At 38.8% G+C, this 242,163-nt stretch overlaps 2 protein-coding genes across 10 annotated transcripts; one reads left to right on the top strand and one right to left on the bottom strand.

Annotated features, from left to right (window-relative positions):
* Positions 1–32,011: 32,011 nt before the first annotated feature.
* CIP2A (cellular inhibitor of PP2A) lies at positions 32,012–59,622 on the bottom strand. The gene is made up of 21 exons (XM_065913839.1): positions 59,313–59,622; positions 57,407–57,554; positions 56,238–56,350; positions 55,294–55,388; positions 53,934–54,030; positions 52,950–53,072; positions 52,661–52,806; positions 52,211–52,286; positions 49,202–49,420; positions 47,605–47,764; positions 46,183–46,324; positions 44,757–44,856; positions 43,181–43,299; positions 42,063–42,258; positions 41,306–41,380; positions 41,107–41,217; positions 39,540–39,736; positions 37,336–37,449; positions 36,993–37,075; positions 35,912–36,051; positions 32,012–34,705 (listed from the first exon to the last, which is right to left on the bottom strand). The coding sequence occupies exons 1-21, from the start codon at positions 59,412–59,414 to the stop codon at positions 34,535–34,537; spliced, it is 2,727 nt and encodes a 908-aa protein (XP_065769911.1). The 5' UTR covers positions 59,415–59,622; the 3' UTR covers positions 32,012–34,534.
* Positions 59,565–174,163, top strand: DZIP3 (DAZ interacting zinc finger protein 3). Of its 9 annotated transcripts, none has more exons than XR_010660221.1 (33): positions 59,565–59,627; positions 74,135–74,236; positions 79,290–79,359; positions 81,753–81,908; positions 87,439–87,555; positions 92,114–92,194; positions 93,418–93,542; positions 96,358–96,472; positions 101,734–101,853; positions 103,193–103,294; positions 104,722–104,814; positions 105,504–105,556; positions 127,374–127,450; positions 129,078–129,695; positions 131,502–131,534; positions 132,572–132,741; positions 133,564–133,608; positions 142,122–142,147; positions 146,575–146,734; positions 148,476–148,568; positions 148,695–148,822; positions 150,646–150,714; positions 153,153–153,249; positions 154,688–154,791; positions 156,543–156,630; positions 158,870–158,971; positions 162,839–162,964; positions 164,957–165,096; positions 166,492–166,612; positions 167,402–167,545; positions 167,631–167,726; positions 171,427–173,849; positions 173,999–174,163. XR_010660221.1 is itself a non-coding variant. In XM_065913838.1 (32 exons), exons 2-32 carry the CDS (start codon positions 74,205–74,207, stop codon positions 171,535–171,537), a joined length of 3,612 nt encoding a protein of 1,203 aa, XP_065769910.1. In that variant the 5' UTR covers positions 59,738–59,901; positions 74,135–74,204; the 3' UTR covers positions 171,538–174,163. The 9 variants fall into 9 exon arrangements, 1 of the variants encoding a protein (XP_065769910.1); XR_010660225.1 differs by lacking the exon at positions 59,565–59,627 and adding an exon at positions 59,738–59,901 and having other exon boundaries at positions 129,645–129,695; XR_010660224.1 differs by lacking the exon at positions 59,565–59,627 and adding an exon at positions 59,738–59,901 and having other exon boundaries at positions 129,534–129,695.
* Positions 174,164–242,163: the final 68,000 nt, after the last annotated feature.

Below are 242,163 nucleotides of genomic sequence, written 5' to 3'. Positions count from 1 at the left end.
TATTTTATAAGAACAAATAATAGACCATTTCTGAGGATTTATTGGACACCATTTTTTTTTTTTTCATACTGTTCATGGTGTTCTCAAAGGCAAGAATACTGAAGTGGTTTGCCATTCCCTTCTCCAGTGGACCACATTCTGTCATGTAGGGATGTGCGAGTTGGACTATAAAGAAAGCTGAGCGCCAAAGAATTGATGCTTTTGAACTGTGGTGTTGGACAAGACTCTTGAGAGTCCTTTGGACTGCAAGGAGATCCAACCAGTCCATTCTAAATATCAGTCCTGGGTGTTCATTGGAGGGCCTGATGTTGAAGCTGAAATTCCAATACTTTGGCCACCTGATGTGAAGAGCTGACTCATTTGAAAAGACCCTGATGCTGGGAAAGATTGAGGGCAGGAGGAGAAGGGGACGACAGAGGATGAGATGATTGGATGGCATCACCAACACAATGGACATGGGTTTGGGTGGACTCCAGGAGTTGGTGATGGACAGGGAGGCCTGGCGTACTGCAGTCCATGGGGTCGCAAGGAGTCGGACACGACTGAGCGACTGAACTGAACTGATTGGACACCAGGCACTGGCTTATGTGCTTTACATATATTAACTCTTTTAATCTCATAGCGGTTCTATGAAGACATTTATAATAACCCACATTTTATAAAGACACAGACTTGGAGAGGTAGCAAGTGATGTCTCTTGTTGGGAAGCTGGATACATGAAAGTCATCCTTGAAATCCAATCATTTGCCAAACTCTGATGACTCTTTATCTGAATATCAGTCAGAACCATCTATATTTTCCCATTCTCCACCAGCACTCGATCAAGGTCATTGTCATTCCTCTCTTGTCTTTTTGCTTTAGTCTCTGGTTTGGTCTCTTGACAGCAGCCAGCCCAGAGTGAGGCCACATGTACCGGGACACAATCATGCTACTATCTTATTTAAATCCTTTCCACTTTTTTTTTTAAAAGATAAAGTCCAAACTATTAACAGGGCTTGCAGAGCTCTCCAGCATTTGTCCTGCCTGACGCCCCCCACTGTGTCTCCCATACTCTCATGACAGACAAGCCCTGGTTGGTGTATTCCTAGGAGGCCCCAAGGAGAACTCTCTGATCTCTGGGCATTCACACAGGAGGTGGCCTCTGGCTGGAACACTCAGTCCTTCCCCTCTGCCTCTGGCTAGCTCCTCGTTACCCTTTGGGTCTCCACTAAGCAGCGTTTCTCCAGGAAGTGTTCTCTAGGCTGTGTCTCTTAGATATGTTCTTCGATCCCCTTACTACATGTATCATGGTAATCTTCATTCTGTATTATCTGTTGAAATTCTAGCTTCCTGACCAAACATAAGCGACCTACTGGCAGGGAGTAGGTCTGCTCCATCCTGAGCGGATGCCAGACATCTGCACAGAGTAGGGCCTTGATAAACGCTTAGGAAATGAACCACGAGGCAAATGAGACCCATCAGTCTGACTCCTGAGCTCATGCCCCTAAGCATGATGCCACACAGCATTCTCGCTGAGCTTCAGCTTAGGGGGCATCGTGTCCTTAGTTAGAAAAGTATCACCACCCCATTCTCTACGTTGGATGAGAAATGAAAATCTAGGTCTATGGTGTAAAAGGAGTATAACTGGAATAAAAATCAACTGGTTGATTGTATTAAAAAAAAAAAACTGAACTTGCAGCTGCTGCTGCTAAGTCGCTTCAGTCGTGTCTGACTCTGTGCGACCCCATAGAGGTGTAAACAAATAGCTTATTTTTTAAAGAAAAATATTAAAAATTGTCAAGAAGTCAAAACTATATCCCAAGATTTTTGAATCCATGGAATTTTAGAACGAAAAGTTATTATCGGTTCTCTCAGTGCTCCATAACTGAGAGGCGAGCAGGAAAGGGACCAATCCAATAGACAACTGCCTAAACTCATCAGCCAGTGACAGCAGGCTGGGCTGACAGTGCGGGCAATTCTGAGCAGAGTTTAGAAAAAATACTCACGATAGATCTATGAAGAGGAACTGAAGAAAACTAAGACTAGGGGTTGTATCTTTGTGCTTCATAGTTGAAGGCAAATATATTCTCCCATAAAACACTAGTTAAAACCACACTCAGTAAAATATTAGATAGAATAGAACATTGTCATAGTCTAGTAAAACATTCCTTTGGGTCAGTGACCAATAATTGGCATAATAGCTTAACACCTAGTTTAGAATTGCTAGTGATATTATTACCCAAATGATATGCATTGAATATTTTAGCAACTCTAAAAGTTGATATATAATATAAATCAAAGGTGTTATTTGTATTATTCTCATTGATTTTGTATTTTTCTAAATGATATGACCTTAACCCAGGATAATTATATGAATTTCAACTATGTATAATTATAATCCAATTATAATCAACATCTTCCCATGACAGATATTCAAAGATACACTTCTCTAAAATAAAACTGGAGTATTATGTATTCTAGTTCAATAAATTCAACAAATACTTTTTGAACACACAGTACATGACAAAAATTGGCAAAATACTTGGGATACCTGAACAATTAATATATGGCTTTTGTTCTCAAGATTTAAATCTACTAGGAGACAAGACTTGTCAACAAATTGTTTCCAGCATAAATGCAATAAGGTACATACATTTGCTAAGAGATTATAATGAAAATAAAATTGTTAAAATTCAAATCCCAGAAGGATTCTATTCAATAAACACATTGGGTTTTTTTCCTTAAAATATTTCATTTCATATTATGAATAACCCCCAAGGTAAAAAGAGTAGTAAAGATAGCAAATCGTCTTTCATACTCATCATTCAGCGTACCAGTGGAAAAGGAAGAAGAGAAAAACCTACCTCGAAAAGAGCAAAGGAAATGAGCAGACCAGTGCTGAATTAAGACTTTATACACTTTTGTAAAGGTCAACAGTGACAACTTCAGACAATTCTGCCATTGTTTCTAAATTTGTCTGCTGGTTTTTGAGAAGTTGAACCCATGGATCTGGATTTGGCACCCAAAATGTCTCTGAGATGAGGGTGTAGGATGTCAAAAAACTATTCCATTTCTATAACCAAAATCCGCAGGCTAATTTAACTCATTCTTTAAATGCTTGCTGCATAATAGGATTAGACAATATTAATAAGAGAAGCAGCAATACCCCTGTCTCATGACATCAATTTTGGAGCCTTGGGGTCTAATGCTATTTCTCCCAGTGACTTTGAACAATCAAGCTAAGGGTCTCAACATTTTTCTCATTTCCAAGTTAACAGTTAAAACAATAGTTTTCTACTATTTATTTAGGCCACTCTAAAAATACTAAGAACACATATTAGTGAGTTTCTATATTCTAAGCACTGTTCTAAGCACTCTGCATATATGAATTCATGTAAGCCTCAGATCAACACTAAAAGGCAGGACTTTCATTATTCCCATGTCACAAATGAGAAAATAGAAGCAGAGGCGATAAGCTAGTAATTTTTGGAGACAAGATTTGAATCTAGAATGTTCGGGTTCAAAAATCAATTCTTGTAATCATTAAGGTATACATTATTCATTCTTAATTCTGATAATGTCCTTTAATATCTTCCCCCCCAAAATATAATTCTACAGAGTGTCCTTTCTATCCAAGGAGATATATTATCTTCTTCCAACTGCCGGGACATTTTCTCTCAGTCTTTAGGTGAAGCAGACAGCTAGCTGATTGCTATAAAGGGGGAAACAGCTAGACAAAACTCTTTGCTTGGAATCACTTTTCCAGGACTTGAAAGCTATTTGTAAAACCTGAAAATGTCTCCCTGGAGCAAAGGACTTTCTGAACTTTGTTTAAAATAATTTGGGAAGTGAGGTAAAGAAGTGGAACTCTGAGGTTATAGGAAACAGCTCACGCAATCAGTTCTCAGTACTGATGGCCTGTTCTGCATAACTCTTACCCCAAACCAGTTAATTCACCATTTCCCACTGAGGGAAAAAAAGAGAAGAGAGTAGACAGACACCTTTGCTGAGGCCTGTTACAGTGTTGCAGGCAGAGACGGGCTACTAATAAATGCTGAAGCAAGGGCTACATAATTATAGCTAGTCAGTCATGCTAAAGTGAGCCGATGTGCCGGCCTAATTGAGGTGATCCTTGTTGCTTCTTACAGGAATGCAATTTAATTAGAATGGGTAAATGGGCAGCAGTAACCTCGCAGAACCCCAGGCAATATGAGATGAGCAAGAGAAATATCACCCTGGCTGGCTTTCGGTCTGTAGTACATGGACACTGAAGGCATCTACTTGGCCCTGGCAGGCTGGGAGCCGTTTTTCCTGTGTGTTTGGGCCTTGAGAAAAAGGGTGTGTTCTTGTGTTTAGAAATTTAAAGAAGAATCAATCCAGATAAAATGGGCAAAACAATTTAGTGTGCATTTTAAGGAGCTCTGAGTTTTCAAAATGTCCACATGCAGAAGAAGCTAACCAGACTGGATTTGCAGAAGGGTCTAATTTGGAATAAATAAGAGACAGCTGTTGAAAGTAATAAACAGCGAGTAGTCAGGAGGAGAGGCAAGTTCCTCCAGACTCTGAGGGCAGGTGGTGGGGAGCAAAGGGGATGTGCTGAGAGGAGGGGAGCATTCTGATCCAGTCTACTGGAGGAAAAATCCCAAGAAAAGGCAGGATCATGATGCTGCTGATGTGGCTCAGTTGGCATTTGGTAACTGATCTACAGGGTTAGATAGGCGGACCAGCCCTGGAGATTCAAACGTGGTTATGATATCATTATGATAATTCCAGGAGAGTGAGGCAGGGTTGCTGATTCTCTGGCTCAAATAGAGAGTGGGGATCAAAACAAGAGCTTTCTTGTAAAGTAAGTTGTATCTTAAAAAAATAAAGCAGATGAGAGCTAAATTCTGTCAACAGCTGCTGTATTCAAATGGTCAAACTCCACACATAATTGATTGGACAATCACATTAAAGCAACCATGTATTCCCAACAGAGAAGCCTCTTTGAGGATTTGTTGTATATTGATGATCAGAAGTCATTCTACTTAAAATGCAGCTAATCAAATACTCTAAATGTAGCTTGATCAAGCAAACTCCAGGAGATAGTGAAGGACAGGGAAGCCTGGTGTGTAGCATTTCATGGGGTCACAAAGTGTTGGACATGACTTAGTGACTGAAAAACAACATAGCGTGCTAATACACAGACCCAAAAGCCACACATCAAATCTTACTATAGTAATCGCTGAAGACAAAATGTTTTGCAACACTGACTACACAGATGTTACTAAACCATTTGAGATCACTATTTCTAACAAGTTACTCTGTTTTTAACTTAGGCAGAAGGGTCAATATCATAAAAGATGTTAGACTACGTCAGGGAGAGAGGATGGAGAGGAGCTGGCTGCAGTTCTAAAGAAGGAAGAACACAGAACTGTCAAGTCCTCCCCTTTTCAGGGCTCCCATCTTTCCCCTTCCCCACTCTATCGATGTGATTTGACAATGAGCACGTTTATCAGAGGACTTGATGTAGAAATAGAATGATATGTTCATGTTTGTTAGAAAATAAGATTGTCAGTGTACGAGGATAGTTATTAAAGAAGTGGCATCTAGGCGAGAATGAGTTATAAAAGTACCAGAGTATATTAAAAAATTACTCAATGCATCTAAAAAACAGTGGCTATCTCTGGGTGGTCAGCCAGTGGATTCTTCAAAAAATGTATTCTACATCTCTATATTTTCTAATCTTCTATAATAAACATATACTTTTATATAATAAAAAATTAGAGTAAGATGCTGGTCAGTATTTCTGGGTATAAATTAGGACTATTACTAGGTTATGTGCTTATATTCATACATATAATATATAATATATGCTTGTACACATATAATTAATATATAAATGAGTCAAACATATTATACACTTTTTTTTTTCCTGGCTTGCCTTTGGCCTCCTGCCATAATCTGTATCATGTATTTTCTTATACTTCACTCACATCTTTTTTCTTGCTTTTCCCCATCGCACCATACAATGACCCAGGTTCACAATTTAGGATTCAAAACTGGAATTTTCTCCATGCTGATATGCTCATGTAGCTGTGGAAACATATCACAAATTGCTCCTGGTTGTTTTAACAAAATGGGATCACTTATATACAGGTGTCTAGGTCGTGCTTTCTTCACCTAATAATGTCATTGCGAACCTGTCAAACCAATGGAAGGAACTCTAACTCCTCGTTTTAACGGCTGTTTGTTATTCCACGGTGTGCAAGTAGTGAACGTGTTAGTTGCTCAGTTGTGTCCAACTCTTTGCGGCCCCGTGGACTGTAGCCCGCCAGGTTCCTCTGTCCAGGGAATTCTCCACGCAAGAATACTGGAGTGGGTAGCCATTCCTTCTTCAGGGGATCTTCCCAACCAGGGATTAAACCCAGGTCTCCTGCATTGCTGGTGGATTTTTTTTTACCATTTGAACCACCAGGGTGTAGATTCAGCAGTTAGCCTACTGAAGTTTCTAGATTTCTTTGCAACCATGAAAAATACTGTAATTGGAATCTTTGTACGTGTGTCCTTATGCATAGTTTTATTACTTTGGGAAAGTGTCCCAGGTGTGGGAAGAGTCAGAGAAAATACATCTGAAGTTGCAATAGATATTGCCAGATTGCTTTGTGAAAAGGCAGTAATGATTCACAATTTCACCAGCCATACATGAAAGTACTCGACAGTACTCAGATTCTTTTTAATTTCTGATAATCCAATAATATCTCATTTTTAGCTTTAATTTCATTCCCCTGCCTGTTAAAGAACTTGAACATGTTTTCAAAAGCTTATCAGCCATTTGAATTGATCCCTGTTTGAGCTGTTTGTTCTGCCAGTTTATTCTGCCTATTTTCCTATGGGGGTGTTTGGGTTTTCTTGTCAGTTTGCAGTTGTTCTTTGTGCATTTTTTATCCTAATCCTTTGTCTGCCATCTGTATTATCAGTTTAATTTACCATATCACTTGTCTCCTGAATGTGTTCATGGTAAAAGTTGTAATATATTTTGATACAGTTAGACATACCTATCTTTTCTTTTTATAACTAACAATATTTTTGTCTAGCTTTGGGGGATTATAAATGGTTATATTTAGCCAGTACTTCTTGGTAGTCCCAGTATTAGTCGCCAAGGGGAATGATAACAACAACAAGATTGCCCTTTGCAAATGAACAAGCTGGGAACAGAAAACTCCACAATAATGACTAGTAAGATGGAAGTTCATTTCTTCTTCATAAAGTGAAGTTAAGGAGGAGCTCATCCAGAGCTTGCATGGATATCCCAGTGCAAGGGGTCAAGTTTCTTTTCCCTGATGATATTTTGTGGATGGCGTCCACTCCCCACGTCAGCTCATGACTCAGGATTCTGTTGGAGAGCCAGTCATTTTGTCCATTTCCAGTTCAAGAGAAAGAAAGAAAAAAGAAGGGCCAGGCCCTTTAAAGATTTTTCTCAGAAAAAAGAGAGAGAGGAGAATGAAGAGAGACAACGAAACAGTCTTTACTTCAGGTGGCCTCGGGCTCAGCCAAGAAGCGGGTGTTTCACCACTTTGGAAGATGGGGGAACACTCACCACAACAGCTTCAAAACAGTTAGTTAAGAGATAATGAGACTAATGATTTTGGGGAAAATATATCTTTTATGAAGACTTTATACTACTCTAGATAGATACACAAATGATGAGTAGATACATTAATGAATTCACTTCTAATATTTTGCCAGAGCTCGTTTACTTTCCAGAACTTCTCTCTTCCAACACAGCCCCTCTCCAATAATCTTCTTCTCTAGACAAGTGGGAATAGACATTTTATTGCAGATGATGCCTACTTATTTGGAAAATCGCTATCAACCAAACCAACGAGCAGGCACCACCACATGAAAAAGACTTCTCACCCACTGCTCAGGTCCATTGGTCGCCTGACGCTGTCAAGAGTCTGGAAACTTCTTTCATGGGTCTGGTTGCTGCTGTTCAGTCATGCAGTCAGGTCCGACTCTGCAACCCCATGAACCGCAGCATGCCAGGCCTCCCTGTCCATCACCATCTCTCGGAGCTTCCCCAAACTCACATCCATGGAGTCGGTGATGCCATCCAGCCATCTCATCCTCTGTTGGCCCATTCTCCTCTGCCTTCAATCCTTCCAGCATCTGGGTCTTTTCTAATGTCAGCTCTTCACATCAGGTGGCCAAAGTATTAGAAATTCAGCTTCAGCATCAGTCCTTCCAATGAATATTCAGGATGGACTGGTTTGATCTCTTTGCAGTCCAAGGGACTCTCAAGAGTCTTCTCCAACACCACAGTTCAAAACATCAATTCTTCGGTGCTCAGCCTTCTCTATGGTCCAACTCTCCCATCCATACATGACTACTGGAAAAACCATAGCTTTGACTAAACAGACCTTTGTTGGCAAAGCAATGTCTCTGCTTTTTAATATGCTGTCTAGGTTGGTCATAGCTTTTCTTCCAAGGAGCAATTTCATGACTGCAGTCACCACCTGCAGTGATTTTGGAGCACAAGAAAATAAAGTCTGTCACTGTTTCCATTGTTTCCCCATCTATTTTCTATGAAGTGATGGGACCAGATAGGATGGGACCAGTGATGGATCAGATGCCCTGATTTTCGTTTTTTGAATGTTGAGTTTTAAGTCAGCTTTTTCACTCTCCTCTTTCACTTTCATCAAGAGGTTCTTTAGTTCCTCTTCGCTGTCTGCCATAAGGGTTGTGTCATCTGCATATCAGAGGTTATTGATATTTCTCCCAGCAATCTTGATTCCAGCTTCTGCTTCATCCAGCCTGGCATTTTGCATGATGTACTCTGCATGTAAGCTAAATAAGCAGGATGACAATACACAGCCTTGATGTACTCCTTTCCCAACATGAAACCAGTCCATTGTTCAATGTCCAGTTCTATTGCTTCTTGACTTATATACAGGTTTCTCAGGAGGCAGGTAAGGTGGTCTGATATTCCCATCTCTTTAAGAATTTTCCACAGCTTGTTATGATCCACACAGTCAAAGGCTTTAGTGTAGTCAATGAAGCAGATGTTTCTCTGGAATTCTCCTGCTTTTTCTATGGTCCAACAGATGTTAACAATTTGATCTCTGGTAAAAAGGATTAAAGAAAGAATTCACTGGGAGGAAAAACATTTTCCAGTTAGAAGGGGTTAATGCTACTGGTTTTTTTAAATGAGTGGCTAGTGGCTAGACTCAAAAGAGTAACTTCTGTTTAGATGCTTTCATGTCTAGTTTATTTTTTAATAAGACTGCACATTGCAAAAGAATGTAATAAATTTTATCTTTAAGAAGTAGAGATAGAGGCAAGACAGATGCCATGGTTTATGATGCAGGTCTGTTATCTGGCTGCCTTTTGAATCTAAGAGATAAATTTCAAAATATATCTCACCACTGTTTGCTACGTATTGAAAATAATGCGGACTTTTTGAACAAACCAAGTCCCTTATTTTAAAAGATATCTGTTATTAAATATATGGTCAGGAATTAGAATTAGGGCCACATGACAGGCAGACATATGTCTATTTTATCCTTTGATCCTGTCCAATAGCAATACAAGAAAAAAGGAGAAATAAATATCCGGTGCTGAGCTGTTCATTTACAATTCCACTGTCCCTGAAAGCTCCTGGATCTGTTATTCAACAGTATGACTTTTTCCCTCATGATTGAAACTGAACTCAAATGCATGAAATGGGCCAATATTAGACTCTCAGACACTGATGCTTCGATAAACTCTCCATGTGGCACTTTATTATTAATCAATTCATGCCACCAACAAACATGTTAGTTACAAATCATGCAGATCAGAGCTACCTGATTTTGCAGCTGTGAGGCATATACTTGTATTGGTCCTCATAGTGAAGTGAAGATGGCGAAGTTGTCAAGTCTGAAAGTTTTCCTGCTCTGCTTCCTCTCCCTATCTCTGTCCTCTCACTTGTGAGGGTAACGTCCTCTGATCTTTTCACTCATTTCCAGTCAGTCCAGCTCATGCTCTGATATTGGGCCACTGGGCATGGGGCTGTGTGCCAGGCACGAGGCGAACACTGGTAACCAGGCTGACCCCTGCCTCCAGGGGCCCAGGCCCCCGAGCCGGACTGCACAGCCCCACCGTGAGGCTCGTTACCAGTTATCTTAAACAGAACGATACTACTTGTAGTGCTCATGTTTTCCAGAGATTTTTATTTTAAAAATAAGAATTAGAATATGCAGAGAATCGGTGATATATAAATGCTTGATATTACACACACACATATATAAATTAGAACAGGTTTTAAAATACATATTACTTGCTATCACTCACATATGTTTTCTCCAATAGAAGCATCTAGTTGACACTGGTCATAAATCCCAGCCTATCTGATCTATGCTACAAACCCTAAGCCTTGATGTTAGGAACATTAGTCATGTGTGTGACTTGAGGAGAGAGGTGAGGATTAGACTTATCTGATGCATTTGTCTCAGTCAAACAGATCGCAGGCAGTGAGTTAAACTTCATTTACATTATCTGTAACTAATTCATCCTGAAGAGCTCTCAACTATGGTTTTACACCTTACTACTTGTTTTTAATCGGGGCGTTCAAAAGGAATCCTGCTGGAAGTATCTATCAAAATGACCTAGAGGGTTTGTTAGAAATCAAGTTGCTGTGTGCCACCACTCATTTCTCCTTCAGTAGGTCTGAGACGGAGCCTGAGGGTCTGCATTTCTAAGAAGCTTCTAGTTGAAACTGATGCTGCTGGTTTGGGGACCTCACTCTGAGAACGGTGCTAGACTAAAGGAACTTCCTACAATAGTAAGCAAGCGGGGAGATTTTACTAGCCCACCAGGGCCAATCAACCAGCTGTAAAGACCAGGCCCACTTAACCTCTCTGTGGTGACTTAAGACACTGGTAGACACTAGTACTTCCACATACTCCAAGAGAGGAAAGTCTTCCTCCCAGGGTGCCCTGCCCCCGCACAGGTCCACCTGGAAGCATCCTTCTCGACCTCCCACTGCAAATGCCTCTCAGCTGCAGCGGTTATGTTCTACGAGACAATTTATGCTATTCTAGGTAGCTTTTAATTTTCTTTTTTAAATCATCACCCATCCAATCTCCAAGCAACATCTGGAATGCATTTTTCACCATTCTTATATTGTGTTGACCGTGTCTTAGAACTCCTCAATATCTACACTAGTCAGGCCAATTTGAGGTTTGACAAATACATCACCTTACATAAAATCTTGTCTCAATTTATCAGAAGAGCCTATAGGTTAACTGAGGGGCTCTGAAGTCAGACTGCCTGAGTGTGAATGCCAACTCCACCCTTACCTCACCAGGGACACTGAGCAGGTTCTTTATTCTCCTCCGTCTGAGTATTCTCACCCATATTACGCTTACGTCTTAAGGTTTCTATTTTAAATAAAATTTTATCCATAAAGTCCTCAGAATGGTACATGGAAAAGAGAAGGCATTCAATAAGTGGCAATGATCATTATATTAACAAAAGAACTGTAACTACATTGAGGCATATAGGAGTAAAATTCATTGTTTCTCACTAATTAAGAATGGCCCTATCCTGGCAAGACTAAAGGCAGGCATAAAATGAGTTTCTTTGGATCTTCAACTTCTTGTAATAGTTTTTGTGGTGAAAGAGGTTGAGTTCACAGACACACTAAAATTGGGGATAATGGCTGTGACTTTCTGCACTCAAGTACCCTGGGTTTTGGACATGGTAAGGAATTTTGTCCTTAAAGAGCAATGATCCAGTTTAGGATGTTGAGCTTATGTCTCAATTCATTTCAAAAGCACTAAACTCCCACTGAGTGTGGTAGGAAGATCTATGTTCCTACAAGACTGTCTACTCTGGGTATGATCTCCTGTTTACATAGGGGCGGAACTGAGCCCGGGGGAGGGCGTGACTGCATAGGGTCATGGTGCAAACATCCAGCAGAACCAGTACCCGAGCGTCAGGCCGATGACACCAGACACCATGCTCTTCACCCTCTGGTCCTCTGTCTCTGCGTTGGTCCCAGCGACAACTACTCACAGTAATAATTAGGATTTATGCAGATTTGGGGCCAGTGACAATAGAGAAGGTGACATCACATACTCTGTCCTACCAGGTACAGAGAACAGACTTAGGAAAGTGGAAAATTTCAGCACCATGACCCTTGGTGTCTAAGAAAAGGGAAGTGAGAAGTTGTCTGTTGCTAGATTGGACACAGAGCACACGGAATAAAGTCAGACGGAATGTTTCACCATCTGTCTGGATTTTTAAAAAGTAGGCTGATTACATTTATAATGTCATCTCGTGATTACTCAGAAATTGCATCATAGCCTATTTTTATTCTGTCATATAGTAATTTGTGTGCTGCAAATTAAGACTAGCAAGAACAAAACTAGGTTCCTGCTGTCAGGCTATTCAACGTTTAGTCAGACAAATTACAAACATATGCTGAATGCCCACTCACTGCCCAGTCTTGGTGCTAAGCTTTTGGAAAAATCTAAAAATATCAGACATAGTTCCCATCTTAAAAGAGCATATGATCTTAGTGGTAAGATGAGGTAAATGCAACTAAAATTATTAGACCAAAATAGAGGATCAGACGTGAGGAAGGTAGCCAGGAAGACAGAGTTGTGTTGACAGCATGGGGGCCCTGTGAACAAAGAGGTGGAGATACAGCTGTATTTAGTCGTTCTGCCTGCAACAGGACAACGCACTTGAAATTCAGACTGAGGGCAGGCTGTGGAAGGTTTTGGCACTCTGGCTAAGGAGTTTAGATTTTACTCTAGATTTTAAAAATATTATTTGTACGGACAAATACAGTTTTCAAGCAAATTACAATGTAAGCATCTTGACTCAAACTTGTGACTTCAGCAATATGGAGAGATGGGAGTAGATCTGCCCTCTCACCTAAAACAACTGAAAATATTCACAGAAAATGTGATTCAATGGTTTTCCAGTCATCATTCAACAAGCAAGGAAGGGCAATGATCCTTGAAACACAAAACAGAGAAGGTGAGCCTCAGGGTGGCCCCAGGCGACTGCCTGGGGTGTTGCCAGGCCAGAACATGGGGAGTTTTCAGACTAAGTCTAGCAATACCCTTGAGTGAAGAAGCTGGATCTGGGAGTCTGAGGTGACCAGGATGGCTAGCGTTCATAGAACAAAGCACTGGAAAGGAAAGAGCTGCTCGGAGAGAGTGAGTTCTAGGCACCTAAAGAAAACCTTCCTCAAGTCCTCAGCTGAGTAGTGATCAGTACACGTCTGTGAAGAAAGAACCACCCAAAAGGACTAGAGGGGAATCCTCAGTGCCCACAGGAAAATAGTTCCTGTTTTCCCAAGTCAGAGTGGAAAATCTTACTTCATGGAAGATAAGGAACAGCACTCAAAAAATTTGCCTCAATAGTAGATAAAATTAGGCCTAGCTCTTCTTACAAGGCTTCAACTCAGAATTGAATAAATCTGTTTCCAAATAACTGTATACCAGAACAAAGTTCAAAAATATTTATAGGGATATAAATATGTCCCGCAACCAATAAACTAAAATTTCTGGCATCCAGTTAAAAATTACCAGGCATTCAAAGAAGCAGGAAAATACAGCTTAAAATGAGAAGGAAAATCAATCAAAACTGACCTAGACATGATATGGATGATGAAATGAGTAGATAAGAACATTGCAACATTTAACTGTTGCAATGTATTCCATATGTTCAAGAAACCAATAGAAAGATTGAATCTGATACTTAGAGGAAGAAATTGCTGCTCCGGTAAGAAATATTACTGCTAATGAGTAAAATCATACAGTTCAGTGAGGCACAGTTTGAGAATTATTGCTCTCGGTTGTCAGAGTCATTGAAGACCTTTCAACAAAATTTGACATGAAAATGGTGGTTTTTTGGGAAGACTGAATGGCTAGAGATTCAGGATGGAGCTGATGGGGAGACCAGGGGCAAAGATTTTAGGCCTGAGATAACTGTAGTAACGCCACAGGGAAATGAGATTTTGGCCTAAAAGAAGAGCCGTGGAAATAGAGGTGGGGGATGGTTTCGTTTGCCCGGTTTACATTTTGTTACTAAGGGTACCTGGTGTGCCCGGCAGTTTATTTCCAGGGAGGGATCAGTGGTGCTGTCCCTCAGGCTGAAGGCTGGGTAAGTCTACAGGACAGCACTCAAGCCCATTGTATAAACTCTTAGAGCGATACTAGGTATCCTGGAACAAGGTAAATAAATGGCACTATCTTTGAAATTTCATGAAAACTGGGTCTTTTTAGATATAAGGAACAGAGGAATTCACATGGTGTGTGAACGTTAGCATTGTGGTGGTGCTTGGTTTTAAGCATAAGCTGGTTAACAGATTGAGGCCAAACTCTGTGATAAGCACAGTTATGAAGGAGGAGACATGGATTTAAGCAGCAGAAATGCTATGTGCAAAGACATGGAGAAGGAAAGAAGCAACTCAGGAAATGGAAGGTGGTGAATGAATGCCTACGAGGAGTGCTGTCTAACGGCAATGGAACTCAAGCCACGTGAATAACAATTTTCTAGAGTCCACATTAGAAGAGGTAAAGAAAAATAGGTGAAGTTAATTTCACTAATTAAACAGGTGATATTTTTATTTAAATCCATATATCCAAAATGTGTCGGCAATCTAAAAATAGTAAGAAATTTCACATTGTTTTAATACGATGACACACACACTAACTTGGTGTGTGTTTTACCCTCATAACACATCTCAATTCAGATGAGTCACATCTCAAGTGCTCACAGCTGCACATGCCAAGTAGCTCTTGTGCTCAGCAGCGGGCCATGAACATCAGCCAGGCTTTCTCTCTTCTCCAATTCTTCTCTCCCTTCTCTAATCCTTTCAAGCATCTATCAAGTGCAAAAGACTCCCCTTACCCAGGTAGCTTTTGGCATCTCAGCGCAGCATGCAGCCAGATACACTGCACAGGAGACTAGAGACCCATAGCAAGTATTTGTGTGGAGGTGGTCTCTCGTTATTGCTTGTACAAATGAAGGATGGAATAAGAGGAGTAAAGCTCGTGATTTTAATAGGGTCAAGGTAATAATAAATGTGTGTGTGGAAGAAGGTGGGAATGAGAATATATGCAATTTGGCTCCGCTTTCTACTTTAATTTTGTACCCTTGCCTGAAATAATTGCTTAATGTCTCTAAGTGCAAAGAAACATGCAAAAATACCTGGAAAATAACAAAAGATATAAAAACAAAGTAGTAATATTAATTTTCTCAATTACAGGACGTTTTATTTATAAAAACAGTTAAGTGAGTCTCAGTTGGAATGAATGTTAAGGGAAGCAACCATTATGCCCAATTTACTGGGAAGAACATGTGGTAGAACACTCCTCAGGCCCTGATCTGCCTCAGGCTGATATGTCTCTCTCCAGATGTTAGCCTCCTTGGCCCTTCCAACCCTGCCCAGAGAAGTTAGGCAATTTACCTAAATCAAGATGGCATCAGGAGTTGTCTTTAGATATCCTCCTTCCCAGTCCTCATCCCACTTCCCTACTCTTCTCCATCAGTTCAGCTCAGGCAGTTCAGTCGCTCAGTCGTGTCTGACTCTGCGACTCCATGGACTGCACTATGCCAGGCCTCCCTGCCCATCACCAACTCCTGGCATTTACTCAAACTCATGTCCATTGAGTCAGTGATGCCATCCAACCATCTCATCCTCTGTCGTCCCCTTCTCCTCCTGCCTTCAATTTTTCCCAGCATCAGGGTCTTTTCAAATGAGTCAGTTATTCAAATCAGGTAGCCAAAGTTTTGGAGTTTCAGCTTCAGCATCAGTCCTTCCAATGAATATTCAGGACTGATTTACTTTAGGATGGACTGGTTAGGATGGACTCTTCTCTATATTCCTTCCCAAAGGATGTAGACTTGAGATGTGGCCAAAGAAAGAAAAAAGACTATCACAGAGAAAGAATAACAGATGCCATAGAGGTGAAGACATGAAAAATAACTCAGATTTGACAGAGGAGCTCCTCCCTCACCTTAGAATAAGCAATTTGAGGGGAGGAGTCAAAAGGAAGGAAAACTTATTTACAACATAAATTTTTGTTTTGAGTGATGTTCTTTCTAGTCTCAAATTATGTATCTTTTGTGACTGTACTTTAACTCAGATGTAGCAAAACATTAAAACATTTTAAAGAGCTTTTATCCCCCCTTCTCATGAATTTTGAGCAGGACTGGCAAAATGGGCAGGACTTAAGTTTGATCTGGAGAACAGAATAACCTAGAGAAGGTCCCAACAGCAGGCAGGAGAAGGAAGTTCAGACAGAAGTAAAGGACAGAATTTCAAGGAAGTCTGGTATATGGGAAGGTTTAAGAAAAACTAGTACGGATAGAAAAAGGGCCAAAGTAGGTGATTAAATAGTTAATCCCACTAAGGGATGGTTAAGTATAAAAAAGCTTGGGGAACCCCTGTAAGTCAATGATTACTCAAGACAGCAGGCTTGCTTAGAAACAAAACCACGCAACAGAAGCAGGAGACATGCCCCCCAAGCAACAACACAATAGTGAAATGAGACCCATATCCAGTTTCATGAGGTCAGGAAACTGATTTCTAGGACGACGCTTCTCTGGGCACAATAAAAACAAAGATCTAAGGCAAAGGTGACATTGTACTGACACCTGAGGTAAGTCACCACATTTGTGTACAGTACTCTCTTTTTTCCCCATTTCCGTTGCACCATGAAAGTCCTCGTTTAACCATGCAGAAGTAAGAAAACTCCCCCAACTCAGCATAGAGGAGGAGCGAATGATGGAAGCTTGATGTTTGCTCAGGAACGAGGGAGAAAGTGGTCTTCTTCTCCTACCCACTCTCCTTTTGATTACAAACCGCAGTCCACTGAGCCCCCAGGGGGCACTCTCTTGCCCGCCCACTGGTCTCTCTCACAACATTCTCTATTAATAAACTCTATGTGCCAATCAGCTTCTGGCTGAATTCTTTCTGCACCCAGACAGAAAAACCTGCACTGTACTAAGTCCCAAGATGCACTCTGCTGGTCTCCAAACAGCGCTGAGTTCATCTTCAGAGAACCTGATCACATATCCTTGTTGATTATTTACTAGCTCAGGGACTATGGGCAGATTATTTAATCCTTCTGAGCCTTAGAGTCTCTGTGATTAAATTAAATTGAAGTACGACCATCATGCTCATCATTTTTGATGATCAAAGAAGAGAATGCATAAAAAATAAGAGTGGTTTGTCAAAGGTAAGGCCTCACACAGGTTATGATGATCTGATGGCCCAGGTGGCAGACGCGTTTCTGTCCTTACAGCACAGGGCAGGGAGTCACACTACGGGAGAGTCAGGCTGTACTCCTTGGAAGACCTGGGGAGCAGATAAAGCCCCAGTCGTGAAGGCGTTAGGGTTCTGTACTGGAAATCAGAATACACATGGCAGGTCAGAAATCCATATATTAAAACTTGGTTTTAAGGTAGGATTTATAAGAGACTAAAACCTATGTAGTGGAATCTGGACATCTGATTAGAGCTAGATCATTAGCAAGTTCCACCGCCCTATCTCATCCTGTATGTTTTTCAAGACCAGTTCTCAATCAAAGTCAGGACTGACCTCAAATTGTTGGGTGGAGCTGAAACTACAGATGGATAGACAGCATGCATTCCTAGATTTGGTGGTAAACTTCCCTATTTTCTTTTTAAGACATTTCCTAGATAGTGCGCTTCTGGCATTTGAGTCACTTCAGAATTTCGACTTTACCAACAAAATTTTTTTTTCCCAAAATTTAACATAATATGTCCCCTCACAGCATCTGACATCAACTGGGGTCTATTATCTCAAGAAGAGTGTGGAAGAAGACAACACAGCATTCGTATTGTAGAACAACCAATGTCAAAGTGAGGTCCCCAGATCAGTACCATTAGCACTACCCAGGAACATTTTAGCAATAGGAATTCCTAGACCCATTTCAGCCCTACTGAATGAGAAACTGGGGATGTGTTTCATGGGTCCCAGAAATCTATATCTTAACAAGCCTTCCAGAAGATTTTGATATACACTCACATTTGAGAACCACTAAATTCACTGCAGATGGTGACTGCAGCCATGAAATTAAAAGACGCTTACTCCTTGGAAGGAAAGTTATGACCAACCTAGACAGCATATTAAAAAGCAGAAACATTACTTTGCCAACAAAGGTCCGTCTAGTCAAGGCTACAGTTTTTCCAGTGGTCATGTATGGATGTGAGAGTTTGACTATAAAGAAAGCTGTGTGCCGAAGAATTGGTGCTTTTGAACTGTGATGTTGGAGAAGACTCTTGAGAGTCCCTTGGACTGCAAGGAAATCCAACCAGTCCATCCTAAAGGAGATCAGTCCTGGGTGTTCATTGGAAGGACTGATGCTGAAGCTGAAACTCCAATACTTTGGCCACCTCATGCAAAGAGTTGACTCATTGGAAAAGACCCTGATGCTGGGTGGGATTGGGGGCAGGAGAAGGGGACGACAGAGGATGAGATGGCTGGATGGCATCACCGACTCAATGGACACGAGTTTGGTTAAACTCCAGGAGTTTGTGATGGACAGGGAGGCCTCGTGTGCTGCGATTCACGGGGTGCAAAGAGTTGGACATGACTGAGCAACTGAACTGAACTGAAAATCCTAACAATGTGAGAGTTCAGTAAAAAAGTACTGAATTTTTGTGTATTTTGTAACTAAGTTAAGCTTGTTGGGAAAAATACAATTAGACTTATTATTAGATAGCCTTACAATATTTAAGACAGGTAGAAAGCATCTAAATCTTACATAAGTACCTTCTAGTTAAGAACCTCCCCTTCTCAATCCAAAATAATTAGTAAGGGCTATTTATATGCATAAAGACATTTCCTTGTTTTTCTGTTGCCTCAACAAATAGCATGTACAAGGCAAGAAGGAGAGAAAAGTTTGTTTCTGTCTCTCCCCTTTTATTAGAATAAAAGCTTTTCAAGAATAGCCCTCTACTTCAGATTTCTTCCCTAGTGGTCAGACGGGAAAGAAACTGCCTGAAATACAGAAGACCCCGGTTCAATCCCTGGGTCGGGAAGATCCCCTGGAGAAGGAAATGGCAACTGACTCCAGTATTCTTCCCGGGGAAATCCCATGGAAAGAGGAGTCTGGGAGGCTACAGTCCATGGGGTCGCAGAGTCACACAGGACTGAAGCGGCTAACACTTAACTCACTTCACAGGTTTCTATGGCTCACTGGCCAGAACCATGGCTCAGAACAAGCCCTGGCTTCACGGGATGAGAGTCTGTAGACCTATGAGGAAGAACTGATACAGGCACGAAGGGGTCATCATGAGTAATGAGTCAGTCTACAGAACTGTAAATAGATGTCACTCCAAGTAACCGTAAATAAAGTACTTACAAGCAGGGTCTTTAAGCTGCAGTGCCACAAAGGCAAGTGAAATGTGTTAAGGTGGAACCCCAGGTCTCAGGTACTTCTGTTATACCCCCAGACCGGACCACGCTAGAAGGTACACTCGTGGGGCTCCTCAGAGATCATCACAAGCTCCTCCTGGGTGGAAGGACTTATCTGCCTTGTGAAAGTTGGGGGAGCCTGACATCCACAACCACATCACCCTGGACGGAGGGTGTGTGCATGTGCATGCTGTCTCGTCAGTCGTGGCTGACTCTGGGCGACCCTATGAACTGTGGCCTGCCAGGACCCTCTGTCCGTGGGATGCTCCAGGCAATACCGGAGTGGTACTGATTAGAAACACAGAGCACGCAGGCGCCCTCCCCTTTCTCTTGGACTCTCTGCCCAGAAGTGAAAGCATTCTCCTTCCCAGTGACTTCTCTGCGGCACACACTGCTCAGTACTCCCCAGACTGGAGAGAGGCTTACTGCTTTCTCCTGGATGATTCAGTGGGAAAATTTAAATCGGGACAGGAGAGAGGCTGGCTCAAGATTATACTTCCAGAAGCTAGAAGGGAATATGAGTGTGAGCGCCACGGTTGCATCAGGAGAGCGGTACTACTACGGATACTGTGGGATAAATACTTATCACAGGACTAAGGAACAACTGTGGAAAAAGATGGCCTTCCTCAAAGCGTAAGCTGGAGGATCAGAGACAAGCTCCCAGTCTGTCTTCTGAAGCCCTGCAGCAAGCTGTAAGCTTGACAGGGAATCTAGGCAGCTGCCAGGAGAGACTGAAGAAAAGCTGACGTCTACAGAAGGCTGCTGCTCGCACGTCTGCCGTGCGCCTGGGGCGCTGAGGCTCAGCAGGACTGGCAAGCGGGAAGAGCTGCAGCCAGAGCTGAGGGAGTGAAGATGACCGGGGCCCCCTGCTTTCTGTCACCACACCCAACCATGGAAACCTTCAGACAGTGAGACAGCTGTTTGCTCTCTGCCTTCCAAGTCTCATGTCATTTCTCTACTGAATCCTGGACCTTAAAGTGGGGTTCTGGGAAAGATACTTCCAGTCATACTTAACTTACAGATAGTAGAAATGCTGTGCTCCTCCTTAAAATGATTCATCTGTCCTTTGCAAAACTTACCGTCTCCCCAGAGGACATGGAGTTCTACGTCACCTCAGTCACTGGTGATGCCCATTCCTCTTTGGGCTGAACCCTACTACCCTTCTGATATCCTGTAACCTAAATACCAGGCTACGAGGCTGTGCTCAATCACGTCCAACTCTTTGCCAACTCAGGCACCACAGCCCGCCAGGCTCCTCTGTTCATGGGATTCTCTAGGCAAGAAGATGGGAGTGGGTTGCCATTTCCTCCTCCAGATGATCTTCCGGCTCAGGGGCTGAACCTGCATCTCTTGTGTCTCCTGCATCAGCAGGCACATTCTTTACCAGCACCATCTGGGAAGTTAACCACTAATAACTCAGGTTAGATAACAGGGGATTAGGAGGCAAGAGGAGTGCAAAGAAATAGGACTGAAAAGGAAAGAAGATACACATTCATTTCAGAGTTGGGATGAAATACTGCTAACTAGTACAGTCTCTATTTTTGTACACTGCACGTGGCCATTGCCGGTATTTCTGTCTTCCTTCTGCACTATTCATTCCGTATCTTTGCTTTTAGTAAACACTTCAGTTGGCCTTAGGTTGTTACCTAGTGGGCAATGCAAACCGTCATAGCTCAGTCTGGAATCATGAGCAGCTGATGCAGTTTTCTATTCCTTTTGCCACAGACATAGGAGTACTAAGAGGTCCCTCAGAGACTCACCTGTTCCAGACATGGGCCTGCCCGCCTCCACTGTGTATCGTGTAGGATCATTCACCTCAGCCAGCTGAGTAACCCTTTCTTTTCCTGGTGGTTCACTGGCGTTAGAAGCTCAAAGGCCCAGCTGCCGGTCTCAAACTCCTGTTTAATAGAACATGCGTTGTACCACTTGATGAAAGAATTTTACTCTGGGAACTAGAAACTCAAACACATCAGAGCCTAAGCCTGCAAGACAGCAGGCTCCAAATCTGCAGCCTCAATGGGCACAGGGGGGACCATGCAACTTATAATATCCCTGCAGAGAAAGCATTCAAAAATTTTAAAAATTCTTTTAAACTCAAAATACAAACTTTTATAAAGCATTTCTAAAACAACAACCACCATATCAATCATACTTAATGGTGACATGTTAACATCATATTCTATAGGTGGTTCTCTTGGATTCTTTCAATAATTTGGATACAAAATATGAAACTGCTTATAGAAATAAGTAACTTTCATATATATATATATACATTTTAAATCAGAAAATACAGTAAAGAGATGATTAAAATTAAAATTTAAAACAAATTAAAACAAAAATTAAAATTTAACTGCATACAAAAAATATATACAAATAAAATATTATTAAAAGGTTATCATAAAACACTTGAATCCATGGAAAGGCATACCATGTTTAAGAAAAGCTGATTTAACAGTGTAAGGTTATTCTCTCTGAATAATCTATAAATCTAACATTATTCAAATAAAAATGACCAACTTTTTTTAAAAGAGACGAGATGATTCTAAAATAATATGGAAAAAATAAATGAACAAGTATACTCAGGAAAATTCTTAAATAAAAAGTGAAGAGATGAGTCCTATAAAATATTAAAACACTATCAAGCTGCAATAGCAAAAATTAGAAAAGATTTACAAGTTTTAAAATTTTCCATAGGAAAATACACCATAAACAAAGTTAAAAGTTAGCTAACCAACCAGGAAAAATATTTGGAATTTTATCATAGGCAACTGGAAAATTTACTTACTAAAAACTATCTGCAATCCAATAAGAAAATAACGGATGTGGCTGATTCATATCAATGTATGACAAAACCCACTGAAAAATAAAAAATAAAAAATAAATTAAAAAAAAAAAAAGAGTAGAGATTAAAAAAAAAAAAAAAAAGAAAAGAAAATAACGGATGACCCAAGAGAAAAACCGGAAAGGGATTAACCAGCTCACAAAAAAGGAAACAGAAGAAAAGTAATTTTTACATGTACACAGCTGTGAAAAGTTTAACACCATAATAACTGATACTGTTTGCTTGAAATAAGGACTCTACAGGTGGTGATACTGGTAAAGAACCTGCCTGCCAAAGCAGGAGACACAAGAGATGTGAATTAGATACATGAGTTGGGAAGATCCCCTGGAGGAGGGCATGGCAGTCCACTCCAGTATTCTTGCCTAGAGAATCCCATGGACAGAGGAGCCTGGCGGACAATGGTTATGAGTCAGCATGACCAAAGTGACTTAGCACACATGCATGTCTGTAACAAAATAATGAGGATGTAGGAAACAAAAATTTCTGGTGGGATAATTTAAAATGCAGATACATTTTGACCAAGTAATCCACTTCAAATGACATTCCTATAAAATATTAATACCAGAGTCTTCATTATAGCAAAAGATGCAAAAATTTCTATTTGCTAATGTGAGTTGGATAATGATCACCTGTCTTTCAGTGGAATATTATGCAACTGTCAAAAATTAGCAGGAAGCTCTATGCATGCTGACACCCTGCAACATTTTCCCAGGTACTGTGTGGTAGGGAAGGTACAGAATAATATGCAGAGAAAGTTTTCATTTCTGTAACCCACCCCAAACAAGTATATCCTTATATGTATTTGTATATATTCTACCTCTCTTTGAGACTAAGAAAACTAGTAATGAGTGAATGAATCTGTGGAGAACTAGATGGCTAAGAGGTTTAATTATCGTGTATCTTTTTTCTTGAAAAGTAATACACTTTCACTATAGTTTTAGATTTATAGTTATCCGCCTCCTGAGACCCCTATTACTTACACCTTGCGTTAGTCTGGGGCATTTATTACAATCAGTGCACCAGTGCTGATACTTAACCACAGTTTACAGTCTGTTGTGCAGTCGCTCAGTCACGTCCGAGTCTTTGCAGTTCATGGACTGCAGCACGCCAGGCTTCCCCGTCCGTCACCATCTCCTGGAGCTTGCTCTAACCCATGCCCATTGAGTCGGTGATGCCATCCAGCCATCTCACCCTCTGTTGCCCCTTCTCCTGCTCCCAATCTTTCCCAGCATCAGGGTCTTTCCAATGAGTTGGCGCTTCTCATCAGATGGCCAAGTATTGGAGCTTCAGCTTTAGCATCAGTCCTGCCAATGAACATTCAGGACTGATTTCTTTCAGGACTGACTGGTTTAATCTCCTTGCAGGTCAAGGGACTCTCAAGGGTCTTCTCCAGCACAATTCAAAAGCATCAATTCTTTGGCACTCAGCCTTCTTTATGGTTCAACTCTCACATTCATACGTGACTACTGGAAAAAAAAACATAGCTTTGACTATATGGCCCTGTGTCTGCAAGGTGATGCTTCTGCTTTTTAATATGCTGTCTAGGTTGGTCATAGCTTTTCTTCCAAGGAGCAAGTGTCTTTTAGTTTCATGTCTGCAGTCATTGCCCACGGTGATTTTGGAGCCCAAGAAAATAAAATCTATCACTGTTTCCACTTTTTCTCCATCTATTTGCCATGAAGTGATGGGACCAGATTCTATGATCTTAGTTTTTCAAATGTTGAGTTTTAAGTCAGGTTTTTTACTCTTATTTCATCCTCATCAAGAGGTTCTTTAGTTCCTCTTCACTTTTCTGCATATCTGAGATTGTTGCTATTTCTCTAGTCAATCTTGATTCCAGTTTGCGATTTATCCAACCAAGCATTTTGCATGATGTACACTGCACAGAAGTTAAATAAGCAGGGTGACAATATACAGCCTTGACATAGTCCTTTCCCAATTTGGAACCAGTCTGTTGTTTCATGTCCCGTTCTGTCGCTTCTTGACCTGCATACAGGTTTCTCAGGAGGCAGGTCAGGTGGTCTGGTATTCCCATTTAAGGGTTTTCCATAGGTAGGTTAATCTATAATCCTCTGCATTCATCTGTCTCTCCAGTTTTTTGAGGTGGTGGTTAGTCCTGTGACCTCAATTCTCAGATGCATCTAAGGAAAGCCATTGAGGACTTTCCTGGTGGTTCAGAGGGTAAGAATCCTCCTGCCAGTGCAGGGGAAACAGGTTCAATCCCTCGTCTGGGAAGATTCCACAAGCAGTGGGGCCGTAAGCTCACATGCCACAACTACTGAAGTCTGACTGGTCTAGAGCTTGTGCTCTGCAACAAGAGCAGCCACCACAACGAGAAGCCTCAGCACTGCGACTGCAGAGTGGTCCCCGCTCGCCAACTAGAGAAAGCCCGTGCCCAGCAACGAAGACCGAGCATGGCCAAAAAGAAATTTAAAACACCCATACATCTGGAATGTTGCACCATGTATGTGCTTATATAATCTATTTCCTTTCCCCCAAATAGAGAAGCTCACAATTGTTAAATTAGTGTGATACTATGGTCCAGAGAATCAGACAGATCCAAAAGGAACATAAACACATTTGATTAATATGTAATCACCACTGAACTAACATTACAATAAAACAAAGCCCACGGAAATACTAGCAGAATGATCAGAAGTTAAATGCCCAGCTAGGTATCATAGCAAATGAGACATTTAACTACTCAGAAGAATCTACATAAATACTTGAGTTTTTCAGATCAGTAGCTCAAAGACAGCAGCAATTCAAATCATGGCTTCAGTCAGTTTAACCTCAAGGGTATTTGCAGGAAATGCTATTCAGACTAAACATTTCAGGGTGACCTTGCTAATCCTTTTAGTAATTTTACACAGTCAATTTCAAACATCTATTACCACATCATCTCTCCTCTTGATTCTATATGAATTCCCCATATTCTATAACCCTTCCTTGATATCACAACTAAAGTTGTGTATTTTCATCATTTCTGTAAACACAAATGCATAAATCTTTACTTTGGAATATATGACCTAAATATTTTTAGACTTTTTAAAAGAGGCTAACATGAAAATGACACTTTTAAATAGAAATATTAACATAGAATAAGCAAACTCTAAATTAAGTGGAAAGTCAAGCTGAATGAAGTCAAGTCAAATGAAGCTATTACAAACATACTGCTTAAGTTGCTTTTGGTGTCCATAAATCTACCAAAACAAATAGGAATATAACACGATCCAAATCCTAGACAGTTTTGTTAAAATTTGGCAAACTTTTCTCAACTCTATCTTTCCACACATTCTCTTCCAGGAAATTAAAGAAATAACAGCATGCAACTTCATAATGATTTTTGTATTATGTTCACCAGTTGGGAAAGGCTATGACACCCAAGAGAAGGTTGATTTAAAGTATGAGATGCTTCTTTTTAAGAGAAAAATGTTTACTTTACACTGCTCAGGTACTTAATAGAAGTAAATTAGGTAGGACAGCAACCTAGACTAGCTTTAGTCAATGAAATTGTTACCCCAAGGTATAGACAATAGTATTTCGAATTTAAAATTTAACTGTGAGTACTAACCTTCTCACTACCCTGCACTACTTTTGAAAATGCAGAATCTTTACCATCAATTTTCTTTCTACAACTGGCTATAGATTTGTGGAGAAATAAGAAAATGAACAAAGGCAAAAAAGGTTTCTATTCCACTCTTCCAAAAAGGTTCAGATAAACACTTATTGGAAAACTACTTAAAGCTACACCTTGTATTTCTTACAAAATATAATACTATGAAGTATGTATTATCTTCATTTTACAGATGAAACTTGCCTTAGATACAATCAAGTTAAATTTAGATGTGGTTATAAAACTCATGTCTTGAAATGCTAGTTTTAAAAAAATTAACATTTACTTAAAAACTTTAGAATGTAAAAAACAAATTCAAACAATTTCATTACTCAGAGGCAACCTCTGTTCAACATTTATAGTTATGCATAAATAAATACACATTTATACACATCTCTGGGCTTCCCAGGCACACAGTGGTAAATGCAGGAGATGCAGGTTCCATCCCTGGGTTGGGACGATCCCCTGGAGAAGGAAATGGTAACCCACTCCAGTATTCTTGCCTGGAAAATTCCACGGAGAGCAGAGCCTCGCGGGCTACAGTCCATGGAGTCGCAAAGAGCCGAACACAACTGAGCAACCGAGCACGCGCATCTTAAAGATAAGTTGAAAAATGAATCCTTGTTAAGAGTTTGGCTTCCTGGTTTTTCCACTTAACTCAACAGGAATCTCTTTCCATGTACTTATATATTTCTACATCTTTTTAAAAAGGCTACACATTATTCTATTGAATGACAGTACTTTACTCCTCTAACTGTATACATTAGTTATTTCCAATTTTGTATTACAATTTTGTAACGTAATATTCATACTGTATCTAAATCTTAGTGCACATCCTTAAGATAGATTCCCAGAAGTGAAATTGCCCATAATACTTGTGTTTTTAAATTACGTATCAGTTTGTGTTTGAACCATAGGGTCTCTTATCTGAAAATGCAATATAAAACTTAAACATTTTTGTAAAACACATAGGGTCTGGGCACACTGTTCTTTAAGAATCCAGAGATCTAATATGTTGATTAACTGTGAGCTAATTAGTTTGTAGTAGTTAATACTAGTCTTTATTTGTGGGTAAAAGAAAACCCTGCTTAAATGAACAAGACCAGTGTTTTGTTTTCCAAAGGCTAATGGCAATTCTTTTTATTTGAAGTTTGAGAAAAGAGTAAGGCTACTCTAATACATTGTTATCTTTGGGCTTTTTGAGATAAGTGAGATGAAACATAACTCTTAGAATAAGAATGTAGACAATGTAACAGAGGCAGAATCAAGATCACTACTAAATCCCTGCCAAATGCTCAGCTGCTTAGTGAAAAATTAGTTTTTAATAACATAATGAAACTACTTCAACCTACTCCACTGACTGTGAAGTCATTCTCTTATGCAGCACTGTCCAGATTTAATACATAAAAAGCCCTCTGTGGTATCCAAATTGGAAGGGAAGAGGTAAAACTGCCATTAAATGCAGATGAGGGCACTATACATAGAAAACTCTTAAAGAAAGACCCCACAGAAAAATTGAAACTGATAAATTCACAAGGTAATAGTAAAAAAATAAATTCATTTAAAATCACCGCCTGCCCACTCCCTCTCCCCCCAAAAAACCCCTTAGGAATAAATCAGGCCAAGGATCTGAGAGATTTATATGCTAAGAACTATAAATCATTTATTAAAGGAAACTGAAGATGAAAACTGAAAGAAAATTAAAGGCAAACTTTCCATTTAAACAAATGGAAAGATATCTCCTGTTCTTGGATTGGAAGAACTAATATTGTTAAAATGGCCATATTACCCAAAGCAAACTACAGATTTAATGCAATCCTTATCAAAATATCCACTACATTTTTCACAGAACTAGAACAAATAACCTAAAATTTACATGGAGTCACAAAAGACCCAGAACTGCTGAAGCAAACCTGAGGAAAAATAAGCTGGAGGCACAGCCCTCCTAGGCTTCAGACAACAGTATGAAGTTACACTCATCAAAGCAGTGTGGTACTGGCAGAAGCAGACATAGGAATCAACGCAACCGAATCCAGAGCTTAGAGATAAACCCACACACCCACAGTCACTTAATCTTCGACAAAGGAAGCAAGAACATACAATAGGGAAAAGAATCTGTATACTGACTGGTGTTGGGCAGTTGGACAGCTGCATGTACATCAATGAAGTGAGAACACGCCCTTCACAGCATAAACGGAAATGAAGCCAAAATAGCTTGAATGTAAGATAGGGCACTAAAGCTCCTAGAGGAGAACACAGGCAAACATTCTCCTGACATAACCTGGAGCAGCGTTTTTTTAGGTCAGTCTCCTAAGGCAAAAGTAATAAAAGCAAAAAAAATAAATGGGACCTAATCAAACTCATAAGCTTTTGCACAGCAAAGTGAAAAGTGAAGTTGCTCAGTCGTGTCCGACTCTTTGTGACTCCATGGAATGTAGCCCACCAGGCTCCTCCATCCATGGAATTTTCTAGGCAAGAGTACTGGAGTGGGTTGCCATTTCCTTCTCCAGGGGATCTTCCCGACCCAGGGATTAAACCCAGGTTTCCCGCATTGCGGACAGACTCTTTACTATCTGAACCAGGAAATTCCAATGAAAGTGAAAGTCGTTCAGTTGTGTCTGAGTCTGTGAGACCCCACGGACTATAAAGTCCATGGAATTCTCCTGGCCAGAATACTGGAGTAGGTAGCCTTTCCCTTCTCCAGGGGATCATCCCAACCAGGGATTGAATCCAGGTCTCCCACATTGCTGGTGAATTCTTTACTAGCTGAGCCACAAGGGAAGCCCAAAGGGAACCATGAACAAAATGAACAGACAACTCAAAGAATGGGAAAAAATATTTGTAAATTATGTGACCAACAAGGGCTTAATTTCCAAACTACATAAACAGCTCATACAACTCAGTAACAAGAAACCAAACAATCCAATCAAAAAAGGGCAGAAGACCTAAACAGAAATTTCTCCAAAGACATAAAGATGGCCAACAGGCACATGAAAAGATGCTCAACATCGATTATTAGAGAAATGAAAATCAAAATATAATGAGATATCATTTCACACCAGTCAGAACTGCCATCATCAAAAAAATCTACAAACAAGTGTCGGAGAGTGTGTGTAGAAAAGAAAAATCTCTACACTGTTGGTGGGAATGTAAATTGGTGCAGCCACTATGAAAACCAGCATGGAAGTTTCTTAAAAAACTAAAAACAGTTACCTTATGATCTAACAATCCCACCCCTGGGCATATATCCAGAGAAAACTCTTAATTTCAAAAGATACATGCAACACTATTTACATATTACTCCACAGTACACACAACGAAGGCTATCACTACATGCAGCGTTACAGAACAAATTGCAACTGTTCATAGCAGCACCACTGATAACGGCCAAGACATGAAACAGCCTAAGTCCCCTTTGACAGATGAATGGAAAAGGATGTGGTATACAGCCACACACACACGTATACCACCCCCACACATAACGGAAGTCTACTCAGCCACTCAGTTCAGTTCAGCTCAGCTGCTCAGTCGTGTCCAACTCTTTGTGACCCTATGAACTGCAGCACTCCAGGCCTCCCTGTCCATCACCAACTCCTGGAGTTCACCCAAACCCATGTCCATCAAGTTGGTGATGCCATCCAACCATCTCATCCTCTGTCGTCCTCTTCTCCTCCTGCCCCCAATCCCTCCCAGCATCAGGGTCTTTTCCAATGACTCAGCCATTAAAAGAATGCAATAATGTTGTCTGCAGGAACATGGATAGACCTAGAGACTGTCATAAGGAGTGGAGTCAGAGAAATATATGCTATCAGTTATGTTCAGCATATACAGTAATAAGGCATAAATATATTTAAAAAACAGATACAGACTCATAGACTTAAGAGAATGAACCATGGTTACCAGGGAGGAAGGTGTGGGGGAGGGATAGAAGTTAAGGGAAAAGAAGTGTATTTAGTTGGGAAGAAAGATACTCACTTTCTCTCTTCACATTTAGTATCTTTATGAAGGGTTATTTGAAGCTCAATGTACAAAAGAGCAATGTTCTACGAATTAAGGTACTCCTTCAATCATGATGATAATTATGTTTTTTCTACAATCTTTTTGAAGTTCTTAGATAAATACAAGCACAAACAAAACAGGCCTTTTTGTATGATGGGAAGAAAGCCAATTAGCTACAAAATGCTAAGCAGAAGTAAGACTGTGTAAGATTTCAAAGTAAACTGCAGATCCAAAGGAATCCATGCTTTTTAAAAAATTATTATAATGTTTCTTCTCAATTTACAGAATACAAAGGCACACAACTTCAAGTACTTATCAGGCTCATTATCAATAATGTATTATAATAAAATTAACTAGCTCTTCTTTGGTTCTATGACTTGCCTTTCTAAAAACCAACTAGCTTTTAAAGGCAGTCATATTTTCTGTTCATCTTAATTGTTTTTGAAAAATCTATTGTCTTGAGATTTCCCAGGTGGTCTAGTGGTTAAAAATCCTCCGTAACAGAGGTGATGCAGGCTTGATCCTTCTGTGAACTAAGATCTCACAGGCTGCCTGTGTACAACCACTGAGCCTGCGTGCTCTAGACCCCGTGCCCTCCAAGAAGAGAAGCCTGTGCTCAACTAGAGAAAAGCCCACGTACTACAACAGACACAGTGCAGTAAAAAAAAAAAAAGTTATCTTGAGTATAAACCCAGTGAATGCTGAAAATAAACAATCAGCTTCTTAATTCAAAACACTTTTACAAAAAATCATTATGGGTAATACACAGTTAGTATTTACTGGAGATCACTGAGAGTGCCAAGGCAAATGGCTGAGACAAAATGTTCAATATTATCCTATTTAAAAAGCAGAATAGTAAAGAAAATAACCACTTAGCAACCACCAGAGTAACAACTGATTGAAGTGAGAATCATCAGTGTGTTTTCTGGGGGGCAGTGCGGGGTCTTCATCGCTGTGTGGGCTTTTCTTCTAGTTGCAGCATGCAGGGACAAGCTCATTGCGGTGCCCGAGCTTCTCACTGCAGTGACTTGTCTTGTCACAGAGCACGGGCTCTAGGGCGTTTGGGCTTTAGTAGCTGCAGCTCCCAGGCTGTAGGGCCCAGGCTCAACAGCTGTGGCACACAGGCTTTAATTGCTCTGTGGCATGTGGGATTTTCCTGGATCAAGGATTGAACCCATGTCTCTGGTAGGTGCATTCTTATATCTGAGCCACCAGGGAATTGCAATGGACATTAAAACTAGGAGATGGAAGTTAGAAGAAACAGGATATTTGCAGTGTCTTCCCATAAGTTACTTAATAAATTATATCCAGAGGGAAAAACAGTAATGCTACATTGAAGACACTACCATGTTTATATTACCGTGTGCAGAGACGTAAATATATTGTGATGTTGAAAGCCAGGGTATTTATACGTACTTGATTAAAGCAAAAAAATACAACACTGTTTGGGAGTCAATAATGTACATGTATGTGTCAACTAAAATGAGGCTAAAGAATCCATACAGTTGTAAGGTTTCTACATTTTATATTAAGTAGTACAACATTGACTTCAAGTGGACTTTGAGAGTTAAGGACTTATTTGTCAAAACAGGTAGGAAAAAAAAAAGTGACACCCAACTATATACTGTCTACAAGTCATGCATTTTATATATAAAAAGGCTATATGAACATCAAGTATAAAAGATTTCAAGACAGAGATCACCAAAGATAAAGTGGTACATTTCTTAATGCTAAAGGGTCAAATTATTCAGGAAGATAAAACATCCAACAGCAAGTTTTAACTGTTTTTGTAAATAAAATTATATCAGAACAGAGCCACACATGTTCATTTACATACTGTGGATGGCTGCTTTCATGCTGCCATTGCAGATGTGAGTGGGTGCAAGAGACCAGGCTGCATGTCTCAGAAAGTCTAAGATATACTACCTGCCCCATGTTTGCGGATTTCTGCAAAGGAATTAAGTCACAAACAGGACATGTGTTTTATCTAATAGGAGGCTAGTCAAGAGTAAAGTGGTAAATACAATTCATAACTAATAATATTTGGAAAGAGGAAAAGAAAAAAATCAAAGTAAAATATAGTTATGTGTTCTAGGGAATAAACCTTAGAGGTAACAAAAATATAAGAATAAGCCTCAAGCAAAAGTTGAAATTCAGTTACATTTTTATTTAATGAACAGTCCTAGCTCAAGACAGAACCTTATTATATTTTTAACACAGATAACTAGTTTTTGCCACACACAATAAATGAAACTAAAAGGACACCAATTTGACAACGTTTCTCTAAAACAGAGCAGTAGATTTTAATGACTTATTTTTTGCCCTGACATTAAATGGGTGACAGTTTATATAAACTCCAATCAGCCAAATTTTAAGAAAACTCTGTTTGTCCAAGTAACAAATGTAAATGGTTACAAGGAATTGTGTTAATGTATACTTGAATTCAAACTTCATAGCAAAATTCTTAAAGAATATGAACAACTCCAATATATTTCTTTACTTGTATTCATCATTAGAAAATGGACATATGCACATAGGAATCATTTGTAAAATTCTGACTACAGTAGAGACTCAAATTTGCTTAAAATAAGCTAATATTATTAAATTTTTTTTTTACAAAAGAACATATACACATATATACACACACACTTTGTTTTTGATCTACCCAGAACCAAAAAGTAAAAAAAAAAAAAATTTTGAGGTACACAGAACCAAAAAGTGGAAAAAAAAAAAAAATTATCCAATATACTAAGGTTAAGACAAATAGGAATATGAAAGATGCTACAAGAGATAGAAAGACTACGAAAAAACAGAAATGAAGATGGACGACAATTAGTACTCACCATTAAATCTGAAATATGGTTTTTCTTCTTTAGAGAAAAGAGATTAACAGATTAAAACTACTGTATTAATCTGAAAGGCTGAAAAACACATGTAGTCTCTGCCTACACAGGTTTTTAAGAATAGGCAAATTGAGCGGTTTAAATAAATGCATACTTGCAAGAATGGACTAGATCTGAACTGTGCAGTTGGATGAAAATTCACAATCAATTAAAATTAAATAAAAATAAGCATTCAATTCTTCCACTGCACTAGACGCATTTTAAGTGCTCATTAACCACACGTGGCTAAAGGCTATGGTACTGTATAATGCAGACAAAGAACATTTCCATCATCACAAAAAATTCTACTGGGTAGCACTGAGCTAGGCTCAGTATCTTGAATAGAATATGCCCCTTATGAAATGAGTAGCAATTTAAAATGTAATATACGATACGATGCTTTTTGAAAAATTTTCAGAACTATACAAAATGCATACAAATGTATGAAACTTATTAGTTTGACACTATTTAGTGTAATTAGTGAATTACAAAAATACATTTTCTAAATATAAATTCAGATATACTATGGTTAAAAAACAGAAGTAAATCTAAGTTTACCTAAGTCAAACAGAGATATAATGAGGAATACACCAAGTAAAATCAATGGTTGTAATAGCATAGCAATAAAATCAACCAAAATACAAATATACAAATTCTTCTTTAAGACTACTTAAAACATTCAATTCAAAATAAAGTACTAAAAAATTCCCTTGTATAAAAGAAATACATGAATGAGGATAAAATTATGCTTTAAAATTAAATGGCCTAATGTAAAACTATTTCAATAAGAGATGATATATTAAACAAAATTCACATCAGAATTAACAAATTTCTGAATATGTGGCAAAGGTAGAATCCAAGTTATTTGTATGTTAATAATAAGAAATTTATAACTGACTGAAAATGATACCAATGGGCGAATATGTAACATTTTGAAGAATAAAACTAAAGGTATCTATAAATAATTCTGTAAGTTACTACACGCTTTTATGTGACAATATAGTCACTTAATACAACAGCTATTTTTTAATTTTTATACATTATTTCTATAAATATTCACTGTATTTTTTAAAAAATTTAGACCTTACACCACGTATCTCACTACATTTTAAATGCAGTAATAAAGTTATTTTAAACTCACTGAACCGGGGTGAAGGGAGACTCAGATGAAGGTGATCAAAGGGTACACATTTCCAGCTGTAGGTAAGTAAATCCTGAAGATGCAGCACACAGCATGATAAAGAGAATTTACACCGCTTTCTTTAACTTACATATTGAAGTTGTTAAGAGAGGAAATCCTAAGAGTTCTCTTCACAAGGAAAAACAGCTTTTCTATTCTTTAATGTTGTTTTTATATAAGATTATGGATGTTCACTAAACCTATTATGGTCATCAGTTCATAAGGCAAATTATTATGCTGTATATCTTAAATTTATACAGTGCTATGTGTCAATTAAATTTCAATAAAAGGAGAAGGAAAAGTTCACTGATGCCTGATTTTAAAAACCTAATCACAAATGAGAATAAACAAGCAGAAGACAGTGGAAAGCAACTAAGGAAAAGGGAAAAAAAAAACACCTCAGAAAAAATAACGGAGGTTAAGAATATGCTGAAGAACCAAAGAAAGCTTTAAGCAGCAAAATACAGAAACAGGAAGCAAAAATTTAAGACCAAATAACAACACGTGTCAGATCAGGTTCTTTACTAATAGATAATAATTTGCTCTCATTTTGGAGTCACAGATTAGCTTTCCTCCCCCACCCTGCCAGTAGATAAACACACAGTGTCTATATACTGAGATTCACAGTTTCTGGATTTATTTTCCCACCACTTAGACTGTGGATCATTGCTATCATATGAGAATGTTTGTTTAACTCCTCTTGCTGAAGTTTTACCAGGGACTCTTTCTCTTCCAAACGACCTTCTAATTGAGCCTTTTGAACTTCCAGGGAGGAAGCCTGAAAAAAGGGGGCGGTAGAGAGAAATTGAAGAAAACAACTTAGCATGTTTTTTCTTCACAGAAACCTGCTTTAAGATGTCCTTGTTTTATTTGTGAGACAACCATATCAAGGCACATTAATGTAATATGCTTTACTTAACAATTATATGGTAAGTTTAAGATCTGCAACTGTTAATAATAAACAAATTAGGAAGACATGATTCAATTTGTCTTTTTAAGCCTGGACTTCTACAGAAAATACTATTCATTACTATTTAGAATTACTATTAAGATAAACATATTAAAGCTAAACTGTATGCCTCTCCTGTCACTTATATTCTGCAGTTGCTCAGTCTTTTTAACCTTGGTCTGTTCTCATCTTCCTTATAGTAGTCGCTCCAGAAAGCATTATCCATAGCTATCACACTCGGTGAGACTGTTAAGTCGCTGAGTTGTGTGTGACTCTGTAACTCCATGGACTGTAGCCTGCCAGGCTCCTTTGTCCATGGGATTTTCCAGGCAAGAATACTGGTGTGGGTAGTCACTCCCTTCTCCAGGGAATCTTCCCGATCCAGGGATTGAACCTGTGTCTCCTGCACTGCAGGCAGATTCTTTCCTGTTTGAGCCACCAGCCCACACTCAAGCAATCATGATAATGTAGAAAGAGCAATGAACTTAGAATATATGCCTACTATTTCATATAGCTATGTGACAACCTTGAGCAAGTAACTTAAGACTCAGTTTCATTTGTAGGATGAAAATATTTATAAATACTTATATATTAGTATATTTATTAAAGTGAGGAAGATTAAGAAAAATATTTCAGAGTCCTTTGTAAATTATGAAATTTTACATATATACAAACTTCTATTATCATCACCATCCTAGTAAGCAAAGAGATGCAGTTATATACATACACATGTACAGGTAGCTATCTGTATGTGGCACTATGAACTGAGAACCTCTTTCTGCCTTCTTTGCCCTCTTGAAATCAGCAAGGGCTGCAACACAGTATACAATTAATCAGTGTGTAACAATTTTAGAAAACACAAATTTTCACACTGTGAGAGCCCTCACAGCAAACAACTGTCAGATCAATTTGAGCTTCTGCTAACTTCTAAGCAAAATTACTGAAGAAACAAAACACTAATTTATACAGATTTACCTTTTTCACAAAATAAGACTTAATCACTTCAATGCAAATGAGAATGTAATAGATTCTTACCTTAATGCTCAATTCTTTTCTTATCTGATCTGTTCTATTTAATTCTTTTCTAAGGACACCAATGGTTTCTTCCTTGCCTTCTTTTTCTCTTTGTAAGACTTTAATCTTTTCTTCCTGTACTTTTATTCTTTGTTCTAGGTCTTAAAGCAAACAGTCAGCTTTATACTCAAAGGTCTTAAAACAAAAGTCAGCTTTATACTCAAAAGTCCTATATTGACATTACCCTGAAGCTATTAGGTTATAAAAGACAGACAATTACAAAGAAGAAACATCTTGCTACAAATAAGTTATACAGCATTTGATGAATTAAAAAAAATCATGAAACTTTTCTCCTATGCCAGGATTCTATGGTGGTGGTTTAGTTGCTAACTCGTGTCCAACTCTTGCGACCTCACGGTAGCCTGCCAGGCTCCTCTGGTCCATGAGATTCTCCAGGCAATACCGGAGTGGGTTTTCATTTCCTTCTCCATGGGATCTTCCCAACCCAGGAAGTGAACCCAGGTCTCCTGCATTGCTGGCAGATTCTTTACCAACTGAGCTACAAGGGAAGCCCAGGATTCTATAGGAAATGCTAAACTGTCCATGTCTTTCCCTCTTCCTTTGTTCTAAATACAATATACAGTAATGTGGGGAAGGATAATCCTCATAGAGTTTAAGGGTTAGAAAAGAAAGGGCAAGAGAAAATTATGAACAATTACATAGGTAGATATCTGTGCTTTAAGGCAAGAGAGTCAGAACAAAACCCTTTTTGTAGATCACTTCAGAGTTACTACCATTAAGAAGCTAGCAACTATAAGCTACCTAGTACTGCCACCTGCTGTTATATTCTTTAAAAAATTTTTTATTTTAAAAAGGGCAATCATTTTCTATAACTCCTGATTTCAGAAAAAATGTATTGCTTTTTTAGTCTAACTAAACTGCTTTGTGGCAAGGAAAGAAGAACTTTTAAGATATGATTTAAGGATTAAAAAAATGAGAGAAGTAGAAAATGAAACAGCAAACTAAAAATCACTCATACTTTGATTTTCTTCCAACATAAGATTTATTAAAATATAGACAATTTATTAAACAAGCTACTTACTTGCTAGCTTACATTCTCTGTCTACTAGTTGGTTCTGTACTTCTTTTCTCTGTTCTTCTTTCTCTATCAGTTGGGCAATAGTTCTGAAGTTATAAGAAAATACAGAAGAAAACATTAGTGAACCATATAATTTCTTTTTCTCTCCAACAAGTATTTTAAGAGGAAATTTCTAAGACTAGTAATCACTCTTAAATTCTGCCAAATATGTACTTTATATCTATAAGTAATAACTCAGTTAATTTTATATATAAAAAACAATGTTCTATACATATAGAATGATTTTTGAAAATGATTTCACATTTGAAAAATCCAAATAATTAAAATAAAAAACTGTAAACTTTACTTTTCATTTTGTTGCTTGAGTGACTCATTCAGCTTTTTCACAGTCTCAATTTGTTTATTTAGAGAATCACAAGTGACCTGTAAATCTTTGTTCTTCTTTTCAGCAGTTTCACTCCTGAAAAGACAAGGAGATATTTTTAGTAGAGGAAAACACAGAGAAAGAGAAACTGAGTATCTTCTTTACCACCTCTTCTGACTAAACTGCAGATACTGCAGGAAGAGGAAGAATGCCATGTGAACAAGCAAGACATAAACAGGGTTAGGTTAACTCTAAAAGACAATAAAGATATGTTTTGGCTGACTGAGGAGGTAAAAAATTACTATGAAATGGAAACATGTGGGACATTAACTTCATATTTATTGATAAAAAGCTTTATTTACAGAATGCTGACTACAAAATTTGCTATTAATATAAAATAATGTCTTTTTCTTTATAGTCAAGTCCAGAAACTGAAACAATTTCTGTTAAAGGTATTAAAAACAAAAAAAATTAAACTTACACCTATTATCACTAGCCTGTTAGGCATAATATATGTTCAAGGAAAAACATCAAATTAATGAATTAAGTGGTTGAAGATTTTAAGTTTCTCTTGCCTCTTTATAGCTCTGCATCATATAGTCCTGTGCTTATTTTACCTGTAAGGTAAACATATAAAAAATCCTTTCCAAAGTGATACTTAGACACCCAACTATCTTAAGCATAAAATGTCCTTCCAGAGGATATACAAAATGGTGGTATTGGCCAAATGTGGCCAGCACAAGTTTTATTTATCCCACAAGAGTTTGTAAAATTCTGAATTTGAATGCCTTGAGATATCCCAACCATTACAAATAAACTTTCTCAGCCAGCTTCATTAGTTATCCACATGGCCCCTCGAGGCTGGAGTTTGACTTCCTGGCCCACCTCTCACTCACTATCTGGAACATAAGCAAATCCTAGAAAGCCTATTTTCTCTTGGACCACTGTCTACTTTCTCTCACACCCTAACTGAACACTAACAGTCCACTTTATCAGGGCTGCCTCAAACAACCAGACTTCAAGTTGCTGGGGGAGAATATCCTATTTAAAAACCACCATGTCCTCACAAATTTTGTAGATGCTATGCATTTTCCACCCTTCATTTTTATTGATGGGCAAATAAAATAAGGGCTTCTCAGGTGGCACGGTGGTAAAGAACCTGTGCTTTCACAGAGGGGGCACTGGCTCAATTCCTGGTCAGGGAACGAGATTCTGCATGCTGCACAGTGAGGCCAAAATAAAAAATAAAAAGAAACATTATCTTGCTTAGAAAAAAAAAAGAATTAAAAAAAATAAAATAAGCACACGGACCTTGTAAAGTTAAATTTCTCTGTATCTCTATATTAATACCAGAGAAAGAAGGACATTGTTTCAAGTCTTAACCTATCTTAAACTATATATAAAGAAAAATAAACAAGTTAACGAGAGTGTAATTTTTGTTTGGCAGAAATAAATAACTATTACTGGTCTTCCTTATAATTCGTTAAGTTAAAACTGGCTTAAAACATAAAAAGTGACAAGGGGAGGAATACTCAATCTCATACTTTGGTAGTGAGTGTATAAATTAGCATTGGCATAGCCTTTCTGAAGGTAAACTGGACAATCAATCAAAAATTTAAAAGCACATACCCTTTAAACCAGCAATTCAGCTATATGAATTTATCTTGCAGATACAGTCATAAATTTAAATAAACTACACTCAAGGACTTTAAAGAGAAATACTGACTACAAATTCCAAGGTGAGTCAAACACTAACATCCAAATTTCTATGCTATTAGGTTGATGATATGACAACTGTTAATATTCAACCACTTCTGATCTGCAGAAACGGCCGATCCATATGGTTCAACCTAGTATGAACTGTGACAACTAAGGTCATTCAACAATCACTTATGCAGTGCCTAACCATGTATCAAGCACTATTCTAGGCTCTAGAGATCTGTCCGGGAATAAAACAGGTCCAACTTGTCCTTGTGGTGCTAACATCCCAGACGACTGATGACTGACTAAATGAAACTGGAAAGAGACACTTACATTCTGTTCCCAACTGTGGTCTGAACTTGAGCAAGTAACACTTCATTTCACTATGAATGTTCAGAAAAGAACTTTAGGGACAGAGAAGAGAAATGCTGTGTGTTCATTCCAAATTCTAACTTTACATGGAAATTTTTACTTTATTAATTTACCTCTGAAGAAGTTCCATGTAGGATTTTGTCAGAACTTCGTGTTCTTCAGCCACAGACTCTAACTTCCTATTATGTTGAAAGAGATGCTCAATATCACTCTGGGCTCTTTCTGATTCAACCTGCTGTGACTTCAGCAACACAGCAAGCTCTTCATTTTTTCTTTCAACTTCTCTCAACATATTAGCAAGGGTCCGAGCCTAAAAGAAAATGGAATACTTTTCTACTATCATTTATACAATATGCTCAGTTTCTATAATTTAAAAAATTAATGAAACAAATGTGTTTATTGTCAATATTAGGCCAGTCTAGATTGACAGGAAAAATGTTCCTCTCGAACATCGTCAAGGGTGACAGTGGGGTCACACAGTTTTCAGACGCTGTGAGAAGTATTGTACAGAAGGCAGCACGGGGAGGAAGAGTCACCAAGAGTGTGGGAAACAGAAGACCAGAGAAAAGTTTCCTGGGAAATGGAGGAAGCTTTTAATAGATCTAATTTATTTAATAGGTTTAATAATCTAGAGGAGTATTAAAAGACAGAGAAGAGAAGAAAAGGTATTTGAGATACAGAAGAGCAAGTGCAAGGGCAGGAAAACGTAAAAGTATGTCAAGTTTCAGAAACTGCAAAGCAATCTAATATATTTGACTGGAAGGAATGCAAAGAAGTGCAAGGAGATGAGGAGTGAGAAGTAGCTAAAATCCCTGTGCAGTAAGTTCTTAGGAATTTAAATTCTCTTCTGAGCTAAAAGGTGAGACACTGAAGGATATTCGGCAGAGAAGCAACAGGATCAGAGTACTGCCTCAGGTATGACTGTGCAGGAAGAGGAAAGAGGATGGGAAGATCCAAACACAGCCAGTGACTCTATGTGAGGGTGGATGAGAGGAGGCCACTAGACTGAGGTAGGAAGACTAATTAGAGGCTCTGCTGTCATTCACGTGAAAAAACAAAAAGGACCTGGCCTGTAACAAATAGCCATGAGAACAGAGGCAGGCAAAAAGTATTATGTAGAAAGCATAATCAACAGAACGTGATGAATGACTAACTGCAAAAGGTAAACTGTGATTTCTTGTTTGGAAAACTCTTAAGAACAGAACAGGGAATACATAAGAAAGAATACGTTTTTAAAAAGGGAGGATGATGAGTTCATCACTGGTTTCACTGAGCCTGAAGTATTTGCTGTGTATTTAAATGGAGCTACACAGAATATACTCAGTGCTTAAGGAGAAGGACCTGGGTTCAGCATACAAAATCTGGTAAGTTAGCATTCTGGTAATGAGCAGAAAACCATGAATCACCTAAATAAAGGAAAAGGGCTTAGAACATAATCCCACTCAACATTTAAAGGGTGAGTAGATAAAATAAGATTTAGGAAAAGAATATACATTAAGGTAGAAAAAAGGTAACTGTAACCAAAATTAAAGGGAAGATAGTTTTAAGACAGAGGAAGTAGCTGTGCCAAATGCTAAGGACAACGTACTTCAATCAGAGTAATGAAGGTAAAACTAATACTTTGTACATGGTCTATTTATCTATTTTTCTACTAATCAAATGTCTGTATATTGTACACACCTCAGTCTCAGCTTGAGTTCTCTGACAGCGATACTGAGCGATCAGTCTATCAGCCTGTGCGAGGGCCAGGGCTTTTGCTTCCAAGAGATCCTGCAGCCTGCTTTCTTTGGACTGTAAGAAAACATTCCATAAATCTTCTTCATTTGCTGGAAAATATCTCTTAGGGTTTAACTGATACACAAAATAAGGTTGTACTCACAGCTAATGTGGACAGTTTCATCTCATACACATCCATTATGTCAGATATTCTCACATCATTAATCTGATCCTTTACCTGGTTTTAATAAAGTAAAAAAAATCAGAAATCATTAGCACTCAATTAAAAAAAAAAAACCACAGATAAACACCTACTGAAACCAAATAATTAAAACTCAATAACAAAGGGAAAAAAAGGATGTCTTATGAGGCAGATCAAAACATTTCATTAACCTGACTCTGAAAGAAGAATATCTTGGTGATCTGCTTGTGGGAATTTAAAGTATATTTAAACTGGGGGTGATGGGGGTGGGGGTAGGAAGGTAGGCTGGTTTGGGAAGACTAAGGGAAAACTGATAGCTGTATTAAAATGTTGGAATTTTATGACTGAGTTTTTCCTCTTTCCACACTTTCCAGAATATTGCTACTCTTTATATTAAATAAGGTTTCAATGATCAAATATGCATCTAAAGTTGTTTAAGTAAATGTTATAATAAGAGTTGATATTTAGGTGGTATGTTTTGGCTCAGCTGGTAAAGAATCTGCCTGCAATACAGGAGACCTGGGTTTGATCCCTAGGTTGGGAAGATCCCCTGGAGAAGGGAAAAGCTATCCACTCTAGTATCCTGGCTTAGAGAATTCCATGAACTGTATAGTCTGTGGGGTCGCAAAGAGTTGAACATGACTGAGTGACTTTCACTTTCTCTTTAGTTGGCATGTACCAGGCAGAATCCCACTTTTCATGGCTATTTATCACTCACCACAACTCCAGATTGAAGTTTCTCTATTAATTCCTCAATGTTCAATCCAGGAACTCTATCTTTCAAAAGTGGAGGAGTTAAACATTTTACTGATGTTGGAAAACTGTGATTTAATGATTGCACAGGCACTCTTCTAGGCATGTGTTCTGTTTCCTGTTGTCTATAGGCATTGTTTGCTGCTATACTTTCTCCAAGTCTGAGTGGGAATCAAAATAAAAAAGAGAAATAATTATATGAAAATAGAGCAAAAGGGAGAGTTAGTATAGAATTAGGGACTCATTTAGAATCGATCTTTTGAGAATTAAGTCTTCAAATATTTCTGAAATAATCTTGGACTCTATGATAAGGCAGAATTTGGGGAAATACCCAAAATTTGCCAGAGGACCATTTTTCTACTTGTAACCCTTTACAATGACAACTCCACCTCTGGTTTGGAGCCTCTAGAACTAGTTTGTGAGTACGGATTATCTGTAAAAATTAAAGTTACTGGTACTGGTAAGAACATCCTTCTACCCATGGGCAATAACACCTGGCCTTTAGTTCTCCTTCACCCTTCCCTTTTCTCACTCAATATTATTCTTACCAACCTGACCACCATTCTGCCCCTGCTTCTGAAAATATCATCTCAATGGTTGAAACTGATGTGTACAGTAGATAATTCTGTCTGACCATTATCCTACCTTCTTTAATGACAGAATTTTTCTTTAGGAATCCTTTCCATGGTAAATGACCCAGATCTAGTCAATGAAAGCAATTCTCAGATTTAGCACTCAAACAGCTGGGAAGAAAAAGCGCTTTCTATGGAGAAACTAAACTGGTAGAATGTAAGCTTAGTATAGAAGCTACTGCATTAAATAGAGGTGTTGAGACAGGCATAGCATCTGAATAATAAATTTAATCACCTGAATGGATCTAGCTATTTTCTAAATGCGTATACATCTGGTCTTCTGATTTGTTGAAATAAAAAATTTTTTAATCAAAAGTTTTTTTTATTTGAATTATTACAATGAAGTCTTCAATTCACTAATTTTCCAATTTGTCCATACTGAAGACTATTAAAGAAACCGGCAGGATATTCTAGCACCACGAGAGATACACTGCAAATGATTATAACTCACACTAATGCAGGAAAATCTGGCAGTGGAGACGCTTCCAATAATATTCCCAATCCAGACTGCACTTGTTCTCTATTATCTGATGTTAAAGCGAAAGCCAAGGGAGTGATCAGGCGAGGATCCTGTGCAAACCAGAAAGCAGAAAACAAAGGCAGGCCTTCCAGGGTAAGGTGAATAAACAGGCCTAAATCACAAACGATTCTAGGCAAATTTCAAAGCATCTCTATCTGATGTCTGAATCTATTTATTAGTCTTTACCTAATGTTAGTTTACAAAAATCTGGCAAAGGTTTTGAATGCTTTTACTGTGCCTAAGAAAATCATGTCTTAAATATTTTGATTTATTTTATCATCTACAACTGATTGATAATTTGAGTTACTGTTTTCTTTTTCTAGCTACCATTTAAAAGGAAAACTGGCTAGAGGAAAAATGGTAAATCATTTCCAAATTAAAGTAAAAAAATTAAACTCAAATTAATTTCATAAAATATTTTAATTTAGTGAATGAAATAACTATACTTTAAAGTATAAGTACTTCATATCAGCAGATATTTTCATTAGTACTTTAAGGCTCAAATCATCTATTGTGAAAAAATTTTTATTGACATAAAATCAGTGTGACTCAATTTAAAATTTGAGTAAGTTGCTAATAGAGAAAAATATTACAATATAAATTCTTTATAATTATCAACATTTTAAAATGTTGAGTGTTTTATAGGTACTGGAATATAATTGAATGCCACAGCACCATAGGAGATGGCTTTTACCTCCAAAACCCTCATGGTAACCCCCCATATCTCCTCCATGAAGGGGGATCGTTATTTCTACTTTGTAGTCAAGAAAACGAGCTCACAGAGGTGAAGTAACTCGCTCAAGTCTGTGCTAAGAAGTGGTGGAGTCAACATCTGAAGCCCATCTTGTAAGCCCTGTGCTCTCCCAGTGTACAAGTAGGTTCCAGTTTTGGCTTCTACCCTGTCTACACAGGCACCGGAGACACTTGTGTTACTACAATAACTTAATTCACACATGTTTGTTAAATATCTGCCATAAGCCAAATTTTGTGGCTATCAAGGAAAACATCTAGAACTCGTGTTTAGCTACTATGGTCAATAAAGTCGGTGAGTTAGCTATTTTCTGCACACCTATCAAATTATCACTCACAATCAAGTCCTTTTCTTCCAGATGTCTTCTTCCTGCCTTAATACTCTACCTTATCAACCTTAACCAAAAACAAACACTCCAAAATAAATACTACTCCCCCCTACCATAAAGCCAATAGAAACAAATGAAGAAACCAGATATATGGCACAAGAAAGGAAAAGGCTGTGGAAGCAGGGCTATCATGAATATTCCATACTTCAGAATCAGAAGCACTTATGTTTAACCCTTGTAAAACTCCATAAAATAACTATAGTGAGAATATTATGCTACATCAGACAATTAACAATTTGCAAATTTTTTCCAATGGCCAGTTCTAAGAAAAACATTAATCTTTTAAAGATTAAGAATATTAAAACAGAAACATATATTAGGAAACATTTATATATATCAACTTCAATATTTTAAGAGTTTAAACTCACCTGAAGGATTTTGTAGAAGCTTACTTCCATACCAGGAACCAGCTGTTTAAGTTTGTTCATCAAATCAAGAGTTTTCAAAATCACATCAGCAGCAAGTTTGCTTTAAAAATAAGTCATATTTAAGTTAGACAACTCAAAAATTGCTTACAGCTTATTTCTGTCCATAAATCTAAAGAAAATAAAAACCCAAAACCTTTGTTCTTAAACCTCAAGATTAACCACTGTTTGTCATGAGAAGTAAAAATATCAGAGACCAACATCCTTATAACCCAAGATCCAAAGAGAACTAGTATTAACAGTTTAAGTTTAGACAGTGTTTCTTTTCTAATCTCAAATACCAACATGTTTCAACTTTTGCTTAAAATTACTAGCAGTATTAGCAACAGGACTCATTTAACTTTTAGCTTTGTCACTAGAATATTAACAGTAGAGGGCAGCTCTGCCTGTGTGGGTAATGTTTCAGTTGTGTCCAGCTCTTTGTGACCCTGGGACTGTGGCCCATGAGGCTCTTCTGTCCATGGGATTCTCCAGCCAAGAACACGAGTGGGTTGCCATGCCCTCCTCCAGGGGATCTTTCAGACCCAGGGATTGAACCGGCATCTCTTATGTCTCCTGCACTGGCAGGAGGGTTCTTTATCACTAGAGCCACCTGGGAAGCCTAAGAGGGCAACCTTCAGCAATGTAGAGTATCTAACATGTACTGAACAAATTATACTAAGCTGTTTTTCACAGCTTTTTAATTCAAAAGGAGTACAAAAAAGTAAAAAGAGATCATTGTTATTCTTGAGGAGTACAATTACTGACAATTATGACATTTATGAAAACTCGAACAAATTATAGTGATTAGCATTCAGTGAGTCCTCAACAAACACTTGTTAGATGAACTTAATTCATAGGGGAGGACAGGGGTAAAATAATTTCATTACTATCAGTGAAAATCCACATTTAACTGTAAGCCTTAACATGCTAGAGAAGAGCTGTCTTTATTACTAGAAACTTTCAGCAGTGATTGGTTTCTTTGAAATAAAAATAATCTTTCTGTTTTTTTCATGCTTTGTCATTTCAAAATATAAAATTAAATAAATACAAAGTAATTACTGAGTCAAAGTTAGGAAGGAACTCTAGAAAAAAAATGCACTGAAGCATAAAAGATTCGTAGATAATCACAATAAATTAAAACAAGACAAACAAACCTAAACAATGAAAAACAAATCACAGATATTAATATCTCTGTTCAGAAGCACATGATCTATGACTTAAATGAATTTTTTTAAAATTAAAAATTTTATTTTTAATTCTCTTCTATATCTTGAGTTAATAGGACATACCCAAGGATGATCCTCGAAAATGAATGAGAATCACTACATCTTTTGATTTTCATTAAATTTGGACTTACCATTTTGCCATTGGTATTTCATATACTCACCATAATTCAGAATCTGCTACCTTTGTTCCAAAGCCCATATCAATCTTGCCATATGTAAACTGTTGTTCTATCAGAGTGGTACACTTGATAGTAGTGAGAATTTTTGCAACATGCATTTTTAGCGTGTCATCTCCACACAGAGGTTAAGTTTTGTTAAGAAAAACAAAAAATTCTCAAAAAAAAAAATCCTTATATTTGTACAGCACTTTATAGCATTTAGGATGATTTCAAACAAATTATTCTTGTCACTGCAATTTGGTATAATTATTGCTACATTAGCTCAATGACAGATTAGGAATTTAGGAGCCCAGAGCCATTTAAATGACTGACAAATGGCAAGAGATGGGACTGCCATCAAAGTTTCTGACTCAAAAGTAAAACAGAAAGGATCTGCTTTTCACTGGATGTTAGTTTTTTATTAACAGGTTTCACAATGGGTCAATAAATACTTATTGAAATAAGGGAAGTTACTTTCTCATTTGTTTTTTCTCAATTTCTCTGTAAGTTAATTTGAATATCTATTATTAAAAAGGGGTTAAGTTGGGTATTATTCAGTGAGAGGAGGCCTAAATATTTTAGAGAGTATCTCAAGGTCAAGCAAAATAATCCTGCCTTTACAGCAGTGGTTTTCAACTTTGGCTGCATGTTTCAACTTTGGCTGGATAGTTTCAACAGTCACAAACATCCCTTCACATCCCAAGGTTCCACATTATTTTAACTGAATCAGTCTCTCGAAGTAGGAGTCAAGCATCAGTATTTTTAAATGTTCTCCAGATGATTTTAATACATAGCCAGAATTAAGAATCACTGCCATCAAGAAAGAAGAAAATTAAGAAGGAGCAGCACAGAGAAGAAATTAAAAAGATGTTGAGTGTGCTATAGGGCAGGACAAAATCTACTACATTCTTGCTGCTCTGAAACACAAGGTTATCTTTTTTATAAGTACATGTGATGTCATCTTTATCGAAACATTTATGGAGGTGTTAATTTTTAAAACACAAGCTAATAAACTAAGCTAAAATAATAACTACCAATATATTTTTCTTCTCTGATATACTCCATCACAACATACATCATCCAAGGGCAGCAATCAGCATCAAAAGAGAACATCAGGGTATTTATTTATGTATCTACTAACCTCAAATTATGATAAAAAATGTACAAACCAAACTTAAAAAGTGTATCTGAAAATGTCTGGAAGTTTTACACAGAAAAACACGGGAAAAAAGTCTTGATAACTTTTTCTAAGAGACTCTTCTGTGAGCATCGGTTCTTTAATTTAAACTTGAGTTCAGTAATTCTGTACAGATTCAAGCATGAGAGGTATAAAATTATAAGTAAAGACATAAAGACAGTAAAAATGCAGAAAATAAATTCTAAAAAATATAAGCAGTTAGTTTCCATAGTTAAACTGAAGGATATTTAACAAAACTTCAATGGCTTTGACCATTCTTGCACATTTTTTCCTTATTAAGGCTTCATCTAGATTTTGTTCTGTGAACTGAAGCTGATCAAGGATTGTAGGCAGCAGAAGAGTCACAAAACGGTCAGCTGAGGAACAGTTAGCAGTATCTATGACATCCTGGAGAATTCACCACCCCAAAGATTAAAAAAAAAGAGAGAGATAGAATACAGAATGCATAGTCATCACTGAACTGCAACACTCTTTAAATTTCTTATACAGATGATCCTTGAACAATGTGAGGGTTAGGGGTGCCAACCTCACCATGCAGCTGAAAATCTGAGTATAACCTAGTTGGCCCTGGCCTCCTGTATCTGTGATTCTGCATCTATGGATTCAACTAACCTTGCAGACTGTGTAGTACTGTAGTATTTACTATTGGAAAAAAAAATCCACATATAAGTGGACCCAAGTAGTTCAAACCTATGCTGTTCAAGGGTCAATTGTAATTACTTCAGATATTCTTGACCTGTGGGCCAATTGTAATTACTTCAAATATTCTTGACCTGTGTTTCCTTTCATCCAGTTTTGAGGGCTATGATGACTTTTTTATCAAATGTACCAGTCTCAAACAAGACTTTTTAAAGTGGACTCTGTGCCTTAAAAATTATTCTAAGTAGGTACTGAAAACAAATATCATGAAGGTGCTAAATGCAATTACAATAACTAAGACACTGGTATTAACACTTTACAACCACAAATAATTCCCATCAAGGATCTCACAGGGCTTTTTCAAAGCTAAAACGGATTGTTAAGTCAAGGTCAACATGAATCAGAAAGAATAATTTGTGGATAATCCTTAACAAATATATTTAATCACTCATACACATTTTGGTTTGTGCACAGGATCTAGTCATGACAGTCACAAGAGGGTAAACATTTAGGAAAATGCTGGTATAGACAGAATGGGTATAAAAACAGGGAAACAGCAGAGAAAACACAATGACCTAGATGATAGAATCTATCAGAAATTAATGGCCTCTATGAAAAGGACTTTTTTCCAGCCTGCACTGCATGGCATGTGGGATCAGTTTCTGGACCCCTGATTCAACCCATGCCCCCTGCAGAAGAAGAGCAGAGCCCTAACCCACTGTACTATAAGGGAATTCCCAGTGAAGAATTTTTGTTTATATCCTTAAATACCTGACATGTTCCACTCTATCTGACTGACTTAATTCAATGTTCCTATATACCCACTCAATAAAAACAGCACAGTATCTACTGAGATGGAGAGGCAGAATGTAACTATTGCCAAGGACAATCATACACCAACAAACCATACAAATCTTAGTCATACCTTTACTTATTATGCTGAAAGTATATGTAAGTTATTTAGTGAAAACACAGAAGTCTCACTAACAGTTGGGACTTGGCCAGAAAAACGAAATTCAGTAACTAGGGTGTTACTACTAGAAGTAGGGAGTCCAGTAATTGCTAAGTTTTCCTAAAGGGTATGAACGATTGTAAATTTATTATAAACTTATAATAAACATTTTAGAAAACTGTCTACTGAGAATGGTAAGAGCAGAAAAGTCAATTTGTTAGTCACTCTAGTACCTCAAATATTTCCTTGAACAACTCCAGTGCTACAACAGAGCAGTTTTCTGATCCATCCAAAGGCTGGCTTGACCAACGAAGGAGAGCCACAGTAGGTTCTAAGGACTTAGAACGGCTTCCCAGAACGGTGCTGCCAGACGGGGGCTGTTCAAATATCATCTGTGTGAGCACGTGGCGTAGCTGAGTCACTGAACAGAAGGCAAGAAGTAATTCTAAAACCTGTGCAATATAAAGGCTTCATTAAGGTCTATTTCATTAGACTTCAATGTACAAAGCAACCAAAAGATGAAGTTGGAAATGATATTTATTTTTAAAGAAAATAAAACAAAAATTAAAAGTTGCTTCCCATTTTTCTCAGAGTATTATTTCTCAAAACATGTCATTAGGTTCCAGAAGGTTACAAATAAACTTGTTAAAGGTAGTTACTTCGCTTAAGAGGACTATGGGAACTGAAGATGGGCAACTTCAACTAATGTCATATACCTTCCATAGTACTTAATTTTTCTTCAGCACAAACATTGTGTCTCATGCTAAGATTTATGAACTGCTATAAAGTGTACTTTAGGATTCTCAAAATGTATCCCAAAGCTTTAAAACTTTAAGGATGGCTATTTCCGCAGCTTACACAATGGTGGCAATACTCCCCTCAGCCTGCTTCCCTGGTCCACATTTCTTCAGTGCTTCATAACTGAGCCTCATGCCATTACATAGCATCCCACACCAACTTATTTATTAGCTATTAAGTTAAATTCTACCTTATTTAACATACTACCAACTTATTAAAAAAAAAGTTTTGGTATCTCTTTGTCTACTTATTTCTACCTTTATCTGTTCCTTGTAAATGACATACAATTGGGATTTGTGTTTTAATCAACCTGACAGTGTCTGATTTTAATAGAATTCAACTCATGAGCATTTACTGTTACAAATGATAAACTCTTTGACTTATTTTCTTTTAAATACAAATTGTAGTACTTGTTTTTGAATAGATAATACAATCACTTGGTTCCAAAGTCAAAGGTACTGACCTGACCTCTATCTAACATTCCCTGGAAGCAACAGACACTATTGCCAGTTTCTTATTTACCTTACCAGAGATTATGTACTGCACACAGAACCAAATACTCTCATTTACAATTTCTCTATAAGCATAACATACAGGGAAATAAAAACATCAATAGCTAATGCAAAGCCAGCTGTTTTCCCCAAAGTGAATTACCTGAGTAACTAGCAATTAGATCATGAGAATCCCATCAAAGCTCCTGCATTCCCTTGAGTCCCCTTCCAGACAAGGCCTCAATCACTACTCTGACATCAGATTTTTGACACCAGACATTAATTTTACCTTAGCTATTCTTGTATCTTTGCATTTCCACATAAAATGTTCAAATCAGCTTGCCATATTATATAAAAAAACTCACATGGAACTTTATATATAAACACAATCTTACAGGGTACACTTTTACATCTGATTTTTATGTTAGTCTCACTCATTATGTTAGTGAGATTCACTCATATTTTTACATGCAGCTGCACCTCACACATCCTCACTGCTGCACAGTATTCCAGTGTATAAACATACCACAGTTTATTTGCCCATTCCACTGTTGCAGGCATTTATAGTTTACAATTCCTGGCTATAGTTAACAACGCTGCTGCATTTTATACATGGTGAACACACGTATTCAACTCTGAGGTAAATAAAAGAGTGAAACTGCTGGGTCATAGTTTACACATGTATCCTATGTTAGTAGATAATACCAATTTTCAGCCCATGAGTATCTCAACATTCCTTCCAATGTCATCTATGCTTGATAGTATCCATATTTTAACTATCTGGTGGGTGTGTAATGGTATTGTATTACCATTTAAATCGGCATTTCCCTGAAGATTAATAAAGCTGAGCAACTTTTTCACTCTTTAAATTAGTGGCCTTCTCATGAAGAGAAAAACTCTTAATTTTAATGTAACCTAACTTACCAACATTTTTTCCTACATAGTTCCATGTTTTTGTTTTCTGTTTAAGAAAATCTTCATCCCAAGGCTACGCAGATATTCTGCTAGGTGTTTCTTCTTAAAGTTCACTATTTTCCTTCCACACTGAGAGCTACAATCTTTATAAGACCGGTGTGAGGTAAGACTTTGCATCTGGTGTGAGGTAATGGTTAAAATTCAGCTTTCCCCCATATGGATATTGAATTGATCAGTATCATTTACTGCAATGACCATATTTTTAAGAGTGCACCGTTACCAATCAGGAGGTTATATCCTGTGGGTTTGTTCGCACTGCACTCTGTCCCACTGAGCTAGCTGTTTATTCTTATGACAATACTGCACATTTTAATTACTGGAGCTTTGCATTATGCTTCAATATCTGGTACTATAAGTCCTCTAGCTTTGTTCACTTTTTTCAAAATAGTCATGGCTATTTTTAAACCCTTGCATACCCATATAGAGTTTATAATCAGCTTCCCAATTTCCATATACAACAAAAACAAAAAAAACCCCTAAAGCTTGCTGTAATTCTGACTGACCTAATATGGTAAACTCATCCAATCTATGAACTTGCTCTATCTGTGTTTATTTAGGTTTTTTCTATTAATGTTTTGTAATCTCAGAGTAGAGGCCTTGTACATGTTTTATTGGGTTTATCCCCTAGGCATCTGCATTTAAAAAAATCAGTAAACAGTACCAGTTTTAAACTTTCATTTTCCATTTAACACTCTCTATGTCTTTTGTGAGCTTACTGACATATCTCTCAACTATGTAGAGAAGAGTGGAATCTGTGCCATAGGGTTTACATGTGTTCAACAGGCACTGTGAAAAATTTCTCAAAAGGATTATGCCAATTTATGAGGATTCAAGGAGGGTTCTAAATATTGGTACTATCTGGTTTCTTGCTTGAGATCTTGGTTACATGGCTGTGTTCATTTTGCAAAGACTCAGAGATCTGTGTACTTTTCTGCATATTGTAGTTTTTAAAAACTAAAAACAAAAAGCTATATATACCTTTGAAGAAGAGTCAGGATCCTTTCCATTAAGAAGACCTAATACTTGATTAAGACATGAAGAAAAGTGCTCATACCTAGGTTTAAAATAAAAACATACATCAAATGATAAGTACGAAATTGATACATTAAAAGTATTTTTATATAAGATAATCATACTGTTCAGATGTAAAACTGGTTTTGCACAGATTAATCAAGATATGTATATTCTGGAGAATGGCACAACCTTCTTTACCTAAAACAAAGTAAAAAGTACACACATACCCTTGTTATACTTTCACATTTCAAGTCAGAAAAAAAAGAATGGGAACTTGAAGCACACGAAAACATTCTGATTTTAGTCTATTATGAATCAGTAGAGTCCAAGTTTACTTTGTACAAAAAAGCAATTTTATTTACTACAAATACATCTTGGTTTTAAAAAAGTCCTACACTTGTCAGATAGACGTACCTGGTAAGATAATCAGCAATTTTAGGATTCTTAAGAAGATCCACCAGTAGATCAACTGAATACTTTCTGGTCAGGGTGCCATCCCCATTTATGAGAATATTAAATATTAGCTGAAATGTCTGATGAATGTTTCGAGCATGGAACAGCTTAAAAACAAATCAGGAAAAGGATATTATATAACAAAAGTTTAAGTCGACACCACCCTAAAATTCAGAGTCTCAATAACTTTTAAAGTATCAGAGGATATAAACTTTAGAATTAGTTTCATAAATTGCAAAAAAGTTTTTACCTTTTCCCCAACCTCTTCGTTTAATGTCAAACTGGATAATATTGAAAGTGCAAACACAACCACAGTTAAACTACTATGGGCCAAGAAGCTTATAAGAGTTCGATAAAAAGATTTCACATTATTCTGAGGAAGAAAAAAGTTTAAAAATAGATTAGAATGAAAAAATTGTGAGCCTTACATTTTGTTTTAAAAAGTGTATCTTGCACAGAATAGGTAAACTTTTATTAAATATTATTACCAACTTAGAGATCATTCAAGGCGTAAGATGGGACTTTCACAAATCGCTCATAGTAGTATAAACAGGTACAATCTGAGTAAACAGCAGTGTGTAGTCTGAGTTTATGAGCAAATGTTTACCTTTCTCAAACAGTTTCATGGCTCCAAATAACCTCCACCAACAAAACAGGATGAGGTCAGAAAAATCCAGCACATGAACAAATGAGATACTGTTAAATTTAAAACTAAACAAGTAATACTGAATATTGCACAGCAAGGGAACTGTTCATAAAGCAACTTAAAGAATCAAAGAACTTTCCTGATTTAACATACTTCTAACAGTGGTTCAAATAACCTCATTTGAGTTCCTTCACTTCTCACAAGTACTGGTAGTGATGCTAGGCACTTATGAATCTTTTTGGGAAAGTTGCAATTGATTATACAGAAATACAAGACTGAGGTAAATGCAACTGCCAATGGCATGTTTTCCCTCTATTAGCACAAAATTCAGCATTTCTTATATTATTCAACAGGACAAATAATGAGATGCTACAGAAGAAAAACTTCTAGTATTTAAATTAACATTTGTATTAACTTGTCTTAATTTAACATATATGAAGGCTAGAGTAATTCAAGTTATTTATGTCAATCTGATGCTCTGTTAACTTTGATGAGTCAGCTAGACAACACAAATTCTTGTTAAATCTCTTTTTAAAGAAAAAGGTGAACCTACCACAAAACAAAAGAAACATTTTATAAACTTCTTACCAAAGTCTTTATGTGCGTTTGAACAGAAAGATTGTGCCTGCAAAGATTTGCCAATAATCCTAGACAAGGCATTGTCAACTCATCTTCAGAAGATTGACTGTTTCAAGAAAAATAATAAAAGATAAAAATATTAAGTTCCTTCTAAATTACTCAAAAATGGTCATTTACACATTTAAACTCCTTTCGTTTTATAAGCAAAAAGAAAAATGTGATTAACATGTGAAGACTGCCAAGTTTTGAATAGTACTGATCATTTATTTCATGTTTTGAAACTAAATGATCCTACTCAATATAGCATAAAAATATAGAAATAACTCTCAGAGTAATCATATGCTATCTTATCAGTATATTCTTTCAAGAAGATTAAATATAAACATAATTTTCAGTTTCAGTAAGTTTTTCTGTTTCAATTAATTCATTTCATAAATTTCTGTTATAAAAATTGAAGTTGTTCTACACCATTTGATCCTTGAAATCATCCAATGAGTAAACAGGAATCATTACCTCAGTTTAAAAATTAGGAAAAAAAATTAAGAAAAATTGAATTATTACATATTTTAGTTAAAAATAAACCAGTAAGTCAACACAATGTGTTCCTGAAAGCTGCTCAGTCTTGTCCAACTCTTTGTGACCTCATGGACTATACAGTTTATGGTATTCTCCAGGCCAGAATACTGGAGTGGGTGGCCTTTCCCTTCTTCAGGGGATCTTCCCAACTCAGGGACTGAACCCAGGTCTCCCACATTGCAGGTGGATTCTTTACCAGCTGAGCCACAAGATAAGTCCAAGAATACTGGAGTGGGTAGCCTAAGCCTTCTCCAGCGGATCTTCCCAACCCAGGAAACGAACCAGGGTCTCCTGCATTGAGGTGGATTCTTTACCAGCTGAGCCAGCAGGGAAGCCCGATGTGTTCCGCGTGTCCCTCCTTCCCCATGCATTTCTGCTTGTCAGTGAATTTCCTGAATGGTTTCATATTATTTCTTTCCTGCCTGTGAAGTGGTGTGAAAAAGAAAACGGGACTGCAAGCTATACAGACGCATGTTCTTACCTGACTGGTGTGCCACAGGGAGACTAGTTAGTTAGTTAGTTAGTTAGTTAAGAAAAGAGTCAACTGATGGCCTATATTTGTTGTTAAAGTTAAATTAATCCTGGATAAGAGTTGTTTTTTTTTAAAGGAGTTAGTCCTTGACCACTAGCTTGACACCACCTCTATTTTAGGTGCCTTGTTTCACCAGCAGGCCTGTTACTCTCTATGACTAATTGTGTAAGTGCTTATAATGGAATCAACTGCTTTTCTACATTAAAAAATAAATAAATAAACCAGTAGATTATTTGGTTACATGTGTGGTTGCATACTCACATATGATCTATCAGGAATGTAATTAATTCATCTATGTTGGCACCAGAATGCAAAATTTTGATGTTGTATGTTAACCTCTGCAGAAGCTGAATGCACTGAGAATAAGAAAACAGCAATGAATATAAACACATAAAAATATATTTGCATGATCACAAAAATGAACTCCTACACATATTCTGAGCATGTAACCATTTTAGGAGGCATTTAGAGTAAAAATCTTTCCATATCTTAGAAAGGTTCTATTTTCACATGTAAGTAATGAGATTTTACTTAAACATACACAGTTAATGAGACCTTAAAAGTTCATCTCCTGACTCACACATTTCTATACATTCTATCTCAAACACAGCATTGTATCATCAACCTGGCTCACTTAATCATCTTAAACTTATACGCAAGTTGAGAATATATTCTGTCAATTCTGAGATATACATTATTCATATTTCACCACCTTTAAAATCGCATGTCACTTTAATTTGCCATGTTTTTCTTTCTTACAACTGATGGCATTTTAGGCTCAAAGAAATACAGGTATAAGAGCTTTGAGCCTATGCTAAAGAAGACTAAATCTATCGCTTCAATTTTTATAGGATGTTTCCTCAACAGTATGAGATTACATGCTAACTTTAAATTCTATTTTTAATATGAACAGCTTATAGCTCAAAATGCTGATATCTATGTTTATAAATCTATCAAAATAGTTATAATGTGAATTTTTCTTCAATAACAGTGCTAGATGTAAATCTTCTTCTTTAGAATCTCTTAAGTGGTCATACATGTGACTAACCAGTTTTTAAGTTTATTGATGGTGAGAACTGTGCCTAACCACGCAGTATTAATGCCAGCATGCAGTAGCACACCATATGTCAGCACTTCATAATACATACTATCAAGTCTGATTTGAAAATAAGAATAAGCATGAAGTGGAAAGTAGGTGTGTATACCTGCAGAAACACTGAATCATTGTGGCAAGTACTGCTCCGACAAACCACGCCTGCCAGCACACTATTTAGGTTGTATGTATTCTGAAGACAGTCTCTGGTTTCATTGTCTACAGCTGTAAGTTAAAATAAAAGGACACAAAATAGATCATCTTTATCTATGGCCTTCATGGATGAAAGACAAACAATTTAAAACTTATTTCATATTAAATTTACCATTATATAAAAATATAAAATATGATGTGGCTATTTTATTTACAAATACCCCCCAGTTCAGAATTTCAACCACGGTGACTATTATACGGGACAACACAGATATAGAACATTTTTATCATCTATTTGAAATGATCTGTTACCACTTCTGTATCAGTTCTTTTTTTTTTTTTAAATAAGCATGTACTAATTTTATAACCACACACAGAAATAACTCCCTTGTACCCCCAAACACAAATCAGGAAAAAAAGTAACCAGTGAATTAAAACCTAAAAACTAAGACAAGGTAGGGAAAAATAAAAAAGCAACACTTGCGTTTTTAGCTTTTAGCTCTAGGTTTAGTATAGTCTGGGCTTCCCTGGTGGTTCAGAGGTTAAAGCGTCTGCCTGCAATGCGGGAGACCTGGGTTCGATCCCTGGGTCAGGAAGATCCCCTGGAGAAGGAAATGGCAACCCACTCCAGTATTCTTGCCTGGAGAATCCCATGGACAGAGGAGCCTGGTGGGCTACAGTCCACGGGGTTGCAAAGTGTCAGACACAACTGAGTGACTTCACTTTCACTTTAGTACAGTCTATCAAAAAAAGGATGCTATTTTGATCACTAGTTATGATTTTATAATACTGTTCATACTGACACTTGTGCATGTATTATTTTAATTTGAAAGCAGGCCCACATTTCTCAAGGTACATTCTTTTCTGTAGACCACTGAACCCTTGATAGGCTTCAGATTCTCTGTTCCAATAACCTTAAAAAAGGATGCGTATAATATTCCCTTTACAAGAGATCCACAACAAGATAGTTCCAAGAGGTCCTGCAGTGAAGAAATCTTTTTTTTTTTTTTTAAGAAATCGTTCAAATGTGAATCATCCTCCGAAAGATTCTATAATGGAACCTGCCCTTTGAGAAAATACTAAATTCATGCATCTTCTAAAAAATAAAAGAGAAACTAAATACATTACCTAGTTGAGATAGCAAACTGATGATACTTAAGATCAGTGGGGCACTTATGTTTGGGTCTTCAAGTAGTTCTACAAGGCAACTTAAGCATTCACTTGGTAGTATCTGATTTGATGTAAACAATCGAGTGAGCTTCTGTCCAGAAATTACCTGGAAAACAGTCACTAAAATGTGTTAGTTGAGAAATGGCAGTTTTCACTTCTTCTCTATTTTAAATAAAAACCCAGTTCTTGCAAAGTGGCACTGCCACACTCTTTCCCAGTTTAGAAAATTCATACACGCTGCTCCCTCTGCACAGAAGATCACCTACCCTTCACTCACTCACTAATGTAATTATTCCAGTCTCGGCTTTGTTTCCTCTACTAAGCTTTCTCTAATTCTCTTCCACTAACTAGGTTAGGTTTGCCTGTTACACTATCCTATGGGACATTACAAAAAGTACACATGAATCCACTTATCTGGACAGGGGACGTCTGAACAATCTGTGTAAGGGACAACTTACGTGGTGCTGGGAATGTTCAATCTCATGATAACAGGTCATAGCTACTCGAGAGTACACTTAGGTTTAAAAAATAAATAAAACTACCAAGCTCTTCGTTTAACATTAATGCACTTCATGCAATGCATGTGTGTTATCTTTCAATTAAATGGTAGAACAGTTTTTGGTAAACCTCTTGAAAAGTCTGGGAACAGAGTACATAGAAGTCAATCTCTAAGTTTCAAATTTCTTTGAAGTCCCTTTCAATTCTTGATAACACTCTGCTCAGGTTCACAACATACCTCTTTATTCTCGAAAATAAGAAATGTTTCAGATTACAATCTAAAATTCTTAACTTAATTCTTAAAGAAAACAAGTATTCTTAGGAGACAGGCAGCTCTAGAAGAGCACCAGAGAACCTTGAGAGAACAGACACAGTGCACACCAGTCAGAACAAAGGCTGATGCTGCTGGGCCATTCACAATAGCCTTCTTTGCAGCAGTTTCTAATCTTTGCAAATTTAGCCTTTTATCACAGGGTTAATATAATAAACAGGACACATTTTAAAATTATGTTCAATTCCATGTTGAGAAGCTGCAGCATAGAATTAAGGGTAACTTTGAGCTTAATTACTTTTTATTAAACTGATGTCAATATTAGTTGGAATTCCATGAAAGTGTAACAAATGACAGCCGGAGTTTAAGACTCTAGAAACAAAGAGGATCACAGAAAGCTATGATTATATCTTTTAACACAAAATAAGCACACTCTAGAAGCAGATCACTGGGAAATAACAGAAAAAGCGACAATTCAACATTTTAGGACTGAAAAACTGTGAGCAATAAATACATTTTGGTAAAGAAAAAAGGATTATGATTGCTAGTAAAGAAGATTGGTTCTCAATCCAGAGTAAATTGAAACAATAATTTTCAAGCTGGAGATCAACATGAGTTCAAATAAAAGTAATAAGCAACAGGTTAAGACTGCAAACTGCCTAAGGGACAAGAGATAAATCATTTTAATTCCTGTTCTCTAGCACCTCCACCTTCGAGAACTGCTGTACCTCTGAAAATGCCTGTTACAATGGAAAAACGAAAATAAGAAGCGAAGGAAATGATATAGCTCCGAGCTCTTTCCTCTGCCAACTCCAAACACGCTGAAATCCCCCACCTTTTGTCTCACCACCACCTCCCCTCTTCCTAGGGCTTTCAGTACTCTTTCCTCACTGCAGTCAGCGGAACGCGGAGAGGCTTGGGGTTGGGTGGGAATTCAAAGGAGGCAATCACTTCTTTAGCGATACAAAAAGAGCGGAGGGAGCGCGGAGTTGCCCTCTGTTTTCGAGGCTGAGACCGCTTCAGCCGCGGCCACCAAGTGAACGAAGGCTACAGGGAAGTCCGTCTCGTCCGCCACCCCCGGAGCCCCTTACTCACCTCCAAGTGCCGCAGAAGCTGAGCGGTGTTCGCCTCGGACTTAACGGCTTTATACTGACTGATGGTCAGAAGCAGAGACTTCAAGCAGGCGGTGGAGTCCATCCGGACCCGCCACAGGGCCGCTTGGAGCGGGTACCACCGCCGTCCTCCAGCTTTTACCGCGCTTTTTTTGATTTTTCTTCTCCACCCCCTCGCTCCCAGAAGCTTCCGATTCCGGTTGAGCTCCGGAAGTCTCTTGGCAACTTGAGGATGGCACCCTACGAAGGAAAGGGAGGCTGGGATGGAGTGGTGGAGGTGGGGGTGTCGAGGCCCAGTGTGAGTCCGTGAGGCGGGCTGGGAGTTGTTCTTTCAGACCCCCGATCCGAAAAGCCGCGAGGTTTTAGTTCGAGATCCCGTGAAGCTGAGAAATCTCGCGAGAAGTCAATTGCGGCTCCACTGGCATAGGGGGCGGTTGGGGAGCAGGGGGTCTCTCTTCGTCAGTGGGCGCCGTTTGCGTTTGCCTCCTTGGCCTTCACCGGGGGTGGCCAGTTTTTTCTTTGTGCGTCATCCTCTACCTGAGAAATGGTCGCTTTACCCTAGTCTAGACACGGTGAGGAGCTCTGAGGAGGAGAATCTTGGGTTCTAGATTTTGAGGCGGCCCGGGAGAGGCCTCTTTTTAAAAATCGCTTATTTGTCCACCGCTTCTGCTGAGGAATGTTTGTTTCTCAGAGTAAGCCTATGGCCGTTGGGATCGGTGGCAAGTCAGTCATGCGCTTACGATAGCCGCTGTCAATTTATTTGAGAAAGCTGGCCCAGGTGACTCCTGTGCCAGCTGTTGCTCCGAAGGCTGTTCTTATTAGCGTCAGTTTTGTGAGTGAAGGTGTCTGGTTTTATCTGACGTGATTGATTGCTTTATAAATCTTGGTGTCTGAGGAGATGGCACTGTTTGCGGTTTTTGTTCAGAAATAGTATTATGTATGTGAATATCATGAAATGAGTCAGACTGGTTCTGGAGCTTTTTTGCTTAATGAATGCTGTTGTTGAATGAAGCTTTGAAAGCCAGTTTGGAGAAAATTTTAAGAACTGGGTACACATCCTTTTAATTAAACCGTTTGTCAGAAATGTTTTGTCAATTCAAAGAAAGCCTGTTTTGCGTCACTACATTTTTAAAGACGGGAATTATTTTTATATTAAAAAGCAATTTAATTCTGAAAGGTAAAAAAATAATTGAGGCATAAATCGTTGGGTAATTAATGTGTTTATGCATTTACTCATTCTGTAAGCAATTATCGAGTGTATAAAGTGGGCTAATCCTGCTAGTTAGGGACCCTGCTGGGATGGAATTAAATGAAATGTACTGGATAATGTACATACAGAACTCACCAATTAGAGGCATCATACGATTATGGTAAAGAGTGGAGCCAGGCTGTTTGCTTACAAATCCTAGGTCTGCCTTTTACTGTGTGACCGTAGGCACATTCTCACTGTTTGGATCTCATCTTGAAGTAAAATCTGACTAACAGTAGCGTCTGTTTCATAAGATTGCTCATTCAATAAATAGCTGGAGCCTGCAGTGTGCTAGGCATTGGTCTAAGCACTAGATTCGGTAAACAAAGTAAAAATCCTATTGTCATGAAACAAAAATCCTACCATTACATTCTGATAGGGGAAAGAAAAACAGTAAATAATAAGCACAGTAAGGAAAGTGAGATGGAGAAAAAGAGAATTACTCCTCTAGAGTAATGGTTTAAAAAAAGGGGAAATGGGAGGTCAGGATAGAGAAAGCAACATTTGAAAAATACTTGAAGAGTTGAAAAAGACCTGTGCTAAGGGGAAACATTTCTAGATAGAATAGCAAGGGGAAGAGCTTTGAAATGGAGCCTGATAATATAAGGAACAGCAAGGACTTTGCTATGACTGGAGTAGAGGTGAAGTTGTGTCGGGTTATAGAATTAGCTAACCAATGAAGAACAGTTGTCTGGCATAGTTATGTTCTCAGCAAGTGTCAGTTACATCTTAGGTCTTTGGCAATACAGTGATAACAGTTTGACAGCATTAGACTTTTCATTCATAATGATAAATGCCTCACGATTGTCCCCATTTAGATCGGAGGGAAGGGGTCAAAGCTGTTTGCTCAAAGTGCTATCCTTTGAAATATTGCGTTTTAACTTGAGCAGTCGCACACAGTTTGCATCTCCATATTTATTTTAGCGTGAAATAGCATCTTTCTAAGAAAATCTTCACCAAAAATTGAGCTGTGAAAAGATCTGACATCTTTTGTCAGAGATACTTGTGTATCCCAATATGAGAAACAGAGCTATATTTTTAAGACCCAAAAAGGGGAAAAGGAGGAGGAAATGGAGCTGGGTCCAGATGACTGAAGGCTGTACTAGCCTTTGAGGTGGGACTCTGTCTTGAATTCACTGGTGATCTCTGGTTTCAAACTGGGTCCTGATAGTTAGGTTTGTGTCTTAGATTGATTACTCCAACACTCTGAAGAAGAAAAGCCCAGAAGTAGGGAGAATATTTATTTCACTGGAGTCTTTCCAAAAGATGGCTGAGATAATTGGAGTTAGCAAAAAGCTGACAAATTTAAGAAATATATATGAGGTGAAATAGGTAGTACTCTGAATGATTTCAAATGGAAGAATGAGAGGGATGAAACTAGAAGGGATTCCAAGTTTCTAGTCTGGCTGATAGAGAAGATTTAGAAACTGCTGAGGTAGTCAATGTTAAGTATTCACGTTGTGTTTTATGTTCAGTGAAATATTGTGTAGCTCATATAGTCTTGTACCATTCTCATTAAATTTATTCCTGGATATTATATAATTTTTGTTACTGTGAGTGGGTTCTCTTTTTCCCCTAAAAATTTTTAGTTTGTTTTTGCTACTGTTAAAAGAGAAACTGATTTGTGCTAGATCTTTTATTTAGTTTACTGACTGAAATTTCCTTATTGATTCAATTTTGCTTCCTCTCTTAAATTTTCTAGCTACATATCACCTGAAAATAATAATTTAATCCCTTCCAATATTTTTTGTCTTACTTTATTTCATTAGTATAATTTCTAAAATATGGAATAGTCATAGTGATACTGAACATTGTTACTTCTTTGAATGAGAATGACCAGTATTTTAATGCTTTGTATAATTTGTGCAACAGTTGCTAAGATATAAGTATTCTTTAAAATGTTTACGCAATGCCAGTTTTATTTAAAGATTTGTCAGAATGTCTGCTAAAAAGTTATCAAATATTTATATATCTTATTTTTCCCTTTAAAATGGTAGCACGGTTGATTGTAACAGCTAACACATATTGAGCATTTATCATGTGCCAAGCACTGTCCTAAGAACTTAGCTATTTGGTCTTTATAATATCATGCTTTACGTACTGTTATGATCTCTGTTATGAACAGATGGAAGAATTTGAGAGAGGCGAAATAATTTGCCCAAGGTCACACGAGTAGTAGTAGCAAGCATTGTATTTGCTGCGCTGCAGATATTTTATTCAGGGTTTTATATTTATGTTTGGGAGAATTTCAAATAGTTTTTTCTTTATTCTTTTGGAATTTGGGTTTTTTGTTACTTTTGAAAAATGAATTGGAAAATTTCCATCTTTTTTTCTTTGCTATAGATTAATGAGACTCACATAGGAATCATCTGATTCTTGTAGATTGTGTACAACTAACCTATAAAATCAAGTGTGATAGCTCGTTTAGTGGTAGATTTTTAGAAGACATTTGAATTTATAATATGATTATTGATCTGATCATTTTTTCTACCTTTTCTTGAGTGAACTTTGGAAATAAAAATTTTTAGTATACCGACTATTTCTCTAAATTTGAAAATTTATTGATGCATCAGTATTCAATAATTCTCTTAATCTCTTCTTTGTAGATTTAAATTTCCATTTTCATTATAAGTTATCTGTTTTCTTAGTTAGGCTTTCTGGGGGTTGTCTATTTTATTCAGTTTTTCAATAACCAACTTTGATTTTATTAATCTTGCTTTTTTTCCTTCAGAATCAGTAATTTTACTTTTCTGTTTAAAAATTCCATCCACATACATGTGTTTTTCTTTTATTTGTTCTTTTTATAATTTTGTAAAGTTGAAAGTTTAGTATATTTCTAATACTGTATTTATTAAAGATTATTCACTCCAGAAAAATTTAAAAAGTTATTAGCTAAAGTGAGTATCTGCATTCTGTACTTAAAAAATGTTTATTTTAATGAGATAAATATTTTTAAAATGCTAATACTCATTTATCAGATACTTACTGAATGCTAGTTGTTTTGCAAAGGTCTTAGAGTCTTTTGGGGAATAGACACTTCAGAGCACTTTTCAAGAGACGGAGAGCTGTAGGAACACAGGGTGTTTTTAAGGCAGAATAGCAAGTATCCAATTCCTTTATCAGGGATTGGCATGAAATCTCTCCATAAATTTGTATTGCCATCTGTTCTTTGTATTTGATGTAGATACTTTTCCTAATTTATAGATCAGGAAACACATTTAAGGGAGTTAAAACTTGCCTAGGAGCTTGCAACTCAAGGGCTGTGAAACTCCTTTATATCTTCTGGAAAAACTTAAAGAGCATCTCTTCAAAGCTAAATAGTAAAATGGAAATTTTTAATGTCATGACCAGGGTTTAAGTCATATTAGATGAATCATATTGAACAGAGACATGAACTATATTTTTTGACAAAAGTGCAGAGTACTCAATGTTGTAATAGAGGAATTATATCGGAGGTGTGAATACAGAGCTAATTGTTAATTCATTTAATCTCCGTATATTTAATGAGTGCTTGAGTAGCAGATACATTTCTAGGTTCTGGGGATAGAGCAGTGAATCAAATAAACAAAAATGTCCGTCCAAGTAGAGCTTTTATTTTAATGGGAGATATAGCAAAGAAAAAACATATAAGTAAAATGTATGAGTGTTAGTAATAAGTGCTACATAGGAAAAGAAAGAGAACGGATATAGGAAATGTAAGAGTCAGGATGGAGAATTGCAGTTTTAATTAGGGTGAAATATTGATCAATATTTGCTACATACCAAATCACCTCAAAGCTCAGTGTTTGAAACCATGAAAATTTCTTTCTTGGTCTGTGGGTTGACTGCTATTAGTCTGATCAAGGCCTGACTTGGCTGAGTGGGTACTTCAGCTATTTTCTGGGGTAGGGGAGATATCCAGAACTCAAGCTCAGTTATGGTGAGGTATTACTAGACATCTGGAAGCTGCTGCGTGGGTTGTTCAGTATAGTATTTGTAGTCAAGGGGGAGGTCAAGGCCAGAGCTAAAAATGTAAAGCCTCAAGACTAAGGGACATAGGGCGAGTAGGATAGAAAAGACTGGACCCAGAAGTACTGAAGTACTTAGAGGTTGGAGAGATGGAGAGAAGCCAGCAGAAACACGAGAAGTAGTTGCCGCAGGACCGGGGCCTGTGTGACCTCGTGGTTGTCTGCAGGGATTGCTGTGACCTGCAGTATCTGGACTGCTTTCAGCTTGTGAGGGTGGACTCTGGGTCGACAGAGAAGGAAGTCTGTATCTATATACAGGTTTCACTCTTCATTTCTGCCTTCAGAGGACCTGAAGTATGAGGAAGGATCGGTGACTTTATTCTTTATATCAGTATCGAATGCTTGAAGTATGCCAGGTACTAGGCACTGGGGATGTAACCAGGGATTTAGATAAAGAAAAAAAAAAATGTTGTGACTCTGTGGGACTTCCATGATAGTGAGAGCATGAGGCCAAGTCTAAAACTGAGAGATTATTCAGTAGGCGTAAACAGGAGGTAGAACAAAAATTCTATTGGCCCAGGTTCCAAAGATACAAGACGAAGAAATCAATGGTAGAAAATTCGCAGAGGTCTAGACATGAGGTCATTTGGATACTATGTACCCAGTACGATTAAAACAATTCAAATATGTACTGATATTAAATTAATTTTAGCCTTTATACAGAGCCAGAAAACAGTATGTATAGTTAATGTCAACTCTCATTTTTCAGAACAGTTTACCTTCCATCACAAAGCCAGGAAACCTAAATAAACCAAAATTATTCTCCACTTAGAATTATCTTTCTTCCTGGTTTCTTTCCCAACCATATATGATTAAGCTAATCTGTAAATGACTTACCAAACCATAAAATTAACTTTCTCACTTTTCAAACAGTTCCTGGTTTTATTTAATGTACATTTCACAGACTTCAACTTCAAGAATACAAGGAATGGATAATTTGGGTAAATGTTTTGTCCCGCGTTTTCACATCTAATTTCATATCCCTAAAACTTTTGATTTTTTTTTTAAGTGCTATCCTTTTTTTCTGAATCTAATTTTATAGATAAGTAAACATGAAATGGCACACTTTTAAGTTACAGTAATCATTTTAAATTATAACTAGTATTTGTTGACAGCCTCTGTGCAGACCACAGAGCAGTGTCTTCTGCATATCTTATTTAAAATTTTCTAGTCTTTTAGGAAATAGAAATTATCAAGGTCATGAAAGGGGTATTTATTTGTTTCCCGAGTTAAAATGTGTAATCATTTTCTGAAATTGGGGAATCCAAAGTAGGTATGCACACCTTAGATACGTGAAACTGACTATTACAGTGTGGGAACAAATATTAGAACTTCTGTTTTTACTTATTTTAGTCTTACTCTTTTTATTTTATAGTAGTGCTTACAATAGCATTAATAGCATAAATGAATTGCTAGCCATATATTTTCATTGTATTTTCAGATTTGCTTCTTTAGAAGTATGTGATCCAAAAAATTGGAGACTTCTCCAAAATCTTTAACCTTGACGGAGGATAAAGTTGGATTTGGGTAGGGTCATTGGTGGGAGAGTCAAATATGTATTGTATCCTCCATTCCCTGCTTGATCGTCATCTGGATATGGGTCATGTTTTAACATTCTGTCATATCCTTTTTTTCATTATTGTTTAACAACTGTAATGACAACGTAATATTTTTAAATGACTGAAAATATCCCACTATTGGAGAGTTTGCGTAACAAATGGTCCTTCCAACAGTCCTAACTGCATTTTTGAATAGCATGGTTTTCACAGTGCTACCTGTAAGTAACCTGAAACTGATGGATTGTTTAATATTTGGACTTTTTTCAGGTGAATTCTAACCTGTGCATATTTATAATAGATACATTCCAAATATTTATAACATATATATATATATTTTCTGCAAATTTGCTTGTGTAAGTTCAGGAATAAATGACTGAATAGATCTGAAGAGAATTAAATACCTGCTTCAGACAAGATGCCAATTTTGGCAAGGATGTTCCCTATATTGGCAGATTTGTAAGGATGGGCATTGGGTATGCATTGCTATTTTCTTGTGTCCTGGTATGATCTGCCAGATAGTGGCAAAAATGATCTTTGCTAAATAGCTAGAGCTGAGTAGTACCCTGATCTTTTGGGACAGATAATATCTTTGGTTTCTGATAACTTTTGTAGAGGTTTTCCAACCATCGTCAATCAGTCTTGGAGTTTACTTAAGCAAACTATGTATTTTTTCCATGGGGGAAAATGATATTTTGAATTCCCTTGTGTAGATATGTTCATTTTGAGGCCTTGCTAAAGTGAAAGTCACTGTTGTGTCTTTGTGATCCCATGGACTGTAGCCCCCCAGGCTCCTCTGTCCATGGAATTCTCCAGGCCAGAATACTGGAGTGGGTAGGCTTTCCCTCTCTCGGAGACCTGCCAAACCCAGGGATTGAACCCAGGTCTCCAGCATTGCAAATGGATTCTTTATGTCTTGCAGATGTTCATTTTGAGTCTTTGCCAAGAACCTAAATAAATACAAAATGGAAAAAATAAATGGAAAATTAGAAAATCAAATAATCAGTGTATTTCCCCATTCTTCAGACAGTTAGTAACAAATTAATTGTATAATCAGTTATTCTTTGAGTTTAAACTGATGGCCTAGCCCTTCTTGTTTACTGTCTCACATGTGAGAGTGCTGAAGCCACAAAACTCCTGCTTTACTCCTTTCAAAGCCACCAAAAATGACTGTTTCTATTTGACTAGCAGACATAGATTAATAATAGTTAAAATTTTGGTTGGAAGAAACTACCATAAAAATGTCTTGAGTTATTCCTAGAAAGTGTCCTCTTCATAGTTTTTTTCAGCCTTGGGGTGGTTACTGTACTATATGTGGCCAGAACATCTCACATCTCCACTTAGAGGAGAGTTTTAGAATTCTTTTGGCAAAGTCTAGCAGAAGTGATAACTAGCATTGTCAGAATTTGCTTTAGTAACAGACCTGAAGTACATTTAATTCAGTGCTGAAATAGAAATCCAGCTTTGTAAAGTAGCTTTCAAAATTTGACCAAGTTACATGTTCAGGATTGTTTATTGCAGCATTGTTTATAAAATATATATATAAAAAAAACCTACATACAAATACAAACTGGATACAGTTGAAGTATTTATCAGTAGTGGTCTGGTAAATAGTTTAATTTATACAATGGCATATCATGCAGTTTAAAGAATATGGCAGATTCATATGTGTTGATATGAAACTGCAAGGTGCCAAAGATATGCAGATTAAACTGCCAATTGTTATCATGTAGGATATAGTTGAAAGATGTTTTTGACCCACTTTTTTAAGTCTCATTATTACTATTCCTTTTCATATAATAGCTTTTCTCCAAGGTAGAGAATTGGAAGGAAAGTGAACTGATTTTGCCATAAATTTAAATGAAATTAAACAAAGATGTTGATAGTAACAAATATAGTCCCATGGACTTAGTTCATGGAATTCTCCAGACCAGAATATTGGAGTGGGTAGCCTTTTCCTTCTCTAGGGGATCTTCCCAACCCAGGGATCGAACCCAGGTCTCCCACATTGCAGGCAGATTCTTTACCAGCTGAGCCCTTACTATGTTCAGTTACATGTTTTAAAACATTTACTCTTTGCAAACACCCGGTGAATCATGGATCAACTTTTTCCCTATTTTTCAGATAAGGAAACTAAAGTCCAGAGATGTTCATTCCCCTCAAGGTTTCATGGTTAATACGTGTTGAAGCTGACTTGTACACTCTTGTAAACTGGCTGTAATGGCTCTTGTGCTCTTAGCTACGAATCCTGTGCAACCTCTCAACTTACTTTTCACACTGATGGAAACTAAATGAGATACTTTATCATTTCTCCTTTTTGTGGAGAAATGATTTGTTGTGTTTATACAGGATACCTGAGTCCAGAAGATCCCCTGGAGTAGGAAATAGCAACCCTCTCCAGTATTCTTGCCTGGAAAATTCCATGGACAGAAGAGCCTGGCAGGCTACATTCCATGGGGTGATAAAGAGTCAGACGTGGCTGAGCGCACACACACACATACATGATACCTAATCACAGGAATATTTTTTTAATTGCTGAGAACAATCTATGTTCATTTAGTTAGCCTTTTCATTTTAATTCATTTAATTAGCTAGTTCTGAGCTGTGGGCAGTTTTGTTCCCTGAAGGACATCTGGCAGTGTTTGGTGACGTTTTTGATTGCCGCAATGGGGCTGAGAGGTGAGAGAGAGTTGCTTCTGTTGTATACTGGCTAGTTAGGCATGTTTCTGAACATCCTAAAAATGCATAGGACAACTTCTCATTACCAAGATTTACCCAGCGCAATATTTTTTTTTTTCAAGCTAGTAGCATTAAGAAAAATGAACTTTATTTTTACTGCTTTTTTTACACCGTTATTATGCACTTTCCCAACCTGGCCATGTGCTATCTCTAAGTGCCAAAACTGACAAGGCTAGCAAATTCATGGGACCATAGGACATCCACCCATACATTGAAATGTAAACTTGTTGGCCAGGTGGAACCTCTGACTTGGTCAGGTGACAGAATTAAGATGAGCATTTAAGTGGATATAAAGACAATGTAAATATATACATTTTAAGGAGGTGACAATGTGACAAGGTAAATGTTTAAATGAATGATTAAAAAATTATAAACAATAGTTGTGCTTACTTTGATGTGAATAGCACAGCTTTAAAAATAGGGAAAGGAAACTCTTAAATTTAAAAAAGCTTGTTATAATTTCATGAGAGGAAAAGTGGGAACTGGAAGCTCAGAAAGGCGGAGCAGTCAAAAAGATATTTTGCTGCCTCAAGATATGGATGGCAATACCTTATTTTCAACCAGTAAAGCAGCATGCAGATAAAATCATTTTCGTTAGTGGATAAAGGTGTGCTTTAAATTGACACTGAACTTTAGCTTGCCCTATGGTCAGCCAGCCAGACCTGAACAGTTTCTGTTGAGGGGCAGTTCCTCAATTCCAGAAAGGCAGAGTAAATGTTTCGTTTCTAGCTGACAAGGAAAGTCTACTGAAATGAACACACGGAAGGAAACTGGATTCACCCTTTCTCCCATGTTAACCCTGATTTAAAAGTATGCTTCAGCCTCTTCTAGAATAGTGAGAACTTTTGATTGTTTCAGAAGTACAGTGGAAAATTTGCAGGCTGGCTGCTTCCTTTCTGTTGCTAGGCATCTATACCTTCCTTCCCAAGAAAGGCTGTGAAGTGCTGCTGCTGCCAGTGGTGCCTTTGGGGCTTGCCACCTGGCAGCTCAGCTCCTGGAAGGTGATGGGATTAATGATCAGCTCTCCTGGAAAACCTTTCACCATAGATGTTAAGAAGAGGTGACAAGAATACACAGAAGAGCTATACAAAAAAGGTCTTCATGACCCAGATAACCACAATGGTGTGGTCACTCATCTAGAGCCAGACATCCTGGAATGTGGAGTCAAGTGGGCCTTAGGAATCATCACTACGAATAAAGCTAGTGAAGATGATGGAATTCCAGTTGAGCTATTTTAAATCCTAAAAGATGATGCTGTGAAAGTGCTGCACTCAGTAGGCTACCAAATCTGGAAAACTCGGCAGTGGCCACAGGACTGGAAAAGGTCAGTTTTCATTCCAATCCCAAAGGAAAATAATGCCAAAGAATGTTCAAACTACTGCACAATTGCACTCATCTCACATGCTAGTAAAGTAATGGCTTTACTAGCCAGGCTTCAAACAGTACATGAACTGTGAACTTCCAGCTGTTCAAGCTGGGTTTAGAAAAGGCAGAGGAATCAGAGATCAAATTGCCAACATACAGTGGATCATCGAAAAAGCAAGAGTTCCAGAAAAGCATCTACTGCTGCTTTGTTGACTATGCCAAAGCCTTTGACTGTGTGGATCACAGCAAATTGTGGAAAATTCTTCAAGAGATGAGAATACCAGACTATCTGACCTGACTCCTGAGAAATCTGATGCAGGTCAAGAAGCCACAGTTAGAACTGGACATGGAACAACAGACTGGTTCTTAATCAGAAAAGGAGTACATCAAACATCAAGGCTGTATGTTGTCATCCTGCTTATTATATGCAGAGTGCATCATTTGAAATGCCAGGCTGGATGAAGCACAAGCTGGAATCAAGATTGCCAGGAGAAATATCAATAACCTTAGATATGCAGATGACACCACCCTTATGGCAGAAAGTGAAGAAGAGCTAAAGAGCCTCTTGATGAAAGTGAAAGAGGAGCATGAAAAAGTTGGCTTAAAACTCAACATTCAGAAAATTAAGATCCTGGCATCTGGTCCCATCACTTCATGGCAAATAGATGGGGAAACAATGGAAACAGACTTTATTTTCTTGGGCTCTAAAATCATTGCAGATGGTGACTACAGCCATGAAGTTAAAAGACGCTTGCTCCTTGGAAGAAAAGCTATGACCAACCTAGAAAGCATATTAAAGAGCAGAGACGTTATTTTGCCAACAAAGGTTCATCCAGTCAAAGCTATGGTTTTTCCAGTAGTCATGTATGGATGTGAGAGTTGGACCATAAAGAAAGCTGGGCGCTGGAGAATTGATGCTTTTGAACTGTGGTGGAGATGACTCTTGAGAGTCCCTTGGACTGCAAGGAGATCCAACCAGTCCATCCTAAAGGAAATCAGTCCTGGATATTCATTGGAAGGATTGATGCTGAAGCTGAGACTCTAGTACTTTGGCCACTGATCTGAAGAACTGACTCACTGGAAAAGACTCTGATGCTGAGAAAGATTGAAGGTGGGAGGATAAGGGCATGACAGATGAGGATGAGATGGTTGGATGGCATCACTGATGTGGTGGACATGAGTTTGAGTAGGCTCCGGGAGTTGGTGAAGGGACAGGGAAGCCTGGTGTGCTGCAGTCCATGTGGTCGCAAAGAGGTGGACATGACTGAGCAATTGAACTGAACTGAATGATCCTCTCTCCTGGACAACCTTTCACCACAGAGATTGATATCAGGTTGTATTTTAAAGCAGTCTGAGAAAGCAAGCCATTAGCCTTTTTAAACTCTTAATTTAGGGTCCAAATACATTCTAATTTATTGATTAATTTTATGCCCTTTTCTTTTTCAAGCTGAACAGTGAATAGCTTAGCAGAGGCCTTCCATTCTCTCTGTCTTGTTGCCAGAGGATTTTCCTCCTTTTCAGCCTCACTGTGATCTATGCAAACAGCTACTGACTGAAGGAGAACTTATCAGAAAGGGGAATATCCAGGCCTGAGCTTTTAAGTTCTGAAAATGAGAGGATTATTTTGTCTGGGAAAGGCATACTTTGTATGCTCTGGCTATGAAATAATGTCAGTTTTTTTTTATTAAAATAACAAGGAGGTTAAAGAAACCGTAAAAACAGCTTGATCAAAGTCCTACAGTTTTTAAAGCCATGTCCTTTTCTGTACAGCTTTATTAAGAGATAAAGCAGATCTGAGTTTGTGTGAAAGAATAGTGAGTTTTATCCAACCGTTCTCTGCTTCATTATTGGCTTTAGTTTATATCTTTGTATTTGAATAGAGAATGCAAATTCTAATAGGCATGTGACTTTGTATACAGAGTTTTTGAAATAAGACTAAAAGTAAAAAATAAAATGATATACCTAGGAGAAGTAGATTGTATAGGCGAGGTATGTAAATACTGACAGCAAGAAGTGTTTTATTAGGTATGGACAGGAAACGGATGTTAGAAAGTTCTGTTTTAAATGAGGGAGTTTAGTGGAAGTCTGTGTAAATCTTTACATTTGTAGTTTGATTAAGAAATATCAGCTAGCATTGAATTGTTAGAGGATTATCCTTGTTTCTCAAGCCTTTTTGTGAGAACTGGTATGTGTTATTCGTTCAGTTGTGTCCGACTCTTTGCAGCCCCTTGTACTGTAGCCTACCAGGCTCCTCTGTCCATGGGATTCTTCAGGGAAGAATACTGGAGTGGGTTGCTATTCCCTTCTCCAGGGGATCTTCCCCATGCAGGGATCGAACCTGAGTCTCTTGCATTACAGGCAGACTCTTTACCATGTAGGCCAACAGGGAAGCTAAGTCAAATACAGAATATAGATAGAATCATTTCTTTCTTTGTGCCAGAACACCATGCTCTGATGCGAAGAGCTGACTCATTTGAAAAGACCCTGATGCTGGGAAAGATTGAAGGCGAGAGGAGAAGGGAACGACAGAGGATGAGATGGTTGGATGGCATCACCAGCTCAATGGACATGAGTTTGAGTAAACTCTGGGAGTTGGTGATGGACAGGGAGGCCTGGCGTGCTGCAGTCCATGGGGTCACAAAGAGTTGGACACGACTGAGCGACTGAACTGAACTGAACCATGCAATAATTTTATATACTTTCACTGTAATACTTTCTCAGCTGTGTACAGTGGGACCAGAAAGGGAAGTCAGCATAACAGAGGGCAATAGAATTTGGAGACCTGAACCCTCAGTAAAAGAAATCAAATGGGACTGATTTTGGAAGAATTGGCTTTGGAATAGTTAAATTAGAGAGCAATATAAATAGATGTAGATATGCTAATGACACTTTGTTCCCCTTTTGTTTTCATTTATTTTGCTGCAGTATTTTTTTTTCCTTCAGGAAACATCCACAACATTCATTGATATTTAAATCAGAGAATATACAAGAGTTCTTCACATCTCTTGTCTCCTATTAATGGAGATTCATGCAATTTTGAAGAAAAGTAGCTAAATGTTATTTTTTCTGTCTTTCTGTGAGGTCGCTCAGGCTTGTCTGACTGTGCAACCCCGTGGACTGTAGCTTTCCAGGCTCCTCCATCCATGGGATTTTTCAGGCAAGAATTCTGGAGTGGGTTGCCATTTCCTTCTCCAAAATGTTGTTTTTGGACTAAGAGAAATGTTGAGGCTTGGCAGAAGCCAACACGATTCTGTAAAGCAGTTATCCTTCAATTAAAGAAAAAAAAAGATTGTGTTAAAGAGGAACTTCTTATAACTGGGAAATAAATTATTAGAAACCATTTGGGAAACCATTTAGCAATAAGCACCTAGAAGCTTAAAATATTTGTGTCTTTGACCTGGGAAATCTGTTTCTGAGGATTTGTCATAAGGAATTAATCCTAAACATAGAAAAGGCATTACAGGCAATGGAGTTTATCACAGTACTAATTATTTATGTTGAAAAAATGGGAAACACTAAATGTTCCACTATCAGGAAATGGCTAAGGAAACCACAATCAGTTGTTATGTAGCCATTGAGAATGTTTACTAGGAGTATAAAATAACATGAAAGGTGCTTTTGATATAATTCAGTGGTGAAGAAGCTACTGTGGTGTATTCCATATGCAATATGATTACAAATTGGTAAAATATACCCATGCTTGGAACAAAGTATATTAAAACGTAGGCAATGATTTATATTATTTATGTTTAGATGATGAAACTATGTGATTTCACTTTCTTTTATAGCAGTTTCAAAATTTTCTTTAATGATTATATACTATTTAAATAGTGGGGAAAAAAGAATGAAATCCTCCTACCCTCCTACTAAAACATTACTTTCCTTACAGCTTTAAACAGCAGCCATAAAAGTCAGTCTTCAAGCCTTGGAATAAGACTTGCATAAGAATATTATGCAGCATGGATTCTCTACCAGAAGAATTTTTTGTGAGGTAAGGGATGGGCTGACAAAAACCGACTGTAGGTGTTACATTCTGAAGACACAACATTTGCCTTTCTCACAAAATTTTGAGAAGCTAGTGTGAATGAGATACCCTTATATTTCAAGACAACACTTTTTTGGTAGAGGATGTAAACTGGGTAAAATCTAATTTTAGAAAATTTCTCTAAGGACTTAGACCCTGACTCAGTAGCTAAGAGTTGATGTGTCATAGCTTGCCACACTGGGGACATTCTAAACAAAGTAATGTTTTATTTATCATTTAACGTTCACTTAAATAGACTTGGGGCTTCCTTGGTGGCTCAGATGGTAAAGAATCTGCCTGCAATGTTGGAGACCTGGGTTTCATCCCTGGGTCAGGAAGATCCCCTGAAGAAGGGAATGGATACCCACTCCAGTATTCTCGCCTGGAGAATTCCATGAACAGAGGAGTCTTGCTGGATATAGTCCACGGGGTCGCAAAGAGTCTGACATGACTGAGTAAGAAACACCAAATAGACTTACTTTCTGCCACGCATTGTTTTGAATGCTTTTACAAGCCTTAACCCATATAAACCTCATAACAACTCTATGAGGGGATGCTATTATTATTTCCATTTTACATAAAGTAGCCTAAGTATAACACAGAAGACTACTGAGAGGTTCAACTGGGCCTAAGCTAAATGTCAGTCTCTCCCCTCCAATTAGGGAAAGTTCATTCTGCTTAGACCTTTCCCATGTAATAGTAAAGAGCTGGTTAGTATTGGAGATCTCCTTCCCTCATTGCCCTATCTCATGTAATAAACAATGTGTTGTTTTTGCAAATATTTAATTACCTCCTTGACACGTAGGGAATAAGAGTAAAATAAAATATGTGTACTTAGACAGCATCACTGACTCAATGGACATGAATTTGAGCAATCTCCGGGAGATAGTGGAGGACAGAGGAGCCTGGTGTGCTACAGTCCACGGGGTTGCAAAGAGTGAGACGTGACTTAGTGATTGAACAACAGCTTAGAATTATAATATAGTCAGAAGATATCTAAAAAGTTGTCTTATCTTTAGGCAAAATGCATGCGTAAGTATTACAGTAGAAATGCTGTGGCTGTATATAGGGTGAAACTGATTATTGACTGGGGGGTTCAGTGGGTTTTTAGAAGGTGACATGTGAACTGAGTTTTAAAGGATAGAGACTTTTGATGAATGTAGAAGCAGGGCACATGGGAGGTTGTTTAGCTGAGGAAACAGCAAGAAAAATGTATTTAAGGTAAATTCTTGGGGAGGGGTTTGACTCCTGATAAGGAGTTAGCTTTGTTTTGTGCAGAGTTACAAGAAAAGGGGCAGAGGAGAAGTAGAGCTAGTTTGAAGGTTTCTAATGATCACAAGGAAATATGTACTGTTAAGTAACATGGAGATCACAAAAGGAGAACAGTTTTAATGTGTGTTGAGAAAGTAAGAGAGGACAGATAATGAGTTCAACTTTAGATATGAGCAGATTGAGGTGTCACTAAGATAGTCTTACGGAGATTGTCAAATAGCTGGATGGAAATATGTAGCTGTAACATCAAAGAAAAATTAAGATTGCAGATACAGATTTGTGAATCATTGGAATGCGTTACTATTTGAATTCATGGATGTTTGCTTATTTATTTGTTTGTATATTCATACATTCAATAAACATTTGAGTGCCTACTTTGTATCAGATGTTGAGCTGGAGACTTGAAGGTAAAAATAGTGAATGAGAAGAACCTGATTCCAATTTGAGAGTGTTTCCTCATGGGCATAAATGAGATTGATTTAAATAGAAAATGTATTAAGAAGAAAGAGGGCTAAATATGGAACATTTAGTTCAGTCAGTTCAGTTGCTCAGTCCTGTCCGACTCTGCCACCCCGTGAACTGCAGCATGCCAGGCCTCCCTGTCCATCATCAACTCCCGGAGTCCACCCAAACCCATGTCCATTGTGTCGGTGATGCCATCCAGCCGTCTCATCCTCTGTTGTCCCCTTCTCTTCCTGCTCTCAATCTTTCCCAGCATCAGGGCCTTTTCAAATGAGTCAGCTGTTTGCATCAGTTGGCCAGAGTACTGGAGTTTCAGCTTCAGCATCAGTCCTTCCAATGAACACCCAGAACTGATCTCCTTTAGGATGGATTTGTTGGATCTCCTTGCAGTCCAAGCAACTCACAAGAGTCTTCTCCAATACCACAGTTCAAAAGCATCAACTCTTCGGTGCTCAGTTTTCTTTATAGTCCAACTCTCACATCCATACATGACCACTGGAAATACCATAGCCTTGACTAGATGGACCTTTGTTGGCAGAGTAATGTCTCTGCTCTTTAATATGCTGTCTAGGTTGGTCATAACTTTCCTTCCAAGGAGCAAGCGTCTTTTAATATTATGGCTGCAGTCACCATCTGCAGTGATTTTGGAGCCCAGAAAAATAAAAAGTCAGCCACTGTTTCCCCATCTATTTGCCATGAAGTGATGGGATCGGATGCCAAGATCTTAATTTTCTGAATGTTGAGCTTTAAGCCAACTTTTTCACTCTCACTTTCATCATGAGGCTCTTTAGCTCTTCTTCACTTTCTGCCATAAGGGTGGTGTCATCTGCATATCTGAGGTTATTGATATTTCTCCTAGCAATCTTGATTCTAGCTTGTACTTCCTCCAGCCCAGCGTTTCTCATGATATACTCTACATATAAATTAAATAAGCAGGGTGACAATATACAGACTTGACGTACTTCTTTTCCTTTTTGGAACCAGTCTGTTGTTCCATGTCCAGTTCTAACTGTTGCTTCCTGACCTGTATACAGGTTTCTCAAGAGGCAGGTCAGGTGGTCTGGTATTCACATCTCTTTGAGAATTTTCCCCAGTTTATTGTGATCCACACAGTCAAAGGCTTTGGCATAATCAATAAATCAGAAATAGATGTTTTTCTGGAACTCTCATGGTTTTTTGATGATCCAGCGGATATTGGCAATTTGATCTCTGGTTCCTCTGCCTTTTCTAAAACCAGCTTGAACATCTGGAAGTTTACAACACATATTGCTGAAGCCTGGCTCGGAGGATTTTGAGCATTACTTCACTAGCGTGTGAGATGAGTGCAGCATCACTATATGCTATATATGTATATTTCAGGTTTATTCTAGCAAAATCTCAGCTTTTCCAAGCAGCAGAATAAAGTACATAAATGGTAGAAGTAGCAGAATAGCAAAAAAAAAAAAAAAAAAAAAAAACAAAACTCGTCTTGCACTTTGTTTTAGCTTTGCTGCTTTCTAGTGTATGACTTCTCTTGGCATTGATTTACCCATCAGTAGAGTAAAGTAGGTGCCACATATGACCTCTGGGGCACCGTCCTGGTCTAATACATGGGGAGCATGGTTTGATGGTGTTAGCGTATGCAGTTCTATGTAAATGTTATGAAAAAATAAATGAATAAGATAAATGAAAGGAAGAGGGATAGCCAGTGGTACATATTGAGAAGTGGACAGCTGAGGGGCTAGGAGGAGAAACAATAGCAGCAAAGGATGTAGAGGTGTTCAAGGAGGGTTGGCATTTATGATGTATGATGTTAAATAATGCAGAAAGGGTCAGTAAAATGAGGACCCAAGACAAAGCTCCTGGAGTAGCAAATAGAATTTCATTAGCAACTTTTATTAGAGCACTTTTAATGTTGTGGAGAAAGTGCAGATTAGTCAAGTTTTCACATGAAAATTTGTTATGGAACCTATGGAGCATATTGAAGCTCATGTTCCACACTTTTGTTTAAGAATTCTGAAGTAGGGTTTGGATATCTGGATGTTTCCAAAACTTCACAGATAATTTTAATATGCATTAAAGTCTGGGACTGAGAGCTACTGGGTTAAGGAGTAAATGACCCTAAAATGGAGTCAACAGGTAGAATATACCTTTCAAGAACATTTTGTACTCTCTCAGACCTTAACGGGCTTCAGAAGACTGCTGTAGTATTTTTCATTCCTTGGTAACACAGATTCCTTGTGTTCCTTTTTGGAATGGGACTTACAAGTACAGGAAAACACTTTCTTTTTACCATGACATTTTAAAGAACACTGACTCCTATTGTGAAATATTGTTTGTGTATATAAATCAGCTTTTGTTGTAATGTTCACTGTGTATACAATTCTGTACTGTTTATCTGTCCCAGTTCCCCCTGACAAAATCAGTTAGCACATAGTAGATGATAAATGATTGTTAGTCAAATGAGTACATAAATGTGAAGTGAAATAGGATATTTACAAAGTACAATTCTGAATAAATCAATTGATAGGTTATTCACCTCAGTTTTCTCTCTGCTAGTATATAGAATTAAGCAGATTATATATATATAAATTGTATATGACCCTATGTTATGGTTCTCAAATCTTGTGTCATGGTTCTGTATGTCGGCAGAAACAATTTTATAAATAAATTTTCAGTTCAATAAACAATACTGCATATGTTCACATTTCAAGTACATGTCAAAAGCAAAACTTGTCATTATTCCTTTCTACAGAAATAGTTAAATAATTTCTAAATATGATACTCTCCTACCTCAGTTAAAAAAGCCACTTTGGAAAACCAGATCATTTTGATGCTAAAAAGCTGAAAAAAAAAAAAAAAAAAAAACTATGTAAGATAGACACTTCCCAAACCTTAATTATTTTCATAAACACACACACGCACGCACACACAAAATGTCAATCTTTTCAGCCTTTTTTTCCTTTACACTGAAACAGTGCTATAAAGTCAGTTTTTCCCATTATTTTGATTTATTATGTGTTTGTTAAAGATGAAAATTTTTTTACATCAGCTTTCTGTTCTCTCTGCCACCATCCAGTAAGGACTTGGAATAATTTCTTTTCTTTATCTGAGTCCCTAAAGAGAGAGAGCACCTAAACACTATTGCCAGGCTTTGGTACGTATTGTTTTACACTTTTGAAACTTTCAGGCCAAAATTCATATGTTAGTTTCTTTACTAATACAGGCAAAAATTAATCAAAAATTTTTAACTGTGTTCTTTGTAAGAGGATGCTCTGAATATACCTTTCTTTTTCATTTGAAATAGGGATCGTCCTCTGGAAGAGCAGGCTACAGAGGAAACCAAGAAAAAGGTAGAAAAATCAACTGATCAACTGGTAAGAGAAAATTTAGTTAACTAGTGTTGTATGAGAATAGAATACTAAATCTAATCAGCTTAATTACCTGCTAAAAATTTTCCTGCCTTAGTGGTCATCACTAAATCTTTTTTTCATAATTGATATTTATGTCTCATAGTTACCTTTATAAACATCCATCCTCACTGTAAGTTAAAATTAGTAGATAAGTTAATTGACTTGCTCAGAAACATCACAATAATCAGTTTTAAGATATCTCTTATTTATCTTTTTAAGCAAAATTCATAGAAGATGAACACTATACACATAGCAAGAAAACATACACAAAGAATTTTATTTAGTAAGAAATTTCTTTGATTTGTTTCTGAAGTTAATTCTTTTTCCCGTTTTTATTTTTACTGTCAGAACCTCCAGTTCTAAATGAATAACTGAAGTATACACTAATATAAAGTGCTTGTTACCAGCGACAAAAGAGTTTGTAATAGATTAAAAGATACAGACACGTTTGTGAATGTCATATGTATTTATATTTAGTGAAGCCTTGATGAGAGATATTTGTTTGATAGGTTCTTTTTAATGCAATTTTTACTTTCTACATAGTTTTATATAAAGAATGATGTCCACTTGTTAATAAAGTTTATAAAAGTTGTCTAGTAACTTAGGAGAAAAATATATAAACATAACATAACTATAGTATTCACTGCATAAGGTTATTAAAAGAATGTTGCAGAGAAAATACAACATGTGCAAATGTACTTAGGGATGTACACTTGGACTAGGGGGACTGGATCCAGAAAAGCCATTTCTAGATACAGATTTCAGAATACACTGGCAAAGGAGGTGGGAGGTTTAAGCTGAATTTGGCTTAGATGCTAAATCTATTTTGCAAAAATGGATTGAGTACCAACTATTTTGACAACTTAAAAATTAAAATTGTGTTTATAATAAGATTATTTAACAAACGTGAGGCTTATAGTGTTTCCTGTTGAAAAAATTTTATTCTCACCATGATCTTACTTGCGTACCAATTTGGTAATTAGTCTTAGATGATTCTGCAATGACTTTTGACTGCAGAATTGATCTTTACTTTGAAATACACGCACTGTTGACAATGATCATTCTTTGCAAATGTTTGTTTGGTTATTTTTTATAAACTTTTTTTTAATTAACTTTTTGAAAAATTTCAGACCTACCAAAAAATTTGTAAGAATATTACAGTGAACACATATACTCTTTACTGAGATTTAGCAAACCGTTAACATTTCCTACATTTTTGGATGTAAATATAATGAAGTGTACCAGAAAATGCAAGATGTATTTGTTTGTTGTTGGAGGTGGGGAAGGAATCTCAATTTAAGACTCAAACCCAGAAGGGGAGAGGAGGAGGAGGAGGAGTCCTGCATTGGACCTTCTTTGTTTCTGGGTAGTTCCAGGCCTGTTAGAAACCTGGCAATCAGAGTCACCCCATGCCAGTGATTCTTTTGTCTTCTCAGTGACTCTGCATGGCCTCTGCAGTGAAAATGTTTTTATATACGTAGGTCAGTGGCTGCATATTCATAATCCCAGAGTTTCAGCAGTTATAAGAACTGTGGTATTTTGTTAAGGTTTGAAGGAAGGCCATCATCTATCAATTCCAGGACATTTATTCATTTCTGTTGCCCACTCGTTCTCACAATTAATGTTAATAGAAAGTTCAGCAAGACTTGACTATATAGCTATCAGTTAATGATTAATTACAGCTTTGTTAAGTCTATAAGGATCAGTTCCTGAAGTCCCAAGATTATTACTATTTATTCAGCTCTGACTGAATTCAGATTAGGTGTAGATTATATTATGCTAATTTATTTATAACTTAAAGTATTACAACTGCATTCGTTTTCAAATTGCTGTATGTAGTAGCTGAAGCATTAGTCACATAATGTAAAAAGCACTATGGAGATAGTTTTCATATTTTGTAGAATAACCTATTTAGGATTTTAAACTTAGCATTTTTTATGCCTTTAAATGAACCAATTCACTACATGCTGTGTATTTCTCAAGGACAATCATTTTTTGAGGCTTCACTCACATGTAAGCCTAAAATCATTCATGTTTCGCATCCTGCTGTAATAAAAAAAGATATAATTATTCCCATCTTTGAGTCTATGCTTTGTTTATAATTTATAAATGCGTTTATAGTGGCCTTCCCTAGATTAAAGTTTCTTGAGTTTTGATCTTAAACTTCTGGCTGTGTTGTACATTCCTTGAGAACAGAGAGAATGTTCTCTGAATCCGCATAAGGGATTTTCTGTTGTCTGTCAAAGTGATTGTATATAGCATGTAAAGGTACTTTTTAAAAAGTACATCAACTGGTTTTAGTATTGTAGTAAATAAGATCATGAATAATTGTGTAAATTTTTAAAAATGTTGTCTAGGACAAACAGGAAAAGGACACACCTACTGATCTTGTCCCTGTTAACCTACTATTAGAAGTGAAGAAATTATTGAATGCAATTAACACTCTGCCAAAAGGTGTGGTTCCTCACATCAAGAAGTTCTTAGAAGAAGATTTTTCCTTCCAAACCATGCAGGTAAGATGATAATTTGGTATTTGGGGCCGAAGTGTAGCTCTCTACATGACACGCTGTGTTCCTTTGCTTGCACACCACTGTCACACTCACACCTCTTCTGACACCAAATATGTGGGTTTAGCCCCACACCAGTCAGTTCTCCAGCATCCCCTGGGTGTCCTACCGCTCACTTCAGCTCTCACACTGTCTACCTAGGGTTAGCATCCCGTCCCACAAGCTAAGAGTCCAGTCTAAGACTGCTCCCCTTCAGATGCCAATCACCGTCTCCGTTTTTCCCAGTTCTTCTGACTGGCTGGCTATCCATTGGCCACTTATATACTCAGCCATGAACCCTCTTGAGCGCAGTAATTTGCTAGAACAGCTCATGACGCTCAGGGAAACACATTTACCAGTTAATTACATGACAAAGGATGTGATTTATGGAGGATACAGCTGAACAACCACATGAAGAGATGCATAGGGCAAGAAAGGGTCTAAGTTCAGGAACTTCTCTCCTTTTGGAGTTGGGGTTCACCGTTCTCCTGACATCTACAAACTGCAAGTTCTTCAAACCCCATAGTCTTAGAATTTTTACAGGGACTTCATCATGTAGGTATGTTGATTTATTAATTATTAATTTACCTTTCAGCTTCCCTCCCTTCTTTGGGGGTATGGTGCTAAAAGTTCCAAACTTCTTAATCATAGCTTGGTCTTTCTGGTGCCCAAGTGTCCATCCAGGAGCCCACCAAGAGTTACCACTTTAGAACAAAAGACACTGTCTTTCTGTCATCCAGGAAATTCCAAGGGTTTTAGGAGCTCTGTGCCTAGAGCCAGAGTCAAAGACCAAATATTGGCAGGAACTGGGGACAGAGATCAGTATGTGTATTTCTTATTACTTTACCCTTCCTCCCTCCCTCCCGTCTTTTCTCATTCTCTCTCTCCCTTTCCTCCTTCCGTCTCCCTTTCTTTACCACAACAGTGACACTAAGTTCTTGAAACTATCTTACACCTTATGAAGGGCTTTGGTTTCGGCTTAGACTTTTATTAATTAAATAAATAAAGTTGATGCTAGCCTTTCAAGAATAATAGTAAGGATGTGGGTTAGTAGCTTATAAGCTGTTAGTAGCTTATAAGGTCTAGGGTTGAATTCTAATAATGGGCAACATACTGTTCTGGAAGAGGGAACTACTTTCAGTTTTCCCAATTTGTAAAATGCTGATGGCTTTTTCAAAAATATAAAATATAAAGAAAATAATAAGACTTCTGGATTTTTAATGAGATAAATATTCTAGAGAATAGATTATTGATTTGCATTTTAGAAATAGTTTTTTCAGATAGTTTGTGAAGCTTTTGACACAGAATGGGTATCAGTTTGTAAATTAATGAAATTTCCCAAAGTTAAAGAAAATGATTATCTATTCTTTGTGACAGTTAATTGGGGGAAGGAGACAGAACACCATAGGTATCCTTAAAAGGCCACACTTACCTTTTCTGTGAAAGAATGTATTATTAATTATTTCCATGAAACAAATTAATACTATTATGATTAAAAATTCGAAAAAGCTCTAAAAATATCCGAAGACTTTATGTACAATTATAACCTTAAATGAGGTAATATACCAAAAATATGAATTCTGGTTTGAAATGGGTGGAATAATGCCACTTTTTTCCCTCTCATTTTTTGAAAATCACCTAGAAACCACAATATGAAATAGAAATCAGTAGGCTTTATTATATAAACAATAGCCAATTAGAAGATAAGAATGAAAGAAAAGTACTTCTGATAACAACAAAAAAAGATAAAATACCCAGGAAAACACTTAAGAAATACACAAGAAATAAATTGGTGTTTCTCAGAGTTTTTTTCTAAGCCACTTACATGAACCTGTTCTGACCCCCATACTAGTCCCAAAGAATCAAAATCTCTGGGGGTAGGTCTGGGAATCTACATTGTAGCAAGTACCCCGACACACCTATTTTTTCATATTTAAGTTTAGAAATCAATACTATATTAAAACAGTAAGTAAAAATTTCTAAGACTCTGTTAAAAAGTAAGATATGAAGACCTGAATGGGAAGCAATAGATGTAGGAAGACACAGTGTGATAGAGATGCCAATTTTCCTGAAATAAAAATTTACAAATATCACAAAATTCCAATAAAAATAGCAAGAGGGTTTTCTATTTACTAAAAGCTAATTCTAAAGTTCAAATCAGAAATTAGAGGAAGACTAGCCAAGAAAATTATGAAAGCATTGTAGAAACAAAGTGCTGGGAGTTTGCCCACTTTGATGTTAAAACTTACTGTGAAGCTCTAATAACTATAAGATTGTGTTACTTGCTCTTGACTCTATAGACAAGTCTGGAAAATAGAAGAGAAATTCCAGAAGTAGACCCAAATATATTCAGAAATTTTATGTGTAAGATAACAAGAATTGATAACACTAAAGGGGGAATGCACCAGTCAGCAGTCCCGGAGGGAGACTTTAGTACAGCTCTCTTAGTAAGTGATAGAGCATGACACAAAGTTAGCAGAACTATAGCAGACTTCGTCTAATTTATCTGGTCTAATTCATTTATGTATATGAAACACTGAACCCAACAGTGACAAAAAATGTATTCCTTTTAAATACACATAGAATATTTACAAAAATTGACCGTGTGCTAGTTCATAAAGTAAGTCTTATCAAATTTCAAAGAATCAAAACATGCAGAGCATGTTCTCTGACATTTGTACAATTGATTTAAAAATTAGTTATAGATATACAAACTAGAAAATCATTGTTCCTAAATTAAGATATATACCTCTAAATCAAGGAACACAGCACTTTGGACATTAGATACATTTTGGAACTAAAATATATGAAAAACATGTATCATAATTTGTGTTATTAGATAAAAGCTGTGCTGCAAGGATTATTTGTAGCTTGAAATGCATGTAGTAGAAAAAGAAGCAAGGTTGAATACCAGTCATCTAAACAAAATTCAAGAGTTTAAAGAAAGAACAGAAAATTTAAAGCAAAGTTTAAAAAAAGAATAAAGATAGTCAAATCTAATGAAATGGAATAAAACAAATGCCTGGTAAGAATGTTAAGAAAAAAGGCAAAAATAACCAAACTCATAAATAAATGAACTTGAACGCTTCAATACAAATTCCATAGTCATCTATTTTGTCTGAAGGGGATTAAGAGATACAGACTTACAGCCGTAAGATAAATAAGTCAAGGGTATATAATATACACCTAAGGAATATAGTCAATAATATTAAAACAAGTTTGTATAGTGATGAATGGTAACAGGTGTTATTGCAGTCATCATTTTATGAGGATGTCATAAGAAAAAATGTCAAATCACTATATTGTACACTTGAAATATGTTTATTATAACTCAATAAAGCTATTTTTAAATTCCATAGTCATCTAAAGGATAATATAGAATTCTGCTACTTACAATGGTTGCCTGGGTTAGTTTCAGGCAACCTTCTTTTGAGAACTAGAAAAACAAGACAGAATCTTTCTTAGTAATGTTTATTTGTGCTTTTCTTACAGATCACTTAATTCAGCTAGGGACTGAGATGATTGCAGGTTTCACTCTGTTTTATGATTGTCTGTGGCTTACCCCTTGTAGCAGATACTGCGAGTGCCTTGCCCATACTCCTTGACCCCTTGAATCATTTCGGTGTACTCTGGCCAGTCTCTAGTTTTCAGTGTCTGTATCTCTACGTTTCAGGCTTTTTTTCTGAAACTGCAGGCATGCGTGCTCAGTCACTCAGTCGTGTCCAGCTCTTTGCAACCCCATGGACTGTAGCCCAGCAGTCTTCTCTGTCAGTGGGATTTTCCAGGCAAGAATACTGTGAGCAGGTTGCCATTTCCTAGGATCTACCCAACCCAGGGATTGCACCCATGCCTCCTGAGTCTCCTGCACTGGCAAAAATATTCTTTACCATTGTGCCTGGAACTGCAGAAAGCTATAATTCTCACAGAATTTTAGAGATCTCAAGGAAATAGTACTCTCCCTGACCTCAGAAAACACACCATCAATAAACCTTGGGAATTACTATATAAAAAATCCCAGTACTCTCTCTCCTTAAGTTGAATAACACTGAGGCTGAATTTTTCAGTGATTTCCTATTGCATTAACCCTAGTCAGCCACTGTGGTAGCTAGCTTAATAACACACCTGTTAATTTAAAGCCTGCTTTCTCTTCCCTGATTCCCTTCTTCACCCCACTACCATTGTTCTCTGTACCTCTCAAGTAAACTACTTGCATTCATATCTTTGTGTCTGGTTCCAATTGGAACCAAAAGAGACACTTACTCTAAGGATAAATTTCTTCAGGATTCTAACCAAAAGAATGAGGTGTTTGCCAGGGACACTGTTCCTTGGTAGGTCATGCACTCCCAATTTCCCTCCCAGCTGCGCAACTTTGTTGAAAGCTTTGTCTAGCATTTCAACCTCTCAGCCACAACTGAATACAGCAGTTGCATTAAGAAAAAAAGTGGCTGCAAAATCAGTCTCTTGTGTCTGGGCCTTCCTCCTCTCTTGCATGTTGGCCCCATAGATTTTAGTTCCTTGGTAGTCCATTTCTTAAAAAAAAAAAAAAAATTGTACTTTATCCAGCTTTTTAAAGTTCTAATTGAGAATATTGCTCTGAAACTACCTAAACTGTTTGGCAAAGGTAGCGCTTCAGTGTTACATTTTATATACCTTTTCAGATTCAAGAGATATTCTTGAGTATATGGTTGGATAGATGAGTCTGAAATTCAGATGGTAGTTCTGAGCTCAAAATATAAATTTGGAAACTGTCAATGTGTAGACAGTATTTAAAAAGATGATGCTATATTACTTTATCTAGGGAATGTGTTTTGATGGAGAAAATTGAATGTTATGGAGACTGAAGTTAAGTATCTAGTTAGCCTAGGAGAAGAACAGGAAAGTATTGGAAACTGGAAACAGAGTTAAAGTATAGATTAAATTTCCCCCATAGATAGTAGTATATATCATTAAACAAAGAATGTAATTTAAGCCAAGCACTTTGGGGTACAAAGCATTGGGGAATGCACACAAAGATAAGACATAGGTCTTCCTTTATTTCATCCATATAAGTAACAAACTATGGTGCATAATAACATATATTAACTTGGTTTCAATTAGATGACAGCATAAGATGATTTGCCCTGGTGTTGGCATTTTTAAAGCCAACCTTCCTGCTTACTAGAGTTTCAGGGCTGGAAAGAAGTTTTTAGCTGTTAGAGAATAGAAGGTATCAGAAGGCAGTGGGATTATGACTCTCCTCTGAAGTAGGAGTGGACATTACCAATTCTTTTGCAAAGCTGGCATTTAGTGTTTTGAGGAAGTAGTTATAAAGAAGATCTGTCAAATTACTTAAAAGCAAACAAATATAAGAACAGTTTTATCTAGGTTGTGTGGATTTTTTTAAGGCCTCTTTATTCTTTAGATTTTCCATGATGAGTGTATATTATTTGTTTAATAAAAATAAATGTTGATATTTGTTGTAACTTAAGGAAATTTTTGACCAAATTATTTTTCACAGAGAGAAGTTGCAGCCAATAGCCAGAACGGGGAGGAAGTTGTCCCTGCTTTGACCTTACGTTTCTTAATAACACGGCTAGAAGCAGCACTTAGGAACATCCACACTACTAATTATACTGTAAGTGTTTTCTTTTGGAAGTTTGAAATAGTGGACTTGGACAACATTTTTCAATGAGAGAACATCCAGTGTATACTTATTTTAAGGTATAGGCCAATTTGTATTTTCCTTGCTTACCTCTAGAAATACACATAAATTGATTTCTTGCATTTCTCTTGTACTTTCTCATGACCACATCTCTTTAATGAGCCTATTCTAGTTTCCTTTCCTACCATAAAATTGTTCATCTTAAATAGAGAACCTGGAACTAGTATAAATGGGCTTTCCCAGTTAGACATGAAGAGTTATGAACTTCAAAAACTACTTCTTCCTTTCCTCCTGATTAATAGACATCTCCTCTTTTTACTGATATTTATTTCTTTAATTGAAGTATAGTTATTTTACAGTTTACAGTGTTAATTTTTGTTGTACGGCAAAATTATTTGGTTATATATACATTTTTTAAAATATTCTTCTCCATTATGATTTATCTCAGGATGTTGAATACAGTTCCTTGTACTATACAGTAGGACCTTTTGTTTATCCTTTATATATGTAATTCTACTGATATTTCTGTATTTGTCAACATTGGAATTTCTATTTTCTGTGTAATTTTGTGAGATACAATTGACAAGACATACATTCGAGGTCAAATGATACTTTAGAAATAGAGAAAAATCTGAGGAAACATAAACATTGATTCAAAAATAAGAACCAATAGAACAGGACATAAAAGGAAGAGGCAGTTCTTTGAATAATTGGGTCAGTAAAGTAAGGTAAGTTTGCATACATGTAAGAATATGGATTAGAGTTATCTTCAAGAAAGGACTACCCAGACATCAAACAAAGTAGCCCAAGACACCACTCCCATGTTATAATGGTGTACACAGAGATGGAAAAATGATCTTTTTTTAGGACTTTCAGGACAGGTTCTAAGAGGTGATATATACTACCCTAGAGGAATTCTGCTGCTGCTGCTGCTGCTAAGTCGCTTCAGTCGTATCCAACTCTGTGCGACCCCATAGACGGCAGTCCACCAGGCTCCCCCGTCCCTGGGATTCTCCAGGCAAGACCACTGGAGTGGGTTGCCATTTCCTTCTCCAATGCATGAAAGTGAAAAGTGAAAGTGAAGTCGCTCAGTCATGTCCGACTCTTCTTGACCCCATGGACTGCAGCCCACCAGGCTCCTCCGTCCATGGGATTTTCCAGGAAAGAGTACTGGAGTGGGGTGCCATCGCCTTCTTTGAGAGCAATTCTAAATGGAGTCAAAAGAGGGAACAAGGAAAAGGGAGTTTGCATCCACCTGTAATCCCAAGAACTTCTGGGACACTGCAGACCTGCTGTTTCTCCCAGTGACCAGGTTGCTAAGCAGTTAAATAAATCATTGTAAAATCAGCATTGACAGATGCTGATTGCTTAGCCTTCTCTAGGCATTACTTCAAAGATGAGTCTTACTGCTAATGGAAAAATTTCCTCTTTCGGTGGCACTTTTGAGCAGAATCAAAATTGTCATGATCAGAGCAGTGTACAACTGTATCCAGATGGCTCTCTGACCCTCAGGGCCTCCAAGGAGAAGTGAAGCACCCTTTTAGGAAGTGGCAGTCAGGTGCGGGGGTTGGGGGGGACTGCTGAGGTGACATCTCTATATCCACTTAGTCCTGTCACCTGAGATGATCTCCGTTAGTGGGGGGAAGGTAGGAAGCAAAGGGCAGGGCGTTTGATTAGACCATTTGCATCTTTAAGTTTCTTTATGTTCTAGTTATAGCGTTTCCACAATTCTGCATCTCATCTTGTTCTCAGATGCTTTTTTTGTTTAGAATTGTATGAGCCAAAGGATCTATTGTATTATTTATGAAGCTAGCTTTTTTAAAGTTACAAAACAATAGCTCACACCTGTTAATGTTTGCTATTTAACAAACACTGTTCTAAGCACTTTGTAAGGATTAGCTCATTTACTTTTCACAGGCAGCCCATCTTCTTACTTTCATTTTACAGATTAGAAATTGGGGCATGGAGATTAAATAATTTGCTTAATTAATCAAGTAGTAAGTAGTGGAGTTAAGATACAAATTCACATAGTCTTGGCTTCAGAGTCTCTGCAGAGACAGGAAGTTTAAGATGGAAGCCAATTAGATGTTTCAGGGGAGTTTATTTATAACCCTACTTGGTCCATTGACAATAAATATACATGCATATTTCCACTAAAATCGATTTGAAACTGAACTAACCCCAGCCAATTATAAATATATACTGTTGGCCATAAGAAGTGGGCTAGGTTAGATGAGTATAAAAAGAAAGCACCTTGTATTCTATAGGTGCTTATCATCCTTATGTGCCTGAAAAAAAATCTTGTTTTTAGTAAAGGGGAAATCTCAGTGAAAAAAGTCAGTGTGACAAAAGATGTGGTTATACTTCAGTCACTATAAAGCTCATGAAGAGAATGAGCACTGTTTTTCTCCACAGATAATTTATTTTTTAAATTTCAAGATACTTTTAGATGTAGAAAAATTGCAAAAACACAATATTGTAGAACGCAAAAGTGCAGCGAGGTGTTGCTGTGCCCTTCATGCAGTTTCCCCGGGAGTCACATCCACGCAACAGCGGTGTGTTCTCAGAGCCGGGACGCTGACGCTGGTACAGTGGGTGGTGTCAGGAGTCAAAGACCCTCACCTTCAGAAGGGCTCGTGAGATTCAGCACAGGTGTACTCACACTGAGATTTATTACAGTGGCCTAGTAAAGATATGCCCAGATCATTAGTGTTAACACACAGGCAGAGCCTAGAGGAATCCATCTTCGGGCATCCTTACGTATTTTCCCTTCCATGAGGGGTCACACAGTACATTCCCTCTTTCCCTCCTTTGCAACAAAAACACAGCAATGTGTGTGTGGTATTTTTGCCCAGGAAAGTCCATTAGAGAATCACTGATGAAGATTTTTACTGAGGAACTTGCCTGCTGCTTCAGTGGATGAGAACCTGCTGCCAGTGCAGGGGACATGTGTGTGATCCCTGGTCCAGGAAGATCCCACACAGTGTGGAGGAACTGAGGTCTGAGCAGCTCAGCTACTGAGCCTGCCCTGGAGAGGCCTTGAGCTGCACAGGCTGAACCCTTGTGCTGCAGCTGCTGAAGTCTTTGTGCCTGGATCGTGTGCTCCGGAACAGGAGAACCCACCACAGCAAGAAGCCTGCAGAGGCCAGCACGGCACTGTAAATCACCTGTCCTCCCATTAAATAAACAAAGTGTGCCCCTCACGGTGAAGAAGAGCATCCCTACTTGCCGCTACTAGGGAAGGTCTTGCACAACCATGAAGACCCAGCACAGCCAGAAAGAAAGAAAGAAAAAGACTTTTATTGGGGGTTGGTCATGTGGGCATCCTCTGTCTCAAATGTGACAAAGTTCCAGACTCACAGAAGACACTTCCTGATGTTCAGGGTGAGTTGCCTCTTTGGCACAGTCAGCCACCCCTGTTGGAGAAGAATGGGAATACTCTTGAAATCCAGATTTCCAGACACCAGCGAAGGGTCAGACTTGCAAGCAGGCCTTTCAAAGGATAACATTCTCAGGCCAGACATGATAAGGTTTTTACGTACAGGTGTGTATAGGTCTCGGCCATTTGGTCACAAGTGTATATGTTCGTAACCACGCCTGCAATCATGATAAAAGAACTATATCATCCCCCCTTTACAGTCACATACACCCTTTACCATCCTCACTCCTCCTAATCCCCAATCTATTCTCCATCTCTGATTCAGCATAGGCTGCTTTTAAACAAGGGCTCTCCAGGTGGCACTAGTGGTAAAGAGCCTGCCTGCCAATGCAGGAGACAAAGACGTGCGTTTGAGCTCTGGGTCAGGAAGGTCCTCTGAAGGAGGACACGAAGGAAATATTTGTGTTTCAATTTTTCATTAAATAAGTGATAAGCTTTGTTTATACTGTTATAACAAAACCACCCATGAACAGTAAAAGGCTTTGATAAGAGATCCTTGTGCTTTTTAAGCTGGATGGTAGATGCTTAGGTATTTGTTATTATCTAGAGTGTTTCTAGGGGCTTCCCTGTGGCCCTGGTCGTAGAAAACCTGCCTGTGATGCCGGAGGCATGGGTTCAGTCCCTGGGTCGGGAAGATCCCCTGGAGGAGATGGCAGCTCATTCCAGTATTCTTGCCTGGAGAATCCATGGACAGAGGAGCCTGGTGGGCTACAGTCCACGGGTTGCAAAAAGCTAGACAACTGAGTGACTAACATAACAACAACAGAATGTTCCTACACCTAAAATACCATGAGAAAAAGGGAGAATTAGAATTTTTTGGAAAGTTTTAGTATAATAAATACTATTGGCATTTGCTTTTATTTTCTTTGCTCAAACTATAATGTTTTATTTTGAGATTATTAACTGTCTTTCTTCTGGGTCTAATTATTAAATACATCTAAAATGAATTCTGTAGTGATTATTAGATGATTGATGATAAAATGATAATTTAGCTCCTTTTAATGTTATTAAATAGACCTAGGGTATTAAGCTTTCTATACTAAGAAGTGGCATAGTCTAAATAATCAACTAAGGTACATTTTATCTTTTTAGGCACATCAGATTAATATTGGTTATTACCTGACATTACTGTTTTTGTATGGAGTAGCCCTCACTGAAAGAGGAAAGAAAGAGGTATGTAACATATGTTATTTGTCCATTCAAATAAATCTTTTCACATACTTTGACTTCATTTTAGTAAGTTAAAATGTTGATTTTTTAAAAAATTCTCTAAAAACTGAAACCATTCCATGACTTTTCTGTCATGTATTAAGATAGAGTAATTCTGCCAGAGACTATATTGTGAAACTAAAAATATTGATGAGATAAACTTAATGTAAGCATATAGCCTTCAAATACTTACCATGTGTATAAAACAGAAAATTTTGTTTAGCTTGTTTCACTTATACATTTTAGTCCATTTTCTAGTGTAGTAGTGTGGTTTAATCTCTCTGGTTTTTATCTTACCCTCTTACATAAACTATGAATTTGACCTCAGTTCTTCATCAAACAAAGTGAAGTGCAAAAGTAAAAATCTAGGAGTTAACTAGGTTATTTCTAAGGGTCCTTACAAATTTAACATTTTCTTTTGCTTATTTTTAATGATTTCTCAATTTCAGCCTTGATATCTCTTTTACTTTTTGTACTCTTAAATTTATACTTTCTTCTTGGTTTCATAAATAAGTCTAACTTGTTAATTAGGTGAAGTAGAATTTATAAGCACTAAACTGAAAACATTTCCAGTTTAGATAATTTCCCATAGTGCTAATTATTGTTTAGTGTGTTGTGCTAGACGATGTTTTAAAATGAGGCCATGCAACACTTTTCCCTCATGGAGATTGGAGCCATTGTGCCTTTTCTAATAATAGTAACTGAATCATTTATTAGAACTGATTCTGATCTTTACTTCTATTCCTATATTGCTTATAAACAAGATGATCCTTCCCCAAAAGAGACTATATGTGTGGTCAAAAAGTCACTTATTTCCTGTTTTAAAAATTAGGAAGATTGGCGCTCTGATTAAGAAAAAAAATTAGAATTATGTTCCCATAGTCATTAGAAGAGCCCTTGTTTTTGCTAGTAATATTTGTCAGCTTTAGACATAAAGATTATTATTTTAATGTTTCACTTTGAAACACTAAAGATCTTAAGTTCTTTTGTAACTGTTTTATTAAGCACTAAGTACATTTTTATGGGATCATATACAGAGATTCTACAAATAGAGATGTGAATAAATGACCAGATGACTGAATCAGTATTAAAGCTGCTCTATCTTCTGTAGTTTGGTGAATAATTGTTTATTTTAAAAGGAAAAAATAATTTTTACATCAGCCAAACCTAGTTTTATGTTACTACAGGATTATATAGAAGCTGAGAATAAATTTCTAGTGATGAAGATGGTGATCCAAGAAAATGAAATCTGTGAAAACTTTATGTCGTTGGTTTATTTTGGTCGTGGTTCGCTTCGATGTGCTCAGAAGAGGTAAGAATTTTAACTAATGGGTAGTTCTTGCCTGTTAACTTTCAGCATTATGTAACGGACAATATATCAGGGATCGTGACATTGTGCTCTATTGATTCTTTTCTCTGTCACTGATTCTGTAGATCATTTCATTAATGTACTTGAGAATGTTAAATATCAAATTTAACAGGCCATGGCAATAAAAGGTGGTATAGCATAGGCATTAGGAACATAGACTTTGGAGTCTGATAGGCCGGTTCAAATACATTTTATACCACTTACCTGATATACGACCTTAGGAAATTTAATGTTGCTAAGCCTAATCTTTGGAACTAATAACAGTGCCCACCTCATAAGGTAATTAACATAGGGCTCAGGACACAAAACTACTATTCTTATTAAATAATTAGTAATTATAGTTATTAATATTATTACCACTTGGAATGGCTGTTTAAGTTATAAATGAGCTTATAGCACATTGAAAGGGTCCCAGTTCTGAGTCCGTGAGTATTAGGTATTACATGGTTAGGTACAGAGGAATGTATATGGGCTATCTGTTCACTTCCCATATGTATGTTGTTTAGTCACTAAGTCATAACTAACTCTTTTGGAACCGCATGGACTGTAGCCTGCCAGGCTTGTCTGTCCATGGGATTTCCCAGGCAAAAATACTACAGTGGGTTGCCATTTCCTTCTCCAGGGAATCTTCCCGACTGAGGGATCGAACATCAATCTCCTTCTTGACAGGGAGATTCTTTACCACTGAGCCAACAAGAAAGCCCTCTAATATGTATATCCTTAGCCATTTGTAGAATCAATCATTCATTTTATTTCTAAGCATTTATTATATATTAGAGACTGCTCTAGGTGTTAGGGGTAAAATGGTTTACAAAACAGTTTCTTTCCTCATGTAACTGACAGTATAGTGAAGCTTTGTAGACCTTAATCAAATAATTAGTTATTTAAATAATCAATTATGAAATGTGATAAAGAGCTATGAAGGAAAATATAATAAAGAATTAAAGTCCTTATTGGAACCTCAGTGTGTTTCTTGGGAATCAGAAGTCTTCTTGAAGAAATAGTGTTTGGCTGATATCTGAAGGATGAATTAGGAAGAATTTACGTATGCAAATCCTTATGAAGGGTTCCTGCTGGGCCCAACTGTTGAATCCCTAAAAGCACCGCTTAATACGGTGGTTCCTCGATTCTCGGAAAGGCTGGTCTTCCATCCTCTGGCGTGCTTGGTTTTCATTATCCAGAAGACGTCCTGCTCCCTGTTTATTAGCATGATGTCCTCAATGTAGTTTGCCACTGTGATATTTCGCAGAAAGTCAGGATAATCAAAATCCCTTCAATACTGTGGGGAGAATTAGCACAGCTCTGAGTCAAAGAGTCTGGACTGCCGTCCTTCCTTCAGATATGTGAACTACTGTTTCTTTTCTTTATTGATGGGCATCGAGAATCCGTTTTCCAAATCACTGACAGGAGAAAACCCAGTCGTCCGGCAGCAGCGTTTCCTTTCCTCCCTGGCCTGTAGAGAACAGCCCACCACCGGGCTGTGCCCTCCTCACTCTGTGCTTCTTATGGGATTACTGGAATGGAACGTCCTCTGGGCCTTTCTAGGCTGCCCTGTCTCGTGCTGGATTCAATGGCGTCATGTCCATTCTGCCGTCTTTTCCTCCCTGACCTCTCTTGAGTACTCTGCCAAGAAATTTTCAACGTTTTCATCTCTATTACTATCATAGAGGCCGTTGGTTTTGTCCAGGCTTCAAGTAGCCTCAGCAACATGTTAGGGTTGGCTTCGCATGTCCTTGCATTCAGTAAATGCTGAATTATGGGAGAGTTGCCCCATATCAGTATACATTTCCCTACCCAGCTATATATTTGACCGTTGGTTTAGCTCATTTGACCGTTGGTTTAGCTCTCTTAAGGTCCATTCCCAGACACATTCCTCCCTCTGCATAGTAGTGAAAGTAGTGAAGTCTGCAATGCTTATGGTGAACAAGCCTTTTCGTCCTCTTTTTTCACTTGGGCTTTGCTTGTACCCAATCCTAGATTTTTCAGTCTTTAGGCAATGAGTAGAGATAGGGGAGGACTTTGAGAAGGAAGAAGAGCATCGTCTTTTGGGACATGTACCTCAGATGAGGTACTGACATTTGTATGGCCTCCTTGTTCCATATCAGAGTCCTGATAGTATTATAGTCCTGTTGGGGCTGTGCTTTTGATTTTTGCTGTTGTTCTATCCTTGTGATTAAATACTGGGTCTTATTTTCAGCATGGTCTGCCTTTATGTTTAGAGTTGGTCAGATTTCTTTAAATGTTACCATGGAGGCCTTTTAACTTTCACGGAGTACCCTTAGTTGATAGTAGTAGCCACTTTCTTCCACTGTGTTGTTAAATCTGGGCCTGATTTTCAGCACAGATTATCTTTATGGCTGTCAGAGCTGAGGGTCTCTGTAAATGCTGCCTGCGAGGCCTCTGTCTTTCGTTGTGCCCTGAGTCAGTCATTGGCTGACCTGTGCCTGGCATTCTCTCTCTTCATGGCTTCCAGGACAGTAAACAAAAGCCAGCCAACTCTACAACCCCTTTAATTACCATGGCCCCCATCCTGTTCAGGCTTGAGCTGCTACATAACCTGTTACCTGTATTTCATCCCAATCTACTATAGGTGAGAGTCCTAGTATTTGTGTTTTTGTAGCATGCTGAACACTATCATCCTACTTACACACACACACACACACACACACACACACACACACAAATGGGTTGCTTGTTGTCTAATTGGTAAGCTAGTTACAGAGTCTTGTTCAAATTAACCTTTTAAAATGCTTTGCAGATATAATGGAGGACTGCTAGAGTTTCATAAAAGCTTACAAGAAATAGGAGATACAGATGATCATTGGTTTGATATAGATCCTACAGAAGATGAAGATTTACCTACAACTTTTAAAGTAAGAAATTATTTAAGAGTAACATTTAATCTGTGGCCAATCAGAATAATTTTTGATAAAGTGCAGTTTATGCTATGTCATCCTATAGCAAACATATTCTTTTGTTGGGCATTCGCTTTTTGTATGAGAAAACTTTGATTCCATTATCTGGTACAGAATGTGAGTATGATTCAACAAGTAGAGACAAGTGAAGTGGATGTGTTAGCATTTCCAGATAACAAGAAGATTAAAAGTTGTACTAGTTCAGTACTTCACATGGCTAGAGATAAATGTAAGTTAACTTCTTTTTTCTAATTATATTTGCCATTGTTTTGTTGTTGATTTAAATTTTAAAATTATTAAATGGTCACTTCAGAAAACTTTAAAAATGTGAAAATGCCAAAAATAAAAGTAAAGTTCATCCATATATTCCTTCAAATGGCAAAACTATTGTTAGAATTTTCATTTATGTCTTTCCATACACACATGTATAAACACTTTTTATTTTTAGTAAATTGGTGTGATGTTATATACATTGATTTATAGTATAAAAAATATACTATTGTGAATTTGCCAGCAAGTATGTTATTGTATATTGAAAGTATAATTTTTCATAGTCTATCATAAACTGTGCTTTAATTTGGTTAACCAATTCCCTGGTATTGAACATTTAGTTTATCCTAAACATTCTAGTTTTTTAGTATTACGGAAAGTGATCTTTTATTTCTCACATCGTTGCCTTAGTGTAAATTTCTAGAGGTGGAATTGTGAAGTTTTACACACTTGTATAAGTTATTCATGTGTGTTTCCACATTTCCTCACAGAAAGTTTGTCCTGATTTATATTCTCACGACAGAGTATAAGAATTGCTCTTTGTCCTCACGTGCTTAGCCGCTCCGTCATGTCCGACTCTTTGCAACCCCACGGACTGCAGCACCCCCAGGCTCCTCTGTCCGTGGGGATTCTCCAGGCAGAAATACTGGAGTGGTTGCCAATCCCTCCTCCAGGGGATCTTCCCAACCCAGGGATGGAACCCAGGTCTCCCACATTGTGGGCGGATTCTTTACCATCTGAGCCACCAGGGAAGCCCGCACTCTCTGGATATTCTTTACCTTTTGGGTAGTTTTTACCATCTAATGAGCCATATTGGTCACTTTTTATTTGTTTAATATGAAAATAGCTACATTAGGCTTCTCTTGGTTAACATTTGAGTGAGGTCTCTTATTCCAAACCTTTACTTTAAACCTTTTTGGATCCTTATATTTTAGCTGACTTTAAAGCCAAATGCATTCCTCAAATTAAAGAGGGATGTTTCATAAAAATAAGAAATTCAATTTTTCTAGGAATCTTTAACAACTCAAAAGTTTCTATGTACCTAATAATATAACCTCAACATACTTGTGACAAAAACTGGTAGAACTAAAAGACCTAGAAGACTTCCCAGTCACAGTGGAATATTTTAATATACCTCTCTCAGTTATCAATAGTATAAGCAAGATAATCTTTGGTGTTTGGTGAGATAATCATATGTCTTGTAACTTTGACTTAATATATTAGGTAGTAATTTTATGCATTTTAAAAAAAATATTGAATTTCTGTGTTTACCTGAAGCAGCCCTTATTTGGTCTTGGTTGTTTTTCTCCTATTCCTTCTCCTTTTAAAATATTTTTCTTTCTTATCCAAATTTTATTTTTGTTTTATGCCCGCTAGTACATGTATACAGTTTGTCAAGCATATTAAAAGATTTTAACAGTCTGTGGTTCATCATTTCTAATTGTAGTTTCTGACTATAGGTAACTTCTTTCAACCCTCTAGGCATTTTCCTTTGATATTAACCTGTACTTTTAAAAAGCTGTACTGCTGTTTAAAAAAATTCTCCGTCTTAGGTATCATCTTTTGATTTCCTACTGTGGAAGATGAGGGTTTGTTAATTTCCTTATATATCTCCTTCGCACACACACTTCCCATTCCTCATCCTATTAATAGCTACATGTTTTTATTAAATTGGCTTTAGAGTTTCCCTTTATTTCTGGGGATATCCTTACCCCTCTCCTGTGTAAATATCCTATTCTTGGATTAAGTTTTCCTCCTTCTAGCTGTACTCCCTTGTTTTGGGTGAGTAGCTTTAATCCGGCAGCTTCCTAGGAAGGGAGCTTAATGGGAGATAAATTTTTTGGGACCTTTCAAGTCTCAAAATAATATATACTTTGTACACTTTACTTGTATCTTGCCTGGGTGTAAAATTATAGGTTGAAAATAATTTTCCTTTAATTTTAAAAATTATGTTTCTATTATCATTTATCTTCCAATAATACTACTTTTGAGATATTTGATGTCATTCTGATTCTCAGTCTTTTGCTTGTAACCTGTTTTATTTTTTCCTTTCTGGGAATTTTTAGGATATTCTGTATATCCCTAGTGTTCTGAACTTTTTTTTTTTTTCCGGTGCTAGGACATTTTATTTTTTTGATAATTTACTTTTCATTTTCTCTTTTCTTTTTGAGATGTTTGTTATTCAGCTGCTTGACATCCTGGACTAAATTTCTGACTTTGTTATTTCTATGCTCATTTTTATTTTTTGTCTTTTCTACTTTCTAGGAGATTTTCTTAACTTCATCTTTTTGCATAGAGCTAGTATTCAGCCAATATATACTAGTGCTATCATACTAGTTATCATAATATTAAAATATTTCCATACTACTTGGAAAATAGTTTCTGCCTCAAAAATAGTTTGGGTAACCAGCTGCATTCCAGATGCTCTGTACCCTCCTCCAGCCCTCTCTCCCCATACTTCTCTAAAATTCAGTAACTAAAGGTTTAATGTCCAATAGAGCAGAGTGCATCCGTGGTCCTGCTCTGGCTCTAGGTGAGCATGTTCTTATCTGTTTTAATTGGTGCCTATGCCTGTCAGCCCACCAGAAGTTCTACTTCCCAGACATTGTGCTTAGTTTTTAAAGGAAACTTAGAGGGCTGGCCTGTACCCTTTATCTGGCATTGACAAATTCCAGGTGAGAACCACCAGAGGCCTATCCTATCCCAGTTGCTTCTATTCTCATGTGTCTCCTGAGATGAACTTACCCTGTTGGAAGAAGATCATACTTATAGAGATGTTGGCACCCTTGTAGAGTGGCGACCTTCATATCGTTATTATTTTCAACATGATTCTTATTTCTGTCCTTCTGTTGAATTTTTAATTTCCATGATTATTTCAGCTACCATCTACCAAGAGTTTTCTTGTTATGAATGTTCCTTTTTTTAAAAAAATAATATCCTGTCCTTTTTTCATGCATTTGAGAGGTGAATGTTAAAGGGAGATGTTAGCCGGATCATTTAAGGCTTTATAAATAGTGGGGTGTTATAATTAAATTATAGTAAAGTATGGTTTATAGAATTTAGGACTTTGACTAGTTTCTGTATTTATGGTAAAGGAGGAGTTAATAAAATAGTTGCAAATTGTAATCAGTGTTTTAAAGAAAAACAAGGGACTGGGATAGAGAAAATGGAGGAAATGTAGAACACACTTATATGCCTACATGTATCCATATTTATATGTATGCATGCATAAGTGTGTGTGTGTGTCTGTGTGTAGTGCTTAGGAAAGGCCTTTCCAGGAGGTGATACTTAAGTTGGAAGCACAAAACTACTGATGGAACTAGCTCTGTAAAGAGCAGGGGAACGACTTTCTAGGTAAATGGAATTGACTGGGAAAAGGCCCCCAGGCCTTGAAGAGCAAGTTTGAGGAACTGCAAGTATAAAACCATGTGAATTTTATAGGGAGTGAGGCTAGAGATGAATTTGAAGAGATGGGCCAGTGATGGATAGGTATACTGGGTTCAGATGCTGCAAGTTCTGCAGAACCCTGAAGTCAGTCTTAATAAGGTAGTGGGAAGGTAGGTAGGTAGTGGGAAGCCTCTGAAGAGTTTTAAGCAAGAAATTGGCATGATCTTTTGCTTCTTTGTAGAGTGCTTTGGAGCATAATAGGCAGCGATGAGAGAGACCAGTTAGGCAGTTGTTACAGTTAGGAATTTAGGTAAGACATAGAGTGGTACTAATGGAGAGAGAATTAGAAAAAGTTACAATATATTTTGGGAGAAATCTCAACAGTATTGCTTATATATTGCATGTAAAGTGTGATGGAATAAATGTGTGATGGATGACTTCAAGCCTGCTGGTTGAAAGTTAAATAGATTGTGGTAGATGTGCTTGATGTAAGTTCCATGAGGACTGAGTATATATTGACCTTTTAAGTACACTGCTGTATCCTTAACATCTAACATTTGCTAGCATTCCCAACAACCTAGTCCATAACAGGCAATCAGTAAATATTTGTTGAATGAGTGAATATCAATGACTGGGGCAGAAAATAAGAAGTAAGGAACAAGGAACAGTTTTGGTGGGCAACTCAGTAGATCAGTATTGAACTATTAAGCATTAGATATGTGAAACGACAGTAACTATATGCATACTATGAGTCCTGTCCTTTTATTTCACCATCTGCACTTACTATTGGCTATCCTCATAGGATATACTGCTTTCATATGGATAGGTGTTTGGATGTTTCTTCTTTATTTCTTGACATTTAAGAATTTCTAGTTGATTTGGTTAAAATGTTTTTATTCTTCATAAACTTCTGAATGTCATTAAACAAATGTTATGAATGCTGACCTGAGACATGAAATAGCTATAGAGGTTTACTTTATCATGTCATATACCCTCAGTGTGTGGGTATGTCTCTCTAAGGCGTAGTATTAAGGACTTTTAACTTAGACTTGATAATATGTTTCACAGCCTTTAGCCAGCCTTTTAAAATAGGGAAATTGCATTCAAAGTTGTAACTCTGAACACTGGAAACGTATTTCTGGTCCTGCCCATTTTGGCTGAGCAGCCTGCTGCACCATACAGTGGCACCACTGCCAACACGGTGTCTTGGGGGCCAGTTCTAGCAGGGACGCTCCTGGGTTTCCAACAATTTGTTGTTTCTCTGTATCTGTATCAGAGAAGGTAATTCTTGTTAGGAACCCACTGGCTGCTTTGAGTTAGAATGGAAGATAGATGTGAGGCTTCGGACAGAGACCTTTTCGCTTTCTCTCTGTTTGTACTCAGTGAGAGGTCTACTGTTCCACGTTAAGGGCACTTCTGTGTGGTGCTTACTTTGAATGAGGGAGATAGGTTCTATAACTACTTAAAAAATCTTCAAAAAAGGATATGAAATGAGCCTATAACAATATAAGTGTGTGGCCTTTTTACTACTGATGCATAGATTTTTTATTTTTAAAATTTAGGACCTTCTTAAGAATTTCATCAAGACAACTGAGAGTAACATAATGAAGCAGACCATTTGCAGTTATCTAGATTGTGAGCGATCTTGTGAAGCTGACATTTTAAAGAACACCAATTATAAGGTACTATAATTATCAATCAACTGTTTTAAAAATGTAATAGTAAAATTAAACTTAGGTGAAAATTATTATATTATCATTCATCAAAATACTCTTTAAAAAGTACTTCATTTATTGTTTATAGACTTTGATAGCAGCCATTCTGACCGACGTGAGATGGTACCTCACTGTGGTTTTGATTTGCATTTCTCTGATAATGAGTGATGTTGAGCATCTTTTCATGGCTGATTCATGTCAATGTATGGCAAAACCACTACAATATTGTAAAGTAATTAGCCTCCAATTAAATACTTTTTTTTCAAAGTACTTCATTTAATTACAGAAAAATGCAATTGAGAAGTTGTTTGACTCTCGAAAATCTCAAAAGCTTAGATTCCTTGTGATCAGGAATTATTTATATCCTGTGAGTCTATAAAAAAATGAATTGGCGCAGAGCCCCTGTTTGAGTTTCCTGAGCCATACAGCAAATTCCCGTAGGCTGTCTATTTTACGTATGGTAACGTAAGTTTCCATGCTACTCTCCATACGTCTCACCCTCTCCTCCCCTCTCCCCATCTCCATAAGTCTGTTCTCTGTGTCTGTTTCTCCATTGCTGCCCTGTAAATAAATTCTTCAGTACCATTTTTCTAGATTCTGTATATATGCACTAGAATATGACATTTATCTTTCTCTTTCTGAATTACTTTGCTCTGCTGTGTGGCTCAGGAAACCCAAACAGGGGCTCTGTACCAATCTAGAGGGGTGGGATGGGGCATGAGATGGGAAGGAGGTTCAAAAGGAAGGGGAGATATGGATACCTTTGGCTGATTCACGTTGAGGTTTGACAGAAAACATCAAAATTCTGTGAAGCAATTATCCTTCAATAGTAAATTTTTAAAAATGAATTGGCTTTGCTAGGGCTTTTGTAATATTCACAAGTGCAGTAGCTCAGGAGCTGTTTATCATCAATGTAGCAATCTAAGGTCTGGTGATTGATGACAAAGGAGTTTTGGGGAATAATGCTATGGAATTGGGGCTGAAGGAAAAGAGAAATGTAAAAGTTCTGATGAAGTGGGGCAGATAGCATGTTCATCTACAAAGGTCACTCACTGAGTTTCTGATATTCTGTTGTATGCAGCATATGAAAAATATTAATTAATTTATTCAAATTACTGCCTATTTTTTGTCTTTAATGATATAAAAATGATTTATATAGTTCTTTGATTACCAGTGATCTGTTGATAAATTTTCAATGCCACGTAAAACTCGTCTAGTTATAGAATAATAAAAAGTGACTTAAGGTGATATTTTCTTTATCTACATGGATTATTATTTCTTAGCAACAGTTTTTACTCTTTTCCAGGGATTTTTTCAGTTAATGTGCAGTAAGAGCTGCTGTGTTTACTTCCATAAAATTTGTTGGAAAAAGTTCAAGAATTTAAAATATCCAGGTGAAAATGATCAGGTATTATATTTGTGCTTCCTTTAAAACTTTACTGGAGCATATCCTCTTCTGCTCTTTCCTGCTTTTTTCTTCTTTCCCCTTCATTTCTTTCTGTTCACTTCCTTCCTCTTCCTTTCTCGCTCCATTTTTCTTTCCCTATTCTCTCTGATACTTTTCTCCTCACTATTTGGTCATCATTACCATTTGTTAAATAGGTCTTTGTAGGAAATTCACATAAAGGACATAAAATCAAAGAATAGAATTGCTTAATAAAAAGAAGGGCCAACTGTATAGTTTTAAGGGTCGAGAACAGTGATAAATTTTATAGTCTTCAAAAATATATCTGTTATTGGGAATTCCCTGGCAGTCCAGTGGTTGGGGCTTGGTGCTTTCACTGCCAGGCCTCGGCTTCAGTCTCTGGTAAGGGAACTAAGATCCCACAAGCTGCGTGGTGTGGCCAAAAAAAAAAAACACCAACAGAAGACCTTCAAAATATATTTGTGTTATTTATATTTGTCTAAAATCATGTAACTAAATTGAAATTTTTCCACTGAAATTAAAGTAGAAATTGAATGCCTGAGTCTATGTTAATTACTCTTTATTTCTTAATGAGGTAATGGCCATAAGTTGGGTCTGTAATGTTTAATTCTAAAGTGTTTACATTGTGGAAACCACAGAAAACACTTATAAAGCAATTGTATATGGAGTTGAGTGTTCTGAGTTCAGGTCCAGATAGAGCCACTTACTAGGTTTTATTTTACACTAGGCTGAAACTCATTTTTCTAAGCCATAAAGTGAGGGTAGTAATACCTACTTTATAAGGTTGTGAAGATTAACAGATAAACTTGTACATTGTAAAAATCATTATATAAGGCATAGTTATTCATTTTTTTAGCAGTATGTAAATACTTTTCACTTTCTTTGATTGTCAGGGCAATCAGTATTACTCAACTTTAGAAAGATAAGCAAAAGAAAACTAAATAAATTAACCAGAGGAAATAGCAAGATCAGAATCAGTGGACTCAAATTTTTAATCTTTTTTTTCCACTGGAATCCTCACTTATCTAATAGAAATTCATTATTTCTTTTTGCACTTATTTAATTTGTATATTTTGCTTGAAGTTGCTTTCACTGGGAGCTTCAAATTCATTTTAGTTTATAATGTAACTATATAAAGATTTTGAAATATTAATAGAAATGATGAGAGAGAAAAGTGTGATCATACATTTTAAATAGGAAATCCATTGGTACAAGAAATGGACTGTCTTTGAACAACTAACTCTCAATTGTTTGTTCACATCTTTTGTTTTACTGTCTAGCAATATTTGCTTCTAAATTTATATAAATATAATCTGTTTTGCACATCAGTGGGTTTTTTCTGTTTTTATTGTTCATATTATTTTATCTATTGAAAATTTATTGTTGTTTTCTATTGATAAAATTTATAGAGTTTTAGTGGAAAAAAATGTTTAAAGGAAGGATGTACGGGTGACATGGTAAGGATGCTACAATGTGAGGTACCTGGAATTGTCAAAATTTTGGTGAGTAACTTTCTCTTGTTTTTCTTGCTTTTCTTCACTGGAATGATGTTTTTGACTTGGGACAGATTTGGGAATTGTAATAATAGTAGCCTAGTAATATTCTCTTTGATGGTGACTAAGCTCTCTAACATTTTGTTGCGTTGATTTCTCTAAAGTAGTATTTAAGTGGGACTTAAAAGCAAAAAAATTTAAAAAATAAAACACACACACACACACACAGAAACTGACAAAACAGGCCATGACTATACCAGTGAGGAAATTCTATCATGTACAGAGGATGATAATCTAATTCTGCTACGCATATGCTTAAAATAATTTCAGGGTTTCTGAACCCTTTATAGTCTTGGTTTTGCTCTTTCATTTTAATAAAATATCTTCTTGATTTTTCAGTTTATCAGTAAGTAAACCAAAATTTTAAAAATGTATATATATGTTATATTTAGGTATGATCTTCTCTTTTAGATTTGGCATTTAAATCCTATGGTGATATAAAGTAGAACTGGTATTTAAGATCAGCTCTACTATTTGGCTAAGATTGTTTATAGCTTGTTTCTTCTATTTTATTTGTTGTATATACCCTATAGTTTCATTCTCACTGTCTTCTTTCAAAAATTAAGGCTAAGGAGTAACACTAAAGAATTTTGAAAATTGAACTGCTTTAGGGCTTTTTTTTTCCCCATCACTTGCAGTTTGAAGTTGTGAGAAAGGATGAATATATAACCATTGAAAATTTAGGAGCAAGGTAAGTTTCAAATTAAATATTCTACTTTTTTTTTTTAGCATGTGTGTATTTTTCAGTTGCTTCTTTCTGTGTTTTCTGTTACTTTTTGGTGCTTCATTAAATTGAAAGACAGTCTCAGTTGTGTGAAAAACTGTATTTAATTGACATTTGTTTACCCTTCCCCACCTCTTTGTAGACACTTAAATTCTAAAGAGGAAAGGAGAAATTATGTGGATGCTTTTACCTTAAGTATGAAAAGAATCCCTTCATGAAAACCAAGCATATTTTTCTTAAAGTTATTTAAATTAGGTTGTTAAAAAAAACTTTCTCCTAGCTTTCAAAACTCATCCAGGCCTCCAGGCTCATCTGAGAGAATCATTCTAGATTAGAAAGCTGTATTGTAACTGTATATACTGATTATATATCATATACAAGCAGAAATTAATTGAGCTATAAATTGTTTCTGTTGAAATTAGGAATTTCAATATAAAACTTATCCTAATCCATTGATTCTCTTTTCTTCTGTTTAAAATGTCTACCATTTTTTAATCTACCAGGGTTAGACATTAATACCTCAGGCATCAGTTTTCCCTATGAGCTAATGAAACACAAAGCTTTATCTGCTTTAGATCTCACTCTCAAAAGTCTAGCTCTATCTACCTGAATGCCAAATGTTTCCATTTTTATTTTTCAAAAAGATCTATAGTTCAATATGCCCACAGTTAGATTCACAATATTTCTTGCCAACACTGCTGTGTAACATTTTTTAGGTCCAATTAACTCAGCTTCTTAAATATATTGTACATGCCTCCTTACTTCTGCCCTTGTGCTTCTGTTAAGCTAAGTAAAGTTATTTTTCATTTGGAATTCTTAAATAGCTTCTAAACTTGTCTTTCTGGCTCCAGTCTTACCTTTCTTCAGTCTGACTGTTCAACAGTCTATAGAACTGTCTGTTCAGCCATTAAAATAGCTTTTTTAAAAGAAAATTGGAAATACTTCATTTCTCTGCTTGAAAATCTTTAAGAGACTTCTGGTTGTTCCTGGTGAAGTTCAGATTTCTTAGGTTGGTTCCTTAAGACACTTTGGACCCTGCTATACTTACTGGTGTCATCTCTTGTCATTCTTTTCCTACTATAATACATGCAGCAACTATACTCAACTTCTTTTAGTTACTAAGTATGCCATCTGTTTTACCTCTAGGATTTGCCCAGAATATTCCACTCCTTTGGATTTGGCTGGTTAAAACTCTAGAAAGTCCTATTTACTTTGCATTAGGTGTTTCAATCACATATTCCCTTTTTTTCTCCTATTAGAACATTTACTAAGTTCTGCTGTACTTTCTTGGCTCTCTTCTCCATTTGAGTATAGCCTCCACGAGGGCAAGAACTTTAACTTGCTTACTGGTATATTCCTGGCATGTAGCATAATGCCTGGCATACAGCTAGTACCCAACAGTTGCATAACAGGTGTGGAGATTCTGCAATGAGTGTTTACTTTTGTTTTGATAGGCAGTTAACTTATTTGGAACTGAACTGCAAGCTTGTTTTTCTTGGCTAGTGGTTCCAGTTTCAATTCAGATCTTTTGTCTTTAGCTGAGCTGCTATGAATGAGTCTGTTCCACATGTATGGTTCAGCTTTCAGTCAGAGATGTGGCCAAAAAAACTGGGGGATCTCTTCTCTATTTCCTTTCTGGAATTCCCCCACACTCAATAGCCATGGCTCCATGGCTTCAATTTTCTGGTTCCTTTAACCAGGGAGACCTTTGTTTTCCACTATGTTATAGTTGCGCCAAAGAATTGATTCTTTTGAACTGTGGTGTTGAAGACTCTTGAGAGTCCCTTGGACTGCAAGGACATCCAACCAGTTCATCCTAAAGGAAACCAGTCCTGAATATTCATTTGAAAAGACCCTGATGCTGGGAAAGATTGAAGGCGGGAGGAGAAGGGGATGACAGAGGATGAGATGGTTGGATGGCATCACCGACTCAGTGGACATGAGTTTGAGTAAACTCCAGGAGTTGGTGATAGACAGGGAGGCTGGCGTGCTGCAGTCCATGGGGTTGCAAAGAGTCAGACACGACTGAGCAACTGAACTGAACTGAACGTTATTCTTACTCTCAGACTAAAAGCTCTAACTAAAAGTGGTAAACTTAACTTCATGTAATTCTCTTCTCTTCTCCCTGAGCAAGCATATACCCTCTACATTTGGTTTGTTTGGTTGGTTTGTTTCTTCCACTCTTTGGTGCCTCAAGAGTTGCTTTTTGTAATTTGTGTAAGTTTTATAGTTATTTTCTGTGGGAAAACCCTGGAATAATTGAACCTTATTATCAAAAGTGGAAGAGCTGTGATTTATGTCAGAGAGTGTTTTGCCTATGTTCTCCTCTAGGACTTTTGTAGTTTCTGGTCTTACATTTAGATCTTTAATCCATTTTGAGTTTATTTTTGTGTATGGTGTTATAAAGTGTTCTAGTTTCATTCTTTTAGAAGTGGTTGACCAGTTTTCCCAGCACCACTTGTTAAAGAGGTTGTCTTTTTTCCATTGTATATTCTTGCCTTCTTTGTCGAAGATAAGGTGTCCATAGGTGTGTGGATTTATCTCTGGGCTTTCTATTTTGTTCCATTGATCTATATTTCTGGCTTTGTGCCAGTACCATACTGTCTTGATGACTGTGGTTTTGTAGTAGAGTCTGAAGTCAGGCAGGTTGATTCCTCCAGTTCCATATGACCCACCTCCCAGAATATTGGAAATAAAAGCAAAAATAAACAAATGGGACCTAATGAAACTTAAAAAGCTTTTGCACAACAAAGGAAACTATAAGCAAGGTGAAAAGACAGCCCTCAGAATGGGAAAAAATAATAGCAAACGAACCAACAGACAGAGGGTTAATCTCAAAAATATATAAGCAACTCCTGCAGCTCAATTCCAGAAAAACAAATGACCCAATCAAAAAATGGGCCAAATAACTAAACAGACATTTCTCCAAAGAAGACATACAGATGGCTAACAAACACATGAAAAGATGCTCAACATCACTCTTTATCAGAGAAATGCAAATCAAAACCACAATGAGGTACCATTACACGCCAGTCAGGATGGCTGCTATCCAAAAGTCTACAAGCAATAAATGCTGGAGAGGGTGTGGAGAAAAGGGAACTCTCTTACACTGTTGGTGGGAATGCAAACTAGTACTGCCGCTATGGAGAATAGTGTGGAGATTCCTTAAAAAACTGGAAATAGAACTGCCGTATGACCCAGCAATACCACTTCTGGGCATACACACTGAGGAAACCAGATCTGAAAGAGACACGTGCACCCCAATGTTCATCGCAGCACTGTTTATAATAGCCAGGACATGGAAGCAACCTAGATGTCCATCAGCAGATGAATGGATAAGGAAGCTGTGGTACATATACACCATGGAATATTACTCAGCCGTTAAAAAGAATTCATTTGGATCAGTTCTAATGAGATGGATGAAACTGGAGCCTATTATACAGAGTGAAGTAAGCCAGAAAGATAAAGAACATTACAGTGTACTAACACATATATATGGGATTTAGAAAGATGGTAAAGATAACCCTATATGCAAAACAGAAAAAGAGACACAGAAGTACAGAACAGACTTTTGGACTTTGTGGGAGAAGGCGAGGGTGGGATGTTTCAAGAGAACAGCATTGAAACATGTATATTATCAAGGGTGAAACAGATCACCAGCCCAGTCTGGATGCATGAGACAAGTGCTCAGGGCTGGTGCACTGGGAAGACCCAGAGGGATGGGGTGGAGAAGGAGGTGGGAGGGGGGATCGGGATGGGGAACACATGTAAATCCATGGCTGATTCATGTCAATGTATGACAAAACCCACTACAATATTGTAAAGTAATTAGCCTCCAACTTATAAAAATAAATGGAAAAAAAAGTAAAATGCAAGGGAAAAAAAGTGGAAGAGCTACCTCATAAGGTTTTATGAATGAATAACAGAAATATTTGTTTTTTAACTTTAAAATGCTTTAAACTTTAAATTTAAAACTTTATTATTGTTTATTAAAACTTTAAATTGTTATTAAAATATGCTTAAAGAAAAGCCCACAAAATATAAGTGCAGAGTTTAAAGAAGAATTATGAAGCATGCAGTCTTGTGGCTGTACCCAAAGCACCAAATAGTTTTGCTAGCACTCCAGAAGCATTCAGTTCCCCTCTTCCTAGGTAACTGTTAACCTGACTTTCACAGTAATCATCTCTTCATTTTCTTTATTAATATAAATGCATTTCTAAACACTGAATTTTTTATAGAGTTAGGCTTTTTTGAGCTATAGTTCATATACAGTAAAATTCACTTTTAAAAAATATACGTTTAAATGAGTTTCTTTGTATACAACCAGGTAACCACTACCGTGATCAATAGCTCTTCATCTTCCCTAGTCTCTATAAAATCTCTTACATAGTCATTCCTCTTCAACCTCCAAATCCTGGTAACCACGGATATGATTTCCATTCTGATTAATACTGCTTTTTTCTGAGTATCCTCTAGGAGGAAGACCTTGGGCTCTGGATTTATTTTACTTAGTGTGATGATTTTGAGAGTCATCCTTGTTATTGCATGTGTCAGTGGTTCAGTTTTCTTTGTTGCTGAGTACTCTTCCTTTGCATAGATGTGCCATAACTTGTTTATCCATTTAGCAATTGGTGACATTTGAAATGTGTCTGGTTTTTGGCTTTATAAATAAGGCTGCTATAAGTATTCATGTCTTACTCTTTGTAGAAAGAGATGCTTTCATTTCTCTTGGGTAAATTCCTAGAAGCAGGATTGCTGAGTCATATGTTTTGTGATTAATGTTACAAGAAACTGCCAGACTGTTTTCACAGTAGCTATACATTTTGTTATTCTCACCAGCATTGTAAGACAATTACAGTTTCTCTGTATTCTGTTCAGCACTTGGTATTATTAAATTTAAAAATTTCAGCCATGTCAAAAGATCTGTAATGGTATCTTATTGTGGTTTTAATTTTCATTTGCCTAAATTTTCAAAACTAGTTTTCTATTTTAGATCCTTTGTTCTTACATGATAAATCTCAGAAACACCTTATAAATTTCTTTAGACTTCTTGCCGAGGTTTTGATTGCATTGAATTTGTAGGTCAATTTGGGGATGATTTGTATCTTAGCAATATTGAGAATGCCCATCCATGAAAATGGTGTATAATTAATTTCATTTAATTGAGTCTTCTTTGATGTCTCTTAGAAATATTTTGTAGTCTTCTGTCTCTTATAAATATTTTGTTAGATTATCCATGTATATTTGACTGTTTATGCTATTGTAAATGAAAATTATAAAACTTAAATTTCTAGTTATTTCTGTTATATAGAATTGATTTTTGTCTATTGAACTTATGTCCTGTGACTTGCTACTTAATAATTCTAATATTATTTGTAGATTCTTTGAGGTTTTCTATAAATGATCATGCCCTCTGTGCATAATGACAGTTTTATTTCTGGTTTGCAGTCTGTTTGCTCTTTGTTTGTTTTTCTTTACATGTTGCGTGAGCTGAGTTCCCTAGTGCAGTGCTGAATGCAGTGTGAGAGCAGTCATCGTGGCCTTTCCCAGACCTTGGGGGGAAGCCGGCAGTCTCACCGTTGAGTGTGCTGTGAGCTGTAGGATTTTTACAGATGCTCCTGTTCAGGGCGAAGAGATCCATCTCTCGAGCTACTTCTCTGAAAACGTTTATCATGAATGGATGATGGACTAATGCTTCTCAGCTTGCATTGAGATGATCATATGGTTTTCGTCTTTATTGTTAATATGTTGAATTACATCAGTTCATTTTCAAATGTTGAATCATATGTGCTTTCCAGGAGCAAATCGTAATTGGTCTTGATCTTTATTTTATTTCATGTTGCTGCTTGTCTTTTATTTTTTAGCTTTATTGAGCTATAACTGGTATGTAATATTGTGTAGGTTTGTTATACAGTGTGATGCTTTTATATATGTATAATATTCACATATATGTACATATATATTTATATGAAACAGTTACCACCCTAAGATTAGTATATCCATCACCTCATATAGATTTTTTGTATGATGGGAATTTTTAAGATCTACTGTCCTTTTTTGACTGCGCCTTGTAGCATGTAGACTATTAGTTCCTTAACTCAGGATCAAGCCTGCACCTCCTGCATTGGAAACATGAAGTCTTAACCACTGGACTGCCTGGGAAGTCCCTAAGATCTACTGTCTTAACAGCTTTCAAGTATACGTTGTAGCATTGTTAATTATAGTCACATGAGGTATTTGGATCCCTGGTTTGTGCCTTTTGACCCCTTTACCCGTTTCTCCTCCTGTTGTAGAAACCAGTACTCGAGAAAGCAAGCCCCACACTGGGAGAGCTGGAGAACTCAGATTTATTACGCTGGGGGGCCCAGAGGAGTTCACACTCCAAGCTCTGAGCCCCGAACAAAGGGGTTACCGAGTTTTTTTTACCGAGTTTTTTTTACAAAGGCATGATTAAGTGGGTTTGCGGGTTTGCAGGGGCTAGGGCAATTGCAAAGAGCAGGACAAAAGTGAGTGAGATAAGCTCCAGTTCCTAGTATTGTGACTCCCTACTTTCTGAGACCTACGAGATCTAGACTTTGCAAGGAGCAAGCTGGGTTACAGAGGCAGAAGGAGCAGGAAGTTACGTAAAATTTTAGCTTTTCCTCTTCATTCCCCCTCTTGATGCTTCTATCACTCAGTGTAGAAAGCATCATCTCATGTTTTGGTAGGACATTCAGAGCTCCCCGTTGTTCAGGGGCTATTTTGAGCTATTACCGTTTGTAAATTTATGGATTTAATCTAAGAGGTTATGAACTGACAATTACATCAAGAATACAAGGGCCACACAAGAGCACTGCAAAGAACGTAAAGAGAGGACCTGTTAAAGGGAGAAGCCACGGTGCTCAGCTCCAGATACTGTTCTAAATACCCCAGAAATTAGTTTGTTTCTCTCCCCTTTTTATGATTTATCCCCTTAGCTGTTGGGCCTAGTCCTTGAATATTTCTGATTGGTTTACCTAAAAGCATCATTCTTCAATTAAGAAGAGACAGAGTCCTCTCTTTTCAGCTGTCTGTAGGTCTAGCCCTTTCCCATTCTGTAAAATCAGCTCAGCCAGGGAGTCTAGTTGGTCCTGTAATGAAAAGCACAGCAATAATACCAATGAGGGATAGAGGCCAGGGTTGACAGTGAAAATCCACGGATATTTTGATAGCAGGATCCTCAAGCTTCCACCATGCATTGACCAGCCAGCTGTCAGAGTGGGACTGGAGCAAGGCTGAGGAATCCTCAAGCTTCTTCTGTGCATTGACTAGTCAGCTCCTGGAGGGAGTAGAGCGGGGCTCAGCATCCTTCATGGGTGAGGGCCATTGTCTTTGGAACCAGACCTTGAGGAGGTTTCTTTGGGTCCCAAACTGCTTTCCAGGTGTCCTAAGCAAGGAAGCCACAGATTTCTTGACTCTGGTGTGATGACATCTGTAACTTTAACAGCAGTAGGAGTTGCCAGGACAACCTTGTGAGGGCCTGTTCAAACTGAACAGGCTGAAGTGGTTCCTTCTTTTAATCTTTAACCCATATCTCATCTCCTGACTGATAGGGATGAACCCAGTTGCCCAAAGGAATGGGTGTCCTTTTTAAGGTTTCTCAGGCGACATGGCTGAAGACTTTTCCAGGGCCTGGAGGTGTCGGGACATCTCCAGGTCAGCTAGTTGTTGGTGGTCTCCCTTGAGCTTTTCTGTTACTGGGGGTGGTCTCCTGTATAAGATCTCAAAGGGAAAATAGCCTGAGGGCCTCAGGGTGCATTTATGGAGGGAGAGGAGAGTCCACAGAATGATAACGCAGCTTGTTCTAGCATTGCCTGGGTGCTGGCTGGGCGGACATTCTTGTTGTACTACTACTTGGAGAAACAAACTTAACAAGAATGTTAAAGATATCTGACCCGAAGGTTAACAGGCATGAAAGCTGTCGTGGGCTAGCCAGGAGAACCAGGTTCAGGCATCGGTTGGTGACATTAGTGCTTCTCTGGGCATGAGAAGATGCAAGAATTTGGACTCATAAAAATCTTTACCTAAAAACATCTGTCTTATCTGAAGACCTGTTTTCTGGGTTTTTCCCAGAGCATGGAGTGCCTTATTTTTTGTCTCCATCCTGAACTCCTTTCAAGGGTGTGTTGAAGGTCAGCATTTTGTAGTGGTTATGATCTAGTCTTTGTAGAGGCAGCTGGCAAGGGCCACCTTCTAGTCAGCAGAGCCCCTTCGTAGCCACATATTTGGCCATGTTTTGGGGGCATTTCATGGTCATCCTGTCCCATGGTGCTGCGAAGGCTCATTCTCAGCTCTAACAAAGATTCCATTGAGAGGCCACTCAATGTGTTGTCACTAGACCAGGCCTTGTAAGTAGCAAAAGTCTCTGGACCATACCTGTCTTACTAGCCTTTTGGTCCAGGAAAATATTTCCTCTTCTTGTTTCTTTCCATATCTAGAGTTACATTATTACAATTATTGATCTCACGTGGAACAGCATATCATCATTTTATCACAGGCTTAGTCACACATTTGGTAATGTAAGAGATAATCTTCTGAAGCAAGCTACATAGAAAATAATAGAGCTAGCAGTTATTAGTAAGGTCACAAGCAAGAATTTAAGTCAAGAACTTTCATTGGGTATAGCCTGGTGTACCCCAGGTCATTTGACTCAATTAAATGATTATAGCCAAGTTTTCATCTACTGGTTGTATATCATGGAGCATCTGACCTTTACCCAAAGACTGGTTACTGAGATAAGCTTTAGAAACAATCTTAGAGTGTCCTTTTTAATAACTTAATTAAAACTTTTGGCAATATAATATAACAAGGAACTATCTCAGAAGTGAGTCTTAGAAGTACAGACCTTAATTAACAAAACTAGAATTTAATATTCAGTGAAACATAATTTTTCTTTTCTTTTTGTTTTTGGAGAACTCATTGTGTGGGCATTAAGACTGTAGCCAGGTAAGGCTTTAACCCATCAAATAAAATGAAGTCTGTCAGGGAGCTGGGAAAAGCCAGGTGGCCGTTGTGGATTTCCCATAGCCCTGGCTCTTTGATTTTAAGCTGTTGTTTATCTATTTTTAATTTCCTGATTTAGGAGCAAACTATTGCCATGTTTTAAGGACATCAGGATAGAAAAATCTAACTGTGAGGGTTTTTTTTGTTGTTGAAGCAGAATGAACTTTGTCTACATGTACCATAATCTTAAATGATGTTTATTTACTTTATCAAAGTTATAAAAAGATTTTGAAAACAAATATAAATCACTTAAATTTTTAGGCAAAGAAATTCATAATCTGTTATTGAAAGCTGCATTTTAAGAACTTTATTCTCTAAATAGAAGATCAAATTCCAGTCTGGTACCAGCTTACTGTTAATAACAAAATTTGTTTATTTACTTAATCTTAGAAACTCTTTTCTATAAATCTTGAAGAACTAGCAGTATTTTTTTAAAGGCATGAGAATAAAACCATAGAAAGCATGTTTAAAATTCGATTCTATAGCAATTGACAAAGAAACCTGGTTCATAACATTTTAATATGATAACTAGAATTATAATTGACCATATTTTATCAGGACATATCAGATCTATATGAATTTTACACAATTTTAGAATACCTATATTAGTAACATCAACCATACAGTATAATCTGAAAAGGTTTATCACCCCTTCAACAGTCTTTCCCTTGTGGCTCAGCTGGTAAAGAATCTGGCTGCAATGCGGGAGACCTGGGTTTGATCCCTGGACTGGGAAGATCCCCTGGAGAAGGGAAAGGCTACCCGCTCCAGTATTCTGGCCTGGAGAATTCCATGGGCTGGAGAAGTCCCTGGGGTCACAAAGAGGCGGACACGACTGAGCGACTTTCACGTCGCTTCAGTGGCGCTTCCCATGTAATGTAACAGGTCCAGTGAACCCAGGTAGCTTAATAGCCCTTTGGGATGTCTCAGGGGCCCTCTGAAGCATCCCAAAATTAGCTAGAAGTCAAGTTATCTAGGAAGTTTTATCAATAAATATCAAAAGGGTTATAATAGCCTGGCAGGATCATATACGTCACTGTGAAATAATAGTTATTCACTTACCCAAGTTAACAAAAGATTTTAAAAGTAAATTTAGAACAGATCAATTAAGAGGTAAAGAAACTTAAAGCTATTATTGAAAGTAGTTCAACATCTGAAGAAAGTATGTCCTCTTAACAGAGAGAAAGGCCAAATTCAAGTTTTGCACCAGCTTACTTTAAACTCATTTAGGTAAACTTAATTAAATTTATTTTAAGCTTTGTCAGTCCTAACCATGCACAAAACTTTTTAGGGTCCATTTTCCACAAACCTTTTAATCACTTTCTGTAACAGCCACCTGTAAGTCAGACCTACTTTGTTTTCCCTTTATAAAGTAAAATTTTATTTTTTATATCTTCATTATTAAAAATATACATCTTACTTCCTTATTAGATTAGCAAACAAACATTAATACTAGATATTTAATATTGAATATTTCCCAGTTTACATGAATCTGAAATTTATTTAGGTTAATTTTTCTTGTACTTAGAATTGTTTGATTTATAAGCACTTACTTTTCTTTAGGCCAATTAAATTAGAACACATTTACAACTTCAACAATATTATCAGGAAAAAGAAAAAGCCATACACTGAGACATACATAAATACAGACAGACAGACAGACAGAGATCTTATAGTTTTCTGATGGAGATTTAAAATATCTCTTTGACTCCTTTTTTTTCTTTGCATGAAGTTCTAATTTACCCAAGGCTGAGGTCTCAGGCAAAGTAGGCTGTGTATTTCAAGGACATGGAAAGAGTTAACTTCAAGCTTTTTCCTTGGCAGGCCTTTTAAGAAGCTAGTTATTTTTAACTGTATATGCATAAAGAATTGGCTTTGCAGTTTCCAAAAAAAGCTTCTCTCACTCCTTTCAGTCAGCAATCACGCACTCACAATCATTCAGAGGCTATCACAATGCCTCCCTTCTCCTGAGTCCCCAGGTTTCCTTAACTGTTGCCCTTTCTGGGAGCCCCAGGGAGACTGTCAGTTACAACGCCTCCCTTCCTCCCAAGTCCCCCGTTCTCCCTATCTAGTGCTCCCTTCCCGGGAGCCCATGGAGGTGATTAGTCTCCTCTTCCCGTTGGGGCAGGGTCCTGCCTGGGGACCGACCCCAGGGCCTTACCTTATCCTGTGGCCATTCCTGGTGAGTTGGTCAGTCCCTCCAGTGAGTCCAGTTGGGGCTCGGCCACTGGGGAGTCGGAACACCGGTCTGAAAGAACCTGGTAGGCCGCCAGGTAGCACACCTCCTCATTCGTCTCCGGGTTCCTTGGTTCCAGCCCGGCCGAGCCCCAGTCCAGTGGTCCAGGGGCCAATGTGGTCGGAATCTGACTGGGGCCTCCAGAAATGTTGACCTAACAAGTACTCAAGAAACCAAGCCCCAACTCGGAGAGCTGGAGAACTCAGGTTTATTATGTCGGGGGGCCCAGAGGAGTTCACACTCCACGCTCTGAGCCCCGAACAAAGGGGTTACAGAGTTTTTTATACACAGACAGGCATGATTAAGTGTTTGCAGGTTTGCAGGGGCTAGGGTGATTGCAAAGAGCAGGACAAAGGTGAGTGAGATAAGCTCCGGTTCCTAGTATTGTGACTCCCTACTTTCTGAGACCTACGAGATCTAGACTTTGCAAGGAGCAAAGTTACAGAGTTAGAGAGGCAGAAGGAGCAGGAGTTTATGTAAAATTTTAACTTTTCCTCTTCACTCCCACCCCTGGCAATCCCCAGGGGTGGTTTTTGAGTTCAAGAATTTTTAGCTCCCACATATAAGTGAGATTGTACAGTATTTGTCTTTCACTGTTAGACTTATTTCACTTAGCCAGGTTTACCCATTTATCACAAATGGCAGTATTCCCTTCTTTTTATGGCTGAGAAGTATTCTATTGTGTGTGTGTGTGTGTGTGTGTGTGTGTGTGTATGCCAAATTTTCTTTTTCTATTCATCCATTAATACACATTTAAGTTGTTTTCCAAGTTTTGGCTGCTGTGAATAATGCTTCAGTGAACACGGGGATGTAGATGTCTCTGAGACAGAAATTGTATTTCCTTTGGACACATAAAGTGAAGAAGTGTTAGTCACTCAGTCGTGTCTGACTCTTTGCAACCCCATGGACTGTAGCCTGCCAGGCTCCTCTGTCCGTGGGATTCTCTAGGCAAGAATACTGGAGTGGGTTGCCATTTCTTTCTCCAAGGGGTCTTTCCAACCCAGGGAGTGAACCTTGGTCTTCTGCATTGCGGGCAGACTCTTTACAGTCTGTAGGTTGCCTTTTCATTTTGTTGACTATTTCGTTTAGTGTGCAGGAGCTTTTTAGTGTGGTGTAGTCCCACTTAGTTATTTTTGCCTTTTTGTATGTGCTTTTGTGTCATATTAGAAAATCATCGCCAAGACTGATGTCACGGCATTGTTGCTTTTCTCTCTGCTTTCAAAGGTCTCTGTCTTTTATTTTTGTTAAATAAGTTATAATGCATCTCAGTGCAGTCTTTTTAAGGTTCTACCCATTTATGGTTCTTTGAGCCCTGTGTATCTGGATGTCCATTTTGCACCTTAAGTTTAGGAAAGGGACAGTATTTTTTTAAAATACTCTTCCATCCCTTTTTCTTTCTCATCTCCTTCTGGGATTACTATATGAGTATATTGTTTCTCTTATCATTGTCCTATAAATCCCTTAAGCTTTATTTATTCGTTACATTCTTTGTTTTCAGCTTTTTCAGTAGCCACTGCAAGAAGGAATGTAGTCTGCCAAGATACAAACACTGCTTGCTGTAATTTCTGCTGCTCTTCTCTGTTTATCTGATGCCCAATGGTTGAGCTGAGTAGAGTTGCCTCAGTGATGCCCATGAGGCAAGACCCAAGTGTAAGCCTCCTAGTAAGCCTCCTGCAATGCTGGGTTGCCAGAAGCCTATCTTGAGTTTTCCTTTTCTCACTGGAGAACCTGTAGGCCCAGAGGGGCCCTCCTGGTTCATGCTGTGCCAGCCTGGGAGTTGGGTGTGTGGTCAAAGAGGGACTGCTTTTCTAATCCTTTTAAGATAGCTCTTCTTTGTCTCTGTTGTCCAGGGGGATGCATCAGCCTCACAGTTGGGTTCTTGGATTTTCATAAAGGTGTCTTGTCTCTGGAGAGTTACTCGTTAGTCTTTTTGTGAGGGAGACTGAAGTCTGGAATGTCTGTGTTGCTATCTTGATGATGTCATTTCACTGCTGTTGTTAATAATATTATTCATGATGAGTTTTAATATGATAAGGCAGGCTTTATTCAGAACTTTCATGAGAGGCATGGAGACTCCTGCTAAGGGTTGTGTAGTAGGGAGTGAGACTGGACAAGTAGGAATTTACAGTCAGGGAGCAGAATGGGAGGCAGTGGATGAAAAATTACCAAGAATCATCAAGGGTAATTCTTTGTTAAACTTACCTAATAGGACTCTTGCTGAAGTCAGGCCAGGATAATCAATATTACCTGAGGGAATATGGAGGAGAGGAATTTGGTCTGACATATCAAGAGCGACCAAATAACCAGTAGTGGATTCTGGCTAAAATTGACTTAGCAGGATTCTTCCTAATTTGGAGCTGTTGAGCATCTGGACTAGCATGGGGCCTAACTGAAAAAGAGTTCAAAAGGCCCTGACTAGAGTTTGGTCTTAGAGAGAATCTTCGTCATTGATTCAATTTTCCAGTGTAATTAAAGGGTTTCTGCCCTTTGCAACTAAGGGAAATTGATCCAAAGTTTGTTTGTTTTTGTAATGTCTTTGTCTAGATTTGGTATCAATGTAATGCTAGACTCCTAAAATGAGTTTGAAAATTTTCCTACTTTTATTTTGTCAGAATGCTGCCTTGCTACTATTTTATAAATGCTTTGAACTATATTAAAGGCCGAAAAGATATGACATCAAAAGATGAGTCCCCCAGGTCTGAAGGTATCCTATATGCTACTGGGGAAGAGTGGAAGAGAATCACCAATAGCCCCAGAATGAATGAAGCAGCTGGGCCAAAGTGGGCATGACACTCAGTTGTTGATGTGTCTACTGTCGAAAGTAAAATCCAGTGCTGCAAAGAAAAGTATTGTATAGGAACCTGGAATGTTAGGTCCATGAATCAAGGAAAACTGGATGTGGTCAAGCAGGAGATGGTAAGAATAAACAACATCTTAGGAATTGGCGAACTAAAATGGATGGGAAAGGGCAAATTTAACTCGGATGACCATTATACCTACTACTGTGGGCAAGAATCCCATAGAAGAAGTGGAGTAGCCCTCACAATCAACAAAAGAGTCTGAGATACAGTGCTTGGGTACAGCCTCAAAAATGACAGAATGATCTTGGTTTGTTTCCAAGGCAAAACATTCAACATCACAATAATCCAAGTCTATGCCCCTTCTACCGATGCGAAAGAAGCTGAAGTCGATCAACTTTATGAAGGCGGCCTAGAAGACTGCCTAGAACTAAACCCTAAAAAAGATGTTCTATTCATCATCAGGGATTGGAATGTGACAGTAGGAAGTCACGATATACCTGGAGTAACAGGCAAGTTTGGCCTTGGAGAATAAAATGAGTCAGGGCAAAGGCTAACTGAATTCTGCCAAGACAATGCACTAGCCATAGCAAATACTCTTTTTTAACAACAGAAGAGACAACTTTACACATGGACATCACCAAATGGTTAATACCAAAGTCAAATTGATTACATTCTTTGTAATGCAAAAACAAGACCTGGAGCTGACTGTGGCTCAGATCATCAGCTCCTCATAGCAAAATTCAGGCTTAAACTAAAGAAAATTGGGAAAAACACAATGCCAGTCAGATATGATTTAAATCCTGTATGAATTCACAGTAGAGGTAACGAATAGATAAGGGACTGTTTCAAGGGACTAGATCTAGATAACAATGTGCCTGAAGAACTATGGACAGAGGCCCATAATATTATATAGGAGGCAGTGAACAAAACCATCCCAAAGAAAAAGAAAAACAAGAAGGCATAGTGGTTATCTGAGGAGGCTTTACAAATAGTGGAAGAATGAAGAGAAGCAAAAAGCAAGGGAAAGAGGGAAAGGTACATCCAATTAAATGCAGAGTTAAAAAGAATAGCTAGAAGAGAAAAGAAGGCCTTCGTCAATGAACAGTGTTTAATAATAGAAGAAAACAACAAAGGGGGAAAGACTAGAAATATCTTCAGGAAAACTGGAAATATCAAGGTAGCATTCTACCCAAAGATGGGCACAATAAAGGATAAAAATGGGAGAGACATAGCAGATGCTGAAGAGATCAAGAAGAAATGGGAAGAATACATGGAAGAACTGTATAAAAAAGATCTTAATGAACTGGATTACTGCAATGATGTGGTTAGTCACTCAGAGTCAGACATTCTAGAGTGTGAAGTCAAGTGGGCCTTAAGAAGCACTGTTAACAAAGCTAGTGGATACGATGAAGTTCCAGCAGAACTATTGAAATCCCTAAAGGACGATGTTATCAAGGTGTTGCATTCATTAGGTGAGCAAATCTGGAAGACCCAGCAGTGGCCGACAGGACTGGGAAAGGTCAATCCTTATCCCAATTCCCAAGAAGGATAGTACCAAAGGATGTGCTAGCCATTGGGCAATTCCACTCATCTCCCATGATAGTAAGATCATGCTTAAAATCTTGCATGCTAGGCTCTAGCATTATGCAAACCAAGAACTTCCAGATGTCCACGCTGGGTTTAGAAGAAGAAGAGGAACTAGAGATCAGATTGCCAACATTCACTGGATTATAGAGAACGCAAGGGAATTTCAGAAAAACATCTATCTCTGTTTCATCAATTACACTAAAACCTTTGACTGTGTGGATCATGACGAATTGTGGAAAACTCTTAGAGAGATGAGAATACCAGACCATCTTACCTGTCTCCTGAGAAACCTGTATGTGGGTCAAGAAGCAACAGTTAGAACCCTGTATGGAACAACTGATTGGTTCAAGGTCGAGAAAGGAGTACGACAGGGCTGTCTGCTGTCACCCCGTTTGTTTAACCTATGTGCTGAGCACATCATTAGAAACGCCAGGGTTGATGAGTTACAAGCTGAAATCAAGATAGGTGGGAGAGGCGTCAGCAACCTCAGATATGCGGATGATACCACTCTAAGGGCAGAAAGTGAAGAGGAACTAAAGAACCTCTTGGTGAGGGAGAAGGAGGAGAGTGAAAGAGCCAGCTTAAGAATAAATATTAAAAAAAGCTAAGATCGTGGCATCTGGCCCCATTACCACATGGCAAATAGAAGGGGAAAATGGTGGAAGTAGTGACAGATTTCCTTTTCTTGGGCTCCAAAATCACTGTGGACGGTGACTGCAGCCATGAAATCAGGAGACAGTTGCTTCTTGGTAGGAAAGTGATGACAAACCTAGACAGTGTGTTGAAAAGCAGAGACATTACTCTGCTGACAAAAGTCCGTGTGGTCAAGGGTGTGGTCTTCCCAGTGGTCACATATGGTTCTGAGAGCCAGACTGTAAAGAAAGCAGAACACTGATGCCTTTTAACTGTTGTGCTTTAGAAGACTCCCGAAAGTCCCTTGGGTGGCAAGGAAATATAACCAGTCAGTCTTATGGGAGATTAACCCCAAATATTCACTGGAAGGACTGATGCTGAAGCTGAAGCTCCAGTATTTTGGTCTTCTGAGGCGAACAGACAACTCATTGGAAAAGTCTCTGATTCTGGGAAAGACTGAAGGCAGAAGGAGAAGAAAGTGGCAGAGGATGAGATGGCTGGACGGCATCACCGATGCAGTGAACATGAACTTGGGCAAACTCTGGGAGATCGTGAGGGACAGGGAGGCCTGGCGTGCTGCAGTCCACAGGGTCGCAAGAATCCGACACGACTGGGCGACTGAACAAAAGCAACAGTTTTATAAATGTTTTGAATGCTTACTCGAGAAGCCATCTGGACTGGAATTTTCTTTTACATATTAATTAAAATTTTTTAAGAGATCAATTCAGTTCAGTCACTCAGTCGTGTCTGACTCTTTGCGACCCTATGGACTACAGCATGCCAGGCCTCCCTGTCCATCACCAACTCCTGAAGTTTACTCAAACCCATGTCCATTGAGTCAGTGATGCCATCCAGCATCCAGCCATCTCATCCTCTGTTGTCCCCTTCTTCTCCTGCCTTCAATCTTTACCAGCATCAGGGTCTTTACAAATGAGTCAGTTCTTCGGATCAGGTGGTTAAAGTATTGGAGTTTCAGCTTCAGCATCAGTCCTTCCAATGAATATTCAGGACTGATTTCCCTTACGATGGACTGGTTGGATCTTCTTGCAGTCCAAGGGCCTCTCAAGAGTCTTTTCCAACACCACAGTTCAAAAGCATCAATTCTTCAGCGCTCAGCTTTCTTTATAGTCCAACTCGCACATCCATACATGACCACTGGAAAAACCATAGCCTTGACTAGATGGACCCTGGTTGGCAAAGTAATGTCTCTGCTTTTTAGTATGCTGTCTAGGTGGGTCATAACTTTTCTTCCAAGGAGCAAGCGTCTTTTAATTTCATGGCTGCAGTCACCATCTGCAGTGATTTTAGAGCCCAAGAAGAGGGAATCTGTCACTGTTTCTACTGTTTCCCCACCTATTTGCCAGGAAGTGATGGAACCGGATGCCATGATCTTAGTTTTCTGAATGTTGAGTTTTAATCCAACTTTTTCACTCTTCTCTTTCACTTTCATCAACAGGCTCTTTTGTTCTTCTTCACTTTGTGCCATAAGGGTAGTGCCATCTGCATATCTGAGGTTATTGACATTTCTCCCGGCAATCTTGATCCCACCTTGTGCTTCATCCAGCCCAGCATTTCATATGATGTACTCTGTATATTAGTTAATTAAGCAGGGTGACAATATACAGCCTTGACATACTCCTTTCCCTATGTGGAACCAGTCTGTTGTTCCATGTCCAGTTCTAACTGTGACTTTTTGACCTGCATAAAGATTTCTCAGGAGGCAGGTCAGGTGGTCTGGTATTTCCATCTCTTTCAGAGTTTTCCACAGTTTGTTGTGATCCACACAGTCAAAGGCTTTGGCATATTCAAAAAAGCAGAAATAGATGTTTTTTTGGAACTCTCTTGTTTTTTCAGTGATCCAGCGATGTTGGTAATTTGATCTCTGGTTCCTCTGCCTTTTCTAAATCCAGCTTGAACATCTGGAAGTTCACAATTCATGTACTGTTGAAGCCTGGCTTGGAGAATTTTGAGCATTACTTTACTAGTGTGTGAGATGAGTGCAATTGTGTGGTAGTTTGAACATTCTCTGTCATTGCCTTTCTTTGGGATTGGAATGAAAACTGCCCTTTTCCAGTCCTGTGGCCACTGCTGAGTTTTCAAAATCTGCTGGCATATTGCATGCAGCACTTTCACAGCATCATCTTTTAGGATTTGATGTAGCTCAACTGGAATTCCATCACCTCCTCTAGCTTTGTTAGTAGTGATGCTTCCTAAGTCCCACTTGACTTCGCATTCCAGGATGTCTGACTCTAGGTGAGTGATCACACCATTTTGGTTATCTGGGTCATGAAAATCTTTTTTGTATAGTTCTTCTGTGTAAGAGATACACAGCTATTAAGATTATTTTTTGTTGAATGAGCTTTGTCTTTTTCAAGGAATTTGTCAATTTCATTCAAGTTATGAATCTTTGCATAAAGTTATTTATAATATTTCCATATGATCCCTTTTTAATGTCTGTAGATTCTACAGTGATGTCACCCTTTTCATTTCTAATGTTGGAAATTTGTTCCTTTTTTTGGTTGATCATTATGACTAGAAGTTTACCAATTTTGTTGATCCTTTCAAAGAATCAGTTGATTTCATTGATTTCCTCTAATATTTCTCTGTTTTCAATTCATTGTTTTCTTTTCTTACCTTTGTTATACATCCTTGCTTCTGCTTTCTGTGGGTTCAGCTTTCTCACATTTTTCTAATTTTTTAAGATGAAAGAATTCATGATTGATTTGAGACATTTTTTTTTCCTTATAGACCAGCTTTCCTATAGCATCATTGCTTTTGCTATGTTCCATCCATTTTAAAATGTAAGTTGTTTTTAGGTTTTTCAACTCAGATTGTCTTCTAATTGTGTGTGTATATAATTATGGGCGTGTGTTATATAATTGCCAAATATTTGGGGATATTTCAATTATGTTTCTAGATATGAATTCCAATCTCATTCCCTGTGGTCACAGAATGTATTTTCAAGCATTATAGCCTTAAAAATTGTGGAGATTTCTTTTATGACACTTAAATGTTGTGTATTTTGATAAGTGTCTCATGTGCATTTGAAATATATCTGCCTTTGTTTAGTACCATGTGCCATTAATATACCAAGTTGATGTATGAGTTTTGTTTCAGTGTTTTTGTATCACTACTGATTATCTGTTTACTTTTTCTATCAATTATTAAGAGGGAAATGTTGAAGTTGGATGTCTATATATTGTCTTTTTCTACTGCCTATTTGTATATTTTTAAACTCTTTTCATTAGATACTACACACATATATAGGGTTACTTACTTTTTTTCTTGATGCTTTAAGTCCTTTATCCTTATGTAAAAGGACATCCCTGATTGTCCCTGAATATCTTTGCTTTAAGTTTATTATCTGATATTTGCATGACTATTCCAGCTTTTGGTTAGTGTTTGTGTGGCATGTCTTTTTGCAACCATTTACTTCAGTTTATATAATCCCCTGGATAGAGGAGCCTGGCAGGCTACAGTTCATAGGGTAGCAAAGACTCAAACACGACTCAAGTGTCTTAGCACACAGCACATATATATTTTTACCTTTAAAGAGGGTTTCTTACAGATAACATAGGTCTTGGTTTTTTTTTTTTTTTTTATATCCACCTTGACAATGTCTGTCTTTAAATTAGATGATCATTTCTACATACATTTGCTGTAATTCTTGACTGCATTGGATTTAAAGCTACCATCTTCTTGGTTGTTTTCAATATTTCCCATCTGCCCTTGTGTTTTGATTCCTGATAGCAGTTTTTTTGTTACATTTTTTAAGTGACTGCTCTGAAACCTATCATACACATTTTTAAATTATTTTATTGCAATATAGTTGATTTACAATGTTGTGATGGTACACATTTTTAACCTATAAAAATATATTTTTAGATAATGCATCATATATAGTGTATGAGCATTACAATAATATAGTCTGATTTCTTCCCGTTTTTGTGCATCATATATTTTACTTCTACATATTTTCTGAATTCCACATTATACTGTTGCTTATAAGTATTATTTTTTTCTGTTTTGAACTTTATATACATTTAAACACTAATTTTTATGCTTTTAAATAGACATTGAAATTTTTTTCCTATCACAGTTTTTCATTTCAATGGTCTATTTCATTTATAGCTATAGGGCTTCCCTGTAGCTCAGTCGGTAAAGAATCTGCCTGCAATGCTGGAGACCTGGGTTTAATTCCTGAATCGGGAAGATCCCATGGAGAAGGAAATGGCAAGCCATTCCAGTGTTCTTGCCTGGAGAATCCTGTGGACACATTTATAGCTATACTACTTTACTTGTTCTATCATTGATAGATAGATGGGTTAATTCCAGTTTTAGACAGTAACAACAGTTCTATGATGAACATTGTTATATATGTCTCCAGGTATATATGTGCAAAAAATTCTCTAGAGCGTATTCCTCGGAGTATAATTGCTAGGCCATCTATTCATATCTTCAACTTTATTAGATTTTGCTGAACTGTTTCCCACAGTGGTTTTACCAATTTACACTCTTGCTGGCAATGTAGAATTCCTTTTACTCAGTATCTTTGCTGTTACTGTATATTGTTAGAGTTTAAAATGTCTTCAGTGTAGGAGATGATTGGCAGTGTTACGCTGGTGCTGGAGATAAAATCAGTAACAACCACCACCAACACCTCTGTCTTTTAAGCTAAGTGTACATTCTAGTGTTGCTTCTTTTTTTTGTATTGTTTTCTGTTGGAGAGTTCTTTTCGAACTCAAGTGCCAAGTTTTTTCATCTGTTTCACGGCAGCATTTACTTAGTGTTTAGTCTATTTAATAAATCTTGCTACTTTTCTCTCATTTTTCCCTAGTTATTTGTATTGACACTGCCAGTTTCTTTCTTTGTGTCTCTTTTAAGCGCTAGTCAATTAAAGTCAATTTAAAGCGCTACCCAATGGCTCAATGGTAGAGAATCTGCCAGTGATGCAGGAGATGCAGGAGACACAAGTTCGATCCCTAGTTGGGTAAGATCCCATCGAGGATGAAATGGCAACCCATTCCAGTATTCCTGCCTGAAAAATCTCATGGACAGTGGAGCTGGTGGGCTACAGTCCGAAGGGTTGCAAAGAGTCAGACACGACTGAGCGACTGAGCATGCATGCAGTAATTAAATGAGTTTTCTTAGAACAGTTATTGGTAAGAAGATTCTGTGGTAGAAGAGGGTGTGGGAGGAGTTCCCGGTTTGCTGACTTTTTACAATACAAAGACTTCTATTTGTTTTCCTACCATACAGTCTTCTTGCAAACAAGCTAGTCATGTGATTCTTTTTGTATGAAATCTAGCAATTCCGCTTGCCTCTGAATTCCAATGAAAATGGCCTTGTAGGGTTGTTATTGTTGGTGTTTTTATTGGTTCATTCAATTTTCTCCTTTGCTTTTAAATTATTTCCAGGAGTAGAGGAAGAAGGTGCTCACTGGCTTAGCCATGCTGACACCAAAAATCTCCACTGACTTTTTTAACTTATCTTTTTCCAATTGCAGCTATAAAAAGTTGATGTCTCTGAAAATAGCTGATACTGACAAAAGACCGAAGATCAGTTTAAAATTTGGTACAAAAGGTATATTTTATTTTCATATGTCTGCTGTTAAAAACCGTGTAAAAACTTTGCCTCTCTGTGTAAAGTGTCATGCCATTAACAGCCTTATGTCTATCTGTGTCTGTCATTCATGGGCTTGGGTTTATACTAACAAGCATCACTTGGTATAGGCTGGAGTTCACTGACAGAAATATCAGGTGTATGAGTGTCACGTGACCTCGCCTGTACAGCGAGGTAGTGCATAAATGTGGCTGTACAGATTGAGCTTCATCTGATCTTCCTTACCAACCTCTTCTTCTTTGCTGCATTCCCTGTTAGAAGGGTGAAATGGAAAGAATGAACATTTTGGGTGCCCCCTCTTCAGGAGTGTGCTAGCAAATGCCAGCTGCTCAGCAGTTGGAGACCTTAAGGTCTCCTGGCCCCGGGGAGTGTAGTCTGGTGGTATTCCTTCTTGCTTGGGGGTGTCCCTGATTCCAGCCAGCGTCTCATTTGGCATCCCAGAGAAAGCTTCTTGAGTCATCTGCTTTGTAACCTTGCTTGCCTCCACAGTTTATGTCAAGTATATCAAGCAAGAATCTTTAAAAATCTTTAAAGATTTTATAAAAAATCTTTTGAAACACACACTCATTAAGGATAAAATAATAAAGCTACATTTTATGATAAATACTTTATTAGTTTAAAAATATACCATCATATACCAAATTCTTATTACTTTCTAATTCATCTCAGTCTGCTTTCATCCTTTGGAGGTGCCACTAAACCAGATAAAATAGTTCAGTCTCATATGCCTTATTCCATTTCATTGATGAAACACCTACTTAGTCATTAGTTTATTTTTTGAGAAGATAAGAGTAAGAGGTTCATTAGATTGGTGTGTCTCAAAGTTTAATATATGTTTGAATTATCTGTGATTTTGTTAAATTGTAGGTGCTGTAGGTGCCAATTCAGTAACTCTGGGGTAAGACCTAAGATTCTGTATTTCTAGCCGGCTCCCATGTGGAAGTTGCTGTTGCTGGTCAATGGACTATACTTTGAGGAGCAAGCCATTAAATCACTTTACGTTTAATATAGTTCTGCATTTTCTGATAAGGTAGCCACTAGCCATATGTGGCTATTTAAACTCGTTAAAATTAGATAAAGTTTCAAACTCAGTTCCTATGTCAGACAGGCAGCATTTCCATTCTCAGTGGATAGTGGACAGCAGAAATTTAAAATATTTTCATCACAGAAAGTTTTATGAACAATGCTGATTAAGGTAAAATGTAATTGCCTAAATAAAGTATAATTAAACACTGGCAGTTACCATTCTTGACAGTCTTCAAAATATTCAAAGGCCTAATACTTTCATGCCATTTGGTGGACACAGATCATTTATTTGAACAAAATCCTGAATGGTTGAAAGGCTTCTATGGTGATGGGTTTTTGTGATTTCTTTTGCTTAGAGCATACTGTTTTTGTTTTGACTTTTTGACAGCTAGACAGATAGCAGCATGCTTATTGAGCACTGGCTGTGGCAAAGCTCTGTACTGTATACTTCATTCTTTTGGAATAGTGCCTGTCCTACATGAACTTAGGATGTAATACCTGAACCCACATAGAAAAAGAGCATTAATGTGGAATCTTTTGACTTCTCAAAATTCATTTTCAGATGAAATGCCTATCTTCAAACTTGATTATAATTATTTCTATCATCTGCTTCATATAATTATTGTTTCTGGTACTGACATTGTTCGTCAAATATTTGATGAGGCTCTGCCACCCCCTCTTTTGAGAAAAGAGCTTCTTATACACAAGAATGTACTGGAACCCTACTACAACCATCTTTGGACCAATCACCCTCTGGGTGGAGCATGGCATCTGCTTTATCCCCCAAACAAGGAGCTACCACAGTCCAGACAGTTTGACTTATACCTCCTATTAGCTCTCATAAAACATCTGAATGTGTTCCCTGCACCCAAAAAAGGCTGGAATATGGAACCACCACCTTCTGACCTCTCTAAGTCTGCAGACATCCTGAGGTTGTGCAAATACAGGGATATCCTCCTCAGTGAGATTTTGATGAATGGTCTCACTGAGCCACAGTTCACTTCAATTTGGAAAAAAGTTTCAGATATTCTTCTGCGCCTTGGGATGAAAAAAGAAGATATTGACAAAGTGAAGGAGAACCCCATTGAAAATATCTCCCTTGATTACCATCAACTGTCCCTCTACCTAGGCATACCAGTACCAGAGATCATCCAGAGGATGTTATCCTGCTATCAACAAGGTACAAAATAGTTATTTACCTAAACTAGTAAACCTTCACTGAGTGTCTGCTATGTGTCAGACATACTGCTAAGGCCAGGAGATTCAGTGAGCTCACATTCTTGAGAGAATAGACTCATCAAGACATTAATAGTAATTACAGTGCTAGAAATGTTTTCAAAATACCATGGGAAGTTATAGTCTAAGAGAATCCAAAAAGGCTTTCCGGAGAATGTAATATCTTAAATGTAAAAGTTAGCCAAGTGAAGAAGATGGAGAAGGATGTTTCAGAAGGAAACAAGAACAAAGGTATAGAAACATAGAAATATAATTCAAGGAACAAAAAGTTTGGCAATACTGAGTTTAACGTAGGGGAGAGTTCATAGAATAAATTCAAGAGGATTTCTTTTGCCACGCTGAGGAGTTTGTGTTTTCATAAAGGAATTGTTGAAGATTTTTAAGTAGAGGAGTTTTATCACTTCTACAAAATTAAGGATGCCTAAAACCTTGAAATACAGGTACTGCGTGTTTCAAGAATGCTCTTTTAAATACCATAAGTGCATGTTTCACCTTTCTATCAGAACTGTGACTTTTAGTTTAGAAGTTTAGCTCTCCATTGGTCATAAGTAATTTTAAAAATCAGATAACATTGTCCGTTATGGGAAAGACCTCAGAGCACCTTCCCACATTCCAGGATGGCTTCTCAGCTGTCATGGAAGGTGAAAGTGAAGGTGTGTCAGCATCCCTGACACCCTCACTGTGCTATTCTGGCTGAATTTTCCTGGTCCCAAGTTATTAGTCATACTACCTGGTGAGCAACTGATGATTACGCTGGTGCTGTTTAAACATACAACTTTCCAAGTCTAGTAATTGTTGACCTGGTCCAGATTTTCCTCAGAGATAATTGCTAGACCCCCATCCCAGTCCTTTAGCTAAGGCTCTGGATACCATTGTGTTTTCCTGCTTAACCTTTAAGAGCTGTCCTTGAACATGAAAGAAGTGAATGCTGAGTTTGATGATACAAGAAAGTCAGGCAAGAACCCTTGACTTGTAAATTAACTTATAAATTAGAGGCTTTTCTTTTTTGCATTTACTCTGTTAAAATTTTAAATAACAAAAACTCATGAGAATAAAGGTAATATTTGGGAAAGAGCTTTGAGCAATAAATTCAAGGCATTTCATTTCTCACTCTGGAAGTCTGAAGAGCTTACTGGTCATGTCTCTTTAATAGAAGCTTTCCTAGAATCTTACGATTCTCCCCTAGTAGTCACTACAGTTGTAGTTTTCCTTTGTGTATCTGATTAATATCCATTGTCCCCACTAATCTCTATGAAGGTTATCTTTTTTATTCACCTTTCAAACTCGAGAGCCTAATACAGTCTCATATATTATAGGTGCTTAATAAATATTAATGGGTAAGGAGGGGGGATGCTTATCAGGATTTTGCTTTAAAAAAGGCTCAAACTTACAATGGAGATTTGCTTCATAGTTATATATTATTACTTCATGACCTTAGACTGTCAATTATAAGAATTTGCTTCTTGGATTAAAGTACTGGTGTTCTAGACATTATTATGAACTATTTTTTCTTAACTTTTCTTTCTCTAATCATGGATTAGATAAGCTTTATGTTATAACATAAGATTTATGTTTTAATCTAAAAATTATACTTTGTTTAAACTGGATTCATGAGTGAGGTTGGTTATTTTTAATTGTAATATTTATTGGTGCAATATAAAAAACTTTTCTGGTTCTTCTTATTCTCAGTCTGATATTTGTTGGTTGCATTTGCAATTATACATCTAAAATTTTTCTTTATGTATCATAGGAATTGCTCTACAGTCAATAACAGGCAGTCAACGTAAGTATGTTTAAAAACCAAATGCCTAAGTGACCTTTCAACCCTGTGTAGCTAAGGGGCACCTGTAGATTTTTACTTGGTCAAATAAACTGTATGATACACTGTGTTTACTATAAGTTTGGGAAATTATATGATCAAATCCCTACTGATCAGCTGAATCTAGTATGAGCCTTTTTACTCTGCCTTCCTCTTAGTACATGCGCCCTGGGTTTACCCTAACAGGGTGTTTTAGCTTTTGACACAAAGGACACGTCGTCAGGCAGAAGTGCCTGCTTGCTTGCCCTGCCTGACCATTCATGCTACCTGTTAGCTTATGTCGCTTTTATCTGGCTGACTACCCATTGTTCAGCTGTATCCTTTTTTGCCAGGTTATGAGATGCTAATTATTTGATTTTCATTTATGTACTGTTGGTTTTTTAAATGTAATTCAAATTCTGCAACTAAAATTATACTTAAGAAAGGAGCACCATGGCTTTTGTTTGAACCAATTGTGAGCAGTCAAATGAAGTCTGCAGGTGTAGAGATTGAATCTCTGGAGCACAATCAAGGAGCCTGGTGTCAAGGAAGAAGTTACATAGTAGGGGGCTGATACCCTTTAACAACCTTTGGTTATGAAAAAGAAGGAAAAAAGGGAAAAAATAAATCAAACTTTTCCTTCTTTTCTTTATGTTTCATATTTATGCCCTAAAATAATACTAGTTGCAGTGTTAACAGGGTCAATGTCAGGATACTCAAAAGCTTATATTTAGGGTTGACTTGAATTCTAGATTATCTAATATCTATAGTCTGCTTAAGATAAAAGTAAAATATCTTAGCACTGTGTTCACCCTGATTGGTTTCAGGCTAGTATATGTACCTATTATTATTTGGTCATTGATAAATGGACATTTTATTTTCATTTAGTACTTGAACAGAGTAAGATGTCTTCTATTTTTATTCCTGGGATGGTGTTATGGGCAGAGTAAATGTATTTAAAATAGTGATAAAGCTAAAATTATGTGCATCCAGATTTTGAGTGTTTTGGTTTTAATATTTAGGTATTGAAGTAGAAGAGTTACAAAATGAAGAAGAAGAACTCAGTCCACCTCTTATGGAGTACAATATAAATGTGAAATCAATCCCTGAAATACAGTTAGCAGAAATGAATAAAGATGTGGCATCGATACCCAGTGAATCTTCAACAGAATCTATTAAAGATCTCCAGGAAGTATAAGCTCTCATTAATATTTGAATTAGAAGAACTTAATCAAGGCTTTTAGTTTGTTACATGTGCTGTTCTTAAAGCATCCCAGATAGTCTTAGTTTGTATTATCGTACTGTTTATACAGAGCTTGAGTTGGAATGACTCTTTTCCCAGTACTTTCTTCTACAATCTTCCCTGCCTTAATCATGTATTTGTGACAGCATTTATTGAACACTTATTATGTGCCAGGCTCTTTGCTAGATTTCTGAACATGTTTCTTCATCCTAAGTGGTGGAAGGTTAGCAGAAAGTAGAAGAAAGCATAGTAGGGAATAGAAGGAGAGAGAAAGGAAGAGAAAACAGGGATATTTCAATACTGTTTACACAGAGGTAGAATTAAAGTCATCCAGGATGTACTTTTTTTACAGATAAGTGGTAGCAGTTAATACGTGGTCACTGAATTCTTTCTAGGCTTAGTTTTCCATCTTATGGACCTGAATATGTTGATTTTTTTTAAGGTGCCTTCTTCCTTTGTTAGTCATACATGCGCACAGACACACACATACCTTTGTTAGTCATATGTGCACATGTGCAAGTGAAGACCTCTGCGCTCTTTTCAGTAGCCTGCTCACTAATGTTATATGTTGTTCCTTTACACATCAGCGATTTCTCAAGCAGAAAACTGAGGTTGAAATTAAAATGAAACTAATGTTCCATAGAATAAAGAGGAAACTATGATCTATTTTAGATGATAAAATTCTGAGTGGTTAGAGGAAATATATTTTGCAAAATAATCTATTGTACAGTTTGAATTGCATATTAAATAGATGTATTTCTTACCTATCAGGTTAAGAGTAAGTCAAAGAAAAAGAAAAAGACCAAGAATAAAAAGGTAAGAGGCGTTATAATGGAGGAGTGTCTGATTATGAACAGTTTGGTCTGATACATGGTTTTACTGTTGTTTAGTTGCCAAGTTGTGTCCAACTCTTTGCGACCCCATGGACTGTAGCCTGCCAGGCTCCTCTGTCCATGGGATTTCCCAGGCAATAATACTGGAGTGGGTTGCCGTTTCCTTCTCTAGGGGATCTTCCCAACCCAGGGATCAAACTCGCATCTCCTACATTGGCAGGCAGATTCTTTACCACTGAGTCACCAGGGAAGCCTGGTTTTACTGTTAATAGTTAGAACTTAAAATTAGCCCAAGTGACAAGTAGCACAGATGACTTACAAATGTTCATAGCTTATTGAGAAGTGTATATATGTTAGATTCTGAAAGTGATTTAAATTTACAATATGCCCTACTTTACTTTCCTAAATCATAATATATACATTTAAATACATAAGTAAAGAAACTGAATTAATCACTTTGAAATTTAATTAATTTCTGCATACCACTCTCATTTTAAAAATACCTACTCTGTTTTAAAAACAGCTTCTTTTCATATTTCTACAGATAAGTTCACAAGCATTTTTTAAAACCTAAGAAATCTTGATTTTCTCCTTTGTATCTAAGACTCTGCCAACAATGCAATAATGTACTAAAATGGTGCAAAGCTAAAAAGCTTCTTTTATGCCTCTTCCTGTTGTCTGAGAGTTGTAAAATCAGCAAGTTATGGTCTATAACAGTTTTAGCAAGAAGTCTCTTAATAGGTTGAAAAATTACGATAGAAAGTCAAGAGTATTTTTTATTGGCTTAATTTTTTAAAATCAAGACCGTATTAATAATTTTAGAGCAAGTTTTTGGTTCAGAGCAAAGTTGAGAAAAAGTTACAGAGATCTCCCATGTACTTTCTGACCCCAAACATGCATACAGCCTCTTCAACCACAACCCCAGCCTAGTGTTGACATTTGTTACAACTGGTAGGCCGCATCCATATATCATAGTTACCCAGAGTCCACACTTTACATTTTGGTTCACTCTGTACATTTCTGTGGATTTGGACTCAAGGTGATTTTTTTATTAAGCATATAGCTAATCACTATGCTATGCAAGCTTTATTGTGAAAAATGTTATTTCTGGCTTGAAACATATATTTAAAGTCTGGGTTAAATTATAAACTGAGTGGAAGTATTTGCCCAACTGCAAAATTTGATTTTTAAATTTGATTTTCAGCATGTCTACCTAACAATATTCAAAGTGCTAAAAACACCTATCAGGGATTCTCTGGATGAAGATGACAAAAAGTATAATTTATGTAGCAAATAGAGGGGATAATAAGATAACTTCTAACTAGTATGTATAGTAGTAAATTGTAAATAACTCTCGAGAGTTAATTAGTTCTTTCTTTCTTCCTAATTTTATTCCCTACTCAGAGAAACTGATGTTAGAAGTAGAAAAGGAAGGTAAAGCAGATGGCATTGAGGGAAAAAATACGGCAGGAAATAAACTTTTCAAAGTGGGTGTCCTCTCTAAAGGGGAGTCGCTGAGATGCTTGTAAGACAGGATGATACATAAAGTTGGCATGAAGTTATCCTGGAAGGAGCTTAAAAGGAATTTTAGAAATACAGGTATCTCCTGCTTTCTGAAGTTCACTTTATACCACTTTGTTTTTATGAAAGACGCGCATTAATATCTGCTTATGCTAGCCAAAAGAAATCTGAAGGGGAGTTCTGCTTATACAAAAAAAGTTACAGGCTTGCTTCGTTTTATTGCACTCTGCTTCATTGTACTTTGCAGACACTGAATTTTTCACAAACTGAAGGTTTGTGGCAGCTCTGCACCAAACAGATCTAGTGGCACCGTTTTCCCAGTGGCATTTACTCACTTTGTTTCTGTGTTGCATTTTGGTAATTCTCACAATATTTCAAACTTTTAAATTATTATTATTTTGTTATTGTGATCTGTGATCAGTTATCTTTTTTTTAGGTATAGTTGATTTACAGTATTATATTATTTTGGGGTACACAACATAGTGATTCAAAATTTTTATTGGTTATACTCCATTCAAAGTTATTATAAAATATTGGCTACATTCCCTGTGCTATATAATATATCCTTGTAGTTTATTTTACACACAGTAGTTTGTATATCTTAACCCTCTCTTCCTATGATGTCCCTCCTCGCTTCCCTATCCCTATTGGTAACAACTAGTTTATCCAGTATATATCTGCATCTGTTTCTATTTTGTTATTTTTATTCATTTGTTTTACCTTTTAAATTCCATATATAAGTGATAACATACAGTATTTGCCTTTCTCTGACTTTTTTCACTAATCCTACTACTCTCTAGATACATCCATGTTGTCGCAAATGTAAAATTTCTTCTTTCTGGCTGAATAGTATTCCGTTGTGTATATATACCATAGCTTCTTTATCCATTCATCTGTTGATGGACATTTAGGTTGCTTCCGTATCCTGGCTACCATAAATAATGCTTCTGTGAACATTGGGGTGCATGTATAGTTTCAGATGCACATTCTCATTTTCCTTTCCTGTATGCTCAGGAGTGGAGCGGCTGTATCCTGTGGTCACTGTACTGCTGGTTTCCTGAGGAAGCTCTGTCCTGTTTTCCGTAGTGGCCACACCAGCTTCCATCCCCACCAGTGATGTGCAGTGTTCTTTCTCTCCACTTCCTTGCTGACATGTATTTGTGGTCGTCTTGATCATAGCCATTTTGCTACATGTGGGATGATCTCCTTATAGTTTTGATTTGCATTTCTTTGATGATTAGCGGTGTTGAGCATCTTTTCATGTGCCTTTTGGCCACCTGTATATCTTCTTTAGAAAAATGTCTGTTCGGGTCTTCTGCCCATTATTTACTGAGCTACCAGGGAAGCCTAGTCTTCTGCCCATTGTTTAGTCGGGTTGTTTGGGTTTGTTTGTTTGTTTTTTAATATTGAACTGTATGAACCGTTTGTTTTGGATATTAGCCCCTTTTTAGTCATATTGTTTGCACATATTTTCTCCCATTCAGTAGCTTATCTTCTCATTTTGGTCAGTGGTTTCCTTTGCTCTGCGAAAGTTTTTAAATTTAATTAGGTCCCATTTGTTTACTTCTGCTTTTCTTTCCCATGCTTTACGAGACAGTTCCAAAAAATTAGTGTTGCAATTTATGTCAAAAAGTGTTCTGCCTGAATGTTCCTCTAGGGGTTTTATAGTTTCTGGTCCTACATTTAGGTCTTTAACCATTTTTAGTTTATTTTTACGTATAATATGAGACACTATTCTAATTTCAGCCTTTTCCATGTAGCTGTTCAGTTTTTTCCTGCGTCACTTCCTGAAGAGACTGTCTTTTCCCCATTGCATATTCTTGTCTCCTTTGTCATAGATTAATTGACCATAAGTGTGTGAGTTTATTCCTGAGTGGCTCTTGGCTCTGTTCCTTTGATCACATGACTGTTTTTGTGCCAGGACCATATTCTTTTGATTACTGTAGCTTTGTAGTACAGGTTGGAATCAGGGAGCATGATACCTCTAGCTCTCTTTTTCTTTCTCAGGATTGCTTTGACTATTAAGGTCTTTGAATTTCCTTACAAATTTTATAATTATTTGTTTTAGTTCTGTGAAAAATACTTTTGGTATTTTGATACGGATTGCATTGAATCTGTAGATTGCTTTGGGTAGTGTGGCTGTTTTAACAGTATTAATTTTTCCAATTAGCAAACATGGAATATCTGCCCCTCACTTTAATTTATCCAGTTTTTTTCATTAGCATTATAGTTTTTCAACTACAGGGCTTTTACCTCCTTGTATTTATTCCTAGGTATTTTATTCTTTTTGATGCAGTGGTAAATGGGATTGTTTTCTTACTTTCTCTCTGATATTTCCTTGTTAGTGTAAAGAAATGTAACAAATTTCTGTATATTAATTTTGTATCCTGTGACTTCACTGAATTCATTGATGAGCTCTACTAGCTTTTTAGTGGCATTTTAGGGTTTTCTATGTATAGTTTCATATCACCTGCAAACAGTAACAGTTTTTACTTCTTCCCTTCCAATTTGGGTTCTTTTTAATTCTTTTTCTTGTCCATGGCTAGGACTTCCAATATTGTGTTGAATAAAGTGGGTGTCATTGTTTTGTTCTTGATCTTGGAGGAAATGCTTTCAGCTTTTCACCATTGAGTATGATGATAGCTGTAGACTTTTTATATATGGCCTTTATTATGTTGAGGTATGTTCCCTCTGTACCCACTTTGTGGAGAAATTTTATCATAGACAGATATTAAATTTTGTCAAAAGCTTTCTCTGCATCTATTGAGATGACCATATGATTTTTGTTCTTCAGTCATTGTGGTATATTACATTGAGTAACTTGTAAATATTGAACCATCTTTGCATCCCTGGGATAAATCCCACTTGAAGTAATCAGTGAGCTTTGATGTTGCTATTGCAGTTGTTTTGGGATGGTACAAATCTTGCCCATATATGATGGTGACCTTAAAAGATAAATGTGTGTATTCCGACTTCTCTACCAATCAGGGCTCCCCTGGTGGCTCCGCTGGGAAAGAATCCACCTGCATTGTGGGAGACCTGGGTTCAGTCCCTGGTAGGGACGGTCCCCTGGAGAAGGGAAGAGCTACCCACTCCAGTATTCTGGCCTGGAGAATTGCATGGACTGTACAGTCCATGGGGTCACAAAGAGTCGGACATGACTGAGCGACTTTCACTCACCAGCCAGCTGTTCCCTCATCTCTGTCCCTTTCCTTGGGTTTTCCTGTTCCCTGAGATGCAACAGTTGTTGAAATAGAGCAATTAATAACCCTGCAATAGCCTCTAAGTGTTCTGATGAAAAGAAGAGTTGCAGGTCTCTCACTGCAAATCAAAAGCTAGAAATTATTAAGCTTAGTGAGGAGGTTATATTGAAAGCTGTGATAGGCTGAAAGCTAGGCCTCTTGTGCCAAACACTTAGCCAAGTTGTAAATGCAAAGGAAAAGTACTTGAAGGAGATTAGAAGTGCTACTCCAGTGAACACAGGAATGATAAGAAAGTGAAACAGCCTTATTGCTGATATAGAGAAAATTCTGGTGTTCTGGATAGAATATTATATCAGCCACAACATTCCCTTAAACTGAAGCCCAATCTAGAGGAAGGCACTTCAGTTCTGTAAAAGCTGAGAGAGGTGAGGAAACTGCAGAAGGAAAGTTTGGAGCTAGCAGAGGTTGGTTCAAGGAAAGAAGCCATCTCTATAACGTCAGATTATAAGATGAAGCAGCAAGTGCTGATGCAGAAGCTGCAGAAAGTTATCCAGAAGACCTCACTAATATAACTGATGTAGGTGACTATACTAAACAACAGATTTTCAATGTAGTCAAAACAGCCTTCTATTGGAAGAAGATGCCATCTAGGACTTTCACAGCTAGGGAAGAAAAATAATACCTGTCTTCAAAACTCCAGGACACAGGCTGACTCTCTTGTTGGGGGCTAATGTAGCTAGTAATTTTAAGTAAAAGCCAGTGCTCATTTACCATTCTGAAAATCCTAGCAAAAAGAATTATGCTAAATCAACTCTGTCCCCTAGAAATGGAACAACATATCCTGGATGACAGCACATCTCTTTACAACATGGTTTACTAAATATTTTAAGCCTACTCTAGAGACCTACTGCTTAGAAGGAAAGATTTCTTTCAAAATATTACTGCTCATGGGCAGTATATCTGGTCACCCAGGAGCTCTGATGGAAGTCTACAGTGATATTGATGTTGTTTTCATGCCTGCTAACACAGCATCCATTCTGCAGCCTGTGGATGAAGGAGTCGTTTCAACTTTCAAGTCTTATTATTCAAGAAATACATTTTGAGAGGCTTCAGTTGCCATAAATAGTGATTCCTTTGATGAATTTGGGAAAAGTCATTTGAAAACCTCTGGAAGGATTCACCTTTCCAGATGCCATTAAAAATGTTAATAATTCATGGAAAGAGGTAAAAATATCAACATTAACAGGAGTTTGGAAGAAGCTGATTCCAGCCCTCATATGACACTGATGGATTTAAGACTTCAGTTGAGGAAGTAATTGCAGATGTGGTGAAAATAGCAAGAGAACTAGAAATAGAAGTTGAGCTTGAAGATGTGACTGAATTGCTACAATCTCATGATAAAACTTTAATGGGTGAAGAGTTGCTTCTTACAGATGAGCAAAGAAAGTAGTTTCCTGAGATGAAATCTACTCCTGATGATATTTCTGTAAATACTGTTGAAATGACAACAAAGGATTAGAAGATGACATAAACTTAACTGCAGGGTTTGAGAGGACTGACTCCGGTTTTGAAAGAAGATCTAAAACAGCATTGTATGCCACAGAGAAATCAGTTGTGAAAGAAAGAGTCGATCAATGTGACAAAGTTTGTTGTTGTCTTATTTTAAGAAATTAGCACAGTCATTGCACTTTTAGCAACTGTCACCCAATTAGTCAGCAGCCATCAACATCAAGGCAAGACCATCTACCACAGAAAAGATTGCAGTATGCTGAAAACCTAGATGATGGTTAGCATTTTTACAATAAAGTATTTTAAAATTAAATTATACACATTCTTTTTTTAAGATGTAATGTTATTATCACACACTTACTTGCCTGCAATATAGTATAAACATAATTTTTATATGTACCAGGAAATCCAAAAATTTGTGTGACTTGCTTTATTGCAATATTCACCTTATTGAGGTTGTCTGGAACCAAACCTTCATTACACCTAAGGTATGCCTGTAATTATTTCTTCAGTTTGTATAGTTCCTTTTGGAGAAGGAAATGGCAACCCACTCCAGTGTTCTTGCCTGGAGAATCCCATGGACAGAGGGGCCTGGTGGGCTGCTGTCTTTGGGATTGCAAAGAGTCGGACACAACTAAACAACTAACGCATACCATTTCAACTTTGGAAAGGTTTCATAGGAATGATGTACTTTTGGGTAGCTGGGGAACTTATTATACTAGATGTGTTCATTATGAACAACCAGAGCTCTTTTCAATTCAGTTATTGAGGTACACTCAAGGCAGGTGTTGATAATTCTAAATTGTAGAATCAAATTGGCACTGGACATTGATCAGACGGTGAAATGCAAAAATCCTCTTGGTATGCAGACAATAAAGTAAAACAAACTAGTAAGTTTATCATAGAATTTGTGGGGAAAGAGACCAGAATTTTTTTTTAAACAAGAGATGATAGTAGAAATTATTACTGTAATTTACATGACGGTAATTGATACTCTTAGTAGAAGAGTGACATATAGAGTAATTAATATGTTGTGTCATTGATATTACCTTTATTTAATAGGTTGCCTTTATAGTTTTAACTTAATGAAAATAAAATTTAGGGCTATTTAACGTTTCCTCCCAATTGTGATCTCCCTAGCATTTTTTTTTTCCTGTAAGATTCTTAGTATATCAGTCTGCTTTCTCTTTACATGTAGATTTTTCAAGAACGCTTGTAATTAGTGTCAGATTTCATAAATAAGAATTACATATACCCTGTCTTAAGATATAGCAATAGGTACAAACTCAGCCTCAGCACTCATTTCCATTATCTGAATCAGTGATTTTTGTGTGCGTGTGTTTCATGACTCAGTGGTTAGATAACAAAATCGATTTGGTAGGCCACGGCTATAATTTTAGAAAAGGAAAAGAGTTAGCATGAATAAAGAATTCTAGAGTTCCTCATGCGTTGTTTTAGTTTAGGCTGCTATAGCAAACTACCATAGATTGGATAGCTTAAACAAGATTTTTGTTTTCACAGTTCTGGAGGCTGAGAAATTCAAGATCAAGGTGCTAGCCAATTCAGTGTCTGGTGGAGGCCCTCTTCTTACTTGCAGACAGCTACCTTTTTGCTGTATTATCACATGTTAAAGAAAGAAGTGAGCATGCACAAGCAAGCAAGCTAGCTCTCTGGTCTCTTCTTATAATGGCACTGATCCTGTCATGAAGGCTCCACATGATCTAAACCTAATTACCTCCCCATCGCCATATGTCTGTCCAATTACCATCACATTGATGGGCTTCAATGGAAGAATTTCGGAGGCACACAAGCATGTAGTCTGTAACACACATAATGAGTAAAGTTTGTTTCATGGAACTTCTATTTCAGTTTTATGCTTGTGTATAAAAATAGCTGTGTAAGTGCATTTAAGTCATAGTGTAAAGTATATTTATTTTGGTTGTGGTCAGAAAGCTTGGTGGTGATGGTGATGTAGTCACTAAGTTGTGTCCAAGCCTTGTGACCCCATGGACTGTAGCCTGCCGGGCTCCTCTATCCATGACATTTCCCAGGCAAGAATACTAGAGTGGGGTGCCGTGCCCTTCTTCAGCGGGTCGGCCCAACCCAGGGATCAAACCCACGTCTCCTGCATTGCAGGCATGTTCTTTACGTTTGAGCCACCAAGGATCCCCCCAAAACTTGAGAAATGTCTAAATTCCGTTAGATCACTGTACCGTACCAACATACTTAATACATAATACTAATTCTTGATGTTACTTTTCAGAATAAGGAATCAAAAGAAGAGCAAGTGTAAGTATTTATTTCATTTTAAAGTTTTTCTTAGTCCTTTCAAGTGTGCTTTACCAGTATGACACAGCCTTGCTTTGGTGCATAGTCTCAGAATATGGCAATATTCTCAAGAGAAGAAAAGACAGTTTTTTAATCTTAATAAGTTGTCGGGTTTTTTATTGAAAATGGCAGTTAAATTATCACTTGTTTTGGGAGAATAGAATCTCTTACCATTTTTCTGTGTGGCTACTCAAGAGTCATCCCATGCTCACTTCTTCTAAGATGTTTTGTTGCTTTTTTTATAATCCCAGTTGTTAACTGTGAATTTTGAACCTTTACTGGACACCTTTTAATGTCTAAAGATAATTGTGAGCTATAATCTCCAGCAACATGATCAATGACAGTGTAATTGAGGAAGGAAATAGGGGAGACATTCCATGAAGAGATCATTATACCCACCAAAAGTTTTGTTAACTGAAAAGTAGTAGCTCTAGAGAACTCTCTGTAAGGACATACTTATCTTTAAAATGGTAACAAGAACATACTTTGTTAGCTTTAAAGCATCTTGTAGTTGATATTTTCTCATTGATAATGGACATGATCCACTTGGTACATTAATAGTTTATCATCCAAGATGGGTTTTCACTTTCTCTGTCAACAAGTTGAGCCACTAAACTGATAGTTGTGTGTGTGTGTGTCTTTTCAAGGTTATATCTGTTGTTGTTGTTCAATCACTGAGTCTTGTCCGACTCTTTGTGACCCCGTGGACTGCAGCACACCGGGCTTCCCTGTCCTTCACTGTCTCCCAGAGTTTGCTCAAATTCATAACCATTGAGTTGGTGAGGGTATCCAACCATGTCATCCTCTGCTGCCCTTTTCTCCTTTTGCCTTTAATCTTTCCCAGCATCTGGGCCTTTGCCAATGAGTTGGCTCTTCACATCAAGTGGGCCCAAGTATTGGAGCTTCCACTTCAGCATCAGTCCTTCCAAAGAACATTCAGAGTTGATTTTCTTTAGGTTTGATTGATTTGATCTTCTTGAAGTCCAAGGGACCATCAATAGTCTTCCTCAGCAATGCGGTTTGAAAACATCAATTCTTCAGCACTCAGCCTTCTTTATGGTCCTAGTCTCACATACTTATATGACTACTGGAAAAACCACAGCTTTGACTATACAGACCTTTTTCGGCAAATTCATGTCTCTGCTTTCTAATATGCTGTCTAGGGTTGTCATAGCTTTCTTTCCAAGGAGCGAACATCTTTTAATTTAATGCCTGCACTCACTGTACCATCTGCAGTGATTTTTGAGCCCAAGAAAATAATGTTTGTCACTGCTTTCACTTTCCTCCCTTCTATTTGCCATGAAGTGATGTAACCAGATGCAATGATCTTACTTTTTTGAATGTTGAGTTTTAAGCTAGCTTTTTCACTCTTCTCTTTCACCCTCATCAAGAGGCTCTTTAGTTCCTCTCACTTTCTGCCATTAGGGTGGTATCATCTGCATATCTGAGGTCACTGGTATTTCTCCTGGCAATCTTGATTCCAGGTAATCATTCACCCAGCCTGGCATTTCACATGCTATACTCTGCACATAAGTTAAATAAGCAGGGTGACAATATACAGCCTTGACGTACTCCTTTCCCAATTTTGAATCAGTCAGTTGTTCCATGTCCAGTTCTAACTTAATTCTTGGCATACAGGTTTCTCAGGAGACAGGAAAGGTGGTCTGATATTCCCATCTCTTTAAGAATTTTCCATAGCTGTTGTGATCCATACAGTCAAAGACGTTAGCGTCATGAATGAAGCAGAAGTAAATGTTTTTCTTCAACTCCCTTGCTTTCTCCATGATCCAATAATCTGGCCCCTCTGCCCGTTTGGAATCCAGCTTGTGCATCTGGTAGTTCCCGGTTCACACACCGCTGAAGCCTAGCTTGAAGGATTGTGAGCATAACCTTGCTGGTGTGTGGAGTGAGCACACCTGTGCGCTAATTTGAGCACTCTTTGGCGTTGCCCTTCTTTGGGACCGGAATGAAGACTTAACCTTTTCCAGTCCTCTGGCCACTACTAAGCTTTCCAAATTTGCTAACATACCAAGTGTAGCATTTTAACAGCATCATCTTTTAGGATTTTAAATAGCTCAGCTGAAATTATGTCACCTCCACTGGCTTTGTTCCTAGTAATGCTTCCTAAAGCCCACTTGATTTCACACTCCTAGATGTCTGGCTCTAGGTGAGTGACCATACCATCATGGTTATCTGGGTCATTAAGACCTTTTTTGTGTAGTTTTTCTGTGTATTCTTGCCACCATCTCTTAATCTCTTCTGCTTCTGTTAGATCTTTATCATTTCTATCCTTTATCATGTCCATCCTTACATGAAAATTTCCCTTAATATCCAATTTTCTTGACGAGATATCTAGGCTTTCCCATTATATAGTTTTCCTCCATTTCTTTGCATTGTTCATTTAAGAAGGCCTTCTTACCTCTCTTTGCTATTCTCTGGAACTCTGCAGTTGAGTCTATCTTTCCCTATCTCCCTTGCCTTTTACTTCTCTTCTTTCCTCAGCAGTTTGGAAAGCCTCCTCAGACAACACTTTGTCTTCTTGCATATCTTTTTCTTTGGGGTGGTTTGGTCATGGCCTCCGGTAGTGTTACAAACCTCTGTTCATAGTTCTTTAAGCACTCCAGATCTAACCCCTTGAATCTTTCCATTACTTCCACTGTATAATCATAAGGGATGATTTAGGTCATACCTGAATGGCCTCATGGTTTTCCCTACTTTCTTCAATTTAAGACTGAATTTGGCAATAAGGAGCTCATGAACAGAGCCACAGTCAGCTCCAGGTCTTGTTTTTACTGACTGTATAGAGCTTCTTCATCTTTGCTGCAAAAAACATAATTAGTTTGATTTCATTATTGACCATCTGGTGATGTCCATGTGTGAAGTTGTCTCTTGGGTTGTTGGAAAAGAGTGTTTGCTATGACCAGTGAAAAAGTAAGTTTATGTCTAGATACCATAAATGTAAATTATTAAAGAATGAAACAGTATAATCAGTCATTTTGCTTATTTGACTTACACCATAGACCCAAACTTGGATGACCATCAAATCACCCAGGGAACTTTGTTTTAAATGAAAAATTTCAAAACACACAAAAATAAAGAGAATAATAACAATATATCTACATTAGTAGGTATACCTATCATCCTGATTTTACAGTTTTCATTGTTTTTCCACATTTGCTTCATTCTTCCCTTCACATTTATTTTTTGAGTGTTTTCAGTCTCAAAACTATAATTTTATCTATACATGCTTCAGTTTGCATCTCTTTAATAGAAGAATATTTTTCTATATTATCACAATACTATTATCATACTTTAAAAATTTATAAGTAACCTTTTCTAGCTTTTCAAAAGTATAAATTCATATTTTTGCATCTGTTGTGGTTTCAGGAGGAATATAAATTTTAAAAAACTGTTGGAAGTAATATGGAAAACTGAGTTTTGGAACTGTGGTCTAAACAAGTAATTTATTTCATTGAACTTTTCAAAATGTTTGAGTTAGTCTAGAATACTTCAGTGATATGTAATGACTTCTGTAGTGTTTTACAAGTTATTCTACAAGCATAATATGTCCTTTTTTCTACATTTATTGACCTAAAATAAGTACTAATGCATCTTTTTTCTTTCCATTTGCTAATAAAGTCAAGTAATTTATTTCATGCTATATGTAAAAGTACTATTTCTAGTTATTATTCAGTGAGATTAGGAAGGAAATTCATAGCTACTAAATAGTAGGACGACTGAAATGATACTAGTATGCATTTAAATTTTAGACATAGGTATAAAAATGAGTTAATTGCCATTGTACTTATAGTATTTCCTTTCTTTTCTCAGTGGTTTCTAGTTACTGAAATTCATTATCACTACAGGTTTTTTTTTAATAAAATCTTGTTACAAAAAAAAAATACCCTGTTAACAAAACAAACCTCCATCTTAAATCTGCTTTATGTATGTTGCTATTCAGAGCCCTCTATTTAAATGTACATGAGACGTAAGCACTGAAGTTGATTAAACCAACCTGCCTGTCAGGAATGCTGTAATGATTAAATAATATAGCAGATGTGGAAATGCTTGTCAATATTTCCCAAAGTATTGTTTCTCAAAGTAACTGATGTTAATAGTTATAACTTGGAAAATGAACTCCATGGTCTCATAATTCTTAGAAGCACTACTGTGAACAGAATAGGTACCTCAGTTGAGTGCTATCTCAAGTATGCTAAAACTCACTGTGAGTCTCCAAAAGAAACACACGGCATCGGCACTGTCCAGACTTTGAACCTTTCTGATCTAAGCATCTCCTGAGGCCAGTACAATATTATTTTGGGAAATAATGGCTTGGATGAAAAACACTATGCAGTTATAAAAGGTTGCGTTGGTTATGTCCCCCCAAGTGTGACAGGCAAGGGGGAGCAGCTGAAGGGAGAGCGAGCGAGTCTGTGTGCGGTCAGGAGGTCTACGAGAGACGGCGCAGGCAGCAGTCACGGAGACTCCACGGCCGGAGCCAAGCCCTCTAGTCTGCGTGAACTGCACGTTCTGGGCGTGATAGAGCAGGTAAGCCTGACTGGAGAGGGTGCAGCCCTGCCTTCCTTCTTCCAGAATAATTGGTGACCGTTTTCTCGCCGTGGCTCTTTGAACGTCTTGTTATCCTAGTGTTTTATGTTGTGTGTGTGAGGAAAAAGAAAAAGTAGGAAAGGGGGGATGGAGGGATGGCTGACACAAAAAAGAGCTCTAGGAGCCAGAGACTCTTCACTTTAGTCCTCAAACCATTTCCTGGCTTTAAGCATTGGGCAGAGTTGGTTACAAATGCATACCTTATAAAGAGTTTTCAAATAACACAAGGAAGAAAAATACCTTAGCATAATCTCATTGGATTAAATTTCATTAGGAAAATAGCTTTATAAAACAAAGCTACTCTCATTTTTTAGATAATTAAACTTGGCTGTTACAATGAAATATCTACAAAAATATGAATAACAGCACTTTTTTGGGTTCCTTTCCTGTTAGTAGTCAGTACTGGGGATGACATGCATATATGAAGGTGCACATGAACATATTCTATGTGCTCAATAGAGCAGTTGGACAAAACTGTGAAAGGTGTTTTTTTTTTTTTTTTGAAAAACCACAGGATTTACTACCCATGAGAATTTTATACTGTGATAATTTTATGATAACCTGTTCCAGGGTTTAAGTATAATATAGTATATAATATCAATAATATTGATTGTCTAAGGAAACAGTGCAAATGATTCTCTGACTGATAGTACATTAGTATGATTGTCATATCTTTCTGTCTCCTTTCCAATTAAAATACATAAAGTTTAACTGAAATGACATATTCTAGGCTTTGGATGTCACACTAAAGTTTAAATGTGGGGTCTTTAGTTTTCATTCAACAGCTATGAGAACTCAAAGACAGAATCAAAATGTCACATACATTTTGAAAAATGTTTATTCATTCATTTATTTAAAAGGCACTTAGCACCTACGTTGTGTCAAGAGGTATGCCAAGATATGGTCCCCGTGACGATAGTGTTTATAATCCAGTGGAGAAATTAAACATTAATCTAAGGTGATAATTTCTAAGGTACTAATTAGGTACTTGAGCAATCAAGATTGCCTGAGTTAGAATTCTGGCTCTTTCACTTACTGTGTGACCTTGGGCAAGTTACCTAGTTTTATCATCTCTAAAACAGGAATATCGAGTACCTAGGCCATATGATCTTGTGACAACAAAAGCATTACGAAAAAAACTTTAAAAAAGGTGATCTTGCAGATAACCTTATCCAGTAGTAGCAGCAGTAGACTGCTGGTAGTAACTCTGGTATTGTTCAGTGAGTGCTGTAATTGGAGAGAGGTTGATTTACTTAAATTAATCAGAGAATGATGTTTGCATTGAAAGCTATAATGCATGAGTTAGCAACTTAAATACTCACTAAATAACAAAAATAGTAGTGCTTTTCCTTTAAATAGCTGTCATATTAAGCGCTTTTTTTTTAAGTTACTTATTTATTTTGTGTGTGCTGGGTCTTCGTTGCTGCGAGGGTCTCTCTGTAGTTGTGGCGGGTGCGTGCTTCTCCCTGCGGCGGCTTCTCTGGCTGTGGAGCGCAGGCTCCGCAGCTGGCACAGAGGCTTAGCTGCTCCACCATGTGTAGGGTCTTCCAGGAGAGGGACTGAACCCGTGGCACCTACTTTGGTAGGTGGGTTCTTTACCACTGAGCCACCCGTGCTGGAAGCCCCCTAACTGCTTTTTTGGAGAGAAAACTGAAGCATTCGTATTTCATTTGCTCAATAGGGCCCAACCAACAAGGTCACTGCAGAGCATGGAGGAACAGAGGAGGAGCTCGCTCGACGGCGGCGGCTTTGTGAACTGCACTGCCAGTGTGAAGTGAGTACTTCTGCCCTTAGATCTGAGGCATGTTAGAGATAGTTTGTGATGAAGACTCCAATTTTTTTCTTTAAATTTCTGAAGACTTAAACAAAATTCATTGAAATAATATTTTTCATTAATCAGGATTTCAAAAGACAACTAAAAACAGTGACTTTGTGGTGGCAAGAAAACCAAATGCAGATTAAAAAGAAAGATAAAATCATCGAATCTCTTAACCAACAAGTGGCTTTTGGAATCAGTAAGATGTCCAAGTAAGTGCACATTTGTTGATAGAAGAAAATCCTGTGTTAAAAGATAATCCCTGTGTAGCCACTGGGTGGCACTGTGACTGCACATTAGGAGCTCCCAACCGCAAGGACCGCACCTGCTTAAAACTCCACTGCATGCGTGCCTTGCCAGCTGCATTGAGAAATAAGCAACTGCTCACTCTATGTCACGCTTTTCACATATTGGCTGAATAAGTGTGAAGATAATAGAGAGAGAGCAATAACATGAGAGCAATAATTAACTTTCAGGTCATGACTCTCATTTGTAAAAATATGACTAATGATTGGCTAGTTTATAGCATATAAGAATTACATTCCTCAGACATCACTGGCTCACTTTTATACTTTTTAATGTTGGTTTCTGAGAGTATTTGTGTTTTAAGCACAAGATATTGAAAACAAATCAAATTCCTGGAGAATCTTTTCTCCCCTATCAATCTCATATCTCCTACAATCTTACGTGTTAAATGCCTAAGACTAAAAATTCTGATTTAATATGGAAAGTTAGTATCCTGCTCCATTCTTTATAATCTAGCCACTGCCTCAAACCACTATCGGGTGAAATAGTAGTATAATTTGTAACATATTTTGATAAAACAGTGATACCACAAAATACCAGTCATTCATGATGTCCGATTTGAAATCCACTGCAGTGGCTAGACTGCTAATAAGGAACATGGGTTCTAGGGAGTACCTGGGTGTAAGGGACCCATGACACCAACTGGAAAATTGGAAAAATACTTGACACAGATTTTGGTCTTAAATTTTCTCCCACATAACTTATCATTCAACCTGAAGGGGTTTTAAGCAAGAACAGGATGCCATACCTCTGGCAACATGATGTCACTTACAGACACTTTGAGGTTTGTGGACCTGAAACTAAGCTGGCTGACATCACTTAAGAAACCACACTTCAGGATTCCAAACTTCGTCTTTTAGCCCGGAAGATAATGACCAACCCGTGAACATGTTACCCAGCATCAGAGATCAGAAAAGCAATGCCATCCATGCAGCTGCTTTTCTCCTTCACTATCTGAGATATTCCTCTTCAGTTCTGGTACCTTGTCCAGCGTAAGCAGCCAGTTATAAAAGGCTGAGTCCATCAGATTCTCTAATCAAGTATTCTCATGAAAAATTCTAGCTTGTGTGTTCATTGTGTGAGGACATCAAACATTTATCAGGTTCCCACGGTGTGCAAACAATTATGTAAGGACATGTAAAAGATGCCAAGACATATCAGATATTAACTGTGAGCTTGTGGAAAATATAGGTTAATATGAGAGGATTAAAATTACATATAATAGAGGGACCACCACTTCACCAACACATAGTAGCTTCTTGACTTGCAAATCCTCCTTAAAACTATAACACCCTGGATAGAGCCCAACGAACATAGGAAGACTCTGAAAGATAGAAGAAGAAAGATGACTGTCTAGAAACCTTGGAACCTGAAGAATGATGTGAGAGTGATTTTTCTTATTGCCTTCCATGTATATTAGACAAGGCCCTGCAGAAACCTCCAACATGGAATTGCTAGTAAGCCCAGGGGAGGGGGGCACTAAAGCACCAAGAAAAGTCTGTTCCCTTTAACCAAATGATGAGGGAAAGGAAGACAGAATAACATGGAACCTTCCTGGCACTAGACGTTCACTCCAGCCAGACCCCAGCAACCCCACACCACCCCAGACACAGGTGCTGCCCTCCGACAAGAGATGGACATGCTCGGTCCCTCCTCAGCTACAAACAGAGTTGTTCTGACTGTTCATGACAACTGATTTCTAACATCTTATGGCATTCTTTCTCCTTAGATTACAGCGTCAGAGCCATGCTAAAGATAATGAAATCAAGAACCTTAAAGAGCAACTTTCTATGAAAAGGTAACAAACAGCTGGCCCTACAGCAGACTCCTGCCAGAGACTAGGGCTTGTGAGTTCCCCTCTCTTTATTGCAGTCATGACTGCTGTCTGTGACTGCTTTATGAAACCGGCTAGGTTTTGTTCTGATTCGTATATTTTTTTTATAATTGTTGTTTTGAGATCTAATTCATATAGAATAAGATTCACCCTGTTAAAGTATACAATTACTTGGTTTTTAGTATATTCACAGAGGATTATAACCATCACCACTATCCAATTCCAGGACATTCTTATCACCCTCAAAAGAAACTCTGGATCCATTAGAAATCACTGATTCTCTTTTCCCCCAGCTTCTGGGAAGCACTAGTCTTTTTTTTTTTTTTTTGGTCTGGACATTTCATATAAATGGAGTCATATAACACATGGCCTCTTGTGATTAATTTCTTTCACGTAACATGATGTTTTCAAGGTTCATCCATATTGTAGCAGGTTTCAGTACTCATTCCTTTTTTATGGACAAATAATATTCCATTATATGGATATACCACATTTTTCATCAGTTGATGAACATTTTGTTTGTTTCCAGTTTTTGACTATTATCAGTAATGCTGTTACAAATACTTGTGTTTTTTTTTTTGTTAAGAATATGTGTATACAAATTTTTGTGTGGATATACGCTTTTAGTTCTCTTGGGTATATACCTAAGAGTAGACTCGCTAAGACATGCGGTAAGCTCTGTGTTTAACTTTTGGAGGAGCTGCCAAACTGTCTCCTAAGTGACTGTACCATTTTACAATCCCACCAGCCATGTGAGTATTTTGATTCTCTACATTCTCACCAGTACTTAGGTTATCTGTTTTGGTTTCACCCATCATAGTATTTGTGAAGTGGTATGTATCTTTGTGGGTTTTATTTGCATTTTCCTAATAATTATCTTTTCATGTGCTTTCTGTCTATTTGTGTATCTGCTTGGCGAAATGTCCCTTTACTTCCTTTGAATATTTTTAATATCAGATTGTTTCTCTTTTGCTGGGCTTCCCTAGTAGCTAAGTTGGTAAAGAATCTGCCTGCAATGCAGGAGACCCGGGTTCGATCTCTGAGTCAGGGAGATCCCCTGGAGAAGAAAATGGCAACCCACTCAGTACTCTTTCCTGGAGAATTCCGTGGACAGAGGAGCCAGGCAGGCTCCAGTCCGTGGGATTGCAGAGTCGGACATGACCGTGTGACTGACTTTCACTTTCGCTTTTTAAACTATTGACTTTTAAGAGTTCTTTGTATATTTTGGATACAGGTTCCTTGTCAGATTTTTAAATATTTTCAAATACATGATTTTCAAATATTTTCTTCCATTCTGTGGGTTGTGTTTTTACTTCCTTGATGATGTCCTTTGAAGCACAGTTAATTTTGATGAAATCCAATTTATTTTTTTCTCTCATAGGCAAAATTTTCACAGAATTCAATGGCATAATAATTCATTTTTGTTGACTCTTTCCATATTTTATAATTTTCCCCCTCAAAATACTCTGGCCTTAATGGATATTAACAACATATTGTTTTATCAAGCTTCTTATAAATGTTTGTCAGGTATTGTTAGGTATTCTAGCATCCAGATATTTCTAATAATAAAACATTGAGGAAAGCCTTGTGAAAAAATTCCTATTACAATGCTATATGTCCAATTAAATGCTTTCATTGGGAACATAATTTGGTATGTATGGTCTAGAGTTCCGGGGCTCAAGTGTAGGAAGTTGAAACGGGTTAGGAAAAAGAGAAACCTCATAGGTAGCCATTTTCCATAATGTCCTTCATAAATAATATCCTTATCAGCATCTCCTCCTCTCTTTCTCACCCTATAGGAATTGTTTTCATTCTGAGGTACTGAATATGAGCACTGAGATAACCAGTAAAATATTTTAATACAGTGATGTAGCTTTATTACAGGGGTGGTTGCTATCGTTATAACGTAAAAAGGCTTGTAGAAACTTTATTTGATGTAAACTTTGTTAATAATAGCTTATACTTACTTAGTACTTAATATGTGCCAGATGCAAGTACTTTATATATATTATCTGAATGAATGTCTCACGACAACTCTTTGAGGTAAGTAATATAGTTTTCTCCATTTTTCTATGTGAGTAAACTGAGGTATAGAGAAGTAACTTCTTCCTGGTTTCACACTTAACAAGTTGTGAAGGTCAGAGTCATCTTCAGACAGCTTGACTTCAGAGTCAAGTTTTAACTCATAACCTCTGTACTGACAGCCTTGAACCCGCCGCACTGCGGCAGTAAAGGATAACCCTGAGGCCTGGGCAGCGTCTCTTCCTGCTTCCACGTGCCGCCCGCTTTTCAGGACGCCGGTCTCTGTTCACTGAATGCTTGTGTCTGTGCGCCTCCCGAGGGAGGTGGGAGAGTCTGACCTGCGGCAATGTTACTGACTCTTTAATTATCATGTATTTCAGATCTCAGTGGGAAATGGAGAAGCATAATCTGGAAAGCACGATTAAAACATACTTAAACAAACTGAATGCAGAAACTAGCAGGGCTTTAACAGCTGAGGTAAAAAAAAGAGAGAGAGAGATGGAGTTGGGGAGGGAAGTTTTACTTGTGTACTAGTATGCTAAAGAATTTTGAAAAGATTGTTTTTTGAATAAACAGAATTAAGACATCTTAGGACCAGCCAGAAAAATGCAGTTCAAACTCTTGTGCTTTTTTTTTTTTTTTTTTTGACTCATTGGCATTTTGTATGTTTACTTGAAGGTTGATGATCTTATGTTGTTTTCCCCCAAATGACTCCCAAGAAGTTGGTTTGCTTCAGTAAATATAGCATACTGATCTTGGAAAATTCTCATTAAACTAGGTGACTGAGCCAAATGTCTAAGAATAATATTTCACTGCTGCTATAATAAATCCTTTCTTTACTGTTTAAATGTATAAATATTTCAAAACCACACACACACACCATACATTCCAGTCAAAAACTAACTTACCTCTTCCCCTAGAAAGTCATCCAGTCCTCCTAAGTTATTTTTGAACACCACAGCTAGGATTTCTCAAAAGAAATGTGATTTTATGTATGTGTGTAATTTTTATTTGTAGATAACCAATCTTGATGTACAATAAAATTCAAATTTTTGGACAGCTCATTGACATTAAAATCATCACAAACCTTCTCACCTTTGTCATGGGTAAGGTCTATTTTTAACAGAGTACTCTGAAACCCAGAGCTCAACAATCAAGGGTTGATATCTGCGCCGAAAATCCCTGGAGAGTGATGTATTGGATATTAAATTTAACTGGGGAAAGAAAACAACCTCAGATTACCTTAAGAACTCAAGTTTGTACACTTTTTCACTGCTTTTAATTGGAAAGTTTCTACTTTAATTATTAATTTTAGAAACACTTAATGCTGTCCAAGAGTATAGTAAGCTACTTTCAGTGAATATTGAGTGATCCATAGAAAAAAACAAGGGCCAAATGGCCATGCGTCAATATGGTCATTTGCGACATCAGACTAGATGACCTCCAAGCCGCATTTGGGCAGCACAGTCCTATATGGTCTCATTGTTTTCTTATTCCTTCATCAATTAAAAAAAAAATCAAATAGCAGGACTTCTTTTGAGTGTTCTTAAACTTTGCTGCATAATCTGAGAGCTTTTAAAAACCCATTTACCAGGCTGCACCTAGAATCAATTACATTAGAATCTCTGGAACCAAAGCACCATTTTTTAAAGTTTCTGAGATGATTCCATTGCATATGCAACTTTGAAAACTAATGTTCTAAAATGTTTACCAACCATGTAACTTTTGAATAAAAATAGTAGAACTTCAGGATTGAACAGAGAGCTTTAATGTGTTATGGTTAGGAAAGAAGCTCAGTTGCTATTAGAAGAGATTTTTTAAAATAGCTTTAAATTTACTTGAAATGTTTGAAGAAAAATGTGTTCTTCTGTAAGGGCACCTTTCACTTCTTTCTCTTTCTCTCACAATTCTGTAGGTGTATTTCCTACAGTGTCGTAGAGATTTTGGTTTGCTGCACCTAGAGCAGACTGAAAAGGAATGCCTCGGCCAGCTTGCCAGGGCGACTCACATGGCAGCAAGGTAACCTCCCACTTCCTTGATGTGCTTGAGCTCTGAGATCTCACAGGCGGCTCCAAGGTCGGACATAATCTGTGTTGTGTTTTACATATATGACATCAGAATCTTTGGAATGAGGAAGCCATTTTTTTAAACCTCCAATGTCATTCAATCACTTGAGCTTTTACTCTGTTGCTCCTGTGTAGCACGGAGCAGTCTATTAAGTGCAGTAACAGCTGCCAGCAGATCCCCTTCCTCCACAATGAAGCAGATCAGAAGTCTCGGCCAGAGACAGGCATAAAGACCAGGTCTTCACAAAGCAAGGTGGATTCCAACCGGAAAACTTTCTAATTCTTTTCTGTTACTGCTTGCTTTTAAATGCCTTTGGAAAAATACGCTGAGGGAAAGTCAGCATTAATACCTAAAACTGTGTTAAAGGCAGTTTGCTACTGTGCTACAAATGAATGGTTTTCAAATTTTGGGCAGGTTGCATGGGATTCTTCAATTTGTAATTTTACCAGGTATACCTTTACACTTAAGGAATTAATTGAGTTAAAAATCTCTGGGACCAATGCATCACTGTTTTTAGTGATTATTATTTTAATATAATCGTCATTATTCTTCAGTTCTGAAGAATCAGAATCTCTGATGTTTAACAAGATTCCTAGTATATGCTGATGTACGTTCAGGTCAGGAAAGCACTGTTGTAAGTGATCAATCTGCCTTTGCTTCCTCAAGGGGGAAGAGATGCTCTATAAATTAGAATATTGTCAAGCTTCTTTGTATGAGATGGTCTCGGTGATAACTTGTTAGGCTCTTTTAAAGTTGTTGTGCTAGGTGATTCTGGGGTGGGGATGTTACAACAGATAGAAGCTTCTGAAAGGCCACATGAAATCTCTCTTCTAGAGACACCAGACCCTAAAGACCTTAAAACTGTTTACTTAAGCCATTTGGTGGGCTGCTTGGCAGAGCTGCTGTGTCTGTGCAATTTATACATTTTATAGAGACAGCAATCCATAATTCATCCTTGCAAAGGAGGTACTTTGTGATTTACCTTTTTGTAGGGAATATCTTTTTCTAATTTACAAGACAGGCTTATAGGCCAACCATGGCCCTGTGATGTCAGGTTAATGTGAAAATGGTCCGAAACCTGCTTCCAGGATGAGTCAGCATCTTTGAGATTGCTTGTGCACTGATGCACATGTGAGTGCCGGTTCACTTCAGTTGTGTCCCATGACTCTGCCCTGTGGCCCGCCTGGCTTCTCTGTCCATGGGACTCTCCAGGCAAGAATACTGGTGTGGGTTGCCGTCCCCTCCTCCAGGGGATCTTCCCGACCCAGGGATCGAACCTGCGTCTCTTACATCTTCTGCATTGGCAGGCGGGCTCTTTACCACCTGGGAAACCAAACTAGGTGGCTAGGGCAATTTCCCTACTTGGTCTTCTTTGCCTGCCCTCTTCAGTCGAGGGGTTCCTGTACAAAGGTTTATAGTATGTCCTAAAAAATATTGCCAAGATAGAAAAAAACTTAGTGTTCTGGAAGCAGAGGTTATATCCACTGTTTAAAAAAGAAATTTGTCTTTGTTTCCTAGTCTTTTCTTAAAACTTTAAATAACAAATCCTTTCATAAACTTTCTTTGCATTTGAGGCAACTGGTGATAGAGGTAATTTTGTTGTTGTTTTATTTACATAAATATTAGAGAACATAATAGAAACTTTGGGAAATCTAAGTGACATATACAAAGAACTTTCTCTTATGTTTCCATTTTTGTACCAGCAACCTAAAATCACTTCAGTTAAAGGCTGCTGTAGACAGTTGGAATGCCATTGTGACAGATGTTAGAAACAAGATTGCCTTCCTCAGGGTAAGTCATCAAGTATTTAGAGTAAATTGACTCAATGGTGTAGATGGTATACGCTTAAAAAAAAATCTAATATTAAAAACAATTGGAAGAAGAGCTATGACAAACCTGGTGGTGGTTTAGTCAGAAAGTCATGTCTGACTCTTGTGACCTCATGGACAGTAGCTTGCTTGTGACCTCATGGACAGTAACTTGCCAGCTCTGTCCGTGGGATTCTCCAGGCAAGAATACTGGGGTGGGTTGTCATGTCCTTCTCCAGGGGATCTTCTGGACCCAGAAATCTAACCTGGGTCTCCTGCATTGCAGGCAGATTCTTTACTGACTGAACTATGAGGGAAGCCCTGGACAGTGTATTAAAAAGCAGAGACATCACTTTGCTAACAAAGGTCCAAATAGTCAAAGTTACGATTTTTCCAGTAGCCTTGTACGGATGTGAGAGCTGGGCCGTAAAAAAGGCTGAGCACTGAAGAATTGATGCTTTCGAACTGTGGTGCTGGAGAAGACTCTTGAGAGTCACTTGGACATCAAGGAGAGCAAATCAGTCAATTCTAAAGGAAATCAATGCTGAATGTTCATTGGAAAGACTGATACTGAAGCTGAAGTTCCAATATTTTGGCTACCTGTTTTGAAGAGTCTACTCATTGGAAAAGACCCTGATGCTGGAAAGATTGAGGGCAGGGGGTGAAGGGTACGACAGAGGACGAGATGGTTGGATGGCATCACCGACTCAATGGACGTGAGTTTGAGCAAACTCTGGGAGATTATGAAGGACAGAGGAGCCTGGCATGCTGCAGTTCGTGCAGTCACAAAGAGTTGGACGTGACTGAATGACAACAGAAATTTAAGGAAAACATGTTTTTTCATTGCAGTTATTAAAGTATCCCTTTTTGAGGTTTGATTACTTCCATGTAGTTGGTTGTAGATCTCATCCTAACTCTAACATATCTTCTTTCAGGTTCTTGGTTTAGTAAGTGGTACATGCAAAAATTCTGCCTCACACTTAATTTTCCTAGAATTCCAAAGCTAACTGTGCTCCAATCATAAGTGAATGTTTTAACTTTTATCTGAGTAATTATGTGTTTATAGAATTAAAAGGAAGGCCAAGAATACCTGTATTAGTTTTTAATGTTAAACTTTTTATGTAGTAATAATTACTCCCTAATGCAAAGTAATAAACTCTTAAGTTATTCATGTAATAGAGTTAGAACTGTGCTAAAGGTAATCTGTGAAAAGGTAAACCACTGAATATTTATTAGTTTATTCATTTGTTTTTAGAATAATTTCACATTTATATCTTAAAGTTAATATATAATGTTGATTGTTTTGTGATTCCACAATACTGCCAGGAAAACAGTGACATTCGGTTATAAAGAATTGCCTCAAAGCCCTATCTACTTGTCTGGCTTTGTCCTTGGTGGGCTTCCCTGTTTCTTTCCTGGATTCTTTCATCCTCAGCTTTTAGTGATGCTTAGCACTTTTATTGGGTTTATTAAAAGTTTTGTACTCAAAAGATCTGCCCTTTGTTCTCTATCATTGTTTTCTTCTAAGAACATGTCCTGTATTTGAAAGTTTATGTTTTAAGACTTTTTCTTTCCACTCTTGTGGGTTGTTTACAAAGTAATATGGAAAGCAAAATGGGGACAATGCCAATAATCTAGAAAGTACGTTTTTAAACTTCAAGGTTGGGAGTCTTACTTTTGGCAAAATCCAAGAGGAAAAAAACAAAGCTATGTGAGGAACTAGAGAAAATTAAAGGTATAACTTTTAAGATAAAAAAATGTGGACATTTAATAACTTTTTTCTAAACCTTCCTTTTCATTTCTAAAATGAACATTTACAAGTAGTTAAGCTATTACAATACTTTTTCCCCATATTGATCAGCTAGTGTATTATTTACATCTTCTTGATCTTTAGACATTGTTTACTTTAATTAGTGATTACCATTTGGGGGCTCAAAATTATGGAAACACTGAGGAATTATCACAGAGATCTGTGAATTATGTGTCATTGTACCTTGTCCCTCAATAGACACTATTGAAGACACAACTATTAGTGTTTACATTTATGGAGAGTGGTGTATAGAGTTGTTTTATGTCAAAAATTATTTTTATAGTATTTCTGGCATACTAGATTGGGAATCACTAACCTGTGTTGTGCTATTCAAAACTACATAAAGTATTTCCATGTGCTATTCCTTTGAAGTTGATTTTGCTGTAAAATATTGTTTCTCTTCTTCTATTAGACACAATACAATGAACAAATCAGCAAGGTGAAGCAAGGGTTTGCCTTGAGTACATTACCTCCGATCCAGCTTCCTCCACCGCCTCCCAGTCCTGAGATACTGGTAAGAAATACAGTTGACTCTTGAACAACACAAGGGGTGGGGGTGCCAGCCCCCCATGCAGTCAGGAATCTGGGTGCTGCTCTACTCGAAAACAATGAGTTTGGTAAATGACTACCCAAGAGCACAAAGCTGAAACAGTCTGGATAGAATCAAGACTCAAACCCTAGTTTTTTGATTCCATGAATCAAATGTACACTTTCTCCACATTTAAAGATCTATAAAATGAAAATACAAGGACTATATTTGTTGAAAAAAATAGGCAGATAAGTGGACCCACACAGCTCAGACCTGTGTTGTTCAAGAATCAGTTGCATACGATTTTGAACAGTCTCCATCCTCATCTTGATAAAATGGTGAAAACTGTACAACACTGAATAAGCATGCGTTCACGTGTCTTCAAAATGGATAGGGCACGTGTGTCTGTCACTTGTAATTACGTCCATTCCTGTTGTATCATCTACAGATGGTATGACTAGTTTGTTGGCTCAGTGAGGCCAAGAGATAGGTTGTATCATTGGATTTTAGTAATGCGTTTGATATCTAAAGAGGTAATGTATGCTCATTCATCCTGTCAACCACATTTACATGGTGGGAGGAAACTGATGAATGCTCAGAATTCCCAAATGCCCTCAAATTACCACTAGACTACTGAACCCTCTCAGCATAATACCCTATCAGGCTGGACTTCACGCCTCCACTTCCACTTCAGACTGTGTTTCCTGAACTTTTATCTTCTATTCTTACCTTTTAACATCAAAGACAGCTTTCATTTAGGTCCCTTCCCTGACTGTGGCTAGGGATAAATGGGTCTTCATCAGACAAACTAATCTCTATGCCATACTGTATATGTTAGCCTTCTGGGAAACATAGTGGGGGGAAAAGTGAAAAAAGTGAAGCATAGTACCTTAGCCCAATAAACTCATGCAGCTTTCCAAAAGACCTTTAGGAACAGAACCACTCGATGATAGCTTTTATATTATGATAACAGATCTGAGGATAAGAAAAAAAAAAGCTGTGATATATTTAGGGGTAGATCACTTTTGACATTAGCATTTCTGCTTGTAATAGAACTCTGAAAATGTTATTTCTACAAATACTAGTTCAGTATATCAAAGAACTTAAAAATTATTAATATGTAAATTGTGTGGAGTTACACTGTGTTTCAAAAGCAGAATTTAGAGCTGAGAAAGTATTCTATGATACGCATGGGCTTTAGTTTAGAATGAGAGGGTTGCCTTTTATATTTTTGATTAGTTCAAGTTTTACAGGAGCTTTGTATTATGGATATTTTTATTCTAGGCTTTGAACAACATCCTTGCCAATTCTTCTGATAAGGGATGTGTTGCATAGATGACAAATCCCAGATTCCCTTTAGTTCTATGGGAAGTAACATAGTAGGATTTCTAGAAACCCTGTTGCCTTCTGCCTGTTTTGAAACTGCTGCCTGTAGATAGTAGTTAAACTCTCCCATGACTAAACATAAAATGGTTCCAGAGACTTGGAAGCTAGATACAGAGTTGTTCTTTGGAGTTTTCTGGAATCAGGCTGGCATCAGCTGTCTGCGACAGCTATATGTGACACCATGGCTGACAAGCATTATCTGACCTTGACCTCTACATCCTCACCCTTTCAGAGACTTGCTTATGTCTGATGTGGCTTTCCAGATTTGGTCAAGGGCAAAAATTCACTGGCAGTTAGGCTCAGTAAAACCCATAAGCATCCTTTGCAAACGTTTAAGAGGTACATGTGTATCTTTGGGGCTTTCTAGCGAGAGTCACCGCTGTGCTTGGTCAGAGCTGACTGATGTGTTAAAGTGCAGGCGCTAGTGACCACTGAGCATTAGCGGAATAGTGGGAAAGCGCCCATGCTAGAGATGTGGCCATTCTCTCAGTATGAGCTGAGACGGTATTGTACAGTGGGAATACAGTAGCGGTCTGGGTTCAGGTCCTAACTGTGAAGGACTGTGTTAGTTTGGGGAAACTCAGCTGTCCCAAGCTTCGGTTTTCCTATTGACAAATCAAGAAGTTGTCCTGGATGATCTGATCACTAACTAACAGAGAGACAGACCACTGTCTCTCTGAAATTATTGTAAAGAATGATCACCAGGCTTTAAATAAATATTGTGGTCTAACCTGAGAAGTCTGGAATAATGGGTACTCTTTGCAGTTTAACCCAATATTTTTACAAGTTTCATTATATTTTGATTTTTATGCCCTGGCTGTCTAATTCTCAAAGTAATATTAGGTAATTATTGTCCTCAAAAAGAGCAGGACCACTGATTCAGAACCGCCATTTGTTATTTAAGAACTTTATATTACAAATATATTGAAACATACATAAAAATAGAATGATGAACCTCTGTGAACCCAAGAGCCATCTTCAACATCATAATCAACATTTTATTAATCTTGTTTCATGTTATTTCCTCCTTCCTCCCCACTGGAACATTTTAAAGTAAACTCTATATATCATATAATCTCATCCATATATACTTTAGTATGCATTCCTAAAAGATGAAGACTCTTACTCTTATTGGCTATAATCACACCACCATTCTAAGAAAATTATAGTTTTTATATCTGATATTACAATTCATATTTCCCCAATTGTTTCAAAAATGTCCTTTTCTTAACTAGGTTAACAATACTTCCAATTTGGTTATAATTACCATTACTTTAAAAAAAAAACTTATTTTAAAAAAAAACAATCCAAACAAGGTTTATAATTTCATTTGGCTGATTATTTTTCTTTAAAATTGTAACAGCTACCCAAAACCCTCTCTCTTATTCACGTCATTTATTCGTTGAAAAACTAATTCCCTATATTATTGATGTAACTGATTACATCCTTATAATGTCATTATACATGTTCTGCTATTTCCTATAAACTGATCATAGGTCTAGAGGGTTAAATTAGAATCAGGTTCAGTATTTTTAGCAAGAGTACCTTATAGGTGATGAAGTATATGCACATTAGAAGACACAGTGTCTCTCGTTTAGTGATGTTAGGAATCAAATGTCATTCTTGTCTCCATTATAAAGTTCCCCATAATTGTCACCTTCTGGTTTCAGTCTCGTTACTTAAGAGCGATCCTGATGTTCATTTTTTAATTCAACGAATAGGTGAGCTTCTGCTTTGTGCCAGTGCTAGACCTGGCACACAGTAGATGTCCCATAAGCGTGTGCTCGTTTGTAGTCCAGGTGATAAGGTAGCCATCCCATTGGTCGGTGCTAAGAAGGGCTAGCTTTCTACGAATCCCTGGGAAGCTCAGTATCACCCACAGGCATGTCCACGAGTCACTGCAGGAGGGCTTGTCCCCCTGGCCCACCCCGTTTTAGCTTTCTAGTATCCTGGAAACTAAACATAAGTTTAGAACTCCACCAGGTGGTAAAAGGTCCTTTCAGTACATAAGAGCACAAGCAGTGTTTTATGTAGACGACTGAGTCTTTAGTGAATTTCTGAGTGTCAGTATTTATCAGTGTGGAGAGTACTCACCGAGGGACTGCTTTGTACAGTCCTTTGCGTTATCCCATTTGGCAGAGAACTTTCAGATCCTCTAACCTCAACTCTTGCTTTATGGGTTATTAACTTGGTATCCAAGGCCACCCAGCGAGATGGAAAGAAAGTAGGGCTAGAATTGAGTTCTCTTCTCTCTCTGTGCTCTTAAGTGTATTTTACTACTCCCTGCTTTTTTCAGATATTCATCTATTTAGCTAGTGTTATAACAGCACTGCTTCTAATATATTTTGTATCTAGATTCAAATCAGTTTTCTTCCCCCGCCAAAATTCATTGCTCAATGAGTTCATATTATTGACTACATAATCATGTGGGGGGTTTGTTTTTATTTTCTATCTTTTCTATTTTAGATGCAGCAGTTCTTGGGAAGACCCATTGTGAAAGAATCTTTCTTTAGACCCATACTCACTGTTCCTCAAATGCCTGCCGTCTGTTCTGGAATCGTCTCTGCAACTGGTCAATCTAGATCTCCCTTGGTACAAAACCCTCTTGGTAGAACAGACATTAACTAGTCCACTGTCACAGTGGACTCCCAGAATGAATGTCTCCTCTTTGTTGATTTGTTTAATAAAGTAAATAATGATGATAATTGAATGAATATGTCCATGAGGCACTGTGTTAAGTGCATTATGTATATTAACTATTTCATTAAGTAATAGTAGTTTAGTTTTTAGATACAAAGATAAATCTGATATTATAGTAGAGAATTCTTAGTTTTGCTTCTAAAACAGACAGGGTGAGATTGATAATTTTAAAAGATAGTTTATATTTAGCATGGTTGTTGGATAGGTTGAAAAGCAAAGAAGCCAAGTTCCATTATGCCACAAAACAAAAGAAAAAGTTTGCATACATAGATACATATGTGTGTATTGTAGGACAGTGTTTATCTATAAACAGGTAATATAAATAGTACCACCCTGAAACATGTTATACTGCAAAGTTACAAATTCTCCTAGTTACAAAGAGCCAGGTAAGCTTTATCAGAACCTGAAGAAGCAGGAGAGAAGTTTAAAATGATTAGGATTATTAGTTGTAATCTTGGTCAAGGTATACTTTTTATTAAAAAACCTCACAGAAGATTGATGTTTAATATAATTAATGAAAAATTCTCTAATTTTGAGTTTGTCATAACTGCATTCTAGTGAATTGAGGTTTATTCTCTACCTGTATATTGCTGACAGACTCCCTTTGAAATGTATAGTCAAATAGATTTACTTACTTGTATAGAGGCCTCTCTACAAGCAAATATGTGTCTAAGCTTTAACATGTTTACTAAGCAACACATTTTTTTTAATCACCTTGATATTACAGTGTTGCCGATGTGTTTTGCTCCTGCAACATTCTATGAGGATCTGTAAAATTTTAAAGTACCTCAGCCTTCGAATAGGATTAGTTTCTGATTCCTCTGAAAAAGCTTGGACACTGAGGCAAACTCAGATTTCTGGGGATATTCTGCTCTTTCTCTGACTTACTAGGCTTTGTATGAGTAATTTCAGTGGCTGTTAGTAGTTGCTAATTTTTCATAAGTAGTAACCATACATTTTAAAATAATCTGTAATCTTAGATAGAAGGTACTTTGTTTATAATTATCCTAATAACCAGATAAAGCACTTAACAATATTCACACATTGATATCAATTAATTAGAAACTTAATGGTTCTAGGAAAGAACTCTCATAAAATACGGGGACATTTTTGTCTGATGATTCAGGGCTCTGAGTTGTCACTCAGCTTCCATATACCACCTGTGTGACGTTTGGGACATTGACAGATATTTCAGCAGTATTCTCATCTTTACTTAGTTGTTTGAAAAGTAAACTTTATTATTTGCTTTTTATGATGAATAATTTTATCTTATTAGATATTTATTATTAGTAATTTTATTAATTACTTTTATAATCAGAAAAATATAATACACATAGTATATACAAAATATATAATATATACAGTAGAAAGCAAAACTACCCTGTTGAATCCTAGAAAATAATCAGTTTATGGGTTATTTTATATCTTACAGTCCTTTTTCTATGCATACACATTTGAAAAATATTTTAATACGAGTTCTACCATAAAGCTGTGCCATAGACTTTTTTAAAATTACGTATATTATGGATATCTCTCATGCTCAGACATATAGATCTATTTTTAAGGACTTGATTAGATATGCTACAGTTTATTTACTTATTCCCCTATTACCAAACTAGGTTGCTATCAGAAATACACACTGTATTTCTGTTTATGTTTGTAATTACTGAGACTAGTATGTGCCATTTTAAAAATAAAGGTAAACATATATAAATAATTAGAAATACTGTTGTGCTGGTTAAGGAAGAAAACTTGTAAACAGGGAGAATGCACGTCAGTATTCCTCTTTATTGTACCCTTTTCCTGAGGCGTGGAGATGTCATGTTGACGTGGAACTCTGCTTCCCCGTAACTGAAGCGGATGACATGACTGTGCTTCTTCCAGATGACTAGGATAGCCTGGACACTGCCAGCTCCTGTGGGAGAAGCTCTGCCCCCCAGTGCAAGTCTAGGACGTGACCCCCTCGTGATGGATTGGGAGAAGGTTACGGAGAGGCTGAAAACTGCCTTTCCACAGCAGACCAGGTAGCGTGGTCTCCCTTAGTGTTGTGAACAGACCATACTACAGTTTCCATAGCCATAATTATGCAATGAAACATTTCAGAGAAACAATACCCACCCACCCCCCTCCAACACACAGAAGGTACAGGCATTTCCTAACCGTTACCTTGGTAAGGAAAATGACGTTCATTAAGAAGGGATAGTTTTCAGTATAAATGCTAAACCTCTCCATGAAAATTATTAGTTTTAAGTCACGAGGGAATGAACTTTTGAATTTAGGTTTGCTTGTTTAATGAAAGTACAACTAGTTATAAACCTATCCAGTTTTAATGCCACTAGCTACAATAATTATCTTAATAACCTATTTCCAAAGTGAATTTTAAGTTAATTGTATGCTATATAAGCGCAAACATAATCAGATTTCCTTAATTTATTGAGGGTTCTTATGGTTTCTTTGTTAAGGAACACAGTTAAATGCAAGAAATCATTATTTTACTGTGCTTTTCACAGTCCTGACTTTCGCAGAAAACTATTTAATTCTATTTCTCCAGAAATGAAGTATCTTTAATCTTGTATCAAATGAATAATTCTAGTTTTCACCAGCATTTTCATTTGAAGACCAATGCTTTTATTTAACAGTATATACTATTATGTTTCATGGTTATATTATGGTTTTGTAAACGTAATGGTGAATAGAAAATGAAAATACAATTTTAATATAGTTGTGGTAAAAAATATTTATAGAAAATAAATAGTAAATCAAAGATAGTTTTATAAGGCTGGTGACATGACATTTCATTTGAGAAAAATATTTTATCATCCTACCCTGTCCTACCAAAATGTGTATGCAGACTTTGGGTCAGTGGGCCATGGGAATTGAAAAATAGCATGTTGATTAAAATACTCCTAGGTTTCTTTATCACATAATGTGTCTTTTAGTCTTTGCCTTCCTTTTCTGTTAAATCTTTATTTTCTGTTTATGAATTTTATAAAAGTAGAATTGATAGCACAATGATAGAGACTGATAGTAACATAATTGTAAAGAAGTATTTTAGTCTCTCTCGAGTAAGAGAACATTGAGAAGTACAACATAAAGAGGATCAGAACATAAATAAGTATTTAGATAGCAAGCTTCATTTTCACATAAACAGTTAAAATCTCATTGGGGGAAGAAAATAAATGCTAAACTTTATCAATCATGAACACATTAAGCATCCTTAATGAGCACATTAGTAGGAATTTTCATTCTGGTTTAAGATAAATGCAGATGGACCCATGATCACGTTTTTAGATCAGAGATCCAAAGGGTCACGTCTGTATGGTGGATATTATCCTACGATAGGAGTTATATCTCCTTTGGAGGGCACATCTTCAAGGCAGTAGGAAAATGACCACTACTCTTTCCTTGATCTTTTCCAGAAAAGAGCTTACAGATTTCGTACGGAAATTGAAGGATACTCATGGGAAGTCCTTATCTGGACTGACATTTGATGAAATTGTTCACAAGATTTCCCAATTTATTGACCCCAAGAGATCTCAGGTAAAAAAAAAGAAAAGCAACTAAACAACAGAAAACAAAAAGTAAAACTGTATCTCCTGACCCTTATCTTTAGTTAGCTGTACTAATTATCTCCATAACATGATCAGGAAATCAATTATAATCATATTAAATCATATATTAACATTAAACAATTAAACTTGACAAATGGCGTTGGAAACACCACCTGATCATTCTAGAATAAAACTGAGCCTTTTGAAATTTAGGTTATTTTGAATATTTCAAAAAGGAAACTTTTTTTTTCTAATTTTCTGCAAAGACTTATTTTAATTAAAAGAGCACCTAGAGTTACTTTTGTTTTTACCTGGTTCTTAATCTATAAGTAATATTGCCAGCAATTGCTTCAAGATTTCTCATGAGCCTGATTACTAACCTTTTTGTTGTTGTTCAGTTGCTCAATTGTGTCCGACTCTTTGTGACCCCATGGACTGCAGCACACCAGGCTTCCCTGTCCTTCACTATCTCCCAGAGTTTGCTCAAACTCTTGTCCATTGAATCAGCGATGCCATCCAACCATCTCATCCTCTGTGCACCCCCTTCTCCTGCCCTCAGTCTTTACCAGCAACAGGAGTTTTTCCAGTAAGTTAGCTCTTTACATCAGGTGGCCAAAGTGTTAGATCCTCAGCTTCAGCATCAGTCCTTCCAATGAATATTCAAGGTTGATTTCCCCTTTTGCTAAATTCCACTGTAGCCTACTCTATAGTAGTCTGTCAGTTCTTCCTGTCTTATGCAGTTCTAAAAAAATAATAAGTATGATATTCTTATTTTCAGAGTCAAGGAAAACCAGCACCAAATGGTAATTGTGTTTCACCTAGCCATACTCCACCACAGGCTAATGCTGCCCAGCCCTCAGAACCAACCCGGAGGTCCCTCGGTTCGCAAGGCTCTGTGACACAGGAAGGAGCCAACCATTTGGTGAGACTGAGACTGTTGATTCTAAATACATTTACATTTAGGAGAGAGAATGAGCTGAATTTAACCTTATGTATGTTTTCCCTAGGATGATGAGGAAGAAGAGCCTTGTGTGATCTGTCATGAGACTCTCTCTCCAGATAACCTCTCAGTTTTGCCTTGTGCACATAAATTCCATGCTCAGGTAAACTTATCTGTTTAATATTTTGCCATTAATCAATTAAGTGAAATTCATGCTACATTTCTTGAAATCATATACACATATGATCATCCACTGTGTCATGAATTTCACTGGATATTCACATAGTGGATAGAGTTGATGTGTTTCCCCATACCTAGCCATGGATTGCATTGTTTTCTCAGGTCTTGATATACCTACCAGGAGAAGGGGACCATGATGAAATTTAATGGGCAGAGTGGCATTTCCTTTGGTGAACAGAACTGGAAGGAATGTTGATTGACATGACAGTTGACAGTTTAGCAAAGTGACAATTCACCTTGACTTGTTCTAAATAGTGCTCTTTTTTAACACCTAATGATGACCAAGTGCTGTTACAACACATGAGAATTACCTTAACAGCCTGTCCAGGCTTCCGTATTTGCTTTTGAAGATGCTAAGGCTTGAGTTTTTTGTTTTGTTGTTAATTTTTATTGAAGTATAGTTGCCTTACAATGTTATGCTAATTTCTGCTGTACGTCTTTGAATCAGCTTTACATACTTCTCCTCTTTTTGGGATTCCCTTCCCGTTTAGGTCACCACAGAGCATTGAGTAGAGTTCCCTGTGCCGTACAGTAGGTCCTCATTAGTTATCTGTTTCATACATGGTAATGTGTGTATTTCACCCCCACTCTCCCAGTTCAGCCCACCCTGCCTCCCCCCTTGGGGCCCATACGTTTGTTCTCTATGTCCGTGTCTCTATCTCTGCTTTGCAAATAGACTCATATGTACCATTTTTCTAGATTCCACATATATGCATTAATAGACGATACTTGTTTTTCTCTTTCTGACTTCCTTGACTTGTGTGACAGTCTCTGGGTCCATCCCTGTCTCTGCAGATAGCGCAGTTTCATTCCTTTCTGTGGCTGAGAAATATCCCACTGTACGCATGTACCACATCTTTATCCATTCCTCTGTTGATGGGGCATCGAGGTTGTGTCCATGTCTTGGCTATTGTAAATGGTGCTGCAATAAGCATTCGGGTGCATGTATCTTTTGAAATTATGGTTTTCTTCAGGTATATGCCAGGAATGGAACTGCTGGGACATATAGTAGTTTTTTTTCCTAGTACTTTTAAGAAATCACCATGCTATCCTCCATAGTGGCTATATCAGTTTTTATTCCCACCAACAGTGCAAGAGGGTTCCCATTTCTCCACACCCTCTCCAGCATTTATTGTTTGTAGTTTTTTTGATGATGACTGTTCTGACTGGTGTGAGGTGATAGATACATCACTATAGTTTTGATTTGCATTTCTGTGATAATTAGTGATATTGAGCATCTTTTCATATACCTCTTGACCATCTGTGTATCTTCTTTGGAAAAGCATCTATTTAAATCTTCCACCCATTTTTTGATTGGGCTGCTTTATTTTTATATTGCTGTTTGTACAAACATGAGCTGTTTGTACATTGTGCAGATTAATCCCTTGTCAGTTGCTTCATTTGCAAATATTTTCTCCCATTCTGAATGTTGTCTTTTCATCTCATTTATAGTTTAATTTTGATGTTAGGAAAATGTGAGGATGGCACATCTTTTGTTAATTCTTGGCATTTATAGATTAGCAACATAGATTAACTTCTGATGTTGTTGCTCTGCAAGTGCTATTGATATATGGTTTATGATCTGAGTCTGCTGTTGTGGGAGTGCAACATGACACAAGAGAAGGTAATCTTACACAAGAAAGGCTTCTCAGGGAAGTGAACAATAGCCACCTTATTCAAGCCATATCTGTAAAACATCATTTCAAAGACAGTGTGAGACCTGGTACAGAGCTATATTTTTCATCTGCTCTGTTAAGAGATATGCACAGAGTGACTAATCCTAAATGATCTCCAGATAGATACTTCAGTTCAGTCGCTCAGTCATGTCCAACTCTTTGCGACCCCATGAACTGCAGCACACCAGGCCTCCCTGTCCATCACAAACTCCTGGAGTTTACCCAAACTCATGTCCATTGAGTCGGTGATGCCATCCAGCCATCTCATCCTCTGTTGTTCCCTTCTCCTCCCGCCTTCAATCTTTCCCAGCATCAGGGTCTTTTCCAATGAGTCAGCTCTTTGCATCAGGTGGCCAAAGTGTTGGAGTTTCAGCTTCAACATCAGTCCTTCCAATGGACACCCAGGACTGATCTCCTTTAGGATGGACTGGTTGGATCTCCTTGCAGTCCAAGGGACTCACAAGAGTCTTCTCCAACACCACAGTTCAAAAGCATTAATTCTCCTTCACTCAGCTTTCTTTACACTCCCAACTCTCACATCCATACATGACTACTGGAAAAACCATAGCCTTGACTAGACGGACCTTTGTTGGCAAAGTAATGTCTCTGCTTCTTAATATGCTGTCTAGGTTGGTCATAACTTTCCTTCTAAGGAGTAAGCGTCTTTTAATTTCATGGCTGCAATCACCATCTGCAATAATTTTGGAGCCAAAAAAATAAAGTCTCTCACTGTTTCCCCATCTATTTGCCATGAAGTGATGGGGCCAGATGCCATGATCTTAGTTTTCTGAATGTTGAGCTTTAAGCCCACTTTTTCACTCTCCTCTTTCACTTTCATCAAGAGGCTCTTTAGTTCTTCTTTACTTTCTGCCATAAGAGTGGTGTCATCTGCATATCTGAGGTTATTGATATTTCTCCCAACAATCTTGATTCCAGCTTGTGCTTCTTCCAGCCCAGCGTTTCTCGTGATGTACTCTGCATATAAGTTAAATAAGCAGGGTGACAATATACAGCCTTGATGTACTCCTTTTCCTATTTGGAACCAGTTTGTTGTTCCATATCCAGTCTGATTTTCCTGAAGATCTATGTAGAAAATAAATGTTTCAGAAACTTATCTTATCCTTTGCCACTGCTCATTGAATAGAAAGCAAGTAATTCATTTAGGGTGCTGTCTAGGGACAGAGTTAATGGGCCTCATGTCTACTGCCCATTCTTCATACTCTTAATACTCTCTCATCTGGCTAGGCTCTCCATCATTCATTCAGGTAAAATGATTTGTTTTTGGAGAGTCAGTATTCAAGCAAATAACTTAATAGATAGTTCATAGCCAAAGAGTACTACCATTATCACCAAAGGAAGGCAATCTTAAAAGTATACCCATTATCTAAAGATTTTAACTTCAAACACCTGAAGTACTTGATACAACATATTTGTGACGTTTGTATATTTAGATATGACTTTTTCTAGATTATCAATTAGAATAATAGATAGTAAATAGAAAAAAATGTAGCAGGTTTCCCCAACCTCCTTGTTAGGAAAATGTGCTAGTCTATCTGAAGATTGGGGTTGGAGAAAGGAACTTATTAGAATAAACTGGCCGAAAGGTGTTGTCCTGTTACCAGCTATGTTGCTCAGCAAACCATGGACAAAGTGCCTTGCCTGCAAGCAGTTTTCATGAAAGAAAGTGAAAGTGAAGTCATTCAGTCATGTCCGACTCTTTGCGACCCCAAGGACTATAGCCTACCAGACTCCTCCGTCCATGTGATTTTCCAGGCAAGAATACTGGAGTGGGTTGCCATTTCCTTCTCCAGTTTTCATGGCAATCCACCAAATAAGGCTCTAAGGTCCATCAGAAGACATATTGGTTGGCAATCCTGATGTATAGAGTAACACCTGCCTCTGCTAGGCTAAATCTGAGTGACTGACATGAATCTTTTTGCTCCTTAGTGCATTAGACCTTGGTTGATGCAACAGGGGACCTGCCCAACCTGCAGACTCCACGTTTTGCTACCAGAAGAATTTCCAGGTCACCCCAGCCAGCACTTGCCCAAGATCTGATTCAGCAGGGTGACTATGCAAAGGAAGTTCAACTTTCAGACTCCAGAATTTAGTTTTCCATTTATTTGAGCTGATAGTGTGAGTGATATGAAGCAGTATGTTCTTCAGTATTATTCAAAATAAGCTAGTTGATCTCATCAAAGCTGCAGCCAAAGAGGAGAGGACAAATCTTCAGGACTGTGAACTGAACTGAAACGGTTTAAAGAAGATAAAATTTTGAAAGTTACATTAGATTTGCCCTTATTTTAGTAAATATTTTCTTCTAACTTAAACGTGATTACTGTTAACATGTATCTTAGAATGTCTTCTCTTTTCCTTATTCCTCTCATCCTTTACTTTCTCCTGAATATGCTACACTTTAATTTCCTGAACTAAATGTAAACAAGAGTAAGAAAATTCCTCAGATTTTAGTGTTCCTTTTAACTTTTAAAATTACTTGTAAAATATATGTTATTTATTTATATTTTATCACTATCTTCCCCATTCTTTCCTCTTCTCTAAAATATGTACCTGTGAATAGATATGAGCTACTTGAGGGTGAGGACCAGCCACTGATGTCTTGGAGCTGGCTTATATACTGTACTGGTTTGTGAGAGATGATTCCTAGTTTCAGGAATTTTGTGAAACAGTTATTCAAACTGTTGTTAGCTTCCAATCTGGTATAGTGGGAGTATTTTACACCACAGAAATTGGTGAATGCTATAGATAAGGGCTTTTTTTCCCTTCCCCCCAAGAGCTGGTTATTAAGGATTTACCAGCATACACTGTGCCCATGCCTGATGGCTCTGACTGCTCTCCATGTCTTGCATGGTAGACACACCATAAATAGCCCCCCAAATCAGAAATCAGGAGGCAGTAAGAAAATTAGTATGCAAATTAAGTCACTTGCTCATTTGAATAACTTTATTTGTAAACACGCTCGTTGGACCTTAATCAGTTATGTTTTGGAGGATTTTTTTTCAGTCTTAGAAGTTTCCAGTTTCCCTTTCTCACGCATGGGTGGTCTCCTGTTTGTGTCTAGTCTCTTAAGACAGAGTTGACACCCACTGAGCCAAGTGGCACATTTACAGCTTGTCGCTGAGAACTTTCATTCTTAGAGGTCAAAAATCTATTTTGAAATTGGTACTGTGTAAATGTTGTGTTGTACATGTCTCTAGCTACAAAATTATTAATAAAAGAATTCAGTTACCTGGTAAGAGAAATGTTACTTTGTTCATATTATTTTCCATAAATTAACGAAATTCATTCTGTGAATAAGTGTTTCCTGACTCAGCAACTATTTTACCTGTATATTTCACTGTAAATATATCTTGACGTTGTTTTAAATCTCTACTTAAAATTACTATTTCTGAAATTGTATGCTGTTTTCTTCTCTAACGAGAATAGACTGGAAAATGTGAAAGAAAATACCCCAAAGTGAAGGCAGTTATCTAGACTTGTTAAGTGCCCAAAAAAGTCTAGAATTATACAATTCAGAACTTACAGGACCTTTAATAATTATCTCATCTAACACCTCAAGGTCATGGTCATATAGCAGATTACCTTGTAAAACATCTTTTAGTGTATGTTTACAATTGCATATACACTTTCATGTGGGAAAGAATAAATGTTTAATTGAATGCCTATTATTTTATTTCTGTTTATCGCTGTAACTGTATCCTAAAACTACTTGAAATCTCTTTCAAACATCTCTTTTTAATTCTGCTTAAATTTTATCTTCTCTTATGAGAAAGGGTAGGAAAATATATAAGAAGTCAGGCATCTATACTTGTAAAATATCAAGACTATCTTAGAATCATAGAATGTCAGAGTTTATAGGGTCTTTAATGATCCTCCAGTCTGTGGCCTCATTCTGCAGGAACAGCTTGCCCTAGACCATGCGGTTAAATAGTGGCTGAGCCAGTCCTAATGCTTGAGAGAGTCCTGATACGCAGTAAGTCACATGTTTCCTCTATCAATTCAAGCTGCAAGGCTGTATTGGTGCTGACCTGCTGTTCTTAGCTCCAGAGATGGGGCCAGAGAACTTAACAGGGTAGCTGATACATAGCGAGAATGTAGTAGGAACATGCTCTTGAATGTCATGTCCAACTCTGCAGATGCTGAAGGTAATGGGATCTTTTTTCCTTTTGAAGTTTAACAATAAAGACAACTGTAGCAGTCATTCCATTATAAACAATGGTTGCTGTCATGCCTGTGGCTGCTGAAGGATCTAGAACACCATACTGCACAGAAATTCAGTGAGACGAGGAGTGACATTTACTTTACAATCTGTGCACCTCCTGTAATGTCACGTCACTGCAGCTGCTGTCAAGGTACGTCTTACAGTGTTTTCCTTTATATTCATTGTCCGTGTGTATAATAACATTTTCCAGCTTTTATGGGACACCTTCCTCGATCAAATGTTACTTTGTGTGATCCACTAATAACTTTTAAAGTGGATACTATCCTTTTTATTTTGCAGACGATGAAACTGAGGCTCAGCTAAGAGGGTATACTGTGTCTGAGGTCACAGCTGTGAAGTGGCGTCCTAGGATTTAAACACAAATCTCTGTGCCTTAGCGAGTGTTCTCTCTTTAAGTTCCTCATAGTGGTCTCCCTGTTCTGGACTGACTGTATACACATATGTTATTTTAAATAATACACTTCAAAATAAAATGAAACAAATGGTACATCTGATTATTTTGGGCTATGAACATGGTATTGAATACATAAAAAAATATATAATAGTGATACAGTATACTTTTCCCTCAGACGTCAGGGTTTGCTTGAGATGGTTCCAATTAACGCCTGTTGTCTTGACATATTAATAGTGCTCCCCTTTACTCTCAGCAGTGTCCTAGTACAGATGATTAATTTTATTTTATGGTTAATTTTTTTTTTTTTTACCAGATTCAAAATTTAGCAAAACTCCTCTACATTTATAAAATGCTCCTGAAATACCTTAATCCCTTATCACATAGCCTCTCAGGTAAGAGCCATCCACACACACAGCCTCTCAAGTAGGGAACCATCCACACATAAATATGATATAAAAAGCAGCGATCATGAGAAGACAGTGCAAATGCAGGATATTGGAAATTCATTTGAAATTAAAGACCATCAACTTAAAACAGTCTTGTGTGTATGTGTGTGTATATATATATGTGTGTGTGTGTGTATATACATATAGCCTGCTACATTAAAACCTTACAGTAACTGCAAACCAAAAATATACAATAGATAACAAAAAAGCAGTCCAAACACAACACTGCAGATAATCATCAGATCACAAGAGAAGAGAACAAAACAGGAAGGGAAGAGAAAATACATATAAAAACAAATCCAAAAGTCTGTTCTGTACATCTGTGTCTCTTTTTCTGTTTTGCATATAGGGTTATCATTACCATCTTTCTAAATTCCATATATATGTGTTAGTAACTGTAATGGTCTTTATCTTTCTGGCTTACTTCACTCTGTATAATAGGCTCCAGTTCTGTGGGAGAAGGCGAGAGTAGGATGTTTTGAGAAAACAGCATCGAAACATGTATATTATCTAGGGTGAAACAGATCACCAGCCCAGGCTGGATGCATGAGACAAGTGCTCGGGCCTGGTGCACTGGGAGGACCCAGAGGGATCGGGTGGAGAGGGAGGTGGGAGAGGGGATTGGGATGGGGAACACATGTAAATCCATGGCTGATTCATGTCAGTGTATGACAAAACCCACTACAATATTGTAAAGTAATTAGCCTCCAACTACTAAATGAAAAAAACAAAAAATAAATCCAAAACAATAAGATAGCAATAGGAACATGTAATTGATAATTACCTTAAACAAAAATAGATCAAATATTTCAACCAAAGACACAGATTGGCTGAATGGATACAAAAACAAGACCTATATATGTGCTGTCTACAAGAGACCTACTTCAAATCCAAGGACACACAGACTGAAAGTGAGGGGAGAGTAAAAGGTTTCCATGCAAATGGAAATCAGAAGAAAGCTGGAGTAGCAGTTCTCACATCAGACAAAACAGACTTTGAGATAAAGACTAACAAGAGACAAAGAACGACACTATATAATGATCAAGGGATCAATAATCCAAGAAGAAGATATAACAACCGTAAATTCGTATGTATCCGACATAGGAGCACGTCAATATAAAAGGCAAATGCTAAAAGCCATGAAGGAGAAATCAATAGTAACACAATAATAGTGGGTGACTGTAACACCCCATTTTTATCAATGGACAGATCATTCAGACAGAAAATGAGTAAGGAAACATAGACCTTAAAAGATGCATTAGATCAGATGGACCTAACTGATATTTATAGAGCATTCCATCCAAAAGCAGCTGAATGAATATACATTATTCTCAAGTGCACATGGAACACTCTCCAGGAACTAATGCATACTGGGCCACAACGGGAGCCTTGGTGAATTTAGGAAAACTGAAGTCATATAAAGCATCTTTTCTTATCACAAGACTGAGATTAGAAATCAACTACAAGAAAAAACTATAAAATCACAAATATGTGGGCTGAATCATGTGTTATTAAACCACATGGGTCACTGAAGAAATCAAAGAGGAAATCAAAAAATACCTAGAAACAAATGACAACAAAAAGCCCAGCTATCTAAAACCTATGGGATACAGCAAAAGCAGTTAGTTGTGAGTTCATATCACATACAGTCTCGCCTCAGGAAATAAGATTAATCTTAAATAAAGAACCTAACCTTATTTAGGGCTTCCCTGGTGGCTCAGACGGTAAAGAATCCGCCTGCAATGTGGGAGACCTGGGCTCAAACCCTGGGCTGGGAAATCCCCTGGAGGAGGGCATGGCCACCCCCCGCAGCTCTCTTGCCTGGAGAATCCCCATGGGCAGAGAAGCCTGGCGGGCTACAGCCCACGGGGCCGCAGAGAGTCGGGCACGACTGAGCGAGTCAAGCGGAACATGACATTTTAAAAACCCTGGTGAAAGACTAAACTCTTTCCCACTGGGTTCTGTAATGAGGCAAGGATGTCTGCTATCACAGCGTCAACTCAATATTGTATTAAATGTTCTAGCCAGTGAAATTGAAAAAAAAAAAAAAGTGAAAGGCATTCAGCTTGGAAAGGTAGAACTAAAACCTTTTTTGTACACAGACGACATAAATATATGAAGAAAACTACCATCTTCCGGGATTGAAACACTCAATACAAGGTCTCAATTCTCCCCCAGTTGATTTATAAATTCAACACAATCCCACTTAAAATCCCAACAGACTTTTTTCATAGAAATCTACAAGCTGGTGATAAAATTGATTTGGAAGTTCTAAGGACCTAACATAGGCAAAACAAAGAAAAAGCTGAAGAAATTTCACTACCTGAATTCTACACTAATTTTACAGTTACAGTAATCATGACAGTGAGGTAATATAGTATGTCAAAATAGAAAAATCCATCAACGGGAACAGAGACCAGAAATAAATCTTTACATACATGGACAACTTATTTTGACCAAAATTTAAAGGCCATTCAGTGGAAAATGCTAGTGCTTTCAACAAATGGTAGTAGAACAATTAAATATCCAAATAAAAAGAATAAGCTTTGATCCATACCTTGCACCTTGCATTATACCATAGATCTCAATGAAATATTTTAGACTGTAAAAATCCCAGAAGAAAATATAGAACGGATTTTTTGTGTCCTTGTCCTTAAATACCAAAGAATTCTTAAATATATTTAACACCAAAAGAGCAGTCTGCACAAGGAGAAACTGATAAATCAGACTTCATCTGAAAGAACTACAGTTCAAAAGATTCTGTTAAGAGAATAGAGAGACAAGCCATTGACTGAGAAATATTTTTAAATCACATAAAGTACATTCATCCAGTACATATAGAGTACTTTCAAAATGCAATAGATAATTCCATAAAAAAAGGGCCAAAAATTAGAACAGATACACACTCATTGCAAAATGAACATACAAAAAGATGTTCAACATCTTTAGTGATTAGGAAAATGCAAAATAAAATCACAATGAGATGCCACTATACATTTATGAGAGTGTCTAAAAAAGTTGAAATTACATATGCTACTTTCAAGAATATAAAACCTCACTTTGGAAAACAGTTTGAAATTTTCGTATAGTTGAACATATACCATCTATAGACCCAGCCGTTCCACTCCTAGGTACTTATCCAAAAGAAGTGAAAGCATAAGTCCATACAAAGACTTGTAGGAAGTCTTTATTTGTGTTACCTCTAAACTGGAAGTAGCCCAAACCTTCCACTGAGATTTTTTGCTCACAACACTGCTGACACCACATATGTGGATTTTTTGCCTCACCACAGTTTTCTAATGCTCTGGTCACTAACTGGGTGTCTTGACATTCAGTTCAATTCTGACACTACCTACCTGGGGTTAGCACAGACCTCACAGATTAAGGGCTCAGACCCGCAAGACGACACCAACTTCAGATGCGGGCACAAGTCCCTGACTCCCATATTTCTGACAGACTGGCTATAAATTGGGGGTTTCCGTGACCCAATTCCTCAGGGCCCATAATTGCCAGAATGGCTCACAGAACTCAGGAAAGCTCTTTCCAACTATTATTACCCATTGAGTATAAGCAATACAACTCAGGACCAGCTAGATGGAAGAGGTGAACAGCACAAGGTGTGGGGGAGGATAACGGAGCTTCTGTGCCTTCTCTGCTTGTGGTACCCTCCTAGCACCTCTGTTCCCTAGCTCGGCTCTCTGAACCTATCATTTAAGGGGTTTTACATGGGCATGATTGATTAAATCACTGGTTATTGGTGAGTACTTCAGTCCTCCAGTCCTGTTCCCATCCTTGAAGAAATGAGATCAGGACACTGAGATTCCAGCATGTCTTTCTGGTGACCAGCCCCGATCTTGAAGCTGTCTAGGGACCCCTCAGCCAAGTCATCTCATTAGCATGCTGAGAAACTTATCATTCAGACAATTCTCAGGGTAGACCTGGAGACCAAAGACCAAACATATATATCTCATTATATCACAACCCCTCACTATGTAAATAGATAAATAATAAAGTAATAAAAAGGACAAATCTTTGATACATACAACAATTTGGATAGTTTCAAAATAATTCTGCTAATTGAAAGCAGCCAAACAAAAATGTAATTCATATTATATGATTCCATTTTTGTAAAATTCTAGAAAATGGAAACATCTACTTTTTGTTTTGGTCATACCATGTGGAATGCAGGATCTTACTTTGCTCACCAGGGATCAAACCTGTGCCCCCTGCGTTGAAAGCATGGGGTCTCACCAACTGTACCGCCGGGGAAGTCCCCCGCAAGTCCTGTCTGTGTTGACAGAAGACACATCAGTGGTTACCTGGGAGCAGGGAGGAACAGGAAGGAGCACAAGGAAAAGTTTGGGAGGTGGAAAATATGATCATTATTGTGATGATAGTTTCCTGAGAGCATATTTATACCAATACTTATCCAGTTGTATCCTTTAAATATATACAGTTTATTGTTTGTCAATTATATCTCAACTGTACGGTTTTTTTTTTAAGTGAGTCCTGAATTTCACACAGTAGTATGGTTGTTACATCCTAAGGAGATTGCATTAGCCAACTGGAGTAAAGACAGTAAGACCAGGACCCACCGAGGACCACCACCCAGCTGGGCAGATCGGAGCTTCACTAGTTTTCTATTGATGTTCTCCCCCAAAAGGCTTCAGTCACATCCACAGCTGGGTGCTGTTTTTGCTTTGGCTCCATCCCTTCATTCTTTCTGGAGTTAATCTCTGATCTCTGATCAGTTAATCACTGATCTCCAGCAGTGTATTGGACACCTACTGACCTGAGGAGTTCATCTTTCGGTGTCTTATCTTTTTTTCCTTTTCATACTGTTCATGGGGTTCTCAAGGCAAGAATACTGGAGTGGGTTGCCATTTTGTTCTCCAAGGAATCTTCCCAACAGATCAAACCCACGTCCCTTGCATTGGCAGGCAAATTCTTTACCACTGAGCCACCAAGGAAGCCCCATAACTAGCTACATGCATGACTGCTTAGGTGCTCGGTCATATCCAACTCTTTGTGACCCCATGGACTGCAGCCCACCAGGTCCCTCTGTCCGTGGGGACTCTCCAGGCAAGAATACTGGAATGGGTCACCACGCCCTCCTCCAGAACTAGCTACATAACCTCAGGCAAATCAATTTATCTCTCTGAACTGCAGTTTTCTCATTTCAAAAATATGTAACAGTTCTTACCTGTCAGGGTTGTCCTGAAGGCATGTAGGAAAGGATGAGACAGTGCCTGGCCAGAAGGGGAGTGAATACGGAGTGCCTCGCCTTCCTGCGGTTGGTGTGAAGCCCCTCCTTAAGCCAGTGATTCTGCACATTCACATCATCACGTGCTTTGGGGACGCCAGCAAGAGCCTCAGGTGTAAACTGTAAATGAGGTTCTAAGTTAGTGGGTCTCAAATGTTGCTACTTATTAGAATCTTCTGGGGATATTTAAAAAGTAGCAAAATATGTGATGCCTGGGTTCTAGCCCTAAAAGCTCTGATTTGGCTCTACAAGCAGCTGGGCCCTGGGATATTTAAAAGCTTCCCAAGAGATGTTAAGAAGGGGCCAAGTCTGTGAAACCCTGTTCTAATGTTGCTCAAATGTTAATGTCCATTGAATCACCGGGGATCTCGTTAAAATTCAGATTCTTATTCTGAAGGTTTGAGATTCTGCATTGCTAATAAGCTTTCAGCGATGCTGATGCTGTTAATCCTCAAATGACACTTTGAATAAAGAGGCTGAACTCTGGCTGAGCATCAGAATCACGTAAGGATCTTTGAAAGCTGAGGAATCCCAGGTCCTGCCCTGGGATGGGGCCCCAGCCCCTGCACTTGCATAGGTCAGCCAGATAAGTCTATGTGCTTCTCTTACCAAGAACCATGGATGCAGTTGACCTTTTACACTTGAGGACATTGTGCCCCCAGGAAGCCGTGTGACCTCCATCCTGTTGTAAGTTTCTGCCGGGAACGTTCATTACTGAGTGAAACCTGTACTCCCCAGAAACACTTTCTGGTGTGTAGTTTTCCACTGTTGATTGGGAACTGCAATCTGCAGCATGAGTCGAGCGTGACGGTTTCATTAACACACAGCTCAGAACCTAGCCGAGGAGCAGCCTATGTGATGAATGGGGTCCCAGGTTCTACTTGAAGCATTATCACATAATATATCAGCTTTATGTCAAATGAACTGATGGTTTTATGGCCTTTCCATTCAATTTGATAGGCTCCTTGTCACGGGCTCTTTTTAATATGGCTAGAGGGCATTTTTTTGTGATGATGACATAGTGATTTATAAAACCCACTTCATGCATCAGCCACACATATGTAAATCAGCAACATTTCTTTCTGGGAAAAAATTGTCATTGCTGTCGTGTGATAAATAGGTGCATATTCAATGAGCAGGCATTCATCAAGACACAGATTTGCATTCATTTTTCTATATGCCATACGGCCAAGCAATTAGCACCATACCTAGGAAACAGTCCTATAATTCAGGGTCCTTCCCTGAGGAAGGATGTGCTACAACTGAGATTGGTGCCAGCCTGCCCCATCACTGCTGCAGCAGGGTGACCTGGAACTCATCTGGAGACACCAGAGTCTCAGCCGAAGAAGAATCTTTTTTTTTAACCTCTCAAGTTCCAGGATTGTTGTAGAACTTAACATCCTTCACCTTATTTAGTCCTCAAACATGCTGCAAGGTAGGAATTACCATCTACATATTAAAGATAAGAAAACTAAAGTTAAAAGACTCATCAAATCCTTAAAGTCAGGTTACTCTGACTCAAAAGCCCACACTCCTCCTGCTCCACGAAGGTGCTTTCACGAAGCAGGTGCAGCACCCGCAGGTCAATGGAAGTGACCTGTCACCGTAACTCCAGCTTTGCTGACACCAGACTTCAGCTCTTAGCAGTGGTACCCGCCATCTGCTTTCTGTGCCCAGCCTTGACTCTGCAGAGAAACATCAGAAGCACTCATGCTAAAACATGAAAGTTTAAAAAAATAAACCCACAGAAACTCTCTTTCATTGATGAGTGAAATAAAATCTCTGGGATATTTTAAGCTAATCATGTGAAATCAATTTGTAACTATTATATACTTCCTAGAAATAATTGGTAACAGGAATACATGAAATGAATTTGAAAAGAATATATTTTATCTCCTAAATATTTGTTACTTTTGTTGGAGGGAGCCTTACCTAGAGAAACAAAGTTTGCTGTCCCAAAATATGTCTCTCTAGCATGAAGATTATTTTAGACTGATTATTTTTTAAGGAACAGGAGATGCAGGTCTTATTACCTCTGCCTTAACTACCTAAAGGAATTTAGACAAAGAGCCTGGTCCGGGAGGAGGACAGTCATGCCCAGAGATACCTACAAAGAATATGGGCTACGTGTGGTGTGGGGACCCAGCAGCACCTAGAGCCCAAAATCCAGTCTGTGTCCCAGCACATACTTGTTACCAAACTTTTGCTTTTCCATCTGCACGTGAATTTCCTTCCTCACCGCTGATGTCTCAGTACCCCACTCCCTTCTTCTCTCAGATGGCATATAAGCTTCAATTTTCTAACTTGTCCCACTGTGTCATTTTCCCTTCAGACCCCTGTACATACATAACTAAATTTGATATTTTCCTGTCCATCTGTCTAACATCAATATAATTCTTAGACCAGCCTCAAGAACCCAGAAGGGGTGGAGGAAAATGTTTTCCTTCCCCAATATTTACAGTATTTCATCCACGGACTTAAGACGCTGCTCATTTTAAAAATAATAATCAGTTCAGTTCAGTCCCTCAGTCGTGTCCAACTCTTTGCGACCCCATGAATCACAGCATGCCAGGCTTCCTTGTCCATCACCAACTTCTGGAGCTTGCTCAAACTCATGTCCATCGAATCGGTGATGCCATCCAACCATCTCATTCTTTATCATCCCCTTCTCCTCCTGCCCTCAATATTTCCCAGCATCAGGGTCTTTTCAAATGAGTCAGCTCTTCACATCAAGTTTGAGCTTCAACATCAGTCCTTCCAATGAATATTCAGGACTGATTTCCTTTAGGATGGACTGGTTGGATCTCCTTGCAGTCCCAGGGACTCTCAAGAATCTTCTCCAACACCCCAGTTTAAAAGCATCAATTCTTTGGCACTCAGCTTTCTTTATAGTCCAACTCTCCCATCCATCAGAGAAGGCAATGGCAACCCACTTCAGTACTCTTTCTTGCCTGGAAAATCCCATGGATGGAGGAGCCTGGTGGGCTGTAGTCCCTGGGGTTGCGAAAAGTCGGACATGACTGAGCAACTTCACTTTCACTTTTCACTTTCATGCACTGGAGAAGGAAATGGCAACTCACTCCAGTGTTCTTGCCTGAAGAATCCCAGGGACGGGGGAGCCTGGTGGGCTGCCGTCTATGGGGTCACAGAGTCGGACACGATTGAAGTGACTTAGCAGCAGCAGCAGATCCATACATGACTCCTGGAAAAACCATAGCTTTGACTAGATGGACCTTTGTTGGCAAAGTAATGTCTCTGCTTTTTAATATGTTTTCATAAACTTTTGCAAAACTTTCAACATTTTTAGGTTACTTTCACAAATATTATGTGAGCCTCATGGCATTTCTGTAATGTTGGGAGGTATTATTTGATGCATTTTTAGATCATTTTTGATGATCAAGTCTCCAAGACCCAGAAATTGAGATCTTAGCCTCAAAAAAAGCCACAAAGCCGGTTATCAAGAGACAGTTCACCACAGTCTAAGTTGTATATGCTGTTTACTGCTCAAGAGAATACTTTCTTTAAAAACTACTCTTCTGCTTTCCCAAATCTCCGTATCAAAGCAGGAAAACATTTACTCTAATGATTACAGTTGCAAATATATTCTTTCCCTTTTAAAGATGTAAGAGGATTTGTTGGCTCACATATTTCACTGGGGACTTTCTATATAGTTTGGTATCCAGAATGTTATCCTGAATTAAATATTTCAAATCACTCTTTTCCTCATTCTACCCTTTCTCTCTAAATATGAAATCAATGGTGGATATTTAGTAAACAGAAAAAAACAAGGGTATCTCTGACAAATTTTGTCAGAGAAAATATATAATGTAAACAGGATGCCCCAACCTCTAACAGCAGAAATGGAAAAAAGAGATCATGGGCCTGGGTTCTTTTGGAAGAAGAGGGAGGGAACAAACAGGATATATAGTGAAAGAACTGGTTTGGGGAAGGGATTCCAGGGCTTCCTTAAAGTCAAGAATACTTGGTGCTTTTATCCTGAGTGTTCCTTGTCAGAAGACCTTCAGGTGGTGGAAATGGTCTGAAATCTGACAGGAGAGTGATACTGTGCCTCTGGGGTGGTTGTGTTGGTGGTACCACCAACAAGAGATGCTGGGAAGAAACTGGAAACCACTTTGGTGACTGGAAAGCACCAGTCACTTAGGAACTTGGAGAATTTATAAGACACCAGGCTTCCACTGATGCTTCTAAACTGTGGTGTTGGAGAAGACTCTTGAGAGTCCCTTGGACAGCAAGGATATCAAATCAGTCCATCCTAAAGGAAATCAGTCCTAAACATTCATTGGAAGGACTGATGCTGAAGCTGAAACTCCAATACTTTGGCCACCTGATGCAAAGAATGGACTCATTGGGAAAGACCCTGACACTGGGAAAGACTGGAGGCAGGAGGAGGAGGGGACGACAGAGGATGAGATGGTTGGATGGCATCACCGACTCAATGGACATGAGTTTGAGCCAGCTCCGGAAGTTGGTGATGGACAGGGAAGCCTGGCATGCTGCAGTCCGTGGAGTCACAAAGAGTCAGACACAACTGAGTGACTGAACTGAACTGACTCCTTTTTTAATCACAGGCTAGAAGATACCTTTGGAGAATTTATGAGACACCAGGCTTCCACTGATGCATATACCCTCTTGATTGACAGAAGCAAAGAAGCAAAACTATCTACACACAGATGGCTAATAGGATTTATGAAGTATAGTTTTTTAATCACTGTAAACATCTGGTAGACCTAACCAGGTGAGAAGACCTCAAATATGAGCAGATAAGTCTATTGGTGCAGCTATATACTGAAATACCTGCATTCTGATTATGAGGTAAACGTACTTCCTAGGGAGCACTTCCCCAGCCTCCGGTCAAAGTTTAATTTCCTGGTCCATCCCCTCCCTGCACTCACCTGATCTGTGCTTCTTCTGTGCTTGTAAGCAAAGCTGTCTCTGTCCGGTCGCCTCTGTAATGTAATGTAAGCTTGTGTATCGTTCTAAAGAAATGTTTCTTAAATTGAAATGGAAAAAAAAAAAGTTCTAGGATTTTGGTTAACATGGAAAGATTCATACAGTGGCTAATTGAAAAGGCAATCAGGTTAGAAAACTGTGTAAGACTATGATCCAGTTTTACTAAAAAATTTCTTTTGAATGCAAAGCAAAACACTGGAAAGATATATTCTGAATTGTAGCTGTGGTTTTCTGAGTGGTAGATTACTGATGCTTTTCATTTTCACTAGTTATGCTTGACTGTAGTTTTTTGGTTTTTTTTTTTTTTTTTTTTTAGTTGGAGGCTAATTTCTTCACAACATTTCAGTGGGTTTTGTCATACATTGACATGAATCAGCCATGGAGTTACACGTATTCCCCATCCTGATCCCCCCTCCCACCTCCCTCTCCACCCGACTCCTCAGGGTCCTCCCAGCCCACCAGGCCTGAGCACTTGTCTCATGCATCCCACCTGGGCTGCTGATCAGTTTCACCACAGATAATATACATGCTGTTCTTTCGAAACATCCCACCCTCACCTTCTCCCACAGAGTTCAAAAGTCTGTTCTGTACATCTGTGTCTCTTTTTCTGTTTTGCATATAGGGTTATCATTACCATCTTTCTAAATTCCATATATATGTGTTAGTATGCTGTAATGTTCTTTATCTTTCTGACTTACTTCACTCTGTATAATGGGCTCCAGTTTCATCCATCTCATTAGAACTGATTCAAATGAATTCTTTTTAACGGCTGAGTAATATTCCATGGTGTATATGTACCACAGCTTCCTTATCCATTCATCTGCTGATGGGCATCTAGGTTGCTTCCTTGTCCTGGCTATTATAAACAGTGCTGCGATGAACACTGGGGTGCACGTGTCTCTTTCAGATCTGGTTTCCTCGGTGTGTATGCCCAGAAGAGGGATTGCTGGGTCATATGGCAGTTCTATTTCCAGTCTTGACTGTAGTTTTTTTAATGATTAATGTGTTTTACTTAGGTGGAAAGAAAATATCAATTGCTGTTGTTTAGTCGCTGAGTTGTGTCCTTCGCAACCCCATGGGCTGAAGCATGCCAGGCTTCCCTGTCCCTCACTACTCCCGGAGTTGGCTCAGATTCATGTCCATTGAGTCGACAGTGCTATCTAAACATTTCATCTTCTGCTTCTGCCTTCTCCTTTTGCTTTCAGTCTTTCCCAATATCAGGGTCTTTTCCAATAAGTTGACTCTTCACATCAGGTGGTCAAAATGTTGAAGCTTCAGTCAGTCCTTCCAATGAATATTCAGAGTTGATTTCCTTTAGCACGGACTGGTTTGTTCTCTTTGCTGTCCAAGGGACTGGCAAGAGTCGTCCCCAGCACCACAGTTGGAAAGCATCAATTCTCCTCCACTCACCCTGCTTTATGGTCCAACTCTCACATCTGTACATGACTGCTGGAAAAGCCATAGCTTTCCTTCCAAGGGGCAAGTGTCTTTTAATTTCATGGCTGCAGTCACCACCTGCAGTGATTTTGGAGGACCAGGACTGCTCAGATGTGAAGAATGAGCTATGATGCAGTCCTTATCAGACAACTGTACCTGTGAACTGCATAGAAAGAACTAGGCTCGAGTGCAGGTCACATTACCAGGAGACCAGAAGGAGTCGGGAGAAAGGAATGGAGGGAACAGAATCGAAGAAGGAAGAGTCAGAAATGAGGGTAGAATCCAGTTCTTTGAAAACTTAGATACAGATTCAACCCCTCATAATGATTCTTAGTGACTATGAAGCTAATACTCCTATCTATAATAATTTGCCTTCAGATTATTGAAGAAGCTCAGCTGGAGGCAGAAAGATGGTGGACCTGTGACCTATTGGCCTCGTTAAATATCACTGGAAATCCATTTTTGTCAGAAGATTACAGATTTCTAGAATGTGATTCCTGTATCACACAAAAACTTGCGGTTTCTTAACTTTCTTAATAAAAATTCTAAGACAGAGGAAAGTAAGTTTCAAATACCATGCTTTTCCCTAACATTCAGGTGTGTGCTGTGTACTCTTCACATTGACTAGAGAAGACTTTTTGATAGTGATTCTGAGCAGATAAGAAAAAACAGAAAGGAAAATGGTTATTTCTTGGTCACAAATGATGGTTTTCTGTCTTTTTCCTGCCAATAAACCCCATTGCAGAAAGAAGGAAAAAAAAGTTCAAGAAGTGGCAGAAGCTCTCCTTTCCTTCCAAACAATCATAACATTTAAGGCTATTTAAGTTTCCATCAATAATCAGAGTATCCTCTACAAATATTTTTAAATGCTTTAATAGAAGCACTGAAAGTGGAAGCTTAAATTTCCCCTTCAATCATCTCTTGAGACCTTGGCCCATGTGCCTTCAAGTCCACCTCACTGATGAGATGCTCATAAGAGCTCCTGCCTTTGAGAGCCTGCCGCAAGGAAGGTTTTATACCACTCTCCTTAAATTATTTCCCATCAAACAGCTCTTTGAGGGGTTAGATTAATGACCAATCCCAGTCAACCACTAGAAAATTTCAAAAATTAAGAAGGAAAAAAAATCTACAATCACCCCCAAATTTCATAACCCAGAGACACCCAGGTTGACTTGTAAATAATTTAATGTTGATCTTTATTTTTAGTGTCTGTGTGTGTGGTATTTGTATGGTCTTAGTTCATTTATCTGTTAACGAATATTTAGGTTTATATTTTCCACTATTTTATTTTTGTGGTATTTAACTTTTGCATTGTTTTAATTCACTTAACTAATCTTTCAATGGATATTTTGGTTTATATTTTCCACTATCTTAGATTGTGTTACAGAGCAATCTTATATTTTTGGAGGCTCTTGTCCAATTATTTCCTCTGGAGAAATTTCTAGAAGTGATACTGCTGGTTCAAAGAATATAAAATTTAAGCTGGTTTAAAGCTCTTTTTAAAGAGCTTTTTTAAATTGCCAAACTGTTATTCTGGATAAAACAAAATCAGTCCCACTCCTGATAGCAGTTCTGTGAAGGTTCCTGTTTCCTTACACAACCACACTACCACCAAATCATCCTATTCTTCTAATCTTTGTCAGTCTGGTAAGTGAAAATCTTATTTTAATTTGCTTTTAATTACTAGTGAGGCTGAAATCCTGTTGTCAAAGCAGGTATTTTTCCATTTTGTATTCAGTCCTGCAGGATTCTTATATGTACATCAATTGCAGCAGAAATGAACTTGGCGTGAATCACAACGTAACTTTCAATTCAACATTTGTTATGCACCTTTAGTGTGCTTCGCTGTTAACCGTTTTTCTTCTCTACAAGACAGTGGACTCTTAGGTGAGACACTTTTACTTTGTTCATCATGTCCCCAAAGTCCCGCTTTCTTTCAGGTTCTCGGACACGTATATCGTCCTGTGTGGATGGCTTGCAAATACATCAAAGCGAGGAGAGAGCTGCCGGCGCCGGCAGGATGACCGCCTCTGCTGCAGGCGCGCACGCTTCAGTCCCAGCTCAAACCCTCAGCTACGGGGACCAGCAGGCCCGGGAGCCTAAGGAACTCGCTCAGAGCCAGACAGCAGTTGGCTGGCAGAGCGGCAGGCTCGAGCCTGGGTCTTCCCTCTTCCTGTCGCCCTGCTGTGACCTCCAATAATCTGTGTCACCTCAGATCTGAACCCCAGGGAAGGCCAGGCTCGAGCCTGGGTCTTCCCTCTTCCTGTCACCCTGCTGTGACCTCCAATAATCTGTGTCACCTCAGATCTGAACCCCAGGGAAGGCTTCACTTCTGAACTTGCTCTTGATTTTTCACCGTAATTACTGCCCTAGGATTGATTCTCTGTGCATCCAGAGAACGAATCATGCTGTCTTCTGCTGATCCTTCCTTCTCCCGAGCCTAACGAGCTATTCCAGGCTAGAACCTTTGAGAAATACTTGCCTGGTGGTGGAGCTGGGGGAACCGGCGTGGGGGCGCCGTGTCTGTGTCCTCTGCTCTGGCTATAGAGCGAGACCCCTCACCAACCTCCCAGCTGGCTGCTTTTTAAAGCATAAAAAGTCAGGCACGCTTCCAGTTATCTTGTTTCAGAACGTCTGTGCCCTTGTCGATGGCATAGAACCTCTCTAATCAGAACATTAGGACATTATTTGTTATATGCTATAGCTTTATTTTAAAATTTAAAGGAAATGAGTTCTCTTTCCTTCTGTTGAGGCATTCAGTAGTCACCAGGTGACTTGGAGTGCCCTCAATTTGGTCTGAGCTTCATTTGGTGATTTTTAAAATTTTTACTTTTACCATCATAAAGTCTATAGTATTTCTCCTTAGAGAGCAATGGCTTAAAAACAAAACAAAACAAAAACCTCATTTCTTTCCAGTCACTAACTGCTTAATCTATTAATAAAATGAAAAAAAAATTTTTATATCCCAACCAACACTAGCAAGCAATTCCAATATTCTTCTAACACAGTGGAAGAATAACATGATGGAATGTTAAATTCTTGAAGAAGGAGGAAAGAGGAAGTTAAAAATCATCAATGAGGGGTTAAAAAAAATCCTGATAATCACACTTACTTTTCCTGAGGGGAGAAAAAGAAATACCACTCCCCTCTAAAACCGCCCCTCATCCCCAGAGAACCACCCAAAGCCAACAAACAGACTGTGGCCAGAGAATTTTCCATCCAGGGCACCCTCGCTTCCTGTCTGAATGATAAGACGGATTGTCACCAGATAAAACACTCGGAGCTGATTTAGAGTGGTCAGGGCTTCTTCAGTGGTCTTGATTATCAATGTTAATTCTGGGATCTCTGCCATCCAACGGGCCGTAGGAGATAAATACCACCATTATTCTTCAGCTCTCAAGCTCAGGTATAAGTCTCACTTAGGGGGAGCTTAGATTTATAGGTGATATAATTTAGAATTCTAGGCTCATAAGCTAATACTTCAGAAATGTCTTCTTTATCTTTTCCAGAGTGATAAATGGGAAGATCCCTGGCTCAGCTCTCCATCTCCTTGCTTGATCTCCTTGCTTTTGATGAAAGCCTTATTCTGCCAGATTCACTACTGTTTGTAGAAGAAAAAGCAATGATCTGGTGCAGACAAGAAAGAAAAGATTAATGCCAGTAGCAGAGGAGAAGTGACACCTTTGGCAAAATGAAAAATACTCTAGAGCACCTAATATCTACAAGGCCCTGAGCTGGTACTTTGGAAATTTTTATTTTAAATATATTTAATTACATAAATAACTAAAGCTAATATTTACATAATGTTTTACATACAGTTTAATTTTTTCAACTTCTGTCTGAGCTGTGTATTATTATTATGCTCATTTTCTAGATGAGACAGGCATAGAGTCATTATGCAACTATCTCATGTTTATGTTCTTTCTTAACATTTAGATGTTTGATTTTTAACCTTCACATTTCCTATAGCATGGTTTTGGGTAGTACTGTTGAACAGAGGAACATAAGAAAAAGCACAGAGGAAAGTGGTTAGTTCTAGGTCACTAAGGCAAATGGTGGTTTCTTCTCCCTTGCCTGCCTGTAACTTCATCACAAAACCCCCCAAGATGGCCGAGAAGAGGCAAAACCTCTCGTTTCTTTTGAAACAGTGTCACAGAGGCTATTTACACTTTCATCAATAAGCAGAAAATTTTTTACAAATATTTTGAAAAACACTTTAAAAGAATAACAGAGGCACTGAAGGTGGAAGCACAAATTCCATTTTCAAGTATCATCTGAAAGCTGGGTCCGTGGGCCCACAACTCCATCCATCTGATAAGAAAATAAGTGTTCCTGTCCACCGAGAACCTGCCTACCATCTGAGAGGTTTTAGACCAGTCCCCAGACTTAAACTGCTTCTCATCCTCACCATGTCTTCCAGGTAGTGAACTCAATGCTGAGTTAGATGTTGCAATCCTGCCGCCCTTGTACCTGGGACACCCCTTCCACCCAGCCTTTACTGCATCCTTTTGAAATTACATTGATGTCTCCCAGCTACTCGATGACTAAAAAAAAGCAGAAGCAATTTCTTTATCACTGTTGTATACCTCAGTCAGTCATTCAGTCATGCCCGACTCTTTGTGACCCCATGGACTGCAGCACGCCAGGCCTCCCTGTCCGTCACCAGCTCCAGGAGTTTACTCAGACTCATGTCCATCATGTCAGTGATGCCATCCAACCATCTCGTCCTCTGTCGTCCCCTTCTCCTCCTGCCTTCAGTCTTTCCCAGCATCAGGGTCTTTTCCAGCGAGTCAGCTCTTCACATCAGGTGGCCAAAGTACTGGAGCTTCAGCTTCAGCATCTGTGAGCGGGCCCGGCAGTACCTTAGTTTAGAGCTTTTCATGGGAAAGTTCTCTCTCGCGCTCTCTTTTTTCCTCTCTCTGGCTATCCCACAGTCTGGGTTGCTATCTCACGTTAGCTCCCTCAGATGGCCCTCAGGGCATTCAGGCCGGTCCTTACCCTGAGCAATGCGGCCCAGGCCTCCGTGTCCAGCCCCTGCTTGCTGGTGGCAGACACAAGCATCTGGGCTACTTCTCCGCTGGGAATTTCGGTTAGGCGCCTGATCTGTGGGTTTTATTTATTTATTTATTTTCCTCCCAGTATGGTGCCCTCTGAGATTCCAAAACTCCCTACAGATCCACTGGTGAGAGGGTTTCCTTGTGTTTGGAAACCTCTCCTCTTTCACTACTCCCTCCCCTGGACGGGCCTCTGTCGCTAACTCTTTTGTCTCTCTTTTTGTCTTTTATACTCTGTCCTACCTCCTTTTGAAGACAATGGGCTGTCTTTCTGGGTGCCTGGTGTCCTCTCCCAGCATTCAGAAGTTGTTCTGTGGAATTTGCTCAGCGTTCAAATGATCTTTCAAAGAATTTGTCGGGGAGAAAGTGGTCTCCCCCTCCTATTCCTCTGCCATCTTAGGATCGCCCCCCTGAATGTTGAGTTTTAAGCCAACTTTTTCACTCTTCTCTTTCATTTTCATCAAATGGCTCTTCAGTTCTTTTTTGCTTTCTGCCATAAGGGTGGTGTCATCTGCATATCTGAGGTTATTGATATTTCTCCCAGCAATCTTGATTCCATCTCGTGCTTCATCCAGCCCGGCATTTCGCATGATGTGAGTGAGTGACAGTTGCTCAGTCATGCCTGACTCTTTGCAACCCCATGGGCTGTAGCCTGCCAGGCTCCTCTGTCCATGGAATTCTCCAGGCAAGATTACTGGAGTGGGTTGCCATTTCCATGATGCACTCTGCATATAAGTTAAATAAGCAGGGTGACAATATACAGCCTTCACGGACTCCTTTCCTGATTTGGAACCAGTCTGTTGTTTCATGTCCAGTTCTAACTGTGGCTTCTTGACCTGCATACAGATTTCTCAGGAGGCAGGTCAGGTGGTCTGGAACTCTCTTGCTATTTTGATGATCCAGCAGATGTTGGCAATTTGATCTCTGGTTCCTCTGCCTTTTCTAAATCCAGTTTGAACATCTGAAAGTTCATGGTTCATGTATCGTTGAAGCCTGGCTTGGAGAATTTTGAGCATTACTTTGCTAGAGTGTGAGATGAGTGCAATTGTGCGGTAGTTTGAGCATTCTTTGGCATTGCCTTTCTTTGGGATTGGAATGAAAACTGACCTTTCCCAATCCCATGGCCACTGCTGAGTGTACACCTAGAACTTGCCAAAATGTCAAGTATATCATAGCTGCTAAGTTAATGCTTGCTAAGGAATATTTTAATCAAGAAATATTTTAAAAGTTCATGATGGCTTCCTGGGATGAAGTTTCAATTATTCCCCACAAAGGAAAAAATAAAGTTGGGAAAATAATCTCTGTTTTGGGTCCATTTTTTCTTTGTCTAGGATATAAAAATGCTACCCATCCTCTTCTGGTTGTCTCTTCATTGTTTTTGTCCCTCCTTCATATGGGATAAAGTCTGATCCTTGAGGCTGAGGCAGATGAGTCTTTGTTGTGTTTTTGACATTTTCATATCCCCCCAACATGAGAATTATGGGCCCTCCAAAGGGCTACATGCTGAGCTGATGACAGGCGAATGACTTCCCCTGAAGAATATGAGCCAGGCTGTGGCCAGGACTGTCTGAAAAAGAGAAGCAAGTGATGATGAGGCCACAGATGTGACCGGCAACAAACAGAACCAGGAGGCTATAAGCTGTGATAAAACCAGTCCTGCTGCACCGAGTCTCATGAGCCTAATCGGCATGGCCAGTTCATATGCCTCTTCTTGCCTCTGAAGCCGAGACAGAGCTCAGAGCAAAGTCCAGTAAAGGCTTCTGGGATAGTGAGGTAACTGGGATTCTGGTGTCTCCCTTGGCTCACAGCCCAACTCCCCTTGAGATGAGATGAGAACAATTGGGAATCAGGAGATGTGGTTGGAGGCATTCTACATGATCACAGGCTGGGCTGTGTGAGAAGTTCCACACGTCTTTATGAATTTTGATTCATAGCCCCCATTCTTCCAGGCTTTTAGGAAATTCAACTTCATTCCTTTTGTGGGGATATCCACGTAAGAGTAAGCCTCTTAGACAAAGCTAAGGAATAGGAAAATTCCTTTTGATCAGTCATTTACCAGAGATCCCTGTTCTCCAAACTCCATGGCCCTTTTGGGGACATCAGTCCCACTGTTTCCTTACTGTGTTCAGAGCACGCTGGATGCTGGAATATATAACTCTGGGATTCTCATCTTCTAAGGTGTTTCACCACATTCAGATGGAGTGATGGAGACGAGGTATGAACAGCCCTGCCGCTAGGAGAGCCCTTAGACTCCTCTCCACCTGCCAGCCCGGGGAAGTGTCCCCTCCTTGTCCTTACTATCGGGAAGTGTCTTTCTCTCCTGCCCGTCAATGACCATTACCACTACGGGCACAGGAAAATCTGTGTGCTCGGCGCGACTTCTGTCTGGCCAGAGTCCTTGAAGCAAGGGTTGGTAAAACTTGGCTACCAGTTTGAAATAAAAGGAGAGGAAAAGCATGGGGAAAATAGAAATAAGTATTTCACTTTTAAACCACTATTCCCTAGGGGAATGGTAAACACAGAGGCAGAGAAATGCAGAGACCATTATCACTTGGAACAGATGTCACTGTCAGGGGGACTGGGCTGGAGAAGACATACTGCAGGTTACTCAGTGAGGTGTCCTGATTAGGGCTGAGGCTTCCTAGGGATCCCAAGGGCAACGTCTTTAGGTCTCTTCTTTGGCAGCAGCAAGCAGTGGTCCAGCCTATGACGGCATGCCGATAGTGACAGGTGGTCTTCCATAGAACATTCAAGATCCACAGTCAGAGAGACGAGTACAAGCAGAAGTGAGGTGCCCGGCACGGCACATGGGACAGAAATGACAGTCCTTCGATTTCTAAAGGGAGGAATTCTTACCTCTACCAACTCTACCTCACTCTTGCTCACCCTTCCTCACCCTGCGCTATCCTTTCAAAGCCTTTGGGAGTTCAGAAAGTGTCACCTAAGAGGCAGGTGAGGAGGAGCCAGAGGACAGAAAGCAAGGACTTGTGGCAAAGCAAGCGGCAAAATATCTTCTAAAGAAAGAATGGAAGAGGCGTTAACAGCCAGGAGAGGAAAGGGATACCAACCAGCAATCTATCAGGATCATCCTCCAAGGAAACAAAGGCGAGAGGGCAGGGGTTAAGGACAGTGACTCAGATCACTGTGCTCAGCGAAACAGGTGCTTGGGGAAGGCATGGTAGCCTGAGCTGCGGGGAAGGAGGTCTTTCAGATAAATTCTCAGTGAGGAATAGTCTGCTGAGACTTTTGATGCTAATATGGGAAGGATATACTTAGGGGTCACACACCCTATATGTGAAAGAATGAGGGATGAATCAAAGACCCTCATCCACTCAAGTGCCTGCGAGAACTCACTGAGTTCAGGCTGAGATTATTCTAGAGACATCATGAATCCCATGAAGAGAGAGGACAAAATCATGCAATGCAGACTTTGAAGGCGAGGAGATGTGAAGGTCCATCTGTTTAATACAAAGTCAATGCTCTGTACACAGCATGGACTTCCTACCTCTGAAATAAAGCTATCAGATGGAGTAATTCACTCCAGGATTTCACTATATATCATTTAAGTGCCAGATCATAGCAATACTAATAAGAAGCAGAAATTAAACTCCTAGACTATGTAAAATTCTGTCCTAAGCACTCTGGAGGATGGATGTGACATAATCTCTGCTGCACAGAAAGCTTAAAATCTAGCAGAAGAAATGAGACATAATACATAAAGAGATAATCAACAACGCAGGAAGAAACCTACAAGTGTGAAGGGAAGGTGTTGACAGATACTGGGGCCAAGAGGAAGTTGTGGTCACAGTGGGCTGAGGTTGGTCAGTGGGGACAGGGTTTCTATTTCTGACCTTCAAGGACAGGTAGGCTTGCTATAGGCAGGACTTGGGTGTGGGGAGGCTGAACTCTGTGGCGGCATTTTGGGTAGAGCGAATGGATTTAAACAAAGCACAGAGGGAAAAAAGAAGTTTGGAGAGTGAACTAGGGGAGCCGAGAACATTTGATGGCATGAAGGTCCTCTAGGGGAATAGCGGTGGATAAGGTTGGAAGGGCGGGTTGGAAATGATTGTGGAGGGCACCAGGGCAAAGCTGAGGATAGTAAGCTGGGTTCTGTAGGCAACGGGGGCAGTGAACATTTTGCACAGGGGAGTGATTTGAACAGACAAATTCAGGAAAGAACTTACACAGATGAGCAGAGCTGGGTACGGCAGGTGAGGCCAGGTCAGAAAGAGAGCAGTCAGAGGCTCATGGGGAGGACCGCATTGGGATGTAGCCTGGTCTGGGGAAAGATAGCTTTGGAGTTAACACAAACCAGAGTTAAAGACCCCCCACTCTGGCTGTCCTCAACGGTGTGACTTCAGAAAAGATCCTCAGGGGTCCACAGGCTCAGCTGATTCTGCAAAATGTTTACCTTTACCACAGAATTATTTATTTGACTTCTTTAAAACATTTGAGTACTACCTGTACACCAGGTAATGAAAGAAGAGGGGTCAAAAATGACTCCAAAATATTTGGCCTGAGCAATGAGACGAGTGGATTTGCCCTTTTTGTGACACTCAGTGATACACCATGTAAAACATGCCTATCGAAGCACCCGGCACATAGGGGCCAGCCAGTTAGTGTTCATTCTCCTCCAAGGACTGAGGGCCTGAGCTTGGTTTGGGGCAATGGAATAGAAACGAAGATGTTAACATGAGCTTTCATCAACAGAGACAGCAGTCAGGGCTAAAATGCATGATGATCTAAAATATATAAGTTCGATGAAGTTTTTAAACCCTTCATGCTTCCTGAATACAAGGCAGTAGGGGCGGGATGGACTTGTTAATGGTGAGTACACCCGTCAGAACCAGGGCAGGACCCAGATCCTCACTCCACCTGGGTAAGCAAGGACAATCTAATGATACCTAATAATAGGCATTTTTCTTGGGACTGCAGATAGTGTGAGAAGTTCTATCCCACCTGAATCTCTCCAAGATTCTCCTAGTACAAAAGGGCTTCTTCTTTGCTAAGGTGAAGGGCACATGAATCCTGCATCTTATCCGACAGATCAGCTCAGTTCAGTTCAGTCGCTCAGTTGTGTCTGACTCTTTGTGACCCCATGGACTGCAGCACGCCAGGCCTCCCTGTCCATTACCAACTCCCAGAGCTTACTCAAAATCATGTCCATCAAGTTGGTGATGCCATCCAAACATCTCATCCTCTGTCATCCCCTTCTTCTCCCACCTTCAATCTTTCCCAGATTCAGGGACTTTTCCAATGATTCAGTTCTTCATATCAGGTAGCCAAAGTGTTGGAGTTTCACCTTCAGCATCAGTCCTTCCAATGAATATTCAGGACTTATTTCCTTTAGGATGGACTGGTTGGATCTCCTTGCAGTCCAAGGGACTCTTGAGAATCTTCTCCAGCATCACAGTTCAGAGCATCCATTCTTCAGTGCTCAGCTTTCTTTACACTCCAACTCTCACATCCATATATGACTACTGGAAGAAACATAGCTTTGATTAGACAGACCTTTGTTGGCAAAGTAATGTCTCTGTTTTTTAATATGCTGCCCAGGTTGGCCATAGCTTTTCTTCCAAGGAGCAAGCGTCTTTTAATGTCATGGTTTCAGCCCCCATCTGCAGCGACTGTGGAGCCCCAAAGATAGTCTCTCACTGTTCCCACTGTTCCCCCATCTGTTTGCCATGAAGTGATGGGACCAGATGCCCTGATTTTATTTTTCTGAATGTTGAGCTTTAAGCCAGCTTTTTCACTCTCCTCTTTCTTTCACTTCCATCAAGAGGCTCTTTAGTTCTTCACTCTCTGCCACAAGGGTGGTGTCATCTGCATATCTGAGGTTATTGATATTTCTCCCGGCAATCTTGATTCCAGCATGTGCTTCATCCAGCCTGGCATTTGGCATGCTGAACTCTGCATATAAGTTAAATAAGCAGGGTGACAATATACAGCCTTCATGGACTCCTTTTCCGATTTGGAACCAGTCTGTTGTTCCATGTCCAGTTCTAACTGTGGCTTCTTGACCTGCATACAGATTTCTCAGGAGGCAGGTCAGGTGGTCTGGTATTTCCATCTCTTTAAGAATTTTCCACAGCTTGTTCTGACCCACACAGTCAAAGGCTTTGTCATAGTCAATAAAGCAGAAGGAGATGTTTTTCTGGAACTCTCTTGCTTTTTTGATGATCCAACAGATGTTGGCAATTTGATCTCTGGTTCCTCTGCCTTTTCTAAATCCAGCTTGAGCATCTGGAATGTCACGGTTCGTGTACTGTTGAAGCCTGGCTTGGAGGATTTTGAGCATTACTTTGCTCATGTGTACTGCTGCTGCTGCTAAGTCACTTCAGTCGTGTCCGACTCTTGGCAACCCCCTGGACTGCAGTCCATCAGGGTCCCCCGACCCTGGGGTTCTCCAGGCAAGAACACTGGAGTGGGGTGCCATTTCCTTCTCCTTCTAGACCTAGCCAAATTAAACTAACGGCAGTATTCTTACCATGAAACATAAGAACATTTAAAGGAAGTTCATGAACTAATCTTTGTTCAGAGAAGAGCTGCCACTGTGGAGGTGGAGAGCTGTTTTTCACTAGTCTCTTTCATCAGTAACTGTAGAGGACAGCCTCATCATAGACAATGATTTCTCTTCTAATTTCTCACTAGGGCCTAAGGAATTGTGTGCTGGTCTTAGTCACATATATATTCCTGTCCCTACAGACCATGTGCATTAACTTCCTTAAGGACTTGCCAAAAGATAAAGCAATAGCATCAACTATCTATAATTTCAAGAAGAAGAGAGAAATATTTAACATAAAAGACATTTATTAAAATATAGACATATGTGTCAGCTGGAGATAGAACCTCACAATGGATGGTCAGTTTTTAGGGCTCTCTTAAGTACTTTCTGTGTTGCTGATAAATGATTGAAATTCATAAGGCTTCTGAACTCCAGAGAGCAAATAAGAAGGTAAAGTTAGAGGCTGGAGTTAATATATGATTCTATAGTTCATGATATTCTGGAGATGCCAAGTAGAGAATTGTTCAGGTTAACATTATTGCTTATAGTTCTTCGAGGTCTGGATACTACTGCTCAAAATAGCTTCCAGACACTTCATGTTGTTTGAACAAGTGAAGAATCACTCTTCTTATCATTGTTATGTGGAGAAAAGATGCTAAAATCAACTAGTGGCTAGATTTCCAAAGCAGGGTGAGCATAGGAATGGCTACTACCGTGGTAATGTTGGCCAATATCGAAGTTGAGGTTATATATACAAGTCAAAGTGAAGCAGGTTCTAGTAGGGTGATTCACTCTTCTGTTGATACTTCTTGAGTCTATGCTGAGAAAGAGGTACATGTACCTTCTGAAAGAAGCCCCCTTATAATCCAAAACTCAGGAGAATATACCCTTCTAAACTTTCAGAAAGACAAACACTTGTGTGTATAGAGTATGCACACTAGGTTTTGAAAATTTGCCTTAGATATACACGTTATTTCCCCTGTATTTTTAACTTCATATATTAGGGCTGGTTTTTTTTGTTTTTTTTTTTTCTTTTGTATAGACAGAGTTAGTGTCTTCCTGGTGAATTGATCCTTTTATCATTATGTAATGGCCATTTTTACATTATTTTCTTTGCTTTGAAGTCTACTTTGATATTCATGTTGATTCTCCTGTTTTATGTGATGTAAGATGTGAGAGTTGTGAGATGTGACAGTAGGATCATAAAGAAAGCTGAGAACTGAAAAATTGCTGCTTGTGAACTGTGGCTTTGGAGATAAGTCTTGAGAGTCCCTTGGACAGCAAGGAGATCCAACCAGTCTAGCCTAAAGAAAATCAGCCCTAAATATTCATTGGAAGGACTGATGTTGAAGCTGAAGTTCCAATACTTTGGCCACCTGATGCAAAGAACTGACTCATTGGAAAAGACCCTGATGCTGGGAAAGATTGAGGGCGGGAGGGGAAGGGGATGACAGAGGATAAGATGATTGGATGGCATCACCAACTTGATGGACATAAGTTTGAGTAAACTCCGGGGGTTAGTAATGGACAGGGAAGCCTGGCGTGCTGCAGTCCATGGGGTCACAAAGAGTAGGACATGACTGAGCGACTGAACTGAACTCCTGCTTTTTAAAAAATTAGTATTTACATGATTTATTGTTATCCACACTTTTAAGATGCCTATGCTATTGAATTTGAAGTAAGTTTTTTATAAACAGTGTTTGAATTGCATTTATTATGTCAGGTTACATCTTAATTTTAATTATCTTTAGACCATTGAAATTTAAGGTAAATATGTGGTTAATTAACACCTAATTTTCCCATTTTACTATTTGCTATTTTTACCTATGTTTTTTGTTCTTGGATTTTACTTTTCTTGTTCTCCTATTGGTTACTTAAACACATATTTTAAAATTTTATCTTTATTTATTGTTTTTGTATGCATCTCTTTGTATAGTTTCTTACTGATTGCTCTGGGTATTACACTATATCTGTAATTCATTATAATCTTTTGATATAAATGTTTTATAAATGAAGTATGAATACCTTTCATGTAGTACCTTTATTTTAAAATATCATTGTTCTAAGTATCAATTGGTGTTATAATTAGTTTACTAGCCAAACGAGACTTATAAATCTCATGGGCAGGGTAGTCTATTTTAAATGTACAATATTTCTGCTCTTTCCATTTTTTTCTTCTTTCCTGATGCTTTAAGATTCACTTTTTTTTTTTTATCATTTCTCTTTTGTTTGAAGAACTTCCTTTAGCTATTATTTCAAGGGTAGTCAGCTAGTACTATATTCCTTTTATGTTCTTTCACCTGAGAATGTCTTTGCTTCCAGAAGGATAATTTGTCTGGATATAGAAATTGCAGTTGACAGTTCTCTTATGTGACACTTCCTTTTGACCTCCATGGTTTAAGGTGGGAAATCCTGTATCATTTAAAACTGTCATTATAATAGTTAGTTGCCCTATTTACATTTAGTAAGCAGATGCTGGCCTACTTTGTGGGCTGGATCTGATGAAATTTACTTTTCAGAGCTTTTACAGTGATGCTTAGGTCTGCTTGGCACATTTGGTGCCGCTGGGGCTCCTCCTGGTCCCTGCCTGTTTTGCCTGAGAGAACAGAAGGAGTTTCTCTCAGTGAGCCATTTGATTTAGCCTGTAAGTGTGGTAGACCGGGCTTGATCTGGGCTACCTGTGGCGGGAACCCTCTTGCTACGGTTGCTTGGTTTTCTGAAGTCTCTCTGTGGGACGGGGCATCTCAGATCCAGTGGGGAAATAAGTTTTTCCCTTGGTCACTTACTGTCAGTGGGGTTCCCAAATAATACCTTATGCTGAGGATGCTGGGCTTGTCCAGAGTTTTAGGGGAGAAGAATAAGCCTATGTAGACCACCTGTTATCACTGGGTTCAGATTAAAAAATGCCAGACCTCCCAGACTTTCTGTTAGGAGAGAGTTTTAAGACGCACTGCCACTGCATGCTTCCTCCATCTGGGGGGTTCCTAACTATTCTGACTTCCTCTTCCCCAGTGGCTTTGCAGGTAAAGAATCCGCCTGCCATGCAGGGGACTCCGGAGACATGGGTTCGATCGCTGGGTCGGGAAGATCCCCGGGAAATGGCAACCTGGTCCAGTATTCTTGCCTGGAAAACCCCACGGACAGAGGAACTTGATGGGCTGCAGTCCAAAGGGTCGCAAGGAGTCAGACACGGCTAAGCACACAGGCGTGGCATAGTTTCTGCTTCAAGCATTCAGATCTCTCCTTTAGGTACCTCTTACATTATTTCCAGGCTTGATAGCTTTACTTAGCAGAAAAAAATAAGTCTGCCATATTATCTAGACCAGAAGTACCACCTGTAGCTTTACTCCTTTCCTGGGTTTCCTTTTTCACTTTTACTTTTTCATATTTAATCTTTATCCTCTATCTTCATTCTATGATACCTTAGCAAGATCAGTACATTATACAGATTTATGCCATATGTTTAAAACTTATGTTTATAATTACCGAAATGTATAGTGAGATTTGAAAAACAAGTCAGTCTAAAGTAAATCCTACTTTATTGAGGATTTTTGTTTTCTGAAGAAATGCCTAATAATTCCTCAAATGTATCTTGAACCCAAGGTAACTTTGTGTTGGTCATTATTTCCCAGCCAGAAGAATGTTTTGACTTGTTAAGTGACATGGGTTATTTAAAGGATTAGATCCCCACTTTTCTGTCTGGGGTTTTGGAGGAAATAATTCTACGGTGGTTAAACCCTCTACTTCTAATATAACCTGGAAGAGAGGGGTATGTGAGGAGAGAGCATTGGACGATGGTCAGGAGAACAGAAGATGAGAGAGAGAAGGAAGGACAAATGCCTTAAAAGATCTGAGAGTAGAGCAAAGACCAGAAGTCAGCCACAGCTTCCCTCCCCAACTGATAACCCTCAGATGATGTCCTCAGACCCAAGTCTACACTCTAGTTCTTCCCAGTGTAAGAAAAGCCTGGCACTTGATTAGTGCAAACTTTGCTCTTTGAATCATGTGATTTATGCATCAGTGTTATCAGCAACTAGACAATGTCCTAAATCATAAGACAAGTATCTGCTTGATTTTCCCATGGCAGAACAGAGACATGCGGTATCAGCTTCTGTTAAGACTCTAGTATCAGACTTTGACTTTCTTTTTAAAAGGAAAAAATTTGAGTTTAGTTCAAATTTTTTCTTTCAGAGAACCCTGATCTTAAACATTATTTCCTCCCTAGGGATTCAAAGAAGTCAGCTTTCAGACTCAAATACAAGAAATGACTCCATTAATTCAATGGGTGGGGAAACTATGAAAAAACTAAGAGCTAGCTGTTATTACTAAGAGCAAAAATGGTATTGATTGAACAACTGAAAAAATATTACATCAGTAAATCCTTGTAATGTCTTCACAAATTATGTATGGTTCATACAATTAAAACAGCTATTATTATGACTATTAGGACTTAAGGCCTCTGCTCTTAAGGACAGTGGTTCTGTTTAGAGGAGGCCACATCCAGTGTAGCTACTTACCAAGGTGTAGACTGCAGGGCAGTGGCTCAGTGACGGGGAAGGGCTGAGTTTCTCTTCTGTTCCAGGTTCAGCTCAGTTCAGTCGCTCAGTCGTGTCCGCCTCTTTGCCACCCCATGGACTGCAGCATGCCAGGCTTCTCTGTCCATCACCAGCTCCCAGAGCTTGCTCAAACTCATGGCCATCGAGTCAGTGATGCCATCCAACCATCTCATCCTCTGTCGTCCCCTTCTCCTTCTGCCTCCAGTCTTTCCCGGCAGCAGGGTCTTTTCAAATGAGTCGGCTGTTCTCATCAGGTGGCCAGAGTGTTGGAGTTTCAGCTTCAGCATCAGTTCTTCCAAAGACTATTCAGGACTGATTTCCTTTAGGATGGACAGGTTGGATCTTCTTGCGGTCCAAGGAACTCTCAAGAGTCTTCTCCAACTCTACAGTTCAAAGGTATCAATTCTTTAGCACTCAGCTTTCTTTATAGTCCAACTCTCATATCCATACATGACCACTGGAAAAACCGTAGCTTTGATTAGATGGACCTTTATCAGCAAAGCAATGTCTCTGCTTTTTAATATGCTGTCTAGGTTGGTCATAGCTTTTCCAAGGGAGAAGACATGGCGAATCTTTATTATGAACAAAGCAGATGCCTGGCATGTAAATCTAGGAAAGAATACACATGCAAGCCAAAAACCTAGAAACTGATGCTTTTTCTTTTTCCTTTTTAAAAATTAAAGTGTAGTTGAAGTAAACGTATATATTCTTTTCCAAATTATTTTCATTTATAAGTTATTATAAAATATTGAGTATAGTTCCCTGTGCTGTACAGCAGGTCCTTCTTGGTTATCTATTTTGAATATAGGATTGTGTATCTGTTAATCCCACACTCCTAATTTATCCCTACCTCATTCCCACTTTCTCTTTTGGTAAGCGGTGTATTTTCTATAACTGTGGGTCTGTTTCTACTTGTAAATAAGTTCATTTGTACTATCTTTTTATTTATTTTTTTTTTAATTTTTTTTATTTTTATTTTTTTTAATATTCAGGACTGATTTCCTTTAGGGTGCACTGGTTGGATCTTGTACTATCTTTTTAGATCCCACATATAAGCAATATCATATGATATTTGTCTTTCCCTGGCTTTCTTCACTTAAGACAATAATCTCTAGGTCCTTCCATGTTGCAAATGGCATTATTTTATTCTCTTTTTTTTTTTTTTTTTTTACTGCTTAGTAATATTTCTTATGTGTAGAAATTGATTATTTCAAAGCTCTCTTTGCCTGCCTACTTGCTGGAAAGCCTGTCTGGCCACTCTTCTAGTCGCTGGGCTTCATAGAAACATATGTTATTTCATCCCTTTGTACCTCCAATCCAAGCAAAGCATTTGGTCATTTCCCTTTTATTAAATAGTGAGGAACTCGGGGTGGGTGTATCCCTCACAGGTTGTCCCAGAGGTCCTGCCTGGGATCATGGTTTCATCACGGTCACAGACAGTGAGATTTTCATCCTGCTCCCTCTTAGCTCAGATGGCAGCAGCAGGCAGTGGTCCAGTCCACCGGGTCGCACTGGCCGTGACACGTGGTTTTCCCCGGATGTCCCAGGGGCCAGAGGTATAACCACAAGACGGCCAGCGACAGCAGACCCTGTGTGGGCGCATGAGACACAGACATCAGATTTCTTTGATTTTGAGAGCGGGGAGGTTCGCTCATAATTACCTTTCATTCGTATGCATCCCAGAGGTAGATCTAGGGTTTGTGGGATCTGAAACGAATTCAATTTTGAAGGTCTTCAAGAAAAGAAAGTATGAATAAAAACTACTAAAACAAATTTCGGCATAGGACTGTGAAAGTGAGGGGCCTGAGCATTTCTGTTTCCTTAGGGTCACAGAAAAGACCCCTCTGTGCTGGCCTTTAAAAACCAGGGAAAGGAAGACAAAGACGGGGAGAGGCAGGGCCTGAGCACAGCGGGAGCACTGAAGAGAGGAAGGGCGGACGAGCAGCCGCGGGAGGACGGCAGGGAGGGCGAGCAGACGCCCAAGCTTGCTCAGTAGAAGCCTCACAGGACATGAGGATGGGAAGGGATCTCTGGGAGCTGAGTTAGGACTCAGCCCCAGGGCAGCAGAAACACAAGGCCGGGGAAGGGGTAGGTGCCGGGGGTGGGCAGGGGAGGGCATGGGGCATCGCACCCTCCAGTCCTCCCCGGAGAGGTACTCACCTGCAGGGCAGGACGGTTTGCCTGCCTTCTTGACGCTGGAACATGAGCTGCCTTCTCTGTGGCAGAGCCTTGAGCTCTGCGTAGGAGAGAAGGGGTGCTGTCCCTAATCTCTGGCTCCCAAAATCCCCATGGAAATCCCCCTCCGCCCAGAGGTGTCACTGTGTCCATAATCCGGCCTCACAGTAACTTCTAAGGTTTACAGCCAGGGGTTACTCTCCCATCCCCTGCCTCTGACTGCCTGGCCCCAGTCAGTAACCTAGGCCAGTGAGAGCATTTTTATCTTTTTATCGATAATGGACCCTGAGGACTACGGAGCACCCCGTGGGATTATCACGGAGAAGGGACAGGCCACCCACTCCAGGATTCTTGGGCTTCCCTTGTGGCTCAGCTGGTAAGGAATCCGCCTGCAATGCGGGAGACCTGGGTTCGATCCCTGGGTTGGGAAGGTCCCCTGGACAAGAAGGGAAAGGCTACCCACTGCAGTACTCTGGCCTGGAGAATTCCATGGAGAGTCCATGGGGTTGCAAAGAGTCGGACACGACTGAGCAACTTTCACTTCACTTCAAGAGGGATGGCCATGAAAAGGAAGCAAGAGGTTGACTTCATCCTGTTTAGAAGGGCAGTGTCCTGGGGCTGGAAGGAAAGAGAGAAAGAAACAGATCTCAGAGCTGTGGTTGGGGGGAAGGAAGGAGAGAATGTGGAGTCTCCAGAGAGGACAGGTGGGAGAATGTCCGTGTCAAGATAGAGGGGCCTGGGGCTCTCTAGGCAGTTTGGAGAATCCGGGAGCTCAGCTGCAGGGCAGACTCACTCACCAAGAAGGGCAGAAACGTTCTGAAAAGACTCAGGGATGTTTTACATGTAGCAGTATTAACTGGGTCACCCCTTAAAACACAAGCCCGCACCCACATACAAACACACTTCACGGTAAATTTTCAAAGAACTGTCTGCTGGAGTGCGGCACACAGACCGATAATGTCAGGGTGCCCAGGGTGAGCGACGGCTGCCTGTATGCTGGTTCTCTGCCAAGAAGAGAATTCCTGCCTTTCGGTTCTTTCTTCTCCTTTCTTCTGGGCAGCCTGACAAGGCAGCACCTGGGCCTTGTGTTGAGAGGCCCATATTATAGGCCTCTTGTTTAATCCTTCATTGGGAAGTGGTCACTTTATGGTCTGCCAAGTGAGGGCCCTACTCCTTATCTGTCTAGACACTGTCTTATTGTCCTTGGCTAATCTCATCTATAGGAAAGTAACAGAAGACCTGCTTAACACTGGTGTATAAACGAGAAATTTATTATTTACTTAACCAGAGACATGGTGCTTGGTTCAGGGTTCTTTGGGAAACTCAGACTTATTAAGAGCCTGATCTTTCCCCCTTTTTCTCCATCATCTTCAGTTTATTGGCTCTTCATCCTTGACCTTGTTTTCTCATGGTCATAAAGTCGCAGGACTCACATCCTCCACTGAGACCCAGAGCAGGAAGAAGGGATTAGGGTAAGCCGATGCTATTTGGAGGCTTTCCATCTTCCTTTTAGAAGCAATGATTCCCTCTAGAAGATCAGCAGATCTCCTGTTATACTTCATTGTTCAGTTCTGGGCTCCATGACATCCCTTCCCGCCGTGTGTGGCTGAGTAATTGAATAAGGCTCCTCAATCCCTTATCCAAGATCAGTTGACCCCAGACATGTTTCAGCATTCAAAAATTTTCAGATTTTAGAAGGAAAGAGAGTGCAAATTCTGCATATTATGCTGTGCTTATTACTAAGGGATCTGGGGGCAACATCCTGTAATGAAACATCTTAATTTTCTGCTGCAGTAACATGAATATTCACAAAACGTGAGGAAAAGATCGCAAATAGCCTGACACCAAGCCATGGCTGGTTTCGCTGTCAAATGAATTATTCTCAAACTCAGGGGAACATCTTTAGGCTTGTGGGGCCCTTTAGATTTTGCAGTAGTGGTTGAGGACTTGTACATGGCCAAGAGGAGCAGGGGCACTATGATTCATCCTCCAAGATGGGGCACGTGATCACTGCGAGGAAACCTGTGATTCAAGAGCAAGATGAAGAAGCAGAGAACGGCTGTTGGATGGCAGCTACTGGAGGCAGTCGGGGGGGAATCCTGGCGCCGCTTCCACTGTGGTCAGGCTCACTGCCCCTTCCGCAGAGACGCCCTCTGGTGAGCAGCTCTTTATTCTTTATCTCTCCCCCTCAGGCAAGTTTGAGAGTGGGGCTCAGTGATGCCAGCAAGAGGCAGAGATTCTTCCTTGTTACCAGACAGAAATTCGAGAAGAGGAAAAAGTGATAGAGAGCAAGAGAGAGCACAGGCTTAGATTTGGTCTGAAGTTGGGTAGATGAACTCATTTGTTAATTCAGTGACTGTTTATAGAGCTTCTCTGTGCCAACTTTCACTCTGGTGATTCAGCAGTGGGCGATGAAGACGAGGTCCTTGCCTTCTTGAGATGACATTCTAATATGGGAGGTAAAGATATAATATGTCAGATACTGGACAATGCCTTGAAGAAAAAGAAATCAATTTCAACCACTCTCAAAATATGGATCCTATATAGATCTTCATTCAAACAAAAAAAAGCCATTAAAAATTTAGAAGGCTACTAGGGAAATATTGACTGAATATTTGCTAATATTTATGATTATTATTTTAGGTATCATAATGATACTGTAATCATTTTAAGTGGTTTGACCTTTTAGGGATGTGCACTGAAATATGACATCATATGTTATCAGGGGTTTGCTTCAAAATAATCTGCTGGGATTGAGCACACACACAATCTATTAGGCAGGAGAGAGCTGATGGATATGAATGAATAAGATTAGTCACGTATGGTAGAGAACTGAAGTTGGTGATTGATACTATTCTATTTCTGAACATGCTTGAAACTTTTTTGTGATAAAGAACTAAAGAAAGAAAGAAAGATAATCGAGTGCGCCTCTGTGATCTTGTACACAACGCAGTGTGTTCAGGGAAAGTGTCTCAGGAAACAGAAACCCACGGGAGTGTGGGTGAGCCATGGACAGAGCTGGGATGAATGCTCCAGGCTGAGGGACAAGCAGGAGCCCAACGCAGGGAGGTGGGTGCTGTGTCGAAGGAATCGGCAGCAAAAGCGGTGTGCCTGAAGCGAGTGAGATGAGCAAGGGAAGGCAATGTCAGATGAGAGCCTAAAACACGGCCCGGTCCCAGCCATGCAGCACTCGTGAGCCAAGTTAAGGGATCTGGGTTTCACTGTAAATTTGACAGGAAATTACCGGAGTGTTCCGCTCAGGGGACTGGCACAAGATGATTTATGTTTTATAAAGCTTTCCAAGGCCGTTGTTGTAGGAAAGAGATTGAGGGAAAACAGGTAAACAAGGAGATCAGGCAGGAGGCTTTGGCAGAGTTCTGGAACTCAGATGGTGGTGGAGGAAGGAGTGAGAATCGGGTGCGTTGGTTATACAGAGAAGGTTAAGCCTCTTTAGGATTTCCTGACGGGCTGTGTGGGAAGAACAGGAGAAAGAGAGTCATGAAAGATCAAGATTGTGTTCTGAACAGCTTGTTGAGGAGTGATACCTTTGACTGAAATGAGGACCCCTGGGGGGAAGAGTAGGTGTAGCAAACATTCAATCCCATTTGATTATGATCACTTTAATACGTCTGTTAGGCGCTCAGCTGGAGCTCTGGTATAAGCAGTCAGGGATACAAGTCTAGGGCTCCGAGGAAAGGTGAGAGTCAGAGATACGCATCCGACCGCGGTCAGCCCACAGACGGTATGACAGCACGCGCTCAGTCGCTGAGTCATGTCTGCCCCGTAGACGGCAGCCTGCCGGGCTCCTGGCCCACTGAATTCTCCAGACAGGCCTACTGGAGTGGGGTGCCACTTCCTACTCCAGGGGATCCTTCCTGACCCAGGGGTCAAAATCGCATCTCTCCGTCTCCTGCACCGGCAGGCGGATTCCTTACCATTACTGCCGCCTATAATAGCATAGATAATCTAATAAAGAGGAGAAATCTGATTTTTTTTTTTTTTAAGGGAATCAGGTAAAGAAAGCAACTGAAAAGTGGTTGCCCAGAAGAGCATTGATTTATTGATATGAATTGCATTGACTACTGGGTTTGTTGAGAGTGACAGAGGGAAAAAGAGAACCCGGGATCCCGAGAGTGCTCTCGGGTTAAGATGAGCCCTGACAACAGGAGGAGTGACCGCCCACTCAGCAACACTTGCAGTCATTGGCATGTCGAGTGCATCTGACACCCAGAGGAGTTAGTAAGTTTTTATTCCATTCGAGTATTTTGAAGTTTCTTAAAGGATCTCTTTTTTATTTTTTTTCATTTATTAGTTGGAGGCTAATTACTTTACAATATTGTAGTGGTTTTTGCCATACATTGACATGAATCAGCCATGGATTTACATGTGTTCCCCATCCCGATCCCCCCTCCCACCTCCCTCCCCATCCCATCCCTCTGGGTCTTCCCAGTGCACCAACCCCAAGCACTTGTCTCATGCATCCATCCTGGGATGGTGATCTGTTTCACCCTTGATAGTATACTTGTTTCAAAGCTGTTCTCTCTGAACATCCCACCCTCTCCTTCTCCCACAGAGTCCAAAAGTCTGTTCTGTACTTCTGTGTCTCTTTTTCTGTTTTGCATATAGGGTTACCGTTACCATCTTTCTAAATTCCATATATATGCGTTAGTATACTGTATTGGTCTTTATCTTTCTGGCTTACTTCACTCTGTATAATGGGCTCCAGTTTCATCCATCTCATTAGAACTGATTCAAATGAATTCTTTTTAATGGCTGAGTAATATTCCATGGTGTATATGTACCACAGCTTCCTTATCCATTCATCTGCTGATGGGCATCTAGGTTGCTTCCATGTCCTGGCTATTATAAACAGTGCTGCGATGAACATTGGGGTGCACGTGTCTCTTTCAGATCTGGATTCCTCAGTGTGTATGCCCAGAAGTGGGATTGCTGGGTCATATGGCAGTTCTATTTCCAGTTTTTTAAGAAATCTCCACACTGTTCTCCATAGTGGCTGTACTGGTTTGCATTCCCACCAACAGTGTAAGAGGGTTCCCTTTTCTCCACACCCTCTCCAGCATTTATTGCTTGTAGACTTTTGGATAGCAGCCATTCTGACTGGCATGTAATGGTACCTCATTGAGATTTTGATTTGCATTTCTCTAATAATGAGTGATGTTGAGCATCTTTTCATGTGTTTGTTAGCCATCTGTATGTCTTCTTTGGAGAAATGTCTGTTTAGTTCTTTGGCCCGTTTTTTGATTGGGTCATTTATTTTTCTGGAATTGAGCTGCAGGAGTTGCTTGTATATTTTTGAGATTAATCCTTTGTCTGTTTCTTTGTTTGCTATTATTTTCTCCCAATCTAAGGGCTGTCTTTTCACCTTACTTATAGTTTCCTTTGTAGCGCAGAAGCTTTTAAGTTTCATTAGGTCCCATTTGTTTAGTTTTGCTTTTATTTCCAATATTCTGGGAGGTGGGCCATAGAGGATCTTGCTGAGATTTATGTCAGAGAGTTTTTTGCCTATGTTCTCCTCTAGGAGTTTTATAGTTTCTGGTCTTACATTTAGATCTTTAATCCATTTTGAGTTTATTTTTGTGTATGGTGTTAGAAAGTGTTCTAGTTTCATTCTTTTACAAGTGGTTGACCAATTTTCAAGGATCTCTTTTTAAAAGTTAAGAAATATTTGTGGATAGTCACAGAATTCATATCTTTAACACTTAGTATGGGTCAGAATTCCCTGAAGGCTCTTTGGGGCACTTTACTGCCTGGCGCCTTAGTGTATTCTTCTGTATTTTCTGACTTCCAGCTCCTCTCCAACATCTACAAGTCAAGTTTCCTGCGTTGCTGGTGGTTTCTTTACCACCAAGCCAGAATAATATACTTAATATTATTTGAAACAGAATATTAACTATATTACCAAAGATAGGTTTATCTATTTGTGTTTATTATATAAAAATCAAACACACTAGAGATACAGGGTTGTTGTTTAGTCACTAAGTTGTGTCTGACGCTCTGTGACCCCATGGACTGTAGCCCGCCAGGCTTCTCTGTCCATGGGATTTTCAAGGCAAGGATACCGGAGTGGGTTGCCATTTCCTCCTCCAGGAGATCTTCTCAACCCAGAGATCGAATCCACATTTCCTGCATTGCAGGTGAATCATTACCACTGAGCCACCAAGGAAATCCAAGATATAGGGTACTTTTCATTTAAAAAGATTCTTGGCTACTCAAGGTATTCACAAATAAGATTATATGTGAATAGTGCCCTTAAAATGGAAACGAATGTATAAAATTTGTGGACAACAGAATCTTGGCTTGCGGGGAGCTCTTAGGTGTCAGGGGTCTTAGATTCCTTCTGCTGCATTAGATTTCTGTATGCAAATCATTTAATCTCACATATATAACACAAAAGACCAAATTAGGACCACTGGGCATCTTTTCTATTCACATTCTCCCTAAATGAGATTTAGAAAACTATGCACTGCCTTATACCTTTTGAACTGATTTTCAAAAATTTAAGTCATAAGTGTAAATAGTAGCAAAAGGCTTACCAGTTTAAAATAAAACACTTATTAAAAATATATGCAATGAAATCTATTTGTCATGGCAATTTAGCACCTACCACCCATTTTTAAAATGCAAAAGTAAAGTGTGTATTAATACAGTATGATTCTGTTTATGTGGGCTACGTAGAGTGGTCAAATTTAAGAGACAGAAAGTAGAAGGGTAGTGTTCAGGGGCTGGCAGGAGGGGCGGATTAAAAATTGTTAATGGGGTGTAGAGTTTCAGTTTTGTAAGATAAAGTGTTCTGGAGACTGGTTGCATAGCATTGTGAATGTACTTACCACTACTGAACTGTATAATTAAAGATGGTTCAAGTGGTACATTTTATGTGATGTGTATCTTTTCACAATTTTAAAAATTAAAAATAGATTATAAAGTTGAAAAAATAAAGTGAAGCTTGTATTTAATAGTCAAAAGTATTACATTATTACTAGTTTCCTGAATTACTAGTTTCCATTCCCTTCCTCTATAGAACTTTTTAAAAAGACTTACCAGTAATTGGATGAAATCCAGTATCCTGTTTTAGATGTTTCTTCTCTTGAGGTAACATGGGTCTATAACATTATGTAAGTTTCATGTATATGACATTATCATTTGACTTCTGAATATGCTACAGCATGATCACCACCAAGATTCTATTTTTCATTCATCAACATACAATGACCCCTTCATCCATTTGCCTGTCCCCCAACACCCTTCCCCATAGGGGGTCATTCTTTAACACTCCCATTCTTTATATGAAAAAATTACTTCCAGTAATAATTATGTAATGATCAGTAATAATCATTATTTCTTGACCTATTCTAAAGTTTTAAAACAAAACAAAACCTATTAAGAGGAGCAAATGTCAATTTTAAAGATGCTATTTAAATTCAGCATGTACCTTTGTGTGAACTAAAATTTGCACTTACCAAAATTATTATACCTCCCAGTTTGCACTCTCTGAATTTAAGTTTAAAGCACAACTAAACTCAATATAATATAGAATAACCAAATTGATATAATTCAAGTTCTGTTTAATTTGTCTTAGCAATCATCAGGTTGTCATTGCTTATTTAGATTCTACTATCTAACTGCAGGGATACAGAGAAGGATAGGAATTGTAGACACACACGCAAACTTGAAATGTTTTTTAACTGGTACAAACTGACTTTAAAAATGAAGGCATATAGCTGAGGCCAAGTATCAACACATGGGGCCAACGATGTAATTGGAATTACTCTGAACTAACTTCCATGTAGAATACAACACTTGTTCGAAGATATGTAATAACACTGTGTTAATTTGAAGTTTACATAGCTTTTATTAAAGCAACAATAATCATAGCATTGTTTAGCCTAACAAATTACGTGTTAGAGGAGGAGTATTTTACCACTGACTATTTAGAATTGCATGTATATGGGGTTAACAGAAGTTGAGTTGACTTTTATTGAGATTTATTAGTGCTTTTAAATTCTCTATAGACAATACATCCTGCTCCTTTCCTGCCCCTCTACCTTTGATAGTCACGGCTTATCTCAATAGTATGAAGACACTGCCTGTGATCAGCTACCAGAAGGTAGAATTTCCACTTCAGCATTCCTGGAAAATGGTCAGAAGCTGCTGCACAGAGAAGGTAGAAGGAAGGTTTTTGCTCCTTCAAAATCCGTAGACTAAGTAGAGTCTTTTAATATTCTTTTCTCCTTAGAGCTCCCCTCTTCCTAAGAGTGCACTCCTTTCCCAATGGCTCAAAGGTGGAGGTACATTTGTAATCTGTCTTATCTGCTTTCCCCATCTATTTAATTTTTCACTGTTTACTTATATAAAATACCAAAATCAGATTGATTATATTCTTTGTAGCCAAAGATAGAGAATCTCTATACACTCAGCAAAAACAAGACCATGAGCTGACTGTGGCTCAGATCATGAACTCCTTATTGCCAAATTCAGACTTAAATTGAAGAAAGTAGGCAAAACCACTAGACCATTCAGGTTTGACCTAAATCAAATCCCTTATGATTATATGGTGGAAAAAGTGATGAATAGATTGAAGGGATTAGATCGGATAAACAGAATGCCTGAAGAACTATGGTCAGAGGTTTGTGACATTGTACAGGAGGCAGGGATCAAGACCATCCTCAAGAAAAAGAAATGCAAAAAGGCAAAGTGGTTGTCTGAGGAGGGCTTACAAATAGCTTAGAAAAGAAGAGAAGCTAAAGGCAAAGGAGAAAAGGAAAGATATACCCATCTGAATGCAGAGTTCCAAAGAATAGCAAGGAGAGAGAAGAAAGCCTTCCTCAGTGATCAGTGCAAAGAAATAGAGGAAAACAATAGAATGGGAAAGAATAGGGATCTCTTCAAGAAAATTAGAGATACCAAGGGAACATTTCATGCAAAGATGGGCACAATAAAGGACAGAAATGGTATGGACCTAACAGAAGCAGAAGATATTAAGAAGAGGTGGCAAGAATACACAGAAGAGCTATACAAAAAAGATCTTAATGACCCAGATAACCATGATGGCGTGATCACTCACCTGGACCCAGACATCCTAGACTGCAAAGTCAAGTGGGCCTTAAGAAGCGCCACTTATGAACTAAGCTATGAAGGTGATGAAATTCCAGCTGAGCTATTTCAAATCCTGAAAGATGATGCTGTGAAAGTGCTGCACTCAATATGCCAGCAAATTTGGAAAACTCAGCAGTGGCCACAGGACTGGCAAGATCAGTTTTCAGTCCAATACCCAAAACAGGCAATACCAAAGAATGTTCAAACTAGTGCACAGTTGCACTCATCTCACATGCTAGCGAAGTAATGCTCAAATTTCTCTAAGCGAGGCTTCAACGGTATGTGATCTGAAAACTTCCAGATGTTCAAGCTGGATTTAGAAAAGGCAGAGGAACCAGATACCAAATTGCCAACATCTGCTGGATCATCACAAAAGCAAGAGAATTCCAGAAAAACATCTAAGTCTGCTTCATTGACTATGCTAAAGTCTTTGACTGCATGGATCACAACAAACTGTGTAAAACTCTTAAATAGAAAGGAATACCACCTTACCTCTCTCATGAGAAACCTGTCTGCAAGTCAAAAAGCAACAGTTATAACTGGACATGGAAAAATGGGCCGGTTCCAAAGTTGTGAAAGGAGTATGTCAAAGTTGTGTACTGTCACCCTGCTTATTTAACTTCTATGCAGAGTACATCAAGTGAAATGATAGGCTGGATGAAGGGCAAGTTGGAATCAAGATTGCCAGGAGAAATATCAGTAACCTTGTATATGCAGGCGACACCACCCTTATGGCAGAAAGTGAAGAGGAACTAAAGAGCCTCTTGATGAAAGTGAAAGAGGCGAGTGAAAGAGCTGGTTTAAAGCTCAACATGTAAGAAACTAAGATCATGGCATCCAATTCCATCACTTCATGGCAAATAAATGGAGAAACAATGGAAATAGTGAGAGTCTTTATTTTCTTGGGCTCCAAAATCACTGCAGATGGTGACTGCGGCCATAAATTAGAAGACACTTGTTCCTTGGAAGAAAAGCTATGACCAACCTAGACAGCATATTGAAAAGCAGAGACATTACTTTGCTGACAAAGGTCCGTCTAGTCAAAGCTATGGTTTTTCCAGTAGTCATGTGTGGATGTGAGAGTTGGACTATAAAGAAAGTCGAGCCCCCCAAAATTGATGCTTTTGAACTGTGGTGTTGGAGAAGACTTTTGAGAGTCTCTTGGACTGAAAGATTATCCAACCTGTCAATCCTAAAGGAAATCAGTCCTGAATATTCATTGGAAGGACTGATGCTGAAGCTGAAACTCCAATACCTTGGCCACCTGGTGCAAAGAATGGACTCATTGGAAAAGATCCTGATCTGGGAAAGATTGAAGGCAGGAGGAGAAGGGGACAACAAAGAATGAGATGGTTGGAAGGCTTCACTGACTCAATGGTCATGAGTTTGAGCAAGCTCCGGGAGTTGGTGATGGACAGGGAAGCCTGGCATGCTGCAGTCCTTGGGGTCGCAAAGAGTTGGACATGACAGAGCGACTGAACTGAACTTACATAAAATGAAACAGGATGCAAAGAAAAGCTGCAGAAGTTGGTAGCCTAGGACAGAGGCTGCACAGAACAGGGGCATAAATCTGAGTAAAAGTAACTGGACAATTGGGAAAAGCAAAGGTAGGAAAGATGGTGCTGAGACGGGGTCATCTGTTGCGGGTCAGGCTCAGGCAGAGCACTGGTTCCCTGTGAGTCCCCTTGCACCTGGGCGCAGCTTTCCGTGTGGAACACAGAACCCTAAAGGGATACCAAATAACCCACTGAGTTATGCGAAGTGAACAACAGAGCTTCTATATTTATTTTATTCTCAATCTTTAACATTTTCAGTCTGTATATGTGTTAGGGTACAAATAATCTTACTACATGTTTATAGTTTTAAAATGCATTTAAATGGATGCTTAAAAACTCATGGTGTATTTTAAAAAAAAATACCGAGAGCCACAGGAAGTTTGCAGGTCTCTAAGATAAGTTTCAGCTCTGTTTTTGGCTACAGTTGGAGAACTCTCTGATGAGGCATTTAAATGCTGGAGTTTCATCTTGTGAATTCATATACTTCAGATATGACATGATAAATCAGCCCAGTCAATATTAGAGATTAAAAACTGAGATGCTGATAAAAATTGAGAGGCTGACCCACCATGAATAGAGATTAGTTGTAGATTTGCTTGTAGATAGAGCAAAATGTCCCTCAAAAATGATTCTGGAATCTGCTCAATGGTTGCAGAGATACCTGATTAAGACTGAAGTGTTCTGCATCATTAAGCAGGGTCAAAATTGGTTCTGTGAAACTTGATGAGCTGATGCCTTCAATTAGCTGTGAAACCATAAAGTTTCTCTTCTCATCAAAGTTCCAATCAAGTGCAAGTCAGCCCTAAGAAGAGAATTTGTATTCTGGAGACCAAAAAGAATATATAAAAATATCCTAGAATGGCTGGATGGATTGATTTTTCCAAAGCTGTTGTCCCTCTGATAAAGACAACAGTATGTTATTGGCATTCTCTATCATCAAGTTAGTTGTGGCATTGCTTAGGTAACAGACTGAACTGTGGACAGAGAGAGGAATACTGAGTGGACAATAACCACAGAGAGAGTCACTGGGGAGGAAATAATGAAAGAAGAGCATCCAGGGAAGAAAATAGAGAAGAGGAATTCAAAAGAAAGAAGATGAGCACGGTGGAGGCTAGAAGACGTACAGGCACATGGATTTCCTGGAAGTAGACAGCATTTCTTGGAGTCATTTAAAGATGACATAGGTTAAGTCTGCGTGGTCAGATTCACCTTGGGATCATGCACCACGGCAGTCATCCTAGCTCAGGGCTCTCTTCCTCACTTGTTCTGTCTCTGTTTGCTGGCTAGAGAGAAGTAATGGAGGATTCCAGGGCTCTGATTCAGGAAGGGGATAGATCTAGGGGAGAAAAACAAGAGCCCCTGAAAAGAAGAGAGACCTGTGGAAACTGCCCCTTCCCCCAGAGGAGGCAATAGGAGGTAGTGGGCTGTCAAAAGGTCTATGGTGGGACTCAGTTCAGTTCAGTTCAGTCGCTCAGTTGTGTCTGACTCTTTGCGACCCCATGAATTGCAGCACACAAGTCCTCCCTGTCCATCACCAACTCCCGGAGTTTACTCAAACCCATGTCCATTTAGTTGGTGATGCCATCCAGCCATCTCATCCTCTGTCGTCCTCTTCTCCTCCTGCCCCCAATCCCTCCCAGCTTCAGGAAGAGTCAAGTCTTCACATGAAGTGGGCAAAGTATTGGAGTTTCAGCTTTAGCATCAGTCCTTCCAATGGACACCCAGGACTGATCTCTTTTAGGATGGGCTGGCTGGATCTCCTTGCAGTCCAAGGGACTCTCAAGAGTCTTCTCCAACACCACAGTTCAAAAGCATCAATTCTTCAGTGCTCAGCTTTCTTCACAGTCCAACTCTCAGGGAAACAGTGGAAACAGTGTCAGACTTTATTTATTTGGGCTCCAAAATCACTGCAGATGGTGATTGCAGCCATGAAATTAAAAGATTCTTACTCCTTGGAAGGAAAGTTATGACCAACCTAGGTAGCATATTAAAAAGCAGAGACATTACTTTGCCAACAAAGGTCCATCTAGTCAAGGCTATGGTTTTTCCAGTGGTCACGTATGGATGGCAGGATTATTCATGCCGTATTCCTACAAGTGGATGCCTACCCGTTTGACTCTCCAACTGCTGCTGTTGTGAAAGAACTCCTCTTCTGCCAGTAAAATGGGGGTTAGGGTGAGCGAAGATTCACCACAACTCAGGCTGTTTCCTTTAATTCTTTGAAGGTGTAGAAAGAGATCAGAACTGGTCACGGACAAGCTAGGTGGCCTGAGCATGTCTGTGTATCTCTCTCTGTCTTTAGTGATATGTATAGAGAGACAGAAAATTCTACCACAGTATTGATTCACATGCATTTTAATGACATTATTATTGTTGTGCTGCATGGTAATTGGTCATATATGATAAGGAGCTGACACACGTGAGCAACACGTACGGTTTTCCAGAGTCCAATCAGGTTTATGGTTTTACTCTCTGTATATCTGGCCACCTATAATAAATGGCCATGTTGATAGCAATCCTTGATATCAGATTCTAATTCACATCATAATCACTGGCTTAATTCTAACTGATAAATCATCTTCAGGTACCCAGGAATAAAACATGGGACTGGGAAACATTTGGCTAGGATTTGACTCACTCTTTTCTTGAGATTCCTGGAGTGCTGAGCTGGGTCACAGCGAGAAGGGAGCCAAGTTTATAAAGGGGCCAAAGAGGTTACTGGGAGAAAAGGGGTAGAGCCTCTAACAATTCACTTTCAAGTTCAAACTCTTTAGAACCTTATGTCTAGAGTCATACTTTTAGGACTAAGATGGCTCTTTTGACTCAAAGTTTGAGGATTCAGATGGTTGTGAATGAGTTCTGCTAACACAGAAGGACACCGAGATCCCAAGTGAGAGCCCATTAGGAAGGAGGAGGGAGTCTAGACTGGATGACCTGGCTCCACACCAGGGATAGAGGCTCACAGTTGAAACTAGTTCTGGAAAAGCCTGGAATCCTCTGTGGTATTTATTGCCTGTAATTTGATAATAAGCAACTTGGGAGATGCTCGGGGGTGCTTACGTTTAAGATATAGTTTGGAGCACAATCATGTTTCTGACTTGTTTCTTCTTAGTGGTAAGACAACCTTAATGCCACAAATGAGTTTCAAGGTCTAACTATGAACACATCGTCGATCCATAAGCCTGAATAATTAGACACCAGGTATCTCTTCCCTGCCCACTTGTTTCTTTTCCCTGATGTTGATGACTTACTAGATTTTTAAGTGGCTCAAAAGTCAGAATCATTGCTTAATTCTTCTCTATCTCCATTACTCACAGTGTCTAGCACATGGCAGATGTCAGTGTTGTTGGTTGGTCAGTTGAATAAATAAGAGGATGAATTTTGGCCTACTTATTACATATTTCTTCCTGGTTCTCCCATCCAAGTACTAACCAGGCCCAACCCTGGTTAGCTTCCGAGATCAGACAAGATCAGGCGTGTTCAAGGTGGTATGGTCATAGACCCTGCTTCTATCATGAGGGCCAAGTTAGAGTTTTTCATGCTGTGGAAGTATACCAACATACATTTTGTAATTTTTTTTAAAGGACAATCACTGAGTTTGGGTTGAAAAGGGTCAACCCCACCATTCCTCAGATGCCTAAATGGGTTGTCCAGTCTCCTTGATTTTTATACCACATGTTATTTTCATCTAGCACTACAGAGGTATCTAGCAAGCAGGTTTCTAAACCTCCCTGATCCATCTCTGCTCATAAAATTAAGTCTAGCTTTCTTTTTCCACCTCTCTCTGATGTTTCTCTTGAGCAAATAACTTTTTTTTTTTTCTTTTCCTTTCCCCGCTCCCTTTTCATTTTCCTTCCTTCCTTCCATCCTACTTTTCTCCCTTCCTTCTTTCTTTCTTCTCCCTGCCCCACCAATTCTGGTCTCTTTGACTAGTGAGCCATAGTTCTTGTTATCACTTTTAAACACTCACATTTATAGCTGACTACTTGTCTACAGGAAAAAGAGACTAATATAATGACAATTAAGGACAGACATTCCATTAAGACATCTTCTTCTCCATTTTCTCTCCTTGATATTTCCAGAGGGAGAGGCAAGCAGTAGACTGAGTGGGTGAGAGAATGCCAATGGCTGATGAAAGTGAAGAAATTGTTTAACATTATTAATTCAGGATGATATACAAATGGAAATTGCTGTGAATATCAATTTTTACCTCTTAGGTTCTCCAGGGTTAAGAAAACAAGGAAAGCAGGAATTCCTTGGGGTATTTTTCTGATGAAAACATAAAATTATTTATACATTTTTATGGGAGGTCATTTGGCAAAATATCTCAAAGTTTTAAAGTATGTATTTCTTTTGACCCAGAAGTTCCACTTTATGGGCTTAAACTTTTAAAAAAATCAGAGGCATGCACAAAGATTTATATTTTTAAAGTTTATTGCTATTTATAGTAGTAAAAATATCTGAAATATTTAAATAAATTATAGCATGTTACATACATGAGATTTTATGTACATTGTGATATTATGTTTAGGGTCTGTTGTCACATTATGAAAATCAGGGCACAGTATGCATTGTTTGACCCGATATAGATAGGTATAGGAAAATTCTGGGAGTGCCTATGCTGATCAGATTAACAGTCATTCTCTTGGGGTGGTGGTATTAAGGGTGATTTTGGACATTTTCTTACTTATAATTGATATGTTCTACTTTTTCTACAATTGTAATGGTTTATTCTCTTATTATTTTAAAAGGTGTCTGTGACAAATGGAGGTGAAGAGGGATTCAACCAGCCCTCTGATCTCTGTGTATGAGTGTCTTAGAGTCCTTCCACTGATGGGAAACAAAGCGAAGTCTATTCCCCCATCTCCTAAACCTGATCTGACCTTGTGACTTGGTTTGACAGAAATAATGTACAGCTTTTGGGGCTAGGCCATTAGAAGCTTTGTTGCTTCCATTTTGTTCCCTCGAAGTGCTGCCACGAAACCACCACAGAAGGAAGTCGGTCTAACCTACTGGAAGGAAGGAGGCCTCACAAGAGAGAACCAAGGCACCCCAGCCAACGGGCTGGACCAGGCGCCAGACGCCATGAACGGCATCACGGCCCTTCCAGGCCAGGCAGCTCTCCAGCGGGATGCAGCGAGGTGCCTGAGTGAGCCCAGGCGAGCCCGGCAGAAGAGCCTTCCCATCAACCCCTCAGGATGAGAAAGAAAAAATGCTGTTGTTTCAAGCCCCAGTTGGGGTGTTAACTCAGAAAGAGATCACGGAAACAGCGGCATAAACATTCATCTTAAAAAGGAAGTTGAGGCTGGCTATGGTTGCCCATAAGTTCCTGAAAATATCACCTCGGATGTTTATATGGAAGTTTCACTGCAGTCACATGCAGCTTGTGCTTTGAAAGGTGGTCTGGTGAGAAAAGATGGTGGTGGTCTACGACGGGCCAGCAAATCGGAGTATGCTTCTGTGTGTGTGCCCCTTTTCCTCATTGATAGAGCACGCTTTCTCCAAAGTACCTGTGGATGGCTCAGGACAGGACCCCTCCCCCGCCCCCAAGCCTCTCTGCTCCTCTGCATTACAGTTTATATGATGTTGTCCCACTTATTTCAGCCCAGTGAAGTCTGAGAGGTAGGATAAAACACGTGGCCTTTGCTAATTTTAGGAACATTTCACATTTCAGTGGGATTCTAGGTCATAAAAGAGGGTCCAAAAAGTTATGCAGCCCAAAAGTTTTATGCAGTGCTCTAAATATAACCATCAAATAATATTGCAAAGGGGTTTCTTTCTCTGGATGCAAGACTGCCTGAGACCAGCAGAGAGTGAAGTGCACAGCTTCTGTTTCACAGGTTGTGTTCCCAGCAAAGTGTTTCCAAAGCCAGATGCCTGGTGATGGATGTTGTCTCGCTCCTCTCCTACTGGGTAATTGATATTTATTATAAAACTAAGCAGAAGCATGTGGGGCTAGGGAAAAAGAATTCTGACAACTGCTAGTTTCAATATGCAGTTTTTTCCCAGTTCATCTCCCCCAGGCATGATCCTCATGGATGTCACACTCACTGACATATTCCTCTGCGATCAACCTCCATCATCATCATTTTGTCTCTTCCGTGCCAAGCCCTGCCTAAGAGCCCTGTGCTAGGTATGAGGTTCCAAAGCTGCGTCAGAAAGTATCAGGACCAGGAACTGTTGCCGCATGCCCAAACCTGCCACTTGTGTCTGTAGCTTAGAGTCAAGGAGCTGGTTCTGCTGAGGGGCCCCTCCTATTTCCTGCCGCACTTCCTCCCTGGTGTGAAGGATTTCTGGCCCAGAATTAAGGGCAGAATTTAAGCCACTGGTTCTTTCTGAAGCGTTCTGATGCCAACCAAGATATCTGGGGTGCGACCTCAGCACTCCCTACTGGCATCAAGTTTGGCACAAAGCTCTGTGATGTCTGAGACTTCTTTAGTCCTGACAGCCTTTACTTCTCACTCATCTCACTCTTCCGCCAGCCAGCAAGACAACAGTTCATGCTTGCATAAATCTGGCAAGGGCCCAGGACATTTGTGTGTGTTGTGGGGCAGGGGCTGTCACTCTGTCGGCATGGAGCCCTGTCCTCTTGCTCTGTGTGGGGTCTGGAGGTCTGGGGCTAGGGTTGGAGATCTGGGCAATATGTGAATCAAGAGCTGGCAACCTGATAATCTAACCTAACCTAATCTAACCTAATCTAATCTAACCTAACCTAATCTAACAGGGTTAATCTAACCTAACCCTTGTTTTTGGAGAGATTTCTCATCAGGGTCAAGGGCTTTAAATGCCATATGTATGGCATTCAGATAAAGAGTCAGGACCCAGGAGATCAGCAGTTTAGCAGACCCTGGGACAAAGTGAAATGGTAAAAGAATAAGAGTAGGTGCAAATGAAGACGATCTAATAATATAAAGAAAGCAAATTTTGGCAAAAGAGCTTGGCTTATACAACATTTTGAAAAAAAATCAGTTCACATTTAACCCTAGGGTATTTCATTTTCAAATCTAGATTCCCATCTCCTCTTGAAGCACCTTGTAGGTCTCCAGCCCAGGTAAGGTAAGACAATCCCGTCCAGAGTTCTCTCCAACCACTTAGCTCATCCCCGAGGAAAATGCTCATTTCAGGTGTGCATTTCTTGGTCTTCATTTTCCGTGTTCCTCACAAAGCGTGAGGTGGAGTACACAGAATGCATAGTATCCTTTCCTCTGAATTTTCTCCTGAGGAATGGTTCATTATTTAAATCAAAGACTAGAACTTGAGAAACAGAAAACCATCTGACATTCTAATGCTGCTTCTATTTCATACTGTGATTTTTTGCTCCCCCCAATCCTTCCTCCAAGTCACACTCTTGAGCCTGTTCTTGGTGGAGAAATAATGTATGAAATCCCATGCTGGACCTCAGTGTCACCAGTGTAGGGGAACCAGAACAGGTTTTCCAAACAATTTTTTGAAGGAGCCCTTTTTAAAATATCACTTACACTTCCATGATAGTGGTCAGACTTCCAAGTATCCAGTAAGAAAAAGTTTTTGTATTCATTTATTAAAGTATCTTGTTGAGAGACTATTAAGGGTCCAGGATATGGACTGCCAACAAAATAAACACAGTCTCTGAGAGTTGGACTGTAAAGAAGGCCGAGTGCCAAAGAATTGATGCTTTCAAACTGTGGTGTTGGGAAAGACTCTTGAGAGTTCCTTGGACTGCAAGGAGATCCAACCAGTAAATCTTAAATGAAGTCAGTCCTGAATATTCATTAGAAGGACTGATGCTGAAGCTCCAAAACTTTGGCCACCTGATGTGAAGAGCCGACTCATTAGAAAAGACCCAGATGCTGGGAAAGATTGAAGGCAGGAGGAGAAGGGGACGACAGAGGATGAGATGGTTGGATGGCATCATTGACTCAATGGACATGAGTTTGAGCAAGCCCCAGGAGTTGGTGATGGACAAGGAAGACTGGCGTGCTGCAGTCCATAGGGTTGCAGAGAGTCAGACATGACTGAGTGACTGAACTGAACTCAACTGAAAACACTTTGTGGTGTACAGTCACCAGGACTTTATTAGGGGCAAAGCCTGAGGAAAGGAAACAGGGAGGTGACTGGCAGCCGGGTGAGGGTGGTGGGGGCTGTGACTTGCGATGCCTCTGACACATGGATGGATTTACCTTACCGAATGGGGTTTTCCCTCTATTCCACTCCTTGGACGGGGGGGTGGGGGGGGTGGGGGGGGTGGGGTGGTCTGTGGAGGCTTTCTCATGACTGCCCCACACTTAAATAGGTGTGTTTTATTCACTCAGGTTACAGGTAGACCCTGAGGTTCTAGGGAAGCCAGGATTTCTACAGTAACTCTGACATTTCTCCTAACTTGGAATAACACAGAGATTCAGAGGTGGGAAATAGGAAAGAACAGTAGATATATCTCTTACCTTTCTCTTTACCTAACATCTCTACACATTCTCCTATTGTACTGTTAAATCCCTCTCACTTCCAGAATCAGTTCAGTTCAGTCACTCAGTCGTGTCTGACTCTTTGCCACTCCATGAACCACAGCATGCCAGGCCTCCCTGTCCATCACTAACTCCCGGAGTCCACCCAAACCCATGTCCATCAAGTTGGTGATGTCATCCAGCCATCTCATCCTCTGTCATCCCCTTCTCCTCCTGCCCTCAATCTTTCCCAGCATCAGGGTCTTTTCCAATGAGTCAGCTCTTCGTATCAGAGGGCCAAAGTATTGGAGTTTCAGCTTCAGCATCAGTCCTTCCAATGAACACCCAGGACTGATCCCCTTTAGGATGGACTGGTTGGATCTCCTTGCAGTCCAAGGGACTCTCAAGAGTCTTCTCCAACACCCCAGTTCAAAAGCACCAATTGTTCGGCACTCAGCTTTCTTTATAGTTCAACTCTCACATCCATACATAACTGCTGGAAAAACCATAGCATTGACTAGATGGACCTTTGTTGGCAAAGTAGTGTCTATGCTTTTTAATATGCTATCTAGCTTGGTCATAACTTTCCTTGCAAGGAGTAAGTGTTTTTTTAATTTCATGGCTGCAGTCACCATCTGCAGTGATTTTGGAGCCCAAGAAAATAAAGTCAGCCACTGTTTCCACTGTTTCCCCATCTATTTGCCATGAAGCGATGGGACCAGATGCCATGATCTTAGTTTTCTGAATTTGAGCTTAATTTAAGCCAACTTTTTCACTCTCCTCTTTCACTTTCATCAGGAGGCCCTTTAGTTCTTCTTCACTTTCTGCCATAAGAGTGGTGTCATCTGCATATCTGAGATTATTGATATTTCTCCCAGCAATCTTGGTTCCAACTTGTGTTTCATCCAACCCAGCGTTTCTCATGATGTACTCTGCATAGAAGTTAAATAAGCAGGGTAACAATACACAGCCTTGACATACTCCTTTCCTGATTTGGAACCAGTCTGCTGTTCTGTGTCCAGTTCTAACTGTTGCTTCCTGACCTGCATACAGGTTTCTCAGGAGGCAGGTCAGGTGGTCTGGTATTCCCATCTCTTTCAGAATTTTCCAGTTTATTGTGACCCACACAGTCAAAGACTTTGGCATAGTTAATAATGCAGAAAGATGTTTTTCTGGAACTCTCTAGCTTTTTTGATGATCCAGCAGATGTTGGCAATTTGATCTCTGATACCTCTGCCTTTTCTAAAACCAGCTTGTACATCTGGAAATTCACAGTTCATGTATTGCTGAAGCCTGTCTTGGAGAATTTTGAGCATGACTTACTAGCGTGTGAGATGAGTGCAATTGGGTGGTAGTTTGAGCATTCTTTGGCATTGCCTTTCTCTGGGGTTGGAATGAAAACCCCAGTCCTGTGGCCACTGCTGAGTTTTCCAAATTTGCTGACATATTGAGGCCAGCACTTTCACAGCATCATCTTTCAGGATTTGAAATAGCTCAACTGGAATTCCATCACCTCCACTAGCTTTGTTCGCAGTGATGCTTCCTAAGGCCTACTTGACTTCACATTCCAAGATACCTGGCTCTAGGTAAGCGATCACACCATCTGATTATCTGGGTCATGAAGATATTTTTTGTACAGTTCTTCTGTGTATTCTTGCCACCTCTTCTTAATATCTTCTGCTTCTGTTAGGTTCCTGCCATTTCTTCCCTACCATTTCTGGCCTTTATTGAGCCCATCTTTGCATGAAATGTTCCCTTGGTGTCTCTAATTTTCTTGAAGAGATCTCTATTATTTCCCATTCTATTGTTTTCCTCTATTTCTTTGCATTGACCTCTGAGGAAGGTTTTCTTATCTCTCCTTGCTATTCTTTGGAACTCTGCATTCAAATGGGTATATCTTTCCTTTTCTCCTTTGCTTTTCACTTCTCTTCTTTCCACAGCTATTTGTAAGGCATCCTCAGACAGACATTTTGATTTTTTGCATTTCTTTTTCTTTTGGATGGCCTTGATTCCTGTCTCCTGTACAATGTCACAAACCTCTGTCCATAGTTCATCAGGCACTCTGTCTATCAGATCTAGTCCCTTAAATCTATTTCTCGCTTCCACTGTATAGTTATAAGGGATTTGATTTAGGTCATACCTGAATGGTCTAATAGTTCTCCCCACTTTCTTCAATTTAAGTCTGAACTTGGCAATAAGGAGTTCATGATCTGAGCCACAGTTCGCTCCCAGTCTGGTTTTTGCTGACTGTATAGAGCTTCTCCGTCTTTGGCTGCAAAGAATATAATTTCTGATTTTGGTGTTGACCATCTGGTGATGTCCATGTGTAGAGTTTTCTCTTGTGTTGTTGGAAGAGGGTGTTTGCTGTGACCAGTGAGTTCTGTTGGCAGAACTCTATTAGCCTTTGCCCTACTTCATTCTGTACTCCAAGGCCAAATTTGCCTGTTACTCCAGGTGTTTCTTGACTTCCTACTTTTGCATTCCATTTCCCTATAATGAAATTGACATCTTTTTTGGGTGTTAGTTCTAGAAGGCCTTGTAGGTCTTCATAGAACTGTTCAACTTCAGCTTCTTCAGCATTACTGGTTGGGGCATAGACTTGGATTACTGTGATATTGAATGGTTTGCCTTGGAAATGAACAGAGATCATTATGTCATTTTTGGGATTGCATCCAAGTGCTGCATTTCAGACTCTTTTATTGACGATAATGGCTACTCCATTTCTTCTAAGGGATTCCTGCCCACAGTAGTAGATATAATGGTCATCTGAGTTAAATTCACCCATTCCAGCCCATCTTAGTTCACTGATTCCTAGAATGTCAACATTCACTCTTGCCATCTCCTGTTTGACCACTTCCAATTTGCCTTGATTCATGGACCTAACATTCCAGGTTCCTATGCAATATTGCTCTTTATAGCATCAGACCTTGCTTCTATCACCAGTCACATCCACAACTGGGTTTTGTTTTTGCTTTGGCTCCATCCCTTCATTCTTTCTGGAGTTATTTCTCCACTGATCTCCAGGAGCATATTGGGCACCTACTGACCTGGGGAGTTCCTCTTTCAGTGTCCTATCATTTTGCCTTCTAATACTGTTCATGGGGTTCTCAGGCAAGAATACTGAAGTGGTTTGCCATTCCCTTCCCCAGTGGACCACATTCTGTCAGACCTCTTCACCATGACCCAACGGTCTTGGGTGGCCCCACACGGCATGGCTTAGCTTCACTGAGTTAGACAAGACTGTGTCCTGTGATCAGATTGGCTAGTTTTCTGTGGTTGTGGTTTCAGTCTGTCTGCCCTCTGATGCCCTCTCAGTGCCTACCGCCTTACTGGGGTTTCTCTTACCTTGGACGTGGGGTATCTCTTCATGGCTGCTCCAGCAAAGCGCAGCCGCCGCCCCTGACCTTGGACGTGGGGTAGCTCCTCTTGGCCGTGCTCCTGTGCCGTCCAGTATATCACATTCATAAAAACTTCTTTCTTTGAAAAAAGTATGTTTCCTAGTTTTCCATTCTCCTCCATACTTTCTCATCATTCTCCTCACACTCTGACCATTCTCTCTGCCTGGCCAATTTCTAGTATTATTTTTCTCAGTCTCTGTCTCTGGCTGCTGAAAGTTTTAGGCAAAATTAAAAAAAAAAAAAAAAAAAAGAACACACTGCTTCATCTACTAAACATTGAAGCTGAATAACTTCTATTGATCTTCTTGGAGCTCTTAGTTGTTTCTTATTGGTACATTATGGCATGTCCCTCAAGACTGCCCTAAATTCCCTGCACTGCCTCAAATCTCAAAATAACCTTTGATTCAACCTCAAGAGATGACATCACTTCCTACTCTCCTGGCTGTGAGAGAGGGGGCACTTAACTGCTTAGGATCTTAGCTTCCTCTTCACCATAATGGGAAACAACGGCTCAAGGGCTGTGATGAGGAGTAAGTGGGCTATGTGTACAAAATTACGGGTGTTTGTTAGTTATTATTATGTCCAGTAATAAATTATATTAGTGCATTATTTTTCTCCTCTGAATCAAATTTCAATAAGCTAAATATTGGTTAATAGGCTGTTGGACCTGAATGGGCTTATTTTGAACATGGAGAGACAAATTCTTTTCATTGTCAAGGCGGCTAGCTTTGTTTGAAAGATGAAGCTTCAAAATGTTATTTCATTCTAGGATGTCTCTAGGCCTGAGATAATTAATAAATCACACCCAAACTCAGTGAAATAATAACCTCATACCCAAAGACAGTCTTTCGTTTCAGAAATTATTGCTAAAACAAAATGTTCCTGGTATTTACATCTTGCGGTGTAAACAACAGGAGAATCTAGTCACGTATTTAGCTTCTAGCTCTTTCCTCCATGCTCACATATTGTTTGCTGCATTATTCAGTGTTGGAAATGGCAGTCATTAAGCTGATTCCTACTTCAATTTTTCGGTCCTTGCTCTAGTCACCTTAAAAATTAGCTTTTCGTCTTATACATAAGACTGCCTAATTAAAACCAGACTCTCCTCATGTGGTCTTATTCTTCCCTGCTTCTCTCAGATGAATGTCTTTATGTTTAGAGACACCTTGTTGTCAGGAGGGAAGAGCAGCAAACACAGGGGAGGAGAAAATATTAAAGTCATGCCCTCTCCTCGGTCTGCTTCCTGGGTTTGAATTTGAATTTTAAATTCGAGCTCACATGTTCACCTCCACTCCAGGTCTCAGCGCTGCCGTCAGAAATCATGTGTTTCTGTGGATTGACGCCTTTATTAGCTTGCTCAGGCTGCCATAACAAAGTTCTTAAGCAGCAAGAATGATTGTCTCCGTTTTGAGGCCAGCCGTCTGTGATAAGGCAATAGGAAAGGTGGGTTTCTCCTGAGGGTTCTTTCCTTGGTAGATGGCCATCTTCTCCTCTGTCTCACATGTTCTTTCCTCTGGACATGTCTGTGACCTAATCTCCTCTTCTTACAAGGACGCCAGTCCCATATAGTCTAATTTTACCTTAAGTTCCTCTTGCAAGGCCCTGTCTTCAAATACAGTCACATGCTGAGGTCCTGGGGGCTGAGGACTTCAGCATATGATTTCAGTCCGTGAAACTTATTGGGGCAAAGGAGGAGGAAATGTGTTTTTATTAAAAATTCATAGTTTCTATTGATTAGATGAGACATCCAGGCAAGCAACTCAGTATGTAACATTTTGAAGGAAGCATCTTTTTTCATAATGCACTGTGATAAAAGTTTAATGAGATGCTTTAATAAAAATATATAAAGATTTGTTCTGAGTGCAGGAGCAGGACAGCAAAAATAGCAAACAGGCTGGATGTCCAAAAGGGTACAGCGGTTGCTTTGGGATGGGAAAATAAATTAGAAGAATGCTTTATTTGCTGACGTAAGCATTCTTGCACTGTTACTTCAAGTCTTAGAAGATAAAACAATGAACTATTTATGCTTAATAAGTGGTGGCCTGTAAATTTCAACCCAAGTACCTCTCGTGGCTCAGATGGTAAAGAAATCACCTGCAATGTGGGAGATCCCTGGGTCGGGAAGATCCCCTGGAGGGGGGCATGGCAACCCACTCCAGTGTGCTTGTCTGGAGAATCCCCATGGACAGAGGAGCCTGGCGGACCACAGTCCGTGGGGCCTCAGAGTCAGACACGACTGAGGACTAAGGACAGCACAGCACTCGTCCTGGGATATACGGATCCTGACGCAGAGATAGGAGGGCGCAGTTAGGAGCCCTCTGTTGCAAACAGTATCCTCAGAAACTGAAAAAAGATTCCAAATGAGTTTCTTTTTTTTTAAATTTTTATTTTTCAGTGGGTTTTGTCATACACTGATATGAATCAGCCATAGAGTCTCCCATCCCGGTCTCCCATCCCACCTCCCTCTCCACCCGATTCCTCTGGATCTTCCCAGCCCAACAGGCCCGAGCACTTGACTCATGCCTCCCACCTGGGCTGGTGGTCTGTTTCACCACAGATAATATACATGCTGTTCTTTCGAAACATCCCACCCTCCCCTTCTCCCACAGAGTTCAAAAGTCTGTTCTGTACTTCTGCGTCTCTTCTTCTGCCCTGTATATAGGGCCATCGTTACCATCTTTCTAAATTCCGTATATATCTGTTAGTATACTGTAATGTTCTTTATCTTTCTGGCTCACCTCACTCTGTATAATGGGCTCCAGTTTCATCCATCTCATTAGAACTGATTCAAATGAATTCTTTTTAACGGCTGAGTAATATTCCATGGTGTATATGTACCACAGCTTCCTTATCCATCCATCTGCTGATGGGCTTACTCAAACTCTTCCAGAAAATTGCAGATGAAGGTAAACTTCCAAACTCATTCTATGAGGCCACCATCACACTAATTCCAAAACCAGACAAAGATGCCACAAAAAAAGAAAACTACAGGCCAATATCACTGATGAACATAGATGCAAAAATCCTTAACAAAATTCTAGCAAACAGAATCCAACAACATATTAAAAAAATCATACACCATGACCAAGTGGGCTTTATCCCAGGAATGCAAGGATTCTTTAATATCCGCAAATCGGTCAACGTAATACACCACATTAACAAATTGGAAGATAAAAACCATATGATTATCTCAATAGATGCAGAGAAAGCCTTTGGCAAAATTCAACACTCATTTATGATTAAAACTCTCCAGAAAGCAGGAATAGAAGGAACATACCTCAACATAATAAAAGCTATATATGACAAACCCACAGCAAGCATCACCCTCAATGGTGAAAAATTGAAAGCATTTCCTCTGAAATCAGGAACAAGACAAGGATGCCCACTCTCACCACTACTATTCAACATAGTGTTGGAAGTTTTGGCCACAGCAATCAGAGCAGAAAAAGACGTAAAAGGAATCCAGATAGGAAAAGAAGAAGTGAAACTCTCGCTGTTTGCAGATGACATGATCCTCTATATAGAAAACCCTAAAGACTCTTCCAGAAAATTACTAGAGCTAATCAATGAATATAGTAAAGTTGCAGGATATAAAATTAACACACAGAAATCCCTTGCATTCCTATATACTAACAATGAAAAAACAGAAAAAGAAATTAAGGAAACAATACCATTCACCATTGCAACAAAAAGAATAAAATACTTAGGAGTATATCTACCTAAAGAAACAAAAGACCTATACACAGAAAACTATAAAACACTGATGAAAGAAATCAAAGAGGACACAAATAGATGGAGAAACATACCGTGTTCATGGATTGGAAGAATCAATATTGTCAAAATGGCTATTCTACCCAAAGCAATCTATAGATTCAATGCAATCCCTATCAAGCTACCAATGGTATTTTTCACAGAATTAGAACAAATAATTTCACAATTTGTATGGAAATACAAAAAACCTCGAATAGCCAAAGTAATCTTGAGAAAGAAGAATGGAACTGGAGGAATCAACCTGCCTGACTTCAGACTCTACTACAAAGCCACAGTCATCAAGACAGTATGGTACTGGCACAAAGACAGAAATATAGATCAATGGAACAGAATGGAAAGCCCAGAGATAAATCCACGAACCTATGGACACCTTATCTTTGACAAAGGAGGCAAGGATATACAATGGAAAAAAGACAATCTCTTTAACAAGTGGTGCTGGGAAAACTGGTCAACCACTTGTAAAAGAATGAAACTAGAACACTTTCTAACTCCAAATGAGTTTCAAATGCTCTCACATTCTTTAATCTGTGGGATAGACTTTTCTGACTGCGTGAAAGGAATAAACACAAGCAAGTCATCTGAAGGTCAAGTTCAATGTCTGCCTCCTCTCCTAGAAAAATATTTTGGTATCTCTTTCCCGAACTGGGAAATCCTCATCTTTGCATCTCTCATTTGGCCAAATATCATACAGTCCTCCTGAGGATTGTCATTAAAACATTGAATTCATGTAATCACAGAACCTTTTTTTTTTTCCAAGAAGGAAGGACACTGGAGATGTAGGCCTACCTCCTCCTTGATTTAAAATTATTCACAAGTAGAGTTTTCTAGGAGATCGGCTGGAGCAGTCTTAGCACCCAGTCACATTTACGGTTGTGTCTGTATTATAGCTCAACTTGTTCTAGAAAACCCTGGTCTGGTCACATATATTGCCCTGTATAAATCTAAGAAGCCTCTTTAACATTCATCGTAAAGACGGTTTATTTTTACTTGTGTTAAATAGGTGTGGTTTGTATATTATGCTAGTAAGTTTAAGTAAGTCACATAAATGGGTCTGCAACATGCCCTGAAGATAACTGTTACATATTTAAATAAATACAACATGCAGTCTTACACTGTTCCTGTAAAAAGTCTCTTCTTCATTCAAAACTATTTCTGGTTACTGTTTAATACTGCATTTGTTGCAGCACCATCCAACAGATGTTTCTGGGATGATGGAAATGTCCCAAAGTACCTTTACTAATACACAAATTCTGAGAAGTGAGCAAGCTTGGATATCTCATTCATTCACTCATTGAAACATTGGCTAAGAGCACAGTGTGGCCTAGATAATGTGTCTAAGAACTGGGCATATAATGGTGAACAGTATACCGTCCCTGCCTTTGAGGAGCGTAAGCGCTAATAACTCAGACAAATTGGAATACCAGAAAATAGCTTGTTATAGAGGCTGAGGAAATACACAGAGAGACATCTAACCCAGCTAAGTAAGGGGGGTTGGGGATTCACAGCTTGCAGCATGCTTTGTAATTCAGTGAATTACTCACAGTAGGCCTGGCCTCATTCCCCACTTTAAAATGGAGGAATCAGTCTCAAAGGGTTCTGTGATTTACCCAAGTCCACGTGAAAACTACTCAATGAGATGGAGTTAGTTGAAAAATCCATATGCTTTTGACTGCTTTCTCAAAATGCCAATCAACATTTCTTCAAAGTTGATTTTTAAAGTCACCCAACTTCTACCTGTCACTCTAAAAATTAAAAAAAGGATTTTCAAATAAGGTAAGAACAGTGAGGCAACTACTGCAGTACTTTACATTAAATTAAACCCATGAATGATTAGTTAATGGTACCTGCATTGGCATATTATTTAGAGTGGATTAAATTTTGCTTGTTATTCTATCAAAAACTAGTGGATGTTATAAACTTTGTTAAAAAGCAGTACTTCAACTTAAATAATTCCACTTAACTGCTGTCCCTTCATCCTTGCACTACTGACAAGTGAGTGAGTTTTCAAGGCTCAATTCTTGAACTTTGCAAAACTATATGATAAAATTTTATTGAAATAGACATCTTTCTTCAATGACTTCCTAGAATCACAGTGAAATTAAGCAAGAATCTAAAGGTAAATAGAAACCACAGATAGTGAAAACAATCTTTGAAGAGCAGAAATCAGTTTTCTAAGGAAGGAAGGCGGGACAAAAAGGGATGGAACAAGAACATTTCTATTTTGAGCGTCTATGATGTTCATAAAAGGAAAGGGAAAGGCAGATTGTCTCATCACCTGTGGGGCCACAAGCTCAGTACTTCAACAGTCTGAGAATACTAGTACATTTATCACTATCTTTCACGTTCAGCGAGATGGTCCTCACTTGGGGTTACTCAAGCACTCACGGCCAGGTGTTGGCGTCTAGAGGCTCAGCTGGGCTAGTGACCTGAGGGCTCACGCACATTGCCAGCCACTGGCTGGGAGCTTCAGTAGGACTGCTCGCTGCAACAGTACATGTTTTTCTTGAGCTTGGGCTTCCTTCAGTATGGCGGCTGGATTTGTAAAAAGGGTTTCTCAAGACCAAGTCTTATAAAAGACCGAGGAGCAAGCTGCAAGGCTTTTGAGAATGTGTAACATCACTTCTGCCACCTTCTACTGGGAAAATAAGTACCAAAGGTCAGATCAGATTCAAGCAGAGGAGAACCGATGGGGAGTGACAAGGTCACATTACGGTAGAGCGTGCGGCTGGACCAAGGAAGCAAGAGGTGCCTGGTGAGAGGACAGATCTTATCACATCCGTCTTTGGAAAATACAGACCGTCACAGTCTTGTTTCCAGACACAACAATTCACATCACTCTTACATGTGACATATAATTACTCCCAAAGTCTCATCAGCCCCAAATCCAGATCTTGTCATTACACCCAGTGAGGGGAGGATGTCTCCTCAGCTCTGGGTGCAGTTCTTGAAGTACAACTCCTTGGGAGCGGACCTCCTTTTCCAGGTCCTCCACCCCCCCTCCGCCTCCCCCCCGAGTTCACCTACGTCCTCTGCAGTGGCAGTGCAGGTAGGGAGACAGGCAAGCCGGGAGGGCTGTGTACACGCACTCCAGTCCTAAGAACGCGTGTCCTGTCGGGACCTGGCTCTTCCCTGCGTGCACTTGGCGGGGTCTTCGTGCTCCCGCCTGAGCTCAGACTGCAGCTGTGGGGTCTGGGCTGTCTGCTTCTTGCAGATGCGCTTTGCTGGTATCTCACCGCCCTCCTAGCCAAGCCTCTTGAACAGGAGTTAAAACAACTAGTGGCTTCCAGCCCAGTTGAATTAAATGACACTTCTCCTTAGCTCAGGGGATTCCACCAAAATGATAAATTGACTTATTTATTTATGAACAAAGATAAAATGTAACCCACTACCTTCCCTCCCATTTTTCCACTTCTAGTCTCATGGTAAAATGGTTTCATTGAAGAAACATTTTCCCCCCCCCTGGAGAGAACATGCAGGTTGCTAGGCATCCAGGACGTATAAATGGTTTCTCTCTGACAACAGCTCAAGTCTATAAGGCCTCACATCTCTTAAAATTAGAAGAGTTAGAGGAGTCAGTCTGGGTTTCCAAAAACAAATGAGTGTCACATTAACTGTATTGGCTCTGGTGTATGTCCAGGACTCAGAACTCTTACAAAATTTCCTTCTGCTATTTCCCAAGTTCCTACACGCCAGTGATCTTCCTAATCACTGCCCTCAAGGCTGCAATATAAGAATTACGGTCATCCCTCATTGCTTTATTCCTTCTCAAGCACCAGGCAGAAGATTGAGGTCCCTTTATTATAGACACAACTACTTTGTTTAATGAAAGTAATACATTAGAAAAAAGTAGAACTTTAAGCCCCAAACACTAGATGAGACAAAGGTGACTGTTTATTAGTAACAATGTAAGCAATCAGGAAGATAAAATAGTGACAGAAGTTTAGATCCTGATTAACAGAGCATAAAATATAGGAAATTTAAAAAAGAATACAAGTAAAAGGAAAATTGGGAAAAATAGAGGAGAAGACAGACTCCTCGACAGAGCTCGGCATTTCAAGTGATAACGATGATAATGACAATAACAAGGACATAAAGGATTTGAAAAATAGTTAACCCAAGTGATTTAAAGTCGATGCCACGCTCTTTGACGCCTCTCTGGTGTAAGTTATCCTGTTCCACTTGGCGGCAAAGCCCCTTCCTGCCTTCCCCACTTACTCGTTGCAAGTCCTCTCTCAAACGCCAGTGTCTCACTGACGTCTTCTTGTCGCTGGATTGAGCATGGCATCTTATAAACGCCTTTGCCCTACGCTTCTTTACTGCGCGTCCCAGTGGGACTGGTTGTAAGCCTGCCCGGGTGCTGGTAGATCAGAGAGGCCGCAGCATCTCATTTCTGCGTTCTCCTTATTAGCGCAGGACGCGGGGCTGTGCTAAGGCAAAGCGGTGCAATGCGGGCGCAGCCCCCTGTACCAGCAGAAGTGGGGGCGGCGGTGGAAATGGTCGCTCCTCTCGGGGAGGGCCCATTAGCGGAGGCCAAGCGGAGCTGGGGAAACCGCAGTCCGCGCGGTGCTGGCGCTTTGAGGCTGCGCAGCCGTTACAGAGATGATTTAATTCCTCTCCAAACAATACACTCACCCCAGGGGCGCTATCCTTTCCCACCTGTGAGGGAGACACATCGGAGAGAAAAGTTAAAAGCGCCTAACAGTGGAGAACAAAGGAGGTGGAAGGTATTTCAAGATTGGGGTTGACAAGGAGGGGTTATATATAGGCCCAACCACAAAGTAAGGTGTTATTCCCACTCCCGAGTAACGCGCGCCATCTAGACTAGCCGCTCGGGGCTCCGGCACAGGCGGCTCTGCTTTACCAGCCGGTGTGGTTTGGGGTGCGCCGCCCCGCCCCGCCCCGGCCGTCCTGCAGCTGAGAAGGACCCGGCCGGCTGCACCCCGCCGCCCCCCGCCGCCCCCCGCCGCCCCCGTCCGTCCTGCAGCTGAGAAGGACCCGGCCCGGCTGCACCCCGCCGCCCCCCGCCGCCCCCCGCCGCCCCCGTCCGTCCTGCAGCTGAGAACCGACCGGCCCGGCTGCACCCCGCCGCCCCCCGCCGCCCCCCGCCGCCCCCGTCCGTCCTGCAGCTGAGAACCGACCGGCCCGGCTGCACCCCGCCGCCCCCCGCCGCCCCCGTCCGTCCTGCAGCTGAGAACCGACCGGCCCGGCTGCACCCCGCCGCCCCCCGCCGCCCCCGTCCGTCCTGCAGCTGAGAACCGACCGGCCCGGCTGCACCCCGCCGCCCCCCGCCGCCCCCGTCCGTCCTACAGCTGAGAACCGACCGGCCCGGCCGCACCCCGCCGCCCCCCGCCGCCCCCCGCCGCCCCTGCTCGTCCTGCAGCTGAGAACGACCCGGCCGGCTGCACACCCGCCGCCCCCGCCCAGGAGATGGGCAGAGCGGGGCCCGTCGGGGCGTGGATGCAGCGCCCCCGCCCAGGAGCTGGGCAGAGCGGGGCCTGCCCGCGGCTCTGCGGGGCTTGGGTTCTGCGCCCCGAGAGAGGGCGGGGGCGCTGGCAGTGGGGCTGGAAATTTGTCCCCTGAACGCTTGCTTGTCACAGCTAGCACCCTGGGTTTGGAAGAGCTGCGAAGCGACCTGTCACCCTCAGCAGGCGGGAAGAAGCCTCTCCACTGGCGCTTCGGCAGGCCTTCTCGTTTGCCAGCTGTGGCCCCCACTTAGCTGAGCCCCCTTCCCTGACACGGTGCTGACCGACGGGCATTCCCATGAAGGAGCGGACACAAAGCAAGAGGGAAATGAACAGGCCGCGTGATCGCAAACGCAAGCCCCAAACTGAAGCTGCTTTTTCCCGGTGTTTATGGAAGGCCTGCTCGAGAAGACCCCTTCCTAAGGTTTCCCCCAGGAGCCTTTTCAGGGAAAGCCTGGTGGATCTGCCTATTGGGACAGGAAGGAATTTGGTGGTTTGGTGCAGTCACAGGTGAACGAGCTGGTGAAGAAAATCTTGCTGTAGCCAAAACATATCCTTGGGAAGAGTTTGTTCTGTGTCGTTCTTCTTTGTTGGGATTCTTGTGTTAGAAAGCCCCGAGGTCATGTAAGTGTAAATCAGTCCGATCCCACAGCTCACACTGTCTGGTTTGGCAGCCAAAAGGTAACTTAAAAGATGTGATCATTTAATCAGTCTCTCAGTGGACCTTGTAAGAGGAAAGTCTAAAGCCAGCTGGGGGTCTTCAAAACCCGCTGTTACCGTCATTCTCCCCTCTGTATCCTCCACCCAAGAAGCGTCTGTTTCCTTCAGTTCTTTCCCCTCTGCTGAGCTCTCTCAACTGCGCCTGGCCTCCAATTCTCAGAGCAAATGTACACAACCTTAGTGTCATTTTAGTTCCATTTTAGACACACCAATGAAGAATTCCCACTGGTCTTTCTCACTGTTCCCTCCTCATTACTGATTTCTTTAGAACCAAGGAGAGCCCAGGAGACGACTTAAAATGCAAAAAAATCTTTGGAATCCTTAAGAATGAAAAGTGAGGGTGTTCATGAATTAATCAATTGTTCAGTAGTAAAATTTCTATTTTCCTGAGACTAAAAGAAAGAAAAGAAATCTTGATGAGGAATTATACTCAAATGCACAATGAAGCAGCAGAATTAAATTGCCCGAGATTTTTCCCCAAGTTTAGTTTTGGTGATTACTTTGGAAGGTGGACCTTGTAAAAGAGGACACAATCTGAGGAAGCGTTGTGCTATAGACAGGTTTGGATTTGAACAAGTAACTGAAAGGTAAAATTTTGCTTGATTATCACTGAGCTGAATGAAAATACAGACATGAATGATCACTTTATTTTTATGACTACATTTATACCAGTAATGTCTGATGTCAGCTTAATTTATCACATACTTGATGGTAAAATAACTGATGAAACTTTAGCAAGAACTTTATCAAGCATTCCATTATTGAATGGAACGTATGTAGGATGTGGGAAGATTGGTGCCAAATCTGTAAGAAACATGAATCCCAAAGTGGATGCTTACATGACCACTAAATCTCTCAAATGTAGCAGCAAGACACTTTGCCTCAAAGTCTGCCTTTGTAATGTCCAAGACAGGGGTAGAAATCATCAGTTTAAAAGAGGAGTGTGTGTGTTAAGTCAGTCATGTCCAACTCTTTGCGACCCTTTGGGCTGTAGCTAGCCAACCTCCCCGTCCATGCGATTTTCTAGGCAAGAATACTGGAACTGGTTGCCATTTCCTTTTCCAGAGGATCTCTTCCCAACCCAGGAATTGGACCCATGTCTCTTGTGTCTCCTGCACTGCCCGCAGATTCTTTGACCCACTGAGCCATTGGGAAAGCCCTTTAAAAAGTTATATACTTTCTAAAATAGTATTTTGCTATAAAGATATATGTTTTGTTAGCCAGGACAAGTTGCTAGTCAGAGTTTCAAACTGAAGATTGAATTGCTATTTTTCCTTTATTAATAAAAGAAAAAACCACCATGGCAAAGGGTAAAGTAGGGAAACATATGAATTTTGAGAATAAATTTGTACTCATAAATTTAGCTTATTTAGCAGATTATGCTGCAGCTGAACCTTCTGCACATAATATATGGAGTACACTGTGGCTATTTATTAGCACAAGACAAGACAAATGCAAACAAAGAAATGTTTAAAAGGTGGGCAAGAGTTTTGATGATAGAGAAATTAATCACTTAGGACTCATTTCATTTATTATTGTTGTTCACTCGCTCAGTCGTGTCTGACTCTTTGCAACCCTATGGACTGTTCTGATTCTTTGTGGTCCCATGGACTGTAGCCCGCTAGGCTCCTCTTGTCCATGAAATTCTCCAGGCAAGAATACTGGGGTGGGTTGCCATGCCCTCCTCCAGGGGATCTTCCCAACCCAGGGATCGAACCCTTGTCTCCTGCATAGCAGGCGGATTCTTTACGGCTGAGCCACCAGGGAAAGTCCATACACAGTATTCTCTCTCCTCAGCTCACAGCTTTCAGTAATCGAACCACTGACTGCCCGACATTTTCCTTGTGAGACAAGAAGACATGCACAAAAGTCTCTCTTTCTTCCAGCCACCTTTCTAAACACAGTTTTTGTGTTATGAAACAGATGTCAACATATTATAAAGAGAATATACCATGATGTATCCAAAAAGCCAAAAGAAATTTCAGTTAGAATGATTCTGCTTCCAGGCCACAGGAAGAGGAAAGCAAATCCATTTCTGCCAATTTAATAACCTTTGGTCCTTTCAAGTTCCAAGGCCATTGCCAGGAGAATCAAAACTTTCATTTTGAAAGAATTTCTTAATAACAAACACGAGGCAGAAAAAAATTGTAAAAATAGTACACCTAAATTAAACACATTTAAAAAAGCATTTACGGATATTTAAAAAAAAAAAACACTGAGGGGGGAAACATGGAAAAAATAGAACAGAAAGATTATAATAAAACACACACTGTGTACCCAGGAAAATTGACCCAGACTGGATAATTTAAATATATATATGTATAATATGTACGATATGTACAATAATACAAATCAGTAAAAAAACAGGAACGATGAAGAAAAGAATCTGACAAAAGTGTAAGTCAGTTAAAATGGAAAGAAAATCATGTTTTTATTCATCTTCATCTGCTACACATATGTAAGTTAGCAGAGGAGCAACATTTTCAAGAAACACAAGTGGAAAAAAAAAAAAAACATACCAAGGAGTTTCAACTAAACTTTTTTCAAGCATTCAAGGCTCTGGGAAATAAAATTTAAGCATAAAAGAATCCAGGGATTACTGTACTAAGGGGCTATACTGGAAGAATCAACCAGAGGATTAACCTTATTCATCAACATGATGACTGGGAGAACTGGCGAAGGAACTGATGGTGAGCAAAAGGAACATTTAATTACAGGTCCACATGAAACACAAACAGGAGAGGAAAAGTAGAAGAGTAGTAGGCAAAGGTTTGAAAAGTTCAGCCTTGTGTCAAAACAACAAGGGGAAAAATGAGTGGGAAGGGAGAGAGGAGGAGGAAGAGGAGCGATCTTACCGGTTGCTGCAAAGACAATAAGTGAGACTCAAAGTTTATCATCTAAAAGTGGGCAACCAAAAAGTACAAACAAATGGCATTCTGAAAAATAAAAAAAAAAAAAAAAATAGTAAAAGAATAAGTGTAAATTTAAACACTAGGAAAAGAAAACTTCGTAAAACCCCAGAGATATTTTTTAAAGTGCATGAACTAATCATTAAGGGAAAACATACAACAAATGTGTTGCAAAGAGTAAATATAAAAATCCAATGAAAGAATTAAACATACTGGTGATATCAATAGATCAAAACTGTTTCAATTCTCTATCAAAACAAAACGATTATAAGACCGTGAAGTGAAGTGAAGTCGCTCAGTCGTGTCCAACTCTTTGCAACCCCATGGGCTGTAGCCTACCAGGATCCTCCGTCTATGGGATTTTCCAGGCAAGAGTACTGGAGTGGACTGCCATTGCCTTCTCCCTGTGTCATATACAAGAGCTCCCTTTAAAAGAAAGTGATTAAGAAAAGCTAAAAATTAAAAGATAGGCAAAGTATTACCAAGTTTTATATATAACATATATATATATATTATATATATGTACTAATAAAGCAGTTTGAAATGCTGTGGTGGTAAAAATAGAATTCAGTCCCCAAATGTAAATGCTACACATATGGATTCTTTATAATGGTGAAGGACATGATTCAGCACATTTATTTATATGCCAGATAACATAGCAACCATTTTCATGAAGCAGAAACAAAAGAGGCCGAATGAAATAGACAAAACCCTCCTTTTTATTGTGGATGAAAGTCATATAAGATAAAATTTACCTTATTAACAAAATTTTAGGTGTACAATATTGTTAATTATATGCATATAGTTATATACCACATTATATACCACATTATATACCACAGATCTCTGGAGCTTTTCCGTCTTACATGACTGAAACTCTATACCCATTGAACAGAAACTCCTGAATTTTTTCCTTCCCCTCAGCCCCTTGCAAATATTCTACTGTCTGCTTCTAAGAGTTTAAATAGGACAATTTTCATAGAAGAAATAGAGAAAGTTATCAAAGGACAACTTCACAGATATGCTAGGAGCAGACAGTTTCATAGGAGGGAGCATCCAAACCTTTCAAAAGAGCAGATAATTTCAATGCTATGAAACTGTCCCCAGGTACAGAAAAAAGAGGAAAAAGCTATCAAATTTCCCTTTATAAAGCAAGGGTAATTCTGACATCCAGAGTTTATACTTGATAAAATATAGCACAAACTTGATAGTTAGTATACTAAAAACTATTATCAATGAGTTGCTAACAAACAATTATGAATAGATGTAAAAATTGAGGAAATGGCTATTAGCAACTTGAATTTACCAGCACATTAAAAAAAAATTCATGACCAAGTAGGATTTACCTCCAGAATATAAGGATTATTCAATATTAGAGGGAATTTGTTAATTTAATTCACCATATTAATAGACTTAAGAGAAAAGTAATTTGAATATTTCCATACGTATTGAGAGAAATTTGAACATAAATGGACATTCATTTCTGAGAAAAACAATGAATAAAATAGTAATTGAGATACATTCTTAACATGAAAAGCATATAGTTTGGTACTTAAAAGTAATCACTTTATTTAATGGAGAAACTCCAGAAGCTTTCCCAATAAGATTAGGAACAAGGCAAGAGTGCCCACTATTTCCATAATTATTTCACATTGTATTAGAGGCTTCTAAATAGCAATATTGTTCTTCTTAACATGGGTGGTATGATTTTAGAATCATTCTCTAAATTGTATGTGTGTGTCTTGTGCATTCTTTTAAGTATCCATTTCAAACTAAAAAGGTAAAAAGCGCAGCATAAGGAAGCCATCTATGCATACATCAAAACGGGCTATTTCATGTATTAGTAATTTATGTTCATTTGTACACTTTAGATTTGCGACTGCAGGATATAAAACCAGGCATTTCCAGCAAAATAAAAGAAAGCCTCATAGATGCAAAACATGCAGCAGGAGATATAAAATGGTCTGTGGTCTTTTTATTGCTGGTGATAAAAATCTAAATCATTGACAGTTGATATATTGTCAAGAAGAAAAGCACATTTTTAAGATTTAAGTATGAAACGTTCATTTGCAAAAGACAGCCAATGAAAGTTAAATGCAGGTTTCAACTCCAATATTTAAAGAGTTTAGAGGTCATCACTCCTATCCTTACCATAAAAACAAGTTGCACAAACTAAAACTCAACACCATTTCTTCGATCCATTAGAGAACTGAGTTTCCAGTGCAAAACACTGCCGTCAAATCTGGAGAGGTAGGTAAATCCAACCTCACAGTGGGATTTGCTTACCTAGAAC

This window comes from Muntiacus reevesi, chromosome 21 (genome assembly GCF_963930625.1).
Source record: "Muntiacus reevesi chromosome 21, mMunRee1.1, whole genome shotgun sequence".
Taxonomy (NCBI): domain Eukaryota; kingdom Metazoa; phylum Chordata; class Mammalia; order Artiodactyla; family Cervidae; genus Muntiacus; species Muntiacus reevesi.
The sequence above is the reverse complement of the archived record's forward strand: the minus strand, read 5'-3'. Positions and strand labels throughout refer to the sequence as shown.

Coding starts and splice junctions, on each gene's coding strand:
- CIP2A (XM_065913839.1), bottom strand. CDS start 59,414: ATGGACTCCACCGCCTGCTTGAAGTCTCTGCTTCTGACCATCAGTCAG. Junction 46,325..47,604: donor AGCCATTGAAGTTTTGTTAA/ATATCCTTCAGT, acceptor ACAAAACTTAAC/CTCTGTGTGGAGATGACACG. Junction 34,706..35,911: donor GAAAAGAATTGAGCATTAAG/GTAAGAATCTAT, acceptor CCCTTTTTTCAG/GCTTCCTCCCTGGAAGTTCA.
- DZIP3 (XM_065913838.1), top strand. CDS start 74,205: ATGGATTCTCTACCAGAAGAATTTTTTGTGAG. Junction 79,360..81,752: donor AAAAATCAACTGATCAACTG/GTAAGAGAAAAT, acceptor AATGTTGTCTAG/GACAAACAGGAAAAGGACAC. Junction 81,909..87,438: donor TTTCCTTCCAAACCATGCAG/GTAAGATGATAA, acceptor TATTTTTCACAG/AGAGAAGTTGCAGCCAATAG.